General features: G+C 48.6%; 4 protein-coding genes, 2 non-coding genes and 1 pseudogene across 14 annotated transcripts; 5 read left to right on the forward strand and 2 right to left on the reverse strand.

The window, feature by feature from the left end:
• The first annotated feature begins 49,015 nt into the window (after window positions 1-49,015).
• Window positions 49,016-122,995, forward strand: SLC9A8 (solute carrier family 9 member A8). 7 transcript variants are annotated; one of them, XM_061127463.1, is made up of 16 exons: window positions 49,016-49,169; window positions 51,063-51,241; window positions 57,245-57,325; window positions 72,818-72,876; window positions 77,800-77,883; window positions 83,581-83,682; window positions 84,781-84,815; window positions 89,830-89,973; window positions 97,257-97,395; window positions 98,856-98,961; window positions 105,579-105,695; window positions 108,344-108,426; window positions 111,263-111,374; window positions 114,743-114,963; window positions 116,974-117,120; window positions 118,069-122,995. In XM_061127463.1, exons 1-16 carry the CDS (start codon window positions 49,156-49,158, stop codon window positions 118,174-118,176), a joined length of 1,731 nt encoding a protein of 576 aa, XP_060983446.1. In that variant the 5' UTR covers window positions 49,016-49,155; the 3' UTR covers window positions 118,177-122,995. The 7 variants fall into 7 exon arrangements, with proteins under 7 accessions (XP_060983446.1, XP_060983448.1, XP_060983449.1 ...); XM_061127462.1 differs by lacking the exon at window positions 49,016-49,169 and adding an exon at window positions 49,619-49,761; XM_061127465.1 differs by lacking the exon at window positions 57,245-57,325.
• Window positions 122,996-123,490: 495 nt separating this feature from the next.
• LOC133044326 (interferon lambda-1-like) lies at window positions 123,491-128,377 on the forward strand (annotated as a pseudogene).
• Window positions 128,378-132,490: 4,113 nt separating this feature from the next.
• Window positions 132,491-141,833, reverse strand: SPATA2 (spermatogenesis associated 2). 3 transcript variants are annotated; one of them, XM_061127470.1, is made up of 3 exons: window positions 141,691-141,833; window positions 135,301-135,733; window positions 132,491-134,477 (listed from the first exon to the last, which is right to left on the reverse strand). In XM_061127470.1, the coding sequence occupies exons 2-3, from the start codon at window positions 135,619-135,621 to the stop codon at window positions 133,251-133,253; spliced, it is 1,548 nt and encodes a 515-aa protein (XP_060983453.1). In that variant the 5' UTR covers window positions 135,622-135,733; window positions 141,691-141,833; the 3' UTR covers window positions 132,491-133,250. The 3 variants fall into 3 exon arrangements, with proteins under 3 accessions (XP_060983453.1, XP_060983454.1, XP_060983455.1); XM_061127471.1 differs by having other exon boundaries at window positions 135,301-136,405; XM_061127472.1 differs by lacking the exon at window positions 141,691-141,833 and adding an exon at window positions 141,278-141,618.
• Window positions 141,834-151,791: 9,958 nt separating this feature from the next.
• RNF114 (ring finger protein 114) lies at window positions 151,792-165,109 on the forward strand. Its single transcript, XM_061127473.1, has 6 exons — window positions 151,792-151,982; window positions 155,653-155,803; window positions 157,789-157,895; window positions 158,200-158,314; window positions 161,849-161,956; window positions 163,292-165,109. The coding sequence occupies exons 1-6, from the start codon at window positions 151,837-151,839 to the stop codon at window positions 163,355-163,357; spliced, it is 693 nt and encodes a 230-aa protein (XP_060983456.1). The 5' UTR covers window positions 151,792-151,836; the 3' UTR covers window positions 163,358-165,109.
• Window positions 160,297-160,427, forward strand: LOC133045335 (small nucleolar RNA SNORA70). The gene has a single exon (XR_009690209.1). It is a non-coding gene; the product is annotated as a small nucleolar RNA SNORA70 (small nucleolar RNA).
• Window positions 165,110-178,878: 13,769 nt separating the features above from the next.
• On the reverse strand, window positions 178,879-178,960 carry TRNAS-GCU (transfer RNA serine (anticodon GCU)). Its single transcript has one exon. It is a non-coding gene; the product is annotated as a tRNA-Ser (tRNA).
• A 3,890-nt stretch (window positions 178,961-182,850) lies between these two features.
• SNAI1 (snail family transcriptional repressor 1) lies at window positions 182,851-188,284 on the forward strand. The gene is made up of 3 exons (XM_061127474.1): window positions 182,851-183,030; window positions 183,764-184,291; window positions 187,895-188,284. Exons 1-3 carry the CDS (start codon window positions 182,949-182,951, stop codon window positions 188,077-188,079), a joined length of 795 nt encoding a protein of 264 aa, XP_060983457.1. The 5' UTR covers window positions 182,851-182,948; the 3' UTR covers window positions 188,080-188,284.
• Window positions 188,285-221,065: the final 32,781 nt, after the last annotated feature.

Here is a 221,065-nt window from a genome sequence, read left to right on the forward strand (position 1 = left end):
ATAAGGTAACAAGTAGGATGTTTCAGGGTTAGCTAATTCAGCATCTCAGTGTTAGGACAATGAGTCACCTTTTGGAGGAGTCCCTTGATCTTTCCCTCATGATCTCAAAATGAATGCTGCAGCTCCAAATGTCACAACAACATCCAAAAGCTATAAGAAGACATCTGTGAAAGAAAAGAGATTGGGGGAGAAAGCTTCTCTTTCTTTTTTTAAAAATAATTTTATTTATTTATTTTTGACTATGCTGGGTCTTCGTTGCTGCTCAGGCTTTTCTTTAGTTTTGGCAAGCAGGGGCTACTCTCTAGTTGCCGTGCGCAGGCTTCTCATTGCGATGGCTTCCCTTCTTGCAGAGCACGGGCTCTAGGGCATGTGGGCTCAGTAGTTGCAGCTCCTGGGCTCCAGAGCTCCGGCTCAGCAGTTATGGCACCCGGGCTTAGTGACTCTTCCCAGATCAGGGGTTGAACCTGTGTCTCCTTCATTGACAGGGCTTCTCTTTCTTTTAACAGGGAGGAAAATCCTTCCCAGAAGCCCTCAGCAGACTTCCCCTCCTGTCTCACTAGCCAGGGCTGACTCCTAAGCTTACCCCAAGACTAAGACAAAGGGGGACAGGATAGTCATGGCTGGCTTGGACCCATCAAAAATTAGGTTCTAATGGCAAGGAAGAAGGGGAATAAAGGAATCCATAAAGCCTGCTTCATGCTTCGATAGTCTCCTGACTGGGTACCTTAGTTCTCCTTTCGTGATGTGGACCAAAGGGCAGCTTGTACCCACCCACAAGGGTGCCAAGAAGTCTAGAGTCCCTGGGCAGGTTGGGGAGATACAGGACCTCAGTGATTCTACACAGAAAACAATTGCCCTCACTGTCCAGCATTCAACTCTTGTTTGCTCACAGCATCCAGTATTTCTTTGGTTAACTTCCCCTCCCCCATGTCTAGCCCCTGCAGTTCAGGTGAGGCTGGCCCTATCCCAACAGACGTATGACCAGACCTGGGCAATCAAAGCGCTGCCATACTTGAGTGACAGGGATTAGCTCTGAGATGGGCCATGACCTACATCAGTGCAATCAGAGTGAATACTGGAACTTCAGTAGAGTTTCCAGTAAATGATCCTCTTTCCCACCAGACTTTAATCTGGCAAGATGAGGCTACTGGTTACCATCTTGTCAAGTGGTGACTGAGAAGGGAGCCAATGTACCAAAGAGCAAAGCCAAGAGATGGCAAGAGGCTGCATCTGGCAACTTCACGTGGGCTCATGATCCAACCAGGCCTGAAGCCAGAACTCTTCCGTTACTTAAGCCAGTCCTTTTTCGGTTACTTAAGTCAATAAGTTGCATTTTTCCATAAGCCAATTTCAGATGACTTTCTGTCATTTACAAATAAAAGAATCCTAACTTTCTCAGCCTTTGGAGACACTTGTCCAAAAGGCGAATTCCAAGGTCCGATTCCCCAAAACTCTGACTGTGTCACCTGGACTGGGGCCTGAGACTCCGCTTTGGAACAAGCTCCTCCAGGCCCCTCAGTGTAGCCGGTTTTGCCCACCACAATCTGAGACTCTGACCTGGGGAAAGAATGGCCTGTTAATTCCATCCAGGGGCTAAAAAATATCCAGACCTTTCAATCACAAAATCCTGGCTACCTTCTGGGTCAAGAGTCTAGGAAATACCTTTCATTCTTTCCCAATGAACCTAGAGTTGGGGAAATGAAAAGCAGTTGATTACTCATGTTATTTCTTCTTCATGAATAATAGAAACCCCAGGTTTAGTTGTGCATATGGACACTGGAATACAGACTACATTTCCCAGTCTCCCTTAGTAACTAGCTGTGACCATGTGCCTATGATCTGGTCAATGAGATGAAAGTAAGGATAGTGTGTGTCACTTTCAAAATATGTCCTCATAGATGGTGGTGAGCTTTTTTTTTTTTTTCAACTGCTAGCAAGAATGGAAACATGATGGCTGGAACTAAGGCAGACATTTTGGGCCATGAGGTGAATCCTTCACGTTGTGAATGACCTTGTTGTTCAGTTGCTAAGTCATGTCCAACTGTTTGCAACCCCGTGGACTGCAGCACGCCAAGCTTCCCTGTTCTTTCCATCTCCCAGAGTTTGTTCAAACACATGTCCACTGAGTCGGTGATGCCATCCAACCATCTCATCCTCTGTTGTCCCCTTCTCCTCCTGCCCTCAATCTTTCCCAGCATCAGGGTCTTTTCCAGTGAGTCAGCTCTTCACATCAGGTGGCCAGTGTATTGGAGCTTCAGCTTCAGCATCAGTCCTTCCAGTGAATATTCAGGTTTAATATCCTTTAGGATTGACTGGTTTCATCTCCTTGCAGTCCAAGGGGCTCTCAACAGTCTTCTCCAGCACCACAGTTGGAAAGCATCAATTCTTTGGTGCTCAGCCTTCTTTATGGTCCAGCTCTCACATCCGTACATGACTACCGGGACAACCATGGCTTTGACTATACGGACCTTTGTTGGCAAAGTGATGTCTCTGCTTTTTAATATGCTGTCTAGGTGAATGATGGCTGAGGGGTAAACCAGCAACTTCAGAAAACAGAGTCACTTTCATTGAGCTGCAGATACCATCTATGTATTAACCCCAAGCTTGCCACACAACACAGCCAGGAGTAAAGGCCCTGGCAACCCCCCGCAGGCAGCGGGCTTCTCCCAGTGGGTCACACAGAGATGCTGGCACTGCTGCCACCTCCCCATCAGCCTTTACACAGAATGACAGAGCTCTCTCTGGCTCTCCGACCTTCCCCACGCCCCACTCTTAACTCTGTTTTACTAAACTGGGGAAGGGCTTCCCTGATAACTCAGCTGGTAAAGAGTCCACCTGTAATACGGGAGATCTGGGTTCAATCCCTGGGTTGGGAAGATCCCCTGGAGGAGGGAAAGGCTACCCACTCCAGTATTCTGGCCTGGAGAATTCCATGGACTATATAGTCCATGGGGATGCAAAGAGTCGGACACAACTGAGCGATTTTCACTTTCACTTTTCACTGAACTGGGGATGGCCTTTATGTTGTGGGCAGCTTTGCTGATGTGTATGAGTCGCTCCGTCATGTCCGACTCTTTGTTACCCCATGGACTGTAGCCCACCAGGCTCCTCTGTCCACGGATTCTGCAGGGAAGAATACTGGAATGGATTGCCATTCACTTCTCCAGGGGATCTTCCTGACCCAGGGATTGAACCCAAGTGGCTTCTTTACCTTCTGAGCCACCAGGGTTGATGTTTTGTTTGTTCTAAGGCAATTAAAAAGTCTCCTTGGGGGAACTCCCCTGGCGGTCCAGTGATTAAGACTCGCATTCCAACGCAGGGGGTCTGGGTTCGATCCCTGGTAGGGAACTAAGATCCCACATGTTGTGGGGCATGGCCAAAAAATAAATAAATAAAAACACACTAAAAATAAATAAATAAATAAATGAGTGCAATTGTGTGGTGGTTTGAGCATTCTTTGGGATTGCCTTTCTTTGGGATTGGAATGAAAACTGACCTTTTCCAGTCCTGTGGCCACTGCTGAGTTTTCCAAATTTGCTGGCATATTGAGTGCAGCACTTTCACAGCATCATCTTTCAGGATTTGAAATAGTTCAACTGGAATTCCATCACATCCACTAGCTTTGTTCATAGTGATGCTTTCTAAGGCCCACTTGACTTCACATTCCAGGATGTCTGGCTCTACGTGAGTGATCACACCATTGTGATTATCTGGGTCGTGAAGATCTTTTTTGTACAGTTCTTCTGTGTATTCTTGCCACCTCTTCTGAATATCTTCTGCTTCTGTTAGGTCCATACCATTTATGTCCTTTATTGAACCCATTTTTGCATGAAATGTACCCTTGGTATCTCTAATTTTCTTGAAGAGATCTCTAGTCTTTCCCATTCTGTTGTTTTCCTCTATTTCTTTGCACTGATCACTGAGGAAGGCTTTCTTATCTCTCCTGGCTATTCTTTGGAACTCTGCATTCAAATGGGAATATCTTTCCTTTTCTCCTTTGCTTTTCGCTTCCCTTCTTTTCACAGCTATTTTTAAGGCCTCCTCAGACAACCATTTTGCCTTTTTGCATTTCTTTTCCATGGGGATGGTCTTGATCCCTGTCTCCTGTACAATGTCACGAACCTCTGTCTATAGTTCATCAGGTTTTCTGTCTATCAGAGAGAGATATTTCGCCTCCTACCTACCCCTAATGTTTTGAGATGAGCTTGCTTGCTGAACAAAATGTGTTTGCAACATGATAACTTACACATATCCCAAGTGGGACTAGCAAATGGAGTGAATAAACTGATTGCCACTGATTGTTTCCTGTGGGGGGGGGGGGGAAAGAAGCCGTCAAACAGGGGGTTAAGTCAACAGGGTTTGTCTAAGAACTGTTACTCTAACTCCTGCTGGATGTTGGGCCCTTGAGCTGGTTTACTTTTAAGGCCCACAGCAAACATCAAAATGGAAGGACTCTTCCCAATTTAAAGAAGAGACTGAGGCACCAAGAGATTAAGTGACTTGTCCAAAACCACACAGAAGAGAGTTATTACACCCTAGCCGCACGACTCCCAAGGGGATGTTATGGTGTTAAAATGATTCCCTTGGTGCTGCAATAAACCTTGGGGTACATGTGTCCTCTTGAATTACGGTTTTCTCAGGGTATATGCCCAGTAGTGGGATTGCTAAATACAACCTAAATGTCCATCAACAGATGAATGGATAAAGAAAATGTGGTACACATATACAATGGAATATTGCTCGGCCATGAAAAGGAGATGTAGAGACGTGGGGTCATGTGTAGAGATGTGGATGGACCTAGAGTCTGTCATACAGGGTAAAGTAAGTCGGACAGAGAAAAACAAATATCATATATTAACGTGCATACGTGGAATCTAGGGAAATGATACAGATGAACTTATTTCCAGGGCAGGAATACAGCTGCAGAAGTGAAGAACAGACGTGTGGACCCAGTGGGAGAAGGGGAGGGTGGGACAAACAGGGAGATCAGTGTTGACACGTATATACTACCGTGTGTCCGATAGCTAGCAGGAACCTTCTGTAAAGCACAAGAAGCTCAGCTCCGCGCTTCGTGATGACCTAGCCGGGTGATACAGGGGTGTGGGAAGGGAGCGAGGTTCAGGACGAGGGGGTGTGTGTATGTGTGTGACTGACTCACTCCTCTGCACAGCAGAGACGAACAGCATCATAAAGCAACTATACCGCAGGGAGTACATAAAACGGGCCGCTTGGACTACATAGATTCATGTGCGTACACAAAGATGCACACGTGTGTGTGCACACTCACTAGGACACAGAAACGATGGGAATGGGGAGAGGTAGGTCCAACTGTCCCCTTAAACACACGATGATCCAGTTCCCCCCACGCCAACCAGCCCCCGCCACTGAGGTTCAGGCAGCAAGGAGAAAGGGACAGGAGTTAGGAGACAAGCAACCACCAGTGTCTGCCACACACACCCCTCATTCTACGGATGGGAAAGACCCCGAAGCAGGTTAACAGGCAGGACTGGACCTTGGGTTCACTGTCTGGGACGGCAGTGTCTCCTCGCGGACTGTTACAACTAGGGATTGACGGTCCCCTGGAGGCTGATTGCTAGGGGACAGCATTCAGCCGCGGGTCACACAGGCACTCGGGAAGCCCCGTCCTTCACCAGCCCGTTCTGAGACATCTACTCCGAACCCACCCACTTGAAGAACAGGAGGTGACGCTCCGGTCACCAGGGGACTCTGTCCACAAAGGTCCCCGTGAGTCATTCTACAAGGCTCAGGGGGGAAAGGACTCCCAGAAAGGGCTCTGGTCTAGAAAGAAAGAAAACCTTGGCCAGAGGCCCAGACTTTCAGGGAAGCCAGCTGGCCTCCTGGGGGCTGGTCGGGGAGGGGAGGTCACCTTGAATGGAGATCTCTCTGGGCCGAACTGTTCTCTTATTTAATCACTCCTTCATCAACTATTTTGGGTTGTGACATTTATTCCTTCATTCAACAAATATTTATTGGGAGGGGCAAGGTAATTCACATTTTTAACTACACACTTTTGAATTGTTTGAGTTCGTTACTACAAAGAACATGCTCTGCTTTTGTTTGTTAAGCTTCATTTTTCATTTTTGATAATAAGTGATACACAAGTACATTCTCCTTGTAACCGTCATGGAGCGAGGTAACTTATACCATAATGCACGGGTGGGATCTTCCCAAAGATACCTGTGCATTTCCATACAGACCTTTAGAAAATTATAGATTCATTTTGTGTGTATCTGTGCATATGTTACTATGAATTACTCTGTGATCTTTTTTTTGAGTAGCATATTACAAACAATCAATAAATATGAACTTCCTGGCTTTATCCCTTCTTGACTGCATCGTATTAAGTGATGTTACCATAGCGGTCCTGATCCCCCATCTGGGAACTGGGCTTCCGCTTTCAAAAATGACCATAATCAAACAGTTCCTAAAATGATTAAAAAAAAAAAAAAAAAAACTCATGTTTTTAAAATCTACAATGAGAGACAGAGTTTCTACAGTCTCCCTCGGTTGGTGTTTCCTTCTGATCTTCTCAAGCCCATTTGTTTCTTGGGGGTATTTTTTTTTTTATGTATTTATTGCTGGGAGAAATATCAATAACCTCAGATATGCAGATGACACCACCCTTATGGCAGAAAGTGAAGAAGAACTACAGAGCCTCTTGATGAAAGTGAAAGAGGAGAGTGAAAAAGCTGGCTTAAAGCTCAACATTCAGAAAACTAAGATCATGGCATCTGGTCCCATCACTTCATGGCAAATAGATGGGGAAACAGTGGAAACAGTGGCTGACTTAACTTTTCTGGGCTCCAAAATCACTGCAGATGGTGATTGCAGCCATGAAATTAAAAGACACTTGCTCCTTGGAAGGAAAGTTATGACCAACCTAGACAGTATATTAAAAAACAGAGACATTACTTTGCCAACAAAGGTCCGTCTAGTCAAGGCTATGGTTTTGCCAGTGGTTATGTATGGATGTGAGAGTTGGACTATAAAGAAAGCTGAGCACCGAAGAATTGATGCCTTTGAACTGTGGTGTTGGAGAAGACTCTTGAGAGTCCCTTGGACTGCAAGGAGATCCAACCAGTCCATCGCAAAGGAGATCAGTGGTGTTCATTGGAAGGATTGATGCTGAAGCTGAAACTCCAATACTTTGGCCACCTGATGCGAAGAGCTGACTCATTGGAAAAGACGCTGATGCTGGGAGGGATTGGGGGCAGGAGGAGAAGGGGACGACAGAGGATAAGATGGTTGGATGGCATCACCAACTTGATGGACATGGGTTTGGGTAAACTCTGGGAGTTGGTGATGGACAGGGAGGCCTGGTGTGCTGCGATTCATGGGGTTGCAAAGAGTCGGACACAACTGAGTGACTGAACTGAATGTATTTATTTATTTATTCCTGCCTGTGTTGGGTCCTCATTGCTGCAAGAGCTTTTCTCTAGTTGTGGTCCATGGGTTTCTCACTGCAGTGGCTTCTCTTGTTGAGGAGCACGGGCTCTAGGTCATGCGGGCTTCAGCGTTTGCAGCACATGGGTTCAGTAGTTGTGGCTCCTGGGCTCAGAGCACAGGCTCAGTAGTTGAGGCGCTCGGGCTCAGTTGCTCTGCAGCATGTGAGATCCTCTCAGATCAGGGATCTAACCCATATCTCCCACACCTGCAGGCAAATTCTCCACTTGTGAGCCATCAGGGAAACCCAAGTCCACTCGTTTTCATTCTGTCCTCAACAGCAGAAACACAAACGGGTTCCCACTTCCTGTTTATGAACTATGCAGCCCCTTGCAGCTTCTCCAGACTGTCCCCTCTGTGTCACGTGGATGGCGCTTGGGAGGCCCTTCACCCAACATCTTTCTCGACTGAAGTGTTCTCAGAGGTCATGGCTGCACATTCTCACGTACAATGTCATGCTCTCCAAAGATTGGTTCACTGGGTCCCCGTAACACATTCCTCTCCCACGCTGTCATGTCAGAAGGATGGTCTAGTCTGGGAACTATGTCCCAAAGACTTTAACCTCTGGGTTTCTGGTGACCTTTCAAAATGTGGTTTGGAGAAGACTCTTGAGAGACCCTTGAACAGCAAGGAGATCAAACCAGTCAATCCTAAAAGCAATCAACCCTGAATATTCATTGGAAGGACTGATGTTGAAGCTGAAGCTCCAATACTTTGGTCACCTGATGAGAAGAGCAGACTCATTGGAAAAAACCCTGATGCTGGGGAAGACTGAGGGTAGGAAGAGAAGGGGGCGACAGAGGATGAGATGGTTGGATGGCATCACCGACTCAATGGACACGAGTTTGAGCAAGCTCCAGGAGATGGTGAAGGACAGGGAGGCCTGTTGTGCTGCAGTCCATGGACTCACAAAGAGTTGGACAGAACTGAGTGACTGAACAATAACAACAAAGGCCAGGATGATGAAATGCCATTCCCATCTGATGACTGGTGTCTTGGCTTAGTAGAAATCAATTTCTAGGGAGCAGAAAGTCAAATTCTTGGCCAGGCCCTCGGCAGGCTTTCCATTTCATCATGTTTACTCATCCAGTAAACCTTCTTTCTGGGGGTAGAGATGACTCCTGTTGGGGCCCACATCCCCAGACCAGGAATAGAACTTCCGTAGACTTCTTGTCACCTGTGTCCTGAACCCTTCCAGACCTACCAGAGGTAGGAAAAAGTGAGCAGGTGGGAAGGACTTCCTGAAAAGGCTCTGGAACAGGCGTGGGATCTTCAGCCAAGACAGCGTGGCTTGCTGTCTGACTCTGCTCAGTAATCTGTGGAGCCTTCTCTGAGGCGTGGTTTCTCCTCCATGAAATGATGAGGGCAGGATCCGATCATCTTGATGGAAGCTCTCAAGACTGTTTCCCTTTCTCTCATCTTCAGCATTAGAGTGTTACCTTTTTATCCCAGGCTGTGATTGCCGCAGTACCTTGATCATGATGACGGTTTCATGAGTGTTTGCATATGAAAGTGATAGTGAAAGTCGCTCAGTCGTGTCTGACTCTGAATTCTCCAGGTCGCAGACTCATCAAATGGTACACAGGCAGACTTAGGAGATACGGAGGGTGCAGTTACAGGCCACTTTTTTTTCATTTTGTTCTTAGTCTAGTTTCACTGGCTCATGGGGTGCGGCGTGCAGAGGCCTCGGACCCAGCATCTTCTAGTGCAAAGTGACTGTGTGAAATCCCCAGTCTGTGACTTTTTTTTTAAAAGAAGCAATGAACGATGAATGTACTGAGGTGCCATCAGATGCTGGGCCTGGCTAGGTGCTCCGGATACAGCAGCAAACCAGGCAGAGCGGCTCCTTGAGTCTCCTGGTGGATACAGCCGAACAAAGAGGTCTTAGGATGCGATCCAATAAATGCAATGAAAATGGAGGAAATGGAACTGTGTCAGAGCCCAGAAAGGGTGTCCCAGCTGAAGGGTGTGTATGGAATTGGGGAGAATTATTCAGGTGTGTCTACGTTGTAGGCCTTCCCACGTGGCTCAGTGGGCAAAGAATCTGCCTGTAATGCAGGAGACTCAGGGGACACGAGTTCAATCCCTGGGTCGGAAAGATCCCTGGAGGAGGGCATGACAACTGACTCCAATATCCTTTCCTTATCCATGGACAGAGGAGCCTGGTGGGCTACAGTCCATGGGGTCGCAAAGAGTCAGACAGGACTGAAGTGACTGAGCACACATGCACACACTTATGTTGTAAGTGAAAGAATACCCGCCAAACTAGTGAAATAAAAGTGGGAGAGGAGTTTATAAGAAATCAAGCTGCAAAAATGCCTGGAGGCATGACTCCAGGGACTCAAACGATGTCAAAAAATATATACCTCTGTCTCTCCTTTCATCTCTCTCTCTTCTTTTCAGCTCCGCTTTCCTCTGTTTCGGATTGACTTTCAGAGAGGCTTTCTGTAAGTGGCAAATATAGCCAGTAGCAATTCCAAGCTCGCTAAATTCTTGTTAACTGGCAACCCCAACAGTTGTCTCTCCCAGCAATTCCAACAAGACTCCTGGGAAGGAGTCTCATTGGCCTCACTGGAATGATACACCCACCCAATTGGCTCCCACAGGAGCCAATCACTGTGGCCGGGGGAATCGGATATGCTCATTGGCCAGGCTCACCTATGGAGCCAGGGTCTCACATCTGAACCCCATGCATAAGAAATAGGGTGGCAACGGCTCCCCAAAGATAAATTGAGATGCTGTTTTCTGACCCAGAGGAAATAAGTGTTGCATAGGCAAGATGAAAGATTCCCACTGCAAAAAGGTTCATCCATACCATTTTTTTAGATTCCACATATATGTGTTAACATAAGATGTTTGCTTTTCTCTGACTTGCTTCACTGTGTATGATCGACTCTAGCCTATCTAGACTCTAGAGCAGAAATAGAGACGCAGACATAGAGAACGGACATGTGGACCCAGGAAGGGAAGAGGAGGGTGGGATGAAATGGAAAATGAGGACGGACATATATCCACCACCACGTGTGAAATAGATAGCTAGTGGGAAGCTGCTGTCCGGCACAGGTGCTCTGTGATGACCTAGAGGGGTAGGTGGGATGGTAAGGGGGGGGCGGGAGGTCTAAGAGGGAGGGGATAAATGTATACATATGGCTATAGTATACAGCTTCATTATACTGCAGAGACTAACAATACTGTAAAGCAATCATACTCCTATTTAAAAATTTGGGGGGCTAAAGTATATGCAAACATAAAATTTGCTATTAAAAAAAAAAGTCCCCACTTCAGAAAGCTTCCTGGAGAAGTTCACATCTGCAAACTCAAGGATGAACCGGACTGTACTAGGTAGCAGGGAGAAAGGAGCCGAAAGGGCACTTCTGGCAGGGGGAACAGCATGCAGGAAGGCCTGGAGAGCGTTGCTTCTTCCAGAAAAATGTGAATGATTTACTCTGATTGATGGGCACTGTGGGAGGAAGGAGAGAGAGAGGTGAGATCAGAGAGAAAGGCGGGATGCCTTCAGGGGACTGCAATTGTATCCAGCCTTCCCCCAACCCTTCCCCCACGTCCCCACCCCCATCCCACTCACCAGTCATGAGGTTTTCACACTCTCCTGCTTCAAGCACAGTTTCCAGATCCAAAGGAGTGTGTCATTCATCAGCAGATCACGTCACTCCACTGAAACACTGTGTGTTCCTTAAGGTCAGCTGATCACCAGAGATTAGGTTGAAAGTCTTCCAGGGTTTCGCAAGGCAGAAGAATTCCGACTTGAAAATCACAGGAGCATTAATACATACGATACAGGTTGGTGCACAGCACGCAGACGTGCAGGCGAGTTTTGCTCAGCTGTAAAGAGGGAATCGAGCTATAAGTAGGTCTGTGTGTGCGTACTAAGTCGCTTCAGCTGTGTCTGACTCCTTGCACCCTATGTAGCCCGCCACGCTCCTCTGTGCATGGGGGTTCTCCAGGCAAGAATACTGGAGTGAGTTGCCATGCCCTCCTCCAGGGGATCTTCCCATCCCAGGGATCGAACCCGCGTCTTTTACATTTCCTGCATTGGCAGGGGGGTTCTTTACCACTAACGCCACCTCATCTTTTACTGAGTGTGTCCTGAGTCTTGCAACTGAGTTCCCTTTCCTCCCCAGATGAACTCAATGAAGGAAATGCTTTTGCTATCCCCATTTCTGTGGTAAAATAAACATAAACATAAAATTTACTATTAAAAAAGAGAAGAAGTCCAGAACTTAAGAGATTTGCCCTAAATCTCACAGGCATGATCTCTTTTTAATTGCCGTATCACCCAGCCATGGTATATCTTCATTTCAAATGTGCAAAACTGAGGCACAGAGAACTGAAACAACTGTGCTGAAACAACACAGCAAAAGTAAGTTGGGGACGCAGGACGCTCACACATTGCTGGTGGAGATGTTAAATAGTACAGTCATTTGGAAGACAGGATGACAGTTCCTCAAGAGGTTAAACATAGAACTGCCATATCACCCAGCCATTCCACTGCCAGATACATACCCAAGAATGGAAAACATATGTCCACATAAAAACATGCACAAGTAGGTTCATAGCAATATTCTTTATTATAGACAAGAGCAGAAACAACCCAAATGCTCAGCAACTGATGAATATATACATAAAATGTGATACACCCTTACAAGGGCATCTTATCAAGCAATAAGAAAGAATGAGCGAGCGAGTGAGTGAAAGTTGCTCAGTTGTGTCTGACTCTTTGCGACCCAGGGGACTATACAGTCCATGGAATTCTCCACGCCAGAATACTGAAGTGGGTAGCCTTTTCCTTCTCCAGGGGATCTTCCCAAGCCAGGGATTGAATCCAGGTCTCCCACTTTTCAGGCAGATTCTTTACCAGCTGGGCCAGAAGGGAAGCCCAAGAAGGAATGAAGTAGTGGCGAATATTACAACACAGATGAGCCCTGAAAATTCCCTAAGTGAAGGTTACAGAAGAGTGCATAGTACATGAGGTCATTTATATAAAATGTCCAGTGTACACAAGTGTGTAGAGACAGAAGTCATCTGCATATCTGAGGTTATTGATATTTCCCCAGGCAATCTTGATTCCAGCTTGTGCTTCCTCCAGCCCAGCATTTCACATGATGTACTCTGCATAGAAGTTAAATAAGCAGGGTGACAATATACAGCCTTGATGTACTCCTTTCCCAATTTGGAACCAGTCCTCTGTTCCCTGTCCAGTTCTAACTGTTGCTTCTTGACCTGCATACAAGTTTTTTAGGAGGCAGTTAAGGCAGTCTGTTATCCCTATCTCTTTAAGAATTTCCCACAGTTTGGTGTGATCCACATAGTCAAACGCTTTAGCATCGTCAGTGAAGCAGAAGATGTTTTTCTGGAATTCTCTTGCTTTTTCTGTGATCCAACGGATGTTGGCAATTTGATCTCTGGTTCCTCTGCCTTTTCTAAATCCAGCTTGAACATCTGGAAGTTCCCAGTTCATGTACTGATTAAGCCTGACTTGGAGAATTTTGAGCATTACTTTGCTAGTATGTGAAATAAGAACAATTGTGTGGTAGTTTGGACATTCTTTGGCATTTCCCTTCTTTGGGATTGGAATGAAAGCTGACCTTTTCCAGGCCTGTGGCCACCGCTGAGCTTTCCAAATTTGCTGGCATATTGAGTGCAGAACTTTCACAGCATCATCTTTTAGGATTTGAAATAGCTCAGCTGGAATTCCATCACCTCCTTTAGCTTTGTTCATAGTGATGCTTCCTGAGGCTCACTTGACTTCACACTCCGAGATGTCTGGCTCTAGGTAAGTGATCACAGCATCGTGATTATCTGGGTCATGAAGATCTTTTTTGTATAGTTTTTCTGTGTATTCTTGCCACCTCTTCTTCATATCTTCTGCTTCTGTTAGGTGCATACCCTTTCTGTCCTCAATAGTGCCCATCTTTGCATGAAACGTCCCCTTGGTATCTCTAATTCTTTTTTGAAGAGATCTCTAGTCTTTCCCATTCTATTGTTTTCCTTTATTTCTTTGTATTTTTCACTTAGGAAGGCTTTCTTATCTCTCCTTGCTGTTCTTTGGTACTCTGCATTCAGATGGGTATATCTTTCCTTTTCCCCTTTGCCTTTCGCTTCTCTTCTTTTCTCAGCTGTTTGTAAGGCCTCCTCAGACAGCCTTTTTGTGTTTCTTTTTCTTGGGGATGGTTTTGATCACCGCCTCCTGTACAATGTCATGAATCTCTGTCCATAGTTCTTCAGGCATTCTGTCTATCAGATCTAGTCCCTCGAATCTATTTCTCACTTTCACTGTAATTGTAAGGGATTTGATTTAGGTCATACCCGAATGGCCTAGTGGTTTTCCCTACTTTCTTCAATTTAAGTCTGAATTTGGCAATAAGGAGTTCATGATCTAAGCCACAGTTAGTTCCTGGTCTTATTTTTGCTGAGTATGTGGAGCCTCTCCATCTTCGACTGTAAAAAATATAATCAATCTGATTTCAGCATTGACCATCTGGTGATGTCCATGTGTAGAGTCTTCTCTTGTGTTATTGGGAAGAGGGCGTTTGCTATGACCAGTGCGTTCTCTTGGCAAAACTCTGTTAGCCTTTGCCCTGCTTCATTCTGTACTCCAAGGCCAAACTTGCCTGTTACTCCAGGTATCTCTTGACTTCCTACATTTGCATTCCAGTCCCCTATGATGTACACCTTAAATGGGTGAATTATATGTGGGTGAATTATATGGTATGTGAATTACATTTCAATAGGCTTCCCTGGTGGCTCAGATAGTAAAGAATCTGCTTGGATTGCAGGAGACCCAGTTTCAATCCCTGGGTAGGGAAGATACCCCGGAGAAGGGCATGGCAACCCACTCCAGTATTTTCGCCTGGGGAATGTCATGGACAGAGGAGCCTGGTGAGCTACAGTCCATGGGGTCACAAAGAATTGGACACGATGGAGTGACTTCCACATGACACACCACCAAAGCTATTAAAGAAAAAAATGTTTTTTAAAAAAGTAAGGGGATGGGCCTGTGACTATAAGCAAAACCAGCACTGCTGTTTGAACATCTATTCCTACTGTGTGCTTAACTAGCCTGAGCCAACAAAACAGGGGAGGAAAACAGAATATATTACCTTATGCAATGGAAAAGCTCGTAGACATTTCGGGTATGGCTGGATCTAGGACTCAAGCAGTGTCAGTGAGGACTCTGTCATGCTCAGATTGGCCTCTGTTGCTTTCCTTCTCAAGCAGGTAAGAAAGATGGTCTCAGTAGTCTAGTCTGCTTCCCTCTTACCATCCTAACCACCCTGAGGAGTCCTTTTTTCACGTAGGTTTTTTGTTGTTATTTTCAGGTTTTTTATTTTGCTTTTTTTTGGCCATGCCACACGGCAAGCAGGATGTGGGATCTTAGTTCCTGGACCAAGGATGAAACCTGGGCTCCCTGCATTAGAAGGCAAAATCTTTAACTGCTGGACTGCCAGGGAAGTCCCCGCATCCACATAGTTCTAATAAAGGTTTGAGGGATGGTTCTCATCGACCCTGCTGGGGTCACCTTTGTGGTGTTTTTTTTTTTTTTTTTCCATCCTTACAGTGCAATGGTTTTTATTATATTCACATAATCATGCAGCCATCACCACAACCAGTGTGAGATCTTTCCATAATCCCTAAAAGAAACTGCATACCCTGTAACCATCACTCTCCAGTTTGCCCCCATCACTCCTAGCCCTTGTTGTTTTGTTTAGTTGCTAAGTCGTGTCTGATGCTTTCCAACCCCATGGACTGTAGCCCTCCAGGCTCCTCTGTCCATGGGCTTTCCCAGGCAAGAATACTGGAGTGGGTTGCCATTTCCTTCTCCATGGGGTCACCTTTGAATTAATCACTATGGCCTAGCTCGGATGGGCCAGGACTGGTGACATGATCTACCCCAGAGCCAAGGGGCATGGTCAGCCTCACTCAAACCACGTGGTCCAAAGTGAGAGTGGGTGAACCTCCAAAGGAAAACTGGGATTCCGGGTAGGTGTGAGCCACAGACACCCACAGTATTGGGGGACCATGTTGGCTGCCAAGTTTGATTTTTGCTTCCTCCGTGTGCCAGCTCCGTGTCCTTGGCAAAGTACTTAACCTTTCCATTCCTCAATCTCTTCATCTGCAAAATGGTGATAAAGTAGTGTGTCCCTTATAGGCCTATAAAGAGGCCCCTCTGGCCAGGGGATTCTCCAGGTAAGAATACTGGAGTGGGTTGCCATGCCCTCCTCCAGGGGATCTTCCCAATCCAGGGATCAAACCCAGGTCGCCTGCATTGCAGGTGGATTCTTTACCATCTGAGCCACCAGGGAAGGCCTTAAATGAGATAAAGTCAGTAAATTCACACTTGGGATGCTAGCACACAACACGTCTTCATTATGTTACGTAATACTGTCACACTGCAGAGCTATAGAGCTGTTAACCAGTTAACCCATGTCACGCAATTAATAAAAATATCAATTGCTGGTCAAATAGGAGTTTGTGAGGAAATGGGAAAGACAGCCTGGGGACTTCTGAGTGAGCAGATCAGGGCCCCCTAAGGCAACTCTACTTCCCCTAGCAGAGCACCCAGCACTGCTGCAACTGCTTAACACCCCAGGCTGAGAGCTCCCTCTTTGACTCTTAGTGGTTTGGGTTTTGAAGTTCATGCAATTTTAGGAAAATAAGCTATTCATATGAAATAGGTAAGAAAGTATTTATTGACAAAGGGAAAAAAAAAAAAACTCAGCTCAAATTATTGGACATTTGGAGAGTCAGCTTCTGAAATCTCTTCGGGCAGTTTATACAGAAATACTTCCCGATCGTCCCCTTACTTACCTCGGAACACTCTAGAACTCCTAATACCTCCCTGTACTTGTAAATCATGCTCATTCTGCCTTTGAGCCCAATAAAGCTTTTCAATAAATGTTTGTTGAGTGACTAATTGGTCAAATAGCTACACCCCTGATTAATCTTCACAATGGACAAACCACACCCACAGAGTAAGAACCAGATGCACTTTTCTCTTCGTTTAAACAATGAAGAAGGTTTTGAGAAACCTCTCTTGACAGGCAAAGATCCTGCTCAACCGACTTTGAGGCCTTTGAGATGAGACTGACCTGGCTGAATTCTTTATTCTGGGTTCTGCCTTGAGTGAATCACCTTTCTTTTTTGAGACTAAGTTTTCTCCTCTGTACATGGTCATAGTAGACAGGAAGAAATGAGAATTATCTGGAGTACATAAGAAGTAGCACAGTGTCTAAAACATGTATCTAATAAATAAACTCCGTTTTTTTTTTACACTTTATTTATTCAACTAGGTAATGTTCTAAAAAGTACAAAAGGATAGAAAAGTGAATCTTCCTTCCTCCCTGTTCCTTTCTTCACCCCAGATGCAACCACAATTACAGGTTACAAAATAGTTTCGAATTTATAGAAATGTTGCAAGAATAATTCAGAGTATTTCAGGATGCCCTTTACCCGGATTCACCAGTTTTTCATATTTTGCTGCATTTGCTTTATCACCTTCTCTTTCTTCATGTGAATATTTATTCATTACTAGCATTCATTTTTTGGAAACCATTTAAGAATAGATTACATACATCATGCCCCATTTACCCTTTACTATCTCAGCATATCTTTCCTAAGAACAGGATATTATTTTAAATAACCAAGCATCGTTACCATATTCAGGAAATTTACCTCAATATAATACTTTAATACCATCCATATTCCAATTTTGTCAATTGTTACAATAACCTTTACAGCATTTTTTCCCCCTCAAGTACAGGATCCAGTTCAAGACCATGTTATGCCTTTAGTTATTATGTATCTTTAGTTTTCTTTAATTTGGATTGATTCCTTAGCTTTCCTTTATCTTTTATGACATTAACACTTGTGAAGAAAGCAGGTCAGTTAATTGCATAGAATGTTCCAGCAAAGCAGGGACCATGTCTCTGTTCTCTACAGAGGCAACCCCAGTATCTAGCACAGGGCCTGGTGGGGGCTCAATTAATGTTTATGGCACGAGTGAATGAAATGTCTTTGTACCAACCACAACCGACTCAGTGGACATGAGTTTGAGCAAGCTCCAGGAGATGGTGAAGGACAGGGAAGCCTGGCATACTGCAGTCCATGGGGTCACAAAGAGTCAGACACAACTTAGCAACTGAACAACAAAAACCAACCACAAACCTTGTGGAGAGCTACAGACATAATGTCTGGATTAATGAAATGAAGGTTGAACACTAGTTCCATCTGTAAGATCAATGAAATGAGGCTGCTGTCCAGGTGACTTATTGAAGTTCCCCTATCTCAACAAGTCTATCCCACAGTCCAGGAGCTGATAACCTGGGCAGTCATGCTGGCTGGCTCCAGACTGGCCCCGGATGTCGTTATCAGGCCACATCGCAGCAGAAAGGGAACTTTGCGGCCCGAGGCTCCAGGGGTAAAGTCTAGGTTGAGGGGGAAGCTGACGCCTGTACCTCAAGACGAAACAGAAACTGTGGTGGCTGGCAAGGAAGGATGTCCCTATCTGTGCCCCTCAGCCATGGCCGGCTTCTAATAGACCACAGCTATGCTCTGGAGGAAATTTTTTATTGAAGGGTAACCTACGGATAGAAAAGTGCTCACACCAGTGACAGCTCAGTAAATTCTCACCAAGGCAACACAGCAGGGTAACAAGCCCCCTGACCAAGGCTCAGAGCTTTCCCAGTCCCTGCGAAGCCCTCTGCCAGCCTCTATCGCCACCCTTAATGGTAACCAAACTTTATGTGCTTCCCTAGTGGCTCAGTCGGTAAAGAATCTGCCTGTAGTGCAGGAGATGTGGGTTTGATTCCTGGGTCAGGAAAACCTTCTGGAGAAGGATGTGACAGCCCACTCCAATATTCTTGCCTGGAGAACCCCATGGACCGGAGAACCTGGCTAAAATCCATGGTGTCACAGAGAAAAGCGACGTGGCTGGAGCAACTGAGCACCCACGCACGGACGTTATGAATTGGCATAACACAGCATTAATTCTCTCATGTATGACTTCTTTGCACAAAATTATGTTTGCAACAGCAGCCTTTAAAAAATATATATTTATTTACTTTGGACTGTGGTGGATCTTGGTTGCTGTGTGGGCTTTTCTCTGGTTGTGGCGCATGCGCTCAGCAGTCGCAGCTGCGAACTCGAGAGCACAGGCTCAGTAGTTGTGGCCCACGGGCTTAGTTGCCCTGTGGCACACGGGATCTTCCCGGACCAGGGATCGAACCCATGTCTCCTGCATTGGCTGGTAGATTCTTTACCACTGCACCGCCAGGGAAGACCAGCAACAGTCTTTTGACAGCCTGCCTCTTGCTCTGCAAGCTCAAAATGGGAAAGGGGACAGTGGGATAATACCTCTCTTTGCACTGGTTTCAATGTGTCAGCGATTCCTTGGAGCCTGAAACCCAGCTAGTGAGCTGGTACTGTTACTGCTCCATTTCACAGGGAGGAGACTGAGGTGCAGGTTACTGACTTTGCCCAGCTAGGAAGTACAAGAGTCCACATTTGAAGCCAGGCCTGTCTGATCTCTGAGCTCACCACAAATATCATACACATTTCTTATCAATATAATGACCACTTTTCTAGCACCCGCTTTGGGCTGGACATTGCACTTGAGCTTTATGTTCATTGATTTTTCCTGTGAACAGTATAACTTTTGCCCTGCTTGACAAACAATGAAAGCAGGATTCAGAGATGTCACACAGCCTAGGAAGGCATGAAAATAGAGACTTAAACCCTCCTGTGTTGATTCTAAAGTCTAATTCGGGACAGTATTAGTATCCAGTATTTATGTGCACCTTTCAAATTCACCCTCTGAGTTTTTCAAAGAAGAGACAACAATAGCTGTTATCTTTTGTACAGCTTCTTTGAGCCAGATGCTTTGGGCAAAGATTATGGATGATCCCCTCAATATCGGTTCTGGCCCACTCTGTCCTAATAAGAGAGTGCCTGGTTCTTAGCTGGACACACAGCTTCCCACAGATCCCAGGCTTCTGTGTAGTGGGGTAGAGTCCTGGCACTAAGATACAGCTAATGGAAAGCTCCTCCCTTACAAAGCCCCTGGATCTACTTCCGGGTCCTGTCCTTCACAAGGAATGGGCAATGTTCCGCCCTTCGCTGCTCCCTTCCAGCTGGGCTGAAGTGGCAGACCAGGTGCTGGGGAGCCATCTGGGACCTTGTGACCAAGGATGTCTCCCTAGGGATGGAGGAGCAGCCAGGGAGAAGGAGCTGGGCCCCCACTCCATGGGGCCACGGCATCCTGGCCCTGAAGCACTCATACCCACGCAGACCCAAGATAGACTGAAAAAAGAAAGAAAAAAACTGCTGTCTTCACTGCAGTATACATTTTTAAGTGGCTAAAATGGTGAATGCTGCACTGTGTGTATTTTATCTCAATTGCAAAAATAATTTTGCCCTGGGTAAGTCATGGTTATTTTGTGTTCCCAGTTTTTACTCATTATAGAGTACATATTATATATTATATAATATATTATAATTATATAATATATATATTCATAATATATATATATTCACAATCTTTATTTCTCAGATTTTACGCCTTGGAGAGAAGGAGCATGGCCTGCCTTTCAAGGCTGAGCGCCTGAGACTCAGAGATGCAGGGATTTTCTCTAGAACAGCAGCAGAGCCCACCTTCTGGGACACCAGGGATTGCTGCTCTTCCATTATACCAGGGATGGGCAAGCTGGCCTGTGGGCCCTTGCAGCTGAAGATGGTTTTAACCTTTTAAAGGGCTGAAGAAATGAGAAGGAGGAGGTGGAGAAGAGGACTATACCAAAGAGAACTTCAGTGGCCTTCGAGTATAAAATATCTACTATCTGATCTTTTGCAGAAAAACTTTGCTAACCTCTGAATTAATACCATTAAAAAAAAAAAAACCTCTCAGTTTCTCTGCCTGAAAAATGGGGGATTACATATTTATTTAACAAAGGCAGGAAGAAATGTGTCAGAGTCACACGGGGCTCTCGTGGATTGAGAGAAGCAGCTAGGATGGGAGGATGTTAAAGGGTTAGCACTGGATAAACCAATCCTATTTATTGAGAGGCCGCCGGCTTGTGGTGAACGATGGGGGTTAAGACAGGAAACTAGGTTGCCACTGTCTGACTGAATGGGCCTGGGCAAGTCCCTTTCACTATCTGGCGGCTGGTTCTCGTCTCTCCATGGGGAGTTTGGACGACACCTGTCCTCTTGGTTTACCTTCTCAGTATCCGGTGCCCCGTCCTCTGCTAACAGCACCCTGATTTTCCTGGGAGGCCCCTTCTTTGCTTCCTGTCCATATGAGGTACATGGGGCTAATCCCATCCTTGACTCCACTGGAGGCTCTGAAGCAGCCGGTCAACACCGCCCCCTCTGCCCACAGGGACTGGTTCAGGGGTGGGCATGTGGCCCACGTGGACCAATGCCAGTTTTTGCTCGAATCACTGGAGAGCATTGTTTTCTTTCTGCTGTGCTAGGCCAGTATGAAGAGAGCCTACAGCTCAAAGGTGACCACAGCCGGGAGAGGAAGAGAGAGACTTAGTCCCGATAACTAATGAGCCCTCTGAATTTAGCTGTCCATGAACCCGGCATATCCTGGGACATGTTATTCTCCATGAGCCAAATTTTTTTTTTTTTTATTTTATTTTTTGGCTTAGGACACTGTAGCAGATGATGTTGATCCTCTGGCCATATGCCCTTGGCAATCCCTGTTTCAATGCTCAGTGACCTCATGGCTTCCAGTTCGCAGCCCCCGAGCTCTCTAAGAGCTTCGTCCCCCACGAGTGTTTAGTACAAACAGACTGAGAGTGTTGGGGGGTTCACCTTCCCCAAGGATCGACGGGAGTTGGTGGACAAATACCCGGACTCACTCGCCCCCTGAGTGGACAGTTCTGAAGTGTGTTCCACTCTGCATCCCAGGGTCCGGCGGTGGAGTCTAGCCTCAGCTACGCAACACGAATCCCTGCTCAGTAACTCACCTTCTATTGGCTTCTTTCCCTCCTTCGTCTCACTTGCCACTCTTCCACCACCAGCTCATCCCAGAATCATCTCCCAAATGAACTACTTGCACACAAATCCTTGTCTCAGATCTGCTTCTGCTGGAACCCAACCTAAGCCTTTCCTGAGATTGGTTTTCTGTCACTCACAGCCAAAAGTACTCTAGCTGACATGTAGTTTAAGCTTTCTTAGAAAATATTTGGCTCCTGACTATATTTTTCTAACATGCTTTTCAGCTGAAACGCAGTACATGCACTGACCTATGGTGATCCCCAATAAGAGAACCCTCACCCCAGTGGACCTGGGACAGCTCGGCTATCCACCCAGCCTCTTCCCTCTTCCTCACACACCATCCTTCCCCAGAGTCCGATCATCCTCAGGCTCCAGCCAGCTCCCCTGCCAGCCCCCGGGGACAGCCGCAGTTCCTTCCTAGGAATTTCTTTCATCTACAAGGCCTGCCAGTGATAAGACATTTCACGTCATCTTCCTGTCCCTGACCTTTGAAAGAACAGTAACCATCTAGGGCTTTTGATGTTAGTACTTGAGGATAAAATCAATGGGAACAGGGAAGTAACCAAGAGGTCATCATTCATTCACTCACTCACTCATTCATTCAACCAATATTTCTTGAGCAAGGCATTCTAAGTTGCGAACAACAGAACCAACGATAGCCAGCTTAGGCGATGGGGGACTTATTAAAGGTATTAAGCAGTACTACAGATGCTAAATAACCCCAGTGTAGCCAGGAGCATCAAAGCCAGGAGAAATAAACAACGTCACAGCTGAACTGTTCCAAGAGAAACATCTCTGCCCCTCCTGTTCAGGATGTAGGGAGCGGGGCTGGAGCTAGAACTCCACTACAACTCCCTGGAAGGACCCGATATCTCCACCACGGTGCCTGCCAGAAGATTCCACCACTTGGCACCCCCACGCAGCTTGTTTCTGCCTCTAAGGCTTACCAGGGGAACCAGGGCCACATGCATCACACCTGCTTCACAGAAGTCCGAGGAATCTAGTGTTTCACTTCTAGCTGTTACAGCACAAGCCACATTACAGGGGGACTGGGACAAGTGTTGAGCTAGCCAGTCCGTACTGCCCGCCACAGGCCAACAACAACAATAAAGTCAGAAAACTTCCCTGTTTTCCAAGAGCTACTGTTGAGTGGGGTAGACCAACACTGAAGAAGTAATTCCAGGAGGGAAAAGTATTACTTAAGGGACATTTGTTTAAAGTTATGAGAACATAGGGACTTCCCTGGTGGTCCAGCGGCTAAGACTTTGCAGAAGATGTGGGTTTGATCCCTGGTCGGGGAGCTAAGATTCCACATGCCTTGGGGCAAAACAACAACAACAACAACAACCATAAAACGGGAGCAATATTGTAACAAATTCAATAAAGTCTTTACAAAAATGGTCCACATCAAAAGAAAAAAAAAAACTTAAAACATAGTTATGAGAATATAGACCAGGAGAACCCCTCCTACTTCAACAGGGCCTCCTGAAAGAGGTGTCCTTGCATGTGGCTGTGAAGGTGTTTAGAGGCTAAGCAGATAAAATAAAAGCAGGCGGAAACAGCGTTTCAGGTGAGAGGAAAGATGTGCAAAGGCCCAGTGGCAGGGAAGGTGAGGGGTGTAGGAGGAATTGACAGAAGGCCAGTTGACTGGAGAACAGAGAACAAGGGGAAACAGGTGAATAAGACAGAGGGGTGGGAAGGGGAAAGACCATGACCTTGTAGCCCGTGGTGGATTCAGTGAAGACTACGAGCAGGGCAGTGACATCATAATCACTGTGGACGTCATTGAGCACTTATGCAGTGCTAGACCTTTCCCTAAGCTCTTGCCATATATCATTGACTATATGTTTGCAATAATCCTATAGGTTAAGGTCTACAGACCATGAGCAAATTTCTCAGCCCCACCCATCTATGCCTCAGTTTCCACATATACCTACTGGAGTAATAATAGAATTTAACACAGATGGTTACTATGACGATGATAATAAGGCTTTGGCACATGGGAACTATGCATTGTTCACTTTTGTCACTATTATTCCTGGGTTACAGATGGAAAAGCTGATGCCCAGAGAGATTCCTCAACTAGCCTGACATTGCATAGCTAATAAGCAATAGAACGGACAGGAGAGGAGCGAGGAGGCTGGGAGGGGCTTATGAACATGAAGAAGCCACTTCTGGACAACCTGTTGGGGCCCACGTGGTCAGTCTCTGCTCTGCTTGGTCGGTGCTTGGGTCATGCCAGTTATTAAATGCTTAATATCACCCTGCTACTCCTATCTGTATAAAGTTGTTTTGTGGCTTTAATATTTACATAAATGGTATCATACCAAGAGTTTACTTCTGGAAGTATATTTTCTTTTCTTAAAATTTTTTTTTACTCTGCTGGGTCTTAGCTGAAGCATGTGTGATCTATTTCCCTGATCAGGGATCGAACCTGAGCCCCCTGCATGGGAAGAAGGGAGTCTTAGCCACTGGACCATTAGGGAAGTCCCTGAGAGTTTCTTTTCTCATTCAACATTATGTTTTCAAGACCTCTTTGAAAAGTGAGAATGTTAGTTGCTCAGTCGTGCCCAACTCTTTGTGACCCCATGGTCTGTATAGCCTGCAAGGCTCCTCTGTTCATGGAATTCTCCAGGCAAGGATACTGGAGTGGGTAGCCATTCTCTTCTCCAAGGGATTGTCACTGACCCAGGGATCGAACCTGGGTTTCCTGCATTGCAAGCTGACTCTTTACCATCTAAGCCACCAGAGAAGCCCTAAGACCACTTTAGAGCTAGTTTATTCATTTTTATTGCTCACTGGTGTTCCTTTATGGGGCTATGTCACAGTTTATTATACTCACTCACCCACTGACTCCTATTCTGTCAATTCCATTTTTGTCCTACTATGGGTGAAGCTGGCATACCTACTTTTACCTGCGTAAGAGCTGCTCTAGGGTGGGTATCTGGAAGAGGGATTGCTGGCCACAGGTTGCATGCCTTTCAAAGGCCAAACAGCAGTATATAAAAGTTCTGTTTCCCACTTCCTCACGAACAAAAATACCACCATCACATATGGCGGTAAGTGTGTGCCAAGCACCTTTCTCAACAGTTAACCTTTAGTGACTCATGTAACCTTACTAAGAAACTTTAAGTTAAAGATAGTTATCATCCCCATTTGACAGAGAAATGGAGACAGAGAGGGGATGTAACTGGCCCCAAGGCACCCAGCTAAAAATAGCAGAGCATGGTACAAACCCAGATGAGCTGGTTTCAGAGCCTGAGCTGTTAACCACTCTTCTACAACTTGGTGTTTTTTGATTTTCAAACTGTTACCAGTCCACAGCTGGGAAATGTCTGGTGTTTCACCCGTGGTGCCTGCTTTGGAGGGCTCTTGAGGATGTTGCCATCCATTTGTTGGCTAGTCAGGTATCCTCTTTGGAAAAATGCCCCTTTATAGACTTGGCTGCCCCTGAAATTCTGATCTTCAAAGCGAATGTTCCTGGAAACCAGAACTCCAGGCAGGGCCTGGCAGAGAACAGACGCTTGGTGAAAATGTACCAGCTAACTGGCAGGGTCTCTCACCTGCCCTTCCTCCCAGAAGCTTGATGCTAATTAATAAGCCTTCTGCTTGGATTACTGGCTGCTCGCCTGTGTTTTGGGCATCTCCCTGTCCCCAAAGCCATTTCCCCCTCTGTGATCCGACTCTCCCTCCCTGACTTTCATCTCCTTCAACTCCCCTTTCCCTTGTCTCTCATGAACCCCACAGGCCATCGTGCTAACCTTCCTATCAGCCAACTTCACTCCCACCTCAGGGCCTTTGCATATGCCATTCCTGCTGCCTAGAATCCTCTCCCAGTGGTGATTCCATCTCATGCTTCTAGCCTTGGCTCAAATGCTCCTCAGAAAGGCTTTCCTGACTCCTTCTGTAGAGAAAACAGAAGCACAAAGGGATTAAGCATAACTGTCAACAATTACACAGCTGCAATATTGGTACGATTCTAAAATCATGTTATCTTGCTATGTGCCTTTATTTCCATTTTTTTTCCTAAAATGGTAATGTATTCCCTACATGAATTTTTTTAAACCAAATTTAAAATGAATTAAGAGCCAATTTCAAGAGAGTTTCTGGGGCTCTATTTCCCAATCCTCCTGGCTCCATACTTCAGCAGGGTTGAAATAAGATCCTTGCATTTTACAGCCTCCAGGATTTCCTTTTTCCCCAACCCTACTCCCCTCCCTTTCCACTTGACTATTATCTGCCCTTGGCTCTGTATCATAAACCTGAAAGGAAAGCCTGGGATCCAAAAGTCCATCTGCTAAACAACCTCCCTCCCTTGTGGATGCTTCTGATCTGCAAACTGGGGATAATAAAAGCACTTACTGCACAGAATAGTTGTGAGGATTCAGCGTCTTGGTGCTTAAAAAAGTATAGCAGAAGGAAGGCTAGCAGAAGGAAGGAAGGAAGGCTACTATTGTGTAGCAGAAGGAAAGCTACTACTGTGTAGAAATCACACTGTGAGATGAGTTTGGAATCAGACAAACTCTGGATTAAAGCCTGGCATGCTGTGTGACCTTAAACAACCCCCTCGATGTCTCTGAGTTTCAGTCTCCCCATCTGTGAAATAAAGATTAAAAAATCCACAGTAAGTCCACTAGAACGCCTTTTGCTAGAAAGAAGGAGTCAATAAAACTCAAACTGGCTTATCCAGAACAGGCTATCCTGCCTCCCCTCACGGGGCACCCAGCTCAGATCAGCTGTAGGACAGAGATAGTTCTAGTGACCTAATGGTATCATGAAGGAGCCATGTTCTTTAGGTCTCTCCACTCTGCCGTCCACAATGTTGGCTCTCCTTGTCATCGCAGAATGACTGCCAAGAGCTCGCAGAGCTACCGGCATTCTCTTTCATGCCCAGTAGGAAAATAGGGTCACTTCCAGACCCTCTCCTGAAAGAGTGGGGACAAACTTCTTAAGATGCCTCTGGCAAATGTCTCCCCTTGGCCAGACTTAGGTCACAGGGTGGTAATGGTGATTTAATAGCTAAGTTGCATCCGACTGTTGCAACCTCATAGACTATAGCCTGCAACCTCATGGTCTATAGTTCCTCTGTCCATGGGATTTCCCAGGCAAGAATACTGGAGCAGGTTGCCATTTCCCTCCTCCAGGGGATCTTCCTGACCCAGGTATTGAACCCGCGCCTCCTGTGTCTCCTGCACTGGCAGGGGGATTCTTGACGGCCTGCTGGGAAGCCCCATCCTATGTCATTACTGTGTGGCAAAAAGATAATGCTCAATCTGTGCTGACAATGCTTTTGGGGTGGTCTTTTCCCCCTCCTCAGTAGATGTGGTCCAGGTGAGGGAGACTCTCCATTTCGACTCCAAGAGCATTGTCCTCACCTGGAGTTTTGCATCCCTCAAGCCAATGTGATTGGCTCAGGGAAAGCATGTGATCCAAAGTGAACCAATGACAGGCAGCTTGAGAACTTTGCCGGTGTTGTCAGGGAGAAGGGTGCTCTCCTCTCCCTGGGATCACGAGCTGGGAGGACAGAAGCTGAAGATGTCTTGGTCACCTCATGGGAAGAGCCTGCCTCAGAGTGAAGCCAACGGAAGGGAAAGCAGACATTGGGGGATGAAGGGAGGCAGAGACATGTTGACATCATCGAGCTCCTGAATACAGCTGAGCCTGAACCCATGATATCCCTGGACTTTTCCTTATGTGAACCAAAAAATCCTCTTTTAAACTAGTTTGCGGTTCCATTACTCGCAGTAATGAGTGTGGAGCCCAGTCCAGCTGACGCAGGCAATGAGAAAAGGAGATAGTCCTCTGAGGCCAGGACCATACCTGCCTGAATCATCTTAGTGTCCCAAGAAATATTCTATGCTTATAGTAAACAGACATATTCTCACACACAGAGGAGCACATTTCACACAAATGGAATCATTGTATATTTTCAGTTCAAACACCACTTTTTTTTTTTTTTTCTTTTTTTTTTTAAAACACCACTTCTTTAGAGAGGCCTCCCATGACCATGCCACCTAAGGAGTCCTGCCTCCTTCTCAGTCTCCTGCATCATAGTAATTTTCATTTCCTAGATGAACTTATTTTTTTCCTGTGAACTCTTTCTCTGCTTCCAGAGTTTCTGCTCTGCAAGGGCAGGGATTTTTCTCTGCTGTGTTCCTAGTGCTTTGAACAGAGGGGTGAAGTATTTGATACTTGTTGAATAAATATCATTCTGTAGTTGGTTTGTTTTTACTGAGCGCAAGCATCTCTCCAGGGTAATAGATATGAATCAGTCTTGGTCTTTGAGACGAACCCATGAAATTCTGTTGATTGGGTGGGCCATGTTTGTTTCCCAACCCTGTTGAATGACTGTAAGTGAAATAAATGGCCAGATGAACCAGAGGATGCGTGAGTCAGTACTTCCTCCCCTGCAACAGAATCAGGCAGGGGGATGGAGAACCTGCCCAGCTTTTAAGAGGCTGATTCACTGGGAGAGAAGCTGAGTAAATAAGGTTAACTTCGTGTTCTCGCAAAAATTTCCCAGGCAAAAACAGTCTTCAAACACAAAAGGCGAGGACAGGCAAATAATGCACTGATGGCCTCTGCCGTGCAGGGTGGAGTTGGTTATTAAGGCCCACACCCCCAAATGGAATTAACTTGAAAAAATTTTTTTCTGGTTATAAAAGTAGCATTGGCTTATTAATATTAATTTTTTTTTCCAGGCAATACAGGAAAGCATGAAGAAGGGTGTGGGAAACAGTTACAATTTTAGAGCCATTTATAAACTATCTCCTAGATTTTTTTCAGTGCATAGAAATATGTTTGAACCCTAAAGTTCATTTGCGCTATATTTTAATTTATTAAGCAGTAGTAGCAAAGGCGTTTTGAGTACTGACAGGGCTTGTGTATGACTTCATCTTATCCTCACAATGGTTCTGTGCGATAAGGACTATTATGATGACAAACACTTACATAAGCACTAACTCTGGGAGATGCTGAGGGACAGGGAGGCCTGGCGGGCTTCCGTCCTTGGGGTTACAAAGACTTGGACATGACTTAGCAACTGAACGAACAGCAACAACCTTACAAATGGGGAAACTGAGACCTAGAGAGGTTGAGTGGGTTAGCCAAAGTCACACAGCCATATGTGGTCAACCTGGGATTCAGACACTGATAGTCTGGCTTCAAGGCCCATGACCTTAACCAGGGCAGAGCAGAGGCCTTTCCTAACTTAATATCCATAGCTGCAAGTCATCATTTAGAGCGTCTGCATTTACTCTTCTATTAATGGATAGCTGGGATGTTTCTACCTTTCTCCTACTGGGAAACAGAGATGAATTTCCCTTTTGGTCTTTAAGTGAGGTTAAAAACAAAACCAAAAGACCTTGTGGTTAGATGCCACCACAACCAGTATTTCCAACCCAGGAGAATCAACGAAGAGCAGAACAGAATTACTTGCAGCTAGTTGCCCCATTAGGTGCACATATATTATCTGGGGGGTGGGTGTATGTGTGTGTATGTGATACATTTATTTAAGAAACATGTTCTTGGCATGGTCCTAGAACTTCATGGTCCAAGACTTCATGAATATCAGTTCATTTAATCAAAAAATAATACTCTAGTCTAAAAATATACAGTATAATACAGTATACTGAGGGAAACTGAGGCACAGGTAACTTGCCCGAGATGTTAGAAGTAACAAGTGGCAGTGCTGGGGTCTGGACACTGGAAATTTGGCTCCGGCATCTAGTTTCTTAACTCCTATTCTAAATAGCCTCTGGGTCTACCCACCAGCCCAAATGAGCCAACCAGCCCTGGGATCCTCAAAGCAAGCGTACATTTAGGGAGGAACCGCAGGCAGCAAAGTGAATTTTTTGTTTTTGTTTTTCTTTTAAATTACATCCAGCTCAGAGTTCTTAGGTCCTAAATCCATGCAGGCTCTGCGGTGTTCCACGCTCAGGGTCCCAAAAGTGAAGTCTAGACAGCAGCCTGTCTGTGTCCATAGCTGGAGGCTCTGGGAAGACTCCATGTCCGGGCTCATTTAGGTTGTTGGCAGAATTCCTTGCAGTTGTAGGAGTGAGGTCCTAATTTCCTTGCTGATTTGTTGTGGAGGGTATTCTCTCTGCAGCCAGACGTCTCCTATATTTCTTGCCCCATGGTCTCTTCAAACTGCTATTTAATGTGACTAGACTAACTGTCCCATAGATTTGTCTTGAATAAGAATCAAAGGGACAGGGAAACCCCTTAGAAGCAGGTGCTCGGTTGGGACCTGTCTTTGTTTCAGTGTTGGTTGGGGCCCCCATGCTGATGTGAGGTGTCTCTTTCTGGAGGGAGCTGGATCATGTCTGGTGGATCAAGAAAGCAGAGACTTGGGACTTCCCTTGTGGTCCAGTAGCTAAGACTCCACACTCTCAATGCAGGGGGCCGGGGTACAATCCCTAGTTGGGGAACTAGATCCCACATACTGCAACTAAAGAGTTTGCATGGTGCAACAACAAAAAAAATCGAAGATCCCAAGTGCTGCGACTAAGACCTGGCATAGCCAAATAAATGAATACATAAACAAAACATTTTTTATAAAAAGAAGGTGAAGACGTCCCCAAGCCAGCCCACTGAGCCTTGACCCATCACACATACAGCCTTGGGGATGTATGAGGGGAGGCTTAAAGACTCCTTAGGAAAAAAGAAAGACTAAAGAGCGTTTCCTTGGAGAGAATTTTTTGTGCTACTGTGTGCCTAACACATAATAGGTGCTTAATCCACATGTAATGACCTATACCGGCACTATTCGAGGTATCAGAGCTTCTGAGAGTCTAAAGGAGATGATAGATAATAAAGAAGCAAATTTTTAAAAGAAATGATATTATGTTAAGTGAAAGAAGCCAGACACAAAAATGACACATATATGATTCTACTTGTACGAAACATTCAGAATAGTTAACCCATAGAGACAGGAAGTAGATTAGTTTCTACTGCTAGGGGATGGGGGGAGGAGAGAATGACTGCTAACAGGTACAGGGTTCCTTGCTGGGGTGATGGAAACAATTAGGAATCAGGCCATGGTGATGGTAGCACAACATAATAAATATATTAAAAGCCACTGAATTATATGCTTTTGAATGCTAAAGTTTATGTTATATGAATTACATCTTAAAACTATTTTAAAAACATTTTAAAAAGAGAAAAACAGGATAATTTCACATGGTGATATGCACATTGAAAGATAAGAAAGTAAAGTGTGCAGGAGATAGTAGCTGGTTGGGGCAAGTGGGCGAAGTGGTTTCTGAAGGTCCCTCTGAGGAAGTGACATTTGTTTTTGTTTTGGCCACGTCACAAGGCATGCGGGATCCTAGTTTTCGGAACAGGGATTGAATCCCAGCCTCCTGCATTGGAAATGTGGAGTGTTAACCACTGGATTGCCAGGGAAATCCCCAAAGTGACATTTGTGATGAAACCTGAATTATGACTAGAAGGCTCTATATAAATATCAACAAGAAGGTATTAATAGATGAAGGCTCAGTAAGTGCAAAGGTCCTGAGTTTGGGGGATGAGCTTGGCACATTCAATGAACTGAAGTCCATAGAGTTGGGGTGCAGAGGAAAAGACACAAGAGATCAGAGACCTCTGCAGGGGCAGAAAGCAGACCAAACTGGGCACTGTAGATAACTAAGAGGACTCTGAGTTTTGCTCACAGTACAATGGGGAGCCAGGGATGGTTTTGAGCAAAAGAGAAACGTGATCAGACAAATGCTTTAAAAGGACCACTTAGGGGACTTCCCTGGTGGTCCAGTGGCTAAGACTCCATACTCCCAATTCAGAGGACCTAGGTTTGATTTCCTGGTCAGGGAACTAGATCCCACATCCCAAAACGAAGAGTTTGCACGCAGCAACGAAAAATTCTTAGTGCTGCAACTAAGACCCGGCACAGCCGAATAAATTTAAAAAAAAAAAAAAAAACTTTTTAAAAAAAGGACCACTTGGACTGCCACATAAAGTAAATAACAGGTGAGTAAAAGTAGAAGCATAGAATGTAAGCAAAGCCCTTTGACACCGCGCTGTGACTAGGAACATTTAGTAACTGCCAGTCATCTTCCATAAACTAGAAACATGCCAACTTGTCATATTTATTTGAAAACAGGAAGTCAAGGCCATGGTTATTTGATATTTCTGCCTGTGACACTGCCTTGCCTCTCCATTCTATGAGTCATCAAGCTCTGACAATGCTTCCTCCCTAGCCCGCCTCCCGTTCACCTTTGTATCCTCTTCACTGCCCCTGCTTTGAGACCTGGTGACAGATGGAAACACTGGTTTCCAGGCTGCCCCCAAGCAGACATTTTTTCCTTTCTCCTTTTAAAAAGATCCTATTTTTTTTTTTCTCATTTCATGCCATATATCATTTGCAGACAAAAATTATTAAAATAATAATAAGTTAGGAAAATGGGGGGGATATCCAAGGTACACAATGCAGAGACAATCATTATCAAAACAACATTTTAGTGTATAATGAACCTACCCTATTTTTAAACTTTATTTGATCAAGGTTATACATGCACCTGAACTGAAGTATCAAATTTCCTAAAAACAGAAGTCCTCACTTCACTTCTCCCTCCCATTTTCCTCTCCCCAAAGGCAACGACTCTGACTCCTTTTAGTTAAATTTTTAAATATTCAATTTCATCTCTCTAAATAACATGCTTCTACTGATTGTCACTTCTAAACTTTTCGGTTTTCAGAATAATCTGCTTGAAACTTCCCTCATAGTATAATCCACTGGCTAAGACTCTGAGCTCTCAATGCAGGGGGCCTGGGTTCAATCCCTGGTCGGGGAACTAGGTGCCACATGCCACAACTAAGACCTAGTGCAGTCAAATAAAGAAATAAATATTAAAAAAAAAAAAGTAATCTGCTTTCCCACTCTTGGATATGAGGGTTCTGTTCTTTCCTTCTCTATATTTGGCCCCAGCACATAGGTTTACACACTTCCCACTCCCCCATCCTCTCAGGATAGGTATATGGTAATTTTGGTGAGACCAATGTTTACTATTTACATAACTGTGACTATGTAAATACCATTCATCATTGAACGCCATGGCAAACTGTGATGTCCTTTAGCTTTTCCTCAGAGTGCTTTGTTTTTTTTTTTCAAAGTTGATTATCATCTTGTTCTCCCCCCCGACCCCAAGCTGACCTCATTTTCTCAGTATTTGTTATGAGTTTAACTCCAAGTTCTTTGCCAACGGTCCAAGCATCCTCCTAGCTCCTTTGAATACATCAGAAACTCTCTGTGTTCACCTTTGTAAAGAAGTCTCCCTGGAGCCTTCAGACCTGCCAGAGTCTGGACCAGTTACCCCCTCTGGCGCACAGCTGCCGTCCGAGGATGTCCTTTCACCATCAGCTGGGAATTTCGTCTGCTTCTCCCACGTGCTGGGTTTGTTTTCTGGGTTCTGGGTCTTGTTCTTCCTTGTCTGACCACACACACACACCTCTGCAAGCATACACACACCCTTTCTGGTGTAGCACAGCCTCCAGTAACTCCCCGAGAAAGGGCGTGTGGGAAGCAGAAGATTTTCAACTTCCCACATCTGAACATGGTTTTATTCTTTCTGCTCCCTTGATGATTGTTTGGCTGGGTAGAGAATTCTAGGTTGGAAGGCATTTCCACTCAGATTTTCGGAGGTGTTAATCCACTGCCTTCTTATGTCTGCGTTTTTGAGGAGAAGTCCAAAATTATTCTGCTTTCATTACTTTAAACGTGACCCATTTCCCCTTCCCTTTGCAAGTCTGTTCTTGGTATTTCAAAATTTTACAGTGATGTTCCTTGCTATGAATCTATTTTTATTCAGTGAGCTGGGCACTCAGTAAAGATTTTCAATTTGGAAACGCATGTCCTTTCATTCTGGAGAATTTTTGTGAGTTATTTTATTGGTGATTCCTCTCTTTGTTGCTCTTCTTTCCTGATAAAAATGACTGTTTTTCAGATATGGAATTTTTTTAGACTGGTCCCCTAAACAACTTCTCGTTTTTCTCCTATTTTCTGTCTTTGTCTTTTTGTTCTACTTTCTGAGACAAACCCTCACATTTATCTTCTGTTCCTGTTGTTAATTTTTTAATATCTCGGGTTTTAATTTCCAAGAAGCCCTTAAAATATTCCCACTTTTGATGGCATCTTTTTCTTGCTTCAGGGTAACTCTCTGAAAAGTTGTTTTTCAATTTTTGTCAGTTTTTTTTTCCCCTTCCTGTATTGTGTCTATTTCCTTTAGTTACTTTTCTCTATTTGCGATGGTCTCAATTTTTCATTTAAGAGGGTGTTCTCAGGTGTCTGATATTTCTTGATTTTCTGCTCATATTTAAGAGTAGGGGACCAAGAAGCTGATCACTGTACATGTTGGGAAGTGGGCTGTTGATATTGAACTGGGCCATTTGTTGGGATTCTCCTGATGTTAAAACATATTTAGGTAATGACAGAAACTAACACAACATTGTAAAGCAGCTATGACTCAATAAAAACAAATAAATAAAAATGTATTTAGGTGATTCCTCTGAGTCTGGCCAGATTTTTTTTTGGAGAAGACTCTTCCAGTCTCCTACCTGGAGTGGAATGGCCTGGGGAAGACCGCTTCATATGATTTGCCTGGCCCTTGATGTGAGCCTCGGGGCCAGCCTTGCAGATGTGGTGAAGGACTGGGAAGGGTATCTCAGCATGCAGGCCCCAAAAGGCTCCTCCGAAAGATTCCGTGTTAAATTCCTGGAAACTGTGAGTGTTAACTCTTTGTAAAAAAAGGGTCTTTGCAACTACGATGTTAAGACTTTTTTTTAAAAAAAAACCATGGACCATATATATGTATTTTTAATGTGGACCATTTTTAAAGTATTTACTGAATTTGTTACAGTATTACTTCTGTTTTACATTTTGTTTATTGGCCTCAAGGCATGTGGGATCTTAGCTCTCTGTTTTTTAGTTTTTTACACTATAGCTAGTGTAAAAACTAGTGGGCTAGTACTGTAACCTTGAGTTTTGTGTTCAGTCGAGTCTGACTCTTTGTGATCCTATAGACTACAGCTTGCCAGGCTCCCCTGTGGAATTTTCCAGCCAAGGAAATTGGTGTGGTTGCCATTTCCTCCTCCAGGGGATCTCCCCAACCCAGGGACCTATCCTGGGTCTATGCATGTCTCCTTCATTGCAAGCAGATTCTTTACTGCTGAGTTACCGGCCCTGACCAGGGATCAAACTGGTACCCCCAGATTGGAAGATGGAGTCTTAACCACTGGACCATCAGGGAAGTGCCAAGTCAAGGCTCTTGAGACAAGGAGACAGTTCTGGCTTATACAGGTGGGCCCTATGTGCCATCACAAATGTCCTTCTAAGAGACAGGCAGATGGAGACGAGGAGCTTGGAGGAGAAGGCAGTGCGAAGATGGAGCAGAAAGAGATAGGGCCACAAGCCAAGGAATGCTGACAGACACCAAAAACTGGAAGAGACAAGGGCTGGATTCTCTCCCAGAGCCTCTGGAAGAAGATGGCCCTGCCAACACTTTGATTTCAGCCTTTTGGCCTCAAGAACTGTAAGAGAATATAGTTCTATTGTTTGAAGCCATACAGTTCATGGTAATTTGTTACAGCACTCTCAGGAAATTAAGACACAAGATTTCACTTAATCCTCCTGTTTTCAACATAGTACCTCTGCCCTAAAATGTGCTGGGGTCCCCACCCCCAGACCCTCTGTTTTATTGCCTCCAAAGAAGAAACCTCCAGCCTTTTGCTGAGATAGGTGCCCAGTTACCTAGAGTTGGGTAGGGGCTGGGAGGATCTTCAAATTTGACTGCTTCTTAAATAGACTTTTAGGCAATTTCTTTTATTTCCCAGCCTCCACTCTGAGGCCCACTCCCCTGCCCATTCAATTTTACTTTCAGAGTTACCTGGTGCCACCAACTCCTGACCCTTTGGGAGGAATTTCTGGGGGTAAGTCAGGTTGGCCTTGACTTTCCCCATTGCTCCCTGACGATTGGGTCTTCTCAGCTCTGCTGATTAATCTATGTGCTTTCTCTTCTCCAAAATGTCCTCACTCTTGTCTCCTCTCCTGTTCTCCAGTCCTTAAGGGTTAAAAAAAAAAAAAAATCCCTTAATTGTCAACCTAGTGGAGTCAAGCTTTACGCCAACTTTTTCAGTCTCCTTTTTCACTTTCATCAAGAGGCTTTTTAGTTCCTCTTCACTTTCTGCCATAAGGGTGGTGTCATCTGCATATCTGAGGTTATTGATATTTCTCCCAGCAATCTTGATTCCAGCTTGTGCTTCTTCCAGCCCAGCGTTTCTCATGAGGTAATCTGCATAGAAGTTAAATAAACAGGGTGACAATATACAGCGTTGATGTACTCCTTTTTTTTTTTTTTGGAACCAGTCTGTTGTTCCATGTCCAGTTCTAACTGTTGCTTCCTGACCTGCATACAGATTTCTCAAGAGGCAGGTCAGGTGGTCTGGTATTCCCATCTCTTTCAGAATTTTCCACAGTTTATTGTGATCCACACAGTCAAAGGCTTTGGCAGAAATAGATGTTTTTCTGGAACTCTCTTGCTTTTTCGATGATCCAGCAGATATTGGCAATTTGATCTCTGGTTCCTTTGCCTTTTCTAAAATCAGCTTGAACATCTGGAAGTTCTTGGTTCACGTATTGCTGAAGCCTGGCTTGGAGACTTTTGAGCATTACTTAACTAGCATGTGAGATGAGTGCAATTGTGTGGTAGTTTGAGCATTCTTTGGGATTGCCTTTCTTAGGGATTGGAATGAAAACTGACCTTTTCCAGTCCTGTGGCCACTGCTGAGTTTTCCAAATTTGCTGGCATATTGAGTGCAGCACTTTCACAGCACCATCTTTCAGGATTTGAAATAGCTCAACTGGAATTCCATCACATCCACTAGCTTTGTTCATAGTGATGCTTTCTAAGGCCCACTTGACTTCACATTCCAGGATGTCTGGCTCTACGTGAGTGATCACACCATTGTGATTATCTGGGTCATGAAGATCTTTTTTGTACAGTTCTTCTGTGTATTCTTGCCACCTCTTCTGAATATCTTCTGCTTCTGTTAGGTCCATACCATTTATGTCCTTTATTGAACCCATTTTTGCATGAAATGTACCCTTGGTATCTCTAATTTTCTTGAAGAGATCTCTAGTCTTTCCCATTCTGTTGTTTTCCTCTATTTCTTTGCATTGATCGCTGAGGAAGGCTTTCTTGTCTCTCTTGGCTATTCTTTGGAACTCTGCATTCAAATGGGAATATCTTTCCTTTTCTCCTTTGCTTTTTGCTTCTCTTCATTTCACAGCTATTTGCAAAGCCTCCTCAGACAACCATTTTGCCTTTTTGCATTTCTTTTCCATGGGGATGGTCTTGATCCCTGTCTCCTGTACAATGTCACGAACCTCCGTCCATAGTTCATCAGGCTCTCTGTCTATCAGATCTAGTCCCTTAAATCTATTTCTCACTTCCACTGTATAGTCATAAGGGATTTGATTTAGGTCATACGTGAATGGTCTAGTGGCTATCCCTACTTTCTTCAGTTTAAATCTGAATTTGGCAATAAGGAGTTCATGATCTGAGCCACGGTCAGCTCCCAGTCTTGTTTTTGCTGACTGTATAGAGCTTTTCCAGCTTTGGCTGCAAAGAATATAATCAGTCTGATTTCAGTGTTGATCATCTGGTGATGTCCATGTGTAGAGTCTTCTTTTGTGTTGTTGGAAGATGGCATTTGGTCCCATCACCTCATGTTTAATAGATGGGGAGACAGTGGAAACAGTGAAAGACTTTATTTTGGGGGGCTCCAAAATCACTGCAGATGGTGACTGCAGCCATGAAATTAGAAGACGCTTACTCCTTGGAAGGAAAGTTATGACCAACCTAGATAGCATAATAAAAAGCAGAGACATTACTTTGCCAACAAAGTTCCGTCTAGTCAAAGCTATGGTTTTTCCAGTATCATGTATGGATGTGAGAGTTGGACTGTGAAGAAAGCTGAGTGCCGAAAATTGATGCTTTTGAACTATGATGTTGGAGAAGACTCTTGAGAGTCCCTTGGACTGCAAGGAGATCCAACCAGTCCATCCTAAAGAAGATCAGTCCTGGGTGTTCATTGGAAGGACTGATGCTGAAGCTGAAACTCCAATACTTTGGTCACCTGATGCGAAGAGTTGACTCGGTGGAAAAGACCCTGATGCTGGGAAAGATTGAGGGCAGGAGGAGAAGGGGACAACAGAGGATGACATGGCTACATGGCATCACCAACTCGATGGGCATGAGTTTGAGTAAACTCTGGGAGTTTGTGATGGACAGGGAGGCCTGGCGTGCTGCGATTCATGGGGTCGCAAAGAGTTGGACACGACTGAGCGACTGAACTGAACTGAACTAGTGGATTCAAGGGGTATAGCAAAAGTAGGAGTCCAGGGGCTTCCTTGGTGGTGGCAGGGGCTAAGACTCCAAGTTCGCAGTGCAGAGGCCCAAGTTCCATCTCTGGTCAGGAGACTAGATCCTGCATGCTGCAACTGAAGATCTCACATGCCAAAACATCCTGCCTGCAGCAACTAAGAAAAACCTGGTGCAGCCAAAAAAAAAAAAAAGTAGAAGTCTGCACTTAGGTGGCCTTCTTTCCCCAAGTCTCAGTGGGTTAATGTCAAGATGATGCTCTGAACACCTGCTGAAATTCCACTTCCTCCTTCCTTAGAGATCCAAGCCTGACTCATCTCTCTGTTCCCCATGCCAAGAGTCGGGCCTGCCTGTAAGCACAGGGATTTTTTTTAAAACAGGATCATCCCCAGCAGTTGTTACCAAGTGTGATTATTGTAAGAAATTCTGGAAGGGGATGTCTTAGTTTGCCCAGGTACAGAAGTGGAAGACAAAGAAGTCAGTATAGGTATGTTGTCTGTCAATTACAGCTCAATTTAAAAAAAAAAAATACATTTTTTTAAAAAGTCTATAGGGAGAACATCAACAGCCTTAATTTTAGGACTCTGAAATCAACGTGGTTGTAAACTTCACAGACACAGAAATCAAATCTGTGGTTACTGATGGGGGAAGGAGGGAGGGAGAAATTAGGAGTACGGCATAGACAGATACACACCACTGCATATAAAATAGATAAGCAACAAGGATTTACTCTATAGCACAGGAAACTGTCCCAGGTGGCACTAATGGTAAAGAATCCACCTGCCAATGCAGGAGACCTGGGTTTGATCCCTGGATTGGGAAGATCTCCTGGAGAAGGGCACAGCAACTCACTCCAGTATTCTTGCCTGAAGAATCCCAAGGACCAGGGGAGGCTGGTGGGCTACAGTCCATAGTGCCACAAAGAGTCAAACACAACTGAAGTGACTCAGCATGCATGCACAGGGAACTATGTTGAATATCTTATAATTACCTGTCAATTCAGTTCAGTCACTCAGTCCTGTCTGACACTTTGCAACCCCATGGACTGCAGGACACCAGGCTTCCTGGTCCATCACCAACTCCCGGAGCTTGCTCAAACTCATGTCCATTGAGTCGGTGATGCCATCCAACCATCTCATCCTCTGTCGTCCCCTCCTCCTCCTGCCCCCAATCCCTCCCAGCATCAGGGTCTTTTCCAATGAATCAACTCTTCGCATGAGGTGGCCAAAGTATTGGGGCTTCAGCTTCAACATCAGTCCTTCCAATGAATATTCAGGACTGATTTCCTTTAGGATGGACTGGTTTGATCTTCTTGAAGTCTAAGGGACTCTCAAGAATCTTCTCCAACACCACAGTTCAAAGGCATCAGTTCTTCGGCGCTCAGCTTTCTTTATAGTCCAACTCTCACACCCATACATGGCTACTGGAAAAACCATTGCTTTGACTAGACAGACCTTTGCTGACAAAGTAATGTCTCTGATTTTTAATATGCTATTTAGGTTGGTCATAGCTCTTCTTCCAAGGAGCAAGTGTCTTTTAATTTCATGGCTGCAGTCACCATCTGCAGTGATTTTGGAGTCCCCCAAAATAAAGTTTTTCACTGTTTCCACTGTTTCCCCATCTATTTGCCATGAAGTGATAAGACCAGATGCCATGATCTTAGTTTTTTGAATGTTCAGTTTTAAACCAGCTTTTTCACTCTCCTCTTTCACTTTCATCAAGAGGCTCTTTAGTTCTTCTTTACTTTCTGCTCTAAGGGTGGTATCATCTGCATATCTGAGGTTACTGATACTTCTCCGGGCAATCTTGATTCCAGCTTGTGCTTCATCCAGCCCAGCATTTCGCATGATGTACTCTGCATATAAGTTAAATAATTGGGGTGACAATATACAGCCTTGATGTACTCCTTTCCCAATTTGGAACCAGTCTGTTGTTCCAAGCCCAGTTCTGTTGCTTCTTGACCTGCATACAGATTTCTCAGGAGGCAGGTAAGGTAGTCTGGTATTCCCACCTCTTTCAGAATTTTCCACAGTTTGCTGTGATCCACACAGTCAAAGGCTTTGGCGTAGTCAATAAAGCAGAAGTAGATGTTTTCCCGGAATTCTCTTGCTTTTTCAATGATCCAATGGATGTTGGCAATTTGATCTCTTATTCCTCTGCCTTTTCTAAATCCAGCTTGAACATCTGGAAGTTCACAGTTCACATACTGTTGAAGCCTGACTTGGAGAGTTTTGAGCATTACTTTACTAGTGTGTGAAATGAGTGCAATTGTGCGGTAGTTTGAGCATTCTTTGGGATTGCCTTTCTTTGGGATTGGAATGAAAACTGACCTTTCCCAGTCCTGTGGCCACTGCTGAGTTTTCCAAATTTGCTGGCATATTGAATGCAGCACTTTCACAGCATCATCCTCTAATAACCTATAATGGAGAATAATCTGAAATAATATGTATAACTGAATCACTTTGCTGTATACTTGAAACTAACACAATACTGTGTATCAATGACACTTCAGATATGATTGTAAACTTGTTCAGAGTCCCATCTATAAGTTGTATTTGTATTTTAAAAGTATATATTTTTTATTAAACTAGGAAGAAAGGTATTTGGGGCATTGTCTATTATACAGAATGTTAATGTTTATGAAAGGTATTCTTTCATTTCTTATGCATTCAAAACCTTCTTAGATCTAAAAACCTAATTAAATATATATAGAATTAAATAATATGATTACTATAGACACATCAATATTTTTACTCTAAAAATAAATTTTATTGTTTCTCTCTGTACTTCACAAAAGTTATTCACGAATTAGGCAATGAACTAAATCTCTGTGAAGCAGTAAAAGCAGAACACATTTAGTATATACTACCGGGTATAATAAAGTTAGAAATGAATAACAAAAGTTACTCAATAAGGACAAAATTCTAAAATACCTCCTTGAGTAAGTCTTGTCTGAAAGAAGAAACCACAAAGAGAGAATCATGGGTCAAAACTCATGAGATATCCTCAAAGCAGGTTTTCAAACCAAAGTGAACTCCTGGACATTTATATCATCCAAGAATAAATACGTAAAAACACACACAGAGTCCTCCCTTGGTATCCTTAGGGGGACTGGCTCTAGGATCCTCACGAATACCAAAATCCATAGATGCTCAAGTCCCTTGTATAAAATGATATAGCTTCTGCATGTAACCAAGGACATCCTTGGTTAAATCATCTCTAGATTACTTTAATACCTAACACAATATATTAAATAAATGCTATGTAAATACTTTCTAGTGCACAACAAATTCAAGTTTTGCTTTTGCAACTTTCTGGGATCTTTCTTTTCAAATATTTTTGACCTGCATTTGGTTGAATCCGAGGAGGCAGAACCCACGATATGAAGGTGGGCTTGCTCTGGGTGCACGTGTGTGTTCTAGTGGGTCACCACTGTGGGCAGCTTAATCCCATTGGAGGATTCTGGGAAACTAGAATATGACCTCAGACTTGTCTTACCCAATGGGCAAAGGAGTGAGTGTGTTTATCCTCCAGCTCTTTCCATTCACTGGGTTGAGGGCTGCTCTGGGAGCATCAGCTGCCCAGTCAGCTGGCTTGTGCTGTGCTGAGAGGAAGCCATAAGCTGCAGAAGGACTCTCTAAGATGTTATGAGCAGGCACCAGTAGAGTCTGAGAAGAGCTGGGGAGAGCCAAGAAGAAATTCAGATTCCCAGGCTCCAGGCCCAAGATCCAGTGGTCCATGATAGAACTGGAATCTGTACATTTTCACCTAATCTTAAGCATACCTATTGCACCTGACTTCACTGAATTCTACAAACTCAATTTTTTCATTTGTGCCTGTAACTCTAGTGCCTACTAAACGCTAAGTGGCCAGGGCCAGATTAAAACACTGATGTCAGCAGGCTTTAAGAAGTTATCCACAACTCTCCCCAGTGTGTAAATGAATGTGAAATAATACCAAATAGTAAAAAAAAAAAAAAAAAAAGAGAGAGAGAGAGAGAGAAATTACAGGGAAAGCCAACACAGAACTTAATTTTCCATGGCATGGTAGGCAGAATAACACCTCCCAAAGATGTCCACGTGCTAATTCCTGGACCCTGTGAATATATTATATCACATGACGAGGGGCAATTAAGGTGGTTAAATCTATTGACATGGAGATGGGGAGATCCTTCTAATTATCTGGATGGACTCAATGTAAACACAAAAGGGGAGAAGGCAGGAGAGTCAGAGTCAGAGATGAAGCGATGACCATGACATTTTGGGGTGTTTTTTTTGTTTTTTGGTGCATCTCACGGCATGAAGGATTAACTCCCCATTAACTTCCCAACCTGGGGTGGAATCTGCACCCCCCGAGTTGGAAGCACGGACTATGGGACAGCCAGGGAAATCCCCCCATGACACTTCTAACCTACAGAGTTATAATGAATCTATGCTGTTTGCAGAAAATTCCTTACAATAAATCCCTTAATGAATATTTCCTATTTGTTCTGCTTCTCTGATTGAAACTCGACTGATAACCATTTGGTGGTAATCACTTTGATTTCCTTTTTTTTTACCAAAAAAACCCCTTTTCCTTGGTACCTCGGTTTTGTTGGCAGCTTCAGCATTTTCTAAACTCTGGGAACAGAGTGATGAATAAGACTTCAAGTTTCCACATGTGTGAAATTCGGTGAATCAGTGTACCTCATGGGGTTGTTGAGTGGATTAAATAAATCACTGAGCATAATGCACTGGGAATAATGCCTGGTACAGAGTAGGTGTTCAAGAAATGTTAGGAGAGCTAGAGGTCAGAAGAAAGACAGGATAGACTACAAACAATAAATGCTGGAGAGGGTGTGGAGAAAAGGGAACCCTCTTACACTGTTGATGGGAGTGCAAACTAGTACAGCCACTATGGAGAACAGTGTGGGGATTCCTGAAAAAAACTGGAAATAGAATTGCCATACAATCCAGCAATCCTACTGCTGGGCATACACACCAAGCAAACCAGAATTGAAAGAGACACATGTACCCCAAATTTCATCGCAGCACATCGTGGGAAAAACCACCACAATATTGTAGAATAATTAGCCTCCAATTAAAATTAATTTATTAATTAAAAAAAAAGATGGTCCAGGGAGTATACACACACACACACACACACACACACAAACTCAGGAAGAAAGGAAAGAAGGGAGGGAGGGAAGAAGGGGGAAAAATATCTGAGAGCTACAAGTGTCTCAGAAACACGTTTAAGACTAGACCAGGGTGGCACTTCCCTTGTGGTCCAACGGTTAAGACTCTGTACCTCCAATGGGGTGGGCAGAGGTTCGATCCTTGGGAGGAGAACTAGGATCCCACATGCCGTGATGCATGGCTGGAAAGAAAAAAAAAAAGACTAGACCGGGGTTGGCAGCCCACAGCAGGCCAGATTTCAGACTGCCACCTGTTTTCATGTGGCCTGTGACTTAAGAATGGTTTCTATATTTTAAAACATACTTTTTAATAATTTAATCAGTTAATTTGGGGCGGTGCTGGGTCTTCCTTGCTGCGTGGACTCCTCTCTAGTTGTGGCAGGCAGGGATTCCTCTCTAGTTGCAATTCCCAGACTTGCTGCGGCGGCTTCTCCTGCTGAGGAGCACAGACTCTAGAATACTCAGGCTGCAGTAGTTACAGCGCAGGGGCCCAGGAGCTGTGGCTCCTGAGTTCTAGAGTGCAGGCTTAGTTGCTCCGGGGTATGTGGGATCGTCCCAGATCAGGGATGAACCCGTGTCTCCTGCATTGGCAGGCAGATTCTTTACCTCTGAGCTACCAGAGAAGCCTGCTTTCTACATTTTTAAATGGTTGAAAAAAATAGTAAGAACAGTTCATGACATGTGAAAGTCACCAGAAATTCACATTTCAATGTCTACAGAGTTTTGCTGGCACACAGCCATGCCTATTTAAATCAGAGATGGCTGCTTCCCCACTGTGATGGCAGGGTTGAGTTGTTGCCACAAAGCAGAATGACCACAAAGCTTAAAATATTTACTGTCTGGTTCTTTACTCAAAAAAGTTTGCTTGACCCCTGCTTTAGACTGCTCAGGGAGGGCCTCCCTAAGGAGGTGACATTTGGGCTGAGACCTAAATAGCCAAGAAAGAGGAAAATTAGGGCTAAGAGGGCACAGAGAACAGAGAACCAAGGCAAGTGTTTTCTCTCCAATCTCACAACAGCCTTCCAAAGAGGGGCTCTGTCCAAAACTAAGATAGGACGTTGCAGCCCTGAGGGTGTCAGGGGGATCCCAGGGCTATAAAGCCAACAGGTCCTGAGTTGGGGTGCAGAGCCGGGGCTGCCTGACCCGGGAGCCTGCCCTTGCTCTGCTGACATGGCACAGGGAACCAGGAGCTGCGTGCGGAAAGGCTTTATTTACCTTCCTGAGGGCAGTGACCGGAGAGTTTAGATTCATTCCCAGGAGTCGGTGAGAAGGACCTGGGATTGGCCCACAGTCCCGAGAGCGGGTGTTCTCCAGCCTCCCTGGAGATTGGCAGTATGTCCGTGACTGGCACGAAGCCCGGATCTGACCCTGATAGCAGGACCTGTGGCAAGAGCAGTGGCTGGCACGGTGAGTATTGGGCTGGCCAAAAAGTTTATTCAGGTTTTTCCATAAGATATTACAGAAAAAAAAAGAAAAGAAAAATGGGCAGCCCTCAATGAGTTCAGGGCCCTGTGTTCACCGTGATTGGCCCACAGCCTGCAGCCTGGTGCAAAAAAGGCTACCTCCAGCCCCAACTCCAGCCAGGTGGGGTTTTCTGGGGCTAGAAGAGAAGTGACAGCCTTGAGCTCTCAGTTAATAAATGTGACTCAGAGAGATCACTGACTCAATGGACATGAGGTTGAGCAGGTTCTGGGAGTTGGTGATGGACGGGGAAGCCTGGCGTGCTGCAGCCCATGGGATCACACGACTGAGCAGCTGAACTGAACTGAACTGAACTGAATCCCAGCTCAGTATTTGCTAGCTGTGTGACTTTAGGCAAGTAGCTTGATGTCTCTGTGCTTTAATGATAATACCTTCCTGAAAGAAAAGTAAGGAATTGAGGAAACAATAGCCCAGCACCACACCCACAGGAAGGACAGCAAACATCGGCTCATCTTGAGCCCATTCTCTCAGTCAGCTTGGACAACAAGCATCAAGGGAGCTTAAATCCTTTTGGCAGAGAATTTAAGCCAGATAGATAGATCTTTTCTCCACCTAGTTCAAGGGCCAAAAACTTGACATCATTCTCGACGCCTTTCTTTCTCCGAAGTCCATCCACAAATCCTGCCTTCAACACCCACCCACAGCCCAATCATTCCTGCCATACCCATGATATCACCTTAGTTCAAAGAGCCATCAGCTCTCGCCCAGGTTATTGCAAAGGCCTCCTGGTTGAGATCTTCCATCCTTCCCCGCCCCTGCCTCCCCCCGGACTCTCCACAGCACTCCTCTTTTCAAATCCCTCCCGTTTCCTAACACTTCTAGAGTTAACAGACTTTATTTTTGGAGTATAGTTGATTTACAGTGTTGTGTGAGTTTCAGATGTATAGCAAAGTGAATCAATTCTACATACACATATATCCACTCTTTTTTTCCAAATTATTTATTTATTTGGCTGTGTCGGGCTCAGTAGTTGCAGTGTGGGCTTAGTTGCTCTGAGGCATGTGGAATGTTACTTCCCCAACCAGGGATTGAACCTGCATCCTCTGTACTGCAAGGCGGATTCTTAACCACTAGACTACTAGGAAAGTCCCTCCACTCTCTTTTTAAGATTCTTTTCCTATACAGGCTGTTATAGAATATCTACACTATACAGCTAGTTCTTACTAGTTATCTATTTTACAAATAGTTGTGTATATATGTCAATTCCAATCTCCTGATTTCTCTCTCCCCTACTCGTCCCCTGGTAACCATAAATTTGTTTTCATCACCTGTGACTCTACTTCTGTTTTGTCAATAACTTCATTTGTATCTTTTTTTAAGATTCCACATAGAAGTGATATTATATTTGGTTTTCTGTGTCTGACTTCACTCACTATGACAATCCGTGTTGCTGCAAATGGCATCATTTTGTTCTTTTATGGCGGAGTAACCCTGATGCTCAGAAAGATTGAAGGCTGGAAGAGAAGGGGACGACAGAGGATGAAATGGTTGGATGGCATCACTGACTCAATGGACATGAGTTTGAGTAAACTCCGGGAGTCAGTGACGGGCAGGAAGGCCTTGTGTGCTGCAGTCTATGGGGTCGCAAAGAATCGGACACAACTGAGCGACTGAACTGAACTGAATATTCCATTGTATATATATATGTGGCATGTCTTCTTTATCCATTTCTCCATTGATGGACATTTAGTTTGTTTCTGTGTCCTGGTTATTGTAAATAGCGCTACAGTGAACACTGGGGTGTGTGTATCTTTTTTGAACTATGGTTTTCTCTGGGTATACAACCAGGAATTGCTGGATCATACAGTAGTTCTATTTTTAGTATAGTGGGTGTACCAATTTACATTCCCATGAAGAGAGTGGAAGGGTTCCCTTTTCTCTGCACTGTCTCCAACATTTATTGTTTGTAGATTTTCTGATGATGGCCATTTTGACAGCACATGGTAACACCTCACCGTAGTTTTGATTTGATTTTCTCTAATCTTTAATGATGTTGAACATGCACTTTTTGGTCATCCTTATGTTTTCTTTTGGCCATCTTTATGTCCTGAATATTCATTAGAAGGACTGATGTTGAAGCTGAAGCTCCAGTGCTTTGGCCACCTGATGCGAAGAACCAACTCTTTGGAAAAGACCCTTATGCTGGGAAAGACTGAAGTAGGAAAAGGGGGCGACAGAGGATGAAATGGTTGGATGGCATCACCGACTCAATGGACATGAGTTCGAGCAAACTCTGGGAGATGGTGAAGGACAGGGAAGCCTGGTGTGCTGCAGTCCATTGGGTTGCAGAGTCAGCAGACATGACAAATAGACTGAACAACAACGTCTCCTTTAGAACTTCTGCCCCACCCCCCCCAAAAAAAGAAAAAGAACTTCTGCCTGTTTTTTGATTTGGTTATATGTTTTGGGTTTTTTTTTTTTTTTTTTTTTATATTAAGTTGCAGAAGCCATTTGTATATTTTGGAGATTAATCCCTGGTTGGTTGTTTCACTTGCAAATATTTTCTCCTATTCTGAGAATGAAATTAGAACACTCTCTAATGCCATACACAAAAATAAACTCAAAATGGATTATTTGTTCATTTTTAAATTAAATTAAATTACTTTTGGCTCGGCCAACACATGTGGGATCCTAGTTCCCTGACCAGGAATCAAACTCTCGCCCCCTGCATTGGAAGTGCAGAGTCATAACCACTGGAACATCAGGGAAGTCCAAGGGTCATTTTTCTCTTGAGTAGCTACTTTATGCCAGGTACTATTCTAGGCACTGGAAATAACAGAGAACAAAACTTTGGCATTCAGAAGTTTAACTTCTCACGGAGAGAAGAACAATAAATGAACACATAAGTAAAATATATCATATGTTCAGGGTTATGGAGGAAAAGAACGCTAGGGAACGTAGGGAAGGGAAGAGCGCTTGGATTTTAGACAGGTTGGTCAGGGAAAGCATATTGGACAAGAAAAGGGTAAACAGAATGTGGGAAAGGTGGGTGTCAAGGAGCAACCTAGGAGCTGAGTATTATTTTTTAAAAGGTTTTATTTATTTGGCTGCACCAGGTCTCAGCTGCAGCGTATGGGATGCAGTTCTCTCACCAGGGCTGGAGCCCCAGCCGCCTGCATTGAGAGCGCAGAGTCTTAGCCACTGGGCCACCAGGGAAGTGCCAGAGGATTCTTGACCAAGGGCTTGGCCAGTGCAGAGGCAGAAGTGATGCTGGTGTGTTTCAGGTACCCCCAAGGAAGTCACTGTGACCACAGTGGAAAGTCTGCAGTATGAGGGGCGGGGATTGACTCACAAGGCAGAGGGGGCGGGTTGGGTCTCCACCTTTTTTTCCCTCTGATTGAGTCTGGAAGACAGGGTACCTTTTGAGCAGGGGAGTGACTGAAGTTTAAAAGGTTCACTGGAGCCTCTGTTGTGTATGTTTAGGCCCTCTGCTGTGGGAAAAGCTTAAGGAAGAGCAGCAGAGTCAGAAAAAGGGTTTAAATGCCTATCACAGCTGCTGAGCTACGATGGTTTAAACCAGGAAGGGAAGTGGCTGCAGAGCTGGCATCAAAGCCAAAAGCCTTACAAGAGGGTACCAGCTCTCCGGGTGGGGGCCTTCCACCCCTCCAACTTCACTTTGTTCTTTCCTGTTTCCCCAACCCCACAGATCACTGCTAACTGTGGTTTCCCAAGGACAAACCAACGGAAGAAAAAAAAGAAAAAAACCAAGGGGGGCCTTGGAAATAAACTTTATTCTCCTTTCATTCTGCCTGGTGTCTGGAAATTCTTTTCCAACCCACAAAGACCACGACGCTAACCACGTGCCTGCATGCTCAGTCCTGTCTGACCCTTTGCGACCCTCATAGACTGTAGCTCACCAGACTCCTCTCTCCATGGGATCCTCCAGGCAAGAAAGAATACTGCCCTATCCTCCTCCAGGTGATATTCCCCACCCAGGGATCAAACCGGTGTCTCTTGTGTCTCCTGCATTGGTAGGCAGATTCTTTATTACTGAGCCACCTGAAACCACGTATAGGCGTTTGATTATCTGTTGAGACAATGAACAAATGAATGAAGGATCCATTCTTAGATCATCATCCTCTATTTTAAAGACAGGCATACAGTCAGAACTCAATAAATGTTTACAGATAGAAGACTGCACAATTCTACTAAACCCAGGTGGCTAGTCCTCTTTCGGGCTGGGGAAAACTTAGACAGAGGGAGTATACCCCTGGGGTCCCTCTGCCCAGCTTACTCTAGAAGCTTCCGTCCCACTTTAACTACAGTCAATTCCTGGACACTGGGAGGAAAGCGCGCGGTTTCAGGATGAGTCACAGTCACCTCACAGGAGTTTCCCCAAAACGTCCCAACCCTGTGGAAGGGAACAGCCGGAACTTCCCAGGGCCAGAGGGGTCAAAAGAAGTGCCGCCACTCATCCTGAAAGTTCCCCGGGGTCCTCCCACGCGAATCCTCCCACCCTCCGGCCATAGAGACGAAGGGACAGAAATGCCGGCCTCGTGCAGCCGAGACTCCGCCCCCCTGCCGGTCGGCCCGCCCGCGCCTCCAGCGGAAGCCGGAAGCAAAAGCGGGCCCTGCTAGCCCCGCGCTCGGTGGTCTCGGAGGCTCCGCGGGATTGGGGAGAAGATGGCGGAGGAGGAGTGAGTGGGCTTTTCCCGGGCGGCTGAGGCGGCAGGGCTGGGCCCCGTCGGGTGACAGCGAGCCCTTCAGGCCGCCCTCCGGCTCCAGAAGGCGGAGCTCCTCGCGCTGGTTGGCCGGGACTGACCGTGCTGGCGCCTGCGAGCAGGGGGAGGGGCGGGCCTGGGCCGCGCAGCCCCTTTGAGGTTGGACCCTTTGGCTAGGTATCGGCCGCTCATCGTAGATCTCCGAAGCTGCCTTGCAGAAACCGCACCCCAGATTTCACTTTCCCATTTTTCGGTCATCTGCTGATTACGCAGCTCTCCGCCGCCTCCAGAAAGTCCCCCCCTCCCCCTTACGTAGCCAGTCCCGTCCTCCGTTGTAACGATCATTTTTTCTTCTCTTGTTTCCTTCAATGAAATCCATTTATTCATTAAACTGGTGGCCATCTACTCTCGATCAGGCCCTGGTCACATGGTAGAGGAGACCGACCAGGAGCCCCTCTCAAGGAGCTTTCATTCTCGTGGGAAGAGAAGACCATAAATAGACAAGATGATTTGAGTGCTCTGAAGGAAGCGGAATGGTATTGGGGTGGAGGAGGCTTCTCAGGAACAGGTGATATGCCGAATGAAACCTTAGCGACCAAAAGGAGGAATAGGAGAGGGAAGACAGGTGCAAGAAAGAGCTTAGTGCCTTTTGAGGGACAGAAAGAAAGGAAGGCTGGAGTGTAGAGAGCAGGGGAGCTGGCTGTGTAAGATAAAGGGAGTGGGGTGTCTCTGTCCTTCAGTTGCCTCTGGGGAAGGACCACTCTTTTAGTCTTTTCTGCATACCTGCTCGGCACAGTCTGTTGCATGTTATAGATGCCCATCTCTGTGGAAGGAGTGTATAAAAATTAACAAGGAACCAAGCCAACAGTTGAAATTTGACTCCCTCGCCTGACAACTTTTCTGTCTGTCTTTTAGCCTAGTGGTCGTTTCATTTAGTTAGCTTACTTACTGAGCATGTTCACTGTCAGACACTAAACTGGGCCTCAGCAGCACAAAGCAAGAGAGGTGGTACGGCTCAGTGATTTCATGTTTGGACTCAAATTTGGCTTGATTCTGCCACTGACTGACTGAGATACTGGCCACGTTAAGCCAACAGGCTCTCTGAGCCTGTTATTCACAGGTTAAAAAAAGAGAAAGTAGCAGTGTGCACCTCAGGCTTGTTAACACTTGTGAAATGCAAGTTTGTATGTTACCTAGTCCCCAGAATGAAGCTGTACTCAAAAACATCAGTTGTTACAATCACAGCTACAATGGTTATTATGTCAATATCACTAGTGTACAATCCCAACACAATGTGAGGAGATAGCTGTGAGGAACACAGTAGTAGGGCGGAGCCGGGTATTACAGCAGGGATTACTTTTGGGCCATTGAGCTCAGGTTTTTGTAAAGTAGGGCAGGGCATTCAGACCTAATCAACAATTGAGTGAAATCAGTGGCTTCTTCAACTTGCACATTCAATCTAAGGGAAAGAATGTAAGCTAGAGAAGTAAAGGCACTTGGTAACTGATGCTGGAACTTGGAATGTGATGAGACTCCAGTTTCTCCCCGTTTGTGCTGTGCTCAGTCCTTAAATCCCCCATTGAGCGCCAAAGAGCAGGCAGTGTTTGGTTCTGCACTGGCCCTGACTTCCCCCTGGCCCTGACCTCTAAGTGGTTGTGTTCAGTGCTCCCGAGGCCAGCCGCACCCTCGTGCAGCAGCAGGCAGGAATTTTCCTAAGCAGTTTCTCTCTAAGGCTTGCCTCTTGGTTGTAAGACTTGTGAATGCCATAGAGCTCTATGCCAAGGTTCTCTTTCTGGTTTGTGTGTGTGTTGATCACTCCAGGCCCTCTTTCCTTTGTCTAATTCTGCTGTTTTTTATGTTCTCCAACAGGTTCCCCAACACAACTCATGAAGGTTTCAATGTCACCCTTCATACCACCCTGGTGGTCACTACGAAACTGGTGCTCCCGACCCCTGCCAAGCCCATCCTCCCGGTGCAGACAGGGGAGCAAGCTCAGCAGGAAGAGCAGTCGAGCGGCATGACCATTTTCTTCAGCCTCCTCGTCCTCGGTGAGTGCAGGTCCTCGGCCAGTGTTCGAGGAAACACCGTCCCCTGGCATTTTGAGCGTCCGTGTGTGCTGTCTGAATGGTTAACCCCGGATCAGCTTCTGTTGACTTTGTCAAGTCTGCCTCTCATTTGACTTTCACTTCGTTACACGGAGGGTCACTGATCAGTTCATGATGCCATAACTGTTTCATCCCATCGTCCTTTTTCTTCATAAAATCATTGAGCTTAGTCATTCTGAAGAACATCTTTATCTTAGATGTCCTTTGAAGGAAAGACTTAAAGAATTCTTGATCTGGAAAGAACCTTGAACATTAGTGTATTTCAGATTCTGCTCATGAGTCTCTGTGTGTGTCTGTGTGATGTTGTGGGTGGGGATCAGGGGTCAAACGGCAGAGCATCTGACTTTTTGACCAGAGCCGCATTATGTCTCCTGTGTCCGTTCGGTTTCCGTGCAAAATTTCACTTAGTTAAGAGTTTTGCTGTGAGTAAAAGATCAGACAGCCTTGTGCTAACACACCGTTTTCTTTAACCTGTCATTCCTGTTAACTGTGGTCATGGCTTTTGCCATATCTGTGTACCACCTGTGCCCCTGTTCACTCATGTGATATTTTTCTTTAAAGAGATTCACTCTCTCAGACTTAAGATCTCATTTTATTCAACCTTCTTATTTCACTGGTGAAGAAATTTAGGCCCAGAGAGTTTAAATTAATTGACAGATCTGTTTTAGGGGAGACTAGAGGCTAATATTCAGGTTGCCAGACATCGGTCAGGAAGTTTAGATAAAAGGCAATTTCTTAGTTGCTTCGCAGACACTATGGACAGTAGACAGGTGTCTTAGACCAGAAAACCCAGTTGAAACTGCACAACCACTTTGGATCAGCTAAGAAAGAAATAACTTCGAATAGGACTCTCCAAACTTGTTTATAAAGTGAAGTTGGCAAGTTTACATTTTCTGCTCCTCTTTAATTATATTGAGTCATATTTCTAATTAGATCTTTTCAGAAGAACAGAAGGTACAAAAAATGTAAGAGTCCAGAATATTTCTCTGATGGCTATTAGGACTGTTTTTGGTTTATTTTTTTGCAGAAAAGTGTAACTTCTTTCACATTTATATTTAGACTGTTAAATAATTTTACTAAGATAATAATTTAAAATCTCAGAACTCATCCTTTTATAGGTTTTTTAAAACTTCTTTTTTTTTTTTTTTGCCATGCAGCATGGTTTGTGGGATCTTAATTCCTGACCAAAGATCAAACCCAAGCCCTTGGCATCACCGCAGAGTCTTCTCCACTGGATCACCAGGGAATTCCCATAGTTTTAAAAAAGCTTTTTTCCAAAAAAGTACACAAACTACAAGTGTACAATGTCCATTTAGATTGGATATGCCCAAGTAGTTTTTTACTCTGTCAATGTAATTCTACTTCTCAGGGATTAATTCAACAATCAAGGACTCTTGTTTTCTTTTTTCCCCCTTTTGTCATAGTACTTGAATACTAAGAAGAAAAGCCGTTGTTTTCTTGACCAAGAAGTCTTTAGTACCTGAATCCTTAATCCTGAAGGAGTATTGTTAGTCTGTTTACACTGTTGTCAGCATGATATGTTAGGTGATATAAAAGGCAAGCCTTGGAAGAACACTTCTGTTTTGTAATCACCTTTTTCACAAGATGGTGAGAAATAAGACTTTCATAGTAACTTTCAGGGTGTGGAACATCTTGGATTAGCTTGTGCCAGAGATCACAAAACAGGTTTTTATGATGTGCTTTTTAATCCAGATAAAATGCTGCCCAGTGTTTGTACATCTTTGAGGCCAAGAAGGGCTGAGCTGTAGTTAGTCGTGCTGCATGTTTCTCTTGGATTCTCTTCTCTGCTGCTGCTAAGTCACGTCAGTGGTGTCCGACTCTTGTGCAACCCCGTAGACGGCAGTGCACCAGGCTCCCGTCCCTGGGATTCTCCAGGCTAGAACACTAGAGTGGGTTGCCGTTTCCTTCTCGAGTGCATAAAAGTGAAAAGTGAAAGTGAAATCACTCAGTCGTGTCCGACTCTTAGCGACCCCATGGACTGCAGCCCACCAGGCCCCTCCGTCCATGGGATTCTCCAGGCAAGAGCACTTGAGGGGTGCCACTGCCTTCTCCTGTCTTCTCTGCAAGCCCATCAGAAGCCTCTGACGGTGGCCAGGTGGTCTCTGTTTCCCCTGATCAGTTGATGAGTTGGTGTCTCCAGTTTGCACGTGTAGGTTAGCATCTGTTAGCGGAATGGAATGCTTTCTATGTAAATTTGAAGGCAGGTTTTCCCTCTCTTCTTGTATATCAACAAATTACTAAGTATCTTGTATGTTTATTCCTGATTAGATGTCCACACAATATAAATCTGATAAGGAAAAAAAATGGCTATTAATAGATAATTTGCCAGATCACTTAATATATAGACTAGTGAACTGAGGGAAATAGTCCGTAAGTTATTCTGGACTTCAGGAGTTCCTAACCTGGAACAGATTTACCACTTTTGTTTACTATTTTAGTCAAGTCAAATGAGATTGTGACTTTTGTGTGCAGAGGATGCCAGAATTGTAATCTTGACTTTAAGAAGTTTGAGATCAGCTGACCTACACTTGTCCTTTGCTGATCTTTGACTCCAGTGACAGTGATGAGTCACTGTTACTGATTTGCACTGGAGTTAACTATTAGCATCATTTGACACATTTTATGGGCCATAAAATTTAATGGAGCTGTTAAAATTGACTTGTCTTATGTTTCAGTGTATTTTCCGTAATTAAAACTTCAGGCATGAAAAATTGGAAATACCTTAACTTGTGGTGCTCATACCATCCATATCACACAGAAGGTTTTGTCCCTCCTTGCTCTGTATTTTCTCAAGTGTACTGGAAAATGTGTGCTTGTATGTGTATATGTACTGCTGCTGCTAAGTCAGTTCAGTTGTGTCTAACGCGTAGCGACCCCATAGACGGCAGCTCACCAGGCTCCCCCGTCCCTGGGATTCTCCAGGCAAGAACACTGGAGTGGCTTGCTGTTGCCTTCTCCAGCGCATGAAAATGAAAAGTGAAAGTGAAGTCGCTCAGTCGTGTCCGACTCTTAGCAACCTCATGGACTGCAGCCTCCCAGGCTCCTCCATCCATGGGATTTTCCAGGCAAGAGTACTGGAGTGGGGTGTCATTGCCTTCTCCGGTACATATATGTACATTCATAAGCAAATAGGCACATACCGTTGGAGTTTGTTTTAATGTAAGGGGGGCCTATAGCTCGGCTTTTCCTCTCACAGAATGGCTCGGAGATCTTCCCATGTTAGCGCTTTTTGCATATATCTTTTTTTGTTTGTTTTTAAGAAAAAATCTGTGTGTGGTAAAATAGACATGAAATTTACCATTTTGAAGTGTATAATTTAGTGGCATTTATAACATTCACAGCAATGTAATTTGAATCTGGGCAACCATCACCATGATCTAGTTCTAGAACATTTTCATCACCCCTAAAGGAAACCTAGTGCCTGTTAAAAGCAGCCATTCTGCATTCTCCCTCCCCCCAGTCTCTTGTAAACACTGTTCTGCTGTCTCTAGGAATTTGCCTACTGAGGGTATTTCATACAAATGGGACCATACAATATGTGGCCTTTTACGTCTGGCTTCTTTCACGTAACATAATGTCTTCAGGATTCATCTGTGTGTGGCATTCATCAGAATTCCCTTCTTTTCTAGGACTGAATAATAGTCCACATGTTTATCCATTCATCAACTGATGGGCATTTGGATTGTTTCCACCTTTTGGCTGTTGTGAATAGTGCTGCTATGAATATTTTTGTCCAAGTTTTTCTGTGGGCCTATAAAAACCCATTTCTGTTGGATTTATGTACTTAGGAATGGAATTGCTGGGTTAAGTGGTTACTCTGTGAGGACCTTTCTCAGAAATGGCCAAACTTTTCCACAGTCACTGCAGTTTTTCATCCCCACCAGCAGTGCACAAGGGTTCCAGTTGCTCTCCATCCTTGTTACCGTCCTAGGCTGTCAAGTTGTATCTCATTGTGGTTGTGATTTGCATTTTTCCACTGATTAATGAGGATGAGTACCTTTTCATGTGTTTATTGACCATTTGCATATCTTCTTTAGAGAACTGTCTATTTAAGTCTTCGGCCCATTTTAAAATTGTATTGTCTTTTTGTTGTTGAGTCGTAAGAGTTCTTTATGTACGGTGGACACTAGACCTTTATCAGACATATGACCAACAAATATTTCCGGTCATTCTGTGGGTTGTCCTTGCGGCTCTCCTTTTTATCGCTGGAGACCATTCTGTGGCGTTGCTCGTCCTTATATGTAGCTCTCTGGTGATAGACGGCTCTTCTTTTGCTCTTGTTTTTGGGGTGGGGGGCTGCACCAGGTCGCAGTCGCTGCGTGCTGCAGGACCGCGGTCCCCGCCCAGGGATGGAGCCTGGCCCCTGCGCTGCGCGTGCAGAGTCTCAGTCATTGGACTACCAAGGGAGGCCCTCTTTTCCTCTTTAGCATCAGATAGTTAAATGATTTATGAGAAGCTTTTAAATTTTGTCATCCAGCTTGGTGCAAAGAAAGAGCAGAAACTGATTCAACTCCTTAGATCTATATATTTCTATCTACTTATATGCTCGTGTGTCTACATTTTTATACAATAGGCATTCTCGTTGGTTCCATGTTAAGCTTATGCATTGGAACTTTTTTCTTGCTCTTAGTATTTAATATAGGACTTTTCTAACTAGGCTAAATATTTATAATAAAATAACACCACAGATTGATAGTTTAAAGCACAGAATGAAATGAGGACAAAATTTCCATATTTACAACTGTTTCCTTTCTCTGGCCACCTGGTGCTTTTTGGTGGGACTAAAGATAATCTAATTTGTCAACGTGGGCTCTGAGGGTGACCCGTTCACAGTCATGCAGATTGTTTGAACATTTCCTTTTACAAAAAAAGGCAACTCATTTATTTTTATTACTATATATATAATACTCTGATTGATGAGATGGCATACCACCCAGGTGCCTAGTAAAAGAAAAAGACATGCACACTAACACTTGGGTCTTGAAATTACATTTAGGAGTTATTTATGTGAACGTGTGCTTTTTTTGGTCTGAAATACCTATTCTTTTCAAACAGTTTTACATCTTTTTGGTTCTTTCCTTCCATGAAAACACCCCTGTGAGGAAAGTCAGACATTATTCTCATTTTTCTGGTTGAGGATGAAGGCTGCCAGGAGGGGGTGGTGGGTGCCAGGGATTAAGGGGACAGGGTTGGAATCAAGCTCAGGCCGGTGGCACCCACTGGTGGTGTAACCTCACTCAATCTCAGCTTTCTTATCTTTAATCGAAGGAGGCAGAGGTGATGACAGCTCATTCAGAGGGGGTGTTGACAGTCAGCTGAGAGAGCATTTGGAAAGTGCTCAGTGCTGTCCCTGGCTCATGGAAAGCCCTCAACCGGTAGAAGCCCCAGTGCCCAGCTGGGGAGCAGACACCCCACCTCTCGGTCTCTATGTTCTTATCACCAGGTTAGGATTAACTTTGTCCTGTTTGTAAAACACTCTGACTTCCTTCTGTGTTGAAAGAGCACAGATCACATGGCAACAAAATACTTCCTGTCAACATATAGTCTGTTGCAGCTGTGTTTGCATAAAAGTGATTGATTTCATTGACTTCTTCCTCACTGTTGAGGATCATTTCTCAGAATAAGAGAAATTTGAATAATTTTAAATGTTTGTATGAGATTTAACCACTCAGAAGAAAGATAGGTGTCTATTGCTCTTTCAACAACTGGAAAGCAGCAGCTAGTTCAAGCATGTAAAGAAACATGTAAAATGTAACGAACTACCTCCAGATTCAGAAATAAGAAATTGGAAATAGAGCTGAAGTTTCCTGTGTCACTGCCAGTTGTCCATTTCCCTGGCGGCCTCCCAGAAATAACTGCTGCCTTTGGCTTGGTGTTTCCATTCAAAGTTGGGTTGTTTTAACAGTGTCTTAATTTTTCCCACAGCTATCTGCATCATATTGGTGCATTTACTGATCCGATACAGATTACATTTCTTGCCAGAGAGTGTTGCTGTGGTCTCATTAGGTAAGTGCTTAACGGCGATCCTGTACTTAAGGCAGTAATGGTACCATTTTTTGAGTGCTTCCCAAGTGCTCCCAAGCACATGAGGTGTGGTGTACTTACCGAGCTCATTTCATCTTCTGTGCCAGCTGCCATGAGGGTGTTATGATCCCATTTTAGAGATGAGTACACTGGGGGCTCAGAGTGGTGATGACCTCCTAAGAGTCACATGGAAGCCCCACTATATGCTTAAGAGCCCTTCCTACTTCTGGAACCACCCTCAGGGCACATCCAAGACTTTCTTCAGATCATTATATTGTGATTATTTCTAGTTTCCAGTGGCATACTGCTGATATCTGTGTCTTATCACCACTGCTTTATAAGTTAATTTTATGTATACAGTTCTCATGACAGGCGTCCTAGTTGGCACAGTGGTCAAGAATCTGCCTGTCAATGCACCAGATGCAAGAGACACGGGTTCAACCCCTGGATTGGGAAGATCCCCTGGAGTAGGAAATGGCAACCCACTGTAGTATTCTTGCCTGGGAAATTCCATGGACAGAGGAGCCTGGTGGGTTACAGGCCATGGGGTCACAAAGAGGTGGACACGACTGAGCAACTGAATACACATGCACGCACAGTTGTATGTGCTTTATAAGTTTTCTTTGCCTTGTAGATCTGGTTTAGTATATTTAGAAATTCTTTCCTAATACAGCATTGGTTTAGGTTGTGTTTGGAAATAAACATTCACACTGTTCACTGTAAGACCTACGGCTAGGCTGTGCTGTCACTCCACTGAGGTGAGTAATTGACACTTAATTCATAGAATCACTGAATTTTATAGCCAGAAGATTCTCACTTTAAGGTTTAATGTTAGTAAGATCTAAAGTCGTCAGAGGGCATTCCCTTCTACCTCACTTATATTTCCCTCTTTTGTTTCCTGTGGCAATTTATTGAAAGGTAATTAGCTTCAGTTTAGAGTATATGAATCAGTGTAATAACAGTTGAGCTCACATATAAGTTCATTGAAGTGTTGAAGAAGGAAGACGCAGCGGCCTCACGGTTCAGGAAGTTTTAAAGTCAAGATGTGGGTGGGGAGGCTTACACGGTAGTAAATAGGGTTTCACTAAGGTTAGCTAAAGGTTAGTAGTCAGCTTACTACATTGTCGTTACTTTCATTGATTTCCACTTGCCTACTGATATTTAATATTGCCTTATCACCTTTAGTGCTTTATAAGTTAATTTTCCTTGCCTTAGATCTGGTTTAGAATCCACCTGCAGTGCGGGAGACCTGGGTTCAGTCCCTGGGTTGTGAAGATCCCCTGGAGGAGGGTATGGGGACCCACTCCAGTATTCTTGCCTGGAGAATCCCCATGGACAGAGGAGCCTGGTGGGCTACAGCCCATGGGTTTGCAAAGAGTTGGACACAACTGAGTGACTCAGCGTAGCACAGCATAGGTTAACTTTAGAAATGAATGATCAAGGACTCCCTGATGGTCCAGTGGTTAAGATTTGCCTTCCAGTGCAAGGGATGTGAGTTTGTTCCCTCCTCAGGGAGCTAAGGAGCCCACATGCCTTGAGGCCAAAAAACCGAAATAAAATAGAAGCAGTATTGTAACAAATTCAATAAAGACTTTAAAAATGGTCCACATCAACAATATCTTTAAATAAATAAATGAATGCTCAGACTCTGTCCATTCTTCCCCCACCAGCACTCCTACAACTCTGGTTCAGCCCTTGCTTTATCTTCCCTGGACTTCATGGTACCTTCAGTGCCAGGTTCTGGGCTGTGAGCTTTCACAGTGTCGTCTCCTTTAAGCCCCATAGCCCCAGGTGATGTCATATTTTAAGGAAGAAGTACCACTAGAAAGTTTTGATCTTCAGTAAAGAGTTAGAAATCAGTTTTACTCAAGAGTTCCTGTTCTCTATTGAATAGGCTGTTGGTATGCACCTCCTGGCAGATTCTAACAAACTTAGCTAACAAGAGCCTTAGAGCTCAAAGATGAGGAAGATTATTCACTGACATTCCTTTCCTGATACTGGGCACATTGAAAATAACCTGTTTAGCTAATACCTGTTATTCTTGGGCATCCAGTAAAGACTTAAAAAAACCACTCAAGGAAGTTACAGTTTTGTGGTCAGTTTACATAGTTTCTTAAGAATAAGAACTATAGTTGCTATGTATTTAGGTATGGTGCACATGGAAATTAAAGCGGTGGTTCTTATAATTTGGTTTGGAATGTCAGGTTCCTCACTGTCTTTTGAGTGTTCCAGTAACAGCAGGTCATTGAACACCAGTGCTTGTATGAGGACTCACAGAAGGTATTGTTCGGTGCATGCCCAAAGCCATTTCCCCCTTCCATGAAAACAGAATCCTCGTTTTGAAGCTAGTGTCTTGCCACAGTGCATTTAAGGAAGGTAGGCCCCTCCAAGTCAAGATTGGGCTTTGCCATCATGAAAATTGCATTATCTTTTACCAGTGATTGAGAGGGGTGGAGGCAGCGGACAGTGTGAGACCAAGTTCTGGCCAAGGAGATCAAAGGGAAATAGGCCAAGGTGATGAGTTTTGGAAAACTTTTTTCTCTCTGGTAAAAAGAAATTTCTCCTTCCTTCGATACTGTTGTATGAAGATATGATGTCTGGAGTACTGGCAGCCATCTTGCAATCATCATGGCTCAAAGACAAAGCCAGAATGCTAGGGCTTGCCAAGGGGACGGATGGAAAACTCAGGTTCTCGACTGCAGTGTTGTTCTGTTGAGTTGATAGCCCTGAAACCACCTGTCTCAGAGCTGCCGTTATATGAGATAATAAACATCTATTGTTTAAGCCATTGTTAGTTAGGTCTTCTTTTACTTGCAGAGGAGAACATCTTAACTGATACAGGACTCTTTCCATCCCGTGGACAAAATCAGTTCAAAAAGGTTCAAAGAAAACAGATTGGTGGGGTAGTGGAGTTGCACGCCCACTGGCTCAGGGCATGAAAAAAGCCACAGGCAGGGCCAGCCTCAGACTTAACTGGATCCAGCCTCCTGGACTCCGTTTTCTCCGTTTCTCAGCAGTGCTTCCCTTTGTTTTGGCCTCACTGTCAGGCTCTCTCCCCGCGGTAAGCCTCTCCAGCTTCAGGCTTACTCTCCTTGCAGTGGCGGTCACAGTGGGAGAGGTGGCCTCCTGTCCTCCCAGGTTCCACCAGAAGTTGTAGGATGAACTCACCAGATGGCTACCCAGAACCAGGCATGTGGTGGAGGGATGGTGGGGGTCAGCCCAGGCTGTCCGGCCACAGAGTTTATTTCTTCACCGATGTTATACAAATAAATGTAGCCGGAAGAGCCAGGTCTTATGAAGGGAGGGTGATGGAAAGTCCACCTTACTTTTAGTACTGATTTTCTAACTCAGGTGATTGGAATGCTAAGAGCACTTCTAGGGACCATGTGGGGGTCCAGAAAATAGTTTTTGTTATATAAGAGGGCATTTGGTTAGAATTTAGAAATGCTGACAGAGCTTTCAAAATAGTCCTGTAATTCATAAAGCTGTGTAGATGAGAGGAAAATTTTTTTCTCGTACTGGAGCAAAGTGTAACAAAATACTGAGATACCCAATATTTCAAGAATTTCCAATTTTTGTGCCAAAAATGCTGCCAGAGAAAATGGGGTTTTCATTCTCTCAGGGATCAGTTTTCCTAGCCTGCTTCTTCAACCAGAAGTTACTTTTTAGTCCATAGTCATTTAGAGATATTGCTGACCTTTTGTGTTAAGCATTCAGAGTTCCTAAGGAACTGTTGGTATGGACAAGGACTGCCAGAGAAAATGGGGTTTTCATTCCCGCAGGGATCAGTTTTCCTAGACTACTCCTTCTAACCAGAAGTTAGTGTTTAGTCATTTAGAGACATTGCTGACCTTTTGTGTTAAGCATTCAGAGTCCCTAAGAAACCGATGGTGTGGACAGGGACTGTCTGGGATCGTCTCTGGTGGTCCAGTGCTCCGACTCCGAGCTCCCAATGCAAGGGGCCTGGATTCAGTCCCTGGTCAGGGCGCTAGGTCCCACATGCCACAACTAGAGTTTGCATGCCGCAACTAGACCTGGTGCAGGTAAGTAAATAAATTTTTAAAATATTAAAGAAGAAAAGAAAAAGAAAAGGACTATCTATATTCTAAATAGCGCTTTTCTACTCTTCTATTTTATTATATTTTCAAGTGAATCTTGAGACTTTTTCATTCTTTATAAAAACTGCATATATCTGCATAAAGTTCTAAAGATATTTCCTTGACCCTTGTTCACAGCTTTCAGATGCTTTCTATACTTAGGGAATTCTGTAGTTTGGGCCTTTTTAAGTAAATTTTTTGGGCACATTTAAATAGCTATACCAAAAAAGAAAAATCCTTTTTATTTTTTTGACAACCAGCTCTTCTTATCATGCCTCTTTTTCTCCAAACTATGCTTGGAAGTACACATATCCATCAGATGACTTGACTTGGTTTGAGTTGATACCATTTTTTGTGTTCTTTTTCCTGTTCTTTCTAGGTATTAGTAAAGTTCATATATTTATTTTTATTGGCCATATAGTACTGATTCACTGTTTATATATTTGGGACTGAAATTGATAGAGAATGAAAATAAATAATTATCCTGTCCACTGTCCTGATATATATAGCAGAAACAGGAGTGGATTTTTTTTCTTAGTCATACTTTACTGTAGAGTGAGGAAAGGCCAGAATGGGGTTAGGAGTGGAAATTTGACTACGCGTGCCACGGTTTAGCCTGAATACTACTGGCAGACAAATCAAGTTTTAACTTGTAACTGGATTTGATTGACTCAGTGAGTAAATAGAAATACACAAATGTGCTTCCTTGTCACAGTCTTCTTAATTTTGTGCTTTTAGTTATGTTAACTCCTTGTTTTGACTAAAAGATTGTAATTTTTTGAGTAGGGCTCTTTTTGTCTAGGAAGTTTTCAGTGGAAGTTGAAAAAAAATCACTCAGTTCCTGAGTTGTTGACCCTGAATAATTCTGAAAATAGCATATACAAGTGATTGTATTTCTAATTTTACTTAAGTTGTAAAAAAATTTTTGTTTTTTTAAAGAAAACTTAAAGCAAGAATCCTGACTGTAAATGTTAACAGCTTTAGTGAGAGTTTGACGGTGATGCAGCTTGAACTGTCCGTGGGTAAACTCTCCCTGAACCTTAGGTTCTTTGATTTTTATTAGAGAAAGAACAGGCATTCATTTGTTGGCATTAAAGTAGCTGTCTTAGAGGTAGAGGCCAAATTTTGTTGTCAAATTGACAAAATGATCGCATTAGACTCTCAAGATTTTCCAGGCTGTTGCATTCCAAGCAGAATGCTAGCACAGACTCAGCCTCTGTGTTTCTGGAAACGTGGATCAGAGGTGACAGTTTATTCTTGGAACATCTTGTTGCTCTTTGACTGCCATTAGCGTAGTGTAATACTTGCCCTTTTGCCTGGACTCTTGCTCTGACCCTCCTAGTTTTCTGACCATCTTCTCTTGGCTCAGCAGTTTTTCCGTCTTAAAGTTACATTTTACACTTAAATCTTTCAGATATGACAGAACAGTGAAGTAGTCTCAACTTTAGAAGAGAAAGGTTGCTAAAGGATTGCATTCTGAAACTTGCTTTTCTGGGCTGACTTCTAGACATTTCCTCTTTCATCACATACATGCTCTCAGTGGGTTAGAAAGAAAGAACATTCCACTGAAGAAGAAGGCTGCCTTTAAATATGTGTGTATACAGGGCTTCCCTGGTGGCTCAGTGCTAAAGAATCCACCTGCCCGTGTAGGAGACATGAGTTCCATCCCTGGTCTGGGACGAGCCCCCAGAGGCAGCTAAGCCCGTGTGCCCCAGCTTCTGAGCCTGTGCCCTAGAGCCCAGGAGCCACAACCCCGGAGGCCCGCGTGCCCTCGAGCCCGAGCAACAGGAGAGGCTGCCCCAGCACGAAGCCTGCACACTGCAACTAGAGAGTAGCCCCCGCTTGTTACAACTAGAGAAAGCAAACCTGGGCGCGGCAACAAAGACCCAGCACAGCCCAAAACAAACAAAAACTGTATAAACAGCACTTCCCCAGAAAACAGACGGCCCTGAGGACCCGATTCTCCTCTTCCTGGCAAGTCTTCTGTCTTTCAGAATACTATCTTTGGAGTGTCTATGTTAGTATAGGTGGCAGCATCAAGGACAGGAATTTCAAAATCAGCCTTATTATAAGATAAGTGATTCTATGATTATAGCTGACAAAATGTGCTAACGGTATTTTTAAAATATCATTTGTGATTAAAAACATATTGCCTCAGTAATTGTATTCCTTTCCACCCATTTATGTGGTGGCCAGACCTGTCTCATGGCGATCAGCCTCAGTCATCCCTGCCAGGGTGGGAGGGTTTCCAGGCCAGCTGGTCTCTTGGCACAAAGAGCCCAAAGTGATGGGGCAGCTTCTGCTGCTAACTCTTCCTGTGTGAGCCCTAGTGGCCACGTCCCCTTCTGGGAGCCAGGTCCTTTCAACACACTGAGCCTAAAGTTTCAGGCTAAGGGAAGTAGAATCTTCCAAGTAGGAATCTCCACTCGTGAGTGAGTCCCTGAGAGTGGGGGTGGGTGGTGCTCCCGTTCTGTGCTGTACCCACGCTTGCCTGTTGGGTATGTAACCCCCCGTAGTGGTTTAAGAAGTACATTGCATCTTAGAGGAGTGCTCCGTTCCTCACCCATGTCATCTCCAAGCTGGTGCCTCAGTTTCGTCTTTAAGAGGCCACTTACCACACTCTAGCTGGTAGCTTCTGGATAGAACTGTGTGATGTCCGCGGTCACAACCCATTTCTGCACCTCCTTTGTCATAGAGTAAGTATCTTGGTTTGACGTGTGGTTTTGCAGTATGTGCCTTGTGGACCCACACGAGTCTGATCTTTAATGCCCTCTTAGAATGGATGGTTCCTGGGCCCGTCTGGCCTCCTAACTTGGTAGATGTGGCAGTCCAGCTTATGAAGGACAGTTCTGGCTGCCTGGGCACTTGATGCCCCATACTCAGGGGCTCTGTCTCTGCCACGGCCCAAGAGCTTGCCAGGAGCTGTTGGGGTTCTTTCCCCTTGGGGGTTTTCAGAGGGGTGTATGGTTCTCTTCTGCATGTGGCATGACTTTGCTCCAGAACCCCAGGGATCTATGCTGAGAGACCCTCCCCTGGGGGCTTCCTGGCCCCCCTTTCTAGCAGATACTTCCGGTTCCTTGGAGTCAGCCAAATGGTATGGTGGAAGCAGCAGAACTGCTTGAGCTGCAGCCGGTGGTTCTTTTGGTCCTCACTCAAAACCAGCAGCCTCTTAAACAGCAGTGAATAGGTAGAAGTAGTTTTCTCAAGTGTGGGGTGTATTGCCTTCAAAACCTGGGGGAGGCGTCCCAAACACTGTGCTGCTTTATTGGAGTAGAAGTTACTGACCTAGTCCTGTCCTTGGAGGCAGTGTCTTGGCGTGCTCCAGACCACCTGACCCCCGACAACTTCCCAGATGGGCAGGCCCCCAAAACTCTCCATCCTCTGAAGCCCTTGTGTCTTACCAAGACATCTCCTTGCCACATTGTGCTTATCAGATTAGCATGAGGTCAGTAGTGGACCAGTGTGTTGTCCTGAACACCTGAATGATCTGTGTCCATGGGGGTATATTATGACAGGCAGCAGGAGTTAACCTAAGTAGCCTGGAAACTCTGTATTCCAGCAGGGTGGTGGGGCCTCTTCTGGAAGGTTCTGGAAGGTCCAAGGGAGTCTGCAGGTTAAAGGTGCTTGTGTGCATCTCCAGGCTCCCCATCCCACCTGTCTGAGTCCCACTTCTCCCTTATCGGAGCCTTGCTACGAGAAGGTGTGGGAGGTTTGTCTTCCTGAGTTCACCTTTCTCTGAAGGTCTGCCACTCTTGCGGTTCAGACTTGCCTGGTCTTCTGCTCTGGAGACCGTCCGACTGCAGAAGATGAGGGTTGATTTGAGTGCTGCCCAGGAGGCCCTCTGATTCTCACCCTTTGCTTGAGTTTGGTGATTGTTTCAGCCTTTCGTGTTCTCTTTTCAGAGCATCAGTGGCACTCAGCAACAACTGCAATTCCTCTGTTCTTTTTATGTTTGTTTTTTGGCTGCTCTGAAGCGTGTGGGATCTCAGATCCCTGTCCAGAGATGAAACCTGTGCCTCCTGCATTGAACGTGTGGAGTCTTAACCACTGGACCACCAGGGAAGTCCCGCTCCTTTTCTTACAGTTATTATTTCAGCCATAACCTATTTAACATGAGAGATGTTACATGAGCCCCTGCCTCCTCCAGCAGTCATGACCCAGTCCACCACAATGAAAGTCTCAGCAATGCCCTGCTACGCTTGGTGAGGGACGAGCAGTGTTTTACCTCCAGTGTTGGGGTCCTTTGCTAGGCAGCTGTGGAGGGGTCCAACTCCAGAACCCCGTCCCTCGAGTGTGCCTCCCGCGACCTCTCCACTCCTAGAACTGGTGGTCCCAAGTGGCTTCCTAAACGCAGAACCTGAGACAGGGCTTGGGGACGGGTCATGTATTGCGGGGTGCTCTTTAGGAGTAAGTCTGTAAGGAGGGAGTCAACCAGGATGGGAGGGAGCGCGCCGGACGGTGGGTGTGGCCGCAGGGTAGCCCTCGCCTGGCCTGGCACAGGGCTCTGACAAGCCCGCCCAGCAGCCTCTGTCTCTCCTTCAAGCAAAGGGGCGGGACTTCTGTGCCCCATCAGGTGGTCAGTGGCTGTGAGCGGGCGTGGGGTGGGCACAACTTCCCAGATGAGCTGCCTCGCAGCAGCTCAGGGCACCTGTCTGGAGACAGGGACGGCTGCGAGCCCTTAGCAGCCACACAGCTGGGCCCCGTGCCGGGGACTGGGCCGGCCCCACGGGTTTACCACCTGGTAAGCTCTTCACGACATTTAAGATGCCTGGCCTTCTGATCCAGCACCCCCTTTCTCAGGGGTTTGCTTGCGGGTACCCTTTACGCATGTGAAATGACGTGATTGCTCAGATGGGAATGGCAGTGAGCGCAAAGCCCAGAAGACACCTGCGTGTCCATGCCGAGGGCAGATCCCTGGATGGCACGGTGGAATACACTGTAGCCGCTGAGAAACAAAAAGCGCGGGGAAGCTCTCTATGTGTTGATATGGAATAGTCTCTAATAGGTAGTGGTAAGTTAAAAAAGCTGATACCGTACTACCATTTAACTTGAGGTTTATGTTATATGTGCATGCCTGTGCACGTATATGATGTGATTTGATTTTTAAATTTTATTTGTTTGGCCGTGCTGGGTCTCCGTTGCTGCCCCGGCTTTCCTCTCGTGTGTCGAGCGGGGGCGCTGTTCTCTAGTTGTGGTGCTCGGGCTGCTCACTGCAGCGGCCTCTTGTTTCGGAACACGGGCTCCAGGGCAACGCGGGCCTCAGTAGTTGCAGCATGTGGGCCCGGTCGTTGCCTCTCCGGACGCAGAGCTCAGGCTCAGTTGCTCCGTGCACGTGGGATCTTCCCGGATCAGGGATCGAACCCGTGCCTCCTGCATTGGCAGGTGGATTTTTTTTTTTTTTTTTACCACTGAGCAACTAGGGAAGCCCCCTGCATGTATATGATTTTAAATGTACTGACAGTCTCAGCAGAAATGTATAGTATAACCAAGAAACTGGTAACATTGGTGGCCTCCAAGAAGGAGAAAAGAAAACAGGGTGGGACGGAAACTTAAGTTTTCACTGCAGACTCGTTTGGAGCTTTCAAATTTTAAAACAATTCTAGACCTGCTCTTTACTAGCTGGGTGATGCCGGTCCTTGGCCTTTGGTTTCCTTTTCTGTAAAATGCTGGTAACAGCGCCTTTATGTCATAGGACTGGCGATGTTAAACAGGGCGAGGCATAGAAATCAGTATAATGCCTACGTGTGAAGTAGTCAGTAACTATTAACTGCTGTTATTAATATTATTATCATTTATATTATTATGGTCTATTACCTTGTAGGGTAATGGTGAGAATGAGCTTAAGTAATAAGCATTGTATACTGTAGGACAGTGCCTAACACTGCAATATATGTGTGTTTCTTTTTAACACGATGCAAATAATAAATACATGTGTGTGTGCATATATATATATATATACACATATATATTTCTACTTTTTTAAGGGAACTAGGATCATGTTCTACATCCTGTTTTGTAACCTGATTGTTACACTTAATATATTTTAAGCATTTTCTGATAATGCTTATATTCAAGAACACTTGTGGTTTACAGTGATGATGGTAGACCAGCAGTGCACCCTGGGAGAGAGAGGGAGGGATGTTAATCCCTAGCAGCAGGGCAGGTGGGCTGCCGTGGTGCAGTCTACGTGTGTCTCAGCCTCGAGAGGTGGTAGAATTCACCCGGGAGCCTGCAGCCCACTGTCACTTGCTGGCCCTGAGCTGTCAGAAAGCTGGGTAAACTCTCTGAGCCTTCCCACCTGAAGCATTCTCTTGAGGATTAAGAATAACTTAAAGTGGAGACTTCTATGGTGGTCCAGTGGCTAAGACTCCGCACTCACTGTGCAGGGGCCTGGGTTTGATCCCTGGCCAGGGAACTAGACCCTGCATGCCACAGCCAAGATCGAAGGTCCTACATGCTGCAACTGAGGCCTGGCGCAGCCAAATAATTTTTTTTTTTTTTTTAAAGAATAAAGCAACAAATCCTGGGAGAAGGGGCTCAACAAATAATTATGACTTGCTCCTGATCCTTTGAATTAATCCAGTGGTATCCATAATCAGGTGTATGTATGAAGAGTCACTGGGGCAAAAGGAGATATTAGAATTTACATTTCTATTTAATTTGAATCTCCTTCATAGTCTCTATTTTTGGTGTTATTTATTAATTTTTGGCTACACTGTACAGCTTGTGAGATCTTAGTTCCCCTGACCAGGGACTGAACCTGGGCCCTCGGCAGTGAGAGCGCAGACTCCTAACCACTGGACTGCCACAGAATTCCTTGTGTTATTTTAAAATACAGTGATGAAGTAGCACTTTTTTAGTAATAATAAAATAAAAATTTGTAACTTGGAGGTACATGCTCAAATTCTTTTTACTGATAGGGATGTACAAAATTGCAGCTAGGGTGTTATTTCTAGGGTGTCTGGTTGTGTGGTATAAATTAATTTCTTCTGTATACTAGATTGATTTGACCTAACTTTGAACCTCAATCTCAAAAGGTAGAGGAGGAGTTGGCCAATTTGATGCTGCACCATAGTTAAGTCCTAGGACACTTCAAAAGGATTACTCATGTCATAGTATTAGTAGTAATAATAACATCATACTGTATTTTACAAAGCTTCCAGTGCCTCATAAATAGTAATACAGAAACAAGCTTAGGTAACAGAATAATCACTGACTCTCAGATATGATTGCTTCATGTGTAATTACAGAAGCTTTTATTGTAAGTATTAAAGTTTGGTATACATTTACAAGGGAAAAAGAAAGTTGAGGTTTTAATAACAGCAACAACAAAAAAAGCACTAGCTTTGAAAATGAAATCTGAAATCATGGAAAAAGGATCAGTTTCCTTCGTAATCAGGAACGATTACTGAGTGCAGGATGTGCTGTAAATGCAAACTGAAACCTTAAAAGTACAGTTTCTTGCCCGTCATATTGGCAGAAGAGGCTGATGATTTTCCAGGGTTGGTGACGATGCTTTGGTGCAGGGGTGTAAATCGGCATAACCACTTTGGAGGACAGTTTGGCAACAGTTTCAGGGGTAAAAATGCTCATGCCATTCATCGTCTCTGGTTCTGCCCTAGGGAAATAAATCCTCAAAGAGGCATGTACATGCATGCTCACTGCAGCTGTTAATGGTAAACAGCTGGAGATAGCCATCGTGGGAGGAATGTTAAAAAAAAGTAGTGACTTTCAAAAAATACAGGGGGAGGGGGCGGGATAAATTAGAAGGTTGGGATTAACACACACTACTATAAATACAGTGACTAGCCAACAAGGACCTGCCATATAGCCTAGGAAACTATACTCAGTATTTTGTAATAACCTGTAAGGGAAAAGAATCTGAAAAACAATATATATGTGTATAACTGAATCACATGCTATACACCTGAAAATAACATGACGTCGTATATCAACTCTACTTCCATAAAATTAAAAAAATTTAAAGTAGAATTTACATACCATAAATTTTAAAGTGTACAGTTCGGTGCTTTTAGGTATACCCACAAAGTTGTGCAACCTCACTTCTATCTCCCTTAATTCCAGAACATTTTTATCCTCTCAAAAAGATACTCTCTGGGGTTTCCCTGGTGGCTCGGTGGTGAAGAATCTGCCTGCCAGTGCAGGAGATACAGATTCGATCCCTGATCTGAAAAGATCCCATATGCCCCGGAGCAGCTAAGCCCATGCACCACAGCTATTGAGCCTGTGCTCTGGAGCTCGGGAGACACAACAGCTGAGCCCCTGCTCCACAGTAAGAGAAGCCACTGCAATGAGAGGCCCGTGCACCGTGACTAGAGAAAAAGCCCACACAGCAACGAAGACCCAACACAGCCAAAAATAAATACATTTATTTAAAAAAAAAACACTCCCTACACATTAGCAGTCACTCCTCATTTTCCCCTTCCCTTGTCCCCTGGCAACCGCTAACCTACCTCCTATCTAGATTTGTCTGTTCTAGACATTTCGTATGAATTGGAACCATGGGAATTATAGTTATTAGAATCTGGCTTTTTGGGGGTGGGGATGGGGTAACCATTTTATGAGATATAATTCACATACCATACAAGTTACTCATCTTAAATGTAACCTGTATTTAAACGTAACCTTTAAAGCCTGTAAAAGTTCAGGGCTTTAGCATAATATATTCACAGAGTTGTGCAACCATTACAGCAATTTTAGAACATTTCTTCATCCCCAAAAGAAATCCCATACCCTTTACCTGTCATCCCTAATGCTGTCCAGGAAAACATTTCTGTCTCTATAGATTTGCCTGTTCTGAATTTTTCATATAAATGGATCATAAAAGATGTCTTTTGTGTCTGGCTTCTTTTACTTAGCATGTTTTCAAGATTCACCCACATTGCAGCATGTATCAGTAGTTTATTCCTCTGTACTGCCAGATAACCTTCCATTGTGTGGATATACCACATCTTGTGTATCCACTCATCAGTTGGTGGACATGTGGGTTGTTTCCCCCTTTGGGCTAATAATGCTGTTATGAACATCCAAGTTTCCTGTTCTCTTGGGTGGAATTGCTGGGTCATATGGTAACTTTCACTATTTGAGGAATTGCCAAACTTTTCTATAGCAATTGTGCCATTTTTACATGCCCACCATCGATATGTCAATATTAAGTGTTCCAGTTTCTCTACATCCTTGCCAACACTTGTTATTTTTCCATTTTTAAAAAAATGATAGTCATCCCAATCAGAATGAACTGATGTCTCGCTGTGGTTTTCATTTGCGTCTCCCTAATGACTAACAGTGTGAAGCGTCTTTCCTTGTGCTTGTTGGCCGTTTGTGTTCCTTCTCTGGAGAAGTGTCTGTTCAGCCTCTGGCATGTTTATGCTACGCTGTAGAGCTGTTAAAAAGGAATGAGGCAGATCTGTGTGTAGTAACCCCCGATCTTAACACTTGGCAAAGTAGCAAATAACAGAAAGATACAGCACCTTTTATATAAATGCTCACAGCTGCACCTTGTATGTACATATACACACGCTCTAGAACTGTGTGGCTAATATAAATATGTAAGAGGGTGGAGAAAGGGTCTGCGGAAATAGTCCCCAGACTTACCAAGATGATTGGTTACCTTAGAATGGGAGACAGAGAGCTACAGGGGGTGGGATTTCATCAAGAGACTTTTTTCTTGTTTATAACATTTTACAAAGGATTCATAAACTATTTGGTTAATTTAAAAAATTAGTATGAAAGCTCCTTAAAATATATACACAATTTAAAAAGATGAGAAAAAGGAAGCAACTGGGGAACTTTGAGAAAGGTTAGAATAAGTGCTTTCATGCCACGTAGCAAGTGAGTGTCTGGTTGGAAGTGGAAGTGTTAGCTGCTCAGTCGTTTCCAACTCTTTGTGACCCCGTGGACTGTAGCCGCCAGACTCCTCTGTCCAGTATTCTCCAGGCAAGAATACTGGAGTGGGTTGCCATTCCCTCCTCCAGGGGATCTTCCTGACCCAGGGACTGAACCCAGGTCTCCTGCATTACAGGCAGATTCTTTCCCGTCTGAGCCACCAGGGAAGCCCATAGGAATGTATGATTACTGTTCTGAAAATATCATTGATCATTATTCCCTTTATAGCCCAAATCTATCAGATTTTATCTGATTCCACTTGATCAAAAGTTTTATTGTTGTGTTACTAATATATAACAATGTACAAATAGTACAGAGATTTATAAAGTTAAAATGAACTCATTTCCTCTCTTCACTGCAAACCCCTCCTTCCCCATGACAGTTACCATTTGTGCAGCTTCTTCTCCTAATAAAATTCTATGTTCTCGTATTTTCTCCTCACCCCCACCCAGTAAGGTACGTTTCTTCAGCTTTCTATTGTTGATGGAGAAAAACTTCTTCCTCTGGGGGGAAAAAAAAAGTCTTTTTTATTTATATTTTGGCCACAAGGCATGTGGGATCTTAGTTCTCTGCCCAGGGATCCACCTTGCACCCCCTGCATTGGAAGCGCGGAGTCCTAACCACTGGACCACCAGGGAAGACTTTATCTTTACGTGTCTGTGACGGTGGTCTTCAGCCTTGATTTGTATCCCCTGTACCAGAGGTGGTGGTTTTGCAGGTCCCGAGTTCTGCTCAGATGTCTTCATTTTATAAAAATTTCCCCTGCTGATTCCGAAGCGCCCACGGGGTCAAGAGCCATTTATCTAGTGAGGAATCTCAGAGCAGTCATAAATTGTACCTGTGATGCTTCTTCGAGAATTATTTTTGGTAGGTTCTTTATGAGAGAGCAATGAGCCTGTCAGCTTTGTGGAAACATGCCTGAACTTAGATGGTCTGTTTTGTTCTGGGAATTTCACAGAACCTTTCCTTTAGGTTATTTTCAGCATCAGGACTTTATCTCTAACTAAACACTGTACGTGGCGCTGCCATCTGAGCCTGAGAACGTGATCTTTCATTCCTTTGTGAAGATGGTAGGAATGAGCAGTAACAGGGCAAATTTAGCCTTCTGCCATTTTACATCGAAAATGAGTGGGTAAAGCAAAAATGGGCAGTGTTAAGTCTTCCATGCCAGGCAAACTAGCCTCTGGTCTTGTTTTGTGAAGCTTTTTTTGCCCCTCTCCGCCCCCTCCTCCCCACCCCCAGATTTTTGTAGACTTCGTTATAGGAGGTTTGCTTGAGATGCAGGTGGGAAACTCATATGATTCATAAAACTCCATGCTAATTTCCATTCTTATGTTTTCAGACACAAAACTTGCAGAAATTCATAAAAGCCACTCAGATGTAATAGTAGTCAATTTCTTTAGAAAAATAAACTCAAGGAATCTTTCTTATGTCTTAAATTTTTTGTTAATCTGTACATTTTCTCTTCTAGGTATTCTCATGGGAGCAGTTATAAAAATTATAGAGTTTAAAAAACTGGCAAATTGGAAGGTAGGTTTACCCAACTGTTCTTTTTTTAACATAAGTACAATTTTGATTGGTTCTTAGTTTTAGTGACAGTGATGGTTATGGTGGCCTTCTTATCATTACTTGACTGTGAAGTTTATATTGTCCCATTGATTTTTTAACATTTTAGTAGATGAGGGTTGATATCTTTTCATCTGAGTTTTCTGAAAAAGCATAAATCTCATAGTTTTGAGTTAAGAAGCATTCAATGCCATGTTTTGGTATTTGTGTGCATTTTTACAATCTTAGATGACCTTGCTGTATGCTAGTCTCTCAGTCATGTCTGACTATTTGTGACCCCATGGACTGTAGCCTGCAAGGCTCCTCTGTCCATGCAATTCTCCAGGCAAGAATACTGGAATGGGTGACATTCCCTTCTCCAGAGGATCTTCCCAACCCAGGGGTCAAACCCAGGTCTCCTGCTTGGCAGGCAGATTCTTTACCATCTGAGCCACCAGCGAAGCCCTTGCTGTATACAGACCTCTGCGGCTGCTGCTGCTAAGTCGCTTCAGTCGTGTCCGACTGTGTGCAACCCCATAGACGGCAGCCCACCAGGCTCCCCCATCCCTGGGATTCTCCAGGCAAGAACACTGGAGTGATTTGCCATTTCCTTCTCCGAGCATTAAATGTTAAACAGTGTTTATTTCTCCTAATTCTGTTCTAACAGCTGCAGCTAATAAGACTTACCTACCCAGCACTATAGGCCTTAGAGCATGCTTCATACACTAGCTTCTGTCATCCTCATGACAGCCATGGAGTTAGATGGGCCTCATGTTACCTCCATTTCTACAGATGATGAAAGTGACCTCGGGGCTGGGACACGGCCCGCATCACAGAGCTGGAGAGCAGTGGAGTTGGCTCTCGTGCCCAGGCCCTTGGGCCCGCGTGTTCTGTGTTTTCTCCACCACACCTCGCTGTCCTCACTCTGTGGGTGTTCTACCCTTCCGTTCCCTCAGGGGTCATTAGAGTGTGACCCTCGTCTGTGGTCCACCGACTGGTTGAAACTTGAGTAGGGAGCTTAGCAAAACTGATTTTGTGAAGGGAAATACGGTCCATTTCAAAATATTAAAAGCATTGTATGGTAAAAATTCACATTTGAGCCCCCCCTACTTTGAGGCAGCTCCTAGGTGTGAAGGTTAATTTACTTGTGGAGCTGTAGAGTATAAAATTTGCAAAACAAGCCTCATAGTGTGAGGTAAAATGCAATTTGAAACTGTTATAAATAATATTCAGTCAGTATCTTGTAATAATCTATAATGAAAAAGAATATATATATGTAAAACTGAGTCAGTTTACATCAGAATCAAATACAATGTTGTACATCAACTATACACCAATAAAAAAAAGAAAGTCTACATTTATAAAATAATAATAGTATTTAGGACTTATTGTATGTGTTAAATGAATTCTCAGTATGTGTATTGAGCTCGGCATATTTCTAGAACTTCCCTCCGCCTGGGAAGGGACTGGGCAGGCCCCACTGGAGCGTGTTGTGTATAAAGCTTGGCCTTCCTGCAACTGGTTCAATTTAACCTCCTCACAGTGGCACATTCTCGGGCAGGGAGCACAGACCGTACACCCTTTCTCCACTCTTACCTTGGATAGAGCCTGATGTGTAAGTACTGCCCCCGACACATTTTGTTGATTTAAAATCAGTTGATCGAAATTGGAATCAATTTAAAACCAGTTTAAAAATCATTAGTTTTCTTTTAAATATTATTAATCTATATAAAATTCTAGAAATTTCATGTAAAAATGTGAACTTCTGGCGTCTCTGGAAGAAGCGGACGCTCTCTCAGCCCTGGGCCCACGCTCCCCCCAGCAGGGATCGCTGAGTGCAGCTGCTTCCTGGGGTCTGCGGGGTACCCCAGGGAAGCCTGTGAATGGGTGAGCCCTGCTCTGAGCAGGACTGGGAAAAGAGTTATCCTTTAATTTTCTATGCTTCAGAGTTATTAAATATATTTTTCAGCGTGTGTTGGTTTTCAAGTTAAAGAATAATAACATGTTTAATAGTATAGACACGTGAACCACATTTGAGTGGTGAATGCAATGAAATGCTTTGAGGAGTCTTTCAGGCAGCCAGTGCTTGACCTCAGAAAAGGGTGAGGTTTTTAGGCTAAGACAGTAGGGCCGGCTCTCCAGAGGAGCTGGTGTTTGTGGAAAGCCAATAGGAAGCAGGGCCTGTTTGGAAACCTGGTGCTGCGGGGAGCAGGGGGAGGAGAGAAAAGCAGTGCTGGAGTGGTGTTTTCTTCCCCTGTTGTTCTGTTTCCAAACTTTCCCGCTGGGCGGCCTTCTGCCTGTGTTGTCATAGGCTTAATATATTTCTTTAAGTCAGCCTGCTTGTTTAGGTATGTGCATTTTTACAACAGTTTTTTAAAAGCTTTTATTGTGATAAAATGAGAACATAAAATTTACCATTTGAGCCGTTTTTAAGCTTACAGTTTAATGGCATTAAATACATTCAAGTGTTATTTAGTCATCACCACTATCTCCAGAACATTTTTCATCATCCCAGACAGAAACCCTACCCATTAAACAATTCCCCATTCCTCTTTACCTGCTTTGTATTCCACTTTCTGTGTTTTGTTTTTGTTTTTTAACATTTTCTGGTTTTTTAGTGGCCCCTGTTCTACTTTCTGTGTTTATGAACTCAACTATTCTAGTACCTCGAATGAGTGGAATCATGCAAATATTTGTCCTCTTGCATCTAGCTGCTTTCCCTTACCGTGATATTTTAGAGTTCATCCACATTGTAACCTGTAGGATCACTTCTGTCCTTTTATGGCTGGATAACATTCCGTGGTGGGCACAGCCCACACTTCCATTCACCTGTTCATCTGCTGCCGGGCCCTGGCGTTGTTTCCCCCTTCTGACTGTCATGAATGATGCTGCTATGAACCTTGGTGAACGTTTATTTTAAATAAGGAGACTTTATAATACTGTTTGAAGTGGGGAGCCAATATTGTTTTTATAAATAAATATGAAAACAGAGTAGTACATTTGCTTGCTGAAGCCTCTGAGGCCAAGCCTGCCCTCTTGGTCAAGAAGAGGGATCGGCACGGTGGAGACAGGCTTAGCGGGGTGGCCCCAGATGGATGCGTCCGACTAACTGGGATTGAGAAAGAGAGTCAGAACCGGCTGACTTTCTCAGCCTGTGGGGTCGGTGGTATATGACACACGTTGCTCACGTGCCGCCTCAGGCCCCTTGAGGGGAGATGTTGCCAAAGGAACCTGGGGTCTCTCTGTGACACAGTCACCGTCAAGTGGCGTTGTGTGTCTCCTGGGGCTTCGGTAACAGATCAGCACAGACCGAGTGGCTTGAAACAGCAGAGGTTGTGCAGGCATAGTTCTGGAGGCCCAGAAGTCTGCAGTCACGGTGTTGGCAGGGCCACACCTCCTCAGGGAGCGAATCCAGGCCCTCGGGGAGAATCGTTCATTACCTCCTCTAGCTCCTGGTGGTCCCTGGCCTGCCTTGGCTGTGGCAGCATAACTCCTCTCTCTGCCTCAGTCTGCCTTCACGTGCCTTCATCTCTGTGTCTATGAATCATTCTCTGTCTCTTTTAAGGACACTCTCATTGGGTTCAGGGCCCACCTAACCCAGCAAGATTGCAACTGGGTTCTGCCCTTCATTTCATCTGCAAAGACCCTATTTTCCAATCAGGTCGTATTCTGAGGTTCCAGGTGGACACAAACTAGGGATAGAGGATGCTGTGAACCCGCTGCGGGTGGGCTCTCCTTTCTCCCAGGGGAAGTTTAGTTTCTGAAACTGAGAGTCTCTGCCGGTCCTACCACACAGAGCCTATGGGTAGGGTGCTCCACAAATCACAGAGGTCGGCCCAGTTCTTTTCACATGGCCCTAGTCTGAGTCATGAGCTTGTTATACAGGCTGTTATTTTAAGACTTAATAAGGCATTTTCTGAAATCATCATTTGCTTCTATTTTGAGCCTTTTTCAAATGTCATTTTAAGTCTTTATGGTAACAGCCATACATTTGTAAAGATACATTTATCATTCTTTTGACTAGGGATTTTGACAAGAAATCAAACTGTCAAGATTGTGGCTTGGGAATTTTCTTTTGAAAAGGTCCTGATTTTTCAGTTTTAAGTAGACTGTATTACCTGTCCTCATTTGGGTTTGAGAACCAGTATGTATTTTCCCTCCAGTCCACCACAGTTAGAGCTTCCTTCCTTCCATTGTCCCTTCCTTCCTTCATCCCTTCCTTCCTTCCTTCTGTCGGTTTGTAAGAAGAGAGCTGTATTAATATAGAAGATGAAATTATTATTTCATCCCCCCAAAGTTAGGGTAACTTTGTCCCTGAAGATATTCATATTCTAAAAATATATTTCATAATGGTACTTAATATTTGAATCTGAAAGCTGGCAAGGGGCTCACTTTATAGCCACGTCCCAAGTTGCAGGGGCATCAGGTGAGAACTGTTTCATCACAGTCAGATTTAGGAAAATGGCATAGAGCTATTTTAAACATGAGTGGGGTTTATCCTCCCTTTAAGTGGATTGTTTTAGGGCTTACCGTTACCTCTTCCCTGGAGGAATTCCAATTTTGGACTTGTTTTTGAAAGTGTTCTATTTGAATTGAAATGTTTTCTATATTAAAGTTAATTTACTTTCCTTAGTAGGATGAAGAGCCTACTGCTGTACATTGGAAGCAGCTCATTCTGCTGCTTATTTTTCTGGTCACCTTTAAAGTAGTTTGTTCTACATTTTTAAATGCGGGTTTTCTTCTGAGGCCTTTGTATGTTTGTTTGTTTTGTCACTGCTTTTGTTTGGTTTTATCATCAGGTAGTGATTTAAACATTGTATGTTTCCACTGGGCCAAGTTCCGAGAGAAGAATGACTTTGGCTCTTCACTGATATATTTATTCTGAGAATACACATTTTATGTTTGCAGGAGGAAGAAATGTTTCGTCCAAACATGTTTTTCCTCCTCTTGCTCCCACCTATTATATTTGAGTCAGGATACTCGTTGCACAAGGTAAGACCCGGGCATGCAGTGGTGCTTTTGGTCTGGGGGCTCCCGTGTCCTTAAAAGCGCGGGGCGTTAAATGCAGCGGCGGTGGCTCTGTGTGAACAGCCTGGGGATGAGGTGGAAGCTGGACCATCACGCCTGACTTGTAAAGAGGAGCAAACACGATCAGTGGGCTGCTGTCACGGTTTCAGGCAGTGTGGCTTTCTAGTGTTTTCCTTAGAGGGGTACTTTGCTTAGAGATGACCAATTTAGAAATATGTATTTATTTGGCTGTGCCAGAACTTAGTTGCTACACGCAGGATTGTCATTGAGGCATGTGGGTCTTTTGTGGCGGTGCACGGGCTTCTTTCTAGTTGATGCTCAGTAGTTGCAGGACAAAGGCTTAGTTACCCCGAGGTATGTGGGCTCTTGGCTCTGAGCAGGGATCAAACCCACATCCCCTGCATTGGAAGGCGTATTTCTGTACCACTGGACCACCAGAAAAATCTCCCAAAGTGATTTTAATGGCACATGGATGTTATACTCACTCCTCTTAAGAGTCAGACTAACCCATGCTAAAAAGTCAGACTGTGTCCTGCGATGACAGGATGGGTGCCCCAGGCCTGCTGGTTTCTCCCTCTCTCCCTCCTTCAGCCCACCCACCCTTGAGAGTCTCCGCCCTCAGGCCCTTCTCTGGGCCTCAACTCCCAGCGGACTTCAGCCCCGACCCTGTTCCTTCCCACCTTCCCATCCCCTCCCTGGCCCTGCTCCTCCTCTCCAGACAAGAGCGCGGCCTTCCCCCAGGCTTCCGAGCTCCTTCTGGCCCATTCACTAACTCCCACAGTTACCCTGCCCCTTCTTGGCTCCCGACCCTGCAGCGCAGTATCTGGCTCCACCCGGTTCTCTGCTTTGCTCTGACATTTCTGGTCTCTGTCCTCCAGCTTCCAGCGGGAAGCTTTCTGCCTGGGCAGGAGCTTCTCATTTTGTGTACCCTAGGCTTTTCTTTGTCTGTGAGTTCTTTTTAAATATTCGTGTATTTAAGTTTTGAAATAAGAAGGTGATTCAACTTAAAATACTAGTAGTACAACAGTTATTTTGTAAATGTGATTTTAAAACAATATGAGGGTTGGGAGGACTCAAGGTTTGGCCTGTCCATGGAGAGGGAAAAGAGCCTGGATTTTGGACCCAGAGACCTAGGTCTAGTCATGCGCTGCCCCCTATGGGTTCCTTTTGAGTAGTGCCTGCGTGCTAAGTCGCTTCAGTCGTGTCTGACTGTGACCCGTGGTCTGTAGCCCGCCAGGCTCCTCTGTCCTTGGGATTTTCCAGGCAAGAACACTGGAGTGGGCTGCCATCCTGGAGATTCCTCCAGGAGATCTTCCTGATCCAGGGGTCAAACCCGTGGCTCCTGTGGCTCCCGCATTGTGGGTGGATTCTTTGCTGCTGAGCCATGGGAGATGCCCCCTTTTGAATAGAGTAGAAATTAAAAATAATGACCAGGTCCATTTCTCCATCAGCCTGGAAGGACGTAGTGGTTGAGCCGTTGAGAAGAACTACCATGTCCACTGCTTTGGCAAAACCTCAGATGCATGGCCCCCTGGCCAAACGTCTGCGATTTCTTATTGTTGGAGCATTCATGGTCTCCCTGGGGTTTGCACCTTTCTATAAGTTTGCTGTGGCTGAACGAAGAAAGAAGGCATATGCAGATTTCTACAGAAATTATGATTCCATGAAAGATTTTGAGGAGATGAGGAAGGCTGGTATTTTTCAGAGTGCAAAGTGATTTGGAATATAAAGAATTTCTTGGATTGAGTTCCATGGAAGTTTGTCACTTTCCTGTGTTCCTGAACTATGAAACTATGACTATCTGGGGTGAGAAATAGTCTCTCAATAAACAATTAACCAAAAAAAAAAAAATAATAATGACCAAAAAGATCCCCAAACCCTACCTCCTAGGTTGCATTGAGATTTACATTAGATGAAAAGATGTAAGCAAAGCACCACTCACCACATTAAATAATTGGTAGTGCTTCTTGTATTATCTGTTATAACCTGACTAGTTATTATTTGGAGAAGGAGATGGCAACCCAGTCCTGTATTTTTGCCTGGGAAATCCTATAGACAGAGGAGCCTGGCAAGCTTCAGTCCAGGAAATCAAAAAGAATCAGAGCCTCTAGGCAATGTTGTTATTAATAAGAATTTAATAGGGGATATATTTATACATATGGCTGATTCACTTTGTTCAGCAGAAACTAACATAACATTGTAAAGCAATTATACTCCAACTAAAAATAAATAAATAAAAAGTAAATAATATTAATAACATAATAAACTTGAGAATTAAATTTGTCGTGAGAGTTTTAGTAAAAACATACAAATTAAATCTTTAGTTTTCCTCCTGAATAGTAAAGCAAAATTAAGATGTTTAGTCCGGAGTTTTTTAGTTACCATTTTACTGTGTATTAATCCAAAGAAAAAAGAACAAGAAATTTAGTGTTTAAAAAAATCCTATATCTTGTAAAACTGACATCAAATATTTGTTACAAAAATAAGCAAGAAGGATTTGAAGGTCAGTGTCTTTTACTCTTTAATTTTGTGGACAAATCTTGAAAGAACTGAGAGTGGACTATGAAAATACTTCACAACAGCACTGAAGAAAGTCGTGTACATATTATCTTCTTTTTGGTGTGCTGCTTGGCGTGAGATTTTAGTTTCCTGACCAGGGATTGAATCTGAGCCCTCGGCAGTGAGAGCATTGAGTCCTAACCACTGAACTGGAACTCCCAAAAATGATTTTTTTACTTAAAAACATGACACTGGTTATTATATTAGCACATGTAAAGTTTTTTATCTTCTAATTTTTTCAGAGGAGGGGGAAATAAACTTTTCAAACTTTGAGGAAAGTAGTTTCTTGAGAGAAAACTTCTTTGAAGATGACTTTCCAGCGGAAAATGTGACAGTTTATGTGACAGGGACTAATGTGAGTTGAAAGTGTGAATTTAGAGACTTCTGTCCACTGCCGGCACTTGTCCCTAAAGAATAGGAAGTTGACTTTGTTTTATTTTAATATTGCTGTATTTGCTGGTGTAAGTTTGAGTTTGGACTAAAAATTTCCATATGATTATCATCAATTGATATGCATTAGGTAGGCAGCTATTTGGTTCTTTGAATTATTAGTACCATATAAAGAATAGAACATTAATTATGTCAGAAAGAAGCAGATGAATTTGCCTTATGTAGCAAAGGAAAGTTCTTATAGTGGGGTAAATTGAATTTTGGTAAATTTTCAATATTCAGATTAATATTAGCCAGCTACATAAGTTATAACAGAATTAGATCCCTGTAAACAGACAAAAGTGTTGGTCGCTCAGTCATGTCTGACTTTTTGCGACCGCATGGACAGTAACGTACCAGGCTCCTCTGTCCCCATGGACCATAGCCTGCCAGGCTTCTCTGACCATGGAATTCTCCAGGCAAGAATACTGGAGTGGGTACCCATTCCCTTTTCCAGAGGATCTTCCTGACCCAGGGATCGAACCTGGGTCTCCTGCCTTTCAGATGGATTCTTTACCGTCTGAGCCACCAGGAAAGCACCAGGAAAAGACCCTGATGCTGGGAAAGATTGAGGACAAGAGGAGAAGGGGGCGACAGAGGATGAGATAGTTGGATGGCATCATTGACTCAATGGGCATGAATTTGAGCAAACTCCAGAAGATAGTGAAGGACAGGGAAGCCTGGGGTGCTGCAGTCCATGGGGTCACAGAGTTGGACATGACTTAGCAACTAAACACACACAAACAGACCAAGAGTTAGTGTAATCTGTTCTTAAAAAAACAAAACAGCTCTTTGCAAAGAAAGACTCATAGATGAAAGTCTTTTGTTTAGGGAAGAACCCAATCATTGTGTTTGCCTTAAGTTATTTTAAAGTTCTTTGTGTGCTAAAGATTGATATGCCAAAGTAATTGAATGTCAGATCGTGGGCAGCCAAATCAAAATTGCAAAAAATGAAGCAAAGATACTTCCTGAAGGAGATAGGTTTAGTGGGCTCTTGGTGTTGAGCTAAGGTCTTTTGAAGTTAGATTTAAAGTATCAGTCCAGTGGTTAGGGCTCAGTGCTTTTACTGCCAAGGGCCCGGTTCAGTCCCCGGTCAGAGAACTAAGATCCTACAAGCTGCATGATGTGGCCAAAAAAAGAGTATCAGTTCCTTTTGTCTGTGGCTTGACAATTTCTGACTAAAAAAAAAATGGGATTCCTTGTTCAGGCCCACAATCAAAGGCCATCAAGGTTCCCTGGCCTTGTCCCCAAGTAGAGTCCACAGGATTCTAATAAACAGCTTGTTTTTCTTAACTTTAATGGGTATGTGAAAGATGTCACTACTGCTTGTACTCAGATATTTTCTCTTAAGTGCTGTCAAGTATAGATGGGAATATATTTGTCATATTTATTTCACTCTATTTCACTAATAGTGCAATAAAATTGCTTAAAAGATGTGGACAGCAAAAAAGGAGTTTCTGATAGTATAACCTATAACATTGACATAACCTTGACATTCTTTATAGTAATGTACCTCTTCTTAATTAATTGAAAAAATTATCATTATATAGACTTTGGGCTTTGATCAAACACAAAGCACAGCTAATTCCTTCAGTACCTGTTCTCTGGGCATCGTCCATCTGACAGGTGTCTGCCAGTGACTGTGTTGCACCAGAGCAGACGTGATCATTGCCCGCCCCGAGCCTGCAGCCTAGTGGGAGGGACAGATAGCAGTCAGGTAATGACATAAGTAAATGTCACATTTCAGCCGCGGCAAGTGCTACCAGGAGAAGAGGCATTGTGCATCAAGAACATAGGGTGCAGTCTGACTTGGCAGAGGGATCAGAGAAGGGCTTCCCTCAGGGAAAGTAAAAACTGTCCTGAGGCCTTTGGATGTTGAAGGTTCAGTAAGCAGAGGGGAAGGAGGAGTGGGCCAAGCCCAGAGAGTATGACGATGTGTTTGAAGAAAAAAACCTCCCAGTGAGGAGACTTCCCTGGTGGCCCAGGGGCTCAGGGCCCAAGCTCCCAGCGCAGGGGCCCAGGTTCCATCCCTTGGTTGGAGAACTGGATCCCACATGCTGCAACTAAAGATCCTGCGTGCCACAACGGAGATCAAAGATCCCGTGTGCGGCAGCTAAGACCTGGCGCAGCCAGATAAATAAATGAAAAAGGAAAAAAAAGCTACCAGTGTGACTGGGAACCCAGAGAGCAAAGGGGAAGTTGGAGACTTTGAAGGGATCGAACCATCCAGGCTTTGTTTGCGTTTTATGTACATTTTGAGTGGAAATGGGGGTCAGAGTGAAGGCAGCACTATCAGATTTATCTTTTGCAAAGATCATTCTGGAAGCTCTTGAAGAGCAGAGGGCAAGGCCAGAGATGGTTGAAACTTATTATTAATGAAGCTGTGCAGTAGTCCAGCGGGGGAGGTGATGGCCGCTGGCAGGGGCAGTGGGGAGAAGCAGAGATGTGAGTGATGTGGGGAGGACGTGGGGAGGGCAGACGCCACGGGACTGGCTCTGCACTGCAGGTGGGGGTGAGGGAGGGTGTCCAGGTTTCCAGCTTGCCAACCCCGGAGAATGATGGTGCCCTTTACAGAGATTCAAGCATGTAAGGAGGGCCAGTTGTGGTGTACGTGACTTCACTGACCAGACCAGCCTTTCTAATCATTTCTCTCATCTCTGCTCTTTCAAACAGGGTAATTTCTTTCAAAATATTGGTTCCATCACCCTATTTGCTGTTTTTGGTACAGCAATTTCCGCTTTTGTTGTAGGTGGAGGAATTTACTTTCTGGGCCAGGTAAGGAAAATATCTTTGAAAAACCTTGCAAACCTTATATTCTTAGAGCTTGTGCAGGAAAGTGGGGTAGGGACACCTGATGGGACCTGGGTTTCCAGTCAAGGTAAATACTCTCCTGCAAAGAAATCCAAAGTCAAACAGGCACAGTAAAGGCGTGCTCAAGTTGTTTCTCAGCATCCTCGAGAAGCTTTGCTGTCTGGAATTGAGTGAATCTTTTCCATAATCCCCCAAAGTATTTGATCATATTTGCAAACCAATATTGTCTTAAGTTGGAATACCTAAAAATAAAGCAGAATATATACCATCAAGATCTTCAGATTATAACAATATCAGTTATGTTATCAGACTGAAGCAAAGTTAAATTTCTGTTTCTTTAATAAAAATTTGGATTTTAAAAATCAAAAATGGTTGTGAATGTGTTCACTCCATTCCAAGCTGTCCTGTAGAATTATCTTCCCTGGATTCTCCACCATTCCTAAAGCAGTTCCCAGTGTCATCAATTGAGTGCTTTGTATTTTGAGTTCAAATTAATTTGAATTAATTAATTCAGACCTACCTAGGAAAGTAGTATCTATGGCTTTGCATTATGCATGTCTATTGCATGTCCCAGTTCTTTTCCAGTACGGTCAGTTGTAGAAAGTTTGTCGACCCCAGTTCTGCAAATGCAGTCTGAGGTTCAGGCCTTGGGGTGACTGGCAGATTTCTTTTATGTGTGTCAGATGTGTTTGCTTCTTTTGATGGCTCCGTCTGATCTTCACCTTTACCACTGCCTCGATGGCACCAGAATAAATCTGTCTGTCATGCAGCCTTCTTCATTGTTCAGCTTCCAGCATCAAAGGAGAATAAATTTTAGAGAAGAAAACTAGTTAATTTGGCTTGAGGAATGTAGCATTCTCTGTCATACTTTTGATGTATGATGATCAGATGCATGCCTAAACTAAAACTTAGGAGTTTTCTGTATTTTTCAAGTGGTTTGGGGAGTGAAGATTAATGTCCTTATTAGTCTGTAATAAAACACTAATGGACATTTTAATCTTCTTGGCTGTTCTCCAGGGGGTTTTTTTGTGTGTGTCTGTGTTTGTGTGTTTTATTTTACAGGCTGATGTAATCTCTAAACTCAACATGACAGACAGGTAAACCTTTCGTACTGCAACACCTGTGTGGCTGTACTTTCTTACCGGGGAAAGTTTTCTCCGTATTGATTCCTGACTTCTCTATTGTGTCTCTTGGTTTGGCTGATGATTTCTCCTGTAGAATCTATTCTGAATTAATGTGTATCTCCAAAATGAATCAAAACTATCTTGAAGAATTTTGAAGATCTCCAGTCAGAGAGTTGCTGATGGGAACGATTTAGTTTCAGCTTTCAAGGGAATAACTCTTGGTTTGTTAACTGGCGCGCACGTGCGCGCGCGCGCGCACACACACACACACACACACACACACACACACACACACACACACTCTCTGCAGGCTACTACACATTTGTCTTTTTATTATTAAAGATCACCTGCAGCTCATTTCTAGAGCTTTTCAATGGCCGTAATGGAAATTTGTCTCCTTGACAGGTTGGGATGGAGTCAGGGGTGAGGTGTCAGTCTTTACTCTGGGATTCCCACTAAAGGGAGCCGGGAGGGGGCGGTGGAAGCAGGCAGGGCAGGGCCTCTGTTGTGGGCACCCTCCCCAGGCTGAAGCTACTCGTCGGACACTCAGAGCTGCTGTCTAGGAGCCCAGTCCAGGAATTTCCATAATCGGCTTAGCAGGAAGCAACCTAGGCAGCTGTCTCTTGGAAGGTACCAGATCTAGTGCTAAAAAAGTGCACACACAGAGTGTGACCTGGTTTCCCCTCGCTGAGACAGCCAGTGAGACTGCAGCCTGTCTCTGTGTTTCTCTGCCAAGAACACTGAGTTCTGTCCTCTGGCCCGGCTGGGGCACTTGAACCTGGCGCTCAGCCCCGGGGCCCTTTCACTGGACCAGCGAGAGCGCTCAGCCTCTACAGCAGCACCTTGGAGCCCTTTTCGTGGGAAATGTGCCTTCGATAACATCAAGTCCAATCTCGTTTTCTCTCCAGGGACATAGATTTCAAAGCTTTTGTTGTAAGATAGTCTCGATACATAAACAAGGAGGGAAAGACGCATTCTTGTTTCACAGGGAGCAGGGAGCAGAGCAGAACTGATGGCCTGTATTTTGTAGGTGTTTTGCAACTGAAAAGAAATGCTCAAAGCTCAGAGGCTGTAAAGGCAGATGTCATAGCATTCAGTCCTTCAGCCTGTCTGGGGACAGCTGGTTAGAGACACAAAAAATACTTGATAAATCCTTGTGACATTGAATGGAACGGGTGGATGGGATGTTCAGGAAGTGAGGAATAAAAGGATTGGCCCTTCGACAAGCAGAGTAAGATCCAGGTGGAGTTTCTATGTGGGCAGACACTTCCTTTCCTGTTAGAAAGTGACTGTCGCACAGATTGTGGGGGTGGGAGGGGGTGTCCTCTGGGGGAAATTAGCTCGCGGTTATAAACCACACAGCTGCAGGGCCTGGTGGAACCCTTCACAGAAGGAAGCTGGCCAGGTGTGTGTCTAGAGCTGGTGACGGTGGTGAACCAGGGAGCCCACTCTGTCTGAAGGGGACCGCCACCTCTTAGCTGCATCTAGTAATTACTATGTAGAAACATGGGCCCAGAATGACTAGATACCTAATTTTTTAATTCAAAAGAGGCCAAGTTTCTAGATTTTAATAGGGAATTTTTCCAGTTTTAAATGTCGGCAACTTAATCCAGTTTAAAACACCATGCCAAAAAAAAAAATGATAGAGTAATTTTTAAAATCATAATAAAAATAAAACACCATGCAGATCAAGCGTGGACCTCTGCACTGTAGAAAACATGAAATTAAGTTTGTTGCACAGAAGATTTTACTTTATGGGTGTTTCTACCAGAAAGCGAGTTCCCTCTTAGATGCATGCTGTATTATTTCACCACCCCAGTCCATTTTCTTTCTGTCTTGTGGACCTTCCTGTCTTCGGGGATGACAGACTCAAGAAAACACATTGTTCAGGTGAACTTCCGGCTCCTGACCTTTGAAAGACTGGATCCTGAGGTGTGAAGTGGAGCAGCTGAGGGCAAAGTTCAGTGACCGCTTAGAGGCAGAGCTCTCCATGACCCAGACAGTTCATAGTTCAGCCTTTCCATGTTCTCTGTCAGAAGCACTGTGCCTTAGTTTAGATTCACAACCAAAGCCACATGTGCTCTAAGGTCTGTGCCAAGCGCGTCTCCCCTAACTTGTTAGGGGAATTTCAGACACCCAGGAAGGGGGAGGTGCCACCTGCACACGACCACCTGGATCCCACAGTCACTGTTGAGCTAGATTTGCTGTAACACAGGTCTGGCCATCTCTCCATCCCTGTGTCCGTTCATCAGTCCGCCTTCTCCTTCCTGCTGTTCAATTTCCAGGTCAGGATACCACGGGGACTGTTGCAGAGAGCAGCAGTCAGTCCTCTTTCGTGCAAGTGAAACCCGGCACCAACTCGTTTAAGCAAAAAGAAAAAAAAAAGCAGTTTGTTGACTCATGGAACTGAAGTGTCCCCAGAGTCACAGCTTCCTGCACGACAGCCTCTGGGGACCCGGTGTCCGGAACCCCTGCCCTCACTGTCGTCGCTCAGCCTTTCCCTGGTCAGCCTCACCGCGGGCGTGCTCACCCCGCTTGGCCGCACCAGAGACTCCAGGCTCATGGTCCCCCTCACTTCATCCACCCCTGCCAGGAGGGCTAGCCGGATTCCTGGTGACCTGTTAAGATGCCTGTTGATGGTCCTCTGACCAGGCTTGGGTCCCCTGCCTACTTGAAGCCCACAGACCTCCGCAGCTGGAGGGTGGAGGGGGCTGGGCTCCACAAAGGAAAGCTGGAGGGCGCTCACTGGAACTGGGGCTGTGGGTGCCCCCTGAAGGACGAGGGGAGGGCCGGCCGAGCCACACAAAGTCAGTGCCCGATGCACGACCCACCCACGGCTCCCAGGTCCCCACCCCACTTCGGGATGTACTTTGTAAAATTTTTGGCTGCAACTCACTGCTTTCAGGATCTTAGTTCCCCAACCAGGGATTGAACTCGGGCCTCTGCAGTGAAATCGAGGAGTCCTAACCACTGGACCACCAAGGAAGTCCCCAAGATGTAGTTTTTAGACATTCTTCTTCCTTCGAAGCCCTTTTATGTTCTGTGGGTGAGGAGAGTGGGACTAAAAGAAGAGAGAGAACCTCTGTGGGCTGCAGAGCGAGGGCCCCAAGGCCAGCCGCCAGCAGCTCACAGCCTCCTGGGTTGGTGGGATTACCTCTCCCTGCCTTCCCCAAATAGCAGTTCAGATCCTGAGAACACACCCGTGACTAAAGCATGGCACCCACCGCCTGGGCGCTCACAGTGGGGGCAAGAGGTAAAGTCACAGCTCGTAAAGCACATGACAGTCTCTGTGGGGACAGGGCAAGTCTGAGAACTGCAGTCTGAGCTGAGACTGTCTTTCAGGGTCTGCTCCTCAGCTTGGGACCTGGAGACCATCCTCAAAGTGAGCAGGCTCTCCCGTGTGAGTGCACATTAACCCAGCTCCCAGGGCACTATCACGGAAACCAGAAGGCCGGGTTCTTGATGTATGAAGAGCTCTGTAGCTGGCCAGGCAGCCAGGAGTCCCCTCCTGCCAGCCACTCCTCTCCCTGAGCTCAGAGCTGGATGAGCACAGAAGCTGCCGGGAACATCCAGGGGACAGCACGCCCTGGTCCCCAGGCCAAGTAGCCCCTCTTCCCTCCCAGAAGGGAGGACGGGAAGTGGGTGGATGGGCCCGAGACTGTCCCCTGACGGCTCCAGGAAAACAGTGCCAGGCGTAGCCTTTTGAGGAAATCGAAGGCTTGCAAGAACTCTTGGGGAAACAGACACATGGGTGAGAGAATAACTGTCCCAACCCCAGGGGTGACCTGGCCTTGCCTCCCTCCCAGCCTCCATGTCTCCAGCCACTGTGGCTCACTACACCACTGCCAGGCTCACTTTTTTGCCTCTCAGGCAACCAAGCTTGCTCCGCCTCCAAGGGGGCTTCCTCTGGTCACTGCCCCCAGTGCCTTGGCTTGCCACCTGCTTCTTGTCACGTAGGCCCTTGTTTCAGTGATCCTCATCTCTTCAGAGAGGCCTTTCCTGGCCCTCCGATCTGAGGGGTCCCCACCCACACCATCCTGCCACGTTACTCCCATCACCCTGACTTCCTGTGTAGCACTGGCCGTTTCCTGAGCTGGTCTCGGCCCCGGGCATTGCTGTGTCCGGCGTAGCGGGTCAGAGCCCCCACTCCGAGTCAGCTGGCCTGTGTTTGCATCCTGCTTGGGCAGGGTCCTTAACCTCATTGTCCCTCAGTTTTCTCCTGTGTAAGCGGGGCAGTGTGAGATGCAAACTGGTTTCATACGGTTGCTCTGTGGATTATTGAGTTACTGTCTGTAAAGCGCTTAGAACAGTGCCTGGGACATGGTAAGTACCACATAAGTATTTGCTGTTATTATTAGCCTCAGTGCTTGAAACAAAGTAGGCGATTAATGCATGTGTGTTAGAGGAATTAGACCTTTGTGGTTGCTGGGGTGAGAGCACTGGCCTGGTGGGAGGCAGCCCTGGTTTTGATGTCTGCCACCCATGCCGCCCGGCCCCTGGAGCACGCTGGAGTGCTGCGGACTTTCGGCACTTCCTCAGATGTTTCAAATCTGAGTGGAGGCTGGCGACCGTCACAGGCGGTACTCTGGTGGCCTGGTGACAAGGGGCAAAGCACAGGTCAGGCCCAGGAGCACATGGGCCCTTTGGGGGCCATGGCTCCAGCTGCCCTGACCAAGAAGGCTGGGATGTCTGTCATGTGTTTAAGCAGAAGCCTTCCTTGTGTCCCTGCTCAAGATGAAGGCTCGGTTCTTGCGGTGGAAAACCAGGCCACTCCTCACAGCTCCTTGTGGAGTGGACCTTTCACTGCTCCACCCACAGTGTCAATCAGCAGGTATTTTAAGTGGAAGACAAGACACCATCTTCTGTAGTTTCTTCAGCTACAATGTGTCCCGCTTTGTTACACTCAATAGTCTTTGACTTTGTTTTACTCTGTGGACCAGGGGTTAAAGCATTACAGAGTTGCCCCTTCCTTTTCTCTTCTCCACAGTTTTGCATTTGGCTCCCTGATTTCTGCCGTTGATCCAGTGGCCACTATTGCTATTTTCAACGCCCTTCATGTGGACCCAGTGCTCAACATGCTGGTGTTTGGAGAGAGCATTCTCAATGACGCAGTCTCCATTGTCCTGACCAAGTAAGTCTGCTTTCTTCAAGCCACGGAACTAAAGGGCCTCATGTCGGAGGCAGATGTCTCCTTGCAGCTGCATGTACTGCTGCTGGTCCTGTGGCTGAGTGGTTCACTGCTTCTCCATCCTTCTGTCCTGACAAACCTTCCTGTGCCTCAGGAATACTGTCAGGGCCCAGGGTGATTAGAGGAGAATCCGCCCTGTAGGACCCACCTCTTAGCAGTGCTTTTATTTATTTGTTTAGATCTTGCCACACAGCATAGGGGATCTTAGCTCCCCGACCAGGGGTCGAACCCGTGCCTTCTGCATTGAAAGCACAGTCTGAACCACTGGACCGCCAGGGAGGTCCTTAGCAGTGCTTTTAAATTAAGCCCAGCTTGTCATCTGCATCACTGGGGTGCTTATTAAATGTCGCATTCCCAGGCGACACCCTCAGAGCTCCTGATTCAGTAGGTCTGGGATGAGTCCCCAGAGGACAGCCCAGCAGCCAGTTGAGGGATCAGCATTTGGACAGGATTATTCCAGACGAAAACAGTCAGCAGTGGCCCTGTTCTCCCACTTGTGAGTGCTGGGCACCGGCTTTTCGCCGCTATAAGATAAGGTAATGATACTGACGGACATCCTGCCTTAAGCTGCTCTAGTGTGAAGGCTGCTTTGGAAACTCTGAGGTTTTTCAGTTGTTCATTGGTATTACTACCCGTGTTGATAGTAGCTGTGTAGGTGAGTCATGAAGTGTCAGGAAGTCACTGCGGGTACTTCCCTGGTGGTCCAGTGGCTAAGACTCCTTGCTTCCAAGGCAGGGGCCCTGGGTTCAATCCCTGGTCAAGGGAACTGGATCCCACATGCAGTAACTAAAGATTCTGGATGCCACACCTAAGACCTAGCACAGCCAAATAAATAATAATAAATATTTTTTTAAAAGTCACTGGGCAAAGGGTCTGAGTTCATCTCATGCATTTATTGGACGCGGGGCTGTTTCCTTGCCCTAGCACTCGGCAGCTGTGGTGTTTGTTAACAGGTACGGCCAGGAGAGCCCAGCAGTTCTACCAAAACCCAGAGAACATGCAGACAGTCAAAACTGCTGGAGAAGAGAGCCCTGTGCAGGGCGTCAGAGATGAGCCAAGAGGATTTGAGGGGCCACTATGTATCCTGTTAAAGATTAGTTTCTCCTTTTTCTGATTTTGGACTTCCTTTCTTTGTTGTGGGATTCCTTGCAAAGCATAACCACTCAGTGGTTTTCTTAAAAGCCTCATTATAGACTACATTCACAATTCTTGTGTTGGAATAAAAGAATATTTTTATAGTGGGAAGAGCCCAGATCTTGGAGTCAGACTGACCTGGGTTCAAGTCCCAGTGATGGCTACTGATAGCTGTTTGACCCTGAGCCACTGGCGTCTCAACATTAAAGTAAGGGCGACAGCGCCTCAGCCCAGGGTTCAAGTTGAGGATGGACTAGGTAAGTACCCTGTGTGAAAAGCATCTGCATTAGGGGACTTCCCTGGTATTCCAGTGGTTAAGAGTCTGCCTTCCAATGCAGGGGATGTGGGTTTGATTCCTGATTGGGGAACTAAGATCCTACATGACACAAGATAACAAAGCCTACGTGCCCACACACCACAGCTAGAGAGAAGCTAAGACCCAATACAGCCACAAATAAATATTTTTTTAAAAACAGAAGCATCTGCCATCTGTTAATGTGAGATCCTTTCATCTTCTGCCCTTGTCCCCAGCTGTTGTTTCTTGTTTGTCTGTTTTTGTCCTCCTTTTGCAGGAAGAACTTACCAAATGTTGTTTAATTGAAAGAAGGGCTCACCAGACCTTAAAACAGAAATATATGTATATATTCTAAAATAATACATATATTCTGCATATAAAATTTAGAAAACTCCAAAAGGAAGAAGAAAAAGAAAACAATACATGCATTGTAACGCCCAAGAGATAATTACAGTTAACAATTTGGTAGATGTATCCGTTCACTTCAGTCGCTCAGTAGTGTCCAACTCTTTGCGACCCCATGAACCGCAGGACGCCAGGCCTCCCTGTCCATCACCAACTGCCTGAGTCCACCCAAACCCATGTCCATCGAGTCAGTGATGCCATCCAACCATCTCATCCTCTGTCGTCCCCTTCTCCTCCTGCCCTCAATCTTTCCCAGCATCAGGTCTTTTCAAACTGTGTTCTATTTAGATGGGTATATGCTGTATTGTAACGTTTCCATTGAACAGAGTTGATAAAATAGTCTTCTATAACATCATTTGACCAGTTGTAGAGTGTTCCTTCTATGGATTTACCATGATCTCTTTGACCAGTTCCCTATTATTGGCTTTTTTAACGTTTCTCTTAAAACTTTTTATAGCTTTATTAGGAGATTATCATATATCATGCTGTAAGACCTTTAAAAAATAATCTGATGGCAATAATTTTTTTTTAAGATCTGCTTTGAAAACTGCTTAGCTTTCTGGTCTTTACTTTTATCTTGAGTCCTGGCTGTGCATTTGAATATTTGTGATTAAGAGTTTTGCCAAGGGACTTCCCTGGTGGTCCAGTAGATCAGGATCCACCTTCCAGTGCAGGACACATGGGTTTGACCCCTGGCCAGGGAACCAAGATCCCACATACTGAGGAGCACACGCACTGCAGCAAGGAGCCCGTGTGCCGCAGCTAAGGCCTGACGCAGCCATGAATGAATAGTGTTTTTAAAAAAAGAATTTTGCCTAAATTGGAGGTGACATCATGAGTTATTTTTGTAGATTAGGAGCTAAACTCAACTGATTTGTCTCTGATTTATTTTTTTCCTAAATCTCTCGAGGTAGAATCTTCGTTCTGAGCTTTTCCAGGTCTCTTTGCCACAAAAAAAGGCCAAAGCTTAGGAGATACTTTCTTTTTTAAAATGAGAAAGGAGGGAGTCACTGTAACTAGCCACACATTCTTTCTGGAAAAGTACTTTTGAGGGCCAGGATCACCTCTGATGACAGTTCCCAAAATTGGATCAGTGGGCACATGCATAGGTAGTTTCCCACCTTCACCTCCTCTGATGCTGGTGCACAGGTTGGGGCGGGAGTCACTGACCTGCGTCAGCCTCTCTGACTGTGAGCCCACTGGGATTTTCAGGTAGAGGAGGGAGGTAGGGGAGAGGGGGGCGTGGCAGGCCTGCCTGTGTTTGCCTTGTAGGAGGGAGGTGTTGTCAGCTTTCCTTGATTACAAGGAAGAATCACATCTTGTTTTTAATGTATGCTTCATAAATGACCGTTTTCGAAGTGATCTGATGATGATCCATTTATCTTTGTAACCGAAGATGTTGATGAACTACCCCCTTTTTTTTAATGTTTTCACTTTCATAAATGCCAGAAAAACTAAGTATCTCCTGTTTCCTTCATTAACCTTAATTAAATTATTTTTAGCTTTGATTTGTTGCTGTGACAGTCTATTCTTAAAATAATTGCTGTAGAAACCTTTGTTCTTTCCAGCTGCAGCTAAAGCTCATGAAATGGATCCTGAATCAGTATTATTTTTTATTCTTTAAGGTGTGAGAAACATGGCCTGAAGAAAAATAAAATGCACAAAATCTTGAGGCCACAAAAGGTCTGAATTCTCTCTTCATTTATCCTGAGTTCAGAAACCATTGGCCTTGGCTTGGGGTCTGCTGTTAACCATTGTTGTGACCTCACCCATTAGCCACTGTCTTTGGACCTCAGCCTCCTTTGCGTGAAAAGAAAGCAGTGACACCAGCCAGCATCCTAGCTGTGGTCGTGAAACGGGGTGAGGGCAGGACACTACTCACGTCATCCGTGGATCCATCTGGGAGCTAGAGGTGCCGTTTGCCTTCAAAAGCACTTTCCCAATAAGAGCCCTGTTGGTTCCCAGCATTCCCCTCGGTGGGATGTTAACCCATGATCTGCTGGGAAAGAACAGGAATGGGGGCGATTGGAGTGAGTTTGGAAAACATTTATGTGAGAAAAGTTAGTTTTCTTTTTTTGCAGGACTTTTTAAAACCATTACTATGTTATATTGTGCTGTGAATCACCACAAAAGGCTGAGGTTATCTGACCAAGCCATCCTTTTATCAGAGATTATCCTGCCCTTTTTTTTTTTTAACTGGCTGTACCACACAGCTTGTGGGATTTTAGTTCCCTGATCAGGGATGGAGCCCCAGGCCCTCAGCAGTGTGAGCCCGGAGTCCTGGCCACCGGACCGCCTGGGACTTCCTGAGATGATCCTGCTTTAAAGTTATGCCAGTTTGGGGCTTCCCTGGTGGCTCAGTGGTAAAGAAAGTGCCGCCAGTGCAGGAGACACAGGTTCAATCCATGGTCTGGGAGGCCGTGCGCCACAGCTGTTGAGCCTGTGCTCTGGAGCCCGGGAGCCACAGCTGCTGAAGCCTGTGAGCCCCAGAGCCTGTGTCCGCACTGCAGCCCATGCCCCACCGCTGGAGAGTAGCCCCAGCTTGATGCAGCTAGAGAAAAGCCCCACAGCAACGAAGAACCAGCACAGCGAAAAAAAAATACCTCCCCCCCCACCACCAAAAACGTTATACCAACCCAGGACTTCCCTGGTGGTCCAGGGGTCAGGAATCCACCTGCCAGTGCAGAGGATGCAGGTTCGATCCCTGGTCCCGAAAGATCTCCCATGCTGCAGGGCAACTCAGGCCCATGCAGCACAACCCCTGAAGCCCACTCACCCCAGAGCCCAGGCTCTACAACAAGAGGAGCCACCACAGTGAGAAGCCCGCACACCACAACTAGGGAGGAGCCCCTGCTCGCATGGCCAAAAATAAATAAATAAAAAGAAAACCAACTCTTAAAAAATGATACCAGTTCATGAAACACTGATTAATGAGGCCGAATGTTACTCTAGACAAGTCTTTGTTTTGTTTACTGATTCAGCAAAAGTTTGTTGAGTATCTTCTGTGTGCTGGGTTCTGCGCTAGGGCCTGGGCATGTGGCAGTGAGTAAGGTGGGCACAGGCGTGGTCCTCATGGGATGATTCACTAGTTCGGCGTGCTGTGGAGGGCAAGTTAGGCACCAGGAGAGCCTGTAAGTGGGCCGGCCTGTGGGAAGGCAGATGTCCCTGAGGGAGGGTCACTGACCCTGGGTTCTGAGAACAAACCAGAGTCAGCTGGAGCCCAGGAAGAATGGCATGTGACCTGCAGGGAGGTGCGGGTGGCAGTGGGGCCCGGCCTGAATAGGAGGAGGTGAGGTCAGAGGTGTGGAGGGGAGGATCAGGGCAAGACTGGGGTTCCTCTTAAAAGCAGCAGGAGGCTGAGGATGGGTTTTGATCGGGCCAGTAACCTGATTGGGGCTTCCCAGCTGGCTCAGCAGGAAAGAATCCCCCTGCAGTGCAAGAGACCTGGGTTCAATCCCTGGGTCAGGAAGATCCCCTGGAGAAGAGAATGGCAATACTTCAGTGTTCTTGCCTGGAATCCCATGGACAGAGACGAGCCTGGTGGGCCACAGGCTACAGTCCTTGGGGTCACAAAGAATGGGACATGACTGGATGACTAACACACAGTAACCTGATCAGATGTGCATTTTCAAGGATAATTCAGGCCCCTGAGTGTTGGGTTCTCCTAGAAAGAGCAGGATGTTTATATGCAAGGATCGGAGAGGCAGAAGCCCTGGACTGGAGGATGATGGCGGAGGGAGGGAGGGAAGTGGATGGATTTGAGAGAAGGTGTAATCAGCAGGAGGAAGATACTTAACAGGAATGAACATTTTAATGGTAAAACGGTTTTACCTTTGGGGATGAAACCAACAATTGAATGTAATGACTGCTGACATTTTACTTTGCTGTCTAATAGTGAAGGGGAAGTCCTTTCCGTTCTTCCTGCTAACCCCTTCCAGCCCACACTCTGGGCCTTACCCACAGACATGTCTTCTTGAGGCGGCTCCATTATACCTGGCTTCATGCCACAGCCTCAGTTTCAGGTTTGTATCTCACAGGAGCCCCACTCCCCCACCCCCACTCCATCCTGAGAACGCTCCCGTGACTCCTCCGGGCCTTGCAGATAAAAGACCAGCTCCTTAGCTGGGCTCGATCCCTGGGTCAGGAAGATTCCCCTGGAGGAGGGCATGGCAGCCCACTCCAGTATTCTTGCCTGGAGAATCCCATGGACAGAGGAGCCTGGCGGCTACAGTCCTTGGGGTCGCAGAGTCGGACACGGCTGAGTGACTAAGCGGAGCACCTGTGTGCTGCCAGTGCTTGGAGGCTCCCTGCCTCCACACGTGCTCTTTCCTCTGGCCTGAGTGCGCGCCCTCATTTCTTCACCTCGCTAACCCTTCTTTAGCCTGAGTTGAAACCCAGCCCGTGTGTCATAGAGAACCTGTCTGAGTCAGGTGCCGCCGTGTGTCTCCTCTGCTCTTTCCTGACGTCGACTGAAGATGATGCCCAGCCTGAGAGCTGCGAGTTCAGTTTTATTTGGAGCAAAATGAGGACTGCAGCCCAGGAGATGGCACCTCAGCCAGCTCTGAGAGACTGCTCCAAAGAGGCAGTGGAGGGAAAAAACACTCAAAAAAGAGGCATTGGGGGAAGGTCAGCTTATATGTTTTTGGTGAAAGGCACATTCAGTGCAGTCAGGCACTTACTTGACAGAAGGTTTTCTGCTAGTCACAAGGAGCTGATGTCATCATGAAGGGATTTAGTGCTCCAGATACGAGGAGATGCAAGGATTGGGATCATGAAATCAGTTCCTGAAAATAACTATCTGAAGACCTGTTCCACCAGTTTCCCTGGAGCACAGAGTGCCTCGTTCACCCTGAAGTCCCTGCAGCGGGTGTGTGTTGCGGGTCAGCAGCGCAGGGTTCCGTCTGCACAGAGGCAGACGGCAAATGCCCTTGGCAAGCGCCCGTTTGTAGCTGACATGAGATGGTCCTAGCTCTCGTCTTTGTGTGCCTGTATCTGTGTCTCTTATTTTTGGCTGTGCTGGGTGTTAGTTTGTCTCATGGGATCTTTCTTGCGGCATGAGAACTCTTAGTTGAATCTAGTTCCCTGACCAGGGATGAAACCCGGGTCCCCTGCACTGGGAGCTTGGAGTCTTAGCCACTGATCCACCAGGGATGTGCCCCCATGTTTTTCTCCCTTATTAGACTACTTGACTCCCTAAGGGCAGGGACCTGCTCTCACCTCTGGACCCCCAGAAACTAACAGTGCCTGGAACAAAGTAGATGAACAAACGTTTGGCAAACAGGTTGAAGGATGGAATGAATGAATGAGAGATTAAGCAAGAAGTTAAGTTTTGAGTCCTAAGTTAATTTCTAATAACTTTGTCTATAACATTTTAACTTCTTTTATTTCCTAGCACAGCTGAAGGTTTAACAAGAAAAAATATGTCAGATGTCAGTGGGTGGCAGACCTTTTTACAAGCCCTTGGCTACTTCCTCAAAATGTTCTTTGGCTCTGCGGCACTTGGTACCCTCACTGGCTTAATATCTGCATTGATATCCTTTTAATATGATGAACACGCGTGGCCAGGAAGATTATTCCTAATTACATCCATCTCTCATCATTTTCTCCAGTTCCTTAAGAGGACCAGTTGTAGACTAAAGTCATATTTAAGGAGGGTTTTTATGCTTAGTTTTGGTTTGAAGAGCACTTTAAACTCAAGGATTTTAACATTTAACACGTGAAATGTAGCATGTCACTTTTCAAAGCTTAAAAAAACATGTACATGGTTGAATATCAGATCTGATTTTGGGGTCTCCTCAGTTCCCAGGGTATGAAAACTGTATTCAGATGAATTTTATTTTCTGCCATCTCACTTTTCACATTAAGAAAATTGGAAATTAATTTCCTTTGAAAATGTCAAATTGAGAAGATCTCTACCCCACTGAAACTATTTATCTGGATGAACCAGGAAAGAGACTTTCAAAATGAGCTCTATCTAAGTTATTCGCACTGATTTTGTGGCTTAACAACCCACAAGCTCTTCCAGCCAGAGAAACAAAGAAACTTGTTAAGGCCACCGACACCTTTATTGCTGTAGAAAATTTGTCGTGTTTAAAACAGAAACAGGCCCCAGACCATTCCTGTGTGCGTCTCGGGGAGATGGCCACCTGGCCTTCCTCCGTGAGCAGTCTGCCTCGCAGACGGACAGAAAAGCAGCTTCTGCCTCAGACAGGCACATGTGTCTGCCGTCCTGTTGAATTTTCCCTTCAGTTCCCACGTCCAGAAGTCTCAAGGCGCTGTTGAGTCGGCTGACAGCTTCTCATATTGTACCAATAAACAGAATGGAAAAGAAGACTTTTTCCAGTTCAGTATTTTCCTCTGCATTTATCGCTTTCTTTAGAAGGGTGGAGGAGGGGGAGAGCCTCTGCCTTATTGAAGCCGAGTAGACGGGTGCTGTGGGCGCCAGCACAGGCCTGCCAACGACAGGAGAGCACGTAGAAGACTCTCCTGTCACAGGAGCGTGGGTTTATAAAGGTCCAGGGACAGGAGAGAAGGTCCTGCAGCAGCGCACTGGTCCCCACGGTTCTGGGAACCCCGTAGTGACCTCGTCTGATGGAGGAGGCAGCGTGGAGGGGGTCATGGCCCTGGGAGCGGCCTGGCAGAGTGGGCTGTGCTCAGTCTGTCTGCCGGCCCGGCTCTGCCCCTGCTGCTCCCGGGCCCTCCAAGTCAGCATTTCCAAAGGAGTTGACTTGGGTGACTATAATGTTCCCCTGTTGCTTGTCTCAGGAATTTACATCTCTCAGTATTCTGTCAGATTCCCTTCCTTAAAACAGGAGTCCTCCCTATTGAGGAAAAAGTCTGTATGACAGATTTTTCACTCATTATCTTGAGGTGTTCCCACATCTTTGTATCCAGTGTTTACCCTTTCTATTTGGAAGGCCGTGGTTTTGTGACTTCTCTAGATCACCCGTAAGGGTTCTTGGGTTCTTTTTCCTTGACCGTTGTCATTTACGTGCTGAAGCACATTGACCTGAGGAAAACGCCTTCCTTGGAGTTTGGCATGATGATCATCTTTGCCTACCTTCCGTACGGGCTCGCAGAAGGGATCTCGCTCTCGGGTAAGTGATGGAGGGCGTTGGACTGTGGGGGTGGACGGCGCGTTGTCCAGCCTGGAGAAAGAGCTTCTGTCGCTTGGGTCACTTTCAGTCATAAGACACAACTCAGAAGAGCTTGAGCAATAAAAACGGCTTCCTGGATCTCTAGGGAGAGTCTGGATTTAGACCTGGCTGGATCCAGGAACTCAAGTGTTCCCGTGGTCACCTTTTTCTTTTTACCGCCATCCTGTAGCAGAGATCAAAATATCTCTTCCCAGATTGCCTCTTTCTCAAAACAAGCCCTCTGAAAGGCCTTCACTCAAAGCATGGGGTCTGACTGCCAAGGGCAGTCACCGGATGCTGTCACCCACTGATCTGCATTTTTTCACTATGGTTTTGCCTTTTCCAGAATATAAATGTCATATGAAGGGCATCATGTAGTATGTAGTCTTTTGTGACTTATTTTTTTCAGCTATCATAATGTTCTTGAGAGACACCACATTTTTGCTGTATCCATAGTTTATACATTCTTACTGAGCTGTTTTTTCCATTCACCATCCGAAGGACATTTGGGGTTTTCCAGATTTTGACTATTAATGTGTATATGTCCATTAATCTTAGATAAATACTTAGAAGTAAATTTGCCTGGTTTTACAGTAGGTGTATACTTTACTTTATCAGAAACTGCCAGGTGTTTTACAGAGTGATTGGACCATTTTGCATTCCCACCAGAATGTATGGAAGAGTTTCAGCTGCTTCACATCCTCACCAATACTTAATTTTAATTTTAAAAGCTAGCCATGTTGATATAGGTATGTGGCAATTTGATTTTGATATGCCTCGATATAATTTGTCTCATGTTCCTCTTGGGATTTCTTGAACTTCATGGGGTTATGGTTTATGTAAAGTTTATGGCTTTTATCAAATTTAGTACATTTCTGTTGGTTTCTTGAAATTTTTTTCTATTCCTCCTCTGCTGTTGAACAGAATCCTCTTTCCTTCAGGTCAGTGTCTGGTGTCATGCATGGGTTCTCTGCGAGAAGGTCTTGCCAAGGAGGAAGGAGAGAGAGGACTCTGGCTGTTCTCGCTGGAGAAGCCTGTGAACCTCAGGGTCTCGTTTGTTTTGAATACCAAGCCAGTTCTCTTGGATAACTCCATCTCAGTCCTGCCGTCCCGTGCTTCCCTTATCTTTTGGCGCTTACAGAAATAGTGCCCGTGAGTCACTTGGCTCTAGTGACTCACTGTTTTTACACGGGTTTTTCTAAATCGTGTCCCACCCCCCTTGAGAGGAACACTGAGTACCTATTGGCAAACATACATTTCATGCGTCCTTTGATAATTTGTGATTAAAACAAGGGGATGTTTTTCTTGTCCTTTCTTCAGAGAGGCAGTGTTTTCTGTTTGTAGGAGTTTCGTTTCCTCAGGGACTTGTGCTCTGCATGCTAATGGGGCCAAAGAGAGCCAAGAACACGCTTGTTCACCTCTGAGTAACAGGCTGGCTCTGCCCACGCTTTGTGGGTGGGATGTTTGTCACGCAGGGTTTTCAGAGAAGAGGGGACCGGCCCGTTACTGTAAAAGCAGCACCGGGAAGGGCAACCTCAGGGCTGCCCGCTCCTTTCTCTCTGTGCTCTGGCCTTCCTGTCTCAGAGGCCACGCTCCCTGTGTAAATCTGTGTGTTTAGAACACAGCAGTTAAGGGCACCAGACAGACCTGGTTGGAATTGTACCCCCACCTCTCATTAGCTGTGTGATCTCAGACAGCAGACTGAACCAGTATGAGCCTCCACTTCCTTGTATGAAGTGGAGGATGTGATCATACAAGGGCCCCCGGCCTTCCCTGGTGGTGCAGTAGGTGAGACTCTGCCTGCTGACTCGGGACATGTCAGTCCCCGGTGCGGGAAGCTTCCGCATGCCACAGAGCAGCTAAGCCCATGCGCCACAGTTGCTGAGCCCGAGCTCTCGAACCCGTGAGCCGCAAACTGCTGAGCTGGAGTTCCACGACTGCTGAAGCCCGGATGCTCTAGGGCCCGTGAGCTGCAACTGCTGAATCCCGGGCACCTGGAGCCTGTGCACGCAACAAGGAGTCGCCCCCGCTCGCTGCAAGTAGAGAAAACCCAAGGGAAGGAACGGAGACTCAGTGCAGCCATAGATAAATAATTTTTAAAAAAGAAACGACGTGAAACAGAGAACTCAGAGTGACGTAACAGAGCAGCAGCGGGCCAGGAGCATCCCGAGGCGGGGGTCAGGAAGCTGTCCTCGAAGCGGTGCTGTGCGTGGGGCTGAGACCTGCGTTGCGAGAGGGAGGCGGCCGGCCGCAGGAGGTGCCAGGGAAGGCGGGGGTCGGCAGCAGAGGCCATGGGTCCCAGGTGGCGGGGCGGAGCTGGGCTCGCTCCAGGAAGAGCAGGAAGGCTGGGCCAGAGGGGCAGATGCCCCAACCTGCACAGGACTCTCAGACCTGGAAAGAAGTTGGGATTCTGTTATACAGGCAAAGCCGAGTGTTGAAGGACTTTTTAAAAACCACTGTGCTACGAATAGGTGCCATACCTGTAACATGACCCTGTTTATTGCTTTTTAGAGAGAGAAAAGCTTTATAACAGCATGGTAAAAGAGCTGGCGGTCTGCACGTCTAGCTGTTAATAGTAGTGCCTGTGGGCAGGCGGTGTGAATGAATAGTCTCTTGTTTTACTGTTCACCTCTGTGTTCAGATGCTACAGTGCAATGTTTCTGGTTGGGTCTTTAGCAAAACTGACTCGGGCTTGACTCGGCCTTAGCCTTCAAGACGCGCAGTGTGTTTTACCCACAGTAAAGGTCAGTGCAGTAGAAATTACACACGATACTCTTTCAACTCCTGCCTTTTGGACTTGAATCCCTTTATTCCTCAATTACATTCGAAACCATGGGTTTAACTGAGACTAGAAATGAATTTCCTCCCACCTCCCTTCCTCTCTCCCGTCCTTCCTTCTATGAGGCTGACCATTTGCTGCTGCTGTCCACTTCCTTAAATGCTGCTTTCTGAAAGAAGTGAATGTGTCAGGATTTTTCATTCCAGGTCTTGTTTTAAGTTCCCAGGTCTTTTATCTCCAGGACAGAGCCCGCTGGCACCGTCTTCCCCTTCAGTGTCTTTGAGCAGCTGCAGTGGGTGAGGGTCTTCTGGTTGGTGATGTTATCTGGGCTTAGGGAGGGCGCGTGCACTGACCCTGGGGCTTTGGCACCCACTGCTGACCCTGACTCTCTCCTTCAGCCCCTGGAACTTGGGAGGCCGTCTAGCCCCAGACTGGACTGGTGTGGGTCATGGCTGGCTGTCCACTCTTTCCTTGGCCAGAGAGCCCATTTCTGTATGGTCCAAATTCAGCCCCCAGATGGGGTTTATCTCTACAGAAAGTTTTAAACATTTGAGTTAGTTGCTGTCATTAAAAGTTGGACGATTTCTGGGAATTCCTGGAGGTCCAGTGGTTAGGACCCAGTGTTTTCACTGCAGGGGTGTGGGTTTAATACCTGGTTGGAGAACTAGATCCACAGGCTGTGTGGTGCAGCAAAAGAAGGAAAAACGTTGGAAGATTTCCTAAGAAGCAGATTTCTGGCATCTCTCAAAAACCAGAAGGAGAGGAAGACTGGTCGGCACTCACTCGGCCCCCATCCACAGAGCTGCTGTCATCCCTTTATAGATGGGCCTGTGCCTTCTTTCCACACGTGCCACACACCCACTTACTGTTTTAATCTTTATTTTTATTGTCTGGCCCCTGAGTTTGGGTTTCTAACCCCTGGCCTAGTGCACCAGACTCACGTGGGCAGCCTGACCTCTTCTGCACTGAGCCTGTCTCCTTGTTTTCCAGGAGGCAGTGGCCTCAGTCCCAAGGGAGTTTCCACATTTCACTGTCAGATCTGGCTTCCTGGAGCCTTAGACTTTCTGCAAAGTGAAAGTATTAGTTGCTCAGTTCAGTTCAGTCATTCAGTCGAGTCTGACTCTTTGCGACCCCATGAACCGCAGCATGCCAGGCCTCCCTGTCTATCAGGAACTGCTGGAGTCTACCCAAACCCATGTCCATTGAGTCGGTGATGCCATTCAACCATCTCATCCTCTGTCGTCCCCTTCTCCTCCTGCCCTCAGTCTTTCCCAGCATCAGGGCCTTTTCAAATGCGTCAGCTCTTCGCATCAGGTGGCCAAAGTATTGGAGTTTCAGCTTCGACATCAGTCCTTCCAGTGAACACCCAGGACTGATCTCCTTTAGGATGGGCTGGTTGGATCTCCTTGCAGTTCAAGGGACTCTCAGAGTCTTCTCCATCACCACAGTTCAAAAGCATCAATTCTTCGGCGCTCAGCTTTCTTTATAGTCCAGCTCTCACATCCATACATGACTACTGGAAAAACCATAGCCTTGACTGGATGGACCTTTGTTGGCAAAGAAATGTCTCTGCTTTTTAATATGCTGTCTAGGTTGGTCATAACTTTCCTTCCAAGGAGTAAGCGTCTTTTAATTTCATGGCTGCAGTCACCATCTGCAGTGACTTTGGAGCCGAGGAAAATAAAGCCTGACAATGTTTCCACTCTTTCCCCATCTATTAGTTGCTCAGTTGTCTCCAGCTCTGCAATCCCATGGACTGTAGCCCACTAGGCTCCTCTGTCCATGGAATTCTCCAGGCAAGAATACTGGAGTGGGTAGTCATTCACTTTTCCAGGGGATCTTCCTGACCCAAGGATCAGATCCAGGTCTCCTGCACTGCAGACAGACTCTTTACCATCTGAGCCACCAGGGAAGCCCAAGTGTGGGACTTTCCGGAGTGGCTATCTAATGTCCGGCCTCCCGAGGGCTGTGACCACCTTTGTGGGCAGAATGACAGTATGGGTGGAAGCCCACTCCTGTCACAGTTTACGTGGTTGTGATTCACAGCTTACGTGGTTCAGGCTCCTCTGGGGTTGACTTTTCCTTCAGGGTGAGAACCCCCAAGTCTTGGCTCTGCAGTGAATTTGCAGTGAACCCTTATTGAAGCTGGCTAGAGAAACAAAGCCCTTGAGAGCCCAGAAGCCAGAACCGTCTAGCACTGGATTGTGCTGAAGAAAAAGAGACCCCTGGGAGTGGTTCCACAGAAGCTGAAGTGAGCTGTGCCGTGTGCCTGCCCCAGCCTCGGCGGTTTGGGCTGTCCCTCTGTTCCACCTCACGTTGCCTGTGGTGTCCACGGTCTGGGTGCAGAGTCAGGAAGAAGCTCTTTGGGTGCTCGCCTGCAGGAACTTACCAAGAGGAGCAGGTGAATCGAGGGGACAGTCAGAGGTTTTGTTGTCGTGTCTTATCTAGTGGAGCAGAGGCTCAGAATGGCTCCTGACTTCCAGAGTCTCGTCACTGCTGTCAAGTCGCAAGTAAAGACATCTGCCGCCCTCTCCTTCCCCTTCTCCAAGCTCGTCAGGGGTGGCTCGTGGGCAGCGCTGCTTGAGTTTCCCAGCCCCGCCTCCTTTTGGGGCGACAAGGAAAGAGCAGACAGGAGTTTGCTGTTTCCTAAAAGGGCCAGGAGATGAAATGTTCCAGCTTCTGCTCTCTCTCCGGCCAGTAAATACCTTTTCGGTGCCACGAAGAGTGGGGTTTTCCTGTATTTTGTAAAGTGTCGTTTATACAGCAAGCTTACCAGTTGAAACATCTCCAATGCAGTTCTGTGCTTTTTCACTCATTTTTAACTGGAAAGTTAGCTGGTAATCTGTTTCTACAAGATGGCAGAAGTAAGTTACGTTTTTGCTTATAGAGTTTGACTTGGAATTCATGTATCTTGGCAGCTTGTTTAAAGGCTTTGTAAAAATCTCAGCTTCTTTACATGAAATAAAAACCTCCTTGCTGCTGCCTCGCCAGGAAAACACACAGAGGAAACCTGTGTTAAGTGGCTTCAGCAGTGATTAGGGCAGTGGACAAAAGCTGAAACTCACATGCTCAGAGCGCAAGCAAAGTTGTAGATGCTCTCATGGAGACCGTTAAAGAAAAAAACACGTCACTTAAAAAAGAAAAAGAAAAACATCTTTCTTTTCATAGTATAAGGTTAATTCATGGTGACCGTGGGAAAATTCAAAATTACAGCATGACAGGGACTTCCCTGGTAGTCCAGTGGTTAAGAATGCCTTGCAATGCAGGAGACCTGGGTGTGATCCCTGATCGGGGAAGTTAGAGCCCATTATCCACTAAGCCCCTGAGCCTGCGCGCCTTGGCTCGAGGGTCTGTGTGCCACAACAGAAGGGCCACGTGACCCTTTCTGCCCCAAGAGTGATACGTGTCCCCCTTCTATCCACTCACGACAGTGACAGCCCACACCTGCTCTGCCCTGGGCTCATGACAGGCACTTGGCGTGGCTGCTCTTCATTACCCTCCTAAGAGTTCCATGAGCAGGTTTGATTAGTCCCACTGTACAGTTGGCAACACTGAGGCTTGGGAAGGGGAAGAAACTTGACCCACGGTCACCCAGCTGGTAATGAAGCTGCCAGAGAGCTGGGCCCATAACATTCCTCTGGGAAGCCTCAGGTACTATTTTCTTCTCGTTTTTCTTAAAACACCTAGTACTTGAGGCTGCAGGACTTTCAGGAAGCGTGAGGCGTGATTTGCGTGTCACATGGCAGGTGCTTCTCTGCTGTGTTCATGGCTGTGCGCTCTGCCTTCTGTCCCCCTCCAGGCATCATGGCCATCCTGTTCTCCGGAATTGTGATGTCACACTACACGCACCACAACCTGTCTCCGGTCACCCAGATCCTCATGCAGCAAACCTTGCGGACCGTGGCCTTCTTGTGCGGTGAGTTCGGCCTCTGTGCAGTCGCGTGCAGGCCTCCCAGAGCTGCTTGTCCTCCCTGCCTCTGTTCTGGGGGTCCCTTGAGATCTTCCCTGACAGAAGAGGCAGCATGATCCCTCAGGGCCGGATACCGCACGCCCTTGTCTCTTGTTAGTTACTCTGGCTCTCACATTCCATAAGGAGTTCTAATACCTAACAGGTGGAACTTTTGATTCCTATAACTTTAAGACCAAAAATAGTGAGAACTGCTATAATTATGAATATTTGAGACGTGTACATTTACCATATGTGAAAGTGACATTTCCAAAAATCTATTCCTTGGAACTGAGATTCATAAGAGTTAGGTGAAAAGAAGACTCCATGGGATTTCCGTAGTGGTTCAGTGGTTAAGACTCCATGCTTCCACTACATGGGACAAGGTTCGATCCCTGGTCAGGGAAGTTCCACGTGCTTCGAGGTACGGCCAAAAAAATGAAAAAAGACTCCGTAGTCAAAAAAAAGTTTGGGAAATCCTGGGGTAAGTAAAGTTTAACACGGACTTCCCTGGTGGTTCAGTCCACCTTCCAGTGCAGGGGACTTGGGTGAGATCCCTGGTCGGGGAACTAAGATCTTTACGTCGCCCAGCAGCTCAGTCCATGCACCGCGACTCAGGGTCCTGCGCGACGCAGTGAGGAGCTCACGTGCCGCAGCTGAGACCCGACACAGCCAGAGAAATAAATATATAAATACGTATTTAAAAAAAAGTTTAACAAGTTTCCGAACACTGAGACTTTTCAGCTAAGGTGCGTTGTGAATCTCTGAGAGAGCATTTCCCAAAATTTCCTAAGCATTTCTTGGTCCACAAGTCTCTTGAAGGACGTGTCGGCCGATCCTGCGTTAGAGGGAGGGGTCAGGGCCACACTAATGTTTCTCTCCAGCAGTCTCAGTGCAGCACCAAACTCTGATGAAACCGAGACCCCCCAAGTTTATACCTGGGAGTGAAGGCCTCCAAGTGACTCCTCTGCTTGTCATCGTCAGCACCGCCCGTGGCATTTCGGTGGGCTGTCTCATATCCAAGCAGTAAGTCCACACTGTCACAGGCTAGGGGTCACGGGCAAGCTATGCAGAGACTTTATGCCACAGACAGGGAGGCTCAGGTCCAATGGTTTGAGCACTGTCTCGTAGCTAAGAAGTGAGTCTGGAAGCCAGTCTGTCCCTTCCTAGCCCAGTGGGTATTGTTTGCACCGCACCTTTCTTGGAAAGTCATGGCCAATGACTCTGAGTCTCACCACAAAGAAATGTAAAGCAAAACATCCATCAGATTCTATTTTGAACCCATCAGATTTTAAATTTGGTGATTCCCCACTTCTGGCAGGAATGTATAGAAAACAGGCCCTGTTGATGGGCATGTACATTGATGCCGTCTTTTTAGGAGAGTCATTTGCAGCATCAGTCAGAATTTCAGAGGCACGTGTTCTTTGGACCCAGTGATTCTACCATCAGGAATTTAGCTTGTGCACAGGGGTGTTTGCTGTCGCTCTTTCTTTGGGGAAGGTCGGGGGAGGTGCACCCGGGAATATGGGATCCTAGTTCCCTACCAGGGATGGAACCTGAGCCCCTGCGTTTGAAGCATGGAGTCAGCCGTGGTCCGGCAGGGAAGTCCCTGTTGTAGCTTTCTGAATACTAGAAATAGAATCAGTCTAAATATCCATCAGAGATTCATTTTTAACCATGACTTATTCACATAATCGTATTCATGCTACCGAACAGCATTACCTAGATCAGAATGTTTTCTAAATGAGCTGATTTCTAAAGGTGACAAAAATATTTGATAAGAAAAACATTCAAGGAGGAGAAGGATATGTATACTCTCCAGCTTGTAGACTTGTTCGAAAGGGATACACATTTGAAGAAGGAAAAAAAACACCATTGCTAAAATATTTTAAAACAGCCTTGATGTTTTATGATGTTCAGCTTTTAAAATAGGGTCTTTGTCTCCCTGGCTCCAGCACTCTTCTGGAGGATGTCACAGTCTAAGCAGGGAGCCTAGTGCTAGAAATTTATAAGGTACTTTTTCTTAGGATACACAAGTGGCTGCTTGTACGGCAAGAGTAAATGTCAGCTTCTCTTGGACTTGTGGAGGGGAGCCAAGAGTTGAAACGTATCTCTTCCTGCAAATCCTGCAGGGTGTAAGCCTTCTAAACTTTGTGGTGGCATTAAATATGTGGAGTCAGTCATGGGCTTTGTTCGCTCTGGCAAAGAAGTTGACAAAGGGCCCTTTCACACTGGTCACGTGGTGTCTGTAGCCACTTTGCTCTGAATTTCTGCCGCTTTGCCGCAGTCAGGATCCTTGCTAATCACAGTGTTCGGCAAGTGGACAGATTCATATATTTATCCTCATCCCCGGGTGGGAAAATATTTATTTGCATGGGTATTTGACAGCTGGCTCATTAAATTAGGAGATTCTGAATAGCAAGCACATGTTGCTTGTTGTGATAGAAAAAAAAAATGAGAGAATCTAAGGACAAGCTTGACCAAGATTTTCCAGAAAATAAGCACAGTGTTATACTGGATTCTGATTGACTTCTGAAATGTTTGTTTGCATAACGAGCCCATCCTGTCTTAGAAGAAAATAGTTGAGGCTGAATAATCCATTCTTTGGTTTGTTTCAGAAACATGTGTGTTTGCATTTCTTGGCCTGTCCATTTTTAGTTTCCCTCACAAGTTTGAAATTTCCTTTGTCATCTGGTGCATAGTAAGTATTTTCCTTGTTTTTTATTTAATGACTTATTTGTAGATCAATAACCACATATTCTGGATTCATTTATGTAACTGTTAACTGGTCATAGTCAACAGCTACATAGACAACCTCTGTTGCAAGTTTCTTTTCGTTAAAAAATCATAAACATACAATAAATGGGAAAAGGTGAAATTAAATAAATATCCCAAGAAAAGTATTTTTGCTTGGTTTTTAATTTTACGTGACCTGTTGCATTGTATAGTCGCTAAGTTGTGTCAGACTCTTTGCAACCCCATGGACTGTAGCTTGCCAGGCTCTTCTGTCCATGGAATTTCCCAGGCAAGAACTGGAGTGGGCTGCCATTTCCTTCCCCAGGGGATTTTTCTGAGCCAGGGATCAAAGCTGGGTCTCCTGCATTGGCAGGCGATTCTTTCCCATCTGAGCTACAAGCGAAGCCCTGAATAGTTACAGTCTTCTTCAGAAATTATCAGTTCTTTTGGATCTTCCCCGATAGCCCAGTGGTTAAGACTGCATGCTTCCACTGCAGGGGGCACGGGTTTGATCCCTGGTTGGAGAACTAAGATCCCATGTGCTGTGTGGAGTGGCATACACATGCACACACATACAAAATACCAGTTTTTAATGTTAGATGGTAAAAGCAGATTTCAGAATTGAATGTGTAATTGATTATAACCATGTAAAAACAGTATGCCTAGAAGAAAAAAATCTGTAAGAAAATATATCAAATATTCACGATGGTGGCAAACTGGGGATGAGTTTCTTTTTCTTTTCTACTTCTTCTAGATGATTGTAATGAATATACCAAATTCTTACTATAGTTTCCTTCAAATGTGTCCATTTATAAGAGTGACTTTGGACACTTGTTCACGGTAAAGATTCCAGGACCCTTCTGTCCTCTGGAGATTCATCCTGAGGCATCATCATCCCCAGTGATTCTTATCATCAGGTGGACTTGGGAAAGTGTTATAACTGGACAGGAGAGGGGTGCTGGCAGTGAAGACAAATTAAGATATGCTTTTAAGAAAGGAAAATAGAAGTTTAATGATTTGAATTAAAATCAGATTTGGGAAACAGGAGAAAAATGTTTCAGCATTTAAAAGAAAGGTCCATCTCCCTCAGGCACCTGATGGAAGTGGCGTGAATGGCGCGCGTTCAGGCGTTTCGCCTGTGTCCCAGGCCCCTCATCTGTGTCCCTCCTGTGTGTCTGCCCCCTCCGTGTGAACCCACCTCCCACAGGTCCTCCTGCTGAGTCATACGCCCGTCCCGAGTTGGATCGCTGTGTTGTCTTTTTAGATCCTCTGTTAAGACACTTGCAAAGCACACCTTGTTGAGTTACTTGTTGAGTAATTCATCCTGAGTTAACTTTTATTAACAACTCCACTTAGCAAGACACAGCTACTGAGAGGCAGACTTTTTTTTTTTTAATCACTGTCACCTACCATGCGCAGGCCAGTGAGGCCTTCTTCCTGTTTGGCATGTGGGGAGCCTGAGGCAGAGAGGATAAGGAGCCGGAAGAAGAAAGATGTTTTTCTTTTTGCAGTCTGGGTGCTTCTGCCTTAGTCAGCACGACCTTATGGCTTTTGTCCCTGTTATCTGTTCTCCAGACTCAGGACAAGAGAACAGAAGCCCAAGTCTTTTAGAGAAAGTCTGATAGCCTCTAGTGTGGTCGCTGGGTGGAAGAGGCCAGTTTGGCCACACCTGGAACACCAACCCGGGGGTGGAGGACTCGACCTCAGAGGGTGAAACAGGGAGGTGGCGATCTCAGCCATGGGCCAGGAGGGAAAGAGAAACGAAGGGGGTGCCTGGCCACCCTAGAGGCGGCCTGTGCCATTCAGATGGAACACCTTAGGCTCATTCAGAGGTCAAGGGCGTGGGCACTGGGGACTGAGCCAGGTTTGGGGGACGTGGCGCCACCACTTCCTGCCTGTGTCAACTTGGACCAGTTACTTCATACTTAACCTCTCTGTCTCAGTTTCCTTGTCTCTAAAATAGAGACAGTAACACCTACCTTATAAGACCTTTGGAAGGATGGGAATTGAACAAGAATGCATATAAAATGCTTAGAACATTGTCTGGCATATAAATGTTAGGTGATTGGGGGCAATTATTGTTAACTTGACTTTCCAGGGCACACAGTTCAAAGCACACTCAATTCATGCTGGTTAAAAGAATAAACTTAGACTCCCCATAATATAGCTTATGGCCATATTGTTCTGTACAAGTTAGTGGTAGTGAGAACCAGGATGAAGAAAAGAGAAGAAAATTAATAAATAGTTCTAAAAAGCCACTTAGATAAGATTTGAACTTTACGTAAAATGATATTTTGTTAAAATCGACCCGCCTTTGGAGGTGGCTAGGTACTGGCAGGGTGTATGTGACCTGTTAGAAGCTACCTGCATATTCCTTGTGCTCAGGGAGCAGCATTTATGGCCATGGGTAGGCCGTCTTCCCTCCTTTCCCCAAGGAGTGGGGCCCCGACAGGAGAGGTAGGAACACCTTGTCTGTCCCCGCAGAACTAGCCCATCACACAGCCGGGCACCTTCAGAGGAGCCAGGTGGCCCTTAAATTAACCCCTCTTGGCATTGCTGAAGCCGTCATTGATAACCTTGTTAGTCCTCTCTTTCTGACAGTAGAAACATAACATACAGAGCCCTAATCCTTTGCCATACGTAGAAACTGGCATCCCCGCATCTCTACCTAGCATCGAGGTCATGTCCTTGGTGACAGAGGGATGCTGCCTCTATCACGGGGTGTCACCAGGTCTGTGTTCACCTCGACAAGCCTGAGGGACCGAGGTTTCCCGGTCAGACCTCTCTGTTGCTCTTCGCAGGTGCTTGTGCTGTTCGGTAGAGCGGTGAACATTTTCCCCCTCTCCTACCTCCTGAATTTCTTCCGTGACCATAAAATCACCCCGAAGATGATGTTCATCATGTGGTTCAGTGGTAAGTCCAGTCTCAAGTGAGCCGTGGAGGAGACCGTGTCGTGAAGGCACAAACTGGCCTTTTGGAGAGTGGACGTGGCTGTCCCTGGAGCCCTTCCAAGCCGAGGGGGCCTCATCAGCCCCCAAAATCCACGCAAGGCCCTTCATGGGCCACGCCCCTCCCCACAGCGCCCCCAGCACGGGAGTGTGTCTGCCCCACAGACGGGGAGACCCAGGTCTGGGCAGAGGGCTTGCTGGGGGTCGAGCAGCCTGGGGGCAGGGTCCCCTCCACCCCCTGTTCTGAGGGGCCCTGGGGGCAGGGCCGGGGTTTGCCCACCCCCCCACACACACCCTCCTGTCCCCCACCCTCCTGTTCCGAGGGTCCCAGCGGCAGGGCCGGGGTTTGCCCGCCCTCCCCTCCCCCGTTCCGAGGGCAGCATCACATGGCTGTGCATGGCACCGCTCTACCTGCACGCTTTCCAGGCTGAAGTCACAAGGGGCTCAAATACTTTGAAGTTAACTTTATTATTTATGTATTTATTTATGTTTTGATGACACCGGGTCTTCATTGCTGCTCACGGGCTTCTCTAGGTGCGGCGTGAGGGCTTCTCATTGCGGTGGCGTCTCTTGTTGCCGAGCACAGGCATTAGGCCTGGCATGTGGGATCTTCTGGGACCTGGGATCAAAAATTGTCTCCTGCATTGGCAGGCGGATTCTTAACCACTGAACCACCAGGGAAGTCTAGTGCTTAAAAGGTTAAAGTTTAAACCTTTTTGTACTGCAGGCTGCTCCTGCTGCTGCTGAGTCGCTTCAGTCGTGTCCGACTCTGTGCGACCCCATAGACGGCAGCCCACCAGGCTCCGCCGTCCCTGGGATTCTCCAGGCAAGAACACTGGAGTGGGCTGCCATTTCCTTCTCCAGTGCATGAAAGTGAAAAGCTAGATGTGGATTTTTATTTTTTATTCAGTCACTAAGTTCTGATAGTTTATTTGGCCATTTCAATCGCCATTCAGTCCCACATTCCCCTTTTGTAAAGGATGGAAATGATTCCATAAATCTTTGGCTCCTAAAGTACCGGATCTGTAGACATTTTTAAGTTTACTTATTTCTTTGCGGGTTCAGGGTATAGCAATATGCTTTATAGGCTGTTTTCTATCCAACAGCATATCTCTACATTCCTTGAAGATTTCTTTTTCAAAAGATCTTGTTTAAAGTATATATATTGTGTGTGTGTGTGTGTGTGTGTGTGTGTGTAGGACATGCAGGTAGTTAAGTGTGTATTTATGTGTAGATAGTGAAGGACACTTTTTTCTTAAATCTTTTTTGCCAGTGAGGGGAAAGAAAATTGTAAGGGAGTTAGTTGATCCAAGGTCTTCAAAACCGCCCCCCCCCCCAAAAAAAAATCTAAGAAATGTATGAGGCATTTTCCAGGTATGTGAGCTCTTTGGGGGAAGGGAAGTATGGAGAGAGGCCTCTGGGGGACGTGGGGGTGGTTTAAACGGGGAGGCATCCTGGTCCTAGGCATTCTGAGGCCGTGAAGGCCTCTCTGCATTGAGTCCCTCCCTCTTTCCTGCATCCTCAACCTGTCTCCATGGGCTCTTCCATCATTTCAACTGTTAAACAGACTCCTTTACCCAGCAAAAATCCAATAACTTCAGCCAAAACCCCTCCATCTCTTCCCATTGTGGCCAGACCTCTTGGGCCCGCTTTTCTTGCCCGTTTTCTCCAGGTCCTCACCAGCAGTCCACAGGCTGGACTTGGCCTTGCCTGAGTCACCAGCAGCCTCCTGCCGCCAGACCTGGTGGGCGCTGGTCCACTGCACCCTGCCACCTTCTCAATCTGGGGCTCCTTCCTCCCCAGCCTGCGCTCTGACTGGGGATCCCTGCTTCCCCTCTTCCCTGGCCTCCCAGCCTGCCCTGGCCTCCCTCCTCTCCCTGGGGGTCTCCCCTCTTCCTCCACCAGCACCTCAGTCAACATTGCCCCGCCCCCCGCCCCCCCCCCCCCCCAGGACTCCGTCTCAGACCTGCCTCGTCTCTTGAGCCCTCACAGGCCCACCTGTCCTGTGGCCTCAAATTCCCTTCCTCCCCAAGCTGGTTCCTCTGACCCGGCCTTTGCTCTGATCCAGACTGCAGTGTCTACATCCTCCTTGGATGTCACGAAGCCCTTGTGAGCTCATGGTCTAGGACTGAACCTACCTTCCTGCCCAACCTGCTTGTTTGCCAGCAGCCCCCTTTCTTCCACAAGAGACAATAACTTGTTTTATAGCAGAGGTGTGGCTCCCTCTGTGTGTTTGCTGTGCGCACATGCTATTCTGTGCCAAGGCGTTTCATCCTCGGCCACCGTCAGGGCAGGCCCTGCTGTGTCTGTTTCCTCCACCCGGTCTGGGAGTCTGCGGGGACAGGCGGGGGCCGGGGGTGAGCCCAGGAGCCAGACTCCTGACCACCTGCCCAGCCTGCTGGGCATCCTCCGGGCCCTTCCCTTCCCTGGTCACCCACACTTTCCTTCTCCTGGGACCTGTAGCTTCCATTCCCCGTGTCTCTCTTAGATCCACCCTTTTTTCTCTGCTGTGTCCCGGCGTCAGGCCCTGTCCCAGTGCTGCCTGCAGCAGCCGCCCGATCGCACTGTGATGCGCCAGCCGCTGCGTCTGGGTCAGATCCTGTCTCTGTGCTCCGCCCTCCCGCTCCTCGCCCACCCTGCTCCTTAGGGCCCTCAGCCTCGCTTGAGTCCTTCTTTGGTGTCTCTCCTCCCAGCCACTCGGGGAGCTCCTGTCCCCTATCCACGGCACCAGGAACTTTCTAGTGAGAACTTGCATTTCTCAGCGCATCCATGCCCCAGCCCAGCCAGCAGCCTCCTAGAGACCAAACAGGAAATCAAGGGGAGGCCCACACGCGTTCCCTGCGCACAGGCGCAGCATCCTCGGGCCCCGGGCGCTGGACAGATGGTATTCTGGGCTGTGGCTTGTGGAGCACGTCGCCCTGGGAGGACACCTCATTGGCAGCCCCGGCCCTCCTGTGTGCCGTGAGCGTGACAGGACCACGCTCCTGGGGCTTCCTGTGAGGCTCCGATGAGGTTGTGCACCCCCACCCCACCCCCCACGCCCCGCCGGGAGGGCTGGTCTGTACCACGATGCACCTGGCGCCGCCCGGCCGGGACAGAGCCTCTCACCTGGGCAGCCTGGCCGCCGCCGTGTAAAGCAGGGGCGGAGGAGGGCATCTCCCAGGCCCCCGTGTTTGCGGCCCCTCTCCTCAGAGCCCGCAGCCGCACAGGCTGAGTCTGCGCGCTCTGGTGGGTGCGGGAGAGTGTCCGAGGGGCCGCGGTGCCGGGCTGGACTCAGATCCCCCGAGAATCATGGCGTCCCCCGCCCCACTTCGTCCCCTCCCTGTCGCCCAGGCCTGCGGGGCGCCATCCCCTACGCCCTGAGCCTCCACCTGGACCTGGAGCCCATGGAGAAGCGGCAGCTCATCGGCACCACCACCATCGTCATCGTGCTCTTCACCATCCTGCTGCTGGGCGGCAGCACCATGCCGCTCATCCGCCTCGTGGACATCGAAGACGCCAAGGCGCGCCGCCGGAGCCGCAAGGACATCAACCTCAGCAAGACCGAGAAGATGGTCAGTGCCGGGCGGCGAGGGCGGGGGCGGGGGTCCCTGCGCACCGCCAGGGAATGCGGGGGCGAGACACGCTCTGAGGGTGCTCGGCCCGTGGGCACGCACACACGCGCATGGTGCACGCGCACACGAGCTGTGTACACATTGCCTTCCACACCGAGGAGGAGGTTGGACTCAGGGTCTGAAGCCTGCCTCTTTGCGGTGGGTTGTCTGCCAGCCTCGCGAAACCCCAGAGGTGGTGATGTGTAGGTGGCAGCCGGACGAGAACTCCCTCTCCCAGTAACGCCCCTCCCCTGCCAATAACCACCCCACCCTCTTGGCCAGGACTGGAGGAAGGTTTCAAAGTCGCCTCACCCCCCAGCATTTAGTAGCAGCCTCCTGTTGGGGCGTGAGAGGAGGGAGGCTCTCACAGTGGTTCGGAGGGTCGGGGGAGCAGGCACACTGCCAGGGACAGAAGAGGGCCTGTTTTGGGGCTGGGGTGCTCAGGGCGAGTTGCGGGGAGCCTAAGGCCCCCAGACCCCTGCTCGCCCCTGCCTCCTCCAATCCCCTGTGCCCGGAGTCACTGCCCTGGTGTCTTCCCGCCTGTGTTTCCCTCGACCTGGGTGCAGAGCCCTGACAGGGGTCCTGCCTTCCTGCACCATCCTCTGCTCTGCACACATTTCCAAAAACACATCATTTTCTAGATCCTTTATCGGAGGCCATCAGTAACTTGACTTAGTCATGGAAGGCACAGAAATCCTCAGCCGGAAGATGGGGAAAGGATGTGCCCACTTGTCACTTGAGAAAGTCCAGCACAGTCTGGGGGGACCTTGGCCTCCAGTCTGCCCAGGGCCTCTGCAGCCAGGGCTGTGCAGAGCGGCACCTTCAGAGGACCTCAGGCTCAGAGCGCCCTGCTCTCTCAGCAGCCCTCCTCCCCCACCCCCTCCTCCACGTCTTGTCTGCTTTTAACCAAAGCCTAAGTGTAGGTTCTCAGACCTTTTAGTGGGGGCCTCCAGGGTCTTGCGGGTCTAGGGCAGGGGCCCAAAGAATTTGCATTTCTAACCCATTGCCAGGAACTGCACCGCACTTGGCCAAGCCCACCTCAAACAGAACCAAGATGTGCACTCGGAGGGGAAGCAGCTGCCGTTCGGGGCTTGTTTTCTGTGGTGCCTGTGCTTTGTTTGGACTGCCTTGGGTCTCCCTGATAACCTGCAGGAAGCAGGTGGTCATCATTCGTGATCCCCATTTTGCAGATGAGAGCACTGAGGCACACAGCTGAGGTCCCACAGACTCTTAACCACACTTGCCACTCCCAGTCTTCAAGGTGGGGGTTCCTGGACCAGCCGCATCAGTGGGAGCTCATTAGAATTGCAAATTCTTGGGTCCCATCCTAGACCTGCTGAATCAGGAGCTGCAGGTGGGCCTAGTGGGCCCTGTGTTCTATGGCTCCCCAAGTTCCAGGCGATTCTGGCGGTGGCCCCAGTGTGAGAAGCACTGTGCCCGCCCTCTCTCCTACCTCCTACACCTGGGGGGCACTGTGCTTGGGGGCAGGGGTGCAGAACTGCCTCTGGTGGCCCCTGCAGAGGGTGGCTGGTCCTTCTGCGCCTCTCTCTCCAGGTCCCATTAGGATTGTTGCTTCTGCCCTCTCTCCACGTGACCAGCAAACCTCCCCCCACCCCCCCAGTGGGCCACTGCAGGCAGAAAGCAACAAAAGCCGCCTCCTTGTTCAGTTCACTGGTACAGAGACAGCCTGGAACGGCTCCTGGCCCTGACTGCACATGACGGGAAGCCAGAGAACTTAGACCGAGCCACAGCCCCGAGCTGACGACTTCCTCACCATCTGACTTCCCCGGGTGTCCACCGTGTTCCTACACCTTCCTGCCTCCCTTCCGGCTCCTGGGAGGCCCGGGGCTGCTGCAGTTAGGGTTGGAGACCCAGGGGCCCGGGGCGCAGGGCTGCGAGCTAGGCTGGGTGGTGTGCGGCTTCCCAGCAGGGTCAGCTGACGCCTCCTGGGCTGCCTCCGCTCCCGCACAGGGCAACACCGTCGAGTCGGAGCACTTGTCGGAGCTCACGGAGGAGGAGTACGAGGCCCACTACATCAGACGGCAGGACCTCAAGGGCTTCCTGTGGCTGGACGCCAAGTACCTGAACCCCTTCTTCACACGGCGGCTGACCCAGGAGGTGGGACGCAGGCCAGGGACCGGAGCGGGGTGGGCAGGGGCGGCCCACACGCTGGGCGGGGTGGGGGGCGTCCTCCCACTCGGCTTTCTCTCCTTCCCAGACTGGAGGGCTGGATAGGCTTGTGGGGCTGGGCATCTGCTGTCTCTCCTCTGCTGCCTTGTTTAGTCCTAGTTTAATAGTGGGCTTGTTGACACAGTTTGGTTTCCCCGGATGGTAGACTTGGGACACTGATCAGCTTCCGAACCCAGCTGAGGAATCTCAGCCCTGCCGTGGCCGAGGCCCAGGGCTCTCGCTCCATCCCTCCCTCCGGGCACTGCTGGCCTCTGGGTGACCGGGACTGACGCCCCGTCCCGGGCTAGCTTGGGCCTGCTTTGCCGAAAGGGTCACCTGCCGTGCAGGCCGGGGCTGGGGTTCCCCCAGCTGCAGTTCCGCCCTGGTTCTGAGCCCCGCCTTCCTCCTGCGGCGTCAGGGTGCCTTGAGCACGTGAGCGCTCAGTGGGAGCCAGGCGCTGCGCCAGGCGTTTTCCGTGATGGCATCATTTCCTTCTCCCACCAGCCCACGTGGCGGACGCAGTGAGCTGTCTCCCCTGATAGCCAGGGAGACTGAGGCCCAGAGAGGTGCAGTGCCCCTCGCGGTCACACAGCCAGTGCGGGGCAGAGCTGAGAGCAGAGCCCAGCTAGGTCTGATTCCGGAGGCCAGGTTTCTTTTTTTTTTTTTTTTAACATCGCACCATCCTGCCGCCGCCTCCTGTTCTGAGTGAGACCTTCCGTTACCTCCTGCCCACAAAGAAAAACCTCAGCCTGCTCACCGTCAGTTAGCATGTTGAAGTTGCCCGTGCGTCCTGCCTGCCGGCTCCTCGCGCGAGGCACAAAGCAGCTGCCCCTCCCTGCCTTGCCCCTGAGCCTGACCTTGACCCACTGACAAGGGCTTGCCCGTCTCCCGCCCCAGGACCTCCACCACGGGCGCATCCAGATGAAAACGCTGACCAACAAGTGGTATGAAGAGGTGCGCCAGGGCCCCTCGGGCTCGGAGGACGACGAGCAGGAGCTGCTGTGATGGAGCGACGCCCCGGACGACCCCGCAAGGCCTCAGACGCGCGCACGGGCAGCTCTCCGCTCTTCAGGGCGGAGGGAAGGAGGGGGACACCCGGGCCGGGGTCGTCGCAGCCCAGGACTCCGGACCCTGTGGGCCAGCCGACTGCCCTGCAGCGCCCCCTCCCCGCTCCTCACTGGGCCTGACCGCGGCCCGCAGACTGGAGGGCCCCCGCGCAGGTAGATTCTTCCTGTTGCTTCCAGAGCCAGGGAGCATTCGTCTGTCCAGCGAGGTGCCCGAGAGAACCCGCCGTGCGGGGTGTCCCGGGAGCGCGGTGCCAGTCACCGCCATCCCTGGCTGCTGCCTTCATCACGGAGCCCTTCCCTGCCGGGGGGCGTCGAAACCCGCGGGGCCGCAAGCCGGCCGCCGCTTCCCCGCGCCTCGTCACGGTGCCGCGGCTCTCATCGAGCGGCGGGCTCAGAACCCTCAGAACCTCGCCCTCCCCTTCGTGATGTTGCTCTCGCTCCGTGAAAAGGAGAAACCGAGTGACCGTTTTTGTTTTACCTCCGACTGGCACCTCACAGGCTGTCTCCCCAGGCGGCAGGCGGCTCCCGCCTTCTCCGGGAATGCTGTGAATGTTTACACTGGAACCGCGCGCGCACAGGCCCTCGAGCCTCGCTGGAAGCTGCAGCCCTGGTTTGGGGGGTGAGTGAGCCTCTGTGGGCTCAGAGCGCCCTCTGGAGGGGAAACGTGGAGGCGCGGTTTGTGCGGGCCTGCAGCCGCTGTCTGAATTCGGTTTAAGTTGCTGCACTTTGACGGAGCATGAGAGCCTAGCAGTACCTCCCTGACCTGACTCCGCTCAGAGGTCCTCGTTTGCCCAGGCCCCTTTCCCTGGGCCCCAACCGCGGGTGACCCGCTGCGCCGTCAGCTCATCAGCATCTCTCCTTTCCCGCTCCCTGTTCTCTGCCGTCTTGGGTTCTGTTTGTCCACCGTGCACCCGGGACTTCCGTGGCCTGGAGCCGGATACATCCGCGCCTCATCCGCCATGCGCGAGCAGCTACTGCTACCTCGGGACTTACCCACAGGGCGCTTGCACGTGCTCGCGCGCTCTTGCTCTCTCTCTCTCTCTCTCACACACACACACACACACACACACACACAGAGCACCGTGGTCCGGCCCCTGGGCCATCTCAAGGTGTGAGCTGCCCATCATCACCAGATGAATGGAGTCACTGAGTTGCCCGCATCCACCCCCGTCACCGGCCCTTTAACACGTCTCTACCTGGCTTGCTCTGTGCATCCCCAGGCCACCGGCAATTTCTATATGTGGCTCAGGGTCCCAGCTGGAGCCTCGGAACTCGGCGCCCCCTGGGGTGGTATAATTCATCGCTAGCACGTCCCTGGGTCTGTTGGGGACCCGGTGGGCCGGCGTGGACCTTGGGCTGGCAGCAGAGCTGTCTCCGTCTTTTCCGCCCCAGGCAGGGTGGCTCAGGGTGTGAGGAGGGACGGACCTCAGGACCTTCCAGGACTCACGTGCCCTGCGTGCAAGGCCGGACCCCTGCCCTCACCCTTCCCCTTTCCCCGGAAGTGTAGGTGAGAAGCCAGGCAGGCGGACAGCCCATGGCTTCCTTTTTGTGCATGAAAAGTAAATCTGTACTTGACTGCTAAAAGGTGATCACTTCATTTTGTCACATCCCACCTTAACCTCGTAATTTGAGCCAAATAGGATTATTTTACTCCACCTAATCTCCCCACTGGAAGATTAATGCCAGGCTTGATTCCGGTCTCCATCATTTCCGGTTTCTTGTTAGTGGAAAAGTAAAAGATGAAGTGGAGGGGACCTCTGTCCATGTGCAGGGTGGGGGGAGGGCAGCAGGCCTCAGAGACCGAATTGTCCTCTCATTCTTAAGTTCATCAGTAACTTGCCTCCCCACCCGCCTTGAAATTCAGTCAGATCTTGAGGTGTAAGTTGCATTGTAAATTCAATAGCCTGCCAGAAAAGACTCTTTTTCGGCTGTGAGTACATAGATATGGAAACAGGTCCTTCTCCGTTCACTGTGCCCTTGGTCACCAAGTCTCACCGGGCCTCCCACTTTTAGCTGAGACCCGAGAAGGACACTCCGTAGAGAAGCACGTGAGGGGCCTGGTGGAAGTTCCCCGGGGCTTGGCTGTGTGGAGGTGCTTGCCGGGGAACCCTTCCTGGTCTGGACGGGCACTAGCCTGGACTTTCTGTGGGCCGCTGCTGCCCTCTGCTGGCCGAGTCGAGGTTGCGCAGTGTGGGAGCGCAGCCCGCGGGGATGCGGGGAGCCCGTGTTCCTCAGCGTTCTGCGCATTCACCTTTGCATAGGCCAGAGCCCATGGCGAGGTTTTTCTGGTGGACTTCTTTCAGCTGTCGTCGCCTGAGAATAAAAAACTGCTGTCTGCCTTTACCGTTCCTGGGGTTTTCCTGGTGGCTTAGCTGGTAACGAATCCACCTGCAATGGGGGAGACCTGGGTTCGATCCCTGGGTTGGGAAGATCCCTTGGAGAAGGGAACAGGCTGCCCGCTCCAGTATTCCAGGCTGTATAATTACGTGGACTGTATGTATAGTCCATGGGGTCGCAGAGAGTCAGACACAACTGAGCGACTTTGTCTTTACCATTCCTAATAGTTCTATTGTTTGGGGCAGTAAAAGCCTAGGAGATTTTTTTAAGCCCAACTTCCCACATGCTTCCTTTTAGGTCTAGGCCATGGGACAGGAGATCTGTAGCACACAGAGAAGGTAATAACTTTAGAGAGAGGTGAAGGCTGCAAAGTCAGTGAGTGCCTCTGGGAAAGGTAGTCAGTTAGCCAGTGAACTCTGAAGACCTGCTGTCTTGGGGAGTCCTGCAGCAATAATCCCACATCCCAAGGCCCCCAAGCAGCTCTGTGGTTGTAGGACCCCTGGAAACAACCGTACTTGGAGGTTTGGGGCGTGAGGCCTTAACAGGGAAAGAAGCTGGCTTTTCCTGGTCCCCCAGAGGTCATGTTTGGGCTGGGCTGGCGCAAGGCCTGGCGGAAGGTGGCTCAGTCCCATCGTCTGGGGCTCAGACCCTCGGCCCAGGGGCAGGCCAAAGGGCCGCTTACCCCAGGCAAGTCACCTCTTCAGACTGGGCTGCTGGCGGGGCCCTGGCAGCCCCTGCGTCCCCTAGGTCGGCCTCGTTTGCCTGCAGACTCTTGCGTGTGCAGCGGCATGTGGAAAATCCTCCAGTGGGGTGCCTTCTCCTTGAAGCCAGCGTCAGAGGTGGCCCCGTGGGATTTCAGGTCCACAAGCCCCCAGGGGCCCACACATTTGGCAGAGCCCCCAGCGGGCAGGCAGTCAGGATCGCTCTTCTGCTCTGGTGAGAAGGGCCAGGGTGGGCCGGGCTGGGGGCAGTCCGAGGCGCAGGCCTGGCTGAGGGTGGGTCTGGCCTTGGAGCTGGTCCCTGATTCTGGCATGAGGAGGACTCTCAGCAGTGACTGGCCGTCAGTTACACTTTCAAGGCCAAAAAGAGGAAAAGATCCTTCTCGGCTTCCCGTTCACTGGCTCCAGAACGCAGGCACAGGTGTCTCCTGCTGGGCGGTGGGTAGGAAACCAAATCTGAAGGGTTCCTGATGGAGCAGCCAGGATCATTGAGAAGGTGTTCTTCCAGGAGCCTGGTCTCCAAAGCCCCAGACTGTATGTTTTAAATGAAAACACAGCAGTCAGAGTGAAGGCTGGGAACGAGCAGGCAGTTCCCTGCCGCCCAGTCTCCTGCCGTTTCCCTCACAAATGGAGTCAGATCTTCAGGGACTTCCACCATCTTGCCCTGTGTTACAGACAAAAGCAGACTTTCTCATGGCCCCTGGCCCACCCCACGTCACCGATTCTCATCCCAGATGACATGGTCCCTAATCCCGGCGGGAAACAGAAGCGTGGCGCTTCCCACCCGAGAGCAGGTCTTCGCCCAGCTGCTCGGCGGGAGCGTCACGGCTTCCAGGCGAGAAGGCTGAGTGGTCGGAGCACAGCCGTGGGCCCCTGAGGCCGCGGAACTGACGGGGCGCATGCAGCTTAGTGGTCGGAAGAGAAGGGTCACCTGCCGGTGCTGGGGGCCCATCCAAGGAGCCCGCCAGCCACACGCGAGAGCCGCTTCCTCAGGCCCAGCCCTGCTCTGAGGAGCTGAGACAGCACCCAGGCCAGGCAAGGCACCTTACTCGCTGGGCCTCCTCGAGGTGTGTGGCTGTGTGTGTGAACGTGTGTGTGTGTGTGTGTGTGTGTGTGTACGCGCGCTCGCTCAGTAATGTATGATTCTTTGTGATCATGGATTGTAGCCTCCTGGGCTTCTCTGTCCATGGCATTCTCCAGGCAAGAATACTGGAGTGGGGTGGCATTTCCTCCTCCAGGGGATCTTCCCAGCCCAGGGATCGAGCCTGCGTCTCGTGCGTCTCCTACATTTGCCAGGCGGATTCTTTGCCACTGTGCCACGTGGGAATCTAGAACGTTTTCTCGAGTACAGCTCCTGCAAAACTTGGTGTGTTCAAGGTTAATCAGAATCTTGTATTCTTTTGAGTAGTTTTCTTTGTAAAAATGAAGGATTTTTTAAAGCACTCTGTTTTGATAGAAGGACCGTGGGGAAGGCCAGCCTTGTTCCTCTGTCCTCCCCCAGGTAAGCCCGGTCCTGGCTTCTGAGTGATCTGCTGCTCGTGGTGGGGCTGCGGGCTGGGGAGGGGACGCGGGGTCAGAGGTGGAGGGACCCGCGGCTCAGCCCCTGCCTCGTCTCACTGGGCTCTGTAAGAGTTGAGAGGTGGACGGAAAACAGTAATGTCACTGGATGCTTCTTTAGAAATAAAAACGAACGCTGCTGAATCTGGGTCACTTTCTGTGTTTGTGTCCTGCGGCTTTGCAAAGGCAGGGGTCACGCACCCCCAGGCCCGGCTCTGTCAACATGGCCCGGCGCTCTCGGCCAGAAGTGGGTGCAGAACGTGGAGGGTGATGGGCAGGAGCGTGGGCTCGGGGGCCCTGCCTCTGTCTCCATGGGGCTGCACCCCACAGGCCCACAAAAGCCCGGAGACCAACGCCCAGAGGCAGCAGCAGAGACACCGGTGGTTTGTCGTGTGTGTTAGTCGCTCAGTCATGTCTGACTCTTTGTGACCCCATGGACTGTAGCCCACCAGGCCCCTCTGTCCCTGGGATTCTCCAGGCAAGAGTACTGGAGTGGGTAGTCCTTTCCCTTCTCCAGAGGATCTTCCCAACCCAGGGATGGAACCCAGGTCTCCCACATTGCAGGCGGATTCTTTGCCGTCTGAGCCAGCAGGGAAGGTGTAATGGTTTGGCAGATGGAGGGATCTTACACAAGGGGTCATGGAGCCATACCCCACCGTATACGGCAGCTGGTGGGCAGAACACAGCGGCGGCCTTCAGTGCCCCCGGGAGGAGGCGGCTACCATTTATAGGTGGGGGGCTGATGTCAGGTGGGCCAAGGTACCAGGATCTGATTAAGCCCTGTAATTAAGAGGACTGGACAGTCATGTGAGGGAAGCAGGGGCTGGTCAAACAGGGGACGTACCAAGAGCAAGAGAGCAGCCATCTTGAGTGGCCTAAGCGTACACTCCCTCTGTGGGAAGGGCTCAGGTCAGGCCCCTCCGTCCATGGGTTGCTCCTCCAGGCAAGAAGACGAGTGGGTTGCCAGCTTCTCCAGGGGATCTTCCCAACCTAGGGATGGATCCCGAGTTTCCTGAGTCTCCTGCACTGGCGGGCGGATTCTTTACCACTGAGCCATCTGGGAAGCCTTTGGTCACAGGTGCAAACAAAAAACACGTGATATAAACGAAACCAGGCAAGGGAACCTGTCCTGACCCCGCCTTCTGGCGGGAGGCCAGGACTGGACCTCTTGGTCCCCCCTGACCCTGCAATGCCTCCCCAGTGCTACCCCACCTCTCCCGCCCCTGGGCCAAAGGAGGCAGCGGGGAAAAGAGCCTATCACATCCTGGCCCCTTCTGGTACCTGAACTGCCAACCGCGTGGCCACATCAACGCCTGCCTACGTCAGTGGGGAACTAGGTCCGGAGCAGGGCTGGTGGGAGCGCCAGTGGCCCTCAGCTCCCGTCCCCCCGCGACAGAGACTGGGCTCAGAGAAGGGCTTCTCCCGCCTAGTGAAACTGCGAGGGTGATGCCAGTGGGCCCGGGAGCGGTGGGAACTCCAGCAGATAGGAAGCAGGCTCTTCCAGGCCCTGGTGGCCGGCGGAGGCTGGGAGGTGGAGTTTGCTGAGCCCAGTCAGCCTGGAACAGAGCCCTGGGGTCAAGGCGACGGGAGCCAGTGCGGCACCTGGGGAAGCTGGGTGTTTTCACTCACATTTCAACCTTCTCATGGTCCAAAAAAGCACTCACTCAGGGTGAAGGGGAGGAAGAAGCCAGGGAAGACGGGTTTTCCTTGAGAGGCCGGAAAGCTGCAGGGGAGGGTCACACAGAGCTGAAGGCCCTGTGACCAGCACAGAGGAGCCGAGCGGAGGTAAAGCCATTGCTGGTCGTTGCGCTGCCTCACCTGAGAAGGCTGAGAACAGACCTCTGGCCCAGTCCCGGCAGGAGAGGGAAGCAACATCTTAGGGAACTTCCAGCTGTTTCCTCACACTCAAATCGGTCACTCACAGCAGGGAAGCGCCCTCTTCCCTTTGTCTGGCCTTTGTCTCCCATCATATGAGGATGCAGACCTGAGTTAGAGGCAACTCAGGCAACTCTAACACGAGGCATGGCCTCGCCGACCTGCTGAGCAGGAAGACGGGCCGGGTTCTTAACGCCTCTGTCAGATTAACCGGTCCTGGAACTGACCTCCCTGCAGAGCTTGGGCGGGAGGGAGACAGTACATGTTCTGAGGCTCTTTGGGTTGGGTTTGACATCATTTCACAGGGAGAGGACCCAGGGCTCTTTGGAGAAACCTCCGATTCCAGGACTCGGGCAGGAAATGTGTAAGGTGAACCTGGAGCCCCCATCATACCAGACGGAGAGGAAGCAAGTGGGGTTTCAGGGTCAGGTCAAGAGGACTCTGGAGCGAGCCTGAGGAAGTTCCCACCGAACAAAGATGGGACTTGAGAGTCAATAATAATGGAGTGTGTTGAAATACTTAAGATATACTGAAATCAATGAGTTCATAACAATACTTTCTAAAAATCAGTCACTGGGTTTCGAGGAGAGTGAATACGTGCATGTGTTTGGCTGAGTCCCTTCACTGTTCTGAAGCGAAACTATCACAGCATTGTTAATCGGCTATACCCCAATAGAAAATAAGTTTAAAAATCAGTCACAGTTAGGGGGTTCTAAGGCACCAGCTCATTATTCTAAGTCAAAATAAAGGGGAGGAAGTAAACATCTATCCTACTTTTCCTAAACTGTATCACTAGTAGCAAAATAGTTGATGAGGGATGTTTCTTTTTCTTTACCTTTTTTTTTAAGTGGTAGATTTATAGGAAGCTGCAAAAATAGTACAGAAAGGTTCCACGTGCCCTGCACCCAGTTTCTATCCGAGGTAACATTTTGCACAGCTATCGAGTGATATCACAACCGGGAAACTGACATTGGTACAACCGGTAAAATCCATAGACCTTGTTCCGATTACATCAGTTTTACATGATCTCCTGTGTGTATGTGTGTCCATGTATTTAGTTTTATGCGGTTTTGTCTCAGGTATCGATTCACACCGCCACAGAAAAGTTTCTTTTTATAGAAGTATTCCAGTTGCCGAACAATTAAGACTACAATTGGAGTATCTCCATTTTGCAGGCTCCAGCTAAATAATGGATCTAAGTGCTGAGTAACAGCCTTAAAGGCTATTCATATCCCAAAGAGAGAACTCAACACCATGTGCCTCCTGATGAAAAAAAGACAACATCTACGAAGTGTTCTTACAACAACAAAAAATCCAACCCACAGATGAGCAAGCCTCAAAAGTCAACTACCAAAAAGAAAAAAAAAACCAGTCAACTACCAGGTGATATAGCACATAGGATGAAGGACAAAGACTACACGATCATTGCAATTAACGCACAGCATCTGACAAAATTCAACACTTTCGTGATAAAAAAACACTCAACAAACTAGGAATAGAAGGAAACTGTCTCAACGTAATAAAAAGCCATGCACCAAACACCTATGCCACAGCTAACGTCATGCTCAGTGGTGAGAGACTGAAGGTTTTTCCCTGAGAACAGGCCAGGTGCCCACTCTCGCCTCTTCTATTGAACACAGGGCTGATAATCTTAGCCAGAGCAATTTGGGCAGAAAAAAAATAAAAGGCATTCAAATTGGAAAGAAAGAAGTAAAACTATATCCGTTCTCAGATGACATGATCTTACATGTAGCCCTAAAAATTTTACACACACACACACCTGTTAGAACTAATAAACGAATTAGTTGCAGGATACAAAATCAACACATTATTCTATATTATTCATTACTCTATACCCAAATAATGAACAATCTGAAGAGGAAATAACAAAAACAATTCCACTTACAATAGCATCAAAAAGAATAAAATATTTAGGAGTAAATCTAACCAAGGCAGTGAAGAACGTGTACACCAAAAACTACAAAACATTGTTGAAAGAAATGAAAGAAGACACAAATTAAGGACATCCTGTGTTCATGAGTTGGAAAACTGAATATCATTAAAAATGTCCATACTACCCAAAACAATCTACTGATTCAATGTTATCCCTATCAAAACCCCAATGGCATTTTTGCACAAATGGGGGGAAAAAAATCCTAAAATTTAAATGGGATCTCAAGGGACCCCGAATAGCTAAAACCATCTTGAAGAACAACACTGGAGGGCTTACACTTCCTGATTTCAAAACACACCACATACAAAGCCACAGTAATCAAAACAGTGTGGCACTGGCCTAGAGACAGACACAGGGGCCAGAACTCACCCTTACGTATGTGGTCCGAAGATCTTCCACAAGGTTGCCAAGACCACTGAGTGGGGGAAGGACCGTCTCCACAAATGGTACTGGGAAGACTGGATATCCAAATGCAGAAGAATGAAGCTAGACCCTTCCCTTGCAGCATACACAAAACCGAAAATGGCTTAAAGATCCAAATTTAGTTTTAGTCTGAAACTAAAAAACAATTCCTAGAAGAAAACGGAAGTTTCAAGACACTGGATTTGGCAACGATTCCTTGGATTTAATGCCAAAAGCATAGGTAACAAAAGCAGCGGTAGAAAAGAGGGCCACGGCGGACTTTAAAACTTCTGCACCTTCAAAGCATGCCCCATCTCTGCTGCTCAGCCAGTCTTACCCACCGGCTCTGCGTCCCTGCCCCAGTGTGAGAGTCCTTGAATCAGTTTCCCATCCTTCCACCCGCGTCAGCCTCATTTGGGAGGCTCCCCAAAGTCAGTGAGCTAAAGGCATTCCCCAGGAGTCCTAACCCGGAGTCTCTCCAGGCACAGGGACTTCTCAGAAACAAAGTTCTCTTCTGCGACTGAATTTCAGTTTCTCTTTTGTTCCCGGCACAGGCCCGGGCTCACCTGGCTCGGCGACCGGCCCCACCCACTCGCCCCTCTGCAGTCCAAGTGGAGGTTTCTATTTCCCTTTCCCTTTTCACTTGACACACATCAGCTGGGCTTGCCCCGTGAGCCTGGCTAAGAGCAGAGCCCTGGGGCCAGACAAGCCATTGGGATTTAGCCGTGGCTGCAGCTTGGCTCCTGGCGTTGGTGATCGTGACGCTGGTCCTGGCCCGAGCAGGCCCTGTCCCCACGTCCAAGCCCACCGTGGCAGGGATGGGCTGCCCCGGGGGCCGGTTCCCTTCTCTGTTGCCACGGGAGCCGGAGGGCTTCAAGAGAGCCAAGGATGCCTTGAAGAGTCACTCTCGCTGAAGAACGGGAGCTGCAGCTCTCGCCCCTTCCCTGGGCCCCAGGACCTGAGGCAGCTGCAGGTGTGGAGCGCCCTGTGGCCTCCGAGGGGGAGCTAGTCCTGATGCTCAAGGTCCTGGGGGCCGCAGCCCACTCGTCCCTGGGGGGCGTCCTTGACCAGCCGCTGCGCATGCCACGCCACGCCTGCCCCGAGCTCCAGGCTTGCATCCTGGCTCGGCCGAGGGCAGGACTCCCGCCCCGGGGCCGCCTGCACCACTGGCGGCATCTCCAGGAGACTGTGAGATGGGGTCCCAAGGCTGCCTCGAGGCCTCTGTCCCGTTCAACCCCTTCCACCTCCTTATAAGGGACCTGAGAGGTGTGGCCAGTGGAGACCTGCGTGTCTGAAGACCTGGACCCAGCCCTACGCCGTCTGGGACCCTGACCCTCTTTATTCACTAAGCCCCAATCCTGCCTTGTTACTTTCTGTCATCCCTTATTGATGGAGCTGCAGAAGAAATGTTTATTTTTCTACTTTTGTACAATATGTTCAAATAAACAGTAAGGAGTTGAAAAAGAAAAGAAGATGCAACTGCCAATTTTCAGGAGGCTGAGAGAACAGAGGAACTTGATAAACAGCAGCAGGGGCTGCCATCAGCAGAATTTAGATTCTGGCAAACTCTAAAGGACAAACAATCCGGTCTCTTCAACAAATACATTCCAAGAGGAATTAAAAAAAAAAAAAAAGAACGAGAAGTGTCCCTCCAAGGGGACAGCCTTTAGGATAAAGGTGATTTAAAGATCTATCCACTGGAGTGTGAGACCTTATTGGGACCCCAGGGCAAGCAGGTTTTCAAGTATGCAGTTAGGAGACAACTAGACCTGGGAACACTGGCTTGATATTTGTTGCTTAATTAAGGAATTGTTATAAAAATTTAAATATGGTCAGGGTATTAAAAGTCCTTGTCTTTTAGACATGCGAACTGAAATGTTCATAAATGAAACAGATGTCTGGAATTTGCTTCCAAGGAATTTAGGAGTCTGGGAAGTGGATGGACAGGTACAGAAAAAAATCAGGTTGGCGGGAAGTTGTTAACCATTCAACGACTGAAGCCCTGGGTTCAATGTACATGTGGCATCATTACTCTAGTCTGGCTTTCTTTGTAAATCAAGTTTTCTAAAATGAGCAAATGGAAAAAAAAAAAAGTGGGTTTAAGCAAGAGGGTAGTTTATTTCTTGCATATAAAATCTGAAGATAGGTGGGGCAGGCCGGTTAAGATGGTGGCTTCCTAAGCATCATTCCAGCCGCTCGCCATGCCCCCCTTGCCTTGGCCTTTGCCTCAGAGTCTCACAGAGCTGCTCCATCCCAGCCAGCACAGTCAGGGTGCGAAGCACAAGCTTCTTTCTTTGAAGGACAAGTCTTAGAAGTCACAGCATTTTTCCATCCTACGGACCAGACCTAACCATATGACCACGCTCAGCTGCAGGAGAGGCTGGGAAAGGCAGTCTTTATCCTGCTGGCCAGATGTCTAAACCTCCGGGCTTTCATCACAAGGGCAGGCGGGTGAGCAACCATCAGAGTGCAGTTGGCGATGTCTGCCACGGCTCCATCCCTTTGAGCGTGTGGGGTCCCACAGGTCGGTGCTCAGAGCTGGCAGCAAGGCTCGTGGTAATCTGTACAGCTGGTGGGCCTGGTGATGCTTAAATATGCTCGTCGTTTACATATGCAAATCAAGCAATCTGCTCAGCGTCTCTGCTCCTCTTAGATAGATACAGGAGCATCAGGAGTGAGTGTCTGACTTCCTTAGCTCTCCCAGGCTGGGTGTTCATCTCCAGGAAGCCAGGACGGCAGTGCCATTTCCTATGCTGTCGCTAAAATCAAACCCAGCACCTGGGCCTTCGTCTGGCCCAAGGCCTGGATATTTGTTCAGCCAGTGAGAGAGATGGAGAGAACTGTTCAGTCTCTTCCTGGACAGCTGAGCAGCCTTGTGGGGGCCAAGCCCCCAGAGTGGGCAGCGTGGTGGCACAGACACCCCACCAGGGCATCAAGACAGGACGTCCCCAAACCACAGCTGCTCTTACACTGCTCTGAAGATCTTTGCCACGTACGTTAAGCCAACCTTCATTATTTATTTATTATTTTCATTGAAGTTTAGTTGATTTGCCATGTTATATCAGTTTCTGGAAACTTCATTTTAAAAAAATACCTTAAATTGACTTTTAAAGTAATCTCCTATCGTTGTTATAATGGGGAAGTAATATGGTCTGCCCTGAATAGAGGGGCACTGAAGACCCAAGACTCTACTAAAGATTCTTGGCCCCGCTTTCTCTTTCTTAGAGAGAAGCTAGCATTACACTGTCCAGGATCCTCCTTGAGGAGTTTAAATGAATCAAAAAAATTTTTAATGGGATTGCTTTCTTTTTTTTAAACACAACACTCTTCACTGTTATTTAACTCCTGTCTGTCACCACTAACAATCATTTCTCCTGGAGTCTACAGTCCCACTCCTAGGGAGCAAGGCTGAACTCTGCACACCTTGGTTTCCCCATCTGTAAGATGGGATTTAGGTTGTCTTCCGGGAGGATTGAGACTGTTACATGAGATCTCAAAAGTCTCAGCGTATAAAGTGCCTGGCTTGGCTTCCCTGGTGGCTTAGTGGTAGAGAATCCACCTGCCAACGCAGGGGACACGGGTTCGATCCCTGGTCCAGGAAGATCCCACATGCCAGAGGACAACTCAGCTCCTGTGCTGCAAAAGCTGAGCCAACCCACCACAAGCATGGAAGCGTGGGTGCCGAGAGCCTGCGCTCGGCAAGAAGAGTGGCCAGCGCCCTGCCACTGCAGAGCAGTCCCGGGCCGCCCCCGATAGAGAAGGCCGCGCAGCGGGAGGCCCGGAGCAGCTGGAGGAAATACACACATCTTTTCTTTTTTTAAAGTCTGTCTCACAGAACAAGCACTCAAATGCTGCCTGTTACCGTTTGTGAATTTCATGGAGGAGAAAATGTGAGTCCTGTCACTAAAGAACAAAACATGCTTTGAACAAAAAATAAAAACAGCAAAAAACAAAAAAAACAAAAAACCCCAAGCAACCCAAACTTCGGAGCGGCAGAGAGGAGAGACATAAAACCCCAAACACTTCATTAACAATGGAAGACACTTTATTATTATTTTTTAAAGCATCTCTCAACATTTCAACTCTTGGTAGAAATCAAATGCAAAACATCTGCATTTTTAAATTAGCATCTATTTATCTCAATCACAGCAACCTCATACAATTAAGATACACACTGCGGAGGAGCACGGTCACAGCATTTCCTATTCCAACCCACGAACACAGTGTTTCCGTGACGATAACCCACACTGGACTTTCTCTTCCAGAACAAGTGGGTTATTCCTGCTTCTGTCTGCTGTGTAAGTTACGTGGCATCACGGTTGGTTAAGAGTTAGTGTAGTGCTAGAGCTGTCTGAAAATGGAAAACTGGAAAAGTCAGGACTGGGACAGGCATTGACACGTCTGAAATGTGAAAAGGAAGAACATCACAGATGGGTGCCCCCGAGGGGGAGGGCCTTAGTAATAAAGTTGGTTGAAACTCAGCTTTATATACACATGGAATATCTACAAGTGATCTACTAGATATATATATAAAAAAAGAGCCATAGAAGATTTTGAAAACCTTAAAATCTCTCAACTGAGTTGGAAGAACATCAGCAAATTCACAGTGGCCTCAGGATTCAGCCAGATGGAAATGTGCTCAGGAGCTGAATACCTCCTCCCATCAGAAAACCCACTGCATGTCAATTCCCATAACATTCTGTACATCACCAACACTTATGGCTAAAATATATTGTTAGTTCACACGGAAGCGGTTCTATTTTCAGATTCTTGCCCCGCTCCTGCTCTGAAACCCAAAAGGATAATCCGGGGTCAGTTAATTCACATAAGGAGTTTAAGGGGCCTTCGGGTTTCGAAGCGCTGAGGCTCGGCTAAGAATCTCAGGAGACGCCTGTCTGCTGGGCGCACGCCGACTCCTGCCCACTTCTAGTGCAAAAGGGTTGCTGTAGGTTAGAGTCCCGGAAACAGGTGAAGAGGAGAGGACTGAGGTTGAGGGGTGGTGGGGATCCCAAACCCTCTTCCTTCTGAACTGAGACTCGAGGAGACTGCAGCGCAAGGTCTCAGCAAGCAGCGAAGACCAGGCTGGAGGTCCACAGCGTGAGGTTCCCGACTCGTCACCGGGTGGTCAGTCTGCGGGCGCAGAGACCTCTCAGCCCAGACGAGCCCCCCGAGGTGCGCACTGGAGGTAGGTGTTGACATTGGTTGCAGGGAAGACAGCGGCTCTCCACGAGCCCAGGGGACATCATCTCTGTTCCTCCTCCACGCCCGCACGCTCCACTCGACCTTCGGGCTGCGGTGAGGGGAGGCAAGGTGGAAGGGCATGGGCCCCTCCCCTGGAAGACTAAAGAACCTGGGGCATCTTTATAAATAGCTACATCGGTAATGTTTTCACCACTTTGAAACACACGGCAAGTTGAATATTTATTTAAAAATAAATCTCAAAAATATCTATGTACAGTACGGAAAGAAAAGGATGTGCAAACAACAGAAGTGGGTGGAGGGGGTCAGTGCCGTGGTGGAAGGTCCACACTGCAGAGCGGAGGGCCAAGTTCACAGACCCCACGGCTGCGCTGAGCTTTGCAGGCAACAGCATGACATTCAGTGAATCCTGGGCTCGGGTCACCATTGACGCGTAAAGGCAGGGAAGGCAGGTGGGGGGTGCCGGCGGGGGTCCCGGTGTCTGGGGACGGCGGCGGAGGTATGAGCCAGTGGAGGAGGCCCGGTGTGGCAGGAGGGCTCATTTCACAAGCCAACAGGCCTCTAGCTCACCGCTCCAGGTGGGCATCTGGAAGCGACCCGGGGGGCCCTTCCCAATCCAAGTTGGCTTCGCCGTGGGAGTGAGTGGTCGGCAAGAGTCCCAGAGATAGAAACTATCTTGAAGAAACAATCCCCCCCCCAAAAATGGAACAGGGAGTGGAGAGATTAGCAAAAAGGAATCCCAACGGAAGCGCCACCCTCCCTCCTGACAGACGACAGAGCAGCCATCAGCTCAAATAATCTGAATCGGTAAGGGAACTCCCACGTGGGGTGGCCGGCCCCAGGAGCCCCCAGTACCCGCGTGGCCAAGGGCTGGGCCCTGCTTCTGAGATCTAGGCCTTAGCGCTGCTTCCCCGGGACACCAGAAAGGTCGGAGGCGTAGCCCTTGGAGCAGGAGGCGCGGGGCGGCGTCTATCTGTACACGAGATGGGAGAACTGGGTGGACTTGTAGTTCAGCTGGTTGTTGGGCATGAACTTGTGCAGCTCGCTCTTTTTGCAGCAGGGGTCGTAATGGTAGGCGCTGAGGCAGGCGTCGCAGGAGACTTTGGAACACTGGGTGCAGGTGTTGGCGGCCCCCGGGCGGTTGCAGAAGCCACAGCGGGAGGTGGCGGCGGCGGGCGGCTTGGACTTGGAGTGGAGGTGCGGCGGCCGCTCGAGGCCCTGAGTCTGGCCCGCGTACTTCTCCCGCAGGGCGGCCCCGTGGGCCAGGCTGTCGTGGCCGGAGGCCTTGCCGGGGAAGGCGCTGGGCTTGGCGGCCGGGGAGCAGGCCAGCAGGCTGTCGCAGCGCTGGCAGAGGGCGGCGCTGCAGGCCAGGCCGCAGTTCTGGCACTTGGAGAGGGCGGACTCTTTGGCGGGGGGCGAGCGCTTGTGGTAGCCGGCGTGGGCGTCGCTTCTCAGCAGCCAGACGTCCGGCCGCAGGGCGTCCTGCCTCCGGTAGGCGGCCCGGGGCTCCGCGTCCGTGTACAGATCCACGTCGTCTGGGCCGGGCAGGTAGGGGCTGCGCAGCAGGCCGAGCCCATTGCTGGGCGCGGGGGCCGGCAGGTCGTCGGCGCCGCCGTGCGGGGAGCTGGCCACGGTCAGGAGAGAGGGCGGCGGGCGGACGATCTCGTCCTTGAGCTCATCTCCAGGCTCCGCGGCCGCCGGCTCCTTCCTCAGGCTCAGCGAGGTCTTCAGGGGAGGCTTCCGGCTCTCCCAGTAGCTGTCGTAGGTGTCCACCGACCGCGAGGGCTTGGTCACGCGGGGCTTGTAGTAGTCCTTGGCCGCCCGCTCGCTGGCCGACTTCTGCAGCACCATGCGCGCCATGGAGGCCGACAGCGGCTCGCGGGCCTCGGCGCGCCGCCGCAGGGCCTCCGCGCACCCCCGCGCGTCCTCCGCGCTGCCCCGGCGCTCGCTCACCACGTCCAGCTCCGTGTAGCCCTTGTCCTTGACCTGCGAGTGGATCTCCAGCATCTGCTCACACTCCACCTTGGCCAGAAATAGTTCGAAGGAGACCATCTTCACTTGCAGCGTCTCGACCAGCTCTTTGAGCCTGTAGGCGGTCCCCAGCTCGGGCACGTAGCCCATGTAGCTCAGGATGGCTCGGATGTCCTCCTCCAGTAACGTCGACTTGACGTAGTACACGAAGGGGCCCGTGTAGGTCTAGGGGAGGGAAGGGCAGAGGAGCAGAGGTGGGTTCTTCTCTCCCAGACACACCGCAGAGACTGTACCCGGGCGAGGCCCACACAGTCTGCACACGAGCACGTGGGGAGCGGGGGACAGGGCCATCTCAGGGCGGCAGGTGGAGGCTACTGCTCCCCAACAGCTCAGCGCAGGGGTCTGAGGGAAATGACCCCGCGGGGCAGGGAGCAAAGCCACTGGCCTTCCACAAGGGGTGCAGGGCAAACACCAATGCAGAAAGGGAATCGGGTCAGAGGCAGAAACCCCCAGGAGCAAGGACAGAACACCTTTCTGGTATTTCGGTGAGACGTAGCCTGAACCGGGGGAAAGTCTCCTGAGCCATCACCGCCTTTGGAATGATTCAGAACTCTCGTCTCCAGTTCCTCCTCCCCCCCGCATCCCTCTCTCCCTCGATCACAGCAGCCTCCTAAAGGTCTCCCCACGGTCCACCTCCCATACAACTGCCAGGAGGAGTCTTCTCCTGTAGAAACCGGATCCCAGCCCCCTTAGGATAAATTCCAGCCCCTGCCCTGGGCTCCAACGCCCTGAGTAACTGGGTGCTGCCCACCTTTCCAACCGCATGGTTTCAGATGTGAGCTGCCAGGGTTGGGGAACCAGTGAAGAGAAGGCACTAGGCGGGGAGGTCAGGTGGGCAATTCTGGCCCTCATCTCAGAGGCAGTGGGGAAGCCGGGAGGGCCCAAGCAGAGGAAGGAGGAGATTACACGGGCACAAACCCTCTTCCCAAGATGGACAGGAAGGCGCAAGAGGGGAGAGCAGCGTGCAGGGCCCGTGCCCAGACCTCACCTTGATGCTTCTGAACTCCTTCTTCCAGGGGCAGAGGAAGAGGTTGACGCCCACCGTCTCGAGCACGCCAAAGGCGCAGCGCAGGGCCCGCAGGCTGGAGGAGCGGAGTGAGCGCAGGGAGCTCTCCACCACCTCATAGAACTGGATCAGCCGGAATCGATAAAAGGGGTCCACCTTGTGCAGGCTGAGCAGGGTGGAGGCTGCCGCCCGCAGGGACTCATCACTGCCGGGGGTGGCGTCCCCTTGGCCCTCATGGAACTGCACGTACTTCCGGAACAAGTCATCCTTGTATTTTGCATCCATTGAACTGGGCTTCCCCATCCAATCCGATCCAGGGACGGGGGCTACCTTATCTCCTTCATGGCTTCTGGGTTAGAGGCAGGAACATTGCCAGACGTGTTGACATGCTGCCTGCCTGGACCCGCAGAACACTCTGGAAGGGGAAGACGAGAAGCACGTCATTCCTTGAAATGGTCCACGTCCCATCAGTGGCCGCCGAGGCCAGGCCAGAAGCAGAGCTGGCCTGAGCTACACCAGGGCTCCAACACACTCAGCGGACAGGCGCGCCACACTGCAGTGGGAATAGGACAGACAAGGTCCTTGACTGCTGGAAAATATGATCAGGGGCATCGAACCTGATTTCATAGGGGTGGGGGTGGGTTGAAAAGCCCCTGAGAAAGTGAGGGTTAGACCCAGAGGGTGAGGTGTTGGCAGGGAGGGAGGTCCCGGACTAACACCATGAGTGCTTACTACATGCCAGGTGCCCACACATCCTAACTCATCCTGTCTTCAGCAGCCCTAGGAGGTAGGTGGTATTGTTACCGCCATTTTACAAATGGGAAAACTGAGACACTAAGGAACGCGCCCAGAGTTACAGGGCTGAGGTGAGCACCCAGGCCAGCTGCTACAAGGCCCATGCCCTTCACCGTCACACCCCACTTTCCTGAGGCCAGGAGGAAGCCGGCACGCGAACAGCAGGAAGGCTAGTGAGGCTGACGCAGAGACAGGAGGAGGGTCAGAGCACAGGGGCTGCCCACACCAGCAGGATCCCAGTCCCTGGGTCGCAGTGAGTCAGACGTTTCTTTCAAAGAGCCCCGTGAAGTCCCTGAGGGGTTCAAAGCAAGGGGGACAGAACACGATCACATCTGTAATCATTAAAAAAAAAAAAAAGGCTACTTTGGCTGCTGACTCTTGGACAGTCCCTTGATCTGCCTTTGTTTTTCTGCGGGGCAGGCGTTTTGGCGGTGCCCTGTGGCTCCTGGGATATTAGTTCCCCAACGAGGGATTGAACCCACGCCCCCTGAATTGGAAGTCCTAACCACTGGACCTTGAGGGAATCCCACCCCACCTTTGTTTTTTACGGTTCCCTCTTGGGAGAGGACAGAACCTTCTAGGCTGGAGGCACAGGATTCACACACTCTTGCCGTCTCCCTGGCCACTTGTTAGTAGAACAGGCACAGATCCATCAATATTCTTGGCTCTACGATGCTGCAGCAAACCTGTATTCATCGAGGGATACTGCCAGGGCCAGGGGAGGCAACACAGCCCACAGGGGTTACAGACAGATTTCAAAGCTGGACTGCCTGGGTGTGAACCCTGGATCTACTTCTCCAGGTTACTTGGGCCAAGTACTCAACTCAGTTTTCTCATCTGAAAAAGGGGGTTAATAATTCTTACAGTCCAGAGCTGGTAGAAGGATTCTCTGCAGTCAGTAGAGAAAGCTCTTCAGGGACTTCCCCGGTGGTCCAGTGGTAAAGAACCTGCCCTCTGATGCCAGGGGTGAGGGTTCCATCCCTGGTTGGGGAACTGCGACCCCAGACACCTCGGGGTAACCAGGGAAGCCTGTGCACCGCCACAAAGAGCCCGCGTGCTGCAGCGAAGCCCCAGAACAGTCACGGAAAGGGAAGGAAAAGCGCACTCTCCAGAACGCCCGCTCACAGCAGGCCCACAGGCACACAAGCAGGCGTGCCCAGTGCCAGCAGGGGCAACGCCTGCCAAGCGTCCTCAGGAGGTGGGATCAGAGCGAGCCAAAAATCTCCCACTGGGGTGGACATACGCTTTCACGCTCACCTGTCCTGCCTTTCCTGCCCACAAGCTCTGTGGGTGCAGAGATTGTGACCGAGTGACTCAGAAAAGGTCACAGTGCCAGGGCAGGGCACACGCTTCATAAAAACCTGCTGCTGTCAGAGCATGTGTGTGTATGTGTGTGTGGTGGGGTCCTGCTGGCTGTGGGAGATGGTGAGGGACCTCCTGCCCAAGGTCTCTGTGGTCCTCAGAACAGCCATCCCTTCCCTTTAAGGTCCACCCACACAGACCCTTCTGCCTGCTCCTCAAACACATCAAGTCCATTCTGATCTCAGGACCTTTGCACATGTTGTTCCTCTGCATGTTCTTCCTCTAGTTCCTCCTGTTGTGGGCTCACTCTCATCATTTACGTCTCAAACCCACCATCACTCCTCCAAGGCACTCCCTGACCACCCCAGCTCACTAAATCACACCTGCCTGGCCCTCGTCATCCCATTATCCTCAGGTAATCACCAGCTGAAATCATCAACTTTGGGCATTCTGGGCAGTTTGGTGGTTAAGACTCCACAGTTCCACTGCAGGGGGTGTGGGTTGGATCCCTGGTGGAGTAAGTTCTGCATGTCACTGGGTGCGGCCAAAAAAAAACTTTGGAAAATTTTCAACTTTATTCATTTACTATCTTCCCCTCAATAATATCCAGTAAGCAGTCAACCCTGCAAAGGCAAGGACGATGCCTGTTTTGTTCACCGTGATGCCTAACGCAGCACCTGGCACACAGTAGGTATTTGATAAAACAGGCAAAACGCATGATGCAAAGCACGTCAGCATTCACGATGCTCCTGTTTCTCATTTAGCTCTCCCCAGAATTCTGGAAGGTCAGCGGGAGCGGGAAGAAACCAAGGCTCCATGACACGACCTGCTACGGGGTTATGTAAGCTCACGGTTAGGAAAAGGCGGACCCCAGGTTCTGAGCCTGGCCTGACGACTGGAAAGCTATGTTCCTCCCGCCACCCCATGATTCCTGAGCTCAGCAATATGCAGGCCTCCCTAGTGCCAGGCCCCAGGCTGGTGCAGTTGGGGGGACACGGTGTAAGCAGGGGACAGGAGGGCACAGCGTTTGAAAAGACAGAGCTCTGCCCTGAATTCTAACTGAACGGGCTTACCGCTCAGTATCAAAGTATGTGTGTTCGCTTTAAAAATAAAACCGCATTGCAACCTGAGAGAAGACATCACTGTCCTTGCTAAAAAAAAAAAGAAAAAAAAAAAAAAAACCATATGCATTTACCATTTTTTTATTTATCCAAAAGAAGCTTCCATCCGGCCTCTGGCCCCAGGGACTGTTTTTTAGTACATCTGAGAACAATTTAGACAGAGCAACATCAAGCCTCCTAAACACTGCTGTGATTTTTCTCCAAAGAAGTCAGGCTTGAGCCAATAGAGACTGACTTTTTATTTTTTTCTAAACAGAGTCAGCCACCCTCAAGCTCAGCTCAGCGTCTGCTCAGTGCTGGAACCACACCACAGCCCCCACCCTTGTTTGTGGCTGGCAAATAAACAAGCAAAAGGGCTGCAAACAGCCCGGTTGGTATTCAAAGTCCTAAGTGAAGGGCGGGAAACATATCTAAGGTGAATCTCGAACCAGCCTCACTGGTGAGGAAACAGGTGAAAGAAAATGCTACAAGATCCTTGAGAAAAGGCAAGCAGGAAAGGAACAATTATCGTGGTCCTACTGTGCGCTAGGTCTCGGACTTTCCACTTTAACTGCATCATCCAGTTTAGTCCTCACAGTTCTATGAGGAAAGAAAGCAAGTCTCTGCCGTTAAACCACCTGCTCAACAGAGCCTGAAGAGGTCAGAGCTGGAATGTGAACCTGGGGCGGCAGCCCCGTGGCCTGGGGTCTTCCTCCTCTACCTCCCTCATCTGTGGTTACCATGAGGACCATCCACCAAGGGATCAGCACAGAAGCGCCCTCTGCTAAGGGCCCCGTGAAAATCAGCGAAATCCACTCGACAGCCCCAAGGCTAAACAAGAAAAAACTGAGGCTCAGAGGGGCCAACTGGAGGAGGGAATGGCAACCCCCTCCAGTGTTCTTGCCTGGAGAATCCCACTGCCAGAGGAGCCTGGCGGGCCACAGGCCATGGGCTCGCAAACAATCTGACACAACTGAGCGACTCAGCGTGCGTGTGCAGAGGGGCCAAGTCGCTCGCCCTAAGCCACGAGGATAGGGAGAAGGGGCTCGGGGACCTGAACCTGGGTCTGATGCCAAAACCCTGACTCAAGCTCTGAGCCGCGCTGCTTTCAGGCACAGCCGTCTGGCTGCAGGACAGCTCTTCTCAGAAGGGCTCCACTAAGGCAGACGCCCTATGGCAGGGCCAGTGGAGCTGAGTTCTAAAAATTTTGGTCGCAGCAAGACTCCCATCTTCTCACACGGAGCGGGACTGGAAGAGCACAGATCTCTCTGTGACGTAAGCTCGAGGGCTGAGAGGGGAGGCTGACCAGCGCCCGGCCAGTGGTAAAGCAGCTGACATCATCCCTCCTGAATTCATTTTCTGAGAATACAGGCTGCATTGTAGCTGGTCATAGCTGGTGTCTCTTCTGAGCACAGAGCCAGCAATTTATTCCTAGCACTCTGCAAGAACAACAAAAAACACGCTCTCTGCAAAAACAGCGTGGTTACAGGATACCAAGACAGCGCAGTGACAGAAGCCGTTAATTTCTCCAAGCAACCCAAGGACTGGAATGCCAAGACATGCCAGGCTGGCGGAAGGATAAAAAAAAAAAAAAGGCATGGTACCATGAACATCCCTAACAGAATCAGGTGGGTGTCCAGAGCCAAGAGACCTGGTCAGCACCTTCCTGCACCCACAATCTGGGTCCCCCTTTGAAAAGCAAAGCAATGAAGAGAGAGAGATTGCAGTCGGGAGCGGGGGATGGTGGCATTCTAATTATTTTTTAAACATCTCAGAGGAAAGCTGGATCTCTTTAAAACCTCACTGAACGGAACTGAAATGATTCTGGATAGCAAAGCATGAGCTTGGCTTTACCTCAGCTGGCCCATTCAAGCAGAAACATTCCCCAAGCAGCATCTGAAGGCTGCCTCCTCCCTGCACAGGCAGAAGCTATTTTGGGCCCGGCACTGCCCCAGTCCACAGGTTTACAGATCCCTGGTGTAGCTTCAGGCCGCTCAAGAGTTCCCTGGGCCTCCAAACAGCAGCAAGGGGAGTGCCCATCAACCCCCTCCACCTCCGCACCCCACTCCTTGGCACTCATCCCCAGGCCCCTGAGACACATTCTAGGCAACCTTCCACTGGCAGTGAAAAGACCAGAGGGTCCCCACACCCCAACCCCATCCCAGAGAGATTCAGAGAGAAGGCTTCCGACCTCTGAAAATAGCCTCAGCCAAAGCTGAAATTGGGCTTCCCCAGTGGCAGCTGCCGCTGGCAGAGGGGCTCTGGAGCAAGCAGGCTCCCCTCCCTGCATCACACAGAAGCTGGAGACTGCTATTCCCAATCTGGTAATTCCTACAGCCTCCAAGTGCCACATCAGTTGTGAAAAACACCCTAGTCCCAATCTCGGGCCCTCCCCAGGGACTGCTGCCGAATAGAGAGCAGCTGTCATTTATTGGCGGGGGTGCTTCCCTGGTGCCTCAGAGGGTAAAGCATCTACCTGCAACGCAGGAGACCCGGGTTCCATCCCTGAGCTGGGAAGATCCACTGGAGGAGGGCATGGCAACCCACTCCTGTATCCTTGCCTGGAGAATCCTATGGACAGAGGAGCCTGGCGGGGCTACAGTCTTGTGGGGTCGCAAAGAGTCGGACACGACTGAAGCGACTGAGCACGCACGCATCATTTATTGGACGCCTGCTGTATGCCAGAGGCTGTGCTTCGTATGCATCTCCCTTCATCCCCACCCCGGCCCCGAGCAGACAGTTTCACTCCCCATTGAACTAACCAGCTAACTGAGACTCAGACGATGGAGTGACTTGTCCAAGGTCACACAGTGAGTTCAAACCCCGGTCTGCCACCGGAGCCTGGGCTGAGGACCAACTGCGCGGTAACTGCCTGCGGCTGGAATCGGGGTGTCTTGTTGCCGCGACAGTCGCCGAACATGGGGTGCTCCTCCTGAGCTGCCCCGAGCCTCCCACCGCCGGTCCCCAAGAGGCTGCGAGGCAGCCCTCGGGGGAGCGGGGATCCTGAGGAGCAGCTGGGCCCCCGGAGGGCCGGAAAGGCGGGCCCGCCCATCGCCCCCTCGCCGGCTGCGAAGGGACCTCGCTCCCGGGCCGGTCGAGCCCCGCCGAATCGGGCGCCCCCTCCGCCCAGGGAAGCCCCAGACGCCGTTTCCGCCCGAGGCCGAACCGTCCTTACCCCGGCACCGCCGCCGAGGACGCCCCGGCCGAGGTGAGCAGAAAGCAGCCGCGGCCGCCGCCGGAGCCGGGCCCGGCTGGGCGCTCGGAGCTCCGGCCGGCTGCGGGAGACCGAGACCAGTACCCTGGGGCCGCGGCGACCCGGAAGCACTCAGTTCGGAAGTGACGTTGGAGGCGGGCCCAAAGGGAGGCCGGGCCGCGGCTGCGCGCTGGGCCGGGGAGAGGCAGACGCTCGCGGGAGGCGGAGAAGAAGCCTGAGGCAGAAGGGTGAGCAGAGAAGCGGCGGCGTCCCGCTTCGGGGCCTAAAGGCCCGCCGCCGCGGGTCTGGGGCTGGGACCCGGAAATAAACGGGCCGGAAGTGACGCACGCCGTCGGTCCCAGGATGGCGGCTCGCCGGGTTGTCATGGGAACCTGGCTGGAGCCCGGAGGTGGTAACTTGGAGCTATGAGCTCAGGTGGAGAGATTCGCGGCCTCCAGCTCCCGGTCTTCCCCATTATCCATGCGATCTGCGAGCTGAGCTCCTGACCGCGCTTGAGTAGAAGCTGACAGTTGGATCCCTCACCCCCATTTTACAGGTGGAAATACCAAGGCTTAAAAAAAGCAAATGAGATGCCCAGTGTCATGTGAGACTGAATCCAGCCTTGAGGGGACTGGCAATGTTACAGGCTGTGTCTAAAAGCGAGTGCCTTTACCACTTACTAGCAACATAACCTTGGACTAGTTACTTCTCTGAGCCTCAGCTTTTTCACCTACAAATGCAATAATAATATATCGCCTCCTGGGATTCTAGTGAGTATGGAAGTCACTTACTAAAGTTATTAAAGTAGTTGCATTCAGTTCGGTTCAGTTGCTCAGTCGTGTCCGACTCTTTGCGACCCCATGGACTGCAGCACGCCAGGCCTCCCTGTCCTTCACCAACTCCCGGGAGTTTCCTCCGAATCATGTCCATTGAGTCGGTGATGTCATCTAACCGTCTCATCCTCTGTCGTCTCCTTCTCCCACCTTCAATCTTTCCCAGCATCAGGGGCTTTTCCAGTGTCAGTTCTTCACATCAGGTGGCCAAAGTATTGCAGCTTCAGCTTCAGCATCAGTCCTTCCACTGAATATTCAGGTCTGGTTTCCTTCAGGATGGACTGGTTGGATCTCCTTGCCAGTCCAAGGGACTCTCAAGAGTCTTCTCCAACACCACAGTAGTTGCATTAGTGTAATAATCTAAATACACTGTTTTAACAATCTGGTTAAGTTGGTAATTCCCTGATGGTCCAGTGTTTAGGTCTCCATGCTTTCACTGCTGAGGGACTGCGTTCAATCCCTGGTTAGAAACTTAAGATCCTGCAAGCTGCATGGCACGGCCAAAAAAATAAATAAATAATAAAATATAAAATAAAATCTGGGTAAGTCAAAGGAAATGACTTTTCTCAGCCCTCAACTTCCCTGAATGGAAAGCAGCATTGAGGAAGGCCAAGGCAAATACTGTCTCCTTGGTTTGTCACTTTGCCAGACACCTACATGTAGACTACACTGGCATCAATTCTGGTGGCTTGTCACACTTCACTTCATGGATTTGTTTTCCACCCATCACGTTGATGGTTTTCCCAGAGTAAAGAACCCATCTACCAGTGCAGTGAGACTTAGGAGACTCAGATTTGATCCCTGTGTCAGGAAGATCCCTTGGAAGAGGAAATGGCATCCAATCAGTATTCTTGCCTGGAGACTCCCATGGACGGAGGAGCCTGGTGGGCTACAACCCATAGAGTTGCAAGGAGTCAGACAACTGAAGCTACTTAGCTTATACACACACATACCATGTTAACTGTGAATTTTGCTTTGGTGGTTCATCACTCACTGAACCCTTAGTGCTTGCAAAGTGCTCAGCACGTACTCAAGACTTTGTTGAACACATTTACCACTGAACCACTCATTCTATCTAACTCACCACAGATATTTATTGAAGACTCGGGGCGCACAACATGCCAAGTTCTCTTTCTCCAACATGGTCTTGGCTCTCTGTACCTACCATATTCTTCTACCACTGTGGCCTCTGTGCCTGTATATGCCGTTCACTGGGTATGAATGTTCTTCCTTTCTTTTCTTCCCTTCCTTGTTTTCTTGACTTCCAGCCCCAACTGAGTCCTCATATCCTTTCTGAAGCTTTCTCTGATTTCTGCAGGCAAAGACCCACCTTCCCCTGGTTTCCCACCCCACAACATCATCTTCCATAATTTAAAAAAAGTTTTAAAAAACATTTTTGGCCATGACGTGTGCCGCGTGGGATCTTAGTTCCCCAACCAGGGATAGAACCCTTGCCCCCTACATTGGAAGTGCAGGGTCTTAGCCACTGGATTGCCAGAGAAGCCCCCTGTCTTTCATAATATATGTGTTTCCCATGAGCTGTCCAACAGGTGTTGCTTGAGTGCAAGATTCTCTCTCTAGGCCTTGGTGTCCCCGGCTAAAGTCAGTGGGTCTTGTCTCAGGAGTCAGTGAGATGGTGCCTGGAGAGGATTTGGAGAACCAACAACCTGCTATTCAAAGAGTAGCAATTACTGTATTTATCTGTTGCTATCTGAGCATCGCTTTAGATCTTTGTGTACTTCTGCTGTTACCAGCTCATATTTAAGCTCCTGTCTTAATCACTCCTAAGGTGACGGTGTTTACAGGAATTCCAGCTGAGAAAAACTGTCCCACCCAAACTCTGCCTTTGCAACAACTCAAAACTGTACTTTGGAAACCATTACAAGAGTGCATGAGGCTGTTAACAAGTCCTTCCAGCTCTGTGGTTTGGGGACAGTCAAAAAGAAAACAAAAGTTTTAAGAAGCTTTCCTGGTAGGAAACCCTGGTCACTGATTCTTCGTGTTACATTCTGTAGCAGAAAAATACCAAAATCTCTGAAGGGAGACATATTTCTCATCTTGAAAACAGGGCTGGAGGCCTGAGATTTCTCTGCTTGGTGACGTGTAATCGCAGGAACATTTGCAGATTTTATTACATAATGGGTAGTGGATTATGTAACAGTCATGTGACAGTGATCAGGCACCTCTACTTTCTAAAAGCCAGCAACATGAACCATCTACCTACTTCTTTCTATTTTTTAGCGTATTTTTTTTAATCACAAAAGCACTGTATGAATTCTAATGACATAGGCATGTGTAGAACAAAAAGTGAAAAAGAAAAGCAAGCCTATGACCCACCAATTTGATTTCTTGGAATCTACCAGAGAAAAAGCAGAAGTATACAAAAAGACCTGTTGCATTATTATTTGTAATGCAAAAACAAAACCCAGAAACATTCTAAATGCCCATCTGGTGTAGCCATACTAATGACTACTATCTATCACTTTAAAAGGATGATGTAACCCTACATAACTTTGCAAGATATATTTTGGAAGGAAAAAAGAGAGCAATACCCTGAAATGGGAAACACAACATCAACCAATACTATATATTTTCTAAGGGTGCGTATGTATGAAGCCAACTGGGGACAATAATGCAAACAGAGATCATGTTTTTCAAATCAGTCTACAAATACAAATTATATGTTTTTAATTAATATCTTTCTGCCAGAAGTCAGTTAACTCTCTGAGGACAAAACTACTATGTCTGTTTTGCTTACAATTATATTACTACTCCATGCCATGCCACACTACGCTGCACCCATCAGAGAGTTCAACAGCAGTTGTTTTTAACCGAAATTTTCATCTAATGCCTACAATGTGCCAGGACTGATGTTAGATTTAAAGACAGAGACAGACCCAAGAAAGACAGATACAGTGCTTGCCCTCAAAAAGTGTACAGTCTTCTTACCAGAAAGAGAAGATTAATAAGTTTGGAGTAGGCTGAACTACGGAGAAGGCAATGGCACCCCACTCCAGCACTCTTGCCTGGAAAATCCCATGAACAGAGGAGCCTGGTAGGCTGCAGTCCATGGGGTCGCACAGGGTTGGACATGACTGAAGTGACTTAGCAGCAGCAGCAGCAGGCTGAACTAAAAACCAATGGCTCAGGAGAGAAGGTGATGAATGATGTGAGAAGGACAAAGAGCTTAGAGAATGGAGAAGTGACATCTGAGACAGCACTCTGGGGACAGCCCCAAGGAGGAGGTGGCATTTGCATGGGCTTTGGATATGTAAGGGTATCCAGCTTTCCTTCCAGCTGGAGGGAAGAAAGCAGTCAAAAGTGAGGACTGGAAACTGAAACTCCACTGCCTACAAGTATATACAGTGGGTGTAACTAGCTACTAGAGTACTATCATCTCATACTATGTAGTGCCAGAAATTAGTAGAACTGTAATACAACCTAGTACCTGGCCCGCAGTAGGCATGCAATAAATACTTCAGTGAGAAAACAAATGTTGTTGAACCCCTACCATCTGCCAGCTGATTATTGCTAATTTCCCAGCTGATGATGATCAGATATTCAGGTTTCTGAAGAGAAGCTAGAGGTCCAGCTTTCTAAGTGAAATTTCTCAATTATAAACACTGTGTGTAAACATACTTCCTAGGGACTTCCCTGGTGGTCCAGCAGTTAAGAATAGAATCCGCCTGCCAACTCAGGGAACACAGGTTCGATCCCTGGCATGGGAGGATTCCACATAGCACAGGGCCCCTGAGCCCATGCGCCACAACTACTGGAGCCTGCACGCCCTCGGGCCTCTCCACAACAAGAGAAGCCACCGCAAGCAGAAGCTTGAGCATCGCCATTAGAGAGCAGCCCCCGCTCGCCGCAACTAGAGAAAGCCCACACACAATGAAGACCCAGCGCAGTCAAAAATAGTTACATGTATTTAGAAAAAAAAAATATATATATATACTTCCTAGTTCTGCCAACAAAGGGAGCCTATGAGAAATGACACCACTGTAAAAAAGAAAAAAAAAAAAAAAAGAATTCCCTGGAGTTTGAGTGGTTAGGACTCCGTGCTTCCACCGCAGGAGCAGAGGTTTGATCCCTGGTCGGGAAACTAAGACCCCGCATGCCATATGGTGCAGCCAAAAAGAAATCAAACAACACCAAAGTGGAAACAACCCAAGTGAGAGTGAGCGATAGTCACTAAGTGTGTCCGACTCTTTGCGACCCCATGGATTGTAGCCTGCCAGGCTCCTCTGTCCATGGAACTCTCCAGGCAAGAACACTTGGAGTGGGTAGCCATTTCCTTCTCCAGGGGATCTTCCCGACCCAGGGATCGAACCCGGTTTCCCAAATTGCAGGCAGATTCTTTACCGTCTAAGCCACCAGGGAAGCCCCAAGTGTCTATCAACTTATGAGTGGATATACAAAATGTATTTCCACACAATGGAATGTTATTCAGCCATTAAAAAGGAATGAAGTTCTGATGAATGCTATACCATGAATTAACCTTGAAAGCACTGTGCTAAGTGAAGGAAGCGAGTCACCAAAGGACAAACATTGTGTGATTTCACTTACCAGAAATGCCTATTGTAGGCAAATTCAAAGAGACAGAAAGTAGATTAGACATTCCCGGGGGCAGCCATAATATCCATTTTTTAGTTTTAGTCATTATCAGATCTTTCTGGATTAACCTTGTTTGTACCTCATTGCATGGCTTGATATAATACAAACGGCAAAATGCTGTGCAAAAGCAATGAGCTGGTGGAGTGACTGATGAACAAAAATATTCTGGAAGCAGCCTTTTTATGTGGTCATCCTCCTGGGTCTTTCCTTTTTATAGCTGAATCATTCACTGCCCAAATTCCACCACCTCTTAGGATACCTGACACATAGAAGTTATTGGTTAAATAGACATTTACATGCCAGTGTCACTCATGTTAAAAGTCCTGGCAATCCAAGACTGTGTTCTTTTGGTTTTTTTTTTTTTTTTTCCCCAGTATTTTTTTCCTTTTTGGTTTTTGCTTCCATCCTAAGTTGTTGCTGTTCAGTTGCTCAGTCATGTCTGACTCCCTCCGACCCCGTGGACTTCGGTATGTCAGAGTTCCCTGTCCTTCACCATCTCCTGGAGTTTGCTCAAATACATGTCCATTGAGTTGGTGATATCATCTAACCAACTCATCCTCTGTCGTCTCCTTCTCCTCCCACCTTCAATCTTTCCCAGCATCAGGGTCTTTTTCACTGAGTCAGTTCTTCACATCAGGTGGCCAAAGTATTGGAGCTTCAGCTTCAGCATCAGTCCTTCCAGTGAATATTCAGGGTCGATTTCCTTTAGGATTGACTGGTTTGATCTCCTTGCAGTCCAAGGGACTCTCAAGAGTCTTCTCCAGCACCACAGTTCAAAAGCATCAATTCTTTGGTGCTCAGCCTTCTTTATGGTTCAACTCTCACATCCGTACATGACTACTGGAAACACTATAGTTTTGACTAGACACACGTTTGTAGCAAAGTAATGTCTCTGCTTTTTAATACTCTATCTAGGTTTGTCATAGCTTTTCTTCCAAGGAGCAAGCATCTTTTAATTTCATGGCTGCAGTCACCGTCCACAGTGACTTTGGAGTCCAAGAAAATAAAGTCTGCCACCGCTTCCATTTTTACCCCCATCTATTTGCCATGAGTAAGCTATAAGGGATAGGGGCAGTCTATATTTAAGCAACCGGGAAGATTTAGGAACAAGCGAAGCCTGTTCCTCCTAGTTGGGCCAGGTGGGGTGAGCCTGTGAGATACTCGTTCGCCCCCTAGTGGTGCAGGTGGGAATTCCTACGGCTCTCTGTTAGCAATTTGGCAATCTTGAAGAACTGCTGACGTTGAGATGAAATTATCTACCCATAGATTAATAAATGTAGAAATGCACAATGGTGTTAAGTTCTACCTACTTCAGATAAGCATAGTAATAAATACATTTTACGTGTGACCTGAGGTTGAGAGAGAGAAGACTCTGAGGGTTACTTGATTTGAGGGCTAGGAACAACCTGTACTAGATTCTCAGCTGGCTCAGTGGTAAAGAAGCCGCCTGCCAATGTAGGAGACACGAGAGACACGGGTTTGATCCCTGGGTCAAGAAGATCCCCTGGAGTAGGAAAATGACAACACGCTCTAGTATTCTTGCCTGGAAAATCCCACAGACAGAGGAGCCTGGTGGACTACAGTCCATGGGGTCCCAAAGAACAGGACACAACTGAGCAACAACAGAAGCACTGACTGGGGCGAGGGTATGGGGTATAAAGTAGGTTAATGGTTCGCAAAGTGGAGCCCCGACCAGCAGCAGCTGCACCACCTCGGGAGAGCGTTAGAAATGCAGATCCTTGGGCCACGCTGAATTCGAAACGCTGGAAACTTATTTTCAGAATCCCCCCCAGGTGACTCCGATGCATACAAGAGTCTGAGAGCGACTGGCACTCCTTTTTGGTAGTTTGTTCCTTTTTAACATTTTTAGCCTCACCCTGCGGCATATGGACCTTAGTTCCCCTTGGTCCCGCTGCACTGGAAGTTTAGCCACTGGATTGCGGGGAAAATCCTGATTCCTGTGTTCCATCTGTGTTAAAAGGTGATTTAATACCTCTGTGCATCGATTTGCATGATTGTAAAATGCAAATTGGCTTCCCAGATAGCTCAGTGGTAAAGAATTCGCCTGCTGAGGCAGGAGACACAGGAGACGCTGGTTCTATGCCTGGGTCAGGAAGATTCCCTGAAGGAGGAAATGGCAACCCACTCCAGTATTCTTGCCTGGGAAATCCCATGGAGAGAGGAGCCTGGTGGGCTGCAGTCCCTGGGATCTCAGAGTTGGATGAGACTAAGCACACAGAAAAATGCAAATAGTAGAACCTGTCATAGCTTGCTGTGCGGATTCATGTAAAGTGCTTAGAAAAATAAGCACCCCAAAGTTCACCATTAATATACTATTATTTCAATCCTGTCCTCTTCTTTCTCATTGTTGTAGTTCAGTCACTGAGTCGTGTCCGACTTTCTGTGACCCCATGGACTGCAGACAGACCAGGCTTCCCTGTCCTTCACTACCTCCCCGAGCTTCCTCAAATTAATGTCCATCAAGTTGGTGATGCCATCCAACCATCTCATCCTCTGCCGCCCCATTTCCTCCTGCCTTCAACGTTTCCCAGCATCAGGGTCTTTTCTTCACATCAGATAGCCAAAGTATTGGAGCTTCAGCTTCAGCATCAGTCCTTCAAGTGAATATTCAGGGTCGATTTCCTTTAGGATGGACTGGCTGGATCTCCTTGCAGTCCAAGGGACCCTCAAGAGTCTTCTTCAGCACCACAGTTTGAAAGCATCACTACTTTGGCACTCAGCCTTCTTTATGGTCCAACTCTCACATCCATACATGACTACTGGAAAAACCATAGCTTTTACCATACAGACCTTTGTCAGCAAGATAATGTCTCTGCTTTTTAATACTCTGTCTAGGTTTGTAATAGCTTTTCTTCCAAGGAGTAAGCATCTTTTAAGTTCATGGCTGCAGTCACTGTCCTCAGTGATCTTGGAGCCCAGGAAAATAAGATCTGTCACTGTTTCCATTTTTCCCCTTTTTGCCATGAAGTGATGGGACCAGATGCCATGATTTTCATTTTTTGAATGTGGAGTTTTAAGCCAGCTTTTTCACTCTCCTCTTTCACCTTCATCAGGAGATTCTTTAGTTCCTTTTTGCTTTCTGCCATTAGGGTGGTATCATCTGCACATCTGAGGTTATTGATATTTCTCCCGGCAGTCTTGATTCCAGCTTGAGCTTCATCCAGCCCAGCATTTCACATGATGTATTCTGTATATGTAAAATAAGCAAAGTGACAATATGCAGCCTTGACGTACTCCTTTCCCAGTTTTGAATCAGCCCGTTGTTCCACGTCCAGCTCTAACTCTGCAGGTTTCTCAAGAGGTGGGTCAGGGATGGACGAGTTTGTGGAAAGTTCATTTCAAGAGCTCAGGCTGGAGGCGCTCAGTGGATCTGAAGCCCGAGTCTGGGACTCCCTGCCCTCACCACCCTCCCAGCCCACAGCACAGGGTCTGGCGGCAGTTACAAGGCCAAAACAAAAGCTTATAAATACCTACAACACACCTCTGCCCCCACAGAAGCACCCCCATTCCTGGAGAGGAGACAGAGCACTTTTGGGCTGGGGAGATGTCAGATGCACAGTGCCTGGCATAGGAACAAGAAAAAAAATGGGAAAATGAAAGCACTGGCTCTCCTGGGCTGCTGCCTACACACCCAGTTACTGGCTAGTGAAAAGACGGCCCATATGGCTAGTTAAAAATAATCCTCCTGCTGCCAGCAGGTCAAGCAGAATCAATCCAGAGGACTGGGAATGGGCCAAAGGAGGTGCAAATGTGCATTCAGTTAACCTGGTTTAGCAAACTGATTCATCTGTCTTGTGCAGACTCTTCACTGTGAGGCCTCTGTGGCCTTACAGGGTAGAGTTTAATTGATCATTGACTTTCCTGGTTAAGAAAACCACACAGACTTGTTAGCAGAGCCTGCCTTAAAAAAAAAAAAAATGCAGCTTTTGTTATAACGGGCTGTATGTGAGAGCCAATTCAGTGCAGTGGGAAGTAAAGAAAGATGAGATTCAAAACATCTGGGTTCTAGGCCTGCTTCTTTCAAGATTGAGGTTTAGTCTATCTCTTCAAACCCCAGGCTCCCCATCTTCTACAGAGCTGGAGTTGGACCCCCTGGCCAGGAGGCATGTGAAGACAATATTAAATAATTTTATTACTTCTGCTTTCACTAGGAAGTCTCAATGTGGTGATAGCCTGTCTTCAACACCTCTTTAATCATGCTTAAATCTCCCTTTTCTGTGTCAACAGTATCCGGCACGAATTCATAATAGTGTTTCTATTTTATTTGTTCCCGTGCCTTGTGGAAAGAAGTGGTGTTGATTTTCTATTTGTAGATTGGGGGTGATATCAAATCTCCCTGTAAAATTTGTTTGCTGAAACTCGACTGAAGAGAAAGATTAAGGAATAGTGCATGAATAAATATTAAGTAATCGCAACAACCATTTAAATTTTGGGCAAAAGTGGCTGAAGCACAAACCCTCCTCCACTCATACCAGTCTCTGGATCCGGGTCTGCATTTTCCCCTAGCGTCTGAGGGCCCGGGAGGCGTGGCCCGCCCTCTAGCCCCGCCCCCAGCCCGGCACACGTTCCATAAGCCACGCCCCGAGCGCCCCTCGCCGCTCTCGCTCCTCCCCTCGGCCTCCTCTTCGGCCGCTGAGGCGCGGCGCTCCGCGGCGGCAAGATGGCGGCGCAGGCGCAGGCCCAGGCCCGTGATGGTGGTGCGCAGCTAGCAGGGCCCGCGGCAGAGGCCGACCCCCTGGGCCGCTTCACGTGTCCCGTGTGCCTGGAGGTATACGAGAAGCCGGTGCAGGTGCCCTGCGGACACATGTAAGTGGCGGGTTGGGGCCCGGTCGGGGTGGTGGTGGGGAGGGGGATTCTTCTGACTGGAAGGAAAATGGAGCTGAGGAGTGAGGCCCCAGCAGGAAGGGTCCCCGGGCGGGAGCGGGAGGCCTGGCCTCGAGGCGCGTCTCCGCGGGGTTCCCGGGGGCCCGTGGACGTCGACGGGGCGCTCTTCTCTTCCGCCCCGCTTCCTCCCTAGCGTCCGACTCTTCCGTTGAGCGCCCGCTGTGTCCCGGCCCCCCTCGCACGCGTGATGGCGGAGTGGCACCCTGCTGGGGGGTTGGTGGAGCCCGAGGCCCGCCGGGTCCCCGTGAGTATAGGCTGCCCGTGGCCCCTCGGTTAGGCTGTGTTCTGTGCCCGGCTCTGCCCGGCAGTTCCGATGTGCTCGGAAGTTGGAGAAACAGTCGACTGGACCAAAAGGACAAAAGGGGAGTCCTGAAGTAGACCTGACCCGTCTGCCCTTCACGGGAAAGGGGTCGGGAGCTGGCAGGTAGCAGTTGTCAGCGTTCCCACAGGCGTACGAGGTTTGTTGCGCTGTGTTTGAAATTCAGAGCCTCCATACTGCTTAGAGACTGCTTATGAGGACGAAAAGAGCTTTTGTGAGAATGTCCAGTGACAGGCTCTGGGGTGGGCTTTGAGAATGGGCCAAATTTGAATGGAAGCCTTGCTCCATCAGACCCGCAAAACGGCTGAGTGGAAAGAAGTGTAGAAAGTGTGGCTGCCTGCTGGGGGTTGGATTTTGCCCTGTAGCCTCCCCCAGCGCTTCTCACCGTGGGCATCGCTTGGGGTTGGTGTTGGGGCCCCTCCGTTGGTCGGGAGGCACAGCAGGCACCTGCTGGGCGTTCTTGTTCCTGAAGCAGTCCTGCAGGGGGAGGGACGTGGCAGCCATTTTGCAGGTGAGGGCACCGAGGCTCCCTCAGGGCCGGCTCACCATTGTCTGCTCTCCCCTGATGGACCGCGGGTGTCTGCCTGCCCAGGGCTCCTCAGCCACCCGGATGCCTTTTTGCTCGTACAAGGACACCAAACTCTTTCTAGCTTCAGGCTCTTCCTGCTTGCAGTTCGATTAGCCTGGAAGTCTTGCCCCTTCAGCCCCTCCCTCGTCAACCACCCCAGATCTTTTCCAGACTTCAAGGCCCAGTTCTGGTAACCTCCCTTGTCACTCTCCCTATTTCAGTTACCTCCCTGCTTCTCTTCGGAGGAGGACTCCTCGTGCTTTTCAGAGAGCAAAACTTAGGGCTCTTGAGGGCAGTGTTTTGCACCTCTTTCTGTCCCAAGTGCCCAATGTAGTGTCTGAGCAACTATCTTCCAATCTTATATTCAACTAGCTAAAAATATTTGTATACACACTATGTGCCAGATTGGGGAACATCCTAAGAAACAAGGTGATTCTGCCCTCAGAGTTCACAGTCCACTAAGTTGATGATAAAGAAACACTAGGTGTGTTCAGACCCTTGTCAGTCAAACTCATTGTCCACTGGGAAGGTATTACAGAGATAAAGCCTGTGTGAGTGGGGACAGGGGAGTGATCAGGTGAAGGCCTCATTAACTAAGAAACTGGTGAAAGCACACTTTGTGAGAGTTGAAGTGGCCCCTAGATAGCTTTCAAGTTGAATCCTCTTTTCTGTGAATCGGCCCTCTTTAGGTTTACCTAATTTGGGATTACTTCAGTGGATTTAATTTACATTTAACACTATAAAGAGACTTGACCCAGCACAGTTTACCAACTAAAGAGCAGTGAAATTTGAGGTTTCCTTGAGCCAGGTGGACCTTTCCAAGGTCAGAGGTCAAGGGGCAGTACTGATACTCAAACCTTGGCTCTTATCTATACTCACCATACTAGCTCCACGTGTTCATCAGTTCGATGCTGATTGAAAACAGATGGTGGGATCTCTGTGAGGGCCCCCACATCTCCCTTAGCTCCCACTGAGTGCTTTTTGCTCTGCCTGGTTGATTTTTGCTACCTTTTGTGCGTGAAAACAGCATCACTGCAGCTCCACCTGCATGGGGCATTGAGTTCTTATAAAACTTTATTTCAAGCCCTGAATTTACATCCCTCTCCACGTTAGTGGAGTATAGCTGGAGACTGGCAGGTGGTTGGGTGCCCAAGAGAAGGACTTGTCTAGGAGCATTATAACAGGAAGGGTGGGGCATCTAGAAGGCTGAAAAAGGCCCATCAGTAGGAAATGGAAACTGAAAGCCAGACCAACATTGTTTACTTGCTAAGTCATGTCTGACTCTGCGACCATATAGACTGTACCCCTCCACGCTCCTCTGTGCATTGGATTCTCCAGGCAAGAATACTGGAGTGACTTGCCATTTCCTTCTCTAGGTGATCTTCCCAACCCAGGAATCGAGCCTGTGTCTCCTGGATTGGCAGACAGATTCTTTACCACAGAGCCACCAGGGACGTCTGTCCAAGATACAGGGGCCATTTAAAAGCAAGCTTGTTTGTTAGGCATGACAGGCAGAGTGGCTTGTGAACATTGATCTCTGAGTCACAGCTAAAACCACATTAACATCTAGCTAAATGACAAAAAGGTAGAAAACTTCTAGAGACAGTAAAAAATATATATATACAGATTACCTTTGATTATATATCCAGAGTTCTTCCTGGCAGATTTTGTTATCTTGCCTTAGATCTCTGAGGTTGCAAGTGCAGCTGGGCTACTTTCATGCCTCGTTATTCCTTCTTTCTCTGTACCTTATCTCAGTATTACCACCTGTCTAGGCTTCAGATGTACAGAAAGTTGGTCATCTTTAACTTCTTTTCTTTTCCAAATTCAGTAAATTTGGAAAGTCCTCCTGAATCCACCCCTGAATCATTTCCTGAATTTTTTATTGCCTCAGTCAGGCCCTCATGATCTCTTGCCTTCGGCCATCTATTTGGTTTCTTTTCTTATCTAAAAAAAACAAACAAACTGACAATTCTGTTGTCCATGCTAATCCCAGAGTTATGTTTCTAAAACTTGATTTTGGTTTGGTTGATACCTCACTTTAAGTACCTGGGGCTTATGAGGCAGAGTGGTAAATATGCACGATGCATGTAAGGAAATAGAAGTCCAGGGGCCTGAAATATTCTTCCCCTCCTCTACCGCTGAACTCTTCTAAGGCTCTTTCATGTATGCTGTCTGAAGTCTAACCACTACTGTCTTTCTCCGGTTACAGCTGGCTGCTCTTGACTTTGTGTTTCCATAGTGCTTTGCATTCACCTCTGTTGATGGCTGCTCCTGCTTTATGGTGCATTTCATATGTGCTAGACACTGTCCTAAGAGTCCACTATACGTAATCCATCCTCCCTAAATTCTAGAGGTAGGTACTGCAGTCTCCACAGAAGAGAAACTGAAGTTTGGGAAACCCCAGCAAGATCCCTCAGTGGCCAGGACTAAGGACTGAAGACTGTGCCATAGCACCTTCTGCCATGTGTCATGGTAGTTTGCGTTTATTTTTGCTGTTGGACCTGTCTGTTCTTTGCAAGGAACACTGCCCACCTCCCCGATCCTACTGCCACCGTTTTTCTTGCCCAGAAGGACTGAATCAAGAGCAGAGAGCGAGTAGTTTTTAATTCATTATCCATTGATGTCATTTTGAAAAGTTTATCCATTTTTGTTGTTTTGTCTCCACGATGCATGACGCAGGTTCTCTGTATGTCTTGTTCTAGCTTTTGCTCTGCATGCCTGCAGGAATGTCTGAAGCCGAAGAAGCCTGTCTGTGGGGTGTGTCGCAGCACTCTGGCACCTGGCGTCCGAGCTGTGGAGCTCGAGCGGCAGATTGAGAGCACAGAGACTTCTTGCCATGGCTGCCGTAAAAATGTATGTGGAAGTGAAACGGAAGAGTCAGTGTCTTTCTGTAAGATGGGTAAAACATAGAGCTGTTGCCACCTTGTTTCTGAACTTAGAGCGTGACTAAGTGACTAACAGCACATGTGCATGCTGGCTGTCTGTGGCCATGGCCGTGCTGTTGCATTTTAGTAAGCTGATTGGTTGTGTGGTTTGGTTTTTTTCTTTTAAAGAGTTGGTTTAGCATATTACATAGCTTAGCTTTGAAAGCCATAGAAATCAGTTATCCCAATTTTTTTTCTGTAACAGACCCATTTTTCCCAAAGCAGCATACACAAATTTAATTAGAATATGACACAGTGATATTTCTCCATTTTTTAAAATATAAAATGAAGTCAGTGCCTCAAAGTTACCTGCTGCAGTGAGTTTGAGGGGAAATTTTGTGATGTGTTTTACTACAGACGTAAAACTTGTTCAGGTTTTGGCACTTGGCAAATAGGAATTGTAGTACAAAGGTCAGTAAGAAGACATTTGATAATAGCGATGTCCAGTATTTGAAATGCATCCATGTTCTTTTTTTGTATGACCATATTAGAGTCAAGAATGTTTATTTTAAAATAATTATAACTGCACAGGAGAAATACTATTTTATTTTCCAAAGAGATATATGCAGAATTATTGGGTTTTAAATAATTGTGATTTCATTAATTCCAGACAGCACAAATATATAAATTAATGTAGGCTTGTTCTCCACTCCGGAGATTACCTCTTTAAAAATACTTCAATTTAGAAGGCTGCAAAACATTTTTCTGCTCTCTGACAAACACAGGTGTGGGTTTTATACAAACATAGATGTAGGATTTTTACAAAATAGGATCCTACTATAATATATATTTCTACAACTTCTTTACACTTTTGAAAAATTTTTTTCACCTCCTGACTTATCAGACATCCTTGCATGTCAGTTTCATTACTTTAACACTTTAGTGTGAGCAGCCATAGACTGGATGTCCCTTTACCATTTCCTCCTTTCAGAGTGATTTAGCACTAGGAGTACACAGTGGCTGCAGTTCTGAATAGAGCTATTTCCCATCCCCTTTAACTGGGAGCTCTTTGACTGGCACCTTGAAGTCAAGTTCTTTAGCTGGAGATAAGACAGACAGAAGCATCATGGTAAGCCAGAGTGCAAGTACTGAAACATTTTTCCTTACAGTTTCTTTTGATTTAGAAACTTAAGATATTGAAGTAAAATTTCTTGTTACTTCATCTTACTTTTAAAAGAATTTTCTGTATGCTTTTGACTTTCATTGTAAAGATTAGTGGTTATATTCTATTTCCAAGTGTATTCTACCTCCAGAAATGTTTATCTTCCTTCTACCTCATTTTTCATTCCTTAATTTTTTTTTTTCTTTTTAGAACACCTATGATGAAACACTCTACTCTGGGCTTTCTTTTGTCTTTCTGTGTTGCAAAGACTAGATTTTATTAATGAAGTAGAATTCAGAATCTGATTATTATTATTTTTTTTTGGTAAGAAGTTCATTTATCACAATCTGGTGACAGAATATCATTGTTTAACTAGGATTACTGGCCTTTATCCCTTTTATGTAAATCATCACTTTTCTCTGCTGCACTTATAATGGAATATGGTTCTTGGCATGCTGAAAGGAGACTAGTTTAAGTGCTGGGGTAGAAAACTTTAGACACTTCACTGGGTTTAGAGTGTCTCTGTGAGCAGAGAGCATATCATGAATAAAACAAACCTCTCCGAGGGTGCTTTTAGAGTGGAGGCAGATATCCTGGTTTGCTCAAGTAAAACATCAGCCTTGATACTAATAGAAACCCTGCCAAAAAAAGTCAGAGTTTCAGTCCCTTCAGTGGAGCCAGGAGTCTCGTGAGGTTCTTTGCCTCGCCAGGGCAGTATAGGTCTAGTTTACGTCTTGCCTTTGCTTTGGGACTATGTTGGATTGGGTACAAGATCCCAGCTAACTTGGGGGCTCCGATTCTTCCCGCCTAAGTTCTTCCTGTCCAAGATCCGGGCACATGTGGCTACCTGTTCCAAATACCAGAATTACATCATGGAAGGTGTGAAGGCCACCACCAAGGACGCGTCTCTTCAGCCAAGGTAAATGGTTCTATCACTCTCTTCGGTGGATGTCTTTCTTCATGAGTTTTGGAAAGCAGAGGTGTAATTGTTAGGCTGGTGTAAGTTTTTGTTTTGGGGTGGTTATGGAGGGCTCGCATGTTCGCTTTAAATGCAGGCTAGACTGTTACTTTCAAAACATGTGACCTGACTCAGAGGATCACCAGAATCCCCGTCCAGACACATCGAGTGAACTTTGCTCCTTGGGGAGGGGACAGTGGTTGAGATTGTGTGGGAAGGTACTCACAGAGAAGTTTCTTCTTTTTTCCTGCCTTTCATCTTCCAGAAGTGTCCCAAACCGTTACACTTTCCCTTGTCCTTACTGTCCTGAGAAGAATTTTGATCAAGAAGGACTTGTGGAACACTGCAAGTTATCCCATAGCACGGACACCAAATCTGTGGTAAGAGAAAACTTGAGTTGTTTTGTTTTGTGGGTTTTGTTTAAATTTTTATGGGGGAAAAAGTCAAACTTTACAAAAAGTTATAGGATTAGTTAATGAACTCTAATGTACCCTTCAGGTGGACTCACAGATTAAATTTTTACCATATTCGCTTAACCATACTCTGTATACATATTTTGTGCTAGCATTTGAGAGTAGGTTACAGATACCATGACCCTTTGCCCCTAAATACTTTAGCACGTATCTCCTAGGAAGAAGTATATCTTCTTAGAAAACCACATTTTTTGTGTGTTTTAATTTTCACACTCAGGAATCGTCATATTAATATAAGCTAATACCTTATCTGCAATTCATGTTTAAATTTTAACAGTAGAAATGTCCTTCAAGGCAATTTTCCCCAGCCTACAGATCCTGGATCTGTGTTATATTTGAATGTTGAGTCTCTTTAGTCCTCAGTTTTTCTTTCTTTCATGACCTTGACATTTTCTAAAGAGGGTGGGCCACCTGTTCTGTAGCTTGTCCTTCAGTTTGGGTTTGTCTGTTTCTTCATGATTACATGATTACATACTCTATCCTACATCACGGAAGTCAAGTGACGTCCATTGCTCCCATTGTTGGTAATGTTAATTTGGATCTCCTGGTGTCTGCCAAGTGTCTACATAAAGTTGCTGTTTTCCATTTGAATAGCTTCTTCATAGTTGTGGAGAAAGAGGATTTAGATGGAAGTATTAGGAAAGTGCTTATCAGTCTTTGACATTTAATTTAAATATCTAGGCTGACATGTGGTTTTCTTAAAAAAAAAAAAGAAAAGTTCAAATTTGGTCCATCTCAGCAGTGTTACCCTACCCTCTTAATATAATTGCCAGACTGGGTCTTAATACAACTGTCTCTCTAGTTTCATTTCTATTTTCCCATTTATCTTATGCCCCAAAGCCAAATTTTCGGCTGCTGCTTCAAGATGTTTTAGTTACAGTTCTTAATAACTAATTACTGATTCAAAGAGCAAATGAGCTTAGACACAGATACACAGCCACCACCACCTGCCCCCACTACCCATTTTCCATTTTAAAGTTAGCCAGGTAAACTCAACTATGTTGCTAATTATGAAAACTAAAACGAAAAAAAAAGAAAGAAAGAAAAAAAAACTAAAACGGATGTTAAATCAAATGACAGAGATACTTTCATTCATTTCCTGCCACCATCTTCCCTGCACTCATTTCTGGAAGCCCACAAATGCTACCCGCGCTAAGTGGATGAAGCTGGTTAATGCAAAACCAGTACTGGAACCCAGTATCCTGGCACTTAAATCAGTTCTATCTTCACGGCATCAGAGGCACCTCTGTGGGCTACCCAATGGCTTCTGAGTAGTGCTCACTGTGTGTGTGGAAAGCACAAAATTGTGTCACCCAGGCACATTTCTAGCTTTCGATCGGAAGTATGACTCATGCATGTCCTCCTTTCTTGTCCCCCCTTTGATGCCAGTGACGGCGCATTCTGCCCACTGTAACTGACGTCTCTGACATCGATTTCACATCAGTACACATGGATCGGGTTCTTTTTTAATGAGCTGCCAGTTTTCCATTACTGGTCTGTACCATGATTTAACTGGTCCCTTATTGACAAATGTCAGGACTGGATATTAATTTAAGGACTCAAAATTTAAATACTGGATATTAATTGCTGCTAAAAAATGGTTGATTGATGGGTGAGATAATAAGTAATATTGTATTTGTAAAGGGAAACACATTTTTAGGACTGTTCTGAAAGAGTTAAGGGTGAATTGTATCTTATTTTTAAATGCTTCATTTATTGCTGAAGTAAGTGTGCCACACTTAAATCTAGGTGTTGGGGATAAGGAATAGTTTATTAAATTATTATTTCCTATAGTCCTGAAGTTTTTCATGGTGCATTTGAAAAGATTGCCATGGATTTTGACTCAGCTTCGCCTGTATTTTTGTATGTCTGTGAAGTAAAGTCTTAAACTGCCGCCAGTTGAGCCAACTATGCTCCTTTCTCCGGGGCCTGGCGTACAGTGACCGCAGACAGCATCCTCCTTGGTAGTGTGTGCAGCCTGTTGCTTGGATGGGTTGCCCTACGGGACCTTGAGATGGGCTTTTCCCATGGACATTCCTGTCTGGCCTCATGCTGTTCCCAGTCTAGGCTCCAGACAGGTATGCAGGGTGCCTTTGGAAAGCCCCAAGGCACAGTGGCCAGAGCCCACATTGGCCAAGTCATTATGTCCATCGACACCAAGCTGCTGAACAAGAAGCATGTGATTGAAGCCCTTTTCAAGGCCAAGTTCAAGTTCCCCTGGCCACCAGAAGATCCATATCTTCAAGAAGCAGGGATTTGCTAAGTTTAATGCAGATGAATTTGAAAACCTGGGGACTGAAAAGTGGGCCGATCCCAGATGGCTCTAGGGTCAGCTTCATCCCTAATCATGGCCCCCTGGACAAGGCCTTGTCCCTTCCTCAGTCAAGGCCATCAGTAAGTTCTACTTCCTGACCAAAAAAAAAAAATTAGTAAAGTCTTAGATACGTATTAAATTTGGTCAAAGGTTAAGTATATTCATAATCTTGATAGGTATTGCTAAACTGCTCTGCAGTATCTGATACTACAGCTCAATTTTCTCTCCTTTTCCCCTGTCTTTGGCTTCCTGAAATCCCTCTGATTACTTCATCTCTTTAAAGCCCTTGCACCTCCCCATTCTGCCCTCCTTCTGCAGAACTCATTAAGGGTCAGTGTTTGAGCCCTTCCCTTCGGACGTCTCCTCCTCAGACTCTGGTCCCGACCGTACTCTGCTCCTCAGCACCAGCTCTTCACTCGAGGAGTCGCCCATCATGTCACATGCTTCTCGTGTCAACCCCCTTTGTCACCATATCGTCCTTGCAAAGTAAATGGTGACATGCCATTTCCAATCCAGACCACTTATGTCTGGTTCTCCCCCTTCCCACTCCTCTCTGCCTCTCTCCAGGAATTTTCCATCCTAGCCACACTGATTGGCTGTTTGCCACGTACTGTTTGTCTTTCCAGTACCTCTGACTCTTCAAAGCCAGAGTCAGCCTCTTGTGTGAAGGCTTTTCACCCTGAGCCCCTTCATCTGAACATTTACTTTATAAAAATAGCGTGTAAGACCATGTTACTTCTTGGGACGTTGCTCACCTGTCATTTCCTTGGTTTTCTTGGTGCTTTTATTACCATTTTGCCCACTGGGTTGGAAGGCTCCGTCTGGGCCCCTCATGGTCTGACACGCTGACACCCTGTTCTCTACTTAGTAGGGGTTTAGAAATGGATGGGATCATGGCTTAAGCCTTTCCCCACCACCCACACCCTGCCCTGCGTGTTTGTCAGCAGGAGACTGATGATGTCTTCTGGGAAGTGAATGTGCCCTTGAGGGTGTGACAGGTGCTGGGCCAGGAGTCAGGAAATCTGTCCTGGAAGAAAGGTGACCAGACACAGTCCACAGAGGGCTGATGTCTGCTCAGGTGCCAAGTGCCTAAACCAGTCCCTAACAATGTGCTGCTTTGCCGGAAGGTGTGTCCCATATGTGCCTCGATGCCCTGGGGAGACCCCAACTACCGCAGCGCCAACTTCATCGAGCACCTGCAGCGCCGGCACCAGTTCTCCTACGACACCTTCGTGGTGAGTCTGCGGCCCGGGCTCTGATTCCTGACCACCACCACCACCCCCCCCACCAGGCGGGCCGCACGGCTCCCTCCCTCCATCCTCTGACCTGAGAACTGCAGGCCCCGGGGGGGGGGGGGGGGGGGGTTGTCACTGACGTGATGGGCTCCCTGGGATGACAGCTCTGTGGCATTTAAGGAAATATCCACTTCCTTACATTTGTATCCACTTTCTTTCATATGTGGCTTCTAGCTGTTACACAACCTGGTTTGGGATCCTTAAGCTCAGAAGCCCATGGGTCCAGGCAAGTCATGGAAGTGATTCTCCTAGGGAGTTACAAGCTGGACAGTGTATATGACTCATAATGCTGCCAGCAACTCCAGCTGATTGGGGCGGAGCCCGGCACTGTGTTGCCAGGTTCCTTCCTGCCCCAATACCAAGAAGCTGGAAATGCAGAATTTCATGTGAAGTGTCCCATGTTTATTTCTTAAAGTACTTCAGGTCAAATCAAGCACACTGGGACTTCCCTGGTGGTCCAGTGGCTAAGACTCCATGCTCCCAATGCAGGGGGCCTGGGTTTGATCCCTGTTCAGGGAACTAGATCCCAAATGCTGCAACTGAATACTCCCCTGTGTGCCATAATGAAGACCTGGTGCAGCCAAATAATTTAATTTAAAAAAAAAAAAAAAAACAAAACTAGCCAAACATGGTCATCAAGTTTATATCCTATCCCAGGAGCTGAGTGGTTTTGAAGGGCACACTGTTGTATTGGCATTATGGTGACAGAAATCTAGCTAGTTGTCTCAAGTAAACCTTTTATTTACATATATAGGTGTCAGGTTAGGATTTGAGAATAGCATTCAGTCTCAATGGCTGTGTTTCAGGACCTAAGACGGAAAGCATGACTCTTCCCTGAGTTGTCATAAAGAGTAATTTATTCTTGTCCTAATAAAGTATCTGAAATTCAGACCTCAAAATTAGCATCTTTTTGTTAAAGGTGAATACAGTTGCCAAGTCAAGCCCAAGTAGGTAGCTTTGCCTCCTTGAGTCAAAGAGGCTGTTTGCACCCTGGGCACTCCAGCCCTGAGCACCTGGTCTGTGCCAGGCTTCACGCAGGTGCTCGCCGGTCCTCGCTGCCCGCCCGTCTGAGGGAGCCATGGGCATATTCCTGGTCAGAGTGAGGCAGCCGAGGCCCGGAAGTAAAGCAGTTGCCCGGAGTCAGGCAGCCGGCATCGCAGACCGTGCAGCTAGGCCCTGGCCCTTCTCCAGAGCTCTGCTTAGATGGCCCTGCTTCTCTGACCCAAGTGAGTCCTCTCAGCTGCAACAGTTGCTGAGCGTCTGTGTTGTCCGCAGGATTACGACGTGGATGAGGAAGACATGATAAACCAGGTGCTGCAGCGCTCCATCATCGACCAGTGAGCAGGCCCGCCCAGGCTGTGTTCCCCAGCCTCGGCTACGTGTGTGAAACGTGACTCGCCCCCCCTGAGTGTGCAGCAGACCTGGCGTGGGCCTGGTGTTCGGGCAGGGTCACTCCGCACGGGGAACGGGCCCCCTGGTCGGGCCCTCCTTCCTTTGGGCTGTGCTCACCTGTGTCGCCTGTCTGGTCTTATGTTGCTCCTCAGCTGCTCGGCGGAGCCTCTGTCTCCTCTCCAGAAGGGAACCCAGCTGCCTCCCCGTCCTCCCGTCCTGTGTCGATCTCTCAGGTCCTCCGAGCCAACCAGGACCTTTCCTGGGTCATGAATAGCACAAATGAGACGAGCATCTCGCTCCTTGTCGAGGGGTCTGTGAGCTCTGGCAATAATGTGTCTCGTGGGTGATGGAGCTGCTCCCGTGCAGTGCTAGTTCCTGTTTGTTGGTCGTTGGCAGCAGCTGCCAGAAGCTGGAGTTACCTCATGGGAAACATTTCACAAGTCCTGTTGGAGTGAATGTTCTGAGCTTAACGTGGTCTGATGCTGGAAGTTTTGATGAGTGCTGTTTTCCTACCATTCCTGCACACCCTTAGGAATAACTGGTTCAACCTTAAATGCCTGCATGGTGCCTTTTTAGGGTAAGGTGTAACCACATATTTTTAGTGAAAAGAAGCATTTCTGACTTAGGAAACTTAAACTCCATTTATTACTAAACGAGGAGAAAGGTCAACTTAAGTGAGGTGGGAGGGCCACAGCTTTGGGTTCTGATTTTTTTCAAACTAATAAGTTATTTTCCAGTGACTTGTTCATGTTTGCCTCTCTATTTGGGAACCTGCTTACATTCTTGTCCTCGAAGCACAAGAGGAGTCCTCAGATGAGTAAGAAGTTCTGGGGCCCCAGTGGGTACTAGTTCTTTCATCTTTTATTTGGCAACTTAGATTAACCTGAGGGTTGCTTTCCTATCACACACTTTTTCCTTATAAAACTGGTTTCAACACACCAATCAGTGTGCGAAGACCTACCTTCTGAGGCGGAGGGGTTAGGGGAAGTCCGGCCTCCCCACCTGCTGTCTCTGTGACGAGACCCGCAGGTCAGGAGGTACAGCACACCTCCTGGGAGCAGTTGGTCATGGAAACTGTCTGCCAGAAACTTGCTTTGCTAACAGCTCAAGAAGCTTGAAGTTCACCTTGTTTCACCAGTGTTAATAAATAAGGCCATGGGCTGTCTCATCTGGAGGAGCAGAGCCTCTGGTAGACCAGAAGGTCCTGTATTTAGGTTCAGTTTTCCCTGTTAGACCTCCTGTCTGAATAGGGATATTTTTGCTGGTCAGTGGCTGAAGTTGCAGGTGACCCAGGGCTCTGGGCCTGGACACTGCTGCTGGGGGCCTCATCCTCACTGCCACTGAGATCACGTGTGCTCAGGAACCAGCAGGGACGCGGTCCTGTGGGGCAAAGTAACTTTCTCTAATGTGCTGTCGCTCGGGAGGGCCCAGGTGTTGTTACAGCTTCTTCACTGTAATTTCTGGAGAAAGTTTGCTCTGACCCTCCTGAAATGAGATCATCTCAGCCTAAGTTTAGAGGGAAATTTAACAAAACCTTCATTTGAGAGAACCTGATGGTGGTCTCACAATGGTACCAAGAAACGGATTTCATTGTATTAAGTGCACTTCATGTATTTCTAATAAGATGACTTTCCAGAAAGTGATATTTGTTATGTTCTGGCTTTTAAAGTGAAATATAAATAAATTTTCATGATTTATCCAGCTGGTACCCTGTAATGCCTATTGTTACTAATCTCAGTTTGCTGAAGCCTGGGCTTGGGGAGCTTCTGGAAGACTGTTGTGCTTTTTAAGGGGAAGTTCTTGTCTGTCACGAGTGAGTCCCGTCTGGCTCTGATGTCAGCTCTGACCCTTCACCAGCTGGCCTTACCGGGCCTGCCTCCTCTGGAGAACAGACCCACCTTCCTGCCACCCCTGTCCCCACCGTCCTCCACTACAGACACACATTTGGGAGCTCCAGTGAGGCAAGAAGTGACCCTGTTGCATGAAACGAGACTTCAGATGCCTTAGTGACAGCCCTAAGACGTTGCAGTAGTGGGTTCCCCATGCGAAGCTCTGAGGTCATGGGCCTATTTCGGTTCTGCACTCTGCCTGTGGCTGTGGGACATCTGGAAAGTACTTCCCCTTCTGAGTTACATAGATTTATGTAGGCTCCTTCTGCATGTGTGGCTTCGCTGGTGGCTCAGTTAAAGAAGGGGCCTGCAGTGCAGGAGACCTGGGTTCCTTCCCTGGGTCGGGAGGATCCCCTGGAGGAGGCATGGCAACCCACTCCAGTATTCTTGCCTGGAGAATCCTATGGATGAGGAGCCTGGTGAGCTATGGTCCGTGGGGTTGCAAAGAGTCGGACACAATTGAGTGACTAACACTTCCACACCTGTGGAAGTCTGGGAGCTCTACTGAATGTACATTATCAGAATAAATGTTCTGAACATCTATTTGTCGGGAAGCTCACACCTCATTAAATTATCATTTGTGCTGTTACTTGTTTTAATGGCTGTCTCTCACATGAAGCTCTAGAGGGCAAGGGCCAGACCTGCGTGGTGCACCACTGTCCTCCATGCTTGGCTCCAAGTAGACTCCATAAGTATTCCCAGAATTTAAAGGGAGCCCTTTTACAATGGTACTCCCTTTTCTGTGGTGACTCCAGCTCAGAATTTGGGTGGTAAAAAGAGCCTGAAAGAAGCTGGTGGGGACCTGCCCTGCCCACGCCCTCGATGTCGTCCTTGGATGCTCTCAGGGTCCACAGTACCTGCTGAATGTCCCATGTGAGGGCTCGGCTGGACGTCATGAGAACAGGGATAACGGCAGTGGTAATCCTCATCCCGGGTTCCTGACATCCCTCAAGTAATTTTTATTTAATCCTCCCTCCTTTAGCTCCCGAAAGGTGACCCAAACCAGGCATTCAGGATACTCCAGAAAAGTCAATCTCATTGAATCCTCTTCCAGCGCTGCAGGAGGGGTGCTGATAGCACTCCCATTACACAGATGGTGGAGTAGAGGCTGGGAAGGGTGAGTAATTTAGAGTCCGTGGTGCAGCATAGCGGCTTCTCCGGTGGCTCAGGGGTAAAGAATGTGCCTGCCAGTGCAGGAGACTCAGGTTCCGTCCCTGAGTCGGGAAGATCCCCTGGAAGAGGAAATGGCTCACCACTCCAGCACTTTGCTGGGATAATCCCATGGTCGGAGGAGCCTGGTGGGCCACAGTCCATGGGGTTGCAGGAGAGTCTGACTTAGCAACTGAAGGGCAGCAGCAGTGCCGCTGCTGTTTCGCTGCTCATTCCTGAGACCGTGCAGTGCTCGGCCTCACCCCAGCAGCTCAGCTCAGTTCAGTCGCTCAGGCCTCCCTGTCCATCACCAACTCCTGGAGTTTACTCAAACTCATGCCCATCGAGTCGGTGATGCCATCTAGCCATCTCATCCTCTGTCCTCCCCTTCTCCTCCTGCCCCCAATCCCTCCCAACATCAGGGTCTTTTCCAATGAGTCAGCTCTTCCCATAAAGTGGCCAAAGTACTGGGGTTTCAGCTTCAGCATCAGTCCTTCCAATGAACACCCAGGACTGATCTTCTTTAGAATGGACTGATTGGATCTCCTGGCAGTCCAAGGGACTCTAAAGAGTCTTCTCCAACATCACAATTCAAAAGCATCAATTTTTCGGTGCTCAGCTTTCTTCACAGTCCAACTCACATCCGTACATGACCACTGGAAAAACCATAGCCTTGACCAGACGGACCTTTGTTGGCAAAGTAATGTCTCTGCTTTTTAATATGCTATCTAGGTTGGTCATAACTTTCCTTCCAAGGAGTAAGTGTCTTTTAATTTCGTGGCTGCAATCACCATCTGCAGTGATTTTGGAGCCCCCAAAAATAAAGTCTGACACTGTTTCCACTGTCTCCCCATCTAGTTCCCATGAGGTGATGGGACCAGATGCCATGATCTTAGTTTTCTGAATGTTGAGCTTTAAGCCAACTTTTTCACCCTCCTCTTTCACTTTCATCAAGAGGCTTTTTAGTTCCTCTTCACTTTCTGCCATAAGGGTGGTGTCATCTGCATACCTGAGATTATTAATATTTCTCCTGACAATCTTGATTCCAGCTTGTGCTTCTTCCAGCCCAGCATTTCTCATGATGTACTCGGCATATAAGTTAAATAAGCAGGGAGACAATATACAGCCTTGATGTACTCCTTTTCCTATTTGGAACCAGTCTGTTGTTCCATGTCCAGTTCTGTTGCTTCCTGACCTGCATACAGATTTCTCAAGAGGCAGGTCAGGTGGTCTGGTATTCCCATCTCTTTCAGTATTTTCCACAGTTTATTGTGATCCACACAGTCAAAGGCTTTTGCATAGTCAATAAAGCAGAAATAGATGTTTTTCTGGAACTCTCTTGCTTTTTCGATGATTCAGAGGATGTGGGCAATTTGATCTCTGGTTCCTCTGCCTTTTCTGAAACCAGCTTGAACATCTGGAAGTTCATGGTTCACGTATTGCTGATGCCTGGCTTGGAGAATTTTGAACATTACTTTACTAGCGTGTGAGATGAGTGCAATTGTGCAGTAGTTTGAGCATTCTTTGGCATTGCCTTTCTTTGGGATTGGAATGAAAACTGACCTTTTCCAGTCCCGTGGCCACTGCTGAGTTTTCCAAATTTGCTGGCATATTGAGTGCAGCACTTTCACAGCATCATCTTTCAGGATTTGAAATAGCTCAACTGGAATTCCATCACCACTAGCTTTGTTGGTAGTGATGCTTCCTAAGGCCCACTTGACTTCACATTCCAGGATGTCTGGCTCTAGGTGAGTGATCACATCATCATGATTATCTGGGTCATGAAGATCTTTTTTCTACACTTCTTCTGTGTATTCTTGCCACCTCTTAATATCTTCTGCTTCTGTTAGGCCCATACCATTTCTGTCCTTCATTGTGCCCATCTTTGCCTGAAATGTTCCCTTGGTATCTCTAATTTTCTTGAAGAGATCTCTAGTCTTTCCCATTCTTTTGTTTTCCTCTATTTCTTTGCATTGATCGCTGAGGAAGGCTTTCTTACCTCTCCTGGCTATTCTTTGGAACTCTGTATTCAAATGGGAATATCTTTCCTTTTCTCCTTTGCTTTTTGCTTTTCTTCTTTTCACAGTTATTTGTAAGGCCTCCTCAGACAACCATTTTGCCTTTTTGCATTTCTTTTCCATGGGGATGGTCTTGATCCCTGTCTCCTGTACACTGTCATGAACCTCCGTCCATAGTTCATCAGGCATTCTGTCTATCAGATCTGGCCCCTTAAATCTATTTCTCACTTCCACTGTGTAGTCATAAGGGATTTGATTTAGGCCATACCTGAATGGTCTAGTGGTTTTCCCTACTTTCTTCCGTTTAAGTCTGAATTTGTCAATAAGGAGTTCATGATCTGAGCCACAGTCAGCTCCCGGTCTTGTTTTTGCTGACTGTATAGAGCTCCATCTTTGGCTGCAAAGAATATAATCAATCTGATTTCGGTGCTGACCATCTGGTGGTGTCCATGTGCAGAGTCAGCTGTAAATGTCTGATGACTAAACACTACTATTAAGTGTTTCCCAAACTTGCCCTGAAGATATGAATTACATGGGAGGCCGTTGCTACACAGTAGATTCTCAGGCTTCTCCCTTACCAGATGCTGATTGGCTGGTGTGGGTGGGGCTTAGGTATCTCTCTTTTAGGAAGAGCCTCAGGTAAAGTGCATTCTTAGGCTCCCAGTGTTAGGTTCAGTCCTGTGCAACTCTTTGCGACCCTCTGGCAGCCTGTCAGGCTCCTCGGTCCATGGGGTTTCCTAGGCAAGAATACTGGAGTGGGCTGTCATTCCCTTCTCCAGGGCATCTTCCTGCCCCAGGGATCAAACCCCGGTCTCCTGAGCCACCTGGGAAGCCATCCTTAGGCTAGTGTAGGAAATTCTATCTTGTAAGACGGGCTAGTCTTACAACACATCTATTGTATAATAGCTGGGTTAGGGCAGCCGCTCCGTTGATGGTTAGAATCGGGTGGGCAAGCTCAGTTCTTACAGGTTGCAAGACTTGAATGATGTAAAGTCTTTTCTGCTTATAAAAATTCTGCTTATATAAATCATCTAGACTGTGTGGTTTCAAATGATCACCCCCCAAATTATTTACAAAGGAAAAATTACTAACTTTGGGACTTCCCTGGTACTCCAGTGGTTAAGATTCCATGCTCCCAACGCAGGGGGCCCAGGTTCAATCCCTGGTCAGGGAACCAGATCCCACATGGCAGAAGTAAGGGTTTGCATACCACAACTAAAGATCTTAACATGCCGCAACTGAAGATCTTATGTGCCACAACTAAGATGGCGCAGCAAAATAAATCAGTAAAAGTGAATACTGAGAATTAGTATCTTTGCAGTGGAGAAACCTAGCAGACCCTTCCTTTACCAAGGGATCAGAATTAATATCACTGATAATGGGACAAATCACGGGTGACTTGATGGGACACACTGGAGGATGCAGCACTTCTGAGAGTCCCGACAGAAAAAACATTTAACTAGAGTCTAATTGTAAGGAACGGCTTCCCAAGTGGCACTAGTGGTAAAGAATCCGCCCGCCAACGCAGGAGACCTGGGTTTGATCCCTGGATCAGGAAGACCTCCTGGAGAGGGAAATGGCAACCCACTCCAGTGTTCTTGCCTGGAAAATCCCACAGACAGAGGAGCCAGTAGATTAGGATCCTTGGAGTCGCAGTCAGACGTGACTGAGCACACACACAGTAAGGAAACATCAGGCAAGTCATCCATACTGGGAGACAGTCTATGAAACAACTCCACCTCTTCCGAAGTGTCAAGATTGAAGAAGACCAGAGAGGCTGCAACCAGCTACAGTGCTGCATGGTCCCGGGTTGGATCCTTGATGTTACGGAGGTTGCTCTAAAGGATGTTTACGGACCAATCGCTAACACTTGAATAGGGATTGTGGAAAAGTAACAGTATTTTATCAGTGTGAGATTTCCTGATTTTGAGAGTTACGCCACAGTCGAATAAGAGAATGTCCTTGTTCTTAGGAGATAAGACGTGGAAGAGTTTAAAGGAAGTGATGGGACTTCCCTGGTGGTCCAGGGGTCAAGACTCCTTGCTTCTACTGCATGGGGCACTGGTTCAATCCCTGGTCAGGGAAGTAGGATCCTGCATGCCATGCAGAGCAGCTGCCCAAAAATGATAGAAGTAAAGGACATGATGTCTCCAAGTTACTCTCAAATGGCTCAGAAAAAAATAGTGTGCCCCTGTGTATAAATACATAAAATGATAAAGATCAAATATGTACAGTGTTATAAACTATAATCCCTGCTTGGTTGCTTCAGTCGTGTCTGACGGTTTGTGACCTGAGGGACTGTAGCCCACCAGGCTCCTCTGTCCGTTGGATTCTTCAGGCAAGAATACTGGAGAGGGTTGCCGTGCCCTCCAGGGGATCTTCCTGACCGAGGGATTGAACCTGCATCTCCAGCATCTTCTGCATTGCAGGCAGATTCTTTACCACTGAGTCACCAGGGTCCCCTTAAACAAACAAACAAAATAACTATAATGCTTATTGTTTAGAAAATAGAAGAAGACAGGTAAAGCAGAAAAATATAAAAAAGAAAGTGGAAACCACTCCTCATCCCACCCCACAGTCAATCAGTGATCATTTAATAATGAAATACATGTCCTTGGGTCATATTTCATAAGTTGAAACTTAAAATAGGTGAATGCTTTCCTTCTTGTCTATATATATATTATAACCTGCACTTTTCACTCCACGATTTCTCTCTCAACATCTTTCCTGTCATTGTGGTGTTATTTTTATTTTTATTTATTTATTTTTTTTGTGGTGTTTTTTTAAATGATTGCATGACCCTCCTGGTGAGGATGGGCCTTACTTTTATTTATCAGTGAGTTATTTAGGTTTCCAGTTTGACTCTGTTAACCTAAAACAATAACACAATCAGTTGTTTTTAACCAATAAAATGAGTTTATTCAGGAACAGCAAAGCATTTCAACTTGGGACATGCACAGGTGGCAAACTCAATGCAAGTCCAGTAAAATAAAGGAGAGGAAACTCTTTTACAGAGGAGAAGGGGAAGTTGGGAGGGGCTGTTATAAACAAAAAGGCCCTTGGAGGAAACTGGGAGCTTGAAGGACAGTGTCGTGTCATTGGCTGCATTGTGACAGTCTCTCAGTGGCCAAGCTGTTGACAAGTAAGGAGATAATCTTTCTTATTCCTGCTGGCAGTAGTAAAATAGTGTCCATTCCTACCACAGATGCAAGGTACATCTCCTGTTGGGGTCTGTATTGACTCCTAGTGGTATATGCATGATAGCTCCCTTTTCTGGCCTCCCAACTCCATTTTAGTGAGGTTTGGTCCACTGATGTGAAGAGCCAACTCAGTGGAAAAAACCTCGATGCTGGGAAAGATTGAAGGCAAAAGGAGAAGAGGGTGGCAGAGGAGGAGATGGTTAGATGGCATTACTGACTCAATGGACATGAACTTGAGCAAACCCCACGAGATAGCGCAGGACAGAGAAGCCTGGCATGCTGCAATCCATGCAGTTGCAAAGAGACTAAATCATTCAGATTTAGCAAATGAACAACAATAACCCTTTATTAATTTTCACAGCTATGTTATGGGCCATGCTACAGTGAGCATCCTTCCAAATATATCTTTGCTCACTCATCTAAGTACTTTATATACAGGACTGCCCTGGCTGTCCAGTGGTTAAGAATCTACCTTTTGATGCATGGGAAACGGGTTGGATCCCTCATCAGGGAACTCAGATCCCACTTGCCATGGAGCAGCTAAACCCTCATCCCGAAACTGGAGAGTTTGGGGGCCACAACGAAAAGATCTTGGGTGCAGTGAAGATTCCTCGAGCCACAACTAAGACCCAATGCAGCCAAGTTAATTTCTTTTTAATTCAAAGCTTTACATGAAGCAGGGCACCAAAGCCAGTGCTCTGGGACAACCCAGAGGGATAGGGTGGGGAGGGAAGTCGGGGGTGGTTTCAAGGTGGGAGGACACGTGGGTACCGGTGACCAATGCGTGTTGATGTATGGCAAAAATCTTCACAGTATTGTCAAGTAATCCTCCAGTTGAAACTAATTAATTTAAAAATAAACAATGGTTTTAATTTCCTTATTAAAAAATTCAAAGCGAGAAGGGAGAGAGGGAAAAAAAAATTCAAAGCTTTTGAGTATTTTATATAGAGAAGAATAGAATGAAGAGAAGTTGAGAGAGGCAGAAATACAGAGAAAGACTGGGAGTGATTGAGACAGGCAGAGTCCAGGGAGACAGAAAGAAACGTACACGAGGTGAGACAGAAAGATAGAAGAGTCAGAGACACCCAGAGAAAGAGTGAAAGAGACAGATGGAGAGACAAGGAGAAAGCGCAAGTTCGAGGGAGAGCCCGGGAGAGGGAAGGCGGCTGCTGTCTGAGGAGACAGGGAGCGGGTCTAAGGCGTGGAGGCCATGACATCCTGGCCACAGGAATCCAGGCAGAGAGTGACTAAGCGACTCTTAGGAACACACCCCATAGATACAATTGTAGGTGAGGTCAGCGTCCTTTGTGCAAGGATTTTCACGGGACTGTCGTTCCCGGTGAGCAAAGGATTGCCCATCACCACCGGGAAACTGGTTAGGGACGGTACTCTGGGTGCTATAGAGCCAGTCTCTAAGCTGCCAGATTTAGCAAATAAAAATTCGAGCCCTTTGTGCGTGTGCATGCTCAGTCCTGTCCGACTCTTTGCGACCCCATGGACTCTAGCCCACCAGGCTCCTCTGTCCATGAGATTTCCCAGGCAAGAATACTGGAGTATTCTTCTCCAGTATACTGGAGATTCCCTTCTCCAAGGGATCTTCCCGACTCAGGGATTGAACCCAACTGGTCTGCACCTCTTGCGTTGCAGGTGGATATTACCACTGAACTATTGGGGAAGCCCCAAAATACTAGAGAGCCAGTTAACTTTGAATTTCAGATCAAGAAATCTGTCCCGTCAGCCTGATATTGAAAGCTTATTTGTGGTTTATGTGAAATTTTTTTTTTTTAATTTTTTTTTTCCACACTTAGAAGTTTTTACTTTGGCATAAAGCTGATTAACAGTGTTGTGACAGTTTCAGGTGAACATCGAAGGGACTCAGCCATACATGTGCATGTATCCGTTCTCCCCCAAAACCCCTTCCCATCCAGGCTGCCACTTAACACTGAGAGAGTTCCATGTGCTATGCAGTAGGTCCTTGTAACTTATCCATTTTAATTGTAGCAGTGTGTGCATAACCATCCTAGACCCCGTAAATTCTAGTTTCAATGGATATCTGTGTTTTGTTTGGCAACCCTATCTCTAGACTCAGTGAGAACAGCAAGGTGAAGTCAAGATAGAGGGCGTGTGTGTGTCTGTATACACGTGCCTGCGAGGAGGGCTTCTGAGATGGCTTGTTCAGGTTTTAGCTCCCAATCTACCTGGTGGTTGTAGTTCTAAAGAAGGGGTCTGTTCAGGATTACACAACCACAGTGGGTAGGGCCAGGCAGAACCCCAGCTTTGTGCTCTGCAAAGGTGTGTGTACATGTCTTTAAAGTGTTAACATATTAAATACAAATATTAAAAACAGACAACAGTGTTTTTTTAAGTATTTATTTTTTTACAGCAGGTCTTAGTTGCAACACGCAGGATCGTCAGTGGCAGCACACAAACTTAGTTGTGGCATGAGGGAATCTAGTTCCCTGAGCAGGGGTGGAACCTGGGCGTTGAGAGTGGGGAATCGCAGCTACTGGACCACCGGGCGAGTCCCCAGACCACAGTTTTCTAAACTCCCATTTGGACATTTCTAATTTTAAAAAAAGACTGGCAATCTCGAGAACTGCAAGGGCCACCTGGGGGGAAGATATTTACAGAATGGGAATATCACATGCAAAGCTGCTGAGGCCGGAGCGTGCCTGCTCTCGGGTCCACGGTGGCTGGAGCTTCCTGGGGGAGTGGACCCAAGGGGCCGGGGGCTCGCTCAGCCCGGAGCCTCTGCCGCCTGAACTACCCTCACATCCTGGAGCACTCGTCTGCCGGGAATGTCTTCTCACTTCCCTCTCTCACCTGCCCGTCCCTGTGACCTCAGCGTGCGTTCCCTCGGGGTCTCACTCTGACTCACCCGGGTCCCTCAGGATGGCAGATTCCCCCCTCACCTGTGGGCTCCAGGGGCGCAGGGGCTTGTTTCTGTCTGGCTGGTTTATTATAAAATCCTAACCCACTAAGCCAGGGACATTCCATTGCTTGCTCACTGTAACTTGAGCATGTTGGCATGTCACCTCTCTGAGCCTCAGTTTCTTTATCTGTAAAATGGGGTTGATAATCTTGCCTGTTTTACAGGTGAGGCTGAGATGGTTAGACAGCCTCACTGACTCAGTGGACATGAATCTGAGCAAACTCCGGGAGTTAGTGGAGGACAGAGGAGCCTGGCGGGCTGCAGTCTATGGGGTCACAAAAAATCAGACATGACTTAGTGACCTGAACAATGACAACCTTGCCTAGCACTCAGGGCTTGCCGGGGCGTCCAGATGGGCTCGTGTGGCAGCAGGGGCAGAGGGCGATGACAGGAGCATTTCTGAGGTGACGGATGAGCTGGGAACAGCTCTGGGAAGATCCGACGAAGGGCGTTCTGGGCAGAGGTAACAGCAAAGTCCAAGGCCCTGCTGTGGGAAAGAACCTGTGTGAAGACGGAGCAGGAAGGCCACAGAGGCTGGAGCAGGTAAGCAGTGGGGGGAGAGGGGGAGATGAGCCCCAGGCTAGGTAGCATCTTGTGAGCCGAGAGCCTTTAACTTAAGGACATGGTTGTTCTCACTTTCCCCTCCTTGGCAGTATCTCCCACTCTCAATAGTCCAGAGATGCACAAAGGTCTTCAGGTGGTTGCAGGTGGGGAGAGAGGAAGCCCTGGGGCTTTTCCTGGAAACAGGTTCAGCCTTCTGCCCAGAAGTGGAGATAACAGGACTGCTATCAGTGCAGTCTGAGGGGCGAGGCTGCCAAGGCAAATTAGTGCTCCAGATACTCCGTGAGATAATGGATGGCTGCCCCCTGGCAAACACACCGAGATTAGCCGGGCAAGATGCGCACTGCACCCTCGTGAGACCCCAGGGCCCCGCGTCGGGTCTGGAGCGTCAGTGGACCTCCAGGTACGGGGCTGGCCCGGCAGGTGTAGAGACGTCTAGCTTCAGGGCCCCACCCAGTCCCACACATCTGCCTGCCACCCTCAAGGCTTCAGACGACTGCCTTCTAACCAGGGAGATCACCTCTTACTGGGTGTCCAGGAACATCCCAGAACTTCCGCAGTCCTGGGCAAGCGGGGCTGGCTGGCCACCCTACTTACTATCCTCATTCACTAGATGAAGAAACCAGGTCTCAGCGGCACGCAGTTAAAATTTGCCTGGGTTTTGTGGTTGAATTTTTTTCATGAAAAAGTATTTTATTGAAATGGTGACATACATCTGAAATAGACATTGAGTCTACAGGCATACCACCCCGAATCCGCCTGCTCTTGTCTGAAATAAAACATTCATACCCTTCAGAAATGGTTTGGAGGGATTGCTCCATGCTTCCAACACAGGGGGTCGCAGGTTCAGTCCCTGATCAGGGAACTAAGAGTCCACATGTCTTATGGCATGGCCAAAAAAATAAAGATAAATAAAATAAGAATGATAAAAATAATTAAAAAAAAAAACAAAACAGTTTGGAGAAAAAGAGTCTCCTTCCCACCCCTGTCTGCTTTCCTCCTCAGGCGTAATCAGATTCTCGGGTCTAACTGTACAGTCTGGGTGGGCCTATGTGTAGGTATTATTTATTAACTTCTGCACAGCAGGCAGCCTGTGAAATATTCTGGTCACTTGAACTTTTTGTTTTCACTTAAAAGGTTATCAGTTCGTTCATTCATTCAGCTAAAATTTATTGAGCGCCTACTGCAAACCAGGCTCAGGTCACAGCAGTGAACCAGACAGATCCTTCCTGCCTGGATGGAGCTCCCTTTCCTCAAATCGATAAAAGGTTTCTAACAGCTGTTCGTGGACTTCCCTGGCCATCCAGTGGTTTCTTTTTTTAAAAGCTATTTGTAGCTCAAGGGCCATACAAAAATAAACCACAGGTTGAATTTGGCCTGGGGGCTGTTGTTTGCCACCCTCTGGTCTGACGGACAATCAGCAAAATAAACAAAATACACAGGGTCTCAGATATGTGTCGAGTACCGGGGTGGGTGGGTGGGTAAGGAGTGTGAGAGACTGGGGAAGGGCAAAGGGGGGTGACACGGTGCCAGAGGAGACGTCCCTGAGGTGAGGTGAGCTGGGTGGCCGTCCCCGGGGGAGCTACTCCACAGAAAGGGAGCAGGAGGCTGGAGCAGGTCTCTCAGGCCGGGGTGGTCCGCTGCGGCTGCAGCCTCATCCCGGAAGTGAGCTCAGAGGGGCCACAAGGGGCCCAGTTCCACAGAGCCTCATGGTATCGTGAGTATTTTGACTTTTCCTATGAAAGAGATGGGAGCCTGGGAGGCCCTCTATACTCAGACAGGATTTGAGGTTTTGCCAGCTGCAAAGTATTCTGTTGATTGGACTGATGTATTTAACAGATCATCTGTGATGGACAACTTTTGCTACCCTATTAAAAATTAATGAGGTTAATACTTGCAAATGTTTTTAAAAATTTTCAAGACACAGGAAAGGGCATGTAATAGACCTTCTTCTCCCCCCCTGCCTGGTTGCCACTCAGATCCCCTCCGCAGAGACAATCCCCGGAGACCAGTTTCCAGCTCTCCTGCCAATGGTTGTTTCCGTATTTCTAAGAAATTCTCACATATTTCTCCCTCTTTTATGCAAATGGCATCACATTGTACATGCTGTTCTGCACCTGGCTTTTTATCACTTCATGTCTTGATGTGATTCCACTCCATTACATCTAGAGTTTTCTCCTTTCTGACAGATGGCTAATCTGTCTGCACTGTGATGTATTAACTGTTCCCCAAGAGTGTCAAATACCACTTGGGGATGCTAACGGGACACTAAGTGGGTGAAGCTCCCGCACAGAACTTGGCACACAGCAGGTGCTCAGCAAATGGGAACAAAAAAATGCTTATCCATCTTGGAGCCCCCAGCTCTGGGCCACGCCCAATAGACTTGGACCCAGAAACTTCCCTTGAAACCCTTTTGTATTCTGAGATGGTGACTTCTGAGTCAGGCTCAGGGCTGAGTCACTGTTTGTGTCTAGGCAGGTGGAAGATACTCAAGAGGTTTTGTTTTTTTAAATCAAGGGTAAGGGTGGAGATTGAGCCTTGATCCACTCATTGAATTCTTCGTGGACAATGTCTTCTTCCCAGCCGAGATTAACTCTCTGATTGATCCACTCAGCGGTTAATGATCTAATCAACAGGGTCAGCTGGCCTAATATACAAAGAGTTATTATTGATTAGGAAGTTCATCAGATCAGTGACTAAATGACAGAGATGTAGTTCAGGACCCAGAGAAAAGGAAAAGGACACAGGCTTCGAAAAATGCTCCACCCCAGTCATGTAAATGCAAATTGTAACTAGGCGATCTCACTTTCCCTTATCAGATGCAAAAAGATTAAAAAAACATTTGACAACACCCTGCCTCCACCAGGTTTTTAAAAGGGCCCCCAACTCCCTGCTGGTGGAAGTATAATTTAGTTTAAGCTTGTTAGAGGACATTTGGACAAATGTATCAACAACTTTTTTTGCCATGTCAAATGATTTGCAGGATCTCAGTCTCCTGACCAGGAATTGAACCCAGACCCTCAGGGCAATGAGAGCCCGGAGTCCTAACCACTGCCAAGGAATCCCTCAATATTTTTTTATAAGATATCTTTGCACTTCAGGTCAAAGATGTGTATACAAGACATTCACTGAAATTGCCCCCTTGTTTGTAGTAGCAAAAAATTATATTCTAATCGAAATGCCTATCACAAGTCCCCTTGTTAGATAAACTGTGTGATTGTGGTATAATCCACACAATGAAAGAGTCTACAGCCCTGCAAGGGGTTACGGGAGCTAAGTATAAAGATATGGAACAACTTTGAAGACATGCAGATGCAGTTACTTGAGAGGTAAAAGCAAGTAGGTAAAGTATAGGCTCCCGTTTGTGTTACATAAAAAGGGGTGTAGGTATTAACATCCACAAATTTATATATATATATATATATCTCCTTGTCTCTATACAGACTATCTCTGGGAGGACATACAAGACGCTGGTAAAAATAATTGCCTTCTCCAGGCAAGAATACTAGGGTGGGTTGCCATGCTATGCTCTCCTCCAGGGGAACTAATTGCCTTTGCGGAGGGAAATGGATTCTCCAGGCAGGAATACTAGTGTGTGTTGCCACGCCCTCCTCCAGGGGATCTTCCTGATTGCAGGAGACGCTTTTTTTTTTTTTCCCCTTAAAAACCACAGCTGCCACTTGGGAAGCCCAAGCTGGGGCAGGGTGTGGAAACCACAAGCCGACGAGGATGGGATTCGAACCCACGCGTGCAGAGCACAATGGATTAGCAGTCCATCGCCTTAACCACTCGGCCACCTCGTCCTGGCATTATGAGGTGTTCCCAGACTGCTCTTCTTGGCAGCCGGACCAGTTTTCATCCCCATCCACGGCGTGCGCGTCCAGCCCCACCGGACAGCCAGCAGAGGGCGCCGCAGGGCCGCGGCCCCGGGCGCAGAGCGGAGTGGGGGCGGTGGGCAGAGCTGGTCCATTTCCGGGAGGACCTGACACCGCAGCATCCAGTGTCGGCCGGGACCGCACCCCCGGGAGCTGACCTGCAGCCCCTGGGCCTCGCCTCGCCCAAAGCCCCCTCCCACGTCGCCGTCTCTGGGAGGGAGGGGCGTGTGGGCGAACCGGCAGGATAAAGCGCCAGGAAGGGAAGGGACTGCCCAGAGCCGGCACCTTATACCTCCCCCGGGGCGCGGGTGACCGCCCGCGGCGAAAGGGAAAGCAGGAGGCCCAGGCAATGGCATTCGAGGACCAGCCGCCTCCGGCTTCTACCCATCCGGCATCTCTGGGAGATAGCACACTCACCTTGTACAGATGAGGAAACGGAGGCTCAGAGACGCTGAGTGACTTGCACAGGGTGACCAGGAGAAGGTCCAGCCAGTAATCAGTCATTCACCAAGCACTTCTTTGAGCCCCTACTAAGTGCCTTGAAGAAAATCGAATGGGGTAAACGGAATAAAAGGGCTTCGCAGGTGACTCAGTGGTCAAGAATCCACCTGCCAGTGCGGGACACAGGTTCCATCCCTGGGTGGGGGAGATCCCCTGGAGGAGGAAACGGCAAACCACTCTACCTGGGAAATCTCATGGACAGAGAAGCCTGGGGGACTACGTCCATGGGATCTCTGAGAGTTGGACATGACTGAGCATGCAGGCAATGGAATAAAAAAGATATGTTGAAAGGCAGGATCTTACTTTGGCTAGGATTATCAGAGATGCTTCCCTTCAGGTGACTTAAAATATGTGTTAAATATATCATTCTTAGCAAGTATCTAAATCGCCTATTGTACAGTTTCAAGACTAATGATAACATCTTCTGTGCTTAAAACAGAACATTATCTGGGATGGATTGGGAGATTGGGGTTGACATTTGTATACTACTACGTATAAATAGATAACTAATAATGAGAACCAGGGAACTCTATTCAATGCTCTGTGGTGACCTCAGTGGGAAGGAAATCCAAGGAAGAGAGGATATCTGTATGCTTCTGACTGATTTACTTTGCTGTTACATGGTGAAGCAACTATACTCCAATTAAAAAAAAAGTGTTTTAACCCCCTCAAAAAAAAACCCCAGAAATTATCAAAACCTCTCTAGAAGTACCTCCTCCAGCTAACCACCCTCCAGAATTTTGCAGTAAACATTTCCTTGTTTTTCTTTATAGTTTTACCACCTCCATGTACATTCCTAGACAATAAAGGGTTTCATTTAACTGCTTTTGAACTGTGTAAATCCAACTAACTGTATTTGAGTTGGTTCTTTTTGCTTAACACATGTTTTTGAGATTTATCCCTGTTGTTATATGGAGTTTTAGTTTGTTTTTATCACTGTATAGTATCCCATTATAATCCTTTTTACTGTTGATAAACATTTGGGTTGTTTCCAGTTCGGTTTTTTGTTTTTTTTCTATTATGAATGATGGTGCAAGAAATATTCTCGTTTCTTCTGGGATTAGGGCTGGGCAGCAGTTCTCAACCTTGGCTGCTCACTAGAATCACCTGAGGAGTTTTCAAAAACGCTACTATCAGAGGGTCCCACCCAGAGTGATTGAATCAGAACGGCTGCAAGGGTGGAGCCAGGCTTTGGTGTTCCCTGGGGGGATCTGCCACCAGGGCTGAGAACCCCTGGGAGGCAGCAGGCCTGGGCGTAGAATGCTAGGAGAGTCACCTGTTGTTCACTGATGCGAAACTTTTCCAAAGTGGCTCATACCTATGACACTCTCGCCCGCATGGAGCCAAAGTCCTCCTGCCCTCACGTCCTCAACACTGGCTATGACCAAATTTTAACTTTTTATCTTTCTGATGGGCGTGAAATAGTATCTCATTGTGGTTTTAATTTGCATTTCTCTCCTTACTAATGAGGCTGAACAGTTACGAAGTTCCTGATGAAACAAAGACAAAAAGAGACTCTGGTGAAGATCGGGTGGAAGAGAGATTTCCCGGGCAGGGAAGATGAATGGCAGGTGCCAAGGGCTGGGATGTGGAGCAGCAGAAAGAAGGCGGTGGATCGTTGTGCAGGGGGAGGGGCAGAGCGGCTCAAGATAAGCGCAGCAGAGGTCAGGTCAGCAGGTGGAGGGCAGTGGTGAAGAATTCGGCTTCTGCTCTGTGTAAGATAGGGACACAGGAGGTTTGGAGCAGAGGGACATGGCGTTACTCCTTCCTCTGGGTGTAGGTGTAAAATCACGAAGGGAAGTAAACAGACGTAAGGAGGCCCTGTTCTTCGCAGTGACTGTGTGTGGCCTGTCTCCCCTGCCTCCCCGCCCCTCCCCAGCTAGAACTGGGTAAGGATGATCGTTTTGTTCACAGCACCTAACGATCCAGACAATTGTCCCTGCTTTCATGCTAGGTGGTGAGTGGAGGGACTTAACAGATTTTCACAGGTGGGAACACGTTGAAAAGACCTGCGGGTTTAGGCCTGCGCCCCATCCCCAGTCCAGGACAGGCATGGCCCTCACAGCTGGTGGGCCCAGAGGAGAGCTGGGGGTGAGGTGTCTGTCCCTCCCCTGGGCCGACCCCACAGCTGAATCAGTCAGTGTCCCCCCCTTGGAACCTAGCCTCAGGTTCTTTAGACACAGTATCGATGACCCCAGACGAGTGAGGCAACCACCTGAGCTCCGCCCTTGTCCACTTCTTTCTCCCACCTGCCCAGAGTAATCTTTCTCAACCAAACTCCAAACAGGTCCCTGGTTGGCTCTCTAGTGCCCCTGGGGCAAAGTCCAGACTCCTCCAGGCCCTGACCCCGCCGCCCTGCCCACCCCACCCCCATCCTGAGAGAAGCTCTCAATGGCTCTGAGATGGTTACTGCCTCTAACCTCAGGCCTCTCCTCTCGGCATTCTCTTCACTTCCTATGGGAGGCTGCCCCGACCCCCGGTCAAATGACCTGCCTCTTGACTGTCACAGTGCCCTGTGGTTCCCCCCCCCACTTCGAAACACACTTCCCTCTGCATTGGAATTGTCTGACTTCGCCTGTCTGCTCCACTTGACGAGGGGCAGGGGGGGGAGCGACCCTTCAGCAGAGACCCCGAGTGTTTTTTTGAGGGTTGTATCCTCCCCAGCGCCGGGAGGGGTGCCTGGTTCGTGAGTGAGCACACAGTCAGTATGTGCATTTTTCTAGCTGATGCCCGTTAGCTTTGCAAAAAAAAAAAAAAAAAAAGGCCGTGGCATTGCACACTGTCAGCAGCCACGTGGAGGGGTCCATTGCTTCTCCCCACCCCCGAACTGTGTGCTGCGCCTGTTCAATCCCACGCTCTCTGCGAGGCACCCTTCGGGCCAAGGCACCCCCCTCCCCGTTCCGACACCCGAGGCGGTGGCGGTCTCCGAAAGTCAGGTGCCCAGACCCGCGGCGCGCGGCGCCAGAGGGCGCCAGAGGCGGGAGAGCGTGCCGCGCAGAGCCGGCCCGGGCGCCCGAGTCTCGAAGGGGGGTCCCGCCTCGTCCAGGGGTTCCCAGCGCCCCGCCCCCGGCAGCCTGCCGCCGGGCGCCCATGCACGCGCCCGAGGCCCGGCGTCCGCGCGGCCCCGCCCGGCTCCCAGCGCCACGCGGCGCGAGCCCCGCCAGCCCCCAGCGCACCTGCTCGGGGCGGGGCCTCTGGCGAAGGCGCGTCTCGATTGGCGCGGAGGTGACAAAGGGGCGTGACCGATGCGGGCCACGCCCACCCGCGACTGGCGTACTTAAGGGAGTCGGCGGCCCGTCTCCACTCACAGCGCAGCTGCACGGCGTCGCGGGTGGAGGGCTTTGCGATCCCGGCGCGATCCGGCGAGAACCGCCCCCCCCCCACCCCGCCCCTGCCGCCCGCTGCTTCGGCCACCATGCCGCGCTCTTTCCTCGTCAGGAAGTCTGCCGGCTCCCGCCGGAGACCCAATTACAGTGAGCTGCATGACTCTTCTCCAGGTGAGGGGACCGGATGCCCGGACCCCAGGGGAGTTTGGGGGAGGCAGGCGAAGGCTGCATGAGGAGAACCCTTGGAGGAGCAGGGGGCTTGGGGACGAAGTCGAGGGGCCAGAGTCGAGTCAAAAAATACAGCCTGGGTGCGAATAAGCTCGGGTCAGGTGGATCCGGGAGATGTGGAGAGGGTTTTTGGAGGGCGGTGGTCTTGGGCTGAGGAAACTGAAACTTACCAGCCGCCGAGAAGAGGGGCGCCCCTCCCAAAAGTGAGACGAGGAGGCTTCCATCTGGACAGACGCCGGGCCGAGGGCTCCGAAAGAGTCCAGAGGATTTGGGGGAGGGTGTGGGAGAAGAGATGTGTATGGAAGGGGGCCTGGGACAGGGGTCCCAGGGGTGTGGTGCCTTGGCAGCTGGGGAGATGAGGGGCCAGGATGCTGGGCATCTGGTCTCAAGCTGGGTACTTGGGTAACTCAGGAAGATGGAGACCTACCTGGAAATGACCCCCTTGAGTCAGAGCTAGGGAAGGGGGATTCTTCCGGGAAGAGCTGGCGGTTGAAGTGGGAGAACCAGGTGACCAGGGTGAAGAGGGGCTCAGACTGCTGGTCCTAGTCGTGAATCTGGTATTCATCTGATAAGCACTGAGTACCAGCCCCGTTCAGCCCCTGGCCCACATCAGGCTGATGTCTGCTGGCTGACTGAGCTCACGCCTGACCTTGCCCTCTTCTCTGTCCCCGCTCAGAGCTCACTTTCCAGCAGCCCTATGACCAAGCCCACCTGCTGGCAGCCATCCCACCGCCCGAGGTCCTCAATCCCACTGCCTCCCTGCCGACGCTCATCTGGGACTCTCTCTTGGCGCCCCAAGCCCAGCCCATTGGCTGGGCTTCTCTCCTGCCCCAGGAGATCCCCAAGGCTGGCGAGCTGACCTCCCTGTCCGACGAGGACAGCGGGAAAGGTTCCCAGCCCCCCAGCCCACCCTCTCCGGCTCCTTCGTCCTTCTCGTCCACTTCAGCCTCCTCCCTGGAGGCCGAGGGCTATGCTGCCTTCCCAGGCTTGGGCCAGTTGCCAAAGCAGCTGACCGGGCTCTCCGTGGCCAAGGACCCCCAGTCTCGCAAGGCCTTCAACTGCAAATACTGCAACAAGGAGTACATCAGCCTGGGTGCCCTCAAGATGCACATCCGGAGCCACACGCTGCCCTGCGTCTGTAGCACCTGCGGGAAGGCCTTCTCCAGGCCCTGGCTGCTGCAGGGCCACGTCCGGACCCACACCGGTGAGTCCCTCCCCCGGCCCCCATGCTCACTGCCTTCCCTGCCACTGCTGGTAAGATGGGCTTTGCTGTTACTTTCGGATTGTGGGAACCGAGGCCCCCGCCGTCTCCTGACTCTTAGCTCGAGAGTTCGGGGGGCCTGACTCTGAAGTTTGGCAGAAACATGCCATCATTCATCAGCTAAACACTTGGGCTGAGTAGATAACTTTTACATGTCTCTCAGCAGGCTCAGTTCCTCTCAGCCAAATGGGTTAGAGCTGGATATGGGAAAGGTATAAGTAACACCTTGCTGTTGGGGCCAGGTGTGAAGGGGCCCGCCCTGCTCCACCCTCCCCCACCCCCACCCCCACCCCAGCCAGACAGGATGTTGTCAGCCTGCCCACCTGCCTCCTCTCTGAATCCTGCCTTGGGATCCTCCCCAGACTTTGGGCTGGTGTTTCACCTCCCTTAGCCTCTGTATCCTCATCTGTGAAATGAGCATAAGAACACTTTGTGAGGTTTTTGTGCCGGTTAAATGAGACACCTGGGACAGAAAGCACCTGGGAAAATGCTTGAGACGTGCCCAGCAGGCGCAAAGATGGTCGTTGGTACACGCCGTGTGTGTGTATGTATGTATGGGATTTAACTCTCTGAGCGTCTCTGATTCTGACTTAATCATACAGAGTGGGTTACGGTAGTATTGTAGAGGGGGCAGTCTGGATTCAGTGGCTGCTTCTCACTTGATAATAACTTGTTATAGGATCATGGTGGTTCTCAGACCTGCTCTCCCCACCCCCACTCACTGCTGAACAGATAAACTTAATCCCATCATGCAGACCCAGGAACTCCTTTGCTGGCAGAAAACACAATTATGTCTTGGCATTTCAAAAACTGTAATGCTAAATGTGTAGAAACTTGTGAGATGGAACCCATCCTAGCCTTTAGCTTTCCGGAAGTGCAGAAAAGTAACCATTCCATCTTTTCAGAGTGTAAATGGAGGAGGCCTCTCTGCTTGGGGCTGCTGCTCTTCAGAGACAGGGTTCAAGGGTCATGACTGTTGGTTTTGGGGGTCAGCCTGGCCAGGTTGGAGACTCAGTTCTGGCATTTCCTGGCCCAGGGGTTGACCTCTGAGCCGTGAGGGTCAGCGAGGTGGTGTGCGAAGCCTGGCATTTTGCAGGCATTATTGATGTCATTCCTCCTGGGGGGTGGGGGCGGAGGCAGGCAACCTCCAGAGCTTGCAGCCCATGGCTGCAGTGTCTTCCTTGGTGCACAAAAGCACTGATTTTAACATGTAAAGGCCCAACTGCCTGACCTGTGTCCTCAGTGGCTGCCCAGCGACGGGGTCTCTGTTTGGGGGCAGCGGAAGCCCTCCGATGCTCCCCTCAGCCTCCCAGCTTCTCTCCCCTCCCTTTCGGACATTATTTTCATGTAAAGGCACGGCCCAGACACACAAAGCCTGTTGAAATGCACCAGCACCATCCTCCTCGCCTCCCATTGTGCGCCTTAATGGTGCGCCTGGGGGGCGGGGGCTGGGGGCTGGAGCAGGTGCCCGGGGCAGCGGTGCCCAGCACCTGTTCCGGGCCGCAGCTGCCGGCCCGCAGCGTGTCAGGCCCCTTTAATCCAGGGAGTATCGCATGTACACTGCCCCCCTCGGCGGCCTTTGTCCCCGCCGGCCTGGTGCCGATTTCACACGCCAGGAGCACCAGAAAGACGTGGCCGGGTCGGGGTGGCGGGGTGGAGGCCTGCGGGGCCTCCCGCTTCTGCACACAGACCTCTACCCACCCATCCCATCCCATCCCATCCAGCCGGCCCCTTTGTCCAGGTTTGTGTCTAATCACACGTAACATAAAGAGGCACGTGCTCCGGGCCCCTCTCGTCACCTGTGTCGCGGCAGTCAGTCCAGCAGCCGCCCTGAGAGCTGGGCCGTCCTGACCCCCATCTCAGCGGAGAGCAAACGGAGGCGCAGAGAAGGCCGCCACTTGCCCAAGTCCCAGCTTTATAGGCCGCAGTCAGGGCTCCTGCGCCTCGCCCGAGGGGGGGCAAGGGGAAGCGGGGAACCCAGGCACTGCATCCGCTTTTACAGGTCTGCAGAGCCCAGGCCCGGAGTTCTCAGAGCAGGGTGTGAATGAGGAAGAACTTGTAGAACGCAGTCATCAGACCCTTCGGGCCTGGTATGCAGAGGCGCTCCGGTCATGGCAGAGCAGGTCACACAGGCGTCCCTTCCCCAGTCCTCTGGCCCCGGCCCTGCTCTGCCGGTGGCCCGGTTCCTGGTGTCCCTGCACCGCGCAGTGCCCCCAGGCACCCAGGGGGGCTGCCGGCATTCATTTATTCCCAGCTCTTACCTCTAGCACCGGGGTTTAACTAGGGGGCCTTGGCCTCGGGACACTGGGGAGTGGGAGGGGAGGAGAATGTCGTTTCTGGGAAAAGAGTATTCAGTATTATAGAACAGTGCCTGGCGTGGAGTTAGAGGCTTGATTAGTATTTATTTAATGAGTTACTCTTCTGGCTTTATTTGGGAAACGCAGCCCCAAGGAAAAGTGAAACAGCATTTGCTGTAAGGTTTCTGGAATGTGAGTTATAGTCTCTTGATTGGGACAGGAATTATGAAAAGCTGAATGGTGTTGTCTGGTGGTGATTGAGGAGTCAGGCTCTTCTGAGACCTTTTTTTTAATTTATTTTAAAAAAAAAGACATTGTTGTCCAGGCAGTTATTGTGCTCCTGCCGTGTACCCAGCCCTGAGTGCAAGACTCTTCCCAATACAGCCTGGCCGGGCAGGTGGCATGAGGGCCTCAGGTGGGATTCTTTTTTAAAAAGTCGTAAGGTTAAAAGATTTCTGTAGCCCCTTGGGGGTTCTGGGCATTGGGTTGGAAGCTTGGAATGGATTCGGGGTGGGGCTCTCTCTGATGGAGAGACAGACAGACTTGACACTTTTCTTGAGTGTGATCCCAGAGATGGGGAAGCAGTGAAAAGGGGTGACCTGGGGAGGGGGGAGGGGGGTTTTTAGGCTGACTCTTAAGCTAAGTTTTGTCCCCTCAGGAAGGCAATACAGGGGTGATAACAAGAAACACCCATTTCAGCCTCCTTAATTAAGAGGCAGTCTCTGTAGTGGTTTAAACCAAGGGCTCTGGAGTCGGGCTGCTTGGTTCTTTCTGAGACCCTGCATATTCCCTGTGCCTCAGTTTCTCCATCCCTCAACTCAGGATGAAGGTGGGGTTCAATGAGATAGTGGGAAGTGCTTCCACCTTCCCTGGCACAAAGCGTTCAGCAAACACTCGGCTGTTGCTGCCGCGTTGTTGAGCACTTCCTCCTGCCGGCAGGGCAGGAAAAGTACTTGATTCGCCTTCTCTCAATTACCAACCCCTGTGCGTGGGGGCTGAACGGCTCCATTTTACAGATGAGCAAACGGAGGCTCAGAGAAGCCCGCTGACTTGCTCAGGGCCACACAGTGGGAAGTGGCAGCGCTCCCTGCTGAATCCAGGCCTCTGGCCTCTCTGGGTCATGGGAGCCCTTCAAGGTTGGGGTGAGCCGGATGGCAGAGGCTGGGGGTGGCCAGGGATGTCAGCAGACGTCAGCTGTCCTCCCAAGTGACCACGCCTTCCACCAACCCCTTCTGTCGTCTCTCCCCAGGCGAGAAGCCCTTCTCCTGCCCCCACTGCAGCCGCGCCTTCGCCGACCGCTCCAACCTCCGGGCCCACCTCCAGACCCACTCGGATGTCAAGAAGTACCAGTGCAAGACATGTTCCAGAACCTTCTCCCGAATGTCCCTGCTCCACAAGCACCAAGAGTCGGGCTGCTCAGGAGGGCCGCGCTGACTCTCAGGCTCCTTCCGCCTCTCCGGGCCCTCCCTGCAGCCCAGAGCGGCCTCCCCCCCGATCCAGAAGGGAGGACCCTGCCTCCTCATCACTGCCACAGAATCCACTCCTGAGCTCCACCATCCGGCTGGACCCTGGGGACCATTTCCTGGTCCTCTGGATGCCCCGCCGGGCTTGGAGGGGCGGGAGCGCTTCCTGTTGGCGGAGGGCGGGGGGGGGGGTGGGGGGGGGTGGGGGTGGCTTGCCACAGGGACCCCTCCTGGCAGCCGCTGCTCCCAGAGTCCATGGAGCTGGCCTTTCTGCGCAGCTGCTCGGAGCTCGCCCCACTCAGGGGGCCCCGGCCTGCCCTCCAGGGATCCCCAGCCTGCCCCTCCAGGAGGTGCGCCTCACTATGCAAGTGGACACCCCCAGGTGCCCCGCAGGGGTGCCCCCTGACGCCAGGAGCGCCTCTGGACCCCAGGATGCCCGCGAACCCGGGCAGCTATTTCAGCCTCCTGTGTGTCATGGTGGCACCTGTTTCTCGGGCAATTTAACGACGTGTCCAAGGGGACTGTGAATAATTGCCTTCCCTTGTTGGGGGCCCGAGTGGGGCGCTCTGGCCCCACCACTGTGTCTCCCAGAACTATTTTCGGGGCCTGACAGGTGGGCCTGGGAGGAAGATGTTTACAATTTTTTAAAGGTACACTGGTATTTATATCGCAAGCGACATTTTGTACTAAGGAAACGTTTTGTATAGTTATATGTACGGTTTATTGATATTCAATAAAGTGGTTAATTTATATATAAAAAGTCTACCTGGCTTTACCTATCTGGTTTTATAAATTATATATAATTTATATATAAAAATTCTACCTGGTTTTACCGCCGCGGGGGTATTTTCAAGGGCCTTCAGGGAGGAAGGACGGGCAGGGATGCAGGGTGCTCGCGGGCTCCCGACGGCCCGCGGTCTTGGCTTTGGCCGTCTGGGTTTGCCGGGGGACCTTGTTTGTGCAGGTGGGTTTTCCTCGGAGCGTGGATGTCCTGTCCGATGCGGAGGTCGGGAAACACCTGCGGGCCGGTGGGCGGTAGGGCTGTGCGTGCAGGTTTCTTATCCTTTGTGGCCCTGTTCTGTTCTCCAGCCGACCAGGCTCCCGGGGAAGGAAGCTGGCTCCCAGGTCTTATCAAGCAGGCCTGCTGTGGGGCCTTCCCCAGCCCGGCAGGTCTTCTGGAGAGGGCGCGGCTGCTGCTCCAGATGAGAGTGGAATGCGGTGAGCGAGGAGGGACAGAGGATGTCCTTCCTGTTTCCAAGGGCTCCGGGCCCTGCTCCGGCCTCCCTGGCAGGCCCACACCTCTGTCTGGCTGCTGGGTACCAAATGGCCTTTGATGCGAGGAAATTGGCTGGCTGGAGCCGGGAGGGTGAGAAGCCAGGCCAAAGGGTAGGGGTCATTCTACTTCCTGCTTGAGGACAGGACGGGAAGGCGGTCAGCACTGCGTCCCGGGACTGAGATAATTCACTCCCCGCTGGCTCGCACGGTGACCTCACCTCTGGGGCCCTCCTGGGGCCAGGAGAAAATGAGTGTCCTTTTCAAGCACAAAAGGTGCTGAAGGTGCCCGTTTCCTGCGGGGAGCTGAGCGGGGCCGGCGTCGCAGGCGCCCCGGAGCCCCAGAGCCAGGCCGGGGGTGGGGGAGCTTCGTGTTCCAAAGGAGAGATGATTCTTTCTTCTAAACAGGAAATGGTGACCCGCAGGCCGGGAGCAGCCCTTAATGACTTGCAGCTTTCCTCCCAAAAGAGAAAAAAAAAAAAGTTCTCTAACAATCGCCAAATTGTAGCCGGCCTCCCTGAAGGGAAATCAGGGAGTTGGGGGGGGGTGAGGGGTGGGCATCAATGTGCTGAGGGCCTACTGTGTCCCAGGTCTCTGGGGGGCGTCCAGCTACCCACAGTAGGTGCTGACACGTGGGGGATGAAGAACCGTTCTCACACACTCCCCGAGGGGTGGGCCTCATGGGAACCCCCAGCCGGCATTCAACGGGGGTGCACCGGACTCCCCTTATCCCGGGAGTCAAGAGCCAGACTCATGCCCCCTTGGCTCGTAGGCCCTGGAGCAAAGCTCTAGCCCTCTCGGACCCATGGACATTCTAGTTTCTGCCTCTGAAATAGGGTGATGATAGGGCCTTGCTCCCCCGAGACAGAAAAGGGATGTCCATTCAGTTGGTTTGAGTGAGGCCCGCATGTTCGAGGCCCCGGGGTTACAGCCCTGAACAGATGACAGACAGTCCTGGGCTCAGGGAACTCATGTTTTAGTAGGGGAGACAGAAAACAAACAAGTGACTAAATAAACAAGCTGCTTTCCTACAGTGACGTGCCAAGATGGAATTAAAGAGAGCATGTGCTCCGGAGCGCATGGGGTGGGGCGCCCTCTGATAAGGCTGGGAGAGCCGAGCCCAGAGCCGGTTCCAGGGGAGGCCTGGAGGAAGCGAGACCTCCAGCCTCGGGAGCCAGCAGCAAGTGCAGAGGCTCCGAGGCTGGAGTGAGCTTGGCCTCCTGCCGAGAGGGTTGATGAGGGTCCGTGTCCTGCAGTGCTCCTGTCAGTGGCGAGGAGGAATCAGACCCTGGTTGAGCCCCAGGGCAGGCATGGAGGCATTTTAAGTGGAGGAGCCTTGAGGGCTGCTTTTCTTTGACACTGATTCCCCCCATCCTGGTGGAGAATGGGCTTAGCCAAGTCAGAAGAGGAAAGAAACAAGAGCTGGGAGCCAGGGAAAGGCCCAAGGCAAGAGGGATGACGCTGAGCCGGCCCAGAGGGGTGGAGGCCTCGGGCAAGGTTGGGTCGAAGAATGTGTGACGGCTGGGCGTCTAGGCCTGTGCCAGGCACACCTGAGCGCTGGTGGGAGCGAGTTCCTGGGGGTTTTTTAAAGGAGATGTTGGACCGGGTGGCGGGACTAGGGATCAAACGGGCGACGGTTCTTCTGTCGTGATGCGGACCCGCCCCCACTCAACCACATTTAGCTAAGGGGAAAAAATTACATGCAGACCATGCTCCTTTTTGTGGGAAGAAGGGTGGAATTGAGCATGGTCTTCATTCTTGTTTGTATTTGCCTACAGAAACTCTGGGAGGATTTACAATAAAGCCATCAAAGCCTAGGTCTCTAGGTGGGTGTAGGGGTGAAATGGGGCAGATAGAGACTATTAGGAGAGAGAAGGGAGACAGGTGTTTTACATTTCTTTAAAACTTTTTATTTTCAAATAATTTCAACCTGACAGAAAAGTTGCAAGAAAAGTACAAAGAACTGAAATCTTTCCATCAGATTCTTCAAAATAACATCAAGTTTGTCTTTTCTCTCTCTGTATACACACGTACACATTCCCACTTCTTTTTTTTTTAACCATTTGAGAGGAAGCAGTAGATATGATGCCTTTTTACCACTAACTATTTAAGTGGGTATTTCTTAAGGACAGGAACATTCTTTTCTATGACCACAGTTTAATGATCAAAATTGGGCAACTTAGCATTGGTGCAACGCTATTATTCAATCCACAGTCACAATCAAGCTTCCCCAAGTCCCAGGGATGTTCTCCATAGCACTTTAGTGGTTGGGGGTGGGGCGCAATCCAGATCACGCGTTAAGTTTCCTTGTCCCGTCTCTTTGGTCTCTTTTATTCTGGAACAACTCCTTCCTTGGTCTTTTGTGACTGACATTTTTGAAGAGTTCGGGTCAGGTCTTTCATGGAATGTCCCCCAGTTTGGACTTTCCTGACGCTTCCCTGTGGTTAAAATCGGCTGTGTGCTGTAGGCAGAACCACAGCGGTCAGGCTGTGCCCTTCCCAGGGCAAGTTATCACGCAGCATGTGACGTCAGCCTGTCCCATTCCTGGTGATGTCCCCTTTGACCGCTTGGTTAAGGTGGATAAAGTTCCTCTTTCTCCCTTTTTGTATTTAATCTGTATCTCGCGGGGAGACATTCCAGGACCATGTGAATATCCTGTTACTCCTCAAGCTTCCTCCCACGAGGTTTAGCCCTCACTGGTGATTTCTGCCTAAATCAATTATTACTATGGTGGTTGCCAAATGGTGACTTTTCTAGTTCCATCATTCCTTCTATTTTTACTGGTTGGCTTTCTACTGTAGGGAAGAACTGCCCTCCTCTGGGCAGGAGCTCAGAGCTGTGGGTTGGGAGAGCTTGGGTGGGGAACAGCAGGGGCTGGCCAGGCCCCGAGATCCTCCCCTGGGTTTTTCTTTAAAACGAGTCCAGGAAATAAACTGGCTGTAAAGCTGAACTCTGTGTGAGTGTCCAGGCAGGCAGGTCTGGGGCCAGGGCCACCTCTGGGCACATCTGGGCCCCATTAGTGGTCCAGTGGCTTACTCATGGATGTCCCTCGAGCTGGGATGGGGCCATGCTCTGGTGAACAGAGATCTGGGTCCTTGCTGTTTTGCTTTCAAATGGTCAATTGCACAAATATTATGGGGACTTATTCTTTCATTAAAAAAAGTGAAGAGAGTAGATATGAGGCTCAAGGGATATGTGATCCACACACCCTACCCTGATGCCCTTACTGTCTCCATCGTGACTCTGTGAAGTGCCTAGTTGACATCTTTCTAGGTTAAACAAAAACACATATATTCACATGCACATATGGCTCCAATCTTACTCCCAGGAAAAGCCAAAGCCCTCGCCTTGGCCCACAAGGGGGGACTGCACCATCTAGACCTCTCCCCTCCCCCCCACCCCCTCCTTCTAGCCATGAGGGACCCTCTGCCACCCCAGGGCCTTTGCACTTGCTGTTCCTCTGCCAGGAGGACTCAGCCCCCAGAGAAGCCACATAGCTGGTCTCCCCCACCCCCCGCCCCTCCTTACATTCCAGCCCCCACCCCCGCCCTGTTTTCTTATTTTTCTCCATAGCACTTGTTGCCATCCAACAATCCATATATTTCTCTAGTCACAGTTTCTCCTTTGACTGTCTTCCCCACCAGAATATTTGCTCCGTGCAAGTGGAAACGGTGTCTGCTTTGTTCATTGTCCAGTCTCCTGGTGCCTACGTCTCTCTTACGGGAGGAGCATGCCCAGTGGAACCGTGTTGAGTGAATGATGAACATGTGTGTGTCCCCAGGAAATACATCATCACCACCATCCTTATGGGGCCCTTCTATGACCCTGTGCTGAGTACCTCGCATAGAATGAATCCTTAAACCTTCACAACAGACTTGCGAAAAAGGAAACCAAGACTCAGAGAGGTTAAGTAACTTGTCCAGGGTCACACAGCAAGCAAATGGCAGAGCTTGGATTGACACCCTGATTCTTTTTCTTTTTAAAACAGTTTTTTTTTTTAAACATCGATCTGTATGTGTTTGTTTGTTTTGCTGCGCTGGGTCTTAGACGTGGCACACAGGGTCGTCCACCTTTGTTGTGGCATGTGGAATCGCAGATGTGGCCTGCAGGATCTTCAGGTGCTGTGTGTTCCGAGGATCGAACCCACGCCCCCTGTGTTGGGAGCTCGGAGTCTTACTCATTAGACCACCAGGGAAATCCCAAACGCTGAGTTCTTTTATTATCATGGTCATTTTGTTCCTTCTTCCTTTGGGTGGGTGTAATTAAAACTTTTCAAATGGAAGTGGAACATCATCTGGGTCTCTGCTTACTACACTTGCCTGTCTAGACTGTCTCGAATAGAGGGTCCCATTCTGTGCTTTAACTGGTCTTCTATTAATAGAAACCTCAACATCCTTCTCCAGCCAGGTAGATATTCAAAGGTGTGTGTAGATGGGGGAGGAGGGGGCGGGTTAGGACCAGGAAAAGAGAGTTCCGTCTCCACCGGGCCCTGTGAGGTGGCGTGTGCTGTGTGGTCCCTGAGGACCAGGAAAATTTCCAGACTAGAAGCTCCTGAGGGCAAGACCACCCACTTGGCAAGAGGTTATTTGGCCCAACCTCCTTCAGTACCCTGGGCCTGAGGCCCACTCTGGGTGCCCACAGCCGGGTGATACATTAGCTTCCTATGGCTGCCGTTCTGTTCCCAGGCGGCTCAGTGGTAAAGAATCCCCCTGCCAGTGCAGGAGACACAGGAGAGGTGGGTTTGATCCCTGGGTGGGGAAGATCCCCTGGAGGAGGAAATGGCAACCCACTCCAATATTCTTGCCTGGGAAAGCCCATGGACAGAGGAGCCTGGTGGACTGCAGGGCCCATGGGGTCGCAAAGAGTCAGACACACCTGAGTGACTGCCTGCCTGGTTGCCATAAAAAATCACCACAAATCGGGTGGCTTCAAAAGAACAGAAATTTGGGACTTCCTTGGTGGTCCAGCGGTTAAGACTCTGCGCTTCCTGGCTGGGAAATTAAGAGCCCACATACTGTGTGGGATGGCTGGCGCCCAGGGGGAACCCAGAAGTTTATTCTGCCACAGTTCTAGAGGACAGAAGGGCAAAGTCACGCATCACCTGGGCCATGATACCTCCAAAGGCGCTTGCTATTTAGTCACTAAGTCAAGAGTCACTAGAGGGAGTACATCCTTCCTTGCCTCTTCCAGCTTCTGGAGGGAGGCTCCTTGGCTCCCTGCAAGGCTATGATCTCCGCCTCCTTCTTCACGTGGACTTCTGTGCCTTTATTCCTTTGACTGTGTGCCGCTCTCCTTCTTCTGAGGACATCAGTCACTGGAGGTAAAGCCTACCCTAACCCCATACGACATCATCTTAGTTTCATTACATCCACTTAAGACTAGAGATCTCTTCAAGAAAATTAGAGATACCAAGGGAACATTTCAGGCAAAGATGGGTTCGATAAAGGACAGATATGGTAGGGACCTAACAGAAGCAGAAGATATTAAGAAGAGGTGGCGAGAATACACAGAAGAACTGTACAAAAAAGATCTTCATGACCCAGATAATCACGACGGTGTGATCACTCACCTAGAGCCAGACATCCTGGAATGTGAAGTCAAGTGGGCCTTAGGAAGCATCACTACCAACAAAGCTCGTGGAGGTGATGGAATTCCAGTTGAGCTATTTCTTTCTTTTTTTTTTTTTAGTTGAGCTATTTCATATCCTGAAAGATGATGCGGTGATATTGCTGCACTCAATATGCCAGCAAATTTGGAAAACTCAGCAGTGGCCACGGGACTGGAAAAGGTCAGTTTTCATTCCAATCCCAAAGAAAGGCAATGCCAAAGAATGCTCAAACTACTGCACAATTGCACTCATCTCACACGCTAGTAAAGTAATGTTCAAAATTCTCCAAGCCAGGCATCAGCAATACGTGAACCATGAACTTCCAGATGTTCAAGCTGGCTTTAGAAAAGGCAGAGGAACCAGAGATCAAAGTGCCAACATCCGCTGGATCATCGAAAAAGCAAGAGAGTTCCAGAAAAACATCTATTTCTGCTTTATTGACTATGCAAAAGCCTTTGACTGTGTGGATCACAATAAACTGTGGAAAATACTGAAAGAGATGGGAATACCAAACCACCTGACCTGCCTCTTGAGAAACCTGTATGCAGGTCAGGAAGCAACAGTTAGAACTGGACATGGAACAACAGACTGGTTCCAAATAGGAAAAGGAGTACATCAAGGCTGTATATTGTCACCCTGCTTATTTAACTTATATGCCGAGTACATCATGAGAAACGCTGGGCTGGAAGATGCACAAGCTGGAATCAAGATTGCCGGGAGAAATATCAATAACCTCAGGTATGCAGATGACACCACCCTTATGGCAGAAAGTGAAGAGGAACTAAAAAGCCTCTTGATGAAAGTGAAAGAGGAGAGTGAAAAAGTTGGCTGAAAGCTCAACATTGAGAAAACTAAGATCATGGCATCTGGTCCCATCACCTCATGGGAACTAGATGGGGAGACAGTGGAAACAGTGTCAGACTTTATTTTTTTGGGCTCCAAAATCACTGCAGATGGTGATTGCAGCCATGAAATTAAAAGACACTCCTTGGAAGGAAAGCTATGACCAACCTAGACAGCATATTAAAAAGCAGAGACATTACTTTGCCAACAAAGGTCCATCTAGTCAAGGCTATGATTTTTCCAGTGGTCATGTATGGATGTGAGAGTTGGACTATGAAGAAAGCTGAGTGCAGAAGAATTGATGCTTTTGAACTGTGGTGTTGGAGAAGACTCTTCAGAGTCCCTTGGACTGCAAGGAGATCCAACCAGTCCATCCTAAAGGAGATAAGTCCTGGGTGTTCATTGGAAGGACTGATGCTGAAGCTGAAACTCCAATACTTTGGCCACCTCATGCGAAGAGTTGACTCATTGGAAAAGACCCTGATGCTGGGAGGGATTGGGGGCAGGAGGAGGAGGGGAGGACAGAGGATGAGATGGCTGGATGGCATCACCGACTCGATGGACATGAGTTTAGTAAACTCCGGGAGTTGGTGATGGCCAGGGAGGCCTGGCGTGCTGCAATTCATGGGGTCGCAAAGAGTCGGACACGACTGAGCGACTGAACTGAACTGAATAAAGAAGTGAAAGTGTTAGTCACCCAGCCGTGTTCAATCCTGCGGCCCCATGGGCTGCAGCCGGCCAGGCTCGTCTGTCTGTGGGATTTCCCAGGCGAGAGTACTGGAGTGGGTTGCCACTCCCTTTTCCAGGGACCGAACCTGGGTCTCCTGCATTGCAGACAGAGTCTTTGCCATCTGAGCCACGAGGAGAGTCTTATTTCCAAATAAGGTCATATTTATACGTCTGGGGGGTGGGACTTAAACATCTCTCTCTTTTTTTTTTGGTGGAGAGGGGATACAATTTAACTCCCGACAGGTGATTACAGCCAAGGGTGTGGCGAGTTTTTCTCAGGGCCTGGAATGAATCTGGGAACTTTTTATTCTTTTTATTATTCAACCAACGAACTCTGAGGGGGAGTTGGGAAACTGGCCTGGAGGAGGGGGACCCTAGAGAAGAGATTTGGGGAGCTGGATTTTTGTCTCTGTGGTTCTTGGGAAATAGATGTCTTTAGACAAAAACTCTGCCCTTCCTTGGTCTCAGACATGTGAGAGGGACTAGACGCCAGGAGGGTGGGGTCTGCTGGGATTAGGGCCAGGGCCAGGTAGGAGGGAATTTTGGACTTATCCTGAGGGCAGTCAGGAGGGCATGGGAGGGTCTGAGTAGGGGAGAAACATGAGTGGATATATTCTTTGGGAAGATCCCATGGGAAGTTAAAGCTAGCAGCACAGACCCCCTGGAGTGGGTAGTAGATGAGACCAAGGAAAGGGTGCACTGGAGAAACATTTAGGAATGGGTAGGGGACAAGGACAAAGCCTTGTCTAGATTTTTCAGCAACTGAGGGAAATAAAGACTCAGTGAGGCGAAGAGCAACCAGTCAGGCAAATAACAACAACAACAACAATAATAATAAGCCCAGTAAACATCTCATGATGGTTCACTGTCTGTTTTGCACAGGTTACCTGGTTTCATCTGCACAACCCTAGGCCATACAGGTATAAGGTTCTAGAGCCAGACTGCCTGGGTTCACATGTCTCCTCCATGGCCTGCCTGTTGTGTGACCTAGAGCATATTGCTCAACCTCTCTGTGTCCATTTCCTCATCTGAAGAACAGCCCCTCCTTCTGGGGGTTGTTGAACAGATTAAATGAATGAATACTTATAAATTGCTTGGCCTGGGGCCTGGCACAGAGAAAGGCCTCTGTAAACACTGGCTATTATTATGCCCATTTTACAGATAGAGCAACTGAGGCTCCAAAAGAGTATTTTCCAAAGGTCACATAGAGGATCATCCTAATAAAGCTGGCTCTTCTGTGTCTCCTGGCCCTTACCGAAGTCTGAGGCCTGACTCCCAGGGTCTGGCATCCTGTGTCGCCTGGAGCCTGGAGTGGCCAGGAGGCAGTGTCCAGCGGAGCTGAAGACCCTCTGTGAAGTTTTGTGTCCCCTACCCCGCTGTGGGATAGTCTGCAAGGGCCTCAGGTGAGCCACAAGGGAAGCGGTGAGGGCAACAGGTGCTGTCAAATCTGACTCTATTCAGCTGGTGCTATGGCCTGAAATGGGCTTCCCAGGTGACTCAGTGGTATAGAACCTGTCTGCCAATGCAGGAGACGCAGGAGACTGGGTTCAATCCCTGGGTCAGGAAGATCCCCCCAAAGAGGAAATGGCAACCCACTCTTGTATTCTTGCCTGGAAAATCCCATGGACAGATGAACCTGGTGGGCTAATGTACGTGGGGTTGCAAAGAGTTACCACAACGGCCGAGCACACACAGGCACATGGCCTGAAATAAACATTTTAGCGGTGCTGAAAGGCAACAGCAGGGAGAAAGGAGCGCCATGTATCACCTAAGGGGGATGCTTGGGGCGGGAATCCCCCAAGGAAACCCATTTTTACCTTGGGGAAATGACCTGGGGCTGGGCAGGGGGTTTCCTAAGAAGCTCAGTCCTCGCCCTGTGGGTCTGAGTGCCAACGATGCCTCGCTCTGTGATCCTAGATGAGTCCCTGCCCTTCTGAACTCCCCCTTTGCACATCAGCAAAACGTGTTCAACTCCTGGCCCAATCATAAAATAAAAAGGACAGAAACACACTCCACCTGCACGTTTCAAAAGAGCAGTACACCGTGAAGAACCCCAGTGGCCAGCACAAGGTGTCCATGTGGTATCCTTAGAACTTTGCAGCAATTTTATAAATGTCCATGCAATCATTAAACTATGTATTATGCAGGTAGGGCTTCCCGAGCCGCTCAGAAGGTATAGAATCTGCCTGAAATGCAGGAGACCTGGGTTCTATCCCTGGGTCGGGAAGCTCCCCTGGAGACGAGAACCGGCTTACCCACTCCAGAGTTCTTGCCTGGAGAATCCCATGGGGTCGCAGAGTCGGATGTGACTGAAGGATTAACACCTTGTGTAGGTAGCATGTGGACTGAGAAAGACAAATGCCTGACACCTGACAAGCACTTCAAATATTTCTTGAATGATGAGATGAAGAAATGCATGGGTGGTTAGTTCTCACTGAGTAACTGTTGATAGGAAGGAGAGAAAGAAAAGAAAAAGAAGGATAAGACGTGTACCCATGGCCCAGAGTGATCATCTCTGCGGGTAGGTTGAGGTGCTGGAGAAGAGGAGGGCATTTTATTTTATATAATTTTTAACCTTTTCCACTGCCATGTTATCGTTGTTTCCCTGGTGAGCATCTCTCTCTCTTTTTTCAATAATTATTTATTTGGTTGTGCTGGGTCTTAGTTGCGGCATGTGGGGTCTAGTTCCCTGACCATTGATCGAACCAGGCTTCCTGAATTGAAAACACAGAGTCTTAGCCACTGGACCACCAGGGAAGACCCCTGATTTACAATCAATCAATCAATCAATCAATCAATCAAAATTTTCACAGATAAACTAGATGTTCACAAGTTGACTTGAAAAGGAGCCAATGCACAAAAATGTTCCTTCATCTTTTTCCGTCTTTGCCTTCATAGAGAAGGACGGATGTGCTCTGGGGGTCAACAGGGGAAGGACGGGTGTGATCTGGGGGTCAATGGTGGTTCTCTGAGGATGGCAGGTTTGCTGGGGTTTCAATTCCTTTCTTCATAGATCTCAAAATTTTCCATAACGAGTATGTGCTTTTCTTTCTGAACAGGAACACACACACCCACACACAGAACGGCATTCAATAGCTGGCGATGTCCCCGGGGTGAAGGAAGTCACGCTTGGTGATCCCGTTCACCTTGTCACTTACTTGAGGGCTGCAGGATGATGCTAAGTGCCGTCACCCGTCCCGGGCACTGCCCGTGGGCTGAACTTATCCTGTGTGTCTGTGGGCAGCCCGTCCTCCAGCCCCAGTGGGGCCATTGTTCCCCGAAAGCGTGGATGGTTACCCTGCATGTCTGTTTACCGGCCGTGAGTTGGTCCATCCTTTGAGTGAGAGAGGCCGAACCTGGGCTCAGGAGGTGCAGGGGACTTTCCCAAAGACGTACAGCTGCGAGATCTCTGGTGGCACCAGGATTTTCTTTTTGCCACGGCTTTATAGAGCTGCAACTCACTTACCATGCAATTCATCCACCAAGGGGTACAATTCGGTGGTTTTTAGTACATGCACCAAGTTGTGCAACCAAACCCACCCTCTAATTCCAGAATATTTCATCACCGGAAAAAGAAACAGCCACTCCCCATTTCCCCCTCCCCCGGCCTCTGGAGACCACTAATCTGTTTTCTGTCTCTATGGCCTATTCTCAACACATACAGATGGATCATACAAATCAGCATGTGTCCTTTCATGACTGGCTTTTTTCACTTAGCAGATCGTTTTTGAGGTTGATCCATGCTGTAGCGTGTCAGCATTTCATTCTTTTCATGGCCCAGTAATACCCCACTTGAGAGACATGAGTTTGAGCAAGCTCCGGGAGTTGGTGACGGACAGGGAAGCCTGGCGTGCTGCAGTCCATGGGGTCGCAAAGAGTTGGACACGACTGAGCGACTGAACTGAACTGAAGATTCCACTGATGGATGTACCACATATTGTTTATCCATTCATCTGCTGGATATGGGTTGTCTCCACTTTGGGGCTCTAATGAAGAGGGCTGCTGTGAACACTCCCCAGCAGGTCTTGTGTGGACCACAGCAATCCATGGGAGAGTTCAAGCTGCACCACATCCTCGCCAGCGTTTCGTTATCACTGGTTTCTGTTTGGTATTTTGGCTTCCTCAGGGGCTAAGTGTAAAGAATCCGCCTGCAATGCAGGAGTCCCGGGAGATGCAGTTTCAATGCCTGGGTGGGGAAGATCCCCTAGAGGAGGGCATGGCAACCCACTCCAGTATTCTTGCCTGGAGAATCCCATGGACAGAGGAGCTTCGCAGGCTACAGTCCATAGGGCTGCAAAGAGTCAGAGATGACTGAAATGATTGAGCACACATGCATTTGTTATTTTTGCCACTTTAGCGCATAAATATGCATATGTATATGCAACTGATATGTGATAAGCTGCCAAATATAAAGTACACCTTTTGATAAGCTAATCTCGTGGGAAGTAAAGGGGTTTGGGTTCTTGTGGTAATTCTGCTTAGGCAGCAGGATTTGAACCGAGGTCAGCCCTGCCCCAAGGCCAGGGTGATTTCTGCTGGTGGGGCCCGCCACCTTGGGACGCAGAGGCCGAGGTGTCCCCAGTGGGCCTCAGCTCTGACTCTGCCATCCGGGTCTCTTCTCTCAGCAGAGGACAGGTCCGCAGACGGTCTGGAACTCGGTCCTGCCTGCACAGAGCACCTACTGCGTACCAGGCCTTGGCCCAGGCTCTCCCGCTGCAGGGGCAGAGAGGCTGCCTTCTGTTCTCAGGGAGCTGACATCTAAGGAAGGGGAGTGCAAGGCTGCAGCGTGCCATGAGACAGCAAGAGGGTGCCAGCTTAGGGGTGGGGGTATCTGGGGAGGTGTCTCAAGATGGCAAAGAAGAGTGAGTCTGGCAAACAGAACTTGAGTGGGAAGAGGAAGTTGCAGCGGGAGGAACTGCCAGTGCAAAGGCCCTGGGGTCAGAACGTGCTTGGTGTGTTCATGATGTGGTTCAGTGTGGTTGGAGGGGGGAGAGATGCGAGAAGGCGTGGGAGAGGCGGGCGGGGACCGACCCCGCAGGGCATTGTGGGCCAGGTGTTTGGATCTTATCCTAAGCCATGGGAAGCTGCCAGGGGATTTTATGCGGAGGAGAGACTTCCCCTTGGCTGTGTGTGGGAACTAGATCGAGGGGCCTGAAAGGAAGCGGGAGACAGAAGAGGAGGCACCTGCAGGCAGCCGCTTCCGCCTGGAGAGTCAGCTGAGGAAAAACGGGTGGGAGGTGCGTTTACGCGTGGGCTGGACCAGGCGGGGTCGGAGAGCGACCGAAAGACGGGACAAGGCGGAAGAAGGATTCTGGCACGACTGGCTGGAAGAGAGGGCTGGTGGAGAGAAGATGGAGGAATTCTTTAGAGCTCTCTTCTTGTTGGTGCCTCCCCCAGCCATCGCTGCCGGAGCGCCCCCCGACCTGCCCCACCCCGTGTTCCTCCCGCCCGAGGCCTGACCTCGATGGTTCCCACGAGCAACCGAGTGGACAGCCCCCTGCACGCTATGGACCTTCCCACCCAGCCCCGCAACTGCCTCCCCGGGGACCCTCCCCTCGCCTCAGTGAGTTCCCCCCACCAGCTCCGAGAGGGCGGGCTAGCACCCGGTTCCGGGCCCAGCACCGAGCAGGCTCTCAGTAAAGAGGCGGCGAATTAATTAAAGAAGGCTGTGAGGACCTTGGTGGAGACTGTGGTACTAGGGAGCCACAGAGGAGTTTGGAGGAAGGGAGGGTGCGTTCTCCCCCTCTCCCTCTCCTCACCCAGGCCTGAGGAAGGGCAGAGGCTCTAGGGGATCTTCACTGAGGTGGAGCAACCGCTTCTCAAGCCCTTCCGTGAAGGTTATCGCAACAGCCCTTGGGAGAGGACAAGGCTCTTCCTATCACACCCCTACTTTGCTGATGAGGAGACTTGAGTCCCAGAGGGAGGAGGCATTTGCCAACGTTGCCCCTCGGGTGATAACAGCCGAGCAAGGATTTGAACCCAGACCTGTCTGACTGTATAGGTCCTTATTTAATCTTTTTTGTCCTCAGAAAGCTTTTTCAGGGACTTCCCTGGTGGCTCAGTGGTGAAGAAACCATTTGCCAATGCGGGAGACACAGGTTCAATTCATGGTCCAGGAAGACCCCACACGGCAACTAAGCCCGTGAGCCACAACTACTAAGCCTGTGCTGCAGAGCCCGGGAACTGCACCTGCTGAAGCCCGAGGGCCCTGGAGCCCGTGCTCTGCACCGAGAGAAGCCACCACAGTGAGAAGCTCCCACGGCCACGAAGACCCAGCACAGCCAAAAATAATAAATAAATAAAATTATAAAAAGCTTTATCAGAAAAATTAAAATGTAAAAGTTGGCCAAAAAAAAAAAAATTGGGGCCCCATGAGGTGGGAAAGAATTCCTCTAGGTAGAGAGGCCCTTCTAGAACATTGTGTTTGGTGGCCTCTATGGAAGAGACCTGAGGGCTGGATTGCAAACTGAACTGATACAGACATGGACAAGTCTTTGCGTGGGCATCTGTGTTAATTTCTCTTGGGTGAACTAAAAGTGTAATTGCTGGACTGACTGATGAGCATTGGCTTAACTTTTTCAGAAACTGTCAAACCATTTTCCAAAGCAGCTGCACCAATTTGCCTTCTGAGGAGCAGTGTACAAGGGTTCCAGCTCCTCCACATCCTCACCAACACTTGACAAGGCCAGCCTTTTAGATTTTAGCCATGCTGCGGTTTACTGGTTTCTCATCGTGGTTTTAGAATGCACTGAACCTCTTTCCACACACTTATTCACAATCCCTAGATCTTAATTAGTGAAGATATACAACAGTCAAATCTTTTGTCTGTTTTAAAATTGGTTTCCTTTCTTATTGAATCTTGACAGCTCTTTATATATTCTGGATACAAGTTCTCTTATCAGATACATTTGGTAGATAGACTGAAGAAAGAGTTGTAATATGTGCTGGAAGCACTGGCTGGCAGTTCTACTGCTATCATTTCATCCCTGTGGCTTAATGTGCAAGTGTTAGGATGCAAACTTCAGCTCTGCCACTCCCTGGCTTGGGCACGGGGCCTTGTGACCTTGGGCATGGGGCCTTGTGACCTCGGGCATGGGACTTCTGTCTGTGTCCCAGTCTCTCCATCTGTAACGTGGTTCATATGAGGGTTGAAAACTCTAAAGCAGGTAAGGTGCTCGGTATGGAGTAAAGGCTGGGAAAAAATTAGGTATTACTATTATTTTAAGCAAAGTCAGACAAGTTCGATAGAATATCAGGTTTTCGATTTGTTGTGGCTACTGGAGCTGAGGGAGCCAATTTGGATCTGAACAAACGTGACAATGGGGTGACTCTGTCCCAGCATCACCTTGCCCTGTCTCATGGGTCTTCTTTCTTCATCCTCACAGCAGCTCTGAGCGGTCAGAGATACTCACCACATCTGACCGAGAAGGAGCTGAGGCCAGGGTCCCTCGTGGCCTCACCTGACTCCTGCGGACCGACATCAGAGCTCGACCATGGAGTAGGTTCTGGGGGAGTCATGTCTCTGTTGTGGCCGACTGGGGGCCAAAAGGGGTGACACGCGGGGACTCAAACTATTAGTGAGAGTGGGGACTTCCCTGGCAGTCCTGTGGCTAAGACCCCCCAATGCCAGGGGTGCGGGTTTGATCCCTGGTCGGGGGAGCCAAAATCCTACACGCCTTGCGGCCAAAAAACCAAAACAGAAGCAGTATTGTAATAAATTCAATAGACTTTAAAAATGTTCCATATTAAAAAAAATCTTAGAAAAAATATTAGTGAGAATGGGGATGGGGTGGAGGTTGATGATCAAAGGTGAGACGGAGCATTGTTTAAAATAAGTAAAATAGGGGACTTCCCTGGTGGCCCAGTGGTTAAGATTCTGAGCTTCCATTGCAGGGGGCGCGGGTTGAATCCCTGGTTGGGAACTAAAATCCCACATGCTACACTGCACAGCAGGTAAATAAATAAAATAAAATTTAAAACCAGAATACAGAATAGAGAAAACTGTAGCTGTGTCCCTGTGGTGTAGTAAAGATGAGAATTATTTTAAGAAACTCCTGTCATGCATTCACACACAAGCAAAAGCTGACAATGGCCCCGTTTGTCCTAAAGAACTAAGCACTTTTCTCTCAGGTATTTTCAGTCACTCTTGCCTGACCTGCCAGTATGTGAACATGCTGTCACCGTGACACCTCGTCAGGGGTATGAACAAGGTTTGTGCTTCACTTTACTGGTTGCTTCTCAAAGTTATCATCAAACATTCGCAAAAGCCTGCAGGGCAGTGGAGTGCATATCTTCCTGTGGGCTCTGTTGATTGAAAGTCTTTCACTCACTTGAAATACACACATATATTTACTATAAAGGAGTAAAACATGGTTCTATTTTAATAATTATTGTGAATGTGGCCAACTGTATTAAAAACAAGAAAGTTCAAAGAAACCAAAACGAAGCATAGAAAACCGACGGTTAATACAAAATCCAAATACAATTGGATGAAGCGTCATTTTTTTCCTTCAGCTAATGATTATAAATAATTAAACGACAGTAACAGAGCAGTCACATTAATTCTAATACTTGTACCATTATGCGGTTTGCTAGCTCTCATAACAAATCATAAAATTCATAATAAGAATTTAACCTTTGAGAATGTAATATATTTCAGTTACTTCATTTCCTCTTTCAGGAGTCTTTTAGGAAAAAAATCTTATCGGGGCATATTTAGAAAATGAGGGAAGATTTAGGGAAAATGAGGAACCCACAAGGCCCTTTGTCCCCGCCAATCAAACTTCAAAACCGTGGACATCCTGTGAGAGCTTTAGGTACATACTTTCCATGCTATTTCCTGCCTTCAGGCTACAACGCCCTACGAGAAACGTGCTGGAGTTTATTGCTATTCACGCAACTGCTTCAGTAGCTGAAAAGGAAGGACGTTTTAAATTTGCCCAAATCATGACTCCCGGGTAAAAGCTCCACCTTGAGAACATATTACTGAAAAATGCGTCTGGGAATTCATGGCCGCGGACCCAGAAAGCCACTGTCCTTCCCATGCATCTGCTGAGAGAGGCTATCTCTGCAGCGTGGTGCCCTTGGGAAGGAGTCCCTGGGCAGCTGAGGGCAGAGAGAATTTGATCTTCCCAATTTGCTCGAAGTTTAAAATGGACTACTAGTCACTGTGATAATAAAACGGACTGATAAGGGCGTCCCTGGAGGCTCAGGGGTAAAGAATCCACTTGGCACTGCAGAAGACCCGGCTTCCATTCCTGATCTGGGAAGATCCCATGTGCCGCAGGGCAGCTAAGCCCATGGACCACGACCACTGAGCCTGAGTTCTGGAGCCTGGGACCCGCAACTTCTGAAGCCAGCGCTCTGCAGGAGGAGATGCCACGGCAACTGGAGAAGGGCCGAGCAGCAGCGGGGACCCAGCACGGCCAAAAACACATAAATAAATAACATTTAAAAACCAATGCATAAAAAAATGGACTGGCAATTTTAAATCGGCTCATAGGATTTTACATTCCCCCTCCTCTTTCAGATGCATTCTGTGGTGGTGATACTCAACTTCCAGAAAACAGAGATGTGTAACTATTAGGAATTTTCGCACTGAGCCAAAATGTATATACGGGGTTAGGAGGGGAAGGCATGCAGCTGGTGTGACCGACGGGGCTGAAAGGATAAGGGGGACAGGGCAGAAAGGGGGCCCAGGGACAGAGAGCAAAAGGGGGGGTGGCAGAAGATGTGGCATGAGTCGGGGGTCTGAGCAGGGCTGGGGGACAGCACAGGGTGGGCGCGAAGACCCGACAGGGTTGGGAAGGCCGGCTCAGGAGGCGACGGGGCTCCCGGAAGTAACAGCTGCTGCAGAGATGAACGTCAGGGTGGGGTTGGATAAAGGCCAAAGATGGGTGGCGAGAAGACCGGGGTGAATGTAAATCTGGGAGATAAAGTGCATCAAGATAATCTGTGGATCTGGAGACGGACTGGGAAGGAAGTAAGATGAAGGGCTTAACTGAAAAAACAAGGGCTGGGTCTCAGAAAGCGGGGCTCCGAAGAACGGGGGACTGGGAGATGTGGGGCACGGCGTGTGATAAATGGAGGGAAAGGATTAAAGAGTCAGATGGAGGGAGTGAGAACCAGGGAGAGAAACCTGCAGAAGACTGGAGAGGGGAGGGGGAAAAGGAAACAAGACGATGAGAGCTGCTCGGAAGTGAGAGAAAGGAAGAAAGAGACGTGAACCTAAGAGAGGGGATGCAGAGAGAGACAGACCGAGACGACATGTCCCTCGAGAGGCCAGAGCCGGAAGGAAGGATGGAGAGGAGATGGAGACAGAGGCAAAGAGGGAGGAGGAGGAAGGGAGGACAGAGGGGACACTGAGAGCTGAGCCTTTAGCCCCTTTCCTGGGAAACCACGGGAAAGGCTGCCTGCACAGAGGACGGACAGAAGTGGTGACAGATGACAGCCGAGCGGGAGCAGAGCACAGAGAGGGGGCAGTGGTCAGACAGTGGGAAACCAGATGAGGAGAGAAAGACCCTGCAAAACTGCTGAGAGACACCGGGAGGCTGAGAGGTGCTGTGGAGGGAGGAGCAGGGTGATTCAGGAACGGTTTTCTGTTAATGCCAGTTGCTCATACACAAGCGCAAGCACGGGGGTCGCTGCAACAGCGACTCGGGCACACCAGGCAGACGGGGACACGGCCAAGCTGGCCCGACTCGCTGGCCTGGATCCTGGAAGCCAGGACATTGGCAGGCAGGAGGGTCTTGCCGCACGGAGGAGGGTGAGAAAGGCCAGGGCGGTGAAGGCGGCCACCAGCTGCGTCTCCTCTGAGCACAGGTGTGTGTAAGGGCGGGACGGAAGAGGCCGCTTCTGCAGGTGGGTGTGCGACGGTGGTGGGGACACGGACAAACAGGCCCGACACCGGCTCACGCTGGCCCAAACCGTGACCACAGCTGGAAGGAAAACGCCGATCATGGAGTGCAGCGATGGGACCCCAGGTGTACCGAGCAGGAAAGATGAGCGTGGGGGCTGAGGGATGTCGGGGGGCAGGGAGGCACTGCCTGATAAGTGGGGGAGCAGATAAATGGGTCTGAGCCCACAAGGGTCTCCTGACTGACTCACGCAGAAACCTAGGAGAGGCTGGAGAGGAGCTGGGGGAGAGGGGCAGCTCTCGGAGGGCTGGGGCTGAATTCCTAAGTGATGGGAGTAAAAACCAAACCCGGTACACTGTTGCGCAAAGAGGCTGAAGAATGCCCGGGGGAATCCCGGGGAAAGCAAGGCAACTCAGATGGCGTCCCGGCCGGCGTGGGAGGGAAACGTGAACTTGTGCAGTGGAGGGGATAACGACGCAGAGGAGGCTGGTGTCGTCGCAGGCAGAACAGCTGCCTCTTGGTTCCGAGATGCTTGGAGAGGAGAAACTAGGTGAGACGGACAGTTTGAGGGGTCAGGACTTGGGGACCTCCTCATGCGAGGACCCCACTCTCCTCAGATGCAGACATGACTGAGAAACTCCAACCTCCCAGGACACCCGACCCGCCTCTGACAACAGAAATGCAGGCTGGTGGTGGTAGTGTGTGTGTGCGCGCCCTGGAAACAAACGTGGATATAAACCACGCGGGCAGAGAGAGATTCACGGGCCACGTGTTCTGCCTTGTCTTCTGACCCTGTGCGCACCAGGCTCTGGCGGCTCAGACAAGCTCGTCCAGACGCTGCCCTCCTCTGAGACCACCTAGGTATTAGTGACTGCATGCATCTTCACATGGAGAGGAGCCACTGGGGGATTCCCACCACTAACAGGGGCCGGGTAGACACTGTTCTGAAAGCTTCCTCCCTCTGTCCCTCCTCTGTTGCCCTGACCAGTCCCAGCCCTAGAAGATGGGTATTAAGACCTGGCTGGCCCCATGTCACATCAATGGACCACATCATTACGGGTGTAAGGGACCCTAGCTCAAATCCCACCTTGGCCACCAACCTGCTGGGGGACATGAGGGGGGCCTCTTAACCTCTCTGAGCCTCAATTTCCTCAGCTAGAAAAGGAGAATTATGTAAATTCCTGGACTGGCCAGAGGGGTTGGAAGGAATGGGAAAAAAATAATGCACGAGAGACACCTCTAGTAAATGATAAAAAAAAAAAAAAAAAGCTGGCTAAGCATGCTCCTGCCTCAGGGCCTTTGCACATGCTGTTTCTCCTGCCTGGACTACCCTTCTATTAGCTAATGGAAGTCCGCATGACTCCAACCTTCAAAGAGACCTCTCCTGACCATCCTATTATGAGCCATTTCATGCATTCCCCACCCCCCTCACAGAGCCCCTCCCCACCACCTTCACTCCCAGCCCCACTTCCTGCTTGACTTCTCCCCACAGCACTCCCCATCTGACACTTTATTTTAGGTGTTTATTTGCCAATGTCTGGCTCCCCTACTGGAATTTCGGCCCGGGAGGGTAGGGAGTTTTGTGTTTTGTTCACTGCCTTATCCCAGTCTCTAGGACAGTACTGGAACATAGTAGGTGCTCCACAGAGAAGCCCTGAGTAGTGCACAGGTTCATTAAAACGACCCCACACCCTTCTGTGTGACCCAGGTCAGTTTCTTTCAGCTCCCGGGGCTTGGTTTCCCCTCTTGGAAACGAGGCTCAGAGAAGCCTTTCCACCTCGAGTTTGCTAGGAGGGTGTCAGGGGATGGGCGGGTTCTGAAGCTCTCTCGGTCCTGTGAGCAGGGCTCCATCAATTCCGGCTGGGTTTTTTTGGTTGTTGTTTGGTTTTCTTTTTAATGGATGTTTATGAATGTGGAATTCTCGAGGCTTCGTCCCGGGAAGGGGGCCCTTTCTGCAAGGAGCCGGCCAGGCCTCCGTGGCGCAGCCCCGCCCGCGGGCCGCCGGGCGCCCCTCCAGGCCGCGGCCCCCTCCCCCGCCGGCCCCCAGCGAGACGAATGCAGCACACGGCGGCCTTTATGGGGCCCGCAGACAGCGCGTCGCCAGGCTAACCCTGCGTGGAAAATTCGGAGGTGGAAGGCAAGGCGCCTTAATGAGGGGGCCGCCAGCAGCGGCGGCGGCGAGGGGGCGGTGGGGGGCTGCGGGCCTGGCCGGAAACGTGAGCCGGGCTCTGCGGGCGCCCTCCGCCCCCGCGCATTCCCCGGGCCCCCCGGGACCGCGCCGCCCGTGGCCGTGGCGGCCTGCAGGTGGAGGGAGCTGGGGCTCTGCGCTTTCTGCCCCGCTGGCCCTCCCGTCCCGGCGCCTTGCTGCTCTGTGCCTCGACTTCCCCGTCTGTAAAGTGGGCCCTGCCTGTCTTGCGCGTGCTGGGCGGGGGATGGGGTGGGGGTGGGGGAGGAGAAGATTAAATGGGTTGATAGATGCAAGGGTGTCCAGCCCATGGGAAGCCCTGGACAGAGCTAGTAATTTATGGGTACTATTAACTTTATGATTTCATCGGCCACAAGTTGCGGCTGAGGTATTCAGGAGGGGCTGCACATTTTGGATCTGGGGGCTGTTCTCCAGCCGCCTGCGGTGAGACTACAAGCCAGGCTTGTAGTCAGGGCCGTCCCTGAAGAAGAGGCCGTCAGCTTAAGGATACGGGCTGAGGACCTGGAGTCTGACACAGCCGAGCGCCCAGCCGCAGAGCTGCCTCCGGGAAGAGGCAGCTGAGGCATTGCTGTAAGCCTCAGTCTTCCCGTCTGTCAAATGGGCACGGGGCAGGCCCTGGACCAGAGGCTGGGGAAGAGCAGGGAGCAGGACCGCTGCCACCTCCACCCCCAGCCTGCGGACTCCTAGGCTTCCACTCCCCTGGGGGAGACAAGGGATTCCCTGGAACGAGGGAGAGGAATAGTCACACAGGTGCTTATGTAATTAACACCCTGGGCCCTTAGGGTGAAAAGAGAGGGGGGGGAGGGAGGAAGGGAAGCAGGTGACCCCGGAATGGGGGGAACTGCAGGGAGGGAAAGCTCCTGAAGGCCCAGTTTCAGACTGGGACTCAAAGGAGGCAGAAAGCAGAGCTCAGAGCAGCCTGTCAGGTGGCGGCAGCCTGTCACCTGCTTCTCCCTCCACCTGGACACCTCCACGGCTCTCAGCCCGCTTCCTCCAGCCTCTGCTCAAAGGTCACCTCCTTAGCCAGGCCTTCCCAGACCGCTGTCTAAACACACCCGCTTCCAGCACTTTCTCCCTGCCCTCTGGCCCTGATTTGTGCCTTGCCATTGTATTTTACACCTTTTGGCTCACGTGTTTCTTCTCTTGAGCCTTCCACCTCCCCATGAGCAGGAAGAGAATGGGGATTTTGTTCACAGTTGTAGCCTCTGCTCTCAGACTGGCACATAGTAGGTGCTCAATAAATAAGGACAATCAGTTCAGTTCAGTTGCTCAGTTGTGTCCGACTCTTTGCGACTCCATGGACTGCAGCACGCCAGGCCTCCCTGTCCATTGCCAACTCCCGGAGCTTGCTCAGACTCATGTCCATCGAGTCGGTGATACCATACAACCATCTCATCCGCTGCCTTCCGCTTCTCCTCCACAGTAGGTAGGCGCTCCATAAATGAGGACTGAATGAACGGATGGACAGAGCCAGGCAGTGGAGGACCAAGAAAGCCTTCCCTTTGTTTCCGGTGACTCTTTCTGGCTTGTAGGGGACAGGTTTCCTGAGCTGCAGGCAGGCAGAGGGTCAGGTGAACAGAGGGCTCCAGGGCCCACCGGCTGTTCCCGTCGCTGGGGCCCTGCAGAGGGAAGCTCGTTTTCAACTTGCAGCAGCAGCCCCCGTGGCAGTGGGGTGGGCTGGGAGCTGGGAGCCCATTCTGCTGTCATTGCCACTGGTGAGAAATCTCACACGTTGTAAAGGCAGCTAGGCTCCCTTCTGGCTGGGGCGGCTGGCTGGATCTGCCCTGGGCCAGCCGGATGTTTCCCAGGGTCCCCAGGCTGGCTTGTATATCTGGTGGGGCCTCCAAGACCCTGGGACCCTCTTCCTGGCGGTGGGGCATGGACCCTGTGTTTCCAACAGACAGGATAACATAGAGCTCCAGGTGAGCCTGACTGCCCGGGTTCAAATCCCAGCTCAGCCGTTTGGAGCTGGGGGAGCCTGGGCAAGCTGCCCATGCTCACTGTAGTCCTTACCATAACAAGGTACAATGATAATAAAAATGTGAAATAATATAGTCCCTGGACCTGGTTCAGGGGCTCTTGCCTGCTTTCATGCCGTGGACCTGGTTTCTGTTTCTAAATTTAGATTCCAATTTATAAATTAAAGTGTACAGGATGAAAAGGAAGCCAGTTATATTGAACTAGTCAAATGTTTGATATGGTGACAGCCGTACTTCTTTGCTAACGAGTTTAATGATAAGACGGGGCCTAATAACTAGGGTAATTTTGAAGTTGAAAAGAGGATAAAGACTATTTCTACAACACTGGAGAGGGATGTGGAACTGTTTGTGGTTTCTTCTTTTTGTCGTTTTTTTGGGGTTTTTTTTCTGTTTTGTTTTTTGTGTGGTTTTGAGCGACAAAGCCACAGTCCTGCTGAGGTTCATTTCCCAAGTCCACCTGTACGGGCAGGAAATGCCACATTTCAGTTGGCTAATAAAGATGTACCTTTCTGGACTTCCCTGGTGGTCCAGCGGTAAAGAATCTGCCTGCCCATGCTGGGGACACGGGTTCTATCCCTGGTCCGGGAAGATCCCACAGGCCACAGAGCAGCTACGCCCGTGCGCCACTGCTCCTGAAGCCCACGCACCCACAGCTGGTGCTCTGCAACGAGAGGAGCCACCGCGATGTGAAGCCCAAGCCCTGCAGCGGAGAAACGCAGACCCAGCGCAGCCAAATAAGTAAACGATTATAAAAAAAACGATGTGCCCTTCTTTCCCCGTCCTATTTCTTGGGTCCCTGAGTTCCACCGTGGGCCCCTGGACGTAGTGGTGAGTGATGAGGTCTGCTGGAGATGGTCCAGGTACCCGGGAGCCCAGGTGAGTCTGGTGGGGACAGACTCAGGTGTTCTAGAGAAGGCATTGGATATAGAGTCCCTGGAGCCTGGGTCCAAATTCAGCAGCTTCTAGGAGGGACGATGGGGCGGAGCAGTAAACGTCAGATGCCCAGCACAAGGGTCTGGGCCCTCCTAACCCCTCCAAGGTTAGGGAGATGCTGGAGAGGAGGGGGAAGCGGGCTGTGAAACAGGGGAGTGGCCATTCTGTGCCTTGGGGCCTCTGTGGGACCTGCGTCTGTGTGTAAGTCACTGATTTGTGTTGGTGTCATAGGGGTTAGGGCAGGTGTGTGTGTGTGGAAGACACCTTTGGGGGGGTGCTGGTGTGTGCGTGTCAGCGGGTGGGGAGTATAGAGGGATGGCATGTGTGAGTCTCTGTGTGGATTTGTTGGTGGGTACGTTGGGGGGTCAATTCTGGGAGTGAATTGCGTGCATGTCGCTTTTCTGGGGGACCCTGTGGGAGTTGGAGGTCTCTGGAGTGTTCTGTTTGGGGATCTTTGCTTTTGGTTGGTGTATGAGAACGTGGGTGCGTGCCTTGGGAGGCGGATGGAGGGATGGATTGTGTGTGTGAGCACACATCAGGGCTGGCGGGGGGTGTCCGGTGTGTGTCTGTGTGAGCGTGTGTGGCCCTGTCACCGCCGGCTCCAGGCCCGGCCACATAAACTTCGCACCCCTGCGGGCGGGTGCCGGCGGCCCCGCAGTGGCCGCGCCAGGCAATGGAAAGCAGATGGGCCGGGATGCAGGCCATATGGGGTGGGGGGCGGGGGCGCATTCTTCCCTCCCAGAGCCGCCAGGAAGCCCCCTGCCTGCCGGCCCCCCATCAGGGCGGGAGCTGGAACTGACACAGTAACAAATGTCCCGCAGCCAGCGTGGAGCCGAGGGAGGCGGGGGAGGGTGTGTGTGTGTGTGTGCGTGCGTGCGCGTGCATGTGTGTGTGAGAGAGAGGGAGACTGTGTGTGAGCTGGGGAGTGACCCAAGAGAGGCTGGCTCTGGGGGAGGCTGCCGTGAGAAGCCGTGGCTGAGCCCAGCGCCGTGCAACCTCGGGTGCCTCCGTTTTCCCAGGGGGAAAGTTTTCCCAGCAGGGTGGCCATTGAGGATGGGAAGTTTGCTGCCTGCCCTGTTTCTCTGGTCAGGGCAGGACCCCGACTGCTGCAAGTTAAGCAGATACTAATGTAATGGCAGCTAGACTTGATGGCAAGCAGGACACTGGAAAACGGTGAGGAGGCGGCTCTAGAACCGATTGGCTTGGGTCGGAATCCCTGCTCTGTCTTTATCTGGCTGTTTGGCCTTGGGACAGTCACGCCCCGCTGCACCTCACTTTGTCTTTTGTAAAGTGGAGGGAATGTAACAACACCAACAGCAGCAGAGGCAGCACCTCTTTTTCCAGGCAATCCCAAAGATTCATCTGGGTAAGGTGCTCACTGCAGCAGCCAGGCTTGGGGACAGCTTTTCAGTACAGTGCCGGTTGTGAGCATGCAGCTTGAGAACGTCGGGGTTGGGGTGGGGGTTGTGGATCTCCTGGGCTTTGGGCCATTTTGCAAGCGAGACCCAGAGAACCAAGGCACTCACCTCAGCTTGGGGGGGGGGGGGTCACATAAGAGTTAAGGGGCGGAGCTGGGTTCAAACCAGGCCACCTTTCATGGGGGCCCGTCTCCCCCAAGCCCTGTTCTGTCCCCCCAGTGGCAGGACCCAGCCTCACCTCCAGGCCCTGCGTGGCCTCAGGCAGCGCCAGGTCCAGACTCCGGCTCCCCCCTCCCTTCTGTGTGACCTTGGGCAAGTGCCTGAACTTCTCTGGGCTTCAAGGGATGATCCCTCCCCCCAGGCTCAGAGATGAGGAAATGGACAGGACCGTTCTTCTCAAGGCAGGTGCCCTGGAAGTCATCCCTGTTACCTTTCCTCTCCTAGAGGCTGAGATGGGAGAGGGGCAGGGGTGGCGGGGGAGGGCTCGGGAGCTGAGGCTGGCTCTGGGTAGCCTTGACCCATCTGTTCCCCTCCCCAAAGGGATATTCTTCAAAGGAGATTGTCAGGAAACTTAGGATCAACATGTGTTAAGCACTCCTTTTCTTTTTTTTATGTTATTCATTTTAAATTTTTTTTATTTTTAATTGGAGGATAATTACAATATTGTGTTGGTTTCTGCCATACATCAACATGAGCCAGCCATAGAAAGTCCTCCTTTTCTTGAATGGTTATCCATTATGGGCCCCTTAGGGGACGCTTACAGTTGGTACTAAACCAGCACCCACTCGGCTTCCCTGATCCTGGGTCCAGGGATTTGGGGCGGGGCCAATGCTTTCCTGTAAGGCATGTGACCCAGCAGTGACCAATCAGAGCACGGCATCTTCCCAGCAAATGAGAGGCAGGCCTGGGATTTTAGCTGGAAGCAAAAATAATGCAGTGCTTTCTATTGAGGGCGCTGGTTGAGTGGAAGCTTGGAGCCTGGAGTTCGTCTTGCTTCTATGAGTAGAGAGTTTGAATGAGAGTAAGCCGGGAAAAATGGAGGAAAAAACAAGTGCTGAGGATGAAAACGGAATACCTAGGTGCCGCCGTGCCTGGCACTATTGCCGTTCCCGCTTTGTGGGTGAGAAGTTGAGGCCAAAGCCAGGGTCACACAGCCAGGCAGGCGCAGGACAGGGATTTGAACCCAGGCCGACCGGCGCCCGCGGCCGTGCCCTGAACCCCTAGACTCCATGGAGCCTGGTGTCAGTCCCTCCTCCTGGCCTGGAATTCTCTCACCCAGCCTCGTTTTTTGAACTCAGCTATTTCTGATCATCCCGAGGGAGAATGTTTCCTGCCTCTGGCAGAAAAATCAGGGGTGAAATGAGAGCTGTGGTCTGGCCCTACATTCAGTTTGGGCAAGCTTGGCCAGATGAGGATTCTTTCCCTTTCTCTCTTTTTCCTTTCCTTCTTCTCTTTCGTTCTTCCTTTCCTTCCTTCCTTCTTTCCCTTTTCTTTTTTCCTTTTCCCTCTTTCCTTCCTTCCCCCCACCCCTCCTTCCTGTCTGAGATGAAACACTGTTTACTCCAGCCCACTTCTCACCTCTGCCTGGGGGACCTCCGTCAGCCCTGCTCCAGGCCTGGTTGGCTGCATTAGGGCCCTGGTACTGCAGCCGTCAGCAGCCCTTATTCAAATGCGGACCCCAGGACTTCATGGACCCAGGTGTGTTTGCACACGGCGGGCAGGGCGGGTGGAGATGAACATGCGGGTAATTCATAGGACACTGCCTGAGGGTGCCCTTGGAGGCCCTTGAAGGTCAAGGTTGAAAGTTACAGGAGAGGGGCGGGGGCTAGGGAGCTGCCCGCCTCTGAACCGGAGCGGACTGAGGCTGCGGCCCTGAAGGAGGGGCCCTCCTAGTCCTTTGATGCTTTGGATTCAAGTTCCACCTTGAAGTTGTGTTGTGCGCTGTTGTGTCCCCATTGCCTGGCACGTGCTAAGTCTCACTAAATATTTGTTGAGTGAATAAATGACACCCATTGAAGGGAGCTGACCCACTGAAAGGTGCTCTGTGATGGCTCACTCTCCCTCAACGTGGGTGATGTTAAAGCCGGCGCTAGCCCTTGTTGTGAGCCTTGCTTTGAGTAACAGGGATAGTTAACAGTCCTCCACTTAGGGTTATCACCAAGGTCCCGTGAGATAACCCTGGGACACCAATCCCCACAGCCTGAGCCGGTCTGAGCAGCTTCCTAGTCTCTCTCCCTCTTTTTTTCTTTGTCCACCCCACTCCGCACACGCGACCTTGATTCCCTGACCAGCCGTCGAATGTGGACCCCCTGCCCTGGAACGCAGAATCATGACTGCTGGACCACCAGGGAAGTCCATCTAGTCTCTTCATTGCTCTCATTTCCTGGTGTGACCCTGTCTCCCTCACAGGGCACAGGGGGCTCTAGCTAGTGCCAAGCACACAGTAGGTGCTCAGAAGAGGAGCACAGATAGATACCTGAGCTCTTGCTGTGCCGTTGGGCTTTTTAAACACTCATCATCTGACCCTGCTTTTCCCCCACAGCCAACCCCCAAAACGGGGCCCGGCGCCTGGCCCCTCCGTTTGCTGAATGCTTGAATGAAATGCCCAGCTCGCTGGCTGCGTTGGCAGAGCTGTGTCTGGAGCAAGCCCCGCCCGCCGCCCACGGTCTGCCCGCTCAGAGCCAAGCCTGGGTTTCCACATCTTCTGGTGCTGCCAGGAGGTGAGCGGGCCTTCGGGGAGGCAGTTCCCGGCCGTGGAGCTGGGGATCTGTGGGAAGCCTGCCAGGGGAAGGAATTTCCTTCATGGAGTTAAGCTGGGGCTGAGTAATTCCTCGGCCCGCGGCGGCAGGGAGGGCAGGCGCGGGGCCGTGGGACTCACCAGCTCCAGCCGAGCCTGGAGCTTTGCCAGCTGTGGCTCTTGGGCTCCAGGCTCTGCCCCCGGCGTGGAGAGAAGGGTCCCGGGGTGGAGCATGGACGAGTCCCTTTGCCTCTCTGAGCCTCGGTTTCCTCGTCGGTGGCGGGGGAGGGCAGCTGTCCCAGCCTGGTGGGGTTATCCTGAGATTCAGGCTAGGGTGTGTTTTATCATCCTTGGAGGATGGGAGCTGTATGGGGTGCAGATGGTCCGCCTCAGGAGCAATAGCCCTGAGGACCTTGGCTGAGTCACTTTGCTCTGCAAGCCCCGACTTCCCCCCCTGGCCTGGGCCTGGGACAGGAGCTAGAATGTTCTCAGAGGCAGGAACTTCTGAGCCATCAGTGAGAAAACAACGGCAACCATAGTAATAATGGCTGTGTGTTTCAATCACTGCTTCAGCTGTTCATTCTTTCAGCTGATATACTTTAGCTCCGTTCATTCGTTCACTGAATATTGGTGAATACATTTCGTGCCAGGCTAAGGTGGCCAGATATAGCACAAACAAAAACAAGATCCATGACAGCTACAAAAGACCCGGGACGCCCTGGTAAATTTGAATTCCAGATAAGCAACAAGTCATTTTTTTAGTGTGAGTATATCCCATGCAGTATCTATCAGGGTAAGTATGTCCCACACAGTATCTATCTGGGTAAGTATATCCTGCACAGTATCTGTTGGTGTAAGTATATCCCACATACTATCTATCAGGGTAAGTATATCCCACGTGGTATCTATCAGGGTAAGTATATCCCGTGTGCTATCTATCAGGGTAAGTATATCCCAGGGTGGTATCTATCAGGGTAAGTATATCCCAGGGTGGTATCTATCAGGGTAAGTATATCCCGTGTGCTATCTATCAGGGTAAGTATATCCCATGCACTATCTATCAGGGTAGGTTTATCCCGTGTGCTATCTATCAGGGTAAGTATATCCCGCATGCTATCTATGAGGGTAAATGTACCCCGTGCACCCCCATGGCAGGCCCTGTGTGAGGCATTTTGCTCACATGCCCCGTTTCTTTCTCAGACAGCCCTGTGAGGCGAGAGCTATCACCTGTGTTCACCCACGAGGAAGTGGAGGCTCAGAGAACTGTGTCCACCTGCCTGTCCGGCTGGATATCCTGAATGAGGGCCCAGCCTCAAGTACTGGGGCTGGGGGGCCCTTCGGTAGAGCCCCACTGACCCGCTCACCCCCTACTCACTTCCTGGAGAGCAGTTTCAGGAACACAAGACCAAATTGGTAATTGCACAGCACTTTCTCCCTGCCCCAGATGTCACCTGTTGGGGAGGATCCCTGTGGGTCACCCAGGGCTGGAGGCTGTCAAGGCCAGGACGTGACTGGGGAGCTGGATGGGCCGCACCCCCAAATTGTGTGGGCAGAATGGGTGTCGAGAAGGAGGGAGACAGATCAGGCTGCGGCCACTGGAGCTATGTTGTCCATAGCCCCTAGTCAACAAGCAGGGAATTCATGGATACCCCAGCTGAGGCCTGAACCGAGAGGGGACCCCTGGAGTCAACCCTGTCCCCAACGCATGCCCTTGGGAAGTCTTAGCCCCTTTTTGGGCTGAACCCCATCTACTCTGCAAAGACGCATTCATTCACTCACACATTCACTCATTGATTTATTTATACTTTACTTCTGTAGATATTTCTTGAACACCTACTCTGTGCCAGGCACGGTTCTAGGCATGGGCCATGAGGGGATACACCAGAAAATAAGACACACCCAAAGCCTTGCTGTCATGGAGCTGGTGGTTTAACAGGGGAGACAGATAGTAGACACATAAAAACATAGTTTCAGGTGGGAAGAGTACTAGGAAGAAGATAAAGCGGGAGGAAGCAACAGAAGGTGACTGCTGGGGACCCCTTGAGACAGAGCAGTCCAGGAGGACCTCCCTGAGGAGGTGACAGTTGAGAAGAGACAGGGATAATGAGAAGCGGCAGGTCCCAGACAGTTATGGGGAAAGGGCTCCTGGCAAAGCCATCAGCAAGTGCAGAGGTCCTGGGAACAGACCATGCCAGGTGACTGTGAGAGAACGTGTTGCTGGAGCACAGTGAACCAGAGGGAGCCTGGTGGGGCTGAGAGAGTCGGGGATGAATCATGTGGGACCGAGCAGGTCACAGTTAGAGATCTTCTTGAGTCACCTCCTCCAAGGAGCCTTCTCTGATGACCTTGGCCAAGCTAGCCCTCATTTCATTCTTTCTCATAGCACTCACTGCTCTGTGGCATCAGAGTCTCTATGTATCGGGTGCATAGGGACGCACTGTCTTTCTCTGAGCGTAATTGCAATGTCAGCTGGGTAGCGTTACCTACTGGCTATCACATGGCATGGAAAATCTGGCCACAGGACCCGAGCGTGGGTGCCGCTGATGGATGGCAGGAAACACAGGCCCTGGGGTTTGTGGACTGTAGTTTTGACTTGATTTAAGCTTCACAAGCCAACTCTGGAACCCAAGCCCTGAGCACGACGAGATTCTCTTGACATAAGATAATAATCCTGGCTAACTTTCGCTGGGTGCTTACTGTACGCCAGGCACTGGGCTCAGCATGTTGTGCGAGTGGCAACAGACACATAAATTTACCATTTTAACCTTTTGAATGTGCGCAGTTCAGTGGCATTTAGAGCATTCACGACGTTGTGCAATCATTACCACCATCTAGTTCCAGAACATTTCCATCCCTCCAAGAGGAAGCTCTGGACCCAAGAAACAGTCATTCCCCATCCCCCCTCCCTCTAGTCTTTGGAAACCACTAACCTACTTTCTGTCTCTGTGGACTCGCCTTCTCTGTGTATTTCACACGAATGTCTCATAGGACGTGTAGCCTTTTGCGTCTGGCCCCTTTCACACGTTCATTCATGTTGTAGCATGCATCAGTACTTCACTACTTCTTACTGCTGAATAATAGTCTATTGTGCGGATATACCGGGCTTCCCTGGTGGCTCAGTGGTGAAGAATCCACCTGCCGAAGCAGGAGACCTGGGTTCAACCCCTGGGTTGGGAAGATGCCCTGGAGAAGGAAATGACTACACACGCCGGGATTCTTGCCTGGAGAATCCAATGGACAGAGGACCCTGGCGGGTTACTAAATCATGTCTTAGTCGGACATGACTTAGCGACCAAACAACAAATGGATGTACCACGTTTTGTTTACTCATTCATCAGCTGATGGACATTTGTTTCTACTTTTTGTCTGTTGTGAATAGTGTTACTGTGAGCATTTGTGTACAAGTTTTCATTTGAACATCTGTTTTCAATTCTTTTGAGTATATACCTAAGAGTGGAATTGCTGGGTCATGCAGTAATTCCATGTTTAATTTATTGAGGAACCGTCAGCTCAGCAGTTTTTAAAGCGTCCATGACCTTGGGAGATCCTCACAACCAGCTAATGAGGGAGGCTGTGCCTTGCCCCCATTCCGCAGAGGAGGAAACTGAGGCTCAGAAAGTGGAATTCATGAGCTAACTTCACACTGATGAGAACTGATGAAACTGGGAGACAGAAGGAGAGGGAGGCCAGGGCTGTCTCTGGTCCATCTACAGAAGAAGCTGAGGAAAGCGATTAAGGGCGGCATTTCTCTGTCGGACTTGCTTGAATGCCAGTCCCCCTCAGTTCTTCCTGGCTGTGTGTCTTAGGGCAAGCTGACTCACCTCTCTGGGCCTTTGTTTCTCCATTCAGGGGTGTTTAGGGCAGAAATTCCCTCAGATGGTAGCTATAAGGATGGGAGAAGCCTACCCCTGCTGTTACCATTAAGAATGTTGTGATGCTCATGCCTTTTCAGACACACGGGGAAGAGATTTCTCCAGCCCTGAGATCTCATGCTCTTGGTTTGAGTGAGGCTGGGGGGTGCAGAAGGGAGTCGGGGACTCCCAGAATCTCCTCTCCGGAGAGGCTTGGGGGGCAACATGCCCCAGGGCTGGAAGTGCCGGGCCCAGGACTGGAAGCGGCGTCCACCTTCAAGACCCACGTCCGCGGTGACGCTGGATGTTTCGGATGGGAAAACAGCATGCGCTTTTCCAGAAATGCTTGGACGCCACCTCATCAGAAGAGAACATAGCCTGGGTCCATTACGTCCCCAGAACCACGCCGCATTTTAAGCCAGAAATAATAATAACTCGGTTTATTACGTGGATGCCAGTGAATAAAAAATCTAACCTGGACATGTAATTCTAATGGGATGGAAGGGGTGACTGAGAAATTTCACA

The sequence above is a fragment of the Dama dama genome, chromosome 23 (genome assembly GCF_033118175.1).
Source record: "Dama dama isolate Ldn47 chromosome 23, ASM3311817v1, whole genome shotgun sequence".
Lineage (NCBI taxonomy): Eukaryota > Metazoa > Chordata > Mammalia > Artiodactyla > Cervidae > Dama > Dama dama.

Coding starts and splice junctions, on each gene's coding strand:
- SLC9A8 (XM_061127462.1), top strand. CDS start 49,727: ATGGTATTGGGGTGGAGGAGGCTTCTCAGGAACAG. Junction 72,877..77,799: donor AAAAACTGGCAAATTGGAAG/GTAGGTTTACCC, acceptor TTATGTTTGCAG/GAGGAAGAAATGTTTCGTCC. Junction 117,121..118,068: donor CACGGCGGCTGACCCAGGAG/GTGGGACGCAGG, acceptor CTCCCGCCCCAG/GACCTCCACCACGGGCGCAT.
- SPATA2 (XM_061127470.1), bottom strand. CDS start 135,621: ATGGGGAAGCCCAGTTCAATGGATGCAAAATACAAGGATGACTTGTTC. Junction 134,478..135,300: donor AGGAGTTCAGAAGCATCAAG/GTGAGGTCTGGG, acceptor TCCCTCCCCTAG/ACCTACACGGGCCCCTTCGT.
- RNF114 (XM_061127473.1), top strand. CDS start 151,837: ATGGCGGCGCAGGCGCAGGCCCAGGCCCGTGATGGTGGTGCGCAGCTA. Junction 151,983..155,652: donor CAGGTGCCCTGCGGACACAT/GTAAGTGGCGGG, acceptor GTCTTGTTCTAG/CTTTTGCTCTGCATGCCTGC. Junction 157,896..158,199: donor GACGCGTCTCTTCAGCCAAG/GTAAATGGTTCT, acceptor TTCATCTTCCAG/AAGTGTCCCAAACCGTTACA.
- SNAI1 (XM_061127474.1), top strand. CDS start 182,949: ATGCCGCGCTCTTTCCTCGTCAGGAAGTCTGCCGGCTCCCGCCGGAGA. Junction 183,031..183,763: donor GCTGCATGACTCTTCTCCAG/GTGAGGGGACCG, acceptor GTCCCCGCTCAG/AGCTCACTTTCCAGCAGCCC. Junction 184,292..187,894: donor CCACGTCCGGACCCACACCG/GTGAGTCCCTCC, acceptor GTCTCTCCCCAG/GCGAGAAGCCCTTCTCCTGC.